Source organism: Uloborus diversus, chromosome 1 (genome assembly GCF_026930045.1).
Source record: "Uloborus diversus isolate 005 chromosome 1, Udiv.v.3.1, whole genome shotgun sequence".
Classification (NCBI taxonomy): Eukaryota; Metazoa; Arthropoda; class Arachnida; order Araneae; family Uloboridae; genus Uloborus; species Uloborus diversus.
The window spans coordinates 71,674,377-71,962,734 of record NC_072731.1 but is presented as its reverse complement, the minus strand read 5'-3'; the positions used below and the strand labels follow the sequence as shown (position 1 = coordinate 71,962,734).

Here is a 288,358-nt window from a genome sequence, read left to right as displayed (position 1 = left end):
AAATCATGTAGCGAGAAAAAACTTTCATTTTCCCAAAGCTTATTTTTAATTCATTTTTTTAATGTCCGATTTTAAAATCAAGGCGTGGTTTTTATGACGTCACAATTGATGTTCTTTGGCGCATCTGTCTACCGCGTTTCCTCGTTATGATAATCAATAAGGGTATTAAAAATTGAGCTCTTCATCATATCGTTGATCAATCATATCGTTGCCAGTAGTGAGTAAAGATGTAAGTGAGTAAAAGTAGCGAATTAAATATCACGCTGGCGCTAATGGCAACAGTGAATGGTATTTCATCATAAGTGATGTCATCTACAGAAGCGTAAACAATGAAAGCGCCGAGATTCAAATATTTTTTTTTAATATTAAACTTAGTCAAATTATTTTAAAAATGGTTAAATTCTATGTTTTTAAGAAAAAAAACTTTTAAAATTTTGAAACGATCCCATGACTATAAGTGTGGAAATAGATTTTTTTCCCATAAAGTCCGGGACGTCCGTAGAATTTTGACAAAATAAACAAAATAGGCCCAAATGAACGAAACTGGACAAAATGAAAATCCAACCGATTTCCCATATCTCTTACAAGTAAAATTATTGCTATGATGCAAAGGAATTTTATTCAATCAAAGTATATTTTTATTGCAACGTTTCTTTCATTTTACTTAATAGCATTTTTTTAAATCAATCATTTTATCAAAATTCAATTATTGGATACTAATCATCATCTAACAAATGTACAAAAGAAATACTAATTTCACTTCAGTATACGACCACTTTTAGGTAAATGTTTACTGTAAAAGTAAATACATTTTTTAAAAAAATGATGCAGTTGAACATGACCCTCTCAATAAACTATATATATATAAAAAAAAAAAAAACCCTAAAACTTTTAAAAGCGCCATCAGCATCATGGCCAATTTCGAGTTCGCAATCATAATTGTAAAGAACGTAATTTAAATTCAAGACGCCATAAATGAAATTTATGCTAGGGGCTGGATGTTGGATGATGTGTGCTGGAGGATGTCTAAAGAGGATTGTGTAAAGTCGAGAGGAGTCGGGTATAAATAAAGACGATTCCGAGGGACATACAAGCCACCGTTTAGGGGAAGGTCTCGCTCGCTGAGGCCAGAAGGCAGTGCGGATTGCCGAGGTCAAGGACTCAAATGTGACCCGGAACATCAACTTTAATCAAGTGAGGAAAATTAAAAATTCTTCATTGCTCAAAAAGTAAAAGTAAAAATAATAGAATTAAATAAGATAGAAAAATAATAATAAAAATACAGCTTGATGTAATTGCGTATTATATTCGGAAAAACTATAGTTATTCTGACTGCTACAGCTGACAGTGGTTAAAAGCTAGAATTATAGTATTCAACTTTTTAATTTCATTTCTAAAATTTAGATTAACGTTTCGTAAATAAAATACCCCATTGTTATTCAGTTAGCGACGGTGTATTTCAAAGCATAAGTTTAAAAAATACATATTTTCTTTTTTTTCTTGTTTTTTTTTTATTTTAGATCCTGAAATTAAAACTTTAGTATCGTTCTAATTTTGTTTAATATTTTAAAGCAGAATATTCTATTTTATATTGTACACAATAGATGGCAGCACAAAATAAGTTATTTGAAATGCTTTCGAATTCTAATCTCGCAAGTTTGTCCGAGAAAAGGTTACTATATAAACAACAATGCTTCTTTTTTTTTTCATTTAATGGTTAAAGTTAAAAAAAAAAAAAAATGCTTAATTGGGGACAGTAACTTCCTCAGTGCAAGTTTTAAAGGGAAAAAAAAGAAAAATCTATTCTATAAAACAAATTAATTTAAAAAGTGAACGGAAAAACAAGGAAATCAGAAAGCAATCGAAAAAAAGGAGGAATGTAGTAAGTGGAACATAAAAGAAAAGTATGAAACAGCATGGATGAAATTTTGTTGAATGTTAGCAATTCTTTGCTTGTATTTTATGTTTATTCGCAAGCAAGGCATGTGAGAAATCACTCGATTTAAAAAAAAAAAAAAACTTTAGCTACAGATTTGATGCTCCAAAAGTTTTTGGTGCTCTTAGTCCGTGCTGCATGCGGAGCGTCCCCACCTTAAATTTTTGAAAATGCGAAAATTCTCAATTTGCGAATGAAACTCCAAATGCTCCCGAATGCTGATAATTTTGTCCAATGGAACTCCAAACTTCGCCGAAAAAGGGAATTTTCGAAACATCACGGTGACTTCTCGTGACAAACCTCAGCACACCCCTGGCTGCATGTGCCCATGACTCAATCTGGCCCTGGCCACCTTCGCTTAGTGTTCCTGTTCTTGCTTGCTAGTGCAAATATCATAGCAAACATAATTTTTCTGTATAGCTGTAAACATACTATTTGTTTTCCCATCCATATATTACACTGCAAAACAAGAGTAAAAAAACAAGGAACAGTTAAATCCACTCCGAAATGACCTGCCGTGTCATTAATATAGAAAGTACAAACCAAAAGAGTACTCAGGATAACCCGCGGGGCGGATTATCTGCAAGTCAATCAATAATCAGGAACATGTATTTTCGCATTTAAAAGGAAATGCAAATGTTTTTCTTTTCTTTTTTTTTGTCAAGAAATTGTAAATTTAAACTCAGTAATTTTTTGTTTTATTTATTTTATTTTATTTATTTTATTTTACTTTATTTATTTATTTATTTTTGCGCTTTCTTCATCGAATATACACTTGTTATTTATTTATGTTAAGTACTGTTGTGCAAATATGAAACAAAACATATTTGAGTTACTGTATACAATGGCGTACTTAGCATGGGTGACGCCCGGGGCGTCAATTTGTGGTGCTCCCTCCCCCCCGAAAAATTTTTCAAATTTGTACTCTTAAACATGCATTTTAGCTTCATATTTTTCAAAAACTTGCAACTGTCCCCATCCCCAAACTGGTGACACCCTGGTCGGACTACCCCCCCCCCCCCCCCGTAGTGACGCCATTACTGTATATATTTTCTCTGTTTGAAGAAAGTATTATAAGCATCAATAATACAGCTAAGTATTTTAGGAAGGGCAATTTTTACCTTATTTGACGCGCATTTCAGCTTTTTTGCGGTTATCCGCGATTTTTATTATTCGCGGCACTTCTGCCACTCGGGAATTTATTCTATGACGATTTTAATTACTAACACCAATCACATACCCTACGTGCTAGTAAAAATGTAACACAAAAAAAGGTAACTTTTTTTTCTCCTTATCACCATTACATTTTGAAACAGGAAGAAAAAAGAAAAAAGTAAAGAAACGTTCAAGAGGAAGGAACAATATCTCTGCTCTGAGCAGCTTTAGAGGTGTGGCAGAGTACATTTAAAAGGTTGCGGATCGTCCGCGTGTGTAGTCTTCCAACCACCCTCACGAGCACACGCGGCGCGCGTTCCTAATGGCAAGTGTGGGTGAGGCACGCCACTAAAATCTTAAGAAAAGATAAGAAGCAACCTGAGCTGTACGCTCCTTTCATCTTTTTCTTTTCTTTTTTGTTCATTCATTCTAGTTTCAGCTGCTTCCTTTCAAGAGTACATTTAAGTTACAGGTTTGTTTTGATGAGCACGCACTAACAGAAATGTTCGTTATGTCGCTCTAGTTTCTTTCTTTTCTTTTCTTTATTAATGTAGGAGAAGCTTCCTTGAGATATGTGAAGTTTCTTTCGTTGGTTGACATTAAATTCTTAGTCGCCATTTTTTTTTATTCATCATGCAATAAAAATTGAATGCCATAATTTTGTATCATGTAACTTTTTTAGTATATTTTCTTTATTCACTCATTCATTCTAGTTTCAACTGCTTTCTTCCAAGAGTGCACTGAAATTACAGTTTTGTTTTGATGAGCACGCACTAACGGAAATGTTCGTTATATCGCTCTAGTTTCTTTCTTGTCTTTCCTTTAATGTAGGAGAAGCTTCCTTAAGATATGTGAAGTTCCTTTCGTCGTTGACATGAAATCCTTGATCGCCATTCTTTCTTTGTTCTTCATGCAATTAAAAATTTGAATGCTATGATTTTGTTTCAGTAAACTTTTTTATTATCTTTTCTTAAACACACGATCTGAACAAAATAAAACAGCACTATTTTTCGATGCATCAGTATCATTCAATCAAGAAAAGGAGGGTGTAGTCCAATTTCGACGGAGAAGGGCGGGGGCTTATATTTATTTTAGTCGTTTTCTATGGTCATGAAAGGGAAATTTCTTCTCCATTGATTACAAACAACAGGAACTGGAAGAAAACGTGAGATTCCTTTATTAACACGCTTTTATTAGCTTCACCTGTATGTATATATGCATGTATGTATGTATGTATCTTGTAACGGAATCTTGCAGCTCAAATTTCGCCCACTTCCTGCGATCGGATTCTTTTGAAATTTGGCACGCGACCTCAGACCCGATGACAATGCAATATTCTAAAATCAAATTAATTAATTACTCTTTTAATTGTTAGTTTCCTCCAATTTTAATCAATATTTTGGCGTAAATCCAACAATGTGAAAAAGGAAAAATTAAAAAAAAATACATTAAAAAATGCTCGCAAAAATTATTTAAAAATATTTACAAAAACCTTTAATTTTTCTGCATCATACAAAATTTGTTCCAATGTTCCAAGGTAATTAGAATATGAAATAAAATTGTTTTTAACTAATTTCATGCCAAAATTTAGGTGAGCCTTCAATTGGAAATTCATTGCTGATCAGACCATTGTTGAACAAAACTTTTATTCAAATGCATCTCAAATTTTCAAAGTTATGTAGATATGATTTCCGCACACATACATCGATATTTTTTCGTAAAAAAAGTTAAACTAAAAAGAAGAAAATAAAAAAATAGTTTAAAAAACTAAAAAAACACGCTTTCGTAGCAAAATGAGCTAAAAAGTGAAAAATAATCTTTGGATGACAGTAGTTGACCAATCACTTAATTTTAATGTAATACAAAAAATCGTGGGGGGCTTCTTATCAGTTGTCTTGAATTTTTTCCATTTGTTGTCCAAGCAAAAATTTAAATAGACATCACCCACGGTTTTTTGTATTAGATAACACGCAATAATCCTTATCTTTGATGAGTTTATATCACCAATAGCGTCAACAGCATCCATACCATGTACAGATGAGAAAAGATCGGACCTTCTTTATTTTTGATAAATGAGCACTACCAAACCAGAAATTCTTAATGTAATATAATAAATTAAAATATTCATGCAACTCAGTTTCTTACTTTTTAAATGTGGTTTATACATGAACTAAATGGTGTACATCTCCCATTTATGTGTGTTTTATTCCTTTCTTTAATATCCCACAAGCAAGATTCTCCATATTAAAAGACATCAGGCTGCAAGTATCCAAGACGGTGTAATGGTGCATGCGTTTCCAGCTTCAACAAACGTAAACATTTCACCCTAACTGAAGCGAAACTAGACACGCGTTGCATTACTAATATGCGAAATCTATTCGAATATTCGAAATTCCAAAGCGAGTGATGTGTCCAATGCTCGGTGTGAAACTTCATCCGTGAAGGACAAGTCGCAAATCAATTTTATCAAAATTGACAAAGGATTTCGAAGAACTGAACGTGAAGATTTCTTAGAGAAGATCACTGCCAACGTTTGGATAGCTTGCTTTTGGTGAAGCTCAAGGTTGGCTTTTGTTTACCTAGCCTTGATTATCGAATAAATAATAACAAACAAAGAAAGCGTTGTGTTTTATATCAATTTGTTATAGGCAAGTATTTTCTATGCTCTTAAAGTTTATAATTGAGTTAAGCACGATATTCTATGCATTGCTCAACTAAGAAAATCATTTGTGTAATATTAAAATTTATTGTAGTGTTTTTTATGTCTTCGACCCTTTTCTTAGGACTAAGAAATCACTTTAATTCATGGAGGGAAGGGGGCGGGTATTTTCATATATATTTTAAATAGTTCAACTTATCCTATCAAAATCTGCTATTGAAACAATTTGTCTTTTGAAATAATGAGAAGAATACGCCATCAAAATGCATTCTGGGTAATGAAGAGCTCATACTGATGACTGATTGGTTAATTTATTAAGAGTTTGAGCCTTTTCTTCTTTAAAAAAAATTTTAGTTTCAAACACTCCAAGGAACATATCCTCATATACATAATTGCCGAAATCACTGATCGAGTAACACTCTGACGTCACGAACAATGAAACTCGCGATATAGCATTACTTCATTGTTGAAGCACCAGAAATTCAGTAAGTTATTTGTAATTAGATAATATTTTTGGGCAATGTTTTCCATGCAGGGAAATGCTTTATTTTGACAAGGCTTAACTGGATCCGGTAAGTTAACTGTTTTACTGGTAAGACTGATTTTAGCAGAATAAAGAAACGAAAAAGTAGTCAACAATTAACGCTGCATACTGGAGTTAGGGCTAATTCATTCATTGGAGTTAGAGTTAAAATCCCAAGTAGCACAATATCACCAAACAGGCAACTAATTCGGTCAAATGTAGAAGCAATTTTCACCCGTCATACCTTGACGGGAGATTTTCTAGTAATTAAAATATATATATATATATATATATATATATATATATATATATATATATATATATATATATATATATATATATATATATATATATATATATACTGGTATCCAAAAGTTAAGCATAATTGTTATTTATGTGAGTAATGTGAGAAATATGCATCGAAAGAGGGGGAAACATGATATGCGAATGGAACACGGTTACAAAATAAGAAAACTACTCAAAAAAACGGTAATATTTACTTTTATCATCCCAAAAAATAGTTTAAATGAAAATTAGGCATATGAGGAGTTTACTCTTTGCACAAAATTTTTTCTTTAAATGATGATGCTGAAGTACAATAGTGTGTATGGCCACCTCTGACTACCAGGCACGCTGCACAACGATTACTCATACTTTGTATGAGGTGGTGGATGAGTTGTGGGCTTGAACAGTTCCAAGCATGCTGGAAAGCTCTTTTTAGCTCCTGAGCGGAGCTTGGCGGGGGCGAACGGGTTGCAAGTTGTCTCCCGAGCATATCCCAGACATGCTCGATAGGGTTCAGATCAGGGGAGCTCGCAGGCCACGTCATTCGCTGGATATTTTCTGATTCGAGGAAGTCATCGACCACAGCTGTTCGGTGACATGGCGCGTTATCGTCCATGAATATGAACTCAGGACCAACAGCACCTCGAAACAAGCGAACATAAGACTCAAGAACCTCCCCAGGTAGCATTAACTCATCGGATTTTCCTCGGCCGATCATCGACTCCTCCTAAACTCATCGCGTAATGCACGCTGATATCGTTGCGATCAGAATGCGAGAACGGTTTTCGATGAGCTGTTTTTTATCGAAAAACTATATCGTTACGATCAAATTTTCCGATGAAAATTTGCCGAGCTGCATTTCATCGGAAAAAGAGATCGTAACGATCAAATTTTCCGATGAAAATTTGCCGAGCTGCATTTCATCGGAAAAAGAGATCGTAACGATCAAATTTTCCGATGAAAATTTGCCGAGCTACATTTCATCGGAAAAAGAGATCGTAACGATCAAATTTTCCGATGAAAATTTGTCGAGCTGCATTTCATCGAAAAAAGAGATCGTAACGATCAAATTTTCCGATGAAAATTTGCCGAGCTGCATTTCATCGGAAAAAGAGATCGTAACGATCAAATTTTCCGATGAAAATTTTCCGAGCGAAATTTCATCGAAAAACGAAATCGTAACGATCAAGTTTTCCGATGAAATTTTGCTAAGCTACATTTCATCGGAAAAAGAGATCTTAACGATCAAATTTTCCGATGAAAATTTGCTGAGCTACATTTCATCGGAAAAAGAGATCGTAACGATCAAATTTTCCGATGAAAATTTGCCGAGTTACATTTCATCTTAAAAAAAGTAGGTCGTTTAAATTTTCCGATAAAAATTTTCCCATTCTAATTTTTTTGGAAATCTCCCAACTGTTAAAATAGGATAAATTTTATTATTCGAATATCCGACTATTGATCAAACGTAAGGCTATACAAATCAACATTCAAGTTTGAGAATCGGAGGAAAAATGACTGAGACTTTGACTCCGAATCCGACTCCTGGATTTTGGAAGGGTTTACTTTAATTTGCTGCAAAATCAATTCAACTTTAACTCCACGATTCCAACGCCGATTACCTCACTGGAATTGCGAACAAAATGAGACTCCGGCTCTTGAATGATTTCTCTCTATCTCCAAAACAATTCCACTCCTGACTCCCAAAATTACCGACTCCAACTCTTCACTAGCTGGCGCCATAAGTATATTCACTGAATAAAATTCTCACTTTCTGTTCAGAAATCTGTCATGGCCTTGCCACCCGATAGATGGCGCCACAAATGATTTTCCATTTAATACATTATTTTCCGCCATGGAGCGAGCATAATTTGTCTAGTGGTTAGCATATGAATCTCGTATTCCAGAGGACTAGGATTCGATTCCCGGCTAGAGCGATTAAGATTGAACTCATGAATCACGCTCATCCAAAGTTGTTAACTTAGAAGTTAATTAAAAAAGTTATTAAAAAAATATATATATTAAGTAATTCCCAAATGACGTCATCCGAAAATACCCCTCCTGCAAGTTTTTTCCCCACTGTTATTTTTTTTTTCCTCCTTGCTTGTCCCTATATCGTAGTTGTTACTACTTCTCATCGTATTTTCATCCTAAATTCATCGCCTCGGAACGACAGCACTGCTCGTATATTGCTCCAAATTTCATCGTATTTTCATCCAAAATTCATTGCCTCGGAACAGCACTGCTCGTATATTGCTCCAAATCTCATCGTATTTTTATCCAAAATTCATCGCCTTGGAACAGCACTGCTCGTATATTGCTCCAAATCTCATCGGTATAGGGAGCAAAATTCATCGGATTCCGATGATCGGATTCTACTATTGCCGATGAGACATATTGGAGCAATTTCCGATGAAAACTCATCGGAATCCGATCATCGGCCGATCATCGACCGATCAAAGTTTGATCGGATTTCGATGAACGGCCGATCATCGGCCGATGAGTTGATGCTACTCGGGATATAACTACTTCATTACATTATACCCAAGTAGATATGTCTCAATAGCCTATGTCTCTCTAAATTTAAAATATGCAGCTAATGTTCCTTCGGGAAGTAAACTTCAATTTTCTTCAAAGCTTTAAACTTATCATCAATTGTCCGAGTACTAAACTGAGTTTAGTATACCACACCCAAACTATGCAGTGTGTTCATATCAAATCCCCTTAATTTAAAATGGTATTCGAAAGAACTCTCCTTTTAAATTAAGGGGTACCCGTCATTCAAGTTTATCGTTTGCCCTTGTCATGAAAAGCAACTCAAAAAGTAAATGAAAGCACTTCGATGCATTTTCTATTATAAAGCGACTGCTAACCATGAAATATAATGCGAAAATATATCTTCAATATGTACACTGGTGTCCAAAAGTTAAGCATAATTCATAAAATGCGAGAAAAATCTGTAAATTTTCGTAAAATAATATAAAGTTACTTATGGAGATTCATTGGTTGAAGAAGAAACAATATGTTTATGCATAATAGTATAGTCGATGATGTCATGCGCGAATTAGGTGCGCGTTTCGGAATGTGGATAAAACAGCTTGCACGCGTTAGAGAGTTCAGGCGCGTTTCATGCAATTGCTGTACCAAGAAACATTGGAACTGGTGAAACAGAACTAATAATAGCACAAAGACGCCAATTGGACATGTTTGCGAAAGGAAGAATCGTTGGAACGCTAGAATCTGGAAGATCACAAACTGAAGAGTCTCGTATTCTTAATGTGCCTCAGTGTGTAATCTCGAGACTGTGGCAGAGGTTTTCAAATAAGGGAGATGTTACCCGCCGACCAGTACCAGGTCGACCAAGAGTCACAACCTTAAGCCAAGACCGTTTTCTGGCAATTTCTGCACGACGTCATAGGGACAGCTGTGCCAGAGAACTGGGTTCGGCGCTCAGTACCGTCACAGGAATAACAATTTCGAGGCAAACTGTTTACAGGAGACTCAATCATGTCGGTATATATGCCAGAAGACCAGCAGTTTGCATTCCTCTCACATCAGCGCATAAACACGCTCGTTTAAACTGGAGCTTGAAACATCGGCATTGGAGTCTGTGACAGTGGGCCAATGTGATGTTCAGTGATGAGTCCCGCTTTACTCTACATTGGGATTCTCGTCAGGTAACAATTTGGAGAGAAAAGGGGACTCGTTTCCAATCGCAAAACATAAGACAAAGACATCACTTTGCATCAGCAGGAGTACTGGCCCAGGTAGCATCGACTCATCGGATTTTGCTCGGCCGATCATCGACTCCTTCTAAACTCATCGCGTATTTCACGCTGATATCGTTGCGATCAGAATCCGAGAACGGTTTTCGATGAGCTGTTTTTTATCGGAAAACTATATCCTTACGATCAAATTTCCCGATGAAAATTTGCTGAGCTGCATTTCATCGGAAAAAGAGATCGTAACAATCAAATTTCCCGATGAAAATTTGCCGAGCTGCATTTCATCGGAAAAAGAGATCGTAACGATCAAATTTTCCGATGAAAATTTGCCGAGTTACATTTCATCTTAAAAAAAGTAGGTCGTTTAAATTTTCCGATAAAAGTTTTCCCAATCTAATATTTTTGGAAATCTCCCAACTGTTAAAATAGGATAAGTTTTATTATTCGAATATCCGACTATTGATAAAACGTAAGGCTATACGGATCAACATTCAGGGTTGAGAATCGGAGGAAAAATGACTGAGACTTTGACTGCGAATCCGACTCCTGGATTTTGGAAGGGTTTACTCCGATTTGCTGCAAAATCAATTCAACTTTAACTCCACGATTCCAACCCCGATTACCTCACTGGAATTGCGAACAAAATGAAACTCCGACTCTTGAATGATTTCTCTCTATCTCCAAAACAATTCCTTTCTGTTCAATTTGACTCCCAAAATTACCGACTCCGACTCGGTTTGCGGGCAAAATGCTCGACTCCGACTCTTCACTAGCTGGCGCCACAAGTATATTCACTGAATAAAATTCTCACTTTCCGTTCAGAAATCTGTCATGGCCTTGCCCCCCGATAGATGGCGCCACCAATGATTTTCTATTTAATACATTATTTTCCTCCTTGGAGAGAGCATTGCTTGTCTAGTGGTCAGCTAATGAATCTCGTATTCCAGAGGTCTAGGGTTCGATTCCTGGTTAAAGCGAGTTAGATTGAGCCGACCATCATCAAAGGTTGTTAAATTAGAAATTAACTAAACAAGTTATTAAAAGAAATTAAAGTAAATTAAATAATTGTCCCTAATGACGTCATCCGAAAATACCCCTTCTGAAAGTTTTAAAGATGACGGAAGTGTCACGTGATCATCCAAGATGGCGGACCCATCTTCCCACTGTTATTTTTTTTTCCTCCTGCTTGTCCCTATATCGCGGTTGTTATTACTTCTCATCGTATTTTCATCCTAAATTCATCGTCTCGGAACAGCACTGCTCGTATATTACTCCAAATCTCATCGTATTTTCATCCAAAATTCATCGCCTCGGAACAGCACTGCTCGTATATTACTCCAAATCTCATCGTATTTTCATCCAAAATTCATCGCCTCGGAACAGCACTGCTTGTATATTACTCCAAATCTCATCGTATTTTCATCCAAAATTCATCGCCTCGGAAAATCACTGCTCGTATATTGCTCCAAATCTTATCGGTATAGGGAGCAAAATTCATCGGATACCGATGATCGGATTCTACTATTGCCGATGAGACATATTGGAGCAATTTCCGATGAAAACTCATCGGAATCCGATCATCGGCCGATCATCGACCGATCAAAGTTTGATCGGATTTCGATGAACGGCCGATGATCGGCCGATGAGTTGATGCTACTCGGGATATGATACGAGTTTTCTTCACAACGAAGCTATTAATCAATTACAAAAAAAATATAATCCAATTTAGAGCTTCAGATGACAGATTATTAGAGGCAAAAAAATTCAAGGTTGAAAATACAACATTTTTGACAAAAGAGTTTTTTGAAAGAAATGTTGCATGTTTTTTTTATTATTATTATTTTTTTTTAATTTCTTTATTTTCTTTTAATAAAAATGATTTAAAAAATATAAATAAAGAGAAAATTACATACTATCATCAAAGGTTTTTCTTTATTTGAATCATTTTTCAGAATAGTTATCTAGAACATATTAAAGTAGTTTTCCTATTTCTGTTCTCAACTTTGTAGTTTCCACTTTCTAGAGATTTAGACGTAGAATAATTTATCTAAGTCAAATTTAAAAAACCATGTTGCTTTTCATATTCAAAAAGGAACCTTTGATAAATTGATTTAAATAGTGTCTTACTTAAGGGAGATCATTCAGAACTGTATTATTATTATTATTATTATTTATTTATTTATTTGTTTTACTTCTCGGATAATTATTTATTGCTTAGTTATTTTTTAACTGGACTATTTTTTTAATACTTTTATATTAATTTTTAATTATTATTATTAGTATTAATTTTATTATTATTTTACAAAATATATATATTTCAAAAAGTGTAGAGAATAAGAATCATTCATAAAATGACTTTTTTTCTTTCAGGTGTGCGTGTTTGCGAACAGTAATTATATCTGTAAGATACTTATCCTTCAAAAAAAAAAAAAAAAAAAACTCTTATATTTTTTCCAAAAGAAGGGTTTTTTTTTAATTTAATTCAAACTAGGACAGATTTTTTGAGCAATCACATTGCTTATTGTTCTCATTTGACTGTTTTGAATTCCTATGGTTTTATTTTCCCCCCGCCTCCCTCTGCAGCACCAGGATAAACCGGCCCCTTCCGATGCAGCTCCTCTAGCGAAAACCGTCTCCAGGTTGCGTCTCTATCTTACTCGCTCGCGCATGCATACACACACCTACACACATACATACATACCTAAATGCACCTACACACACATACACACATACATACACACACACGCACGCACACACATACATACACACACACGCACGCACACACATACACACACATACCCACACACTCATGTCCGCACACAGACACAAACACACACGCCTACATACAGGGGCGGCAAATAGGGGGGAGGCAAGAGGAGCGGCCGCACTCCTAAATTTGTTGACTAGAATGGTAAAAAAAATATGGATAAATTCAATTTATGTCAATCGGAAATCAATTTTTCATTAGAAAAATTCTCACCGATTCTCAGAAAAAATTGATGAAACTCGACTGTCTTCTGCTATTTGAATAATGGCTTGAAATTCATGAAGCAATTGCCGAATGCTGACGTTTTCAGGACACTAATGGAGAATCATGTTTTATTTTAACTGAAGAAGTAATCTTCTCCCCATATAGTTAAATATTTCATACTTGTGTGCTTAGCATAAAGGTGGCGCATCCAATATGAGTGTAGTAGTGTGGCATGGTTTTTCACAAGAAAATGTCTTGCTATTTTGCATTCATTGTTAATCTCATATTTTTGTTGTATGTTTATCTATTGATTGTTCATCGCTTACTTCTGCTAGAAACCACATTTCAGCTAAGCAATGTACAATATGCTTTTAGGGTCTGATTACCACACAGGTCACCTAGACCTGGACCTGGGGCCCCAAATTACTTGAAGAATTATGCATAGCAATACAATTATACAAAAAAATATATGCATTTTAAAAATAATAAAAACAAGTAATGACTTATTTATAGGAAAAAAAATTCCTTAAAAGAGAACTTTTATTCATTCTGTCAGAAGTGAATTTACCATGTTAAAATTATGACTGGCACCAAAGGGGATTTATAAATGCAAACGATAAATGATTTACATAGTTCTGTGATCGACAAAGAGGCCCCCAAAAATGCATTCCGACGAGTCTCAAACTTGTAAGTCAGCCACTGCATTCCGATATTGAGTCTTCAGGGGGCCTCCAAATTATTGTTGGCCTAGGGCCTCAATTTTAGTTAGTCGGGGTTCGTTTTTCTGGGGCTATTTGATTATGTAATCTCAGAGTGACAAAAGATGGTCTTCAAGAGTTAAAATCATAAATACCCTTCTTAAAATTTCAGAGTACTGATTTGACGCCTGAAAGAATTATTGGGAAACGACTCTTTCAAAGGTGAAAAGGCTGATGCCCTTTGACATGCATGATGGGATATCAATTCATGTGATGATGTTAAGTCATAACACTGAATTATTATTTGTATAAAATAAGATTCAGTTTCGATTGAAATTAGTACACGATTTGATGATAAAAAATTTTGCTTAGGTGATTTTGAAGAGCAGAATGTGAAAGGTTTTCTTACATAACTTTATTACTTGAATTATTTTTTAACTATTGCAATCAGCTTGACAAGAAAAGAAAGATAGCTATCGTATCTTAGGAGATTAGAGAATTATTTTTGAAACACAATGGGCAAAAAAAAAAAAAAAAAAAGCGTTCATCTTTATCTGTACTGTCAAAAAAGTACGACACTGGGCATTAATGGATTAATAATAGGCTTTCGTGTTCGTCCGAATTCCAAAAATTATACATTAAAACTTTACTGAAAGGTAAAATCTGTAGTGTATCAAGTTATTTTAGAATGATAACTTATATTGAAATAAATAGAAACATTTTTCATATACGTTAAAATTGTTCTTAAACCCTAATTTTCATTAACATTAGGCTACTTTTATGATCCCTACCCGCTAGCCAATATGTGTTTTACTCCACGCTGAAGTAATTCATTTTTAAGAATCCCCAAATGAAATGTTGAAATGCCGCCTCTGTCTACATGCACACACACACACACACACTCGTGATTGTAAAAAACATAATTTGAATTCCAAATGTCAAAATTCAAATTAATTTTTAATAATTTTTTTGAGCAATCACGAATTGCTAATTGTTTTCATTTAACCTTTGAATGACATTCCTATGATTTAATCCCCCCCCCCGTCTTTCTCTGCAGCACCACCGTCTACTGCCCCCTCCCGATGCTGCTCCTCTAGGCAGCACTGTCTCCAGGTTGCGTCGATATCCTACACACACGATTACATACACACACACGCCTACACACATAAACGCCTACTCACGCGCGTACATACGCACACACGCCTACATACCCACACAAAACTACATATCAAACACGCACCCAGATGCATACGTACCCACACGCATATACACATGCACACACACACGCATACATACACACACATGCGCCTCGTGATTGCAAAAAAACATAATTTGAATTTAAATAGAGGCCAAAAATTCAAATTTTCCTTTTTTTTTTTTTTATTACTTTTCGTGGATGTTTCTTTTTAGCTAAATATAATCAACTATTTAATACTGTGCATGAAAGTTTTCTGTAAAAACATAAAGCCGTATATTTGAATAAAATGTACAACTTATTTCTTCTGAAGAAATTACAAGTTTGGTATAAAATTGCAAAGGAGGTGATACGTAATCTAAAATACCACAAACCCTCTTAATAATTAAAAACCGAAATACACCTGTTGCATAAATTTTAACGTAAATCAATTATTCTTTCCGGTTCTACATTAAACATTTTATTCGAGGATAAATAAATAGTACACAATGCAACAGTGTTTTCATAATTGTATGATCACAATGCAATAACCCTATGATAGAAATCGCATAATGACCAGCATCTGTGGTGCTGAATACGAAATCATGTTCTATTTATTTCTATTATTTAAATACATCATCAGATGCGAATCATGGTCGGTCTATTAAATCTCACTGGGGGAGCCGCCCACACAAAACGCAGAGGCGGCATCTGTTGGCACTTTGATAAACTATTCGTTCATTTATTTCGTTTGATCTTTTATTTCAACGTATACAAACATGCTAGAATTGGTTTTATTTCTTCATATATATATTTTTTTCTCATTTGGGTCATTCAACTTAGCTGGATTATACAAATGTTATATTTATGCAAATTTACTGACGCGTAATTTGATTCCGAATTTTAACTTCCGGTAAAGGTATATCAATACTGTTGACCCTCGTTCGTTGCCGGACAAGTTCAAAATAGGAAGGGATGTTTACGACATTGACTAACCATTAATTTCCCTTTATAAATTAAATCGAATTACGTTTTCAAATACTTACATAGTTTACTTTTTTTCTCCACTGGTTTCAACCAATTTTAATCTTGAATTTCGTCTGCTTCAAGAGATAAAGAATTATTTCATTAGAAAGTTTTGAAAATTCATCCTAATTTGTCAGTTAGGCAATTAATATTGTCTTTGAAACTAGAAAATCGTCCGTCAAGATATGACAGGTGAAAATTGTTTCCACATTTGAACGAAGCAATTGCCTTTTTGGTGATATCCTGATAGTTAACATTTTAACCCTAAATCCAATAGATTAACCTTAAATTCCAGTAGATACCGTTTATTGTTGACCCCTTTTTCGTTTCTTCATTCTCTTAAAATGACAGTCTTACCAGTAAAACAGTTAAGTTACCGGATCCAGTTCAGCCTCGTCAAAATAAAACATTTTACTGCATATTAACAAAAAATATTATCAAATTATCATGCAGTGGAACTCGATCATTCGCTGTTATATATATGAGGATTAAAGAATTAAATTTCTTCGTTTAAACATTACAAATAGCAATCCCGTCATTTGAAAGATCAGAAGGGGGGGGGGGGCAATTGACCTCCCCTGGATTCTAAAAACAGTTTTTATGATGCATTTTCCATGCGCTTTTGATGGGTTTTTTTTCCCAATAAGACGCATTGAGTATAGATCCTTTGTTCCGCCTTCTCTTATAAAATCTTTAAATAACGGCCCTCACTAAGACTAACAATGAGGAGACAACACTGAACTATGAATAAATGTCTTTAGGCAACAATATAATCACAAAACAAGTATGGAAACTTCTTGCAATATTTATGCTTTGAATATGTTATTGGCTTATGGTTACTGAACTATATGTCATTAAGCTTATTCGTTTAAACATTATTAAGAGAAACAAGCAGGAGCCAGCACTTAACTATGAATAAGTTACTTTGTGCAGCAATGTAATCCCAAACACAACTACCGAATCTTCTTGCAGTATTTGTGCTTTGAATGCGTTGTTGGTTTATGGTTACTGAACTATATATCATTAAGCTTATTCGTTTAAACATTGTTAAAAGAAACATCCAAGAGCCAGTACTTAAATATGAATAAATGACTTCGTGCAACAATGTAATCCCAACCACAACTATTGAATCTTCTTGCAGTATTTGTGCTTTGAATACGTTGCTGGTTTATGGTAACTGAACTATATGTCATTAAGCTTATCCGTTTAAACATTGTTAAGAGAAACAACCAGGAGTCAGCAATTAACTATGAATAAATGACTTTGTGCAACAATGTAATCCCAAACACAATTATCGAATCTTCTTGCAGTATTTGCGCTTTGAATAATTTGTTGGTTCGATGTTATTGAACTGCATGATATTAAACTTCTTCGTCTGAACATTTCTAAGAGTGACAACAGGGAGCCAACACTGAAATATGAATTAAAACGTTTATGCAACAAAATTAGCATAAAACAACACCCTAATCTTCTTTTAATATTTGTGCTTTGAATACGTTGTTTTTTATGGTTACTGAACTACAGGACCGGCTCTTGCCTTTCTGCCGCCCTGGGCAATATTGATAAGTGCCGCCCCACCCCATTGAATAATAACAGTATAAAATAATAACATATTAATAAAATAGAAATATACGAATATTGCAAGTGAGTTTCGAGTTAAATTCAAAATTGGATTTTGCATATTCAAGCACTGGTAAAAACTTGAAGTCACTACAGTGTCTTATGTCACTGTAACATATATTAATATTTTTAAAAGACTTATAAATCACGCAATTTGCCGCCTCTAAAATAAAATTGAATTTCTAGTTAAATTCTGAACTATGCTTTGCATGTTCAAGCACTGGTGTACTCTCTGTATTATTATTATTATTATTATTACTATTACTATTACTATTACTATTACTATTATTATTATTATTATTATTATTATTATTATTATTATTATTATTAGCACTGAAGCAGTGAATCTAATGGTGCTGAAACAGATATTCATACTTAAAAAAAAGACAGTTTCAACTTCGAAATTTGCCGCCCCTACAAGCTGCCGCCCTAGTCGACCGCCTAGGTCGCCTACCCCAGCAGCCGGCCCTGTGAACTGATGTGTCACTAAAGTTAGTTCGTGGAAATTTTGTCTCTTCACTTTTTCCACGAAAAATTTATCCTTCGAAGAAAATTCTATAGAAATCAGTACTGCAGCTCAATAGTTTTTAAAGCTTATTTTAACTCATAAATAATCTGAATGCATTCTTAAATGTAAACATTATCTTTTAATTGAAGAAAAAAAGGTGAAACAGCTCAGCTCCGGTAAACTTGAGCTTCCATGAAAATGATATTAGAAAAAACAATTCCATTATATTTTGAAATTATTTTTGAAACAAATTATTATTAAGATTTTGAGGAAAACTTACTTGAAATCTTTCAACGCAACGTTTACAATTAAAAAAAAAAGATTCATTAAAAAATAAACATTTTTTCACAAAATAAAACTCTTGATTGAATATCGTAAAAACCCAAAGAAATTTATCTACATTTCAACTAGAGTTTTTGCATTTTGAAAACTAGATCATTTTAGCATTTTTCAACTATTTCAATGTTTCCTCTGTGATACTGAATCCACGAAGCAATTTGTTCGTTTAAAAAATGTGTATAAAATGACATTGTTGACAGTAATTATAGAAGCATTTATCAGGAATCTGATAATGTTTATTCTTTTGCTGCAGTTACGATTTAGGTATCACTAGCATGCAATTTAACTGTCATCCAGTAACTGTGTAAAAAATCCCCTGGCATTTGGAAAGCATAAAAGATCACGATTCAAAATGCGAGTGTATATTCTAGCTATAACTATAGCCCTGACAATTCTGATTAATGTTATACTATCAATAATGATAAAAGTTAAATAAAGAAAAACATTATATTAATATTTAAGAGATTAATTCGGGCAATTTATTTAGGATCACTTTCATATACTTTAGTAAAAGTCAGCCGCAATAGCAGTTTTCTGTGACACGTACAAATGGGCCAAGGTTGGTATTAATGAGGGTAATTATCCCTTATTAAATTGTCAGCTGATTTTATCCGGCATTTTTCTCTCGACTCCCTTGAAATGAATTTGTCTTTCCACTTTTTTGCACAGCACCCAATCCGAGCAAATAACGTTTTATTCTAATGAGTTTACAGAAGTCGGGAGATGTAATTGGGTCATATACCCTGGAGAAGTAAAATAGCTATTAACTTGAATCTCGTGACAACTGTCTAGAACTGGTTTCAATTTTGCCTTTCATTTGACTTTCTCCAGAAGCGTTCAGATGGATTTAATGGATGCGTGCATTTTTTTTTCTTCTTTTGCCTGTAGACTAGAGGTCTCTAAACATTTTTGTTCGGTGAACAACTCGCTCACCGATTTTTTCTGGTTTTCGTGAACCACATATATTTTAAAATGAATTTGGAAATCTGACACATTAGTACCTCTTTTAAGGGACGCCTCTATTTAAGGGGCACTTTTTCTGGTCCCAATCTTTTCTGAACTTTATCTAGTATATATGAAGCATTTTTAATACTTTATCTTAAACGTTATTAGCTTACGTTTATAATGAAACTATACTGAGCTAAGTACAAATGACGCATCAATTCATCTACCTCCGAAGAAGGAACACCTCTATTTAAGGGACAAGTTGTCCGTTCCTTTTCTCGTCATTTATTGAGAGGTTCTACTGTATTTATATTTGAGAGAAACAGAAAGAATAAAATGGTAAAACTTTGGAAAAAGTGCTCTAAATTTATCAGATTAAAGCAAAATATGAAAACCAAGGGCGAATTTAAGTGGTGACTGAAAATAAATAAAAATCTGTTTTTTTTTTTTTTCCTGCAAAAAGTGAGAGCGAAAGGGAAATATTTCTTTCTCTCAACTTTAAAACAAGTTTTTAAGACTTAATTATGATTAGTCACTTTTTTGCCCTAATGTAAAATGTTGCATTCCTAGTACAGTCAAACTTAAAACGAGGCCTGATTTAGCATAACCCCGGTTTAAAGAGGAAATCAAAACTGCTTTGTTAGTACAATGTTAAGTCCATGGGAGCAAATCAAACTTTTAACGAGAAAACCCCGGCAATATTTTGAGGTTCAACCTTTTCTACTGATTTCCAGCTTGGCTAATTCTTTCTTGGAAAAAATTCTTTAACATTCTAAAATAAACCGAATGAGTCGTAAATCCTAAAAGCAAGTTATGGCAGACCTTTGTTTTCATTTGAGGAGTAGGAGAGCATTTTAATGTAGAGAAGCATTTTGCATGCATGTTGACTCATGTTCTCAACTCCGAAATATAATTCTGGGGATATTGTAGTTCAGTTTCATGCTAATGGAATGAAAAAAATACGAAATTTAAGAAAATAACGACAAATATGAGAAATTTAAAGTCGAACAACCCTCAACATACTTAGACTTTTGATACTCAGAAAACTTCACTTTTTTCCAAGTCAGGGCGCAGTGGGGCAACAACACCAAAAAGCGCTTAAAAATGATTTTTTTTTCTATATTCAACCAACTGAGGATTAATAAATTTGCACAGGCCAACCTCTTAGGCAATCATTACTGGAATTTTAGAGCCTTTCGTCCACTATAAAGCTAAAGGGAGCCTTAAGACGGTAGAGAATCTTGAGTGCGGGAATTTAAAAAAAATGCTTTTAAGCAGTCTTTTTTTTTTTTTTTTTTGTCTTATGAAAGGAGGGTATATTTAATTTCTCTCGTGTCCAACGATAGCAGAGCGTGTTGTACCTTGGGACACTTTTCATATTTTATTTTTGAAAGTCAATTATTTAAATCAAATTTAAAATCTAAAAGTCACATTAAAATATCCCAACATACTTCCATGCAATATATTTTTATAAATTCAGACAGTTTGAAAATAAAATAATGCTAGCCATTGAAAGTAAAAGTTCCAAGCTGTCCCAATGTCTAACAAGTACCTTGGGACACATCCTGTTGTACTATGGAAAAATCTTCATGATTCAAGAAACGTCCTTATACTTGAACCAATTTTGGACCAGAAAGCAAAAAAAAAATTTTTTTTCATAGTAGTGAAATGGAATCATGAATATTTAATAATGAATTATAAATTAATATCTAACATTAAACGTGTTTAAAAGACTATATAAGATTAGAACATTGTTCCATACTCTTAAACATATCTTAATTATTAAGAACCATGCAAATGTTGTACCTTGGAACGTGTCCTAAGGCACAATATGTTTGGCTGTCCCGAGGTACAACACACCACGTAGTTAAAGAAAAAACAAAGTAGTGGTCAATCTAGATGCTTAACACTATTATTTCATAACCAAAATATTTTAAGTACTTCTCTTTTACCACAAAATAAAATTCAGTTGATTAGTTTTACAAATTCAGAGCCAAAAATTTTATAAAAAATGGAGAAACTAGTTACTTTTGAGTTACGAAATTTTCTTTCTCTCACAAAATCGTCAATTTTACTCATTTGATGCTGATTTTTACTATGGCACGATTTAGTGGTGAAGGTTACTATTAGAGATTGAAAAAACATGTCTGTTGAAAATAGATTCTTAGAAATAAGCAGTGTCCCAAGGTACAACACCTTCCATTAGTAATAAGGCGAAAAAAAAAGAATAATCGAATATTCAATCCGAAAATCGGTTTTGATTAGCACCGAAAACTAGGGAATTCAAGAATATTTTGATCAAACCCCTCTACAAAAAAAAAAAAAAAAAACTCTTATGTAATCATTGAAATTAATATTATTTTGTCATAAATGATCTGTAGAAAGACCTGCGTAAACCCGCGAACTTTGGACCCTGAGCCCAAACAAATCGACAAAACTCTTTAATTACATGCCTGTGTAAACAAACAATGTGGAGGTGCAAATGAACGTTTTTCGGGCTACAAGTATTTCTCTAATAAAGTAACATATAAGACAGCAAAGAGCAAAACAACCAACTCCTTTGCTACTGTTAAAAAAAGTAAGATTTAAAAAAAACAAAAAAACAAAGCAAATATGCATGCGTTTGAATGATTTTTGGCACAATCTCGTTTTTTACGAGCACTCGGTTATAACGAGCAAAACGTGGTCCTTTAGCATTCGTTATAAGCAACTTCGACTGTATAAGAAAAAGTATTGTGAAAGTTAACAATTAATAATTGTGTTTGTGTTCAATAGCACTAATACAATGCTTAAATTTTTAATGATAACTTGTTTACATAGATTACAGGCTCCTGGACCCTTACTTGAATCTCATTCAACTCCTATTTTTTATCTTTCATTGACATCCCCTTTCATCTTGTCCCCTTGCAAGGGTACGTGAACCTTAGGGAGTCTATGTTGACCACTTTGGGAGCCAATGTTTTAGACGAAGGTACATATCGTTATTCGCTTAGTTTCAACTATGAAACTCGTTACTTAATACAGTCGAAATTGATTATAGCGAATGCCAGGGCACCCTGGTACTGGCTAGTTATATTGGAATTGCTTATATAAAACATATCCCTGAAAAAATCTCAAAAAAATCCTATTTATTTTCTTTGTTTATTTTTTTTTAAATTTCTTTACATTTACAAAGAAGATAACTAATTAGCTTTGAACTTTTATATTGGTTCTTTCTTGTGTTTCTGTTATCTCGGGAGTATTCATGGCCCGAAAAATATCATCACTTAAACCCCTAGCTTCAAAACGTTTGACGTTTTTCTGCGCTCCAAAAGTCATTAAGTATGTTGAGGATAGTTGAGATTCAAATGTTTCACATCTGCCGCTATTGTACTCAATTTTGTTCTATTTTCCATCTGTATTAGCTTGAATGGGGTCGTTTCCAAAATTTTAAAAGTATTTTTTTCTGAAAAAACATGTTTAAAAACATAGAATCTGACCATTTTTTAAATAATTTCTTTAAGTTTAATAATTAGTGCTCTTTCATCGTTCAACGCTTCTGCGGATGACATCACAGATAATGAAATGCCATTCAGTGTTGCCATTCACGGTCCAAAATATTTAATTCGAATCTTTACTCACGTGTATTGGCAACGATATGGTTGATAGCAAGCATAGAGAGCAATTGTATTTCGCTTCTTGATTATCAAACGTGGAAATGCGGTAGAAAGATGCGCCAAAGTGCATCATTTGTGACGTCATAAAGACCATGCCTTGTTTGAAGAATTGGACATTTAAAAAAATTAATTAAAAAAAACTGTTTTGAAATGAAAGTATTTTCTGAGTCCATGATATATTTTTTGCGTATTCTATCAATTTCAGTGATAAAAAGTCCTACTTTTGAGGGAAGGAAACAACCTCATTAGAGCAACAATATCCAAGAAAGTAAGCACTATTTCCGAAATGATAAAACTATGGAACACAATTAAATAATTTTAAAACATTCTGTACTCCGTAACTTAAAAAAAAAGACAAATCGTCATTAATTGCTCTCAGGATTTATAGTTATCACCATCTATCGGCCGACGCTATGATGTTAAAAGACTTTTTACAATGAAAGAATAAGCTGAGCTAGAAATTAATAGACATTTTAACCCTCTGAATGCTCAATTTACTGAACGAAATCGTTTGAAAAAATATGCGTATTTGTTATGTTTATTTTTTTAATTAAATTTATACATTATTTGACTTAATCAGGACTAGTGATTGCAATACCGGTATACCGAATACCGGTATTTGGAGCTACTTCGCAATTTCGTAATACCGGTATCTGTCCGGCATTTTCGGTATTAGCTTAAAATAAATAGTTTTTAATAAAAGAGTTTTCAGTTAAACTAATTAGATATTTATTGATATTTTAAATATAAATTTCTCTTTCAAGGTGACGGTTCCAAAATCAATCTATTGAAGTAAAAATGTAACTCCAAGAGCACGAATTCATAGAATATCAACTAATAAGACTAGCGGACGGATTACAAAATGATATTTTTATCACCGGACGGTGTGATGAATCGCACTTCGTAAGTTTATGCGAACCACGTTTTTATTTTCTCTATTTCCTCTACTTGCCCTCATGTGAAAACTAATTTTAAGTGTTTTTAAGGAATGTGTTTGTGCCATGAACAACTTATTCCAACTATTAATTGCAGTAATTCTTTATGATATTTTTTTTTTTAAATATTTGCTCGACTGCACTGAATTTTGAGAAAACCTTTTTACTGTTAGTATGACAAACAGTTATTTGCTTTCACCTGTATTAGCGTGCTGTTCTGCCTCGCTATTCAGGTTTATATTATGCCAAGCGAAATAATATTGAATATCTTCAAAGAGGGAAGGCAGTTGGAACATATTTTCAGAAATTTACATTTGTAAAGAATTTCGAAAAGAAAACGAGAAAAAACTAACAAGATCCAGTTTATCGTACATCTTAAACCAAAGGCAAACACAAACCTATTCTGACCAAAAGGAAATCGTTGAAGATGATGTTACTACTGGAAAAGAATGATCGCTCAAAGAACAGTTACTATATTTATAATATTTATAATAGTAACTGTTCAGCTCTAAATAATAATAATAATAATAATAATAATAAACTACCCATAATATAAACGAAACAGCCACAAAAAAATATTTTTTTTCAAAACCAACACGTTAAAGATCAAATTATTTGAAGATGATAAGGACATCCAGTCAAGTACAGGAGGAGTGTCACACATTATTTACACTACAGGTACTATCGGTCTGCGTGAATTTAGAAAGAATATTGTCAAGTGCAGGAATTTTTTTCACTAATATGAGTACCAGGCTTAGTAACAATTAAATAGATGCATTATGTTTCTTGCTTTTATTGATTTTTTTTATGATATTTGCTTCTTTATTTATATTTTTTCAAAATAAGTAAATAATGCCCTTTTTGCACAAAATAATAAAATATGGAAACGAAACATTATGTTTTTAAAGTTTTTTTTGAGGAAATTTCTAATACCGGTATTACGTTAAAAAATACCGAATCCCGGTATTGCATTTTTTTGTACGATATTGCAATCCCTAATCAGGATCGATGTGAAGCCGTGTAAGCCTAGTCAGACTAGGCAGTAACTAGGGGCTCGTAATCAAAGAAGTATAAGTTTTACAAGTTTTAATGGGGATAATGGGGCCCGGAGACCAAACTGACCTGGCCAGCCTTGACTCTCTGCCGTCCTGGATTACATATTAGTGCAGTCTCATAGCATTAGCTTTTTGAATGCTCGACTGCTCTATTTTGTCGCTGCTACAAGCTAATATGTTTGCTAAAAAATTATTACAAAACAAAGTCAATATAACTATTATTTATAAGTTTCATCCAACTTTGAAAAATATCTTAATAAGATGGTTGTGGAACAAAGAAGTTCAACGTTTGGCTCAAAATGTCTTGCCTCACCTTTTCAGTCTTTCATTAGCTTCAGCTTTTAATTTTCTTCTACTTTTATCTCTATGTGCTGAAATTCATTTCTTCCATAGAAACTTTGTCCAAAAGGGAAAAAAAAAATAAATGAATTTTTTTGACATATCAGTACATTTATTTGTAATGCTTAATCGGTCAATTATAAAATGAAGTTAAAAAATACCTTTTACAGAAAATGTCTCAGATGAACTAAATGATCTCTTTTCTTCCAGTAAAATGAGAAAGTTCTCTAAATTTACATCTCCTTGAGAAAAAGACAACGAATATAGTTGTTTGATAAGGTATACTGCTTACATTAATCGTACGAGTGCTGAAGAATTTTCTTATCCTTATGCTAAAAGTAAGGAATAAAATACGTAGTTATTTTTTATTTCATTTCATCTTTGAAAATAATAGAGATGCCTACAATTAACTTTAATTGTTACATAACGGTAAGTTTTATCAAAAATTATTTTTATGCTCACGTTAAGTTTTTTTTTTTTTTTTTTTGCATTTTTATCTACTTTTAAAAGGTGACACTTCAACCATTTTCGGACAAGACAATCTTAAACCACAAAAAAAAAAAAAAAAAAAAACATTGAAATTATCGGAATTTAGGCACATTTGTGAATCATGGACATCGATGAAGAACCACAGAAAAAATCCCTGATTTGTATGAAACAATATTGAATTTGCGCCAGATCTCTTTGAATTGAGATTAAGTAAGCTGATATGATCAAACATATCAAGTCTTAAAAAAAACATACATTAATTAATACATAGAGTTTTATCAGTTTTGACGGTAAGTTTTATTCATCCAAATGTTAATGTTTCTAAACATTAGAGCTGTTGACAAATGATTTTTGTTTTCTTATCTCTTTTGAATAAAGTCCCTATAATTCTAAGGCAAACATGCTTTTTGTTAAATTTTGATGCTCGGATATAATATTTTAGCAAATAATAGTTGTGCACATTTTCATTCTTTTCTGTAATTATTATGGCGTTCAGTCGAGGCGTTCAGTCGAATATCGCCTACCCTCCTGCGACCACCCATTGTCTTTTAACGGTCTATTTTGTCGCCTACTACGATACTGTACCAACTACAAAGAAAATCTTTATACCAGAATAAGTTTTCTTCCATTATATCTTGGAGGAAGCATACAATAAAAAGATATCTTTTTGCATTTAATATTCCACCTACAGTAAAAAATGAAAAAAGCATTTAATTGACCTCTGCCCACAGCAACAAAAAGGTACCGGACTGTATGATACGTCACAATATACATACGCAGTCGATTGCTCTTGCACACCTAAGGGGCAGGTTCCTGACCCCGTTGTATCTATTCTTCTATTGTTCTTTTTTTACTATGCCCTTTTATTTCCTTGTATCTTCTTCCGACATAAACTACTGCTCAAGCGCTAAACCTATGCGGTGAATCCTAGACTCATTTTTCACTCTCTTTTTATTTATGGCTGGTATGAAATCCAGTTACAAGCTTCTTAAAACTTTCAAAAATAGTTGTTTCTACCTTACTCGATTATTTTTTAAAATTTTGTTGCTCTGGCATGCGTAGAAGTACGTTTCCTTTGCGGTAGTTGACATCTTACTCACGCGTGATGACAGTTTTTCAACCTCAAAACTCATCACGTGTTTCTGGAAATAACTTATATTTTTTTAATTTTTTTTTTTTTTTTTGAAAAGAGGACTACAGGAAGATATAATTCCAGTTATACGTAAGTTGGAAGTTCAAAATATATTTCATCATACGCAGAGAAATGCATTCTTTTTATTAATGCTACTATTTTTAACATGCGTATACATTTTCACTTCCGAAATTGCGAAACAAATGCTATTTTTTGCACTTTTAATTGATATCTTCAATAATTAAAATTTGACAAAACTGAGATCTAGATCGGAATACCCTCGATCAATTCAAGTTTATCTTAGTGCATATATATATTGTTACAAATCCTGTAAATAGTAATTATTGTAGTAACGTAACCTGTAAATAGTTTCCCGTAATGAATATACAACCCCTTAACATATGGCTAAACTATACGAAAACCCTATTTCTTTTTTGTTCATTGATAAAATTTGATAACGGTCTACTATTTTCCAGAAACGTTTGGAATATTTGAGAGATTTCTTTCGGTGTGTATATAAACCGTTACGCTGGATAAAGAGTTCAGTTTCGATTGAGAATTTGTTCTGAGAGTGAGCTCTGTTTATTGCGAGGCATTTCGCTGTGTTGTTTTCGTATTTGGAAGTAAATACGTGTGTAAACGTTGAGTTTACAGTGTTGTGTGATAATTGCTTAATTGCTGATGAATAATTTAGCAGTTGTTAACGATTTCTCCTGTACATAGTGTAAATAAAGCTCCTGTGTTTTTATCAAGAACTGTGTGGAAGTAAATACGTGTGTAAACGTTGAGTTTACGGTGTTGTGTGATAATTGCTTAATTGCTGATGAATAATTTAGCAGTTGTTAACGATTTCTCCTGTACATAGTGTAAATAAAGCTCCTGTGTTTTTATCAAGAACTGTGTCTTCATTTCAAGAAAGTGGAAGTCGCGCCGGATCCGTTACAATATATAATCGGTTCATTCATTTCGGAACTACAATGCCATGCACATTCAAAATCGCGTCAAACTTCTGCAATCACTTGTCATGAAACGGAATATAAGTACTACACAAACTAAGCATCATTAACCGGTTGATGTTTGGAACTGAAATTGACACCATCTACCGCTCAGTCAATTAAAAATTTTGACATTGGGTTTGATGCTATCAAAGTATGTCAACTAAAAGTAGTGTCGTTCATTTTATTCTATAGTTAGTACTTTTCAACGTTGACGATTTATTTTTTTAACTATAACACATTCTATTAAGAATCAACCAATATTTATTGCTATGGGCAGACAAGTTGAACATTATTCCAACTGACCACGTAGTTTCTGGGGAAAAAATGACAGATAAATCGAGTCTGAAACAGCTAAAAAACTTATATTGAATTTCTAAAAGATATGTATAACACATTGCTCTAATAAAAATATAACAGTTTAGGGGTACAGAATATTGGTACATATTACCTACCAAATTTCATTGAAATCAAAAATGGTGCTAAAATTTCTGAAAATTTGTTGATTTTACATGGAATGACTCATAGTACTTTTATTTTGCCTGCATGTAAACGGTCGTGTTTTTAGTCAATTTCAGATTAGCAATGTTTTTTGCATTTTCTTTGCTTTCCCCATTAAAAATATATTTTTTAAATGCTTTGATTTTTATTTAAAAAAAATTAAGGTTTCTTTCTTTCTTTTAGTAAGTGTGTAAATTATGTTTATTGTACATTTTCCTAATGGTTTGAAATAAATTCTATTAAAAGTTAAAGATGTTTAAAAATAGCAAATACATTGCTATAAACGAAACAGAAAAAAGTTTATTCTTATTTGGCTCAAGAACGTACATTATTTTTAATTATTAACGGTTTGAAAACATTATTGGTTTTATTGAATTTATGTGAAATTGCGGAAGGAGAACTAAAATGTTCGGGAAAGGGAGAATTCTGAATATGCGGAATGAAATCTCAAGTTAACCGAATGATAAAATTCGAGTATGTACACATAAACAAACATAGTTACTGAGAAATAAAATTGGGTATCATTGAAAAAATTACATTATTGTCTAATAATTTGTCGAATCAAATAAGTTAAATTTTCTCCCCAAAAACATTTTTGGGAGATCACAGTTACTTCCGGTGATTCCCATTGAGACGACGCTGTGGGGGGGGGGGGGGCAATTTCTTAAGTTCGTCAGGGGCGCCAGAACCCCTAGGTATGCTACTGTTAGGGAGTACGACAGAAATTAATAAGGGCGCTGGCAGAAAAGTGGCCTTTTGTGACAAAGAGAGATTAAATGTATTTTCAAACGTAAAATTCACAGAACTTGAGGTGAGTCCGCAGCTGGACCTAGCGCAAATGTAGCTCGTAAGATATTTGTGCCCTTGGAGCCCCCTCCTTTGTCTATCACTATAAAAATAAGAATAAGAAATAGGTCCATTACGAAACCCCTATGTTGTCAATTCAGATTAGCTTCTTGTTTTTTCCCCCCGTGCGAAACTTCTGAAAGTTAGTACATTATGCATCTAGATCATTGATACTTGGCAGGCATCTTTTGTCAAAACATTAGTTTAATATATTCCCAAGAAAAGCTTCAATAAAAATAATAATAAAAAAACACACTCATAAAAATAAGTACATTTTCTCTGTTGGCAACTCACTCAACCTAAACATTGACTACGTGATTCTGTAAATAAATTTAAAGATTAACATTGTCTTTCTTATTAAAATGACTTGAAATGCATCATGCAATATTCAAAACAAACTCCGAATATTTCAGCAGCATTTCTACGTAGACCGCTTACTCAACCTCAACACTGATAACCTGTTTACAGGCAAATTAGCTCATGTTTATTAAACGATCTTAAAATGCGTAATCTATAACTCAAAAGAAAATTCTGAGTACATTTCTGAGTAGCATTTAATATATGTTAGCCATTTACTGAAACGCTAAAACTCATTACCTGAATCCGATTTACAAACTAATTTTGTCAAAAAAAAATAAAAATAATTATTATTGTTTTAGAAAAGGTACAGTACGAGGAATTTTAGAAAAGGCATAGGGTAGACTGGGGCACATTTACGCGGATTTTTTTCCAAGAATTATAATTTCATGTTTTAACTTAAGAAATTTTAGACATTGTGGAGCATTCAACCAAGTCCAAAACTTGTATATTCAGTTGTTGCTCAGTTTGTGTTTTTAACCGTAAAAAATTAATTTTGAGTTCAAGTTGGTTGCGTAAACTAGCACCTTACACGGAGTAAGTTTACGCATCGTGTGGGTCTCGTTTACGCATTTTAAAATTGGTATCAAGGAGTAAGTAAAAAAGTTATTTAACCAAATTTAAATGTTTTATTTTTATCTCAAAGCACTTTAAAAATATGAAAATTACAGATAATAAATTAAAGAGCATTTAATAGGCTGAACTAAAATCATAGAGCTTATTGTTAATTAAAAACATAAACTATTTGGTCATCTTCAGCATCACTGTTAGATTTTACTGACAAAAATAAGGTATGTCCTTTCGCATTATTGTCATAGGGCCACGTTTTAACATCAAGACGTTGAACCCAGTGTTGCCTTTTTTTTTTATATTGTTTGTGTGCTTTCAAACAAAAGATGCACAAACAGTTTTCATCTTCGTCATCAGAATCATTCACTGTTTTCCTGTTTACAAAGTGCACAAACGTTTTTTCTTTTTTACTCGGGGTTTGTTTTGCATTTTTTCACTTATTGTTCGGGGTAAAACCAGAGTATTGACTTTGTTCTATGAACCCCATGCCTGTTTTTTTGAGCAATCACGATTGCTTATTGTTCTCACTTGACAGGTTTAAATTCCTATGATTTTATTTCCCCCCGCCTCCCTCTGCAGCACCAAGGTCGGCCGGCCGCCTCACGATGCTGCTCTTCTATGAAAATCGTCTCCAGGTTGCGTCACCTACTTGTCTATACTTACACATACACCTACACACAAACATACACCTACACACACATACACCTACACACACAAACACATACACACACACATACACTTACACACAACTACCCACACATACACATACCCCCACACAAACACGCAACTACCCACACATACACCTACACACACACACACATACACACACGCATACATACAGACACCTACACATACACACACACAAACACATACACACGCATACAACTACACTCACATACACATACCCCCCACATAAACACACAACTACCCACGCATACACCTACACACACATACACACAAGCATACATACACACACACTCGTGATTGCGAAAAATATAATTTGCGTTTAAGATGTAAAAGTTCAAATTAATTTTTCTTTTTTTTTTTTTTTTTTGTAAGAATCCTTTTTAGAAAATGTTGGAAGCATCGCATGTTGCATAGTTGGACTCGCATCTTCAGTGAATAATAGCGTTTTAACCAAGTCTCAATGGAGAACTTTTTTCATTATTTTGATTTCTAACGTGGTATTGTTAATCTCTTGAACATAATGTCGTACCATCTTTAAGGTAAAGAAAATTTATTACAGGCTGTAAAGTTAAAGCATAACAGACATAAAGACATCACTATATGATTGTAAGCTATAAGATTCGAATCTAATACTCAATAAAACATTAAATGGTGATTTTCAAAACTAAATAGCCTGAAAACACTAAAAAGGTTTCAGACAATACGGAGCAAAGAAAGCGTCAGGGGCTAACATTTCTATTCATACGAATACAATCCTCAAAAAAAAAAAAAAAAAAAAAAAAAGATGAAATTCTGCTAACTTTATATATTTGTTATTTCATAATTAAGTATTATTTATTCATGACTAGCTTTAAAACGTTCAACAAAATTTACTCAACTTGGTAGAAAACAGATTATCCTTTCAGCGTGCCAAGACCGAAGCTCGACTGGTGCTCAAAATCTTGTGAGAATGTTTGCTAGGGAGCAGCATCAATCTGTTATGACTTTTGGCTCTGCAGTTATGCTCGTAACTGGTTACGGAAAAGGGGCACTGCTTAATCGTACTCCGGTCTACCCTACTTGTATGCTTTGAACTAAAGAAAGTGCATTTAAACATACTAGTAGCAGTACTTCAATATTCCTGCAACAAAAACTGAAAACTTAGCAGTAAAGTAGGAGAATATTTTCAAGTTCTCAAAAGAAGGGTCTTCCTAATTATTGTCTCACATACGTATATATCTTATTATAAGTCAAATACTTTAAATCTCTACGTCCTTAGTATAGTAAGTTACATGATGAAGGGGGGAGAGGGAAGTGAAAGAACATCAATACTTGAAAAACATACAGGTAGTTATCAAAATAATGGAAACACTCTGTGCCAAGTGTGTTGCGAATCGCTACTCTGTTCTGTTCATAAAGGTTCATCCTGACTCTAATCACTCACACTGGTGAATCCAGATGGTCATTTTTGCTGATATTGTTCGCTTTTTAGACATTACAATCCTCTTCAAACCGTCGGTTTCTTTCACTAAATTTCTTTTTTCGTGCACTTCTTTTTGCTTTGCCGAGCTTGTCTTACCGCGCTGCGTGTATGCTGTCATGACTTTAGATACTGTAACCTCTAGAAACACCAAAAAGTTGAGATGTTTCAGTTACACTTGTTTCAGCTGGACTCGCTCCAACAATTTGGTCTATTTTAAAACTTGAGAGGTCCGATATTTCACGCGCTTGAAAAAAATCTAAGGCGTCCAGAACTTCAGTTAATCCACCATATACTACCGAATATGTACATTGCTATTTATTAAAAAAAAAAAAAAAAAAAAAAAAGATATCTAGTTTTATTCTTTATTACGTACGAAGCACATTCAGAAATGTCACTTTCACTCATAGGTGTTTCTATTATCTTGATAACTACCTGTATAAAGGTCATTTAAGAAAATATTTTTACTGCGTTTTAGAACCTAATATTTAGCTTCATTTTTTTATTTCTTTTTTTGATGTTAACAAGTCACTCTAAATTTTGCTATGCTGTATTTCCGTTTTCATGTTTTCGAAATAGCATTTTTTTTGAGCAAAAATAGACAATGATTTTATATCAACCATGCATTATTTATGTTTTTTTTTCTTAAAAAAAATCAATGTATCTCCTGAAGTGCTTTTATTTTTTCGAACATAATCGGTCATTGCAAGTATTTTTAATGTGTACTATATAAACATATATAAGAAAGAAATGATATTTTACAAGTACATTAAGGAACCAGCAAAGTAGGTTGAGAAACAAGAAACATTGGCGAAACTTTTTCATAGAAATAGGGTAAACTTTACACTTTTCGGATTTTAACGTTTCTAAAGACTTTGGCATTTCGAAAAAAAAAAAAAAACTTCGGTACCGTTTTCACCCGAGTTTCATTCATTTTTGTGTTTTTTTTTTTTTTTTTTTGACCGAGTGAGCCATGATAAAAGAAATTATATTTCTGAAACACCTGTATGCTAGTTTCTCTACAAATGTGTGTCTTATTAAGCAGAACTTTTTAAATTTCCCCTACTTAAAGAAACTATTTTAATGAGGTTGTTCGTCACAAAAACAAATAAGAGATTTTTCTTAATTTCATGTTTACAATGGGGTCCATAAGCGCTCATCTTAATATGTGTGCATGTATACATGAGTATTAACTAGTACATAAACATATGGGACTCTACAAAGAGAAATTAGTGCTCGTAAGGGTGCATAAAATAAAGACGCTTGAGAATCAACTCGAGTTTTACAATGAAACAGAACTTTCAGAAAGACGGTTGTCACACTCTGCATTAATAACAAACGAGTAGGCAACAAATTGATCGTTTTCCGAACCTCAGGAAAATGATGATATAAAGTACATTTCTGTGTTGGAAAGGGAGAAAGTAGTTGTCAGCATGAAAGTTAAGATTGTTGTCAAAAAAGTAATGAGGCTCAACAGCTAGCATTTTTACCGAATTTGCGGTGAAATTAAATTGCATGGTTAACTAAAAACGCGAAAGAGAATATGTGTTAGTCTGAAAGCTAAGCTGTCAAGTTCAACAAATGATAGCTTCATGACCTAAAAGCTCATCTTTACTCTTGTTCAAGGGTGGACCCAGCTTTTGGTTATTTAGCGGGTCATAAATGTATTTTTGGGCATAACTAGTGGATCCAGAATTTTTGGAAATCTCTAAAATGTAGCTTTAGGCCATCCTTGAAATGCATGTCACATTCCACTCCACCTTATGAACACTCACAAATACTTGCTTTCCTTGGTCCTTCAAACGCTTACAGATGTATTTAGTTGGGAGCATAAGGACTACGAACTACAAATTATTTTCTATGAATATTATTAAAACGACTTTTTTTTCCTTTTTAATATTCAAAGAAAGTATCAATGCAAGAAAAGTTAAGCCTTAACATAAAATATAGTTAAAACGAACTTCACTCGATTAATCACTAAGAAATTAAAAGTAATTGTTTTGCCTCAGGGAGTCGTAATGCCCTTGAATCTGTGTATAGTATAGAACAACTTATTATCACCTTAACAAATTAAATACTTAATCGCAGGTTCAACGCTTCACCTACAAATTTTCTCTATAAATACACCAATAAAGGTCACTTTTAATTGCAGAGAACGTATCTTAATTTATTTAAATTTTAGTTCTCTGAATTTAAAGATTATATTAATTACTAGCATATTTAGAGCACGGATTTCAACTGATATGTTTACCGACACCATAAGCCTATTATTAGGATTACTGTCTCTGAGGAGGAAGCTTTGATAAATTGGGAAATGGGTGATGTTACAAAGCTCACGCGTGCATGATATATCTATTTTAAAACAAGCAATTAGCACATATCTAATTATTTACGTGATGGATACTAAAATAGCTCTTTGCGCTCTGTTTCAAATATAATTTAGATAACAGATACTCCGATAATATCTGATTTAGTTTTATAAATAGAGAATCGAAAATTAGACGAAAATTGTATCGACCATTTGTGCAGTATAACTTATTCATTTTGGCATGAACCAGGGGAGGATCCGGTCGATCCTTTTGGTAGTGAGAAGAACTAGATTATGAGATGAGAGGGAGGGTAATTATTTCGGGTTTTAATAAAAACAAAAAGAACCGTTGCAAAAATTATGCATGACGTTCTTTTTTTTTTTTTTCGCTTTTTCATTATGCGATGATAAACATAGTTTAAATGACAGTTAAAAGTGGTTGAGTATGAAGAGTTGAAAGAAAAAAAAGGGAAGATTTTTGTCCCCCAGCATTTCGGATCTATTATATAATTCCAATTATTCAACTTCTGATTCACGTGTAGAGCAGGGACTTTCATTTTGAAAATGATTCGGATCCTACTTTCTACCCTGTAATAAAGGCTGCAATATCAAGATGGGATAAGTATTGTGCCTCAAAAAAAAAAACAACTTTAGGGACAATATCAGGAACCAAATAAAGGGGAGTTTTGGGAGGAATGACACACCTTAATGTCGAAATAAATGTGAAAAGTTATTTCTAACTTGTTCATTAAATGTAACAGTTTTAGAATTTTGCTGCTAAGTCTATTGGACAAGCAAGAATAAATTTTTAATATTTTATTTCAGCATAAATCCAGCACCATCCCAATCGATTTAGCTCTCCCTTTGTGTTAGTTTATAAAAAAACGATTTCTACATTCGCACTTTAAAGTCTTTTTTTTACTATGTAAATTCTTTACACATTTAATTGTATTTAATTTTAATAAAGTAACAATTAATTAATTTATTGTTATTTAATATATATGTCAATAGTGAAGTGCGCTATAATTTCTGCTCATTTGACTCCCCCCTTTTAACGAAGTGTATTTAAAAATATTTAGATTAATCACTGACCTTAGCTTTCTTCTCACTCCTCTCCCTTCCATCTATACGAGCACACACACACACACCTCAGAGTCTCGTCTAACGTGAAAATTAGAACAAAATAAAAATTAAAAAATTAAGCACCATAGAAAAAAAGAACATAATATGCAAACTTTACGGTATTTTGAAAAATATCTTATTAATAGAAAAATCTTCTCAAAACTAACCAGTCGACATAATTTATTTTTTAACGATTTTACTAGTTCCTAATAACTTCTAAAAACGGTCTTCATAAATTCTTAAGCGGCCCTTGGAATCGTTGGGTAAAAAATTGCTTGACTGGAGTCAAACAACTACGCTACACATACAAACCAAGGGTGTTTCTTTAAGTTTTAATTGCAAGTTTAAGTTTTAAATTTGAACTATTCTAACAAAGAAATTACTTAATAAAGTACTTTAAATAGCAGACTTAATGACGAAACGAATGCAAACTTTGCATATGCTTTGAATCATATGTTGTGTTTGTATTTAATGATTTAGAAAAATATGCCTTTCTTTTTTTTGAGCAATCACAGTTGCTAATTGTTTTCATTTGACCGTCCTTGATGTCTGGTTTCTTTTTCAATCCCACCGTCCTCTGCATGTGCGACTCCTCCCTGTAGTCACTGCTCTTGGTTGGTGGCGTCCATGTCCAACAGACACGCACGCTCATAAACATTCACACACATCCACACACGTGCCTTTACACACATACACAAACACCAGCGTGCATACACACAGGTCTACGCACACACACACAAGCCTAAACATACAAAACTATACATACGTAATACCGCCCAAGAGCAGGGGCAGGAATCGTTTCTAGAAACAAGCTAATGGGATAGTAACCAATGAGTAGGATCCTGTCGCAAATCGTGATTGAGAAAAACATAATTTAAATTTAACATTCCAGAACTCAAGTTAATTTTGAAAATTCGAAAGTTTTTTTAAATTAATTAATTAATTTATTTTCTTTTTTTCATTTTTTTAAGACCAGAAAGAAACAAAATAAAAAACCGCATTGTAAAAGACATAAATTAAAAAGCTATATTTTTCTTAATCATTAGATCTAGAGTATCAAATTCTTACGTTTGTTTGCTTGGTTTAAAACTAAATCATAGAATTTCTTATTCTAAACTTAAATGAGAAAACAGCAAAATTATAAAATAACACCTAAATTTAAAACTTTATGCTTCAAGCTTTGCTGTGATACAAGAAGGAATTCGACACTATATTGTTGTAAATGCTTGAAGAGGAACGCTTGGTTAAATGACAATGCAGCATTTTCCCGGTACAGGATATAATGAAAAGAATTCGTTTACAACATGAAAAAATATAGGAAATTTATAATAAATAATAATATTCTTTAGATAAAATTGACTTTATTCGTAAATAAATATAATTAATTCAATTTAAAGCCTGAATAATTATTAAACTATCAAAAGAATTTCCTAATTGCAGTAAATGACAAGAAGATGCAGTTATCAACTTGATTCATTTAATAATTGGCTTAATTCTATTACAGCGAAAGATGATTTTTTTTGGTAAAAAAATGAATCCCAAGCCATTTTATCAATGCAGAATAAGATATAACAACGTTTTATCGCTCAAAATTTCAGATTACTTGATACAAAAAATTGCTATAAATGCGCGAGCAAAGGTGTGTCGTGTAGTGATCTTTCTTCTAACAACAATGAAGTCCTTTTACGATCAAACGGATCAATAAAATAAATCAAATCATAAAAGCGCAAGGGAAAAAATTGCAAGTTCGACATTATGTGATTTCATATGGTCTTAAGTGACTCTTCGGCTACAACTATATTTCAGAGGCCGACACTCCCTTAATATTGTTGCTGTGCTTTCTAGAGAAAAGATTATCTGATAAAGTGAGATTATCTGATAAAGTGAGATTATCTGATAAAGTGGTACGCACAAACGATTGCTTTCAGATGCTTTAAAGTGAGTGTTTTAGAAATAAAATTAATAAGTCGAAATTTAGATTCGGAAAAAAAAGAAAAAAATGCATAATTTGTTGTGAAATAGCACTAGTTTAGAATTAAAAGGTAGAGTTTTATTTGATGTTTTCAGATTTAACAATTAGTATACTTTTAATATTTTATAACAGTATATATTTTAATTATAAATTACATTTATACCATTTCTAAGCATATAATGTATATTAAATTCATTCTCTAGTTAAACCACTGAATAAAAACTTTTCTTGATACAGTATTTTAAGGAGAGATAATTTTATTATACCTTTTGCACAATATTTCAGTTTTTTTTTGTGTCTAGGGTAAATGGTTTTCGGGCATGATTAAAGATTTTTTTTTTTAAATTTGTATTGTTGTTGAACTGCGATGCTGCAGTTCCAGTTCAAGGAAAAACTAGTTATTACTGTGTTAGAACTAAGAAACTGCACTTTTGTTGCTGTGAAATTTTCATTAATCTCCAACTGTGAGACATCTTTTTTGACATGAATTGAAATACTCTGGTGTGACCAGTTATGGTCGTTTAGTTATAGCCATACTAAAAACCAAGTAATTTTCATGCTAGCATGTAATTCAATTTGGGGAATTTCAGGAAATTCCCCAAAAAAGAATTCAACTATATTAAATCACTTTTTTTTCTTACAATATAAACAAATTTAAAGTATATTGACTTGCCAATTTACACAACATTAAAATTAAAAAATGGACAAGTGATTAATCGCTAGGAAAGTTCGTTTAAACAATAACAAAAATAAATCAATGAACAAAATGTACAGAAATAATATACCGCTGCATTTTTATTTATGGTTTGTGAAATGTAGCTTATGGGGGGCTTTATCATCTAAAATGTAATTTTGAGTAATTATTTCAAAAAACTTAATTGTGGTCATAGGTGCCCATAACTGAAATGCGTTGGCTAAGACGCCCATATATTTATAATGAAGCACCCTGTAGATAAAAACTCAGGTTTGGGAAAAATACGGAGGGGATGTTTTTTAAAGATGCTGTTTTAGACTCCATTGGTGGTGTTTCTTGAATATCGATTGCAAACTTGACAAATGCAATATAAGACAAACTTGCCTGTTACTGGTTGGATGCCCATAACTAGTCTTGAAATGAACCTTTGAAAAGTTTCATAAAAAATCTCTATCACTATCTTTGAGTGCTTAATCATCGTGATCCATCAAATTTGACAAATGTCCCTGATTTGACCCTTACTTCAGAAAAGCCTTAACTTTATATTACCATATGAGGCAGTGAGAAGCAAAGGGTTGTGCGTTTAAAAGTTGAAAATTTGAAGATTCGGCCAAGGATTGTATGGAATAGGCAAACATCCAGTTAAGACAAATCTATCTGATTGAGGGGGAAAAGTAAAAATTTGATGCTCATGTTCCGCTCATTTGAATGAGACTCCAATTAGTTTATAGTGGCTAACATACATCTGTAAAAGCTGACATCCCTTAAAACTAATAGCTGCGTCCACTTCCGCTTGTAAACCAGATACTTGCTTTTCAACAATCCGTGGTCGGACAGTAGAAGAAAGAAATAAATGAAAACATAAATTAAAGAGTTTTTATTCTAAATAAAATGATAAGTAGTTTCTGCAATAATCTCGTTAAGTACATTACAGTAAACTTTATCATTTCAAATTAACTATTTTCATGCTGTACCAGATTATAAAAACAACTTTCTAAAGAACTAATCATTAAATAAAATATAATTCCATGCCCCTACTCAACAATTATCTTACAGAAAACGGGATAAGTTATTTTATTAAATTGATTTTAAAAACAAATTGTAAATATTCAAACACTGTATCACTTATTGTGCTACCAGTCTCAGAAACAAAGCTGACCGATATGTATAATCTAAACCGCGTTCGGCCTCGTTCGTGACTTTCGTGACAAAAGCAATGAACTGACCGTAACATCTGTGTCAAATATTCACTGTCTAATCGCATCATCTTGTCAACCTAATTCATTTTTGTTCATCTTAAATGAATCAGTTTCCAATGACAGCATATATAGGACTTTATTAAATACCTTTATAGTCTTTCTTCTTTACATCACTATCATTTTCGTAGCATTTAGCTGGTGTTTGTCACACTATATTGCTCTAGTGGTTTTTATTTTGAAGAATGGTTTTTCTTCAAATAGATTTTCAAAGTCGCATATTAACGACTTGTTTACTTTCTAAATCGTAGAAAACAGAGAGACATTGTTTAAGCCTTAGCTATGTTCCTTTTTATTTTAATGGACCTTTGATTGCATTTTAATTGCTTAAAATTTTTATTAATGATAAAAAAAAATGTTCTTCTCTATAACGATTGCTAGTGTTGCGTGCTGACGACTTTGTTTACTTGCTAAATAGGAAAAATAAAGAAACTTCTTTCACGTCACGGATATGTTCCTTTTAATTTTATTGGAAATTTGATTGCTCCTTAACTGCTGAAACTTTTTAGAATGGTAAAGAAATCTTCTTCTCCAAACAGATTGCGAAAGTTACATGCTGACGACTTACTTACTTTCTAAATAGGAAAAAATAAAGAAACTTCACTTTTGTCGTAGTCATGATTCTTTTAATTTTACTGGAACTTTGGTATTTTTTTAATTGCTTAAAGTTTTCATTTAATGTAAGGAAAGTTCTTCTCTAAACATAATGAAAAAGTTGCATACTGACGCTTTGTTTACTTTTGAAATTGGAGAAACAAAAGAAATATCGTTCACGTCGCAGCCCCGTTCATTTTAATTTTACGAGAACTTTGATTGTTTTTTTTTTTAATTTATTAAAATGTTTAGTTTTGTGCCACAATGGAACTTCGTTTATCCGGCTTCCATTTATCTAGATCTTCAGTTAACCCAGATCAAACTTATAGTGTTTTAAAAATGTTTTCTTCTCACAAAAATAATGATATTAAATTCTGACAGATGAAATATGTAGTGCTGCAAAGATTTGCTTTTTTTTCCTGATTAAATGTACAACTGCATAGATAACGTAAGAAATTAGTATTACACTGATTTAACGACTGTCAAAGATTTGAAAAACGTTATCGTTAAATCAAGGATATACTGCAAAAAATAATTGTTGTTTTTGTAGTAACATACTGTTTTTTCTTACAGTTTAATACTGCTCTGCTAAATAACAGAGAAAAACTGTAAAAATGTTTTAGATTGCGCAAAACGATGCGCAGAAGCTGTTTCCTTTCATACGGGAAGATAAACTAATGAATTTAAGGTATCGACAGCCATTTTTGTTGATATTTCGGCTGTGCTGATGCAGGACTGCTCATTTGTAATCCAAGTTAAAGGTAAATGCTATTTATATTATTCATTCCCTTTTCCTCAAAATGTAGTTTTCTTTATCATCGAGAATGTATGTAAAATAACAGTGTTTATTTTGAAATCGTAATTCGTGTCCCAATATTCGTTGATATTGACTTTGCAATTTCTTTTAGTTGTTAAGTTGTAGCGATTGCTTTACAGCAAAAAATCTGAGTAGTTGTTGTGATTCTGAATATTTTACTGCACATATGATAGTTTTTAAACATTTTCTGAAACTCAAATTTGATTTAAAAGGAAACAAATTCCTTCCTTGATCGTATTTAAAGTTATTAGAACATTAGACTTTGTTTACGATTATATTTTGTGTTACATAGGATGTGAGTACTTAAAATTTAAATTCTTGTGTTTTCTAGTAAATTTTTATCGTATCGCGATTGACTTCTTTCTTCTGTTTTTTTTTTCATTCTTATATTCTGTTTTAAATTCTTTAACAGTTTGCATTTAACGATTTTATTAATAAACTTTACGTTATAGCTTCAGTAACTTTTATAACCTGTACATAATACGAAGAATAAAATGTAAATAAATAAAATAACAACGTGACCGAGAGACATGCAAACAGTATCAAGTTTACTGATATTTTTTAGTGAAGAATTTTTCGCTCTGGAAATACAATAGGTACTCTGATTTCTGAACGACTCAAAATCTCTGAAATCTGGAGCCAGCTTTCATACTTATCGATCAAAACTAAAATAATAATAATTAAAAAAATCATCAATGAAGCACTCCAAAAAAAAAAAAAAACTAATAAAAAATTAAGCATCTTTAGATACAAACACGAAACCCTTGTGTTTTAAAAGTTTTATATTTGCGTCGGCAGGAAATTAAAATTTTACTTCAGGAAAAATGCACTAGTACCTTTGAAACTTGTGAACATGAAAATAATTTTAGAAACTATATCCAAAAACACTCGATGGGAGGTCACGGGAAGTCTCCATGACCTCCCCAAAATTGCCATATTGGAAACATTTTATCTCGCGATTCGGCAAATTTGGGGACATAATTGTAATGTTGAAATTTTTGAATTCTCCAATGTCCAAATTTCATTAGATATTGTACCTAATTGTGCGTACTTAATGTGTGCATGCACCAGTATTTTATTAATCGGCAAATATGTAAGTTCTGTTCGACAAATTGAGATTATACGCCTTCCCAATATATTTAAGTTCAGGCCGTGCTTGGCTATATTCTTAAAATTTTCAGCTTTTCATTTCTGATCTGGCAGTGTTGCATTCTCGTCAAAATTACTGCTTTTTAATTTAAAGTAGAATATTTACATTATTACACATTGTTTGTCATATTTTATTCGCCTTCAAGGACATGCTCATTTAGAAAAGTAGATGAATCGAGAACTACGGTAGAATTTGAAACTCTTGTAACCTTGAACTCGTCAGTTTCCTTACATTTTAACTTTTAGAACCCTTTGAGTCTTAAAGTTTGGCATCAACGTGTTTATGATAAAGACAAAAACTATATCATAAATACTGAAAAGTGTGATTCTGTTCTAAACTGTCTTTCACTGCATATAAAAAGTAAAAATATGTCAGATTAATATTCGTGCAAAATGAAAAAATTCGAAGAATTTTGTTTAAACCTGTAACGAAGATTCAAGCCAAAGCCGGGTAAGATCTTTTGCATTTAAATTAGATAGGTTCCTTAGCAACTGAGCTCTTTAGGGGGCGGGGGATTATTTTCACAATAATAGACGATTTTTCAAAAAAGTCCTCGGTTTATTTCTCAAAGAAGAAAAGTGAGGTTTTCGAATACTTTGTCAGGTTTTAAAAGAGAACAGTGATATTTGCGGGAAAGAGATCCGATAACGGAAAGGAATTTCTGAACCCCCGGGTTCTAAATTTACCTTAGCGACCAAAGCATAAGAATCGAAAAAACTAACAAATCGCGCAGTTAACAAAGTAGCGTCATAGAACACCATAACTCAACATTAATGAATGGAATTAGGACACTTTTAAAAGTAACGGGTTTGCCTCAGCAGTTTTGAGCCGAAGCAGCTATGTGCTTCCACTACTTACGGACTAGAGCAATTTTAAAAGGAAAAATCAAAACCTTTTTTGATCTATTTCGGGGAAGAAAGCCATCTATTAAAATTCCCTTGTTTTTTGGCTGTATTTCTTATATTGGACTTCCAAAACAGAAAATAAACAAATTGGATATGAGAGCTAAACAGGGAGTCATGGTAGGATATGCGTTTTATACGAAAGGTTATAGAATTTGGGATTCCGAAAATCGCAAAGTGACAGAAACGCTGAACGTTAAATTCGATGAAAATAAATTCTAGGCGGGGGGGGGGGGGCAGAACTGGAAACAAAGGAATACAGTTTTATTTCACAACTGAGTAAATCTGAAGTAGAAGAAGCATATCCTGAAAATCATAAAATAGCATGTTGAGAAATAAATTGGCTAAAGAAATACCAAGGCAAAGTAGATAATACAGGGATATGTATTATTCTATTGACACGAAGTCCGAATCGTGAAGACGAGGTTTTTTGTTCTGAAAATAACATTGAATATGACCCAAAATAGTTCGATTTCACTTCTGATGATAATTCACGAAAAGTATCAGATTCTGATAAAGATAGGGGGTGGGGGTGATAGTTCAAGTAAGCTAGAAGCTAATATTTCCGAAGATGTAATTCCTTCGAATTTTAAACAAAGTTTGAGAACGCCAGAAAGTGAAGATTGGCAAAACACAGCAGAACAGATAAGCAGAAAGAAAAAATGCACTTCAAGGCCAGACTGGTTATTTTAGGTAACCACCAAGTATGGGGGGGGGGATACTTTTCGAAAGTGTTCTCTCCTGCAATTTCCCTTTTTTTTTTTGAATGATGCTTTCTTTTCAATTTTTGTGTATTAGCTACATTGGGTCCATTTCCAAACTAATGTTTACAATGCGTATCTATATGCGGATTTTAAACAGGACATTTATGAGACAAGCTGAAGGGTTTGTCGATCCCTGAAATCTAAATTTTGTCTGTAAATTGAATAAATTATTGTCATTCTGATACAGATTACGCCTCGAATCACGACGACCGGATTTCAATGAGGGGGGGGAGGGGGGGGGTCTAGTGTTTTTGTATAGGTTCAAATAATATGGTGTATATTCAAACAAAAATGCGTAGCACTGTCAACGATGGAAGCGGAGTATATTTCAATTAGTGAACAATCTAAGGAAGTTATGTCGATCAAAAGAATTTTAAATGAATTGGCCACGAAAATAGTTCAGAATTTTTGATTAATAGTACTCTGTGTAATGTGACATTCTAGTTGCGATCGATTTTTCTAGATTTGTAATAGAAGATTGTAGAACTAAGCAGATTGATGTGAGGTACCATTTCCTAAGGAATTCGATTGATGAAAATGAATTTGGAATAAAATCTGTTGAAACTAAAAATAATTTAGCTGATTGTTTCACAAAACCTTTTTTTAGGGAAAATTAACGTAAAGCTTGAATTGCAATGACATATTTTTTTAAAGTTTTTTTTCAATGTTTCAATTATTCCATTATGTTTAAGTTATGATTTGCACACACAAACGGATAGCCTGTAATATATTTTTTATTCATGTATTAAAGTATTTCTTTTTTTCCGTGTGCTGCCGTGCCAAGAAGGGGGGGGGGGGATTTGCTAGCGAGTATTTTGTTCCTTTCCCCCGGAGAAAATAAAATTGTAGTTGATTTAGTTTTGAATTTGTGCCCGGTGATATGGTTGCGGTTAGGTAATTCAAAAAAATTTAAACTACAAATTTCATTATAGCCTCCTGAATTTTTCATTTCAATTTATTCACTAATGCAATATTATTTTTTTGAGTTTAGTGGTATGCAAATGTAAAGAACTTCCCTAACTTGTGACCTGAATTGAATGAAATAATGGTTTGTCTCATTTTATCAAGATGGCAGTTCGCGGTTGTGTTCCGCTTGGAATTTCAAAGAAGACCCTAATCTGAACGGTGTTGCGATAATTCACTTAGTGACATGAATACCGGAAACGGAAGTTTATAAGTATCTCTTTTCATTTATATTTTTGTGTTTACGGATGTAATTTGTAATCACAAATGCTTTTGAGTTTTAGAGCGTTCTTAGCCACTGAAGCCTATCCTACGGTCTGCGTGCCATATTGGGCCCCTGAAGTTGATTTTTGTGGCCCTTTGTCAGGTTCTATGTTACAATCAAGAACTATGGATTGGAACAAGATAAACTAAATTTTATTTTGTTTTGATTGAAATGTGATCGGGCATACTATTCATTTAAGTCTGAGTTTTTTAAATTTGTAGTTCAATATTAGTTTTTACGGGTAGTTAAATATTATCACTTCAAGAATCACCGGAATATAGAAATTTCTGTTGCTAGAGCGAAATTAGACGTACATTTATTTATTTATTTATTTATTATTATTATTATTTTTTTCAAATTTTTCAGTAAGGTTTGGAACATTGATTCTTTGTTTTTACATGTTATTGAAATCGAAGGAACCAAAACAGAATGTTAAGTACTTTATTATTTATTGTACGTATTTTTGTAAAAATTACAGGAACAAAATTTAAAGCCAACTTCATAATGATAGCAACAATAAAGATTAAAGTTTAAAGTACGATATATTACAGCGTATGAAACTTTCTTCGCATATTCAGACTTGTGTGACACATATCAAACAAAATTATTGATTACTTTTACTGTAATGTAAATAAAAAGTAGTTATTTTGCAAATGTGAGTATCTTTAAATCTAAAGTTAAAAAGTGGTGCGATCTTCTGGCAAAGCATTTTCAAGAAGGGTAGCATTGTTTACAACATGGACGGTGGGCCAAATGTGGACTTACAATTTCTTAATGATTGGAACTGGCACTACCAGATTTACTCTATGTTTTGATATGTTTGACGATTTATTCTTTTGTTAAAAACTTTAAACTTTTCTGACCGATTTTCATTTTTTACTGAATTGACTTGAACTAAGCCATCTTGATTTTGGGAATATAGAATTGTTTCTTCCAGATTTCAGGTAAATTCTGAAAAACTTAAAGATAAATTGTGTAAATCCTCTCGAAAGAAGTGCCACTTAAAAAAAAAAAAAATAGTCGCTGATGGTTTAAATGGGGACATCGATAGCTGTTCAAATTGGGGGGGGGGGCATTTTGAAAGACACGGAATATAAATGAAACATCTTATATTTGCTTAATATTAAGACATAAGATAGAATGTTCTTACGGTATTATTTTATTTCAACTCAAATGAATCTTTTATGTGATTCCTTAGTACTTAAGAAAAAAGCTCCAAAAAATTAAATGTTAACAATATAATAACACATTTGTGGAATAAAATAAATGAAAAATATTTTTAATAAAATGAAAAAAGTATGTAAAATATTTAAGTACAGACAGAGTTCTAAGTAATTACTTCGTTTTATATTCAGATTTCTAACGATGGGGAGCTGTCAAAGAAAAAGATGAAGCTGGTATCAGTTGAACGTAGTTCGAGCTGTTTAACAAGTGTTGGAAAGGAATATGGGTTACCAAAAAAAAAAAAAAAAAAAGAAAGAAAAACCATCTATATACGACCTTCAGTGCTACTATAGCAACTCAGGGGAGGGTGGGGGGTATTAAAGAGGCTAGAGAGAGTATTAAATGAATACCCCAATATTTCCCAATTGGTTGTCTTTAACAGCGACCTTGCTCCATTTCCTGAAAAATATTTCTCTACCTCATCCTTATTATTTTTTTGAAGTAAACATATTGTAATCCGATAATCTGAAGCCTATTATAAGAAGAAATTAGATACAAGTTTTATCATTTTTAAAACGTTTTTATTTTTTCTTTAGGTCAAGTTTCTAGCTTTCCCATTTTGGACAACCTGGTATTCTTGACTTATAGAAGGAGTGTTATTCTCCCGATCACTTCAGTTATCCGATCGAAAAAAATAAACATTATTCTTAATCAACAGTCTCATATGTATTACGAAATCCTTCAAAAATACCGAAAATTGCAAGGATTTTTTTTTAAATTGTACTTCAGAAACCAGTATAAGTGCATTTCTTTACATGGAAGATAAAATGTAAGATATTATTTTCTTTATTTTTTTTCTTTTTTGAGTTCTTATGTAAAGTATCCAGATTAGGTCTACTTTAATTAGACATTAATAACCACCGTTACAAAATGCGTAGTTTGGAAATTGCTGCCAAACAGTTTTTTGCTGCCAAACAGTTTTTTTTTCTCCTTAAAACAACGCTTAACTGGTTCCTGAAATAAACGGTTCAATTACAATTCAGGTATATGTTAAGCGATTTCAAAATAAAAGTAACTCTCAAGGCAACCTTAATTTCAGATCATACAGAGTTATAATTTTAATCATTTTAGGGCGTATTTTTATACCTACGTAATTTGATTTTTCCATGTATGTTTTTTGGTGTCTACAAGTTTTATGAGATTCTAACAATTTTTATTTTGACAGATGCTTTCATAATATAAGGCCTAATGATGGCACCAAAGTCGGCAAAGATGTCGTAAAGAAGAATCAAGTTCGTGATGTAAAAATATTAACCTTGAAAACATTTGCATTCGATTTTAAATGAATTTTTGCAATTTTACTGTGATAATCTGTATTTATAGGTAATGTATACGAAATAAAATAATTTGGCAATTTTTAATGGTGTGAATGTTTCGTTTTTTCTCATGAAAACAGTACAATAGAATATAAAATTAAACTTTATATAAACCTGACAGATTTTACTGTACCGAGTGAAAAATTGTTTCTGTTTAGTAGCTCTGGAATTCTGAACTGTCACATATTTATTGTTTTCATCTATGTAAACTTTAAAAGGTTAATAATATCAAGTATTATCTAATCTATAATAATATTCAGTTTACAATAAAAACCATTCTGTGCAGTCTAAATGCTGAATAATGCACATATGGTGTGAAATAACGTTAGTTTGTTAGTACTATTTCTCAAATAAAGTAGGTACAAGTGCAACTTATAACATTAAAAAAAGAAGAAAACTATGAAAATAATATGTTTTTCCAGAAAAGGAAAATAAATGCAAGGAATTGTATGTATAAAGTTAAAAATAAACTTAAAGGTATAATGGATTGCATACTGTAAAACATTTCCCACGTTATGCTGCTCATTTTAGCATTACAATAATGCTGAAAGTAAAAAAAAAGGACTTTCAGTGAAGATACGATGTAGTGTTTTCAGTTATATATATAAAAAAACTTCTCATTTTTACTACCTTCATGGATTAAAAAGTTTTGTTTTATGAAAAGGCTATAATTGTTTTTAAAACAAAGCTTCAGACCATATCTTGCAATTTCCTTCCATTTGTAAATTTTTAAGTTGGCAATAAAAGCTATAAGTTTTTGTAGAAATGAAAAAGCACCATTTTTCCTCCTTTAACAGGTGTTTATAAAATATAAAGACGGGCATTGATTTATTTTGTGTACAATGAAATTAATATCAATAAAACATATTTAGCAGCAGTTAATTAGTTTTATGTAAAATCTATATATATAAAAATCTCGTGTCACGATGTTTGTTCGGGGTAAACTCCGAAACTTTCGGGATTTTACAGGTTTTTATCCGCTTCTTGTGAAAATCAAATATATTCGTCAAAATTTCCTGAATCGCTACAAGTTTCACAAATGCCGACTTCTCACTGTTGTGAAAAATATTTTTCACCACCAGTATAAAGATTAGCCCGGACGTATTTAATACGTGTATCGGCTTCGTTTCGGTAACGATCCGCTCATATTGGCTAAACTCCCAATGCGGGCGAGAATGGTTTAGGTTCCGTTGATTTGCAAGTACTTGCAGGCGAGTTATATTTATGGTACTTCCTTGCTATTCAGCTTTAGATGTGGGCATGTGATAATGCTTAGAGAAGCTTTCTTGGCATAGCAGGAAGGTGCCAAGCAGTTATTATAAATCAGCTTAAGTTTTATATGAAAGGGCCGGAGACACGACTGGCATTAAGCGGGAAGATCATTGAATAATTCAGAAATATTCCAGGATGATTTCTAGAAGATTACTGAAGTTAAGCGGTAATCATTATGTATCATGTAAGTTAAATCATCCTTAAAAAAGTTTTATTCTTAAGTTGACTAAAATTTACAAATAATACTATGTTACGGATATCGATGGTTACCAATTGTATCGCCGTAGAAACGATGATAATAGATGCTATATTTTTAAATGCAAATTTCAAATTCTGCAAATTAAGTTGAAATTGATAAGCAGCGGGTAGTTCCATACTCACTACTGCTTTTAAAAATGTATGAGACTCATATTAATGTCAAAATTTGCAATTCCTTGAAATCAACTAAGCACTTTTTCAAATACGTTATTAAAGTTCCTTATTAGGTCGCATTTGAAGTACGAAAAATAGGCTAAAATGACGAAATAACAGATAAGGAATGAGAAGATCTATAAGCAGCAACGAGAAACTATCGGACATAATTTAATTTCCCTATCTACGATAAAAACCCATCTGTCCAGTGCACTTCGAAAACGTCAATGAGTATATTTTTCCAAATATATCTTCTACACAGAGCACTTGAGCTACCAAAAACGACACTGATCTTGTTACATATTTTCAAAAATCTTATGTCTTCAGCCGATTCGCAAACATAAAATTATATACCAATGTTCCATGCTATTTTAAATGCACTCTAAAAAAAATACGAAATGTCACTGATTATTTCCGCGGAGCATGTCGGTTTTCATAAGTTCTCAACAATTTCCTGCGAAAATCAAGTTCCTGTGTCAAAACGTTTACTGAATTGCTACAAGTGTCATGAATGCAGACTTCTCACTGTTGTGAAAAATACTTTAACTCCCAGTTTAAAGATTTACTGAGCGTATTTATTAAGTGTATCAACTTCTTTTTCATTACGTTCCGTCTGAATGGGATACGCTTTTAGTGCGAGTGAATGAACCTCGGGATTTTATAGCTTTGCAGACGAGTAAAGTTCATGGTATTTGCTTGCAATTCTGTCATAGCTTTCGCTGTGCTTGCGGAAATGCTTTTGAATCTTTCTCGCAAATGTAAGTAGGTGCTAAGCTGAACTTACCTAAATTTTCACTGAAGGTTCAGAGACACGATTGGCTTTAACCGGAGATATTACTGAATTCTTGAAAAAGATTCCAGGATAATTTAAGGACGATTAATGAATTTTAATCATGAATTAACTTCACTACCGTTGTCGTATCCGGTCCAGAATGACTTAACTCCCAATGGGAGCAAGTGTGGCTCTAGATTCCGTAACTTTCCAAAAGTAACCAACAAAGAGAATACTTTGTGCATTCTTCCTTCTTAGTCCTTCTTAGCAGTGGCTGTGGTTGCGATTATTATTTTGGTTCTTTCTTGGTGAGTCGAAAAATGTGCCTTAGTTACTTATGTTACTTAGGTTATCACTTAAGGTTTTAGTGAAATGATTGTTTCGAATCGGAGAAGTTTCAGAATTCTTCAGAAATATTTCAGGATAATTTTAGGATGATTTCTGACTTTAAGTGGAAAACGTTCCTTCTTTTTCAAAGATATGTTACTGGCTAAAATTGGGCCTATTGGCTGGCCATTATTTTTCAGGGTGTTTCGTAATTGTTTTTTTTCGGTGTTGAATTAAATCAGAAAATCACGGAAGCCACGTAAACAAAGAATACAATGATCATCAATCTCGGGCATAATAGAAGCCAAGACGTTGGGACCAAAACTCCATCCAAATCAAAACATTGCATTCAAAACAAAGTGATTTTTTTTTTTGCATTTGTTTTCGGTAAATATTCCGGAAACCCAAAGGAATATTCGCGGACCGTTAATTGTGGAGTGTTTAATACATAGGACGATGCATGTCACAATTTGTATTTATTAGTCTCACACAGTCATTGGGAGTTGACACTTTCTCATGCAGGTTTGACATAACGAGAAACAATATCCGTCAGTTTAAAACAATTTTGACGACATAATATCCAACACAACCATCATTTCTGTGGAGAAACTATATAACTTTTACGTTTGAAGACACATTTCATAAAGTTTTACAAACACACAAATGTCCAAATCCAGATTTTACACCAGATATGAATAAGAAGCTTTAGTTTTTAGTTTGACTGAAGGTTTTTGCATTTCAATTTCAAATTTGCCACTTAGTCATTATGGTATGCCGTCACGTGATCGTTGAACCAATGACTTAGTTAACACTGATTTGTAACGAGAAAAAAACAGAGCAATGACGCTATCTTAGCTACTATTATTGCGAATAATGACCCATTACTGACGGCTGTAAAAAAAAAAAAAGTGCTGACCGTTGATGCTGAACAAGGCTTTGTCGATGGACACAAAGCCGTAAACATTCCAACTGAATTTTTAAAATCCCTTGATACACCAGAAATGTGACTACACGATTTCTGGTTGAAAATTGGTTAGCCAATTTATTGTTTTTCGCGATTTAAACCCACCTAGATTATACAACGGTACACGTTTCTTCATCGAAAGTTAACAATTTTGACGGGAAAGTTTATACGAGAAATGTTTGTGTTGCCATGTAACCTATTAATTGCGTCATAATTTTCAAACACATTTGGAAGGCTTCAATTTCCGATTCGTTTAGCTTTTTAAAAAGATCGTAACAAGATCTCAAGACCAAACAATGTCTACTTTCGCTTTGGACTTGAAACATACATTTTTCCCTCAAGGGCAACCATATATCGCCTACTCACAAGTGGGAAAGCTATCATACCTTTTGTATTAGCAAAAGACAGCTTAAGCATGAACATTGTGCACAACTTAATGCTTAGATAATTTTCAGTTTTCAAATAAGAGAAACAATAGTTCGAAGTCAATGTTATCTACCTCATTGATAAAATTTAATTTTTATATGTTTTTAATTGAGTTAGTGTCTTTTGTAAAGAAGTTATTGATTACAAACTATAGAGAAAGTTGAGATAAATAAAATGTAGTGTAGATTTTAAAAGTGTATGGTGGTTTACGCTTAGTTTCTACATTTCAATGTTTTACAATCAGTTTCGTTATTTACTTACACTTTCATACTTGCAAAATTTGCTAATCGTAAGTATGGTGATTTTTCCATAGAAAATTTCGTTTTTACTTACTGAATTCAATAAGTATTTGCTTCAGTATGCACTGTAAAAAAACTCCAATACGTTACTGAGTAAAAATCCTGGATACTTGCTTGCAATTCTGGCTAAGCTTTGGCTATGTTTGCATTACTGCTTATGCAAGTTCTTTAATAAATCAGAAAGGTGATAAGCTTTTTTTATACCTACCTATGTTTACACTAAAGTTCAAGAAACACGACTAGCTTCAAACGGGAAGATGTATGAATTTTTCCAGGAGGCTTCCGAAATAATTTTAGGAAGGTTACTGAATTTCATCGGAAAGCGTTCCTGGTTTCGGCAAGACATGTTACTCACACAAATCGGCCACATCAGCTGCCCATTATTTTCCAGGAATATTTTTTGAATCGTTTTACATTGAAACACGCCCATTATCAATCTCATATATTTTAAAATCGGCTTTATACAATTTTAAGCTCTATTAAAAATATTATTTTAATTCTATCAAAATAATGAGTAAAAGATTATTTTAATCCAACTACTTCGCACAGTGGCTGGGTCAGCTAGTGCTTTTATATTTCTTTACTTGTTGCTTTTCATAGCCTAAAACATAATTTTTGTTGTTGAAAAACTTTAGAAAAGGAACAGATTTCGTTTGTAGGCTGATTTCTACAACGTACATACAGAATCAATTGCTTTACTTTTCTATATTGTTCTTCAGCTGTAAAAGCAGTGATTTCAGCTATGAAAAGAGACAACAATAGCGGAGAAAACTCTTTTGCATAAAAATTTATAACTATTTAATTTATGGTTCACTGCTGTTAATTTTACTGTACTATAAAACCGTATACTACTGCTTTTACGGAGCAGTGCAGCTGATTTCGCAGTATATTACTGTTAATTTTACATATTATTACTGTTCAACTTACAGGCCAATTCATTCCCAAAACAGTATATTATTGCTAATTTTAGTTTGATACTGTAAATATTACAGGGCAGTTTCATTAAAAACAGTATATTACTGCTAATTTTACAGTAAGTCATTGTTAATTTCACAGAGCATTTCCATTAAAAGACAGTATATTTCTGCTAATTTTACAGTTTATCGCTGTAAATTTTACAGTAAAAGTCTGTTATAAGACAGTATATTACTGCAAATTTTACAGTTTAGAACTGTAAATTTCAGTTTTTCTTTGGAATGTGAGCTGCCAGTATTATACTGTAAAAACAACAGTTTTTTTTGCAGTGTATGCATTGAGCAGTTTGTCTCTTCCATTTCAATGAGTTGCCATTCCATCACATATTTCAGTTCTTGGATGGCAAGAAAACGGGGTCTAGTACCTCTAACGGGTCAATTGGGGGAAAAGTTAGTTGACTGCCAGAAACTTCCGGGAGTTAATTTTTAGGGTATTGATTGCCTAGTCCCAGAGATGGACAAAAACGTGTTCAGCAAAGATCAGCATCATTAATTTTATATTACAAAGGCAATTGAACCAATTGATTTATTGATTGCTAAAGGTCTTCTCATATTATTATTTTTGGGTTCTGTTAATTTATTTTTTTAAATAAAGTTACATGGAAAGTTGCTTGCCCTGGTTTTTTTGCCGCATCTGTACATTTGGTTCGAACAGTCAGCAGAGACATAGTTCTGTTATTAAAGTTATGATTGTTGATCTATATGAAAGTTATTATACCATAGAAGAACTTGCATTTTTAAAGTAAGACAGCATTTTAACATACAAGGAGGAGGTGGGGGGGGGGATTGCATCAGAATTTAAGTTTGTGAAATTTGTAATCACTTTTTGCTGAAAATTTCAATTAAAACTTCCTAAAAAGTTGAAAAAATTCAATTTTTTAATTTTTCCGGAAAAGATATGAACCACTTTGAAAAAAAAAAAAGTTTTTTTCCGAAATTTTCCGATTTTTTTTCGACTGTTTTCATTTCTAATCCAGATAAACCAGATTATAGTTTTCTTTTTTCAAGGTTATTATTATTATTTTTTATTTAACTAATTGGTTTCATTTGACTTAAAGTTTCTTAGTCCTTGTAATCTTTCACATATTAATGGGGCACTTAACGTTGTTTCTTTTAGTATACGATTTTCAGGAAGGAACTTTTCAGTTCATTTTATGCATCTTTTTTTATTTGTTGGATTGTTTTAGTTTCTGATAGTACACTTATATATTTTGCACATCAATTTTTGTTCTAATGGAACTACAAGATTATCTTTAATAATTTGTTTGTTTTCTTTAATAGGCTATTGAAAAGATTGAATAGTATACGGTACCGCGAAGCAAACAGTTATTACTTTGACCAAACATGGCGGCAATCAATTAAATGGAGAATAATTATTATGATTAAAAATGCGTCAAGCGTATTATTTATAACAAAAAATATTTCAAGAAAATGCCTTAATGTAATAAGAAAGGAAGGACTGAGAACAGCCTTCAAAACGACAGTTGTATTTTCACTCATGTTGTCTTGTTCAAAAGACTACTTGTTTTGATCAAAACTCGCATGAAAACAAAATCTAACCATAAGTTGGAAAACATAAGAGCCAAATGCATTAAAAATGAAATTTCAATCGCGCATTAAAGTCAAACTAGGCTATAAAGAGAGACCAATGAACTGGGAGAAAGTAAATAACAGGTGCATAAAGTACCATAAGTGAAACCGTCAAAATAACCATTTAGTGGGTACACAACTTCTTCACATGAATGTTAAATCATAGATTATTAATTGTTGAGGCTTCCCTTTCTGAGATTTTTTCCTTCTGCGGTTAAAAGTTATATGTCTGGAATGTAACATTTTTTTCGAGCTGGACTTTTATTTAGAACACATGTATGCAGCATATCAAGTTAAAGTCTCAAATTAAACGTTTCTACACGTTTCAGGAAAGTGAAAACTCTTTTTTTTAAGGTCCTACGAACGATCTTATCTTATTAGTATTAATAAGTAATGCTGGAAATGAAATGCTCGTAATAAAAAAACAAAATACAGCAAAAAATTGTGAACTGTACAACAGATATTTGATATATGAAAAACCTGTATTAAAGAAATTGCATTCAATCCTTCCGTATTGTAATTAATCGGAAGTAATTTTAATAACCCTATGAAATTATGTTGTTTTGTATTTCTGGAATGGATAAATAGTTCAAAGAAGTGGAAAAAAAAATGTGGAAAAAGTGTTTAGTTATTATCATACATATTTTGGGCAACAAATGATTTTTTACAGACCAGTGTATGCTCCCTTATCCTTGAGCAACTTAAGCATGAGAAACTGTTTGGGCAATCACATAATATTTTACATATTGAGCTAAAACTTCCGATTCAAATAACGTTTAAAAGAGCAAGAATATATATAAAATTAAAAATTTAAAAAACATCCCACTGTAATGAATCATGGGTAAGAACAGTAGCTCTGAGCCTTTTTTCCCCCCAAGGAGGGCCACCCTCAATTACAAATCACGCATTTTTGTTAATTATAGATGATTTTGTTTTAAATATTAATATTAGGTTTTCCTCTGTTTCGTTTTATAGAAATTTATTCCAGACTATTTGAATACGCATTGGCAGCAGTAGTTCTTGATAACGAATAATGATAGTCAGTTTTTTAGAAGATTCCAGAATATAGTCTTTTATTCGTGACATTAAACGTTTTACGGGTTGCATTAGAAATTCCCAAAATTTTTCTATTTGGTAAACGCCTTGGCTTGTTTTTTTTTTTTTTTTTTTTTTTTTTGAAATGTGTTTTTTTTTTTGGGGGGGGGGATCCCACATAGGCCTAATTAAAAGAGAAAACTTTTTAGCCAATAAATGATATATTTTCCAAAACTAATAGTTTTCCATTTAAGAAAAAAAAAAGTCATAAGAATTTTCAATATTTCCTTTTTAAAATTCCTAGCATTTTTTTTTCTTGAAATGCTTGCTAATAGTTTTTAAATGATTTTTGCTAAATGACTATATCAAAAGCCGCGGAAAATTTTTGCCTTTATTTGTATATATACATTTGAAAAAAGATATTATGCTGTAAACTACATTACACATCTTTAAAAATGTTTCATATATTTGTACATACTCTAAAAATGCAGAATATGCATTTTTAAGGTAAAGACCAAAAGGCTAATTAAGCCAGGTCTACAACTGAGGGTCTTCATTACGGAGCAACCACGCTTCTTCCCTTGATTAAATCTACATTTATTTCCAACTTAGGGTTTAAACATTAGGTGATTGGCAGTTCCACTGGAACACTGTTGAAACTTGACGAAGAACACTGAACAAAGGTTGGAAACTTTGAGAGGGAATAAAAGGTGGAGAGAGTAATGTTTGAAAATCTTGAAGCAAGGATTTCAAGTTACGTGATATATTTTGAAGTAAACTGTTGGAATAAATGAGATTTCTTTCACTCGTTTATGTAAAACATGCTCCCCATTCATCGTAGTTGAACCACAAGACTTGAGATCTTTGTCTCAACGTTTATAATCTAATGATTGTGCCTGATTCCTCCAGTTAATAATTCCTGTTCCAAAGTTTAAAACTGTTTTCATCTCTGGTCATGGTTCTGATAGATTTTCAGTTTCCAATTTGCCTAATTATTCTTGCGAAGAAAGAGGATCTCTAGAACATTATCTTCTCTGATATCCTTTACCTTCATGCTGTAATATTTGCAAAACAAATGTTTCTCCTTTACAAAATAATTAACAGGCAGTGTCGTAACACACACACACACACACACTATATATATATATATATATATATATATATATATATATATATATATTAGGGCGATTCTAAAAAACTTTTTTCAACTAGAGTCCAGGACACCCCCTATTTTTTTACTCACTTATAGTGTTATGCTGTAAAAGTTTTATCTTAGTACTCAAATTTGAAGAGGGTTTTCTTTTCAATGACCCCTCAATTCAACATTAGATGTAGCATAAAAAATGTCACAGATTTAAAAACGTTTAATTTCCCCAGCTGTTTTTTTGTAAATAATTATTTTATTGCACTGTATATGCATATTAATCGTGTATATTATAACATGTAGCATTGTTTTTGCAGTTCAATGCATTTTAAACCCCCTCGCCATAAATATGAAGTTTAGGGAAGGGGATGGAGCACCCTCTTTCAGAAAAATAGGAAGCTAAAATTCTTCCAGTATATTACTATCTACAAGGATAAAAATATTGAGGAGTTTCCTGTTATTTAGGAGAAACTTTTTTACATGTATTTTTGAACCTCCCTTTATATATTACTAACACAAAAAAAATTGATATTTGTGAGACCAAAACTCAGTGAGATATTCCAGTTGAAAGTTTTAAGGGACCATACAACAGGTGGGATTGGAACTTACCGCCCTTTCAGAAGAATGAAGGGTTGTCAAAGTAAGAAAAACAAAGTATTTATATTTTTCATTCTTATTCAAAAATAAATGCAAACGTTATGCCGTAATACGCAAAAACAGACGACATAACTTCGAACAATTTGAAAAACCACTCACTATGCACACATATAATTGGAAACTCTTGTTAACCGCTATATTTTCCCCCAAAATGTGTTACTGACGGCGAGTGAAAAAAAGTGTAAATTATAAAATGCTGCGTTTCATATCTCAGTGAATATTTGTCTTACTAATTTTAAACTTTTTGGGTTGGAATTGTTTTTCATCGGAGATTATTTCCCTAAATATAAGTTAGAGGACATGGGGCTAGTATGAAAAATTACATTTTGTATTTTTCGACTTATTTTTCTTTTTGCTTCAAACTTTCAATATCTTAACTCTGCATCCGATTTTGAACATCTTTGCAATTGGAAGTATTACGGAACACCCTGTATATATATATATATATATATATATATATATATATATATATATATATATATATATATATATATATATATATATATATATATATATATATATATATATATATATATATATATATATATATATATATATATATATATATATATATATATATATATATATATATATATATATATATATATATATATATCAACATTACAAAACGTTTCAACAAAGCATTCCAATTCTTCTGGGATTTCAGGCATCCCATCTCGACAGTTAAGAGTGAATAGCAAGCACTAGCGACCACAGAAAACAACTTATGAAAGTAATCTGTATTTAGATAACAATAATATTGAATGTTTCAATAAATTTGATTAATAGAGGTGTCTATAATAGATTCACATTATTGATGACTACATTTGCGTCTTCAAATTTCAGATGCAAGCTAATACCATTCCCGGAAGATAAATTGAAAGAGACCGTAGGCGTAAGATCGAAACATTTTAAACACAACAAGACACAGACTAAATTTCTTCTCGTAATTTGATGAAAGTAATGGAATGCCGGTAAATAAATTGAGTTTTCTCTCCATGGAGTGATAAACGGATACTGACATAGAAATACCATTTCTTATTGCAGAAGGTAAAACCTACGCCTTCACTCATATTCTTTGGATGCATTCCATCGGCTTGATTCCAATATCTGATAAATTGAAAGCCCTGCTGTGCTATTACACATTTTGTAATCATGTTTTTAAAGAATGTGTAGTAGGCGTGGACCTACTCGTATAATTCTTGCTTTTGGACAAGTGATAAATATCGTAAACATTAGAGCTGTACAAATATGAAGTTCTATTCGCGAGCCCCGATGTCGCCTCAAATTCCCAAAACTGACCACCCAAAGATATCATCTAGCCAAAAAAAAAAAAATGTGAAGCATCAAAATATCAATAAATGCAGTTGCCCTGAAGTTATATTTCCATGGCTTCATTCGGGAGAAGTAGGTCTTACCTGCTAGGCAAATTATGATTGAACGCCTTTGATTATATTTTTTCCTTGAACGTAATTGAGGTGGCTAAAGCATCTCGCGAATTACTGAAAGCTATTTAATTGCTGCATGAAAGAAAGCCGATGGTCTTTGTAATTATCCTATTAGATGTACGAGATAAAATATATTTAAAAATATTTTATTAGCGTTCGGCAACTGTCAAATTGTTTTTGAAACGTTGTTAAATGTATAAGTTCAATTGTTATATTGTCAAGCTAAGTATTTATTTATTTATTAAAAGTATTGCACACTACAGAAAAAATCCAGTTACAGTGGCAACAATAATATAAAAAAGCAATTAAAACAAACTATACATTTAAACATCAAAACATAAAGACTTAAAAATGTAAAATAACCAGTTAAAAACATCTAAATCATAAAAATGAATGTCAGAAAGTTTGTAAAATTTAAAAAGACAAAAATTATCAACATATTACGTCTGGTAAAAAAATTTTTAAAAGAAGAATGACTCCTACGAGTCCTACTTGTGACAGCAAGTTGTATCGAATTGATGATATCTGAGCAGTCAATTAAATTATGTAGAACCTTATAGAAAAAAAGAAGACACAAAAGTTCACGGCGTGATTTAAGAGTGGGAACATCATAAATATTACATAAATGAGAGCAAGAATAAGTTAAAAAATCTTCTTTTTAGTTCTGCAACTAAATAAGCTTCTATAACTTCTATAAGTAATAAACAAATTTGGATTGAACCTGCTCAAGAGTTTTATATTTATTATTGTAATAAAGATCCCCCAAATAAGACTGCAGTACTCGAGTTTGGAGTGCACAATTCAAAAATAAAGAATCTTGTCACATTAACTTCGTGTGGGAATCGATTGTCTGTGACTTTAGTAAATAAAAATTTGTTTTTATTTTATTTTTTATAAAATAATATCAAGCGTAGCACATAAATATTGTTGTGCCAACTATGCACATAGATATATCCAGTAGAATAGCCTAAACTACTAAGTGTAAGCAAATTGCTGCTACAATAATGAATTAATATGAGGTTTCTGAGAGAATTGAGTAGCGCTTTGCTGATTTTTACTCAATATAACTTCTTAAGCCGAAGTTCGTAGGTTTAAACTCGTCCAAAAACGAAAAATTTTCTCGATTTAGTAAATGGTCTGTGTATGTCGTACAGTCATGCGACATGTTTAAGATCGTTTAAGCATCATTTTCGCTTGGATACTCTTGGCTAAACTAAGTTTTTAACCTAGCTAAAAATGCAAAAGTAGTCCACACCTGCTGTGAAACTGGGCGCCAATATTTTCAAGTGGTAATAGCGTCTGTTTAGAGTGGTGCCGTAGGAAATAATAATTGCCAGTTACCAGGGAATGATGGTGGAAGAGTTAGCAATTAGGGCTTTAGGGTGACATGCCATAAGCTAAAAAATACACTAGTCTCATTGAAAAAAAAATACAACTGTTATCTAAAGTCACGCAGAGAGGAAAATAAACTCAACTACTACAAATTATTCAAAACACAAAAATCAGATCCATTTGAGTTTCGACGCATATCCAGACAAAAAAAAAAAAAAAGGCAGGGGGAATTATTTCGTCTCCAAATGATATTCTGTTTTGAAATCTTGAACATATCAAAATTCTTCAACTTTTTGTTTCAAACGAACTTCTTTAAATTTTTTATGTTGTGGGGCATTTCAAAATGAATGAAAAATATTTTTGAGTGAACACAAATCTTAATTGTAGATGGATGTAAAGTAAAGAATACGATTCGTGTTTATTCTAAATTGAAAAGTTCTTATACACATTTTATGCAAAAAAATGAATGCAGTTCGGACATAGAATGGAAAATGAATAATTTTTATCTTACATTATTTCCATATTTGAAGAAATGACATTTTTTTTGGAATTACACTTGGACCTTTAATTTAGCGAATTTATCGGGACCGACACTTTTATACGTTAAATCGGGGTTATTCGTAAAATCGGCGTGCGAATTTGTTTTTCTTTTAAATTCCACTTACTTCATCTAAAAACCCAAATAAGCAACTGCACAAAAATATCCATAATTAGAGTCCGTACACTTTTTATTCAGCTTTTTATTCATTACAAACTAGTTAATTTGAAATTTTTTTGTATTGAGTAATATATTTCGACAACTTTCTTGTTACTTGACTTGAAATAGTTCTCTTTCGACTTTATGGAGAGGGGAAAATACTGAATCATTTATAGCCCGCTTCAAAAGATATGTTACAGTTTCCATTCCATTTATAAAGCATTAGAAAAAGTAACAGTTTTAATGAGAGTTTCCATTACCGCTTTCTGCGACAGAATAACTATTCATTGGTTGCCCACTTGCCTGTCAAACATTGTTGATTCCAAGAAAAGTCTTGTTCTGCTTCGCACAAGATGGATATATCACTTGGAAAACAAACCAAAATTTCTTAATTAAAACTAGTCAATTTTTTTTTCGGCTGTTAAAATAATTTGTTAACTCGGGGTTTATTATTTGGTAAATAGGGTTTTCGGGTTTCATTATTCCGGGGGGGAAAATTCACTGGAAAGCGAAATTTGTTTGATAGAGGTTCGTTAATTCGGGGTCCCACTGTATAATGATTATGGCATCTTTTTTTTTTTTTTTATTTATTCAACTAATTTAAAGCACTAGTTGTAAATACCTCTTTCAAGCTCTGTCTAAGTGCAACAAAATCAGTGTTTCTGAAATTGGGCACAAGCATAAAATTTTCAACTTTTTACACTTCAAATTCAATCCAGAACATAATGATGTTATGATCACTATCTCCAGTATGATCTCCTACACACGACCCCTGAACAGAACTTACGTCACAGAAAACTAGATCCAAAATCGCCTCCTCTGGAGTCCCCTGAGTTACAACTTGATCTAAGAAAGAATCACCAATTACTATTAAAAAATCCTTTTCTCTGCCATTACTAGGATAAAATTTTTTCCAATCAATACCCGGAAAATTGAAGTCCCCCATTATGATGACGGATCTCTTAATGAACATGTCACAAATAACACGAAACATATGTTCATCTTGTCCCTGGCTTGAATTAGGTGACCTATAAATGTTCCCAAAGTGCAATTTTTTGCCCTTATTGCTCATCAACTCCAGCCAAACGATATTAATATCAGTAGGTTTATTATTTATGACCAAATCATTGCAAATGAAATTGTCTCTAACATAAAATAAAGTCCCATCACCTCTTTTGCCTACTCTATCTTGTCTAAACAAATTAGACCCAGCAATATGTAATAAATCTCCATCAAATTCGGTAGCCCATGTCTCTGTAATTCCAACAACATCCAAACTTCTCATCTATGCTTTTCAATTCTTCCATCTTGTTCTTAACACTGCGAGCATTGGCATAGTAAACTTTAAGCATGCCCAAATTGCTTTTATTTAACACCTTTAATTTCCTAAATCATAATTGTTAAAATTACTACTCTTGTTCGACACTTTATTTCCATTTCTAGCAATACCCAAAAAATTTCCTTCCTCTCGATACCTGAGGGTGATCCTCAGACCTTTAGCAGCTAACAATAGATATCAATAGTGTCCATTATTAGCTGCACAACTTAACACTTCAACATTACGCTCCAATGCATTACGCTAATTTCATACTTTGTAAAAATACAGTTATCATTTGTAAAACTAGGTAACATATTCAAAACATAAAATCTGTTCAACCTTTTTGAACATTGTCATCTTGTCCCAAGGTCAAATTCATCTTGCCCCAGTACTGGGGCAAGAGGACGATTTGTTAAGATTATGAAAAAATAAAAATATCCTTCGTTATTTTTATTTGAAAAAATTAAATGGTAATATTTAATACTACAAAGGACTACTCTAACAGTTCATGTAAAATTAATTTTACTATCCTAAAAAATAAATTAAAAAACAAAAAAATGATAACATAGTTTTTTTGCCCCGGTTTCCCCTACTACCGATTTAGTTTTTCTACAATTGATCTTTCGTGCGGTCAAGTAGCTGAAGACACAGCACTAATCTCGAAACAGGAAAACATTACTACAAACATGAACTGTGGTAACAGATCATGGGATATGGAAATCAGCTCTGCGATTAGTAACCACAAAGAGAATAATAGGGTCGTGTTGAAAATTTTAAAAGTTTTTTTTCTGAAAGAGCATGCTTAAAAACATAGGATCTGACCATTTTTTAAATAATTTGTTTAAGTTTAATATTTGAAAAAAAAAAAACTTAAATTGGTGCGCTTTCATTGTTTAAGCTCCTGCCTATGACATCACAAATGATGAAATGCCATTTCGTGTTGCAATTCACAGAGCAAAATATTTAATTCGCATCTTTACTCAGATGTATTGGCAACGATATGGTTGATAGCAAGCGTGGAGCGCAATTTTAATTCGCTTCTTGATTATCACAACGTGGAAATGCGGTGGAAAGATGCGCCAAAGAGCATCATTTGTGACGTCATCAAGACCACGCCTTGTTTGAAAAATCAGACATTTTAAAAAATAACTGTTGGGAAAATAAAAGTATTTTCTGGATCCATGTTTTTTTTTTTTTTTTTTTTTTGCTTATTCTATCAATTTCACCGACTTTCACCGTATTACTTTTGACTGAATGAAACAACCCCATTCCCTTTTTTTTTTCTTTTTTTGCAAGTTGATATGGAACAAATTTTTATGGAACAAATTTTGTGTTTTCTGCTCATATTGAAGTGGTCATTGTAGCACACAGTTATCGTTGATATGATTTGTACAAACAACTTTATTCTATGAATTTTAACCGGCTGAAGAATAATCAACCTTTAATTCAAATGATTTTTCCTGATCAAACACGTTTTGAACGTTACCTCCTGAATTCACCACAAATACTATTTTTTGTGCGAGCATATTTTCACTATAACATACATGAGAAGGGATAAAATTGCAGAGTTTTCAAATTAAAAAAGTGCCATGATGTCTTCAAATACATTGGTCCACAATTTTCACCATGCAAAAGAAGGATGACAACCACAGAACCATGTTCTAAAGTTGTCCAAAAATCCCTTAAAATTACCCACACTGAAGCGGAAAAAGATTTAAAGAACAATGGAACTACCCCAGGAAAACAAGAACAAAGAAACCAAGGAGAGGAAAAGGGTATTTCGATTACTGACAAGACCTCTGCTACGGGTCAAGGATTACAATAGAAGATTTGCATGTGTGGAGACGATGGACACTAGTTCTACTAACCTCGAGTCGTGGGAGAAGAACCGATACGATCTTCTCTCCTCGATATCGGAAATTTAAGTGCTGTACTGATAAGATTTCAAGCAGTTTCTTTGACTTTGTCCCAACAAGTCGGAACCACCGACGAAATTTTAGGCCTTTCGAAATTGAAAAATGAGTTGAACAACGTAAAGCTTGGAAGGTTATCTCTGTCTTTGTTTTGGCGTTACTTCAATTTCAATTGTATCTAAAATAGTGGGACGGATTGACTCAAATGGGCAGTAACGAATAGTGATTGGTAATTTCTTAAATGACACCTTGCGTTAAGTCTATACACAACATAATTTTTGAAAAGACGCATAATCACATAAATTTCAGAACCACAATTTAACAATTTTAAAATTTTCTTTCGATAATTTTACCGTTGAGATGGGAATAAGTGAACGTTACAAAGCGATTACTAAAGTTTTGTCATTTAATGTTTTTACGCTATTTGATGATGAACAACGCAGAAATTTTTCAGGAAATAATGCAATATTTTAATGCAATATTAAGAATATACACTTACTAAGAAAATAAAATGCTATAATGTATTGAATATGTTCGAGAAAATAGTCGGACTATTATGCACATCAGTTATTGCACATTTAGTTTTAAATTCAACAACCATAAATTCCTTGGGATTCTAAAATGTTCAGTATATCTCGTTTTTAACTTTCTGAAATGTTTAGTATATCTCATTTCTAACTAACTCTCATTTTTTGCTTTGGTAACAGATTGTAAGATTATTATTTTCCAACGATTTATGCAAAATTTCGGACCTTACACATTCACGTTTCAAAGATTTAATAAAAGACAAAATTTAAATTTTACCGTTCAAAACCTTCCGGAAGGTTCTCAGCTTTGAACTTTGATAATTTCAAGGCTGAACAGGTTTAAGCATAATGTTGGCAGTTTTAGCGACATGACAGTTTAAACAATGTTTGTCGGGAGTTTTAGACATAACAGCGAGAGTTCGAGGTAAGTTACTGCCTAGAGTGCCATGATAATGGTAAATAAACACAAATTCACCCACATTATGTTTGCCCTGAAGCCTTTCCTTGTGAGTGTTTACTTATTCTTTGGGAAGTCATTAAAAAGAGTTTTTTTTTCTTCATCACAACAGCGTCCGATTCGCGGACTAAGTTTTAGACTTGTGGAAATGTGAAGTGAGTAAGGAATGATTTAATGTAAAGATACAAACGTTGCAGCGACACAATTTACCGGTCATACTTGAAACAAAAATGAACTTCGCATGGTGTATAAATTATGCAATATATTTATTTTAAGCTTTTACAATTTCAAAGTATTAGATAAATTTTGGTTCAACTTAAGCTCAGAATTGTAATTAAAAAAAAAAAAAAAGAAAAAAAAACTGAATAACATCATACAAGCTAAATAATGCGAGTAAAGTTATATACGTGAATAAGATTTGTTGTTATTATTTAAGTATGATGCTTCCCATCTTTTCTTACAACTGATTTACAGCAGTTAACATAAAATATAATGATAAACATATTTTATTCAATTTTATGAAAAGTGAGAAATAAGAACATATTAGTGTAGACTGAGGCACGTTTACGCGGATTTTTTTCAGTGAATTTTCTATTTTTTGTGTTTCGACTCAGGAAATTTTAAGTTATTGTGGTATTATTTTATAAAGCAGTTAATGAAGTTAAAATTTGAATTAAAAAACATTTTTGAGTCTATGTCGGTTGCGTTAATTTGCCCCGAACACGGGGCAAGTTTACGCATTAAGTGGGGCACGTTTACGCATATTAAAAGTAATATCAAGGACCAAGTAAAATTTACATTTCACCAAATTTAAATGTTTTATTTCTCTTAAAATACTGTTTAAAGTAAGAAATTAACAACCGATTTTTTGAAGAAAATTTCATTGGTTAAACTAAAATCATAAGGCTTCTTTAATCACAGTATTAGCTAGAATTGCGGGCATGCTCTTTTTTTTTCTTCCCTCCTAAGCTTTGGTCTTACTTTTTTAAACGGTCTCAATTGGGGTGGTCCATATGTAACGAAGTGGAAGATCTACTGGGAGAAATGCTTGAATTATAGACAGGCATTTAAGTCTCAGCCAGCTTCACCTCTACTGCCCTGCTAGAGACGTTAGAAGGCATGTTAGTAGAGGATAATGTTGGCTTTGATCTGTCAGTCACGTACGATGTTATTAAATCAACCTAAAGAAACACAACGCGCGGCCAAAAAAAGTCTTCAAAATGTTTCTGAAACTATTCTGGCTGATTCTTACAAAAAATGCTATCCTAAATCCAAATATGACAAATATTTCCCCCTTATCGCGTCCCACGTTCTGTTGACAGTTTCATAGCTATTATTTTTATTTGGAGAGGAAGAGAGCTTTATATTAACAATTAATATTCTTTTGAGTGGATAAAGAGATGCAAAATTTAAAAACATCAGTTGGAGCAAGTTATAGTTTGTTTTGCAACGTTTTTACTTATTATTATTATTTTATATTTGTTTTAGGTTATATTTAGGTTTGTTTATAGGGCAGTTTACTCTCTCATATAAGCCCCTGTCTGATTTATCTTTTTTTTGTAAAAAATGTTTTTGAAAAATGTTGGAAGCAACACGTGTTGCTTAGTCAGAGTCTTCAGTGCAGAATACTGTTTTAACCGAGTCTTAATGGAGATTCTTTTTCATTATTTTGATATCTAACATGTTTCTGTTAGTGTTTTGAACATAATGTATTAACATTTTTTAACCGTCTGAATAGTGTATAAAGTTAAAGCTTAACTGGCATGAAGAAAGTTCAATAGGATTGTAAGCTATAAGAAAAACACATGTTACTCAATTAAAAATCAAATGGTGATTTTTAAATTCCAAATACCCTGAAAATATAATAAGGTTTAAGACAGTAAGTAGTGAGATAGAGTAGTAAGACACAGTAGGAACGTGCGTAAACGTGCCCCGATGTCAATGTGTAAACTTTCCCCGTCGCCAAGTTTGGATTTATATTTAACGTGCAACAAAATTTAATAACTTTTCTGTTCATACAAATTCAATTCTAAAAAAAAAAGAATAAAGTTCTGCTAATATTTTATACATTACGCAAAAAATACTCAACTTGGTAAAAAACAGATTAACCTTTTCGCATGCTGGATCGAAATTCGGCTGATGCTCAAAAACTAGTGAGAATATTTGCTACGGAGCAGTATCAATCTGTTATGATTGTTGGCTCTTCAGTTAATACTCGTTTCGGAAAAAGGGCGCTGCGTAAACGTGTTCCGGTCTGCATTATTAACTAATTACATTTTAGAAGTAAATATTAATTTGATTTTTTTCTACTTTTCATTAAGTTAAGTATTTATCTTAGATAACTTTTACAAATTAAGATGCAATGATTGAAGTTTTTAACTACATTTATTCATTGATTATTTCAGAAAGGACATAAGTCCAACTAATGCAATTTTTTAGTAATCAATAAAAATTGTTTATCTTACCCATACATGAACTAAATTCTATAAAGAATTTTATGACTAATCTAGCAACAAGTAGGATTAGTACCTCACCTTACATTAAGTTTCATTTCATCACTGAAAGTAATTAATATTTTCAAAAAATGGACTCATGCACTTTCTGCAAACTGTCCTGAAAGGCTAGTTTAGAGAGATAAAAATGTAAATCAAGTGAAACAGATTTGTTTCAAATTGATTTATGTTAGTTAAAAATAATATAACAAAATGACAAAAATAATTAGTGAAGTCCGTATGCATAAATTCATCATCTTAAGAAAATACATCTAATATTTTACTCTTTCTCTCGTCTTGTTTTTGTAAAATAATTAAGTCTGATGCAAAGTATAAAAAAAAGTTTTACATGTGCATAAAATTATATTCATATTTATCAAATGCATCCCTCCATGGAAATTTTCCTTTTCTATCCTTCTCTTGTCTAGTTTTGAGTACCAAGTCCGAGGCGCATATTAGTATGATTATGTTCAAAATTGCACTGAATAATCATCTTGATATCTGTTATTTCTTCCTACAATGTGAAAATTTTCCTTTTGTACTCAATATTGGTAAATTTAGTTGAGGCAGCAAGTGTTACTTTGCAATATGCTCTTGAAAACCGTCTATGAAAGCGCTAGCCTGAAACCGTTCCATTATGTTCTATTGAATATTTAAGCATCAAGAATGTTGATAATTGAAAACATTTATCGACCAGTAGAATCTTTTTCCAAAATCTCAGTTTGGGAAGTAGGTCCTTTAAAAAATTCAAGGGCACCTGTTATAGCAGATACAGACTTCATTGTTTTCAACAGATTTGACGGTGAATCTTGATGTAATTTCAGAATTTCACTAATAAGAGATTGGATTTCACCTAGTAATATTCTGTCATATCTATTTAATATTATTTTTATTGTCCCAAAGTCCTGGTCGCTAAGAACAAACAAATGCCCTTTCAGAAGAAAGTAATAAGCAATCTTGTTAAATGTCTTCAGTGTTATTTCTAGAAAAAGTCTCCTGAAGTGTTGTTCTTATTTTGACCAGCGTAAATATCACTAAAAGCGTACAGGTTCTTTGCAGTTCCTAGAATGATGTTAATAAAATTCCTGAGAAGTTTGTGAATGTCAATCCGATAGTTTTCTGCCTTATCTCTCTACCCAGATCATGATTTTAAACGCCCTAGCCCCCCTAAATGAGGGGCCTACTATTACCGTAATAATGCTAGATCAAAGGAGTTATTTGTTTTTATTTCGTTACGCCAAAAAATCTTGTTCTTTGATATTTGCATTACAGCTTACTATTACTTCATTCGCGTTTAGTGCAGAAAGAGCATAAGTCCGGGACTTATGCCCTTTCTGCACTAAACGAAAAATGTCACCCCTAAATTGATTGCTATGTTATACAATGATTGACTTCCTTGCTACGCTAGTAAATTTCTCTACATACAAATATAGTAAAAACAACAGTTAACTCAATTTTGAAAAAAAAAAAAAAAAACGCGACTTATGCCCTTTCTGAAATAGTCGATTCAAAATATTTTAATTAGAATTATATTTTCCAAAAATTAATTTGAATATCAAAATTTTTTCAATGCAAAATATTGTGTGATTTTTCAAACATACATTTAAAAATTGTTTAAAAAGCAGCAAAAATAAAAAATGAAAAAAGTCTTACAATCTGCATAATTTGGTATACATAGGAAGAAATCCAATTTTCAACAAAATTAACAGAAAATATAAACAAATGATGTTAAGCAAAATATTGCGTTAGATAACAAATAAATACATTAGTAAATGAATATATAAAGTTATAAAATCAATAATTCGAATGTATAAATAAAAATAAAGCAACAAGAAAAGACTACATAAATTTACTAAACATTACAACATATTTTAGACTTTTAAGCATATTCGTGAGATGGGTTCAAAAAAACATCTTAATATCCCAAATGGAACTTTTTTTCTTCTGTTTAAGTAACATCCGTGTATGAGGCTTGTAATTTGCTAATTTGCATTTTCCGCAAACTAGTTTACTGAGTTATAGAATGTTTGTGTTAATTCTGCGCAAATAAAATGCAATAGATGAAATAATTATTTATATCGCATTAGTTATTTATATGCATGAAGATTGCATTAAGACTGAGTGAACTTTCACGCGCTCTGCTACTCGTAACCACCAAACCTAAACTACATCCGCGTGTGATCCTTATGTTCAGTCACAGATGAGTTAAACTGAAGTAAATATAACTCAATTTAAAACCTTTAAAATTAATAACATCAACTACTTAGTAACGGAAATAAATTTACCACGCTGTTTTCTACCTTGAAATCGCACAAACTATTAAGTAATAATAAATACGTTTACTTAAGAGATAATCGATGATGCTATATCCAGTCGCAACAAAGCCTTAAAGGGAAATCATTCAAATTGAGCGAATGATGTGAAAAATTACTTTAAACTGCAATATGAACTTGTAGAAACATCTCATTAACTACATGCAAATGCAAGAGATACCAATCTACCTCATGAGGAAGTTGAAAGCGGTCAACATCTTTGATGTCCTTGAAGTCTGATAAGCAGTGAATCATTATAAAGTAACTTGAATGGAACTATCCTGTCTTTGTTCTGTTCAGTCCCAAAGCACATAAGTTGCAACATCAGTAACTGATTTTTAGTTGTTGTTACTTTTTGTCGTTAGTTTTAAGTAACGTACGAATTACAATAATTGATCTTGGCGAATGCAATAACTGAAACTGATCATTTCTAAGGGCAGTATTAAAAGAAAAGTTGTTAAACAACGCTTTGCACCAACTTCACATTAAGCTTTTAGTTGATTCTAGTGACAACGATGAATTTCTAAAGATCAGACTTTAAGACATTACTCTGATAGTCATATAAAATTTAGGGAATTCAAAAAATGAAAAATAATATGCAAAACTTTCAGTCATAAGGCCGTGAATAGTGTTTACAAATGCAAACATAGGTAGATTTTGTTTAATAAAAATATTTATTGATGCAATAAAAAGTAACATAACTCTTCAAGTTTATACTTTTTTTAATGACGCAATTTAATGCAAGTATAAAATATACAGATCAAAGTATTTTTATGTATGATCAAAAAAAAAAAAAAAAAAGAAAAAAAAAAAGAAAAAAAGAAGGAAGAAAAGAGAGTAAAAAGAAAACTAAATTTAACTTATCAATAAGCCCATATCGCAAGCGGGGGAAGTCTCAAAGCATGCCACATTCTCACTGTGTGCCTACCTGATGATAACTCGAATGGAGAGGCATTTTTGTTGCTCTTATTTCTTTTTAATAGTCTTCATAACGAAATTCAGAGTTATTGGTTAAACATACGTTTACTATATATTATTTCTATGGTGAGATGCATGAATTAATATAAAAATACAGTGATATTTTAAATTAAATATTTAAGAATTTGGTCCCAATGGAGTGTGCAACACTCTCCTCAATCTCCCCTCTCGAAAAAAAAAGCAGTAAATATCAGGGTTAATCAACACGCATTCTTGTCCTCAATCACATGTTTATTGACTTTAATTTTATATTTAACAGTTTCGTTGACGTAACTGTTTTGAATGGCTATGATTTAAGGATTGCACCTTAAATTAAGTGGAAAAGGGAAGCCTCTGGAAGGACGACAACGAAATACATACAAAATGCATAATTAACATGTCATTTCTAAAATCTAGGGGGTGTCAATTGCCCCCCCCCCCTCCTGATCTTCCAACTGACGGGCCAGCCAACATTTCGAAGCAGATCTGGATTTTACAAAGAAACGTAAAGTAATAATATAAAAAACTGCATTCGGTGGAAAATTTCATCCTTGTATTTTGTTTAATGGTATTATTTTAATTATGTCGTTGCAATAATAGGTCCATGCAACGCATAATAAAAGCAAATGAAATGTGTTGAACTTTTCTCATTCATTGACATTTCGTTTAAAATCAACGTGATTAAGAAACTCATTTTAATCTCATCGCTTCCAAGATGCGAAACAAGCATATTGTTGTTAAAAACAACTCAAAATGATCCGAGTAATTTTGTTTACTTTTATTTTCTTCCTGCACTGGTGAGAAAATTCATTCGTGTGACAGCTACAATCTAACGAATGAAAATAACAGAGAAAGTGACAGACGCAGTTGCCGTTGAGATCGTAAAAATTTTAAGTGACTTTTACCAAAAAGAGAGTACTGCAATGACTTGACAATAAAGTGTCGCACGTCAGTGTGTCAACTCTTGCGTGACGTTCTGTCACGAGATCTTTCTTCACAACGGATATAAAACTGCTTTATTCTTTATGTACACAAGCTTTAGTGTTAACAACATCTGGGAGATATAATTGTCGATCAGATTTCGTACGCGGTGGATGTAATGAAATCAGAGGCTCGGTGTTAACGCAATTATTTCCTTTCAAGACATCTGTGTCGAGACTTGCACCATTTCCGTTATAATTGCTCACTTATTGTTTCAACCAGTCTGCTAGCTTATTTCCGCAACAAACATTACCAGATTTCCTGCTGAAATTAATTTGATACATAAATTAGTTTAAACTATTAAAAGGCTAGGGGCACGAATCTGAGCCGCCACAGGATATGAATTTTTCAGTAGGCAAATCTCCAACTTTTGAAAAATTCTTAATGTTTTTAATAGGTATTTTACATTCTACATTCTGAAATACTAAAACCAGATATGTTTTTCTCCAAATGACATAACTCATTGTCAAGTTTATTTAAATTTTAATTATGAAAAACCAACATTTTGAACGAAAATTCACTCCTTGTGGCTTGTCACATTTTTGCTCCGAGCCCTTCAATTATTCTTATGTGTTATTTGCAGGAAGTTTTGCAATGCTAAAGTTTAGCGTATTCTGCAAAATAAAATTGAGTACCACCTTTGAAAGAAAGTACGATGCGTTTGTTTTTTAATTTATAATGTTTTGCGGTGTGTTTAATTGTACATCATACAGTAAGGTAATACACATTTTCAATAAAGGAAATTTTGAGTTAAAAAACCATGTAAATTTAGGGGGTCCAAAGGTACCTAGGGTTCTAGCTAGTAAATCTGGATAGTGTTCTAGATAGTAGCTAGTGTAGCTAAGTTACTACTCCCCTCTCTTAAAAGTTGAATTGATTTAAGTTTTCCTCGCGAAGAGAACATCCGTTGTAAGACAGGCATTTATAGGGTACATAACTGAATTCGATACTTGTTTATGTTTTTGGACGTCCTCCAAAAATACATCATTACAACAGGTACAAGAGTAACAATAATAATGATAATATAATTACGGTTTACTATATTTTCGAAACATCAAAAGAAATTACATCAGTACATCAAAACATAAAACTGAAGTTCGAAGGTACCACTTGATCCTTGATTGCTTAGTATTTAGTCAGTTCCATGCAGTGAAACCAAGACCATGCAGTGGCCCTTTTAATTGAAGGGCCACTGTTTTATTGCAGCTTACTAGTGAACAATTCACAATTACAACGTCTTCACGTGAGTAGCAAATTAAATAAAAAGGTAAGACAAATTTTGAGCTAAATTGGAGGAAATATAACGAGTAAAAATGTTGCTGCCATGGTAATATCCAAACGGCACTTTCAACTTATCTTTTCCATTAAATTTGTATTTGTTTTAAGGTAGTCTCTGTACAAGCGTAATGTTAACTTGCTAAATTTTATGCATATTTTTCGCAATAGTTTTTAATGATACAAACTTACTATTTTCACAGCGTTTTCAAAATATATCTAGGAATGTACTGAAATTTAGTTTTAGGGTAATATTTTTTTTTACTTCATAATTTATTAAATTTTAGCCGATAGTCACTTTTTAAGTGCAAAAACAACCAATTTTGGCCACAAAAACAGCTGTTTAGGAAAACGTATGATTCCTAAGGAAAAATCTCACTTTAGTATAATTGAACCGTTTATTTTAGAAATCAATCAAGCGACAACTCTAAAATTTCAAAACAGCACTTTTTACTTTTGTATTATTTTTTTTCTTTTCGGACAGCAATGTTTCAAACAAAAAAGAATAGGGGAAAAGATGGCACATGTGATTTTTTTTTTTTTCATTTCTTTATTTTTCAAAAACTATTACAAATTTTCCCCATGATTAAATACACTTTTCTTTGTATCATGGATTTTTTTTTTTTTTTTTTGGATATTTTTAAAAAATATTTCTTTACTTTATGGTATATTTAAAAAACGTCTGCAGTTGTTGTGTGCACATGTACCCCTAGAGGGGGGTACATGTGAACTGGCCTGAGGCATATATGAACACGGATAAAAATGCAGGAGAATCATCATATTTTGAAAGAAAAATCTTGAATGTGAAACGAATACCTAAATAACAAATACGTTGAAGGGTTTGTAACCTATAAAGCGTCAGTTTCAATTGTACAGTAGGGTGGTTCAAAAAAACTTTTTCAGCTAGAGTCCAGGACACCCCCTATTTTTTTACACTTTATTTTTTGATACTTTTATAGTATTATGTTGCAAAAGTTTGAACTTCTTACTCAAATTTTAAGACGGTGCTCAATGACCCCTTAGTTTATCGTTAGCCGTATTATAGAAAATGCAACAAATTGAGAAATTTTCAATTTCCCCCGTTGTTTTTCTGTAAATAATTGTTTTATTGCAATGTATATGCATATGTCTAGTGTATATTATATTACGAAGCATTGTTTTTTCAGTTCGAAGTGTTTTTTAACCTCCCACCCCATACTGTTGAAGTTTGGAGGAGGGGGATGAGCACCCGCCTTCAGTTGAAATAGGAAGCTAAAGTACATCCAGGATATTGCTATCCACAAGTCTAAAAATATTGAGGGGTGTCCCGGTATCTAGGATAAAACGTATATAAATATAATATATATGTATTTTTGATCCACACTATTGTAGTTATTGTTTCACTAAGAAAATATTTTTTTTCCGAATATATAACTGCGCACTGTCAAATTCTGGAGTCTCGGAGCCTGTTCTGATCACTGAATGAGTAGACAAAAACTTATACGACTACATAATACAAATATTTTTTTTTATCTAAGGGTTATTCTACATATATTTTGCTTTTAAGCTTCATACCTTGTTTGATAATGTATTTTAAAACGATTTTGAACTTCAGTTTTTAATTAAATGAACAAATTTTGTGCCTTTTTATTTCCTGTAAGTATTCTTTTACACTAAATTATGAATCAAATATTTAGTAACAAAAAATTTAAAAATAAAAATATTAAATATTTATTTATTTATGTTCATAAATATTAACAACAGTTGACAATAAATTTACAAACTGACTATAGTAAAATAATAATTGTAAACATTTACATATTTTTTATCAATCTTACAATATCCTACACTAATAATAATATTAAGGACAGAGGCTATGGAAATCTATCTAGGGACTTGTGCCCCTAGATGTTGTGGTCACAAGTGCACCTCGTCTACTTTAAAGCTACTTCGCAAAAAAAAATAATTTTTAATTTAATTAAAAATTTTAAACATTGTCATAAATTTACTTGAATGTTCATACAATGGTTCGTAATAGTTAGATTTAGATTAGCAGTTAGTTTTTAAAATGTTATCACGTGAAGAAGACAGTGATAAAAAATTTTCCACACCTGCGAAAACAAAGAAGCTGCCTCCACACACATATAAAATGGCTCATTGATCTAAAACTAAATGTTTGTCCAAGAGGTACGTCTGGTACTGTTCTTAACTGAGAATTTTTCCAGACATTTTGCTTGAAGCAATCTTAGTAAAACATACCATGTTCACATGCACCCTGTGTTCACATGAGCCCCCTTTTCTCCTACATATTAGTCATATTTCTTTTAGTAAGCAATGTTGTAGTAATCATTGAATAATTTAATATTATAATACTTTTAAATTTAGCAGTTTTGTCACTTAACTGGTTTTTGAAATAAAAGATTCAATTATGGAGGTATTAATAAAATGCGGGGAAAATTTCAAAGTAATACGTCAAGAAATTTTCTAGAAAAATAATAATAAGGTTTTAAAATTGACATTTTGAGAAAATCGCGTTTGAAAGTAAAATTATACGTACATTTTAAAACATTTCTGCCCCATTAATATTTAAATTGAGTTATTTTTAATCTACAAAGAAACATGAAAATGGCTTTACTTGAGAGCTCTGGATTTGAATACTGAATGTATAAAAGCTAAGTTTTTAAGTTTCAAGGGTGCCTTTTAATTTCAAATAATAATTTGAGATTTTCTGCTCTATCGTAGTAAGATAGGAAACAAAGCGAGTTTTTTTTTTTTTTTTTTTGACTCCCTAAAAACAAATTACCATTCTTGCTCTCGAAATTCTCAATCAGTATTAAAAGAAATTCATACCAATGTCTAATCTAGATCGATGACAATATTCTAAATAGCTGCTTATGAAAGAGCGGAAATTTTCCTTTCATTCTTAAAGGTGAAAAGAAAGGAGATACTTTCCCTATCTTTCAAGATACCATCCATGGAATACCAACAAAAGAAATTCTGAGTCACTTGTCAAGCTATTGTGACGATTGTCAACAGGAACTTGAACGTGATACAGTTACTGATGATGTCGAATCTGATTAGGGTTACTTCAGAAGAAGAATGATCCTGCGTCAAAGAAAGTTTCTTTTCAATTCTGCTTGCATAAAAGCAGAAATACATCAACCCATGGATGATAGTTTTTTTCCAGGAAGTTGCATTTAAAATAAGTGGAAGTTTAGCTCACATGCGATATGTATTAAAGATGAACTTCGAAACATATTAATATTATACAGTAAAATGTAAAAATAAAAAGATATAAGTCTTTCTTAAACTTTTAATAAATGCTGTCAAAATATTGCTGACGCTTAGGTATTTTGCTAATCGGGGGAATAAACGTGAGGAATCTGCTTCAAATCACGCTTTTTCCAGTTAATCTGTTTGTGATCGCATTTGCTAAACAGATGGTAAAAAAATTGTTCCATGAAACATTAAAAACAACCTACACACAAACAGCTGGTTTTTTTTTTTTTTTTTGCACTAAATGCATTGATTATGTTGAACCTTTTTTCAGTTTATCATGTCTTAGCTCGGGCAAACAGTAACTTAGCCTGAGTGGCATATATAGAAATATTCATAACTTTATAACGTTTGCGGTCATACTGCAAACTTGCGTACATTATCTTTGTTATAGTTGCACTATTTTTAAATTTATTACCTGAAAATTTTTGTGAAAATGCCAAAATCCACTAAGATATTTTTTACTGGTTCTATTGGAATTATTTTATGAGTTATTTCACTTATTATACTCCATTTCGCCTAATATTTTAATTTTATGTGAGTCAAGTGCAATTATTATTTTTTTAATTTTTCATTTAAAATATGATCACTTTTATAGAAGGACTTAAAAACTCTTGTTACTCCTTCAATACTTATAGTTTTCAATTTTTTAAAATTCAATGTGAAAAATTTGCAAATTAACAGTTTCGTATAGCTACATCTGTGTCTCAAAAGTACCCAGCAGTTGTTGTTGTCTTGTCCAATGGAATAGTGCGGTAGAATCAAACTGGTTCAAAAGTATCCAAAATAGCTCCTGTCATATCAATAACTTCCGAATGAAATAGAAAAGATTGCCAGATTCTCCAGGGAGGCTGGCAGAAGGTATTTTTACTCATCGGTTAAAATAATGAATCTATGTACAATTAAAGAAATTTAGAAATCTTGTTTTGCGCTGAGAAATCCAAACGTTTGGTTAGCAAAATGTTATTTCGTTAATAAAAAACCCTAGCGTAAACATTGAAAATACAAAAAAAAAAAAAAAGAGAGAGAGAGAGAGAAAAAAAAAAGAGTGATGTAAACAAGCAATAACAGGAAATATCTAACGATGTTTGATACAAATTTTTTATATTTAATTTGCTAACGATAGGGGGACAACGATAGGGGGACAACACAAAGGGGGAAAAAATCAGTTTAAAGGAAAATCATTTCTCTGTAATCACTTAAACTTTTGTTTTTCACCGAAAATGTCATTACGTCACATATACTTTAGCACTCCGCCTATATATGTTTTAATTTACAATTATACCACAATTACAGTGAAGAAAATCTCACGGTACAAAATAAAATTATTCAAAGAGATAAATATGTTATATGAGCAAACACATAAGACTCTTTATATTTGAGAATTTGTGTCGAAAATTAATACTTTCTCTTGTACGAAGACGTAGGTTTTGGAGGCGACAGGGGTCTTTATAAAGCATTTTCTGATAAAAATTCAAATTGAAAGTAAACAATTTTGTTTTATGTGTGACATTTGTTTACAATGTACCTATCTGTCGTTTTATAGAGCTAAAATCGTATACTGTCAAAGATTTGGTTAAGAAATATGGCTTGTAGAATATTTGAGAGGCATTCTAAAGATGGTAAAAAGTGACTCTTTCAAGTGTATTGAACAGCCGTTATGTTGTTTACAGAAAAAGTAGTTATACAACATTTTTATATATTTTGATAAGTTATTGCAAGTATGTGTATATATATATATATATATATATATATATATATATATATATATATATATATATATATATATATATATATATATATATATATATATATATGTATGTATGTATGTATGTATGTATATATATATATATATATATATATATATATATATATATATATATATATATATATATATATATATATATATATATAGAGAGAGAGAGAGAGAGAGAGAGAGAGAGAGAGAGATAAATGTTATTCCTCGTGTGGAATTTTCAAATGATTCAATGCAATTTGATTCGGAAAACACCTAAACTATTTCACATCTTGATACATTAAATAGGAAGCAATAACGATCTGCAATATTTTATCATGCCTCTTTTTTCGCATCACAATATAGAAAGGTTTTTATGCGTCTTTCTAATTGTATTATTTGAACTCTAAGATAGTATTTTAATACGCTAAACTATTTATAAAATATAAAATTCAATCTTTTTGATGATTTCAAGAGGCAATCCTTTTTACCTTTAGGATGTTTCACTACATTTACACGCAGTATAAAATCAATGTCATAACTTTAAAATTTAAAACCTGCAATAGTAACTGGTTTACTACACACATCGTAGAGTCCTGTTGGCTGTCTTCTGGTTGTGGCGTTATATGTATTATAATAATGTTACGAAAATATAATTTTTAACGTATAATATTAAAAAAAATAATTGAGTTTTGTTTTTATATCCTTTTTACCTATTCGCTTCCAAGCAATCATTTGTATTTCAGAACATCAGTGTTTGCATCATCGTCCTAAATTTCAACTTTACAAATCACGTTTGACTAACGTGTTTCACCCTAAATGATTTGGTGGCTCGCTTCAGCTGTAAAAGGTCATGGTTTTTTATTCTTCAACTGCTCCGTACCAAATTCTCATCTTTTGCAGAGCCAGAAGATATTTCTTGGGGATTTCCAGTAAGATATTCGAAACGGAAAGAAAAATATTGGGAGACAAAAGAAAGAGGTGGGTATCAGTAAAAAGAGACTCGACAACGTGTAGAACTACCTAAAAACGCCTACGTTGTCCATGTAAAATTAGAGAAACGCCCGTCTGTTATGTTTAAAAGAACATTTAGGGTGATTCAGACAAACAGGAAAGTATGCTCATTAAGATTTTTTAATATGTGTTGTATTAGAGAAGACAGTGAATGAAATTTATTTGCTTGGCTTAAAAAAAATGGTATGCGGACAGCGGCGCGACACAAAAGTTGTCTCAGCAAGTCTGTGGGGTGCATATGGTTAGGTTTGTTTTCCAAAAAAAAAATGTGTTTTGTCAAGGTGGTAGAAAAGAATTTCGGTTACTAAGTCCAGGGGTCCTTTACCCTTTGCACTCTTATGTGGAATGTAACTCGGCATTCATTTTTGCGCTAAGAGTTCATTCATTAAATAAAATAACTCGGCATCTGTTTTTACCTCAGGAGACCTTTCGTCGACTTTGATTCAACAACGATTTTTATTTAAGGCATCCTTTGTAAAGAGTAACTCGACATCCATTTTTATGTTAAAGATCTCCTTCGTTAAATAAAATAATTTCATGAGACTTTTTGTCGAGAATGACTCAACAACGACTTCTTTTGTTCCTCAGTTTTTTGTTCAAGAGCTTCATTGTTGAGTTCATCTCCACATCAGTTTTCATTTTAGGAGCTTCATTTGCCGTGTATAACTCGACATCAGATTTATCTTAGGAGATCTTGTGTCGACTAACTATTGCAGATTTCTCAGTTCTTAATCAATACCTTTCTAAATCAATACATAATTATGTTTACGTATATCGAAATAAAGAACAATGTGTGTGCAGTTTTATGCATATATATACATATAATAAAATAAGGTGTTTGTGTGTGTGTTTCCAATTCATGCCTTTTATTTCCGCCTTTTATTTGTTGAAGGGAATAATGAAAAATAATACTTAATCTAAATTAACAAATTTATTTCTTACATGCTGAACTTACCCCAGCATATATTAGTGGATTTTACTATCGATATATTTAGGGATCGTTATATTTCCACATATTTCTTCTTTCAAGTTCTTAATTGAAATTTTACTGGTTGCTTTAGAATGAACCTAATTAAAACGATATTAAAAACTCTCTAGAGATTAAGAACGATATTAACTGCAACTCTCGAATGTTGTAAACAGGAAATCATATAATAACATTATTTCATACTTTTAAGTGCGGACCAAGTTTTTAGAAAAAATCTTTAGAATTTAAAAAATATGTTTTATTTTAGCTATTTGGACTGAACATTCATATTTTTTTGGTGTGGAAAACAATCGTCTCTGATAAGGTATTTTGACGTTTTGCATTTTTTTGCGATTTGCTTCACCGATTTAAAAGTAGTTTTGTTTGGGTTAATTTAAAACAAAAATAATGCAATGCGGAATATATTTTGGCATCATGGTTGAACGGTTCAGGACGACTAAAGAATGACACACTGCGCTATCAGTAACTACTCACAATAAGCAGTATCCGTCTAAGAAACGGATGTTATTTCACATGGAATGTAAACTTTTGAAACATTTTTTGAAAAATAATTGAATCCGCTTATTTTTGTATAAAGTTTCATAAATTATACATTTTTCTATTTATTTACTCTGACAAATAGTTATTTTCTCAGTTTTAAGCATTGTTTAATGTCCTGATTGTGCGACTTTTTCGTTTCTCTTTTGAATACGAAAAGATTTTTTTGATTAATGTGAGCTATTCTGCCAAGCTAAGCACAAAAGTCTTATCGGCAGCCGAGCAGTGGAGTTCAAAACGAGAAATTGCCATTTCAAATTTGATGTAGATAAAACTTTTTAAGAATTTTTAAAAATATATTTACCATTGACAAATGATCATAAAACGTTGTGTTTATGTAAAATATGTGGCAAAGAACTACCTGGTGACCGTAACTTAATTTTGATGAAAAATGCAAGTAAGACTTTTGTACTTACCACGTCAGTGTAAGTCTGTATTCTTTATAATATTTGATAAAACCTTGTTGTGCGTTTATAAAATAACTCTTTTAACAAACAAAAAAGTTTCATAATTAAAACTATAAGATATTAATATTTGATTCCCTCTTTTATTTTCAATAACAAAGGAAAAAATAAATAAGTGCAGTTAATAAAAATAATTATGGTAGCTATCCCATTAGATTTAAGAAGTTGGATTCTTACTCATTCATTTTGGTTTATGCTGATCAACGTATTTTAGAAGATAAAAGAAAAAAGGTAACGATTTAATAAAGCATGATACAACAACAGAGCTCCGTAAGGACTAAGGTAAACCATTAGGGATACCCCGATAGGAGGTCACGGGAAGTCTCTGTGACCTTTCTAAAATTCCCTTAATTGGCCCCCTTTGTCTGACATTTGCTCAAAGTTATCATCAATTGCAAAGTTTTTAGTTCTTTTCAGCAATATTATGATCATATGTTGAAGTCTGGACTTCCATTACGAGAAATCTGGAGTTCCATTTGGAAAAATTATCATCATTCGGCAAAATTTGAAGTTCTATTCCGCAATTGGAGAATTTTCGCCTCTCCAAAATCTAAGCTCGGGGCGCCCCTACTCGAAACACATGCGCGTATAGTAATTTTTCAACTATGTTTTCTAAAATAAAACTTCCATTATAGGTACGTTACTTGACTTGGCGACTCGTTTATTTTTTACCGTGGCAAAAGAAAAGGAAAAAACTATGTCGCCACCATGTTTGTATCTCTGTTTCATATTTTGCATTTTAATGCAACTTTTAATATTTATTAATGCTCCATACATTTATTTGTTAGATTATTTTACATTTGAAATTTCTTTTAAGGATTTTTTTTTAATATTTAGTTGGAGTCTTTTTTTTTCCTACTTTTTTTCATTATTTAATGGCTTGCTTTTTTATTTATTCTTTTATTATATATTTTAAAGGCCTTACTCAAATTTTTTGGTAGACTACTTTTGCTTAGTGGCCTCTTGCTGAATGGGTTTGTCTTTTTAAAAGTTCATTAAAAAAAAAAACAAATACCGTACGGTAGTGCCAAATTAGTTTTTTCTGTGGAATTTTGACCAAACATGATGGGTATGCATAATAATAATAATAATAAATAAATGATAATAATAATTGCAAATTTTAAAGTGAGCCAAGTGACTTACCTATAACGAAACAAATACCCGAATTGCATTTTCCCGTTGTCCCCACAAACAGTATTTTAGCAGATGGGGATGGGGGGCAGGCGTCGATATCAAAATATTTCGTTTATTATTTAAGAAATACTACAACGTTATAATTAATTTCTTTCAAACCACCTTCTGAAAGAAAAAAAAGGTCTGGGTGCCCTATTTAAGCTGATTAAATAACCTAAACGAACTCTTTTAGCTTAACCAAAATCCGTCAGCCATGATATTTAACATTCATGAAAGTGCGTTCCTTTAAATATGCTAGGACAGTAGGAAACTCGGCCACATTCTGGAAGGTCGGAAAAAAAATGTACTCAAAAAATTAGTGTAGCGCACCAGTTGCTATGAGTTTTCACAAACTTAGGTACTTTTTGGTTTACAAAAGAAAGATATTTATAAACTTAACTGCATTGAGCATAATATTTGTGTCACAGAAATAACACAACTTTAACGATTCATTAAAATAAAAAAATAATAATAAAATCTGGAAACAAATACTAAATTAGCAAAGCATATTGCATTTTGCAAAAAAATAATAATAATAAATATCAAATAATATTATTTATGTATGCAATTTTAGTACAAAATATTGAACAAACGTATGAAAGGTGCATAATTTTAAAAGATACTGCTAAAACTAAACAAATGTTTTGGACAAAATAAGCAAAAAAAAAAAAAAAAAAAAGAATAATAATAATAATAATAAAAAATAATGCCGATTTTTTTTTTTTTTTTGCAGTTTTGTATTGCTATTTTGTTTAAACGTTAAAAAAGCAAAACACTTCAGAGAAATAAAGATGGGCAATATTTCCCCAAAACTAGCCACAAACAATATTGTACATTTCCGGTTTTAGTTTTTAATTTCGCATTTTCGCATTCAGGATCACCAATAGTACTTTTTAAAACATTTCTTTCTTTTGTGAAAATTGTTTACTAAGTTATTCATGTTATAAGATAGTTTTATATTTTCTATAAATCATGTATCAACGTCACATCAGTAGAAGGAGAATGTGGCTGGAAATCAGCAAACTATAGACCAGATTTTACAACCTTTTAAAAGGGTAGAGCTTTTGTCATAAAATAAATTTGTTTAAAATACTTTGTCATAATACAAAGGATGCAGGTGTGGCTATTCAGCTGTATTAAAAGATTCCAAATATTTTCATCTGACGCAACGCAGCTGTGAACATAAACTCATTTTATGCTCTTTATTCAACAGTACTTTGCATTAAAAGAATGAAATGTCGTTAAAGCGAATGGAATTTAAACAAAATGCAAAAATGTTATTATTATTATTGTTTTTTCAGTTTGTGGAATTTCTCAGTGGACATTTCAATAACAAAAAAAGAGAGAAACTAGATAATTTTTCTTATCACATGGAATTTACAAAGATTCAATGTATTAGAAATAAGAATAAAAACTCGTGTTTTCTTTTTATAAAAGTGTAACCGTTATGACAGAAATAATTGTCTAAGAAATTTTGACAAGTTAATTAAATGTAATGGACCCTGTGTAAATAGTTACATTTCTTAACATTTCATTAGATCAAAGCGCGTTAAATTTTTACTTATAATTGGGCTTCAATTTATTTTTAACGTGCGCAATTAAGCATCCTTTTAGTTAAAATGTTTGCCGAGTGAGTAAATTGTCAAAATATTTATAACTTGTAGAAGGTTTCTTTGGTTTAAAAGGAATATTTTTCTAAATCTTTTTCCATCCATCCTGTTTCAAGAAAAATGTTAAAAAAACTAATAAAAAGACAGTTTTCCAAAAAATAAGTACTTCCGTTTAAAAATTTTAAAATGCAAAAATTTAATTCGAAAAAATAAACTAGTTTTGGAATTTTAGGCATAACGTTTCTCAAAAAGGAAAAATGAATGAGCTAAAAAACAATAGTTACATGCCGAAAGCAAATTAAGTGCGTAGATTAAAAAATTAAATTGCTTGAGCGGGAAATAAAAAAGCTGCTGGAACAAGAACCAATGCTGTCACATGACATACTTTCGCCAATCGAAGGAGTTTCAACCGGGTGGTCGACTGTTTTATTTTTGTATTTTTTCTGCCGTTCGGTTGTAAAACGCAGTTGTTTCGATTCGGAAAGCCGCTCACGGTAACTTCGAAAGCACGTGGTTGAGTTTAGTTGTGAGGTAGACAGCGTTGCGCGCAGACGACGACGAATCGTCTGCTCGTTTCTCCCTCGTTGGAAAGATTCGCTGTTCGAAAACTATTCGAATAAGTTGTATGACTCATTTCCGGAGGTGGTTTAGTGAAATTTTCCAAATAAACCGCATCATCTTTGTGCAGTAAACTTAAGGATTGATTACAATTCAATTTTCACATCCAAAAATTGGGTTTCAGCAAATGTTTAAAATAATTTTAATTTCATCGAAAAATCATAATTTCACGTCTACAGTTGAAAATGTGTCAACTGGCTGCATGTGCTAGAATTTAAGAATGTGCTGTAAAAGGTAGAATAACCGTATTTCACTGAATGCATAGGTGGAAAAAGATATTTATTACTTTAGCCACGCAGCTGAATGAAGAAACATAGCTGCAATAACGCAGAAGAAATAACGGCAGCTATCGTATACTAGTGCTCGGTTTATTCACGTCCTTACATAAATCCTGTTTACCTAGAATCTGTACAAGAGTGGTCTTCCAACGGATATTACACGTAATATCGGAGCTCGGAGGATTACTAGATTAAACCAGAAGGCTTAACAATTCTTTCTTGGTATATTTCTTTGCTGATAATAAAAGCTAATCGGTAAGTAGGCGGCTCTTTTATTATTGTTTAGTTTTATGTCTGAATAAATGTATGTCGTCGATTTAAAAAAAAAAAATCATCTTGTAAGTCTTTTGTTGGCTTAAAATTTTCCTAGTATGAATTGTTTTGTTGCTAGAATTTGCAGCTTAAATTATAACCACTTTATAAAGTACATAACAAGTAAAATTTAATGGATTTTTGATTTCCAAGTCTTGAGCAAACTTTATTTATGATGAAATGTTACTCGTACATATCGGCTAAAACAAATTACTTATTTTTGTTAAACTGATTTACTTCTTCCTAATTTTGCAAAATTTATAACTGATATTTTATGTCACTTTACATTTAACCTTAACCTGATTCTAATAAAAACTTGTTGCTTCACTAAAAGCATAATTTGCAATAGGACCAACGAGAGGCTGCGTCTGCCTAGTAGGAGATTAGGGGCTCAGTACTTGGGAGGTCCCGGTTCGTATCGGAGAAGTATAAATTTTATACGTTTTGCGGGGAAGAGGGACCGGTGAACAAACTAACAGGGATCCGCCTTGGCTCAAGATCGCCGTGATTTGCAACTCATGCATAATTTCGCCTTAAGCACAGGAGCTAGTGACATTACCAAGCACTGCGTTTAAAGCAATTGATTCAGAATAATTGTAATAAGAATCAAGTTAATTATCATTTTTATTTATTTAATTCATCAATAAGTGCATTGAAAAAACTAGAAAGATTATAAAAATACAATTTCTTTATTCTTAAATTATTTAAAGTTATTGAGTGTCAAAGTGGTAGTTAAACAACGTTGTCGAGTCCCATTCTAAAGAGTTTTCCTTATTTTCTCTTACTGAATATTTTAATGTCGGGTAGCTATTCAAACAAAATCACTATGCCTAAGTAAGAGAGAGAGAGAGAGAAAAACGGACCAGCAATTGAAAAAGTGCATTTAAATTTTGTTTTTGACGCGTAATGGTCAGATTTATCTACGGATTCGAACTTTAGTAGACACTGCAAATACCGTTTGAACTTTTCCTTTCTTTAACTAGGCTTGACAGATTTTTGAAACGCTCAACAGGGACACCAGAATGCCCCTCCTCCTTGCTAGTATTTAAAGGAGTACATAGTACATACCCCGGCTGGAGCGTTTTATAGGGCAGTTTATTCTCAATGCTGCAATGAATAAATCGTTACTAGTTGTGAATCTAAAACAGGGGTAATAAAAAATGACATAAGCAGATAATTTGAACAACTCACTTCCGAGATGTAAATATTTACAATTTATTTTAGTTAGAAACGAGCTGATGTGTGCCTCACATGACTTCCTTTCACTCCAATTTAATGTCATTTTCCCATTATTGGGAATTTTAATGTGATTCAATAGTTTACTTTCTAAATATCACACTCAGTAGCCGAATTGAAACCAGATTAAAAAAAAAAAAAATCGCGAAAGTCGTCGCCAAATTGGTGACAAAACTTGACAATCAAAATACTGGCAATATATCGCAAAGTGCTAGTTAAATTATAACACGAGTTTATATCGAAATTAACGATGATTTCCCCTCTAAAAGGAGCAAAAGACCCCTTTAGAAACACTCGAACGCAACCAAAAGGGGAGGTGCACAACTAGACCCCATTCGGAGTCTACGTACCAAATTTCAACTTTCTAGGACATACCGTTCTTGAGTTATGCGACATATATACGCACAAACGCATATCCGCCCATCCGCACATACGCACATCCACACATACATGAATATGTACATGCGGACGTCACGAGAAAACTCGTTGTAACTAATTCGGTAATCGTCAAAATGGATATTTCGCGTGTCTATACGTTCTTAGGCACTTATCCACCTGTGGTCGAGTCGAAAAAAATAAAAAAAACTCCACATTCATTCGGGGGTGAACAAAATGAAAATTAAGATCGATTTTCAAGTGAAAATTTTTTCGCGTATACAATACTTCCTTTTTTGTAATAGGAAGTAAAAACGCTTTGAATGAGGAATAAAAAATTGAACAATATTTAGATATAGTACTACAGTACTGTATTTTCACTCCATAGTACTTTTTCAGTCTTTTTCCTTCCTTTTACAAACGAGCTGATGTGTGCCTCACATGACTTCTTTTTACACCAATTTAATGTCATTTTTCTATTATTGGTAATTTCAATGTGATTCAAAAGTGTACTTTCTAAATATCTCCAATAGTGGCCAAATTAAAACCAGATTTAAAAAAACAAAAAATAAAAAAAACCCGCCAAATTTGTCGCCAAGTTGGCGACAAAACGGCGACCAAAATACTGGCGATATGTCGCCAAGTGTCCGCCAAATTGTAACATCACTTGAGTTTACATCGAAATTAACAATGATTCATTCCCCCCAAAAAAGGGGCAAAAGACACCCTTAAAAACTTCCGAATGTAACCAAAAGGGGAGGTGCACAACTTTACTTCATTAGGAGTCTACGTACCAAATTTCAACTTTCTAGGACATACCGTTCTTGAGTTATGTGACATACATAGGCACATACATATGTACATACAGACGTCACGAGAAAATTCGTTGTAACTAATTCGGTAATCGTCAAAATGGATATTTCGCGTGTCTATACGTTCTTAGGCACTTATCCACGAGTGGTCTAGTCGAAAAAAAAAAAAAAAACTCAGCATTCATTCAAAGGTGAGTAAAATGGAAATTAAGGTCGATTTTTGAGTATTAAATATAATAATACAATACTTCCTTTTACAAAAAAGGAAGTATTGTATTATTATTATTATGTTTACCGGAGTATTGTATTTTTTCACTTCGAAATTTTTTGAAAATTCGTTTTAAAATCGTTCATGTGAATACATAAACAAACTTGCGACATACTTCGATTTCCAATATTTCTTGCTTTACATTATATTAAAGAGATTTCCTGATTTGGGAAAAAAATTTCATTTAACCGGAAACAACCATAAAAGATTTTCCATATTCTGTATTTTGAGGTGAAATATGGAATATGGTATTGTATTTAATATGATTATGTATTCCTTACTAGTAAAATACAAGAAAAAAAAACACTTCAAAAACAATCTGAACATTCATAAAACAATGCATAGTAAGCATAGGTGTGTAAATAAACTACTCACAAAAAGTAATGCTACGTTAAAAAAATATTCATTCGCCTGAAAATCACCTGTACTGAACTAGTCAAGAAAAAGAGAGAAAGAGATAGTTGTTGCTTTGGAAATTCTACGCTTACATTACCTCTTAACATTGAGCAAGAGAATCATTAAAATGCAAATATGAGCAAAACCTGCTCATTCCGTAGCATCAATGGTGATAGAGCAACTGTGCCGTGAAATCAACATCCCGTTTCTCACATGTTCGAAACAAGAAGTATAACCTTGACCAATCAAATTATCTAACATAATTCTTTTTTCCAGGAAAACAACTCTTACTTACTTCTTCGGCTGTCAGGGCAAAACTAGAGTAGGATTTACTGCCTTTTCCTGGAAATACAGGTGTACCAATGACATGTATATTACGGCATAGCCGCTGTGATTTGAATTATAGCAGCGGTTTTTGTTTTTATAAATTCGTAAATAAGCTTAGCTTTATAGCAAATGCTGAGTGACTTTATTTTTTATGGGAAACTTTTAGAAATGGAACGATTTGTTTTGCTCTTTCTTGTAAGGAAAAATATTTTCTTCGTGCAATATGTGGCTTCATTTACGTTTAGGAAATCGAGATTGTGACTTTTAATATCCCTCTGCATCAACTAGTAATAACAAAAAAAAACGAAAAGAAAGGGTAGAATTTTAACGGAAAACACCAATTATTGTTCTGAAGTGCGCAAATATTGTGAATGTGTATTTTTGAAATTTCCGTTAAGGTATCCGACTGCGTTAAATTAGGCATTTTGATGAAATTTTCGAAAATAATTTTATGATTCCGTTTTGTACTCAGATTTATTGGTTTTCCAAAACTGTCTTACATTTTATTTTAGGTGAATTACAACTGGAGTTTCAGGTGTTAAATTACAGAGTCTAACACCAAACTCCAGATCAAAAGTTGCATTTAAATGCGTTTTCTGAAAAATGATATTTTTGAAGAAAGCTGTCTACTGTAACAATGTTATCTCAAAAAGGTTTATCAACAAGTGATGTAATATTTCCTGAGATAGATTTTTTAATGTACTTGCTGTTTTCCTCTAAAAACTAAGCTGAATTTTATTATGTGCAGAAGTTTAAACAAAAGCAGTTTTTTTCTTTGTTTTTCTTTTAAAACAATACAGGAACTTTATTTAGTTTTTTAAAAAAACTGTTTTAAAAAAACATAAAATATTTTTACAGCAAAGCTCACATAAATGTCATAAAAATGTATTCTTACAAGAATTTATACGTGTCATTCGAACATAATTTGGTCAATTGCTGTTAGCGCAACACACGTAAAAACGCTATCTTTCTTCAAATTTGTCCAATTAAAAAAAATAATATTACTATTTTGTAAGCCTGTTTTAAATTTTTTTTCAAAGTTTTGAAACATTTGCAGCTAAATAATAACATTAAAAAATATATCCAATTTTTTTTTATTGCCTTTGAACACAGTTGGATACCTTCACCGATGAATTGCTTTGAAAAATATGACAAAGTCAAGGCTGTTATTTAAAATGTAAGTTAGTCACGAAAAGTCACTTTTTTTTGAGAGGACTTTTTTAGTTGTAAATGTGTTTCAACAGACCAGACGTCAAAACGTTTATCCAAAAAAAAAAAAAGAGAGCGAAATTGAAACTTAATATTTATGCTCTTTTAAAAATTCTATACACGTACATTATTGCAAACTTTTCTATTGTAACCTTATGTATTACATTATGATACTTTGTTTAGATTTCTTTCTTTTGTTCTTTCTTTTTACACGTTCTGGTTATGTAGTCAATTATAAACGAAAAAAAGAAAAAACACATGGGCTCATATAAAAGGATTGCTGGATCCTATGTATTGGTTCGCTATATATTAAATTTGAACCACACAGTAAAAAATAAGTAAAAAATAAACATTTTGAGGAAGTAGAGGTTAAGAATTTTTCGTGATGAAGAAACAAAAGTTAACCATATTTTTTAAACTATTTTTTTTGCTACTAACGCAGAAATAAACACCTTTGTCCATTAAAGTGAATAGTAACGCACAAAATTAGCGGTTTACAGAATACACATGTTTCGGAGTTACAGGGAACTCCTTTTTCTATGCAAACTAGTGAGCTTTTGGATGTAAAAACATCCGGTATTTACTGGATTGAAAAATGAGTTCCATGTAACTCCAAAACACGTGTATGCTGTAATCTGCTAATTTTGTGCATTAAAACGTTGTTCGCTACTATTTATAGCTCTGATTTTTGCTGTAATTTCGAAAGACAGGAGTAGTTACTTACCAAATAAAACACTAACAATATTCTTAGTGTTATTACTAATTAAACGGAAGCACTTCTTACTTTTGGCACATTAGTGAATTCATTTCTTGCTTAGTATAATGTATTTACTTTTCACACGAATAATTGGTTTCGTATTTTCTGCTTCTCTTTCTCGTATTTAAGACAAACGCGTAGAGGCTCTGGAACTTTCTCAAATAAAGGATTTTTGTTTGCATCACTGGTTTCTTTCCGCTCCATGAAAAGAGCCACAGGTGGTGAGAAAAAGTAATTGATTACAGAAACTTTCCAGGTCATTACTGAAGAAATCTGCCCTACGTCAAATAAAAATTAAAAAAAAAATCCTTTGAAAGGAAATGCAAAAACATTTGAGATTATAGTGCAGTTCATTAACGAAATTTCGGCCACAGGTGTGTAATAAGTTAACGTTGGCAATGCAGTTGCTTTATCGCTGTTTCCCGCATTTTTATGGTCAAAGATACTTCAAAATTGCCTGTTTTGTGATGTCGTACACCATTTCATCTTTTTAGTTACTTTTAAATAAACCAAACCATTAAACTAGAATATAGTAATCTAAAATAATCCTCCAAATTAATAAATTGAACTTTAAAAAACTATTAAAACGTAAAATAATTAATCAAATAAGTAGCAATGTCAAATTAACATTAAAAGCTCCCTTAAAATATATAAGTAATCCGAGAACTAAATCAAACATCCAAAGCTCCATTAAAATGTAAAATAATCCACCAAAGAAATGCTTCATCAGAAACAAACACATGCAAAAAAGGGGAAAAAAACTCATTAAAATCTTACATAATTAAAAACTGAGCGTATGTACTATTTATCTATGTCCGAGTTATTTCTTCCGAACGCCGGTGAACTGATCATCGAACCAGGTATCGAAAGATTCTTAATTTTTTCGTCTTTATGTTTGGCTATTTAACATTACGCTCCGATAATAATTAGCGGAGATATCAATTAAAAACTATATTAATTATGATACGTAGATTTCGACAAAAAATCCCTATTTTTCGAACACCTACCTCCATTTCACTTGACACAACTTTTATTTTCGAGGTAGACCGTGCAAAGTTGGGCGACGAACCTAGTGTAAAATTAAAACTTGGGGAGATCATAACGATCCTTTTTTTTGTACACTGCACTCTCTTTATCTGAACACTCCCTAATGTGAACAGTCCGATATTCTGAACACATTTTGATGGTCTCGGCGAAACCTCAATACACTTAACATAAGCTAACCTCTCTGTATTCTGAAAACCCTTTAATATGGACACCCCAGTATTATGAATGCTATTTATAACCCTATTCAATTATTTCCTCTCTATGTAATGAACATGTTCACAATCGGTACTCGGGAATTCCTATGAATCAAATCGGACAATCTTGTTTTGTTTACTAAGTCTACTAATTCGATTCTCTAACATGTTGCATTTTTTTGTCATGATTCAGGATACTGCGTTTCGTGACGTGTACTATCTTAATGGGCTTTTTCAGTTTTGCAAGAAAGATTGGACCGACAACGTTTCCGAACTCACGTCATCATGAGTTAGTTATACAGGCTGTTTGTATAGCTGTGGATGACTTAAGTTCGCGCCTTTTTGCTAAAGGTTAAGCATATGTAGCTTTAATCCGAGTTAGGTCCCTAGAGGGACTAATAATCAATAGTTTAGACCATCGCAAGTTACTTTAATAATCCTTACGATATTAACTCTCTCAATAAACTGACAAAATTTCCGTCTTATAATGATTTAATATAAAGAAATTTACCGTCTTATAATGATAATAACTAAGTCGATGAAAATTAAGTAAAAAGTGTAAAATAAAAATAATTACTGAATAAAAGCAAAAACACCCGACTGCTTAAAAACCGAAAAAACTAGAAAGAAAAAAAATGTAAGCCCTATATTTTAGAATGTTATTAAGTACTATTGAATAACTACACCGTTGAAATAGTTTTATAATCGTTACACAAATAAGATAAATCATAAATTGAAAATCAGAACAGAAGGATCAACAGTCGGGGCCCATTCAAATTTTACGGGGTGGCTTGATTGGTCAAAAATGAATGGGTCCCGACTGTTAATACTTCTATTCTGCTTTTGAATTTATGATTTGACCTATGTGTGTATCTATTATTAAACTATTTCAATGGTGTAGTTATTCAGTAGTACTTATTAACATTAGCACATCTTTAGTGAAAGCCAAAGTTTAAAATTTCTTTGCTAATAATAAAGCTTAAAGTTTCTCTGTCTGGATGTCTGGATATCGGAGAATGTCTGGATGTCTGGATCTCTGTGACGCGCATAGCGCCTAGACCGTTCGGCCGATTTTCATGAAATTTGGCACAAAGTTAGTTTGTAGCATGGGGGTGTGCACCTCGAAGCAATTTTTCGAAAATTCGAAGCGGTTCTTTTTCTATTCCAATCGTAAGAACAACACGATCATAAGATGGACAAGTAAATTACGAAATTATCATAACTTGGAACCGAAAAATGGGTATAAGCCAATTGGCGAGAAAATTCATACATTATATGTAAATACACAGGCGAAGCAAAAGACCTTTTAATTTTTCTATTACTGGCAAAGCCGTGCGGGTACCACTAGTCAAAAATAAAGTGCAAATATGAGAGTAAATATGCCTTATTTGAGCGAATGAATTGCGCAAATAATGAACATTTTAAACAGAAGCGTCAGACGAAAGCTTATTTCTGTGATTCTCTAAATTTTGCCCACGAATATGGTGCGTGCTGATTTTTCTGATCTTTTATCAGTCTTCAAAAACCAAAACCAAGCAAAAGTTTTTTTTTTCACTGAAAGTGCATGTACCCATGATTTACCACTTCACACAAAGAAAATTTATTGCAGGAAAGATCATTAGCAGAAATCTAGCATTGCATCTAATTCCCGAGGCATACCTGAAAGAATGAATTTATATTCCAGGCTCATAACAAAAGTCAGTTGAAAATATCTTTATTTAAGTGTTTTACATTCTTTACAGCTATATCATTGCATCATCTTAAATCATATATTTCTGACGACTTGATATCAGAAAACATGCCTGGAACGCTTAGCAGCTGGCAAAATTTATGTGCGTATTCTTTATTTCGTGTTGGATTTTATTCGCGATCAAATGATACTTGAAATGTATGTGTAACCGCGCCTGTTATCAAATTTATCATGGCTTGAGACAACTACATTAAATTCGCATTTTTTTCTCTTTGTTTAGAACGTGATGGTCGTTTTTAAAGTTTTGCTCATTTTTCGATGTGCGCGTTTGTTAATTGATTCTTTGCTATAAATAATTTTTTTTTTTCGTCGCATAATTTTGTGGACAATTTCTGTTGCAAAAACATTCCCTTTTTTGCCACTTTGCTTGTTTGTTAGTGACGTATCCAAATCAGAAGCGGAAAATGACTACCATTTTAGTGGAGGGGGGTGTCATGCTGAAAAATAACTTTTTGTATATTTTTGGTTGATTTTTGCTTTAACTATAGTTTTTAATCCTGCAATTGTTTTCATCGTTCGATTTTTTTTTTTTAAACAATTTTTTGTGTCAAGAAACATTCCCTTTCTGCTATCTTGCTCGTATGTTAGTAGCGTGTTACCATTTTAGAGGGAGGGGGGTGGGTAGAGGTACTAAAAACTGAGCCCCCTCCCCCCCCCACCCTCCCCAACAAATCTAAGGTTTTTGTTCGAAAAACTTCTGAAGCTGCTTTATTGTGAATAAAAAACCATCAAATTGGACCGGGAATAACCGTCACAAATTTCATAAGCGATGAAAAGAAATAGTATTTCAAATGTTTTCTTTTAAAAATAATTAATGAATTGAAAATATTACTGCAATCGTTTTAATTTTATTCAAAGCATTTCAAAACAGAGTTGATGTATGATATTGTCAAAGGTTTAAAGGAGTGGAGGTGTCAAGACCCCCATCAATCTCCCCTAATTCAAATATTTCGTTTTTATGAACCTACATTAGCATAGTTTTTGTATTGAAGTTATAGAAAATACTGGGTTAGCATAAAAGAATATCCCGTTTTTAAAAATTTACATTTCATAAACTATTACACTTACCACAAAAAATGATGCATAAAAATAAAGATAAACTGTCCACGTTTTTTTGAACGTAAGTAACAACTTAAACGTGTACGTTCCACACTAGCGCAGCCAGAAATTCCTACCGGAAGGAAGTTTTTGGTCTCAATAATCCTTACACGTGTATTAACTACTGTATTAGGATTGGCAACAATGTTAAAACCAAGACTTCTTGGATTGTTTTTACCCCCTAACCTCCCCCCCCAACTGCCTTGCACCACTGACGTTCTGCAACGCTGGATTGGCCGCGCAGGTGATGATTATTTACCTTTTATTCGTTGGCCAGCCAGATTCCCGAACCCAACCCTATGGGATTTTTTTTCTTAATGAGGTTTCGTCAAAGACAGTATTTATACACCTCCATTGCCTACAATATTGCAAGATCTGAAAGATCGCATATGTGTAGCAATACGAAAAATTGAGTGAAACACTCCAAAATGTAGGTTAAAGATGTGTGTCGCGTTACGAAAGGCGCACACATCGAACATTTGTGAGTGAAAAAAAAAAAAACCTTTCACAGTTTATCTTCATTTTTATGTATTATTTATAGTACTAAGTGTAATAGTTAATGAAATATAAATTTTAAAAACGGTATATGCTTTTATGATAACCCTGTATTTCTGTATTAACTTCCGCATCCCAGCAACAGAAAGCTAAAATATTAGCTGCCTTTGTATTGTATACTAGTGGTACCCGAAGGCTTTCCCCGTAATAGAAAATTAAAAGGTCTTTTGTTTCGCCTGTATATTTACAAAAAATGTATGGTGAATTTTCTTGCCAATTGGCTTGTGCCCATGTCACGGTTCCCCGTTATGATAATTTCGTAATTTACTCGTCCATCTTATGATAATTTTGTTTTTAGAATTGGAATATAGAAAAAGAACCACATCGAATTTTCGAAAATCGCTTCGAGGTGCACACCCCCATACTACAAACTAATATTGTGCCAAATTTCATGAAAATCGGCCAAACGGTTTAGGCGCTATGCGCATCGCAGAGATCCTGACAGAGATCCGGACAGAGAGAGAGAGAGATCCTGACAAACAGAGCGACTTTCATCTTTGTTATTAGTAAAGAAACTTTTCTCGTAGTTATTTTTTATTTTTTTTTCATTTTGAGATATTCAGATTATAAATTTTATACTGGCAAACGCGTTTTTTTTTTTTGTAATTACATGTTCTTCAATTTGTTTTTGTAAAAGAAATTGCATGTTGAAATAATGTAAAAACATAAACTGTGTTTAAAATATTCCAAACAGAAAGCTCATTAATGTTTGAAATTTTCTAAAACATTGTTCTTAAAATTTAGAGAAAATTAACTTGACATCAATTCTATAATAACATGCTTTTTTTCCCCCATAAGACTGACGTATTTAAAGAAAAAAAAATTTTAAATAAAAAAAATGTTCGAAGTAATATGCTATTGCAACCTTAGCTAGCGGAGAGAATATTGATTTGCTGCAAGAAAATCGATATTGGTTAACGAGAGAGAAAGCTCGTTTAGTTTTTGACTGTACATCTTGTTAAATAACAAAAACATGATCGTTAGTAGTAATCTAACCTACTAAGTAATTTTTATTGTTGCAACACCTGACAACTAGTGCGGTATTTTCATGAACGCTAATTTGCATTTCAAAAATAGGTTTTCGTATCGATTTCATTATTTACAACACGCGGGAAAATTCAATTATATTACTCTGAAATGAACATACGTTGCAACAGGGTAATAGTTTTAGTACACCCTGATGTACGTCATTTTTTCAGTGTGGGAACTTAGCAATAATAAGCATAAACTCGTTTTTTATTACTAAAACATTTCTACTGCTGTGAAAAGCAATGTTTTAATTGGACCATTAAATTATTACGTGTATAAACATTAAACCTAAATCTCTTAAGCGCATTCAGCATCCGTTCCTTATGTTACCAGGTCTTAAAGAATTCTACTGCTTGAGAAGACAGCGCAAAATCTTGTTTTGCATCCATTTTTAAACATTTCACTAGCAATTTTAAGTTCACTTCATAGTTAGAATCAGGGGCCCCCCTCTGGGAAGTCGCTAGAGGTTGCTTTGACTTTCCAAAAATGTCCTTATTCGGCGAATTTTGTCTGAAGATTCGGCAAAATTTGGAGTCAACATTCGTCAAAATTATCATCATTTGGCGAAATTTAAAGCTCTATTCGGCAAATCGAGAATTTCTGCCTTCCCAAAAGTTGTTAGAATCCGCGATTTTTGAATTCCGCATCGTATTCAAAAGGTTGCAAACAAATAAGCAGAATGCATTTCATGGAGAAAAAAAACAGCTTGCACCCAAAAGAAAGTCTTGGCGTTTGCAAGATTGTAAACTGTGCCACCGTACGCCCAAATTTGCATACATTTTTGTGCAAATAAGAAAAATAACGTTTTTAATGGAAATGAAATGCTAATTCACAGTGCGAAGCAGATTGGCATGGCATTTTAAAGTCTCTTCATGTGCATTTAGTGTATATATTTGGAAGTTTTACACAACAACACATTACAAAAAGTAATTTTGATTTCTAAGCAGTAAGTTTAAAGAAAAAGATCGGAAAGATGTGTGGGCAACTTTTTGTTCCTGAAAAATTCTTATTAGTTAGTTCTAGTAAATGATTTTTCCACAACCTCAATTTTTGATGGTAATAGGAAGTGATTTTTGTTAGCTTTTCTGTATGTGTTTCTCTCTCTCCTTGTTTTTCTTATTGGTTTTCGTCGTTCTTTGTCCTTTGCTCTCTTTGATTGACTTCGTTGAATCCACGCGTTTCTGTCTCTGTTGTATGTTTGGCTTTTTTTGTCCCTTGTTCCTTTTTTTATTCCCATTTTTTGTTGTTTAACTACTTATCCAATCAGTATAATGCACATAACGGTTGTCTTTTTAGGTAACGTATGGCCACTTGAGTGTACAGAAAATACCTTATTTTGAAAATTCAAATTTTAAAAGTAATTAAATTATGCCTCTTCAGAGTCACATTATACCACAAAGAAATTATAGAAATCAACAAATATTTAGGTAACCTGTCCGAGGCCTAAAGTTTATATTATGTTACAAAAAATTGCATGTTTAAAAAAATTAATGAAAAAAAATCAAGCTAATTGAATTGACAATGTAGTTAAATATTACTGTTAAAAATTATCCAGAGGCAATAATTCGTATACATAGCACTTAAAAATGCGACGTGAAAGTTAAATTCTTCATTTCGAACAAATTAATTACATTGCGCAGCACAAAAGTTGTTTATATATTTGAATAATAAATTAGTTTCTGGTGATTATTTTGTAAAATGGCAACTTGAATTCAAATAAACCATTTTGCCACATCACACAATGTTTTGTTTTTTGGCAGTTTCTCGCATGCTTTTTTACGTTCTACGTATTTGGATAAATAAGCCGGGGGTCCAAGTAAGGGGATGGAATCCGACTTAGATAATTTGCTCTAATATTCAGCCGTTGAAAAATAAAGGGCAGTATCTGCAAATTTTTCTTTTTCTTTCTTTTTTTTAATCATAAATACTCATTTCAGATTTATTGTGCAAGTTTGTTTGCTTAGTTTCCGCTGAAGAAAAGAAAAAGCACCAGAAATTTTAAAATTGTAAGTGGGGAATCCAAAACGCGTTTCTTCAAATATCTCAAAAACTCATTTCGGCAAACACTGCTCCTTGCCTTTCTTTAGCAATACTCTTCTATACAATTATAAAAAGGAAATAACTGTAAAACTTTGAGCTTGTCCATCGGTTCTACAAGTTTATTTATTGGCTTGTTGCACCACTTTGTATTTATACCTCTCCAAAATAACTTTAAGTAATCATAAACGTTCTCCATTTTTTTTTAATAAATTATGTATTTAGTCTAACACCAACTACTACTTTTTAACAAGGCAATTAATTTCAAGAAATAAAAAGTTCTTACGTCTATTCAATAGTATTTCTGTCTTATAATGCTTTTAAATATCGCGTTGCAAAGTAAAATAGAAAAAAAAAACACTAAAGCTTAACTTTACTGAGACCATGTGAAAATAGAGTTTAAGTTTAAATGTTTATTTCTAAAATATATACATGCTAATGATTGACGTGAAATTTTTGTGTTGTTTTCTTATTACAGTGAAATTTGAAAAATATTCTATTTAGGAGTGTAGTAAACACTTAAAAGTATTGTACACTAAGTGCTAGTTTAAGATTTATCGTTGTCTAAATAATAAAAAATACAAAGTGTTTGCAACGTTTACAGCTTTATTGAAACTATAGAGCTTTATGTGTTGTTGTATACAGACACAAAGTTGAGGTTGCTTCAGTTTAAGATCGTACTATGAATAAATATTTTAAAATTTAAGTTCTTGCAGTAAAAGCAACTCTTAGATTCAGTTACTTCGGTCTTTAAAAATACAATAACTGGTCGAGTTAAGATTGGCCTTCGTTACTACAGGAATTTTAATTTAATTCTATTATTTTGTTCCTAAGAATTGAGCAAACTCTTAGATTTGTAAGCAGTGGCAAATTTACCATGCTGCAAATATCGCAATTGCGGGTGGCCCCTCCACCAAAGAGGTTCATGACGGCATAGAAAAATGCACATAATAATGTTTTACATAGTTCTGTGATAGATAGAGGGACCTCAAAAAGTGCATTGAGACGGGCTTCCAACTAGTGATGTGCCGGATCGTTAAAAAAGTAGATCCGCGGATCCAGATCCGGATCAGGGTCATTAATGTCAAGATCCGTGGATACGGATACGGGTCTCAATTTTTTTACCCAATTCAACTATTTGTTATAGAAGGTATTCCCGTCAGAATTATGGCAGTTTCTTCAAAAAATGTCAACTGCGGCAAAAATGTAATCAAGACAATGATTTACTTTTTAAAGAAATCTCCGTTAAAATTGAGGCAGAGTTGGAAGGAATGGGCCAGCGCTGCATTAATGATTAGATGGAATGTGAAAAATTATTTCTAGCTTACTCGGTAGATGTAGGATACAGGAGCAAGAGTGTAAAGCTGATACTGCACAGACTAGAAATAACTTTTCGCATTTATTTTCAGCATAAATGCACTTAATCCGACCGACGAAATACAGAGCCGGGAACACCTTTACAAACAGTAAATAGAGAATTTAGTCTCACTTTTTTTTTTTTTTTTTTTGAAGGATGCCGAGCAAAACAAAAATAAAGAATAACAGAAACCCCAAATCAGTAACAAAAACTAATATTAAATTAAAAACTAAAAAAACAGAACATGTCCGAGAGAGCCGACCTCATATTAAGATGAATTTCGCGGGTCAGATTACACATTTGTTAACAAATATGAACTGACAGCAGGTCAAACTTTACAAATCAATGAGCTTTTTCTCCTTATCTTCCGACTATGAAATCGCTACCAATCACGCGTATAAAGGCTTAGAATTGCATTTAAAATGCACTTTACACGATTATAAGTTCTTTCAATTAGGTCCAACATTTTTAACGTACGGGTAAATTTTTACTACCATAATTGTGAAAAATGTTAAGTCGGTTTTTAATTAATATCTCCGGTAATTAAAGTTCTGCAAAAACGAGGTCAAGCTAAGAACACTTTCGATTAAGCCACCTGTTGAATTAAAAATGAATTATCGAAAAGGTTCATCTGTTTAGGAGCTACGATGCCACAAAAAGACACACTGATACGCACTTTTAAAACTTATTTCCCCTTCCTTTTTGCAACGCGGGGGAGGGGGATACGAATTGGCTTCTGAAATGATACCTTATAATTTAAATAGGGAATCAAACCTAATTTAAACGGAATTTAACGAGTCTTTTATTCAAATATTTAAAAAATTTTAGAATAGAAAGGATCCGTTTAAGATCCGTCAAAAAGTAACGGATACGGATACGGATATCCGGAACATCACTACTTCCAAATCTGTAAATCCGCTACTGTGTGTAAATAATTTTTAGTACTCAAAATTTCTTAATTTTTGTTCCTCCGTATTCTGTATTATTAAAAGCTTAAGGAGCAGCTACTAAAATGCCTGCTTAACGCCAATTATTTGAGCAAACTTCAACAAACCTGTTAGAAAAAGGTAATATGATCAAATTTTTATTGAATATAATTTAAAATGAATCTGCTTCCCTACTCACTAATGTTGACTCATAATTTCATTTGGTTCATATGAACAACAAAAAAAAGAGTATATGAGAAATATGATCGAAAGTACAAACCTTATGTATTGGGTAACACCACTATTTGTTTTCATACTTCAGCCACAAAAAGACGCTTAACGAATCATTTGGATAAATCTTTCATAAATTAATTGATAAACAATACAAATCCTGTCTAATTGACAGGTAGAAATCGCCTGTGCAATTTAATTTACATCCTGTTCTCTGCTTAGAAATGAATGAAAAAACATTTCAGGAAATTATTCACTTCTTGTATAATATTGTCCAGTAAATCATTTTCTGTGATTCAAAAACAATTGTTGCAAACCTTGTGCACTAAATCAGTTTTTTTTCTTTGAAAATATTACATATTTTTGTTTCTTGTGCGGCTAACTTTATTTATTTATCAATGACAATTATTGTTATACATTTATTTTTTCTCCTCTTAGCAACGCCTATAATTGCATTAAAAGCTCGAAATCCGGAAAGATTTTTTTCTTTCAGGAGGACTACGAACGATGCGTTTCGTGAGTCTTGAAGAAAGTTTAGAAATTGTCCATTACTTTTTTGGTATTGGAAAAACCTTATTTCGGAAATTCAAATTTTTAAGCTGACAAAAATTCGGCCTTTCGCCACACATACATCCCAAAAAAGATTATAACGGTCAAAAAATATTTAGGTACCACGCAGGAATCCTAAAATTTATATTATGGCACAAAAAATTCATGTTCTCGAGATATTGTTTTAAAAATAGAAAGCAAATTTAAAAAAAAATCAATCTACGAATTAATACGTATTTTTTAATAAACGTAGTAAATCACGGATACAGGAAGTTGCAATTTACAAGGTACACAATATACAGAAGAAAAAGATAAAATTCGTTCAGGGCTTTATGAAATTCGAAAAATGTCCTTCTCTACTGTAGGAAATATGTTCTTTTCTACATCATAACCGAAGAAAAAGGCTAGGTTGCTGTCCGTGTTGTAGTCGTTGTGTGGGGGGATGCCATTCACAGAAATTTTTGTTTTTGTATTAAAAAAATGCAATTTACAGGAAATTGATTTCTACTTTTTTTTTAAATAAATAAATGTTTGTTTTCTTAATGAAAGCTGACAAAGTAATATAAACTGGCATTTTTGGTCTGACAAAACTTCTTCTACCTTAGATTTTACTCAACAAAAAATGGAGCATTTTCCCCCACTTATTTTTTTTCCAACTGCAGCACTAGTTGCAGATATAAAAATGCTTAAATTAAAAAAAAAAATTATATTTAGAAATAATAATACTGCTTAAAATTAACAATGATCTGTATATTTAAAAAAGGTTTTATCGCATTCTAAATATTTTGTGATCATATTGATCGAACTAATTTTCAAATTAAGTATTAGCATTTGCTTTTTCGTTGTTTTCTTCTTTAAAAGCAACTTCTTTATTTTTTGCTCTTTAAGAATTATTGATTATTCTCAATTGAGAGAGAATTATCTCAATTGTTCCTTACTTTTCAACATAATGTTTTGCATTCTTTATTGTTTACTTTCCATTTCTCATCCATCAGTTTTCCTTTGTCTGAGTAGTTTTCTTTTCTAGCTCTTTTTTAAAATTTTGATACTTGAATGGAATATTTATGTGTTGAACGTCCGGTAATTAAGGAAGTTGACGTTCAAAGAGCTTTAAAATCCCTCATCTTCAATTAAGGGGGATATCACCTAATTATCCCTGGACATTAGAAATACCGCAAGTATTTTATGCAAAAAAAGAAAAAAAGAAGTAAATGTTTTTTTTTTCTTATTCAAACCAGCGGTTCTCATTTTTTTAAAAATTATTATTATTATATATTTTTTTAATTTAAACCAATTTTCAATCATCCTCCCTATTTTTTTCGTCATAGGAAACCAATGTATGAATATAAGCGATGTGGTTCTTACATTTCGTGGTCACTTGAAAAACTGAGATGGAATCACTAAAGTTTATTTTATATCTTGATATTTTTTGTTCGTTCTTAACTTTTTATTGTACAAATCGATTTTGTCGATTCTTCTTAAATATTCGCAAAATACTCTATTGATAGCTAATTACTTCAAATGGACAGGACAAAGGAAACCCAACAGAAACAAGATAAAATAAATAAGATAAAATAAAATACAATTATAGTAATAAAAAACCCGGAAGTGTCAAAAATCAAAATGAAGTGCGAATTTCGAAATAAATACATAAATTAAAAAAAAAAAAGATTTTAAAACATTTGTAAGTTTTGTATATATATATATATACATAAAACGCATCTTTAACTGAACTTTAACTTCATTTCAAATTTAAAAAATCATTTCAATAAAGATGATATGCCATTTAAATGTAACGGTCAATAACGGATTTTAAACCCTCAGCAACTGACCTAACCTTTAAAGTTCCAGAGCATTCTTTGCTAATGTGAAAATTTCCATAAATAATATTTCCTACCTCGCAAAAATCAATTAATTGCTCGGAAGGCATAAAACCTTTATCAGATAATAGGAAAGATATATGACTGATAAAGTCGGTACAAAAGCGATCCCACGAACCGTGGAAGCAAGTATTTGTTTCCAAACAAAGCCTCTAGCTTCTGAAACGAATTCTACTTAAGGTGAGAATAAAAAGACAAAACTGACCTGACCTTAAAATAGCATTTAAAAAAAAGGAAAAACATTTTTTATCTGTACTGTATAGAGAGCTTAAGCAGTTTTTTTTTCCTTCAAATGAATATTTGTGCCTTGCAATATAAGAATAAGTTATGCTATCCTTTTCCTCAAATCTTCTAATTGTTGCCACATAAATTGTCCTAAATTCAGAAAGATTAACTAGATAGCATGAATATGCTACTTTTAAATTTTTTTATTTTAGCTTGAAGCCGATCTTAACTTTTGTGTTTGAATATCAGTTTTAAAAGAAACTGTTGTATGAAATATTTTAGCAACATCAGCAAAAAAGAACGACATTGAGAGTCTTTAATTATCTATCTATCTATCTATCTATCTATCTATCTATCTATATATATATATATATATATATATATATATATATATATATATATATATATATATATATATATACTTTGCAGTTGCAGTAATTAATTTATTATTACATTACTTTGGACACGACTTTAAGATTATAATTGCCGCTTTAGAAATTTATATTAATCTGTTAATTTAAAAACAAAAACTGATTTGAAACCCTACTAAATCCTGATTTTTAAAAATAATAATAATAGTAGAGATTGTATTATTTATATTGTACAAACAAATGTACTCTTCTATCTTTATGGTCTAATAGTCTTTCTCATGTTTCAATAAAAATCGTGTTAATGACATAAGAATGACATGAGATTAATTTAAATAATGAAAATGGCATTTTAGAAGTGTTTTACTCCTCATGAATCAGAATTGCAAGGTTTGTCGCTCCATATTATAAAAATATGATTATCTTTATATTTTACCATTTTTCTGCAAGTCGAATGACGGAAATAGAAACACGTATCTTGAAGTTGAACTTGACACAAATGTTTATTAAAAAATGATAATACACTGTTAAAAAAATTTCCTGAAAATAACGGATAAAGTACCGGCAGCAAAGTTGCCGTAAATATTACGTTTCCGTTAAATTATTTTCCGTGACTTAACAGAAGTTCCATTTCTCATTTCTCCGTTTAGTTCTGTTCTTCCATTTATAAATTTTCCGTGATTTAACGAAAGTTCCATTTCTCTTCTTTCCGTTGATCTATTTTTCCGTTTTTAAATTTTTCGTTCATTTATTTTTCCGTTTTTAAATTTTCTGTATCTTTACAGAACTTTCGGTTCTTGATTTTTCGTTGCGCTATTTTTTCGTTTCTCATTTTTACATATTTTACTGAAATTTCATTCTCGTTTTTCTATCCTATGTTTAAAATAATATATATTATAAAAATAGTTAACCATTCAAAATTTATTATTTTTTTAATTTGTATTTATTACTTAAATATATTTTAAGTGAAATTTTTGCTTGATAACTTACCTTTCAAGCATCTATCTTGAAATTTGCACCTTCAGATGAATAAAAATAATCGAAAAGTACCAGCAAGGAAATTAGTGGATTTGAATATAACACCAATTTTTGATGCTGATACTGCTCGATATTTCCTTCCACATCTCCTCGTACATATTCTGGCATGGCACGGAAAAGCATACATGAAAAATAGAATTTTTTTTTTTTTTGCAGAATGAGTCAAATAAAATACCATTAAAAACCGGTTGACTTTATCTTGGAATAATATACCTGATGGAGGGTACCGCATACCAATTTACTGTGTTTAAAAACAGAATCATTGACATACACGTGAAGAATTTTTTGCTCAGATGATGTATACCCCCCCCCCCCCCGGATTTCCGCATTTTTCACTCATTGGAATAGCAACATAGATTTTTAGTGCATAAGCATTATACTTAGGCTAAACATATCAATCAGTTCGTTTTACCCGAAATGTTTTAACAAGAAACTTGCAATAATCTCAAATAAGTTATTGGATGAGATCCTAAGGAAATAAATTAAATAATTTATATTTTTTATTATAAATGAAATCCCGAAAGGAGTAATGAATGTTTCCAGATTTCTAAGTAGTCAAGAAAACTTATTCTTGTCAAAATTGTAATTGTATTTTCAAAGATTAACAATCTGCTATGCCTTTTCGCAAAAAATATAACAGCAAGACATACTTTTATTTAGAGATTCAAAATGTTTACTTTCAATCTGTCAAAAAAAAAAAAAAAAAAAACTGAGTGACTTTTTTCTGTCTTGCTCGCACACCACGATAATCTCCGGTTGATACGAAATGTTGGCATTTAACGTTTTAATGACTTTCAAGAATACAACGCGTTAGAGCAAAAACAGTAACTTTATAATAGTTCTATAAATTCCAAATCAGCTACCATCGGAATTCTATCAAATGCATATTAACAAGAAAAATACATTTGTATATTAACATGTACAAAGATATTCTACAATACTTACATGTGACCAGCGGTGCTAAGTTTAAGAGTCTCCATTGCGTATGTACACAAGTAATCCAATAGCCTTTATTTTAAATGGATAACACGAGATTCTAAAACTATTCTCACCGCTAGAACATACAATATGACTAACGAACAGAATTGTTCGAAGTATTGAGCAAAATAATACACCGCAATAATATTCTAATACTGACTCAGTAAAACTCACATCAAATCACCAGGGCGATCAAAACACAGCTGCCTGTCTGAAAATGGCGCAAACATTTTTCCAAACTTGCGCCAAGTCCAAAGGCGTAAAAACAATTTCGACATACGAGTATATTACTTTCCAGACATGAAATAGCAAGCTATCTATTTTGTCTTCGACATCTGAGTTGTTATTCTAAATAAGCTTTTAATTAAAAAATGTAACAGTGCGATTTAATAAGCACTATCAAAAAGCGATGTTTATCATAACTTGAAGGCTAATCAGGATACTAACAAAGTACAGCACAGCGGCAACCCTAGAAATGGAAAAATTCTGTTTTCGTTACTTCTTTTCGTGATATTTCTGTTTTTGGAAAGAAAAAATACGTTTTGAAGCATTACGGAAATATTCTGTTAAAATCAGTCAGAAAACTACTTGAACTTTCAGGTTTTTTTTAACAGTGTAAATAATTAAAAGAAACTTAAATTAAACGAACAAGATTTTTTTTCTTTTCCATTCGTCTAGCTTTGCAGTACTTAATGATTTATTTAAAAAATTAACTTTTTGGTTGATTATCCGTCATCGAAAAGATTATTCATATTCCTTCATATTTTGGGATGATAATTCACACTGTTTTGATAGTTCTTATGATAAATGCTCTTAAAACATATATATTTAACTGTAAAAAAATGATAATGAAATCTATAATCAGTTAATGTTCTTTTTTTTTTTTCAAATGATATAAGCTATGGGGCAGAATAGGGTGGTTCAAAAAGACATGTAAAAAAAAGGTTCTCCTTGATAACAGGACACCCCTCAATATTTTTAGACTTGTAGACAGTAATTTACTGGAAGAATTTTAGCTTACTATTTCAACTGAAAAAGTGGGCTTAACCGCCTCCCCCAAACTTAATAAGTATGGGGAGGGTGGTTAAAAAAATACATTGCACAGAAAAAACAATGTTACATATTACAATATACACGAATAATATGCATATAAATTGCAATAAAATAGTTATTTACAAAAAAAGAAAAACTGCTGGGGAAATTAAATATTTCTAAATTTTGGACTTCTTTATGATACATCTAATGTTAAATTAAGGGGTCATTGAGCACTCTCTTAAAATTTGAAACTAAAAAAAAGTTTTTTTGAACCACCGTAGGGCAGGTATGTCGGTGACATTTAAATGAAAACAAAAATTTTAAATTGAAGACAATTTTAAAATTTGGCAAAGTTAAATATTAAAAGCACAGTTATAAAAAAATATAAAATTATCCCTACAAAATTCGTAGAGAACGAAACTAAAGAAAAAATATCCGGCCGGAACATATTTCCCACTCGAAGAAACCAATTACCCATACCAGTTTTGGGACTTAATGTTGGCAACTATTTATTTTCTTCTTATTCAATTGTGATACGTGCTGTCAAGTAGGAAAATTTTTCAACGTAGTCAACGTAGTTGTTGTGTAAAACCCGTTCAAAACGATAAGGACTCAGCTCCTGTTCTGTTCACAGTTCGAATGGAGTGGTCTACTGCCGCTAGATTTTCTGGAACAGATCCGAAAGACGTAAGACCTTGTGACTTAGACGTAATTCCTAATGCAGACCTAGTTAATACCGCTCAGAAGTTAATACCGCGGTACTTCTCCGCGGTATTAACTTCTGAGTTGTTCTAGAGATTCTTGCTGTCGGCCCCCGCTTCGTTCGAACTGTCAGCAAAACAGGTGTCCTACTATTTCCAGGTAGTTGAAAACAGGTTGTACACCAGGGATTCTCAATCTGGGGCTCGCGTTATCCTAAGGGTCGTGAAAGAATTTCCAGGGGGAAGCGAAGGTTTGAAAAAATTAAAAAATATAAAAGTGCAATTTACTATAATTTGCTTGAATGTGTGAACACATGTAAATGTTTTCGACATTAGCGTAATTTTTTACGAGGTTTTCTGCGCAATTTTCACCCCCATATCTTTCAGAATCTTGATTTTTAGCTTTAGCATACATTAAGTAGTCACAATATCTATAAAGGCATTGAAAGTAACCTGGGGTGCGCTTTTTTTTTAACAGTTACGACCTAATATTCAAATACTTGTCACGGACAAACATTGACATACTTGCCATTTATGTTGTGAAAGTGACTCGTATCAAATGCCATTCTGTCTTACATCTTTAATTACCCCGAGTGAGAATGTAATCTTTGATTACATGCGTTCTAAAAATATGTCCAAAGAATTGTTTGTAGTAATATAAAATTTTGTAAGCAAACACACGTATCTATATTTTTATTTAACAACCAACTTGCGTTTCAAATTTCGATTGCACTACTTGTATTGATCACATATGTTGGGGAGGGGGGTGATGACCTTACATGAATATCCTAAGGGGATGCATAGCTGAAAACTTGAGAACCCCTGTTGTACATAATATTCATATATATATTTATGGACGGTAAACCATGGTGGTACAGTGAAACCTGTGAAGTTGACCACCCTTGCAAGTTGACCACCTGTCTAAGTTGGCCGCTTTTTTCAGGCACGGAATTAACCCTTATGAAATAAATCAACCTCTGTAAGTTGACCACCTGTTTAAATTGACCACTAAAGTGGTGCGCCGCAAGTGGTCAACTTACATAGGTTTCACTGTATCTGGTATGTATCGCTTTTGTTTCAGAAGATAATAAACAGTTATCAACTCTTGTACATGCACTGTAATTGTGTATGAAATTGTCACTTTAAAATTTACAATAGTGATGACTTCTAGTGTCGTCAGGAAATACTTATATGTTCGCATTCTTATTAAATTTGACAACTGAAATTTTGGTATTCACATTTAAAAAAATATATCTATTCTTAATAAAAATAAAAGTATAACTTCTGGATTAAACAACAATGCAGAACTATCTGCGACAAAAAAAAGACAATGAAATACGGTCACGCTTCCTTGCTGTCAAAGTGGTTTGTGTGAAAGCTAGTCTCCAGACGCCCAAAAAAATAATAAAATAAAAATCTCTAGAACTATGATTATCTCCATAGGCACCTAAACTGGAGGAGATTATGAGAAAATGGTCATTTTTTAAGCAGAAGCGCACACTGGAACAATAGCGGACTCGTGTGAGCGTCAGACTTCAGTGAGCAAAAAACCCTGTTTCAGATGTCTGCGGTGATAGCTGTGACGAAGAGACACTAACAGGAAACTCTCTCGACATACGTCTTATCCTTCTTTCCATCTTCAACAAATCACAAAAATTGGAAATGGTGGTAAGGAATTCTAGGTTTTTAACAAACTGATATTTTTGTTGGTCCCAACCATCGTATAAACTAGGTCTTCTAAGTTTCTTGAAAATGAGATATTTTGATTAAAAAAAAAAAAAAATATTTTTTAAAATGCCAACGAATATATGCGTGGTTTAGACACAGAAGAATACTTGAAAATATAACGGTTAAGCTGCATGTTTCACATAAAAAGTAGCTTTTTTTCTTCCTCATTTATTACTTTACTATTAACTCCAGTAAATATCTAAACACATACTTTAACACGTCAATTACTTCTATTTTTTATAAAGCTGTATCAAACAATTGATAGAAACACATTGCTTACTTAAATTATAAATAGGGACGTGTAAGTTTCTTTTATTTTGTTTAAAACTGCTTTAAACATTTTATGGATAAGATTCAATAAAAAGTACAAGGAAGTACTTCCGGATTACAAAGGTAAAGCGTGCTTTATTTACAACTACGATATCTTTTTCTTTTAGGTCTTGATTTCCTTTAAATGAATAGCATGATCTCGCTGAACTACGTTCGATTATTGTGTATGAAAGAACTTATTTCTCGAATATATCTATGGCTTAGACTGCAAACCTGCTTGATCCATTATCGGTAATTTTTCTACAAGGCAATTAAAACGTGTTAGTTTTATTACATCTTACGTAGTGTGCTATAAACGGTATATATCACATTGCGTAGGATGTAGGGCTGTGCGATGTAGGAAATTCAACATCGTAATGCATCGTATTCCAAATTTAATTCATATGCAGGGGTATGTAGATAAAGCATAAATTTTTATATCTTTCAAATTTTCTTTTTTCACCTATTTCTGACTTTTGCATACCTCGTTTTTTTTTTTTTTTTTTTTTTTTTTTTTTATAGAGTGCTTAAAATGCATTAAAAGGATTTAATTTTGTGTTCATTGAAAATTGCTCTGATTAACTATTTTGAACCGTACTTTTTTTCTTTTAAAACTACCAAAATATTTCATACATTTTCAACTTTTTTTTTACATATTGATATTGGTCACCAGTGCAAAGAGTAACTTAGAATCGCTATTTTTTGAATGAATGAGACTGGACATATTCTTTAATGAGCGTTTAATTATCGTATCTGTTACTATAACCAGCAAATATAATGTCAATATTCCTACAACATTCACATTTTTACTTAATATTCAAATTGTTTACAGCGATTTCAGAAACTTTCGTTGTGATTCTCATTAGAGCTCTTAAAAAAAAAAAAAACCTATTTTGTATGATATATTTACAAAAATACGGTTTTTAAATCATTCAAGTTATATGGGTGCGATTAGTCATTCACGAAAATTGAAATAAATACGGCTGAAATGCGTATTTGTTTAGAAACTTTCTTACACCTATAAAAGCACGTTTTTTTTTTATTTTTTATTTTTTTTAATCATTTTTAACGGAGCCGCGTTAAAAGATACCTTAGCCGTTTGATGAACTAATGCGATGAATGTTGTAAACATAGAGATTGACCGCACTTTCAATTGCTTTTCTTATTTTCAAATGCCAAACATTGACCCCTTATATTTTTTGATAGTTTTTTTTTTGGAATGTGAAGAAATGTTTGTTTTTTTAGCGTCTGTTATCTGATGTTGCATTGGTGAAGATTATACGGGGAGAGTTAAAAGAACTAAAGTACAATAAAATAGGGCCTAACTGTTAGGCAAAAACATTTTAAGTACGTACACAACTGGCCCTCTCCCAGAGTCTAAGTGAAAAACGTTAATCGTCTACGCCATACCATTTTCGTGATGTGCTTTACACATACGTACATACATACCTATGCGGACAGACATATATATATATATATATATATATATATAGGTACTTATGAATATATAGGTACTATGTAACATGCAGGTGTAATGAGAAAATTCTTAAATGAGCATATATCAAACTCATGTTGGATATGTGCATGTTCTAGTGTGCATGTTTCTTCCCTTAGTGAACTCCTTTACAGAACTTTTTAGGAACAAATAGCAAGAAACACGATTCGTAACTCTTTTAAACTCTATTCCGCATTTATACGTGCAATACCGCTAATTTTGGTATTAAATCTTTTTGTGTTTCAATATACTTTCCCTTTTTGATGCTGATATTTATAAAAAAAATCATGTTGCCTTACGAAAGAAAGAAAAAACTTCCCTATACATCATTCACATTTATTTTGAATCTTCAGTCTATCTTTCCTTTTCATTGTTCATTTTGTTGATGACATGTTGTGAAATACCTGTTATAATGCAATTAATTGTAATTTAAATATGGATTTTCAATTAAAGAAAACATTTTACCAGTACATAAATACCAGAAAGTATTTGCAAATAAACTAATCAGTATTATTAACTAATAAATAAAAGCAATTTCACTCGATACGTTTTGGGACAACGTAGAAATTTTAGAGCATATCGGGATTATTTAGCTATGTCTTGAAATTTTGTTCCATCCCATCTGCGATCAATGTAAGTTCTAAGTCCTAAGAAGCAGAACAGATGGCAGACGACCACAACCAGCGAAACAACTACATCAAAAATCATCCCTGTAATTGCTGCATTTTTTCAACCGTAACTCCGCGTTCTCTACGCTACCCACCCTTCACAAAATAAAAAGGATATCTTCCAAGACACACAAACAATGCCGGATCGTGTTTCCTCTAAAGTGGTAATGGAATGGAACGGACCCAAGAGAAAGAAAAAAAAATGGACGTTGAAGTTACCAAAATGAAGAGAGCGTAAAGTTAAAGAAAGGCTACAACACATCTTAATGGTAGCTGGTGAAGGCTATGTGCACTTCGTAACGCCCCCGTTAAAGATGGTCAGGTGTGAATGGTGATTTAGCTCAATTTCTCTGTTAAGCTAGATGTTTTATTTACGATTCGGTTTCCGCGGGATATTTCTTTTGAATGAAGCGTGATATCACCTAAAGTGCTGTTGTTCGGGTGATTCAACTAATATTTTGCTATTCGCTTGTTTAGTCCTTTTATAAAGTTAATCTTCTAGATCAGTGCTTCTCAACTTGTGGTTTGCGGACCACTAGTGGTCCACGAGCAACTTGCATGTGGTCCGCGAATATTTGAGTTTTCATTGTACTGTATCATATTTTTATAGTTGTAGTTAAATTTATTTAAGAAAACTTTAAGACTCCTCTCATTTCATCTAATATAACTGTTCTGAATATCTAATTTCGATCCTATGTGGTCCGTTATGGATTTGGACGGGTACTAAGTGGCCCGGCAGTAGTTAAAAACCACTGCTGTAGATTTTTTGTTGTTTTAGAAATGATTTTGTTTTGTCTAATTTAGCTAGGGTAAGAAAGTTCATTCCGTATCCATTGCTTGTTTTTCACCAGGGACTGTGCTGACAACATATCGCACGTTTATAACAAAAGTGACATAACACGCTTATAACAAAAATCAGCATGGTAAAAAATCACGGTTTTGCGCAATAGATTTTTTTGCGATTTCGAAATTAATTATCATTGTATGTTTCCTGGTTAGTTTTTGTTGCCTCAATTACAATATGCAAGCTAACTATATTGTCGCGTCAGAGCAATAGTAGGATATATTAGTGTTATTACTGGGATTAGATGTCTTATTGTTGCTCTGTGGCGACAATATGCGAATCCAGCATAGAATTATAGCAAGAAAGATGATTGAATAAAAATTTTAGACTATCAGTTACTATGTTTTTAAAAAAATTTATTCAGTTGCGCCACATTCATTGCCGGCTTGCGGTGTAAAAATTGCACAACACACACACACACACACACATATATATATATATATATATATATATATATATATATATATATATATATATATATATATATATATATATATATATATATATATATATATATATATATATATATATATATATATATATATATATATATATATATATATATATATATATATATATATATATATATATATATATATATATATATATATATATATATATATTATTATTTCTCTAAATGTCTAAAAAATAACATTGCGTTATTTATTTTTAAATTCCTATTTAATTTAAAAACTACTATACATTTAATGCGTACAGAATTTTTTTACCAATAAATTCTAGTGTCCAATACGCAACAAAATGGTTTTCCTGGTTTTTTACCGACAGATATGTCGTCCTTGCTGTTGCCAGACGTCTGTCTATTTATTAAAGTCGTAAACTGCAATACAATTGAATGAAGAAATCTACTGTCTCTGTCCTTTCATTGCAAAGTGATCATGAACAAATTCCTAAGATAAAGGAAAATACTTCCTTTATTGGACATATTTTTCAATTATATTCAATACTGAAATAGTATTGAATGTAATTCTACTTTTCGAAATTAATTTACATTTACATAACGCTTTTAATTAATGCCACATCTTGCTATGATATTTTTAACTTTATTTTTTGTTACACTAAAGATTATGTTTTTCGCAATATCATGCTGAATTTAATATTATTTATGTCAAATAATATTACATATAGTTTACACAGTTAGGTCTAAAATTTCCCTCATCGTTCCTTTTTGTGCACATTATTGATTTACATTTCATTACCGATTCAGTTGATAGTTTCTAATTTATTTTTATTAATTAATTTATTTTTCACTTTGTTTTTCAATAATATTCAAAGAAACACTTGTGAAGGCACATTTGATTATCTGAATTTTAATTTTATTCCGTTGAATTATTTTCTTTAAATTCTGTTTGAAACATTAATGTGAGGTAAAATTAATATAAGTGATTGGTACTATCTAATTGATATCATATCTATTGTTTTCTAACGGGACACATGATTTGAAAAATTAAGTAAAAATAAACAGAGCAACTTCGAGATAAGTCCTTTATTTTTAAACTGGTAAAAACGTAAAATGTTACAAAAATGTATAAATACTTAACAATTAGCACAATTTGATGACAATGCATTCTCAGTATTGTGAAAATGTAATTAAAATTAAAATCAGAATAATTAAAAATGAAAGCAGGATTTAAACTAAGAGCAATTTTCCTTTAGCTTTCAATCTGGTTAAAAAGGTTCTGGTTAGCATTCAGGCTATTTTTCAAAAATTGCCGAAAAAGAATAAAAATTAGGTTTATTTTCGAACAACAACAAAATAAAAGAACAGTAAAAATGGTTTGAAACAAACACGACACAAAATAAAAATGGAAAAAAAAATATCAAATTACGGGAAAACTCTATTCGCTTAGTTATTATTACTATTTTTAATGTTTGAAAATTTGAATTAATAATTAATTTTACCATTTACATTCATTACTTATCATTGATTGGCATATTTTTCCACAAGAAAGTTAAGTATCGTAAATTAATGCTTTTTTATAAAATAAACTTTTAATTTTCGCAATGAATAGGAATACTACCCCAAGAATACTTAAAACTAAAGATTTTAACTATAATATATACTTGAGCAGGTTCGAATAATGCATCGAATGTAAATATTCCAGTTAGTAGCAGGTAATATTCTGCCGTGGGCAGGTAAAGGCAGTAACTGAAAATTTTTCATTTTTAATTCCTTTTTGCACTTTTGTCATCAATTCTACGTTACCTTTATTGTACAAGCTCGCTTATTTGATTTCCACTGCAAAAAAGGTGCAAAAAAAAAAAAAAAAAAGTCTTATTTCTACATTCTCCTATTGTTAGTATTGAATCCACCACACATCTCTTCAAATATCTCGAAAACTTACTTCTGCAGATACTGCCGTTGACCTGCACATGGTACGAACACATACTCGAATAATTTTTGCTCAATGCAAACCCAGAAAGTTTTCTCTGAAGGTGCCGTTTAGTTGTTTTTAATTTTTTTTAAATTATTACCACTTTGATTTGCCATCGTCTATAATTATAGACATTTACAATTTTATTGGAGCAATTTTGTTTATTATTCTGATATTTATTTCATTTACTTTTTTACTATCATGCAGAGAAAAATGCCATTGGAAATTAGTCTTTGGAGTTTCGTCATTGGAAATTAGTCATGGTAATGTAATTATTATTGGAGTAAATTTTATTTTAAATTTTATAACTTAACTATGTTATATTAATAGAGTAACTTTTAAAAATATTTGAAAATGAAACATTTTATAAGCGTAAACTCTTTCTCCACGTTCTTTTTCACATTCAACAGCATAAATCACCCTTTGAAGGTCAACTCATTCAAAATTTCAGATCCTAGTTTTCTCCATAAACGCAAACGAACAAACTGTATAACTTTGATGTTTCAGAGATCTTCATCTGTGCATTCCACTTTCCTAACAGTTTGTAAAGCAATTTCTGCAAGCTTTTCTCTCTCACGATAAGCTATTTCGTACTGAGAGCAGTCATCCATTGAGAGCAGTGCGTGTGAAATATCCCACAAGTCAACGATTCATTCCAACTGCACATTCCCCGCCCGATGCGCTACCAGATCGTTTCTTTTTTTTCAACTGAAGTCAAAATTGAGCTAATTCTCTTCTAGAATGATAATACCAGCAGCAAATTTTTATTTTATGGGAGCTGGCTTTTTCCGTGAGAATAATATAAATCAGTATGAAATATTCATTGAATTTGATGCTGAGATACCAGACTTTTCATTGAAGACCCAGTTTTATGAGCCATGTACCATTTCCAGGTCAGAAAGTAACGCAATAAAGTTTTTTTGATTAAGGAAGACATACAGTAAAACCTGTGAAGTTCACCACTCTAGTAAGTTGACCACCTGTATAAGTAGACTCCTTTTTTCAGGAACGGAATTAGCACTTATCATATAAATTAGCCTCTGTAATTTGACCACCTGTTTAAATTGACCACAAAAGTAGTGCATCGCAAGTGATCAACCTACACAGGTTTCACTGTACCTGTTTTAGGCAGACTTGACTGTAAGAAGGTAAATTACCGCCTCCGACTCCAGCTCCGGGAATTTTAAGGACTCCGACTCATTCACTACAAATGAGTCTGACTTCGTAGTCTATGCAGAGCTGCGGATTCAGAGGTAATATGGCTGACTCTGAATCCGACTAATGGAACTGTAAAGTTGTCCCTGTTTTTAGGCAGTTCATCTTGCAATACCCTCCTGAAATCACAAGAGGAAATTAATTTAAAGCAACATTACAAGCATTCTACAAACAATGTCCTTCTGTATGGATTAATATTTGGAGGAGCATTTAACATCATGTGATTGAAACCATGTCTACGATTGTTGATAAATAGGGATATCACCGAAACCACTTACTTCCCTGATTGCATCCCTGACGGTGAGAAGAACACGACATATTCTGAAGGTGGCACTGTCTACTGATAAACAGAACAATTCAAACCTAGGGCTGAGCGAGGGGGATGATTTGGGGTTAACCATTTACAACCATTAATTTTAAGCCTATTTGCTAATCTTAGCATAGTGATGAATATACAGTTGAGGACTGTTATGACTATAAATGCATATATAATGTAGGTGAGTCAAATATGGCTATTGTTCTAAACAGATAATTCACAAAAATAGATTTAAGTTTATTTTGTATCACAAAACGGCAGTACTGCATTGTAAAACACGTACTTTGAGTGAAAATGGCCGAATTTGAAGAAACCTTGATCGATCCCCATTGTATGCATTGATATTTCAAAATATACTTTTAGATGAGGAGGAGCTCTAATTTCCAGGTTGAATGTATTTTAATTTCGTTTAATGAATTTAAGTTCTTAGAAATTAAGTTAAGAAACGTTTCCTGAAAGATAACTTTTTTCTTTGTGCCACATTATTTTTAATTCAGTTTTACTCCATTAAATTTGAAGGATTAAGTATTTTCTGTTGTGAAAATGGTGACCTTATGCATGTTTTCAAGGGGATTCCTTTCGAAAATAAAATGTAAACTAATGCAATAAGATCATTTTTTGGTGTACCACTGTTTTATATTATTTTTTGTAGAAACACATTGTATTGATATTATTATTATTATTTGTTTTGAAAAAGAATCTATTTGTTTAAAAGTTATAACAGCTCAGGAACGCGAAACATGTTTATAGTCTTGTTTCTCCATTGTAATTCAATGCTCCCTTTAAATTGAACATTGTATTACTCTTCTAGAAGTAAAAATAGTTTACCGATAGTTTGTTTTCACATTTTAAAAGTGATTTCAACGTATGGGCCAATTTTAGAACACTATGCTCAACAGGAGTCTCACAAGTTACAGTTTTGAAATAGTATTAAGAATTATTAAATTTTATAGTTGCAAAAAAAAAAAAAAATCACTTGATATGTGTTACAGATAAATGTAAAATTCAACGTAAAAAAGCTTTGACAAAACACCCGACCAGAAAAGTTAATACAATCACCAGAGCTTATATATGCCCTCGTTGGCTCAGTTACCTTATATAACATACTATATTAAGGGTGCTTCAGTTAACTGTTTCAGAGCTTCTAAGAGGAGTAAGGTGCATACTGACGACTCGAAATCATATAGCAATGCTGGGTCAGAAATGATTTCCTGAAGCGATGACGTACACAGAGAACCATAAAGATAAAGGACCAAGTGAAAGCACCACAAATGAAAAATATGTTGAATAATACATGTAAAACAGCAAAAGGTAACATGGGTCAAAGTAAGTATTTAAAGTTTTTTTAACTGGCTACAATGCACACCTCACATCTTCGGCGCATGGAATTCCGAACAATTCGGAATACTCTGGCATTTCTCAAATTTCTCGCTTCGGGAAAATTTTTCCGACCCCCCGATTCCCGTATGATTTCAAGTCGTCACGATGCACCCTACCCCTTTTAGAAGTTCTGAAACAGTTTACTGAAGCAACCTGTATATATGACTATGTCTTATGTGTGCTACTCGCCCCCCACCCTTAGAAGAAACCCACCTGGATTGTTATGATCAATATTCTGCTCAGGAGAATAAGGCCGGGCTAGTGTATCAAACATACTCAGGCTAAAAAAAAACTATTAAGTATCAACCCCTCAGCAAAGAATATTCTTCTTCTTTAAAGCATTCGACAACAAACATAATTAGAGGAAGTTAAGCTATCAAGAAGCATAAACAACGTTTTGAAAAATGGAAGCGTTAGCTAAAGTGTAGAAATCACGATTTGAATAGCAAGAGAAATGCTTTTTGCGATAAATATGGCTAGGTTGTCCATAAATATGTCAGATGTAGCATACTTTTGAGGCGCCAGACGATGATAGAAATTATAATTCTTCTTACAGTAAACCTACAATCAACAAGTTTGTTAAAATGAAAACTAATAATAGTTAAACTTTTTAATGTTTGATAGTCGTTCTTTTTAGAGAAATGCAATGGATATTATTAGTAGTTCAAAAGAGCACAGTTTGAATGCGTGACAATGATAAACAGCTAAGTTAGTTCCGTGGTTACCTCTGACAGTTGTGAGCGTATCCAATTTGACTAGATCATATATTTAGCTGTGATGTACATTATACAAACTCCCATATCAATAATATAGACAGCATCGTCTATTAAAGAGAAATTTTCGTTTAATATATTATTCGGTGTCAAACGATTTCAATCTTTTCCCGACAAAAGAAAAAACAAATAACTAAACAAAGAAGTTTAATTATTTGTGTTTACATATAGTGAGCGATGAGTCTAGAATTAATAACAAAAATCTAAGTGAAACTCCTTAATGTAATTTATTATCCACTCATGATTAAAGAATTGGGATGGTTCTGAATGTACCTTATTCCGATATTTCCAAAGAGCTCTGCTCACATTAGAATTTATTTTTCCTACCTTGACACGTTTTCTCAAGTGCGCCTAGTGACTGATATCCATTAGTAGGCATACTTACAATCATGTGCGTAGATAAAATGCAATTTGTTACTTGCATTTTCCTTTGGATTCCGTCTTAATAACCACTGTGCCTTAAGCAGTGACTGCACTTTGTCGAAGTTAATTTAATACCACGAAACAACTCCAAAGATCTGATAAAGTGTGAGGTCAACACCGCTCGTTGGTTCGAGAATTTAACCAGGAAGGTGATTTAGAGCAAGCGGAATTTCCCGTTGCTCTTTTACCCGGATTCTTTTATGCCTAATAATGTGCTGGTGTCATATTGGAATGCACATTCATTTAAATATAGCTGATTGCCGTAGATACAGAAAGAAGTGTTATTTATGGAAAAGACAGATCGCAGACAAAGTTGCTGAAAAATGATGTTTTTGATCACGTTGAGTCCTGAAAAACTAGAAAGAGTACTTAGACATTAGTTTCTACTACCATAAACTAGGAAAAATAATAAATTAAGGAGGAACCAAGAAATTATCTATTATTAACGTAGACCAAACAGTTTATGAATAACATTTTTTTAAATCCAAAATAAGATGTGACTTCACGACCAAGATCGAAGTCGAATTTCACTTCGGTGTTTATTCTTTGGTCGGTCTAATGTACGTGATATAATACTATTATCACACCCAGCCGGAGTTTTCTCCTAAAGACCTGGGGCTTGTGTATGACTACTTAGAATTTTCTCCTGGAATTTTTTCATAACGGACTTTACTTGTAATAAATCCATGTAGAGTGAAACCCCAACTTTACGTTTCTCAGTCGACTGGGTTGAAAAAACGTAAAATACGGGAGAAAGTAAACTACAGAAAAAACAGAAAGCAAAAGAAAAAATAAATAAATAAAATGGCGAAAACTGGCGTTTATGTTGAAAATAGTCCGTGATAGTCAACTGTTTTTTAATTGCGAAGTTCAAAGTGAATGCAAAATTTTCCAGGATTTAAATGCTTTGTGAGGTTTTGTTCGTGGTCTTAATGAAGACGAAAATAGTCTTTCATTATCTATCAGTACTTTCAATGCAGTACTAAAAGAAGGGTCAAAGTGTACTACTCGTTCATCTTGGTCATCAACAATGGCGAAAGAGTAAACGGTCACGTGACCACTGCTAATTTTCGACGGTGAATGAGTGCCGAAAGTTTTTTATGTTTTCACGTTTATGTCATTTCTGAACGAAACAAAAGTTTTTAAAATGCCAAAAAATGTGTCCTCCAACAATGAAATGAAAGAAGACGCCAGTTTCTGAAGACAGGATTCTTTGGAATGCATTTCCGTTTTTATAGATGAAGTTTCAACAACATGGATGAACTTTAAAACTCAAAAAATTAAAAATATAGCTTGTTTTAGTAGATTAAAAAAAAAAAAAAACACTTATAGCGAAAACATAAACTGCGAGAAATCCCGAACAAAGAGTCCGGGTTGAATTAACATTATTAGAATACGAAAAAACATGGACCTAATGAAAAAGCGTAAAACACGGGGAAAACGTAGGGTTTCGCTGAATTTCCGTTGCAGGATGGACAACATGGTAAAAAGACAAGGGTTTTGGGGTGTATAATATAGAACAACTATTGAATAAATACGCCCCAGTGAATAAACCCCCATTTTTTTCGTTGAGGTTTCAGAAGCTTTTTCTCAGATACATTGTGAGCAAAAACTTACTTCCACACAATTTCAAAACAAAAACGACAAGAAAATGCTGTTTTTGCCCACATTTCTCTTTTCAAACCCTCCAAAGAACCTGATGTGGAACCTTTGAATATCTTCTAAGTTTTTGAAAATAAAATTGAAGAATAAGAAACATCTATTGTAAATAATGCAACTATGTATTTAGCACAAAAGTTTTTTTCCTCTTTTTTTAACGATTTTAGTGCGTATTTATTTATTTTTTTATTTGCAGACCAGAGTCCTTAAATACTCTTCCTTAAATAACCTAATCAAAGTTTATTTCTTGTTTCAAAAAAAAAGGAAAGACTTTTTAAATATTTTTTTAAAATTGATTTTCGCTCTTTGAAAAATTTGAGAGTCGGAGTAATGTAATACAAAACTTTACAATTTACACCCTTTCTACTGTCTTGGAAGAATTGATAGATAAATGTTTACATTGTATCCAAAAAAATACTTCCTGAAACGAAAGTAACTCTATATGATGATTTTATAAATATTTGTTTGTGAATTACCATCCTAATGTGTTTCCATTTTCCCCAGAGACTACGTTGAGGTTCAATAATTTCTACAAAAGTAATGATATTGAGTCGATGGTCCATGAGCATTATGCGACTTCCAAATGTAGCCAAAGTACATTTCATGAAAAATGACTTCTTCAAATTGAAGTATATGATAAATATTTACTAAATACACTTAAAAGTATAACTGATTAAGTTAAAAATATTTTTGTTCTTTTTGCACATTCCATTTAGTTTTCACACTTGCAATTTCAGAACTCAGACGAGAACATGCATGCTTCACATTTCTATACATTTTAAAGTACCAATTTATAAATTGATCTCATTTTACAGGCATCTTTCGTATAAAAGTATTTAAGAAAAACCATTTGTAGAAAAACTATGTTTTTAAAAAATATTACTTTTTACACATGTGCTTGAAAGCACCCCCATCTCTTTTGAGTTATTAAAGAACATCAATTATATAGGAGTTGCTTAAGGTATTTTTTTTATTGACCGCCTCAAATTTAGTTAAACTATATGTTTTAACTCTTGTTTGAGTTACGGGATATATGCGACTTCCAAACGTAACCAAAATACATCTCTTGAAAAATATCTTCCTCAAATTAAACTAGACAATAAATATTTACTAATTGCACAAAAAAGTATAACTGATTAAATTTAAAACATTTTTGCTCCTTTTGCACATTCCATTTAGTTTTTATTTCTGCAGTTTCAGAACTCGGATGCCAACATATAGGTTTCGCATTTCTATAAATTTTAAAGTACCACTTTATATATTGACCACATTTTACAGGCATACTTCATAAAATAGTATTTATGAAAAACCGTTCATAGAAAATCTATGTTTAAAAAAATAGTACTTCTTGCACACGTGCTTGAAAAAAAAACATCTCTTTTGAGTTATTAACAAACATCGATTATTTAGGAGGTGCTTTAGTTCTTTAATGTCCGTTTCAAACTTAGTTAAACTATATGTTTTAACTCTTGTTTGAGTTTACGGAGTGATCTGAATTTTCCAACGTTCAATTTTACGCTCTGAAAATTCAGCATCAAGAGGGAGGAGGGGGATTTATCGTATAAACAAGATGTCATTTTCAGCATATCCTGAAAACTACAGAATGGGAGCAATGAAACAACTTACAATAAAATACCTACAATAAACGCTCATTCATTTATTGAAGGCCTCAAGTCGAGCTTTTATGTGATTCATTTATGGTAGATCAACTAATTTTTATACGCTTTTAACTAAGCGTGCAACTGATGTTGGTAATTAAACGAAAGAGGAGTTAATGCATTAAATATATCCTTGCATTACACAGTTTTAGTGCCACTTTCATAATCAGATTTGCATTTTAAGGAAGCCATTTATGCGACGTCATCCTCTTTAAAAACCGAAAGCTTCATTGTTTCCGGGTTCTAATTAAAATACGACCACCTAGAAGCGCGGTCTTAAAGGATTTAATTTTAATACGAATGGCTTGAACTTAGAAACTTCGATTATATCGCGTGTTTAATGCTCAGTTGGAAATGGATCGTGGGAAAAATAAGGAAACATTTTGCTTATTTTACTTAAGATGATAGAATGTTAATGTATTTGAGTTTCATTAATTTTAACAACTGTTTTATTCCTACTTTAATTCTTCAGTTTCAACTTTATTTGCGTAATAATAATAAGGTTCATTAGAGTTCGCATAATATTCGGCGTTTAATAATCTTTATTGTTATTCGTTTAAACCTTTATCTAATTCCATTTGCATTACGATCTTTCCTTAGAAACATTCTAGAATAATTGCTTCATTTTTTCTAACTTTGAAACACACATCGCACACACACATAACCATTTTCATTTCAATTGATGTTTTTAACCCGGGGGGATGCACGGGGGTCATTTTATGACCGCAAGCCATCTGAAAATTATAATTGTAAAAAAACTAGTCACCAGTTTATTCTTTTCTTATCAGTAGCTGAGTTTGCCCCTCCCCCCATCTACCGTTTGTTAGTAGTTTGAAGGTGTTTCAGTTATTTGTGCTCTAATTATTAGTCAGTTACTGGGATCATAGAATGATTCCTCGCGTATTCCCGTTTGCTTGTTCCTCAGACCAACTATTTTTCGTGGTCAATACGTTTTGTTTTATTCTATCCGTTCTGCATTGAAGTTTATTCATGTACATAGGATGCCAAATCCATAATGGAAAGAATTGGGTCGTTTTCGTACACTTTTCGCTGAAATTGAATCAGATGATTGTTTAATGAATGAAGAAAATAGAGCTAAAGAGTTTTTAGAAGAGATTTTTTTAGGTCAGGAAATTTTCAGTGAATATGATGCAGAATCGAAATAGGTTAGACATTTTTTAAATTAAGTGAATAACTGATTTTTTATGACAAAAGATGTATAAAATGGAGTAAAGTAAATCGAAATTGTTTTGAATGTAACGATTTTATTTATTTTTTAGTTTTGAAAAAAAACAACATATTTTTTGCATTAATTCTACAAGTTTCTGTATCAAAAATGTCAGCAACAACATTATAGTTACAATAAAGTTTGTAAAAACTCACATAAATCGTCATTTGTCTATTAATTTGATTTAGAGAATTAATGTAGAAATGCTTTCAATATAAGTGCGATATAAAACTCATTTATGAATCGCATTTGCACTTATACCTAAAAGTGAAGTTTAATGTCGAAAATTGTAAAAAGCTATGTTTAAACAACATTGAAAAAGTAGAAAAGTAATGTTTTTATTAGCGTAGGACTGGGTTTTGATCTGGGTCATTCATTGACCCCGCGCATCTTAACGTTTGCTCAGAAACCGCGCGTTCTCCACGGTTAAACTTTTGAAATTATAATACTTTTCATGTTTTTGTGAAATACTCATTTTTTTCTTAAAGAGTTCGAGAAAACGTGTTTTTGATATGCTACATCGGGATTCCATAAGTGAAATGCGAAACTTGAGTAGAAAAAAAAAATCCTATTGCGTAATCCCTATTTTCAAGATAAAATTTTCATGTAAAGCACTGGTCACCAGTGGTGTTCTATAGTGCATACTCCATATACGCCGTATACTCTGAAATATTTTTTATACATATAGCGTATACTCTAAAGCTTCAAAAAGTTTCATATAATGACATATTACGTATATGATCGCATACACATATTTTGCGTAATGGATTACTGGGAGTATACCCTCAGAAAAATAGATGGGAACTTCACTGCTGGGGACTGTCAGAATATGGTTGCCGAAAAGAATCCATTGTATTTTATGGCTCATTTAAGTCATGTACTTCATGACATTTATCACAAAGATTCTTCTCCTGGAGACATTCTTTTCGAAGATGAACGACACGAGCTGCAAAGGTTGGAATTTGTGTTGAATGTTTCATATCAGGGTATGGTTCTTTGTCATTGGAAAACAATAGAAACACTTCTACATTTCCTTTTATTGCGTGAACAAGGTGCTTACTGGCGATAAGCAAACAGATTACCTGAAAACTTAAAGCCCGTTGCCCCTGTCTTTGTTACCAAGTTCGCTGTTCTTGAAGCCAGGTATATCAGCCTTAGCCTAGTATTTTTTCAAACAAAGCAAGCCATTGTAAATCTTTGAATGAGTTACACTTAGAAAGAAAAGGGGGATTTCCCGATTCTCTGACTGTTGTAGCAGAAATGAATGAAATCGAAGCTATACAAAATGCATTGGCTTTTATTTCGTTAGCTACTGTTGCAAATTTTCAAGCTCGATAAATCTACTTGCATATTGCAATTTCTGTCTTTGGCGTAGGTGTAAATAATTGATTTTCAAAGATCATAAATTAATATTAAGTAGTGCGTCTGTTGCTATAAACATTATTATTTTACCGTTTAAACCTTTTGTCCTTTATAAATGGGATTGTCATGTAAAAGCTTATAATTATCATATTTGTACTTTTTGTGCCTATGTCTTACATAGCATCTTTAGATTAGCAACACGAGAGACAATGGATAACAGAATGATTCTTCTAAAAACTTAAGCAAATTTAAAAACGCACACAGTTTCATTAAAAAAAAAACACATATTACGCTCATTTTGGGCTTTTACCCCCTTTACAATAAATAAAAATGAGCTTGCAGATTTTCAGAATATAGATCAATAACAGTTTTCGGAGCTCCTTGAAACCCCTATACACTTGTCTGCAATTCAGTACTATTTATTAGCTAGAAAATCGCCCGTCATGGTATGACGGGTGAAAATTGCTTCAACTTAAATTAAACGACGCAAGCGGCTGTTTGATGATATTTTGATGGTTGAAATTTTAACCCTAACTCCAGTGGATTAACCCTAAACTCCAGTAGATTGCATTGATTGTTGACCACTTTTTCATTTCTACTAAAATGACTGTTTCACCAGTAAAACAGTTAAGTTACCTTATCCAGTTCAGCTTTGTCGAAATACAGTATTTCCCTGCATGCCAAAAATTACCAAAAAATATTATCAAATTCTCATAATATGGCGCGAGTTTCATTAATGATGACGTTAGAGCGTTACTCAATCAGTCAATTCACTGTTATATAAATATGAGGATTGACTTTTTACTTTATACCACATTGTTATTTCTAATGAATGATTTTTTATCCGATTACTTGAAGACGGATCTGAGAAACGAAAGTGCATCGCGTAGTCTTCATTCCCCTGGATTATTCTGCACGTCTTACTTCTTACGTAGGTTGAATCTCCAACTCTTTTCAAATCGTTTTTTATAAATGTAATTTCACGTTTAGCAGTCTTTCATTCCTTCTAAGAATCAAGATTTGTGTGCAATTATATTTCACTGTCATTGTGAATTTCCAAAGAACTACCACTACCATCACATATGATGGATGACTGAATCATTTGATGCACGTAATAACTTCACAGAACATTTTAAATTTCATTCATTACTTTCAGTTTTTATTTCAGACCTCATTATGAAGTCATCGATCCTCACAGCCTATTGTTTCCGCCTTTAATTCTGTTGATCGCCACGACTGTGTATAGAAATAATTGATATTGATCTCGTATTTAACACATGCGGAAGCTAAATGTAGCGATTTTAAAAAATATAGACTTTTAGAGTAGTCGTTAGAGATAACAAGATGAGACCAAGAGGGGGAGAAATAAAAGTCTATAAACGAAAACGTTCTTTCTCCCGCCGACGACGTTCCGCAGAATGCGCGTGTGGTCACGAATGAGACTTGGACGCATGCCTTAAGCGACGGCCCGCGAACGTAATTACAAAGCCAGGCTCAAATCGTGGTTTCGTCCGAGGAACATCCCCAAGAGTTTGTGTTTCCCCCCTAGGTTGAATTTTATTTTCTTCCCTCCAAAAGCGTTGAACGTGTTGTATGACCTCTTTCCTGCAGGCTCGTGTTCCCGTAACTCGTGGTTTTTGTTTTTGTTTGGCATTGTTTTGCTTTTTTTTCCTCCCTCCCGCGTTCGGCTTTTTGTGCTATTTTTCGGCTTCCTTCGATCCGCCTCCAATTAGTCTTCTAACTGTCGACGACGAGATATTTGGGTTTTATGAATGGGGATTTTTGTGTATTTATTTATTTATTTCATAACGCCTTGAGAAGATTTAGAATCGATGGTGTTGGAACCTTTTAGAAGCCTGGTAGCGTTTGATCTGAAATACTTCGCAACACATTTTTCAATGTTCAGTAATGAGTTCGTTTCCAAAATTTTAAAAGTACTTTTTTCTGAAAGAACATGCTTAAAAACATAGGATCCGACCATTTTTTTAATAATTTGACTGAGTTTAATATTTAAAAAACAAAACAAAACAACAAAAAAAAAAAAAAACTTTGATCGGTGCGTTTTCATTGTTTACGCTCCTGCCCATGACATCACTAAAGATGAAATACCATTCATTGAACCATGTGCCCATCACAGAGCACAATATTTAATTCGCTTCTTTACTCACATTTACTGGCAGCGATATGGTTGATAGCAAGCGCAGAGCGCAATATTTAATTCGCTTCTTGATTATCATGACATGGTAACGCGGTAGACAAACGCGCCAAAGTACATCATTTGTGATGTCATAAAGACCACGCCTTATTTTCAAAATCGGACAGTTTAAAAAAAATAATTAAAAATTAAGTGTTGGGAAAATGAAAATTTTTTCTCTCTCCATGTTATTATTATTATTATTATTATTTTGTTTATTCTATCCATTTCAGTGACTAAAAGTAGTACTTTTGATGAAGGAAACAATCCTATTTCGATTAATAAGAAACTAATTTTTATGACATTTTTAATTGTTTTTTTCGTTACGTTATTATATGAATTTTTGTAAGAATGACATACAATACTACTGTTATCGTATTTCTACCAAGATGAAAATACTATATTTATTGATTTAAATAAAGAAATTTGGAGCGATTATGGATACATTTATGCGTGGAGTCTATCGATTGGTGATAGTGATACTTAGTTAAAAAATAAATAAATAAATGCCACAAACAAATTGCTTTCGACCTGTGGGTAAAAAAAAAAGAAACAGTTAATAACAGACAAGCCTCAGCAAATCCTACAACGACTTTTGTTTGATTATTGATTTATTTTGCAATCCATTTCCAGTTTTTAATCATCTGTATTAGTTAATTAATGCTCCCTTTTTGAGGTTGGTTAAAACTAACAATACATTTACAGGGGCGTTCACAAGGGAGGAGAAGGAACACCTGTTGGCCCAGGTACGAGCCTAAAGGGTGGCCGATATTTTAAAAATGAGGTGTGAAATAAATGTAGGAACGTAGGGTAAACAATATGGAAGGGGGCCGTAAAGGTAATTTGCGACGGGCCCCAAAAGTTCTGTGCACACCCCTGTACATTTGTGAAAACTTGTTTGTCCGTTTAATCTATGGCTATTTTTCATTTTACTTTTTGTTTGCTCACGTTGCATTTTATTCTGAAAAAAAAAAATGAATATTCATTTCAAATATTTTTTTTGTTGCATTTTGTTTTATTAATTATATATAATGCTTCTTTTTATTTTTATGACAAAAATATGACGTTGTTTGCGCTTAAGCCACATTCTTTTAAGTATTGGTCAGCTTTTAAAAAATATTTTAATCTGCTAACTGGTTCCATGGTTCAGACAAAAACATCTACCCAGAGATCCTTTGAAAATATTTTTAAAATAAGGAAAAAATGACAACCCATTAAAAAAAAAAGAAATACTGCGCTATCTTTGGGTTTAATTTTAATGAATAAATATTCGACCATATCATAAATAAAGATGGCTGTTTTACCTTCGATCATTTATCACTTCTTATCGCAACTATTAGGACCTTGAATTATGTTAGCAATCAGAAACCGTATCTTTATAATCGTGCAGGTATACTGTCAATATTTTAAATTGTTAAAGGAAAAGTTTATCCAAGAATCCATGCATTAAAATGGTTTTTTATTCCCAACATATGTTTTAAGAGATAAGTACTTGTTATTAAGTTGGGCATCTCAATCTAACTGTTGCGAGTTTTGGGCTCATTTTCAGAAAAAAAAAAAAACTATTGGAAAAGTTCATAGTTTAATGCAGGTATTTTAACTAATATCTCAATTTTCCGAACTTTTGATTTCTGTTATCAATCAATGACGGTCTAAGTAGTCTTAACACAGACTCGGACAGCGCAAAAAGTAGACAATACTTTGAATTCTTTTAACTAACGTTACCCTTTAAAATATTGGCAGCAACACAATGATTTTTTTTTTTTTAAAGAATCACTTGTCACAAATTTAAAAGTAGTAACAATTTTTTTATGGTGATAGTGAAAACATTGAAAATTGATTTTTTTTTTTTTGTTTTGTTATTGTGCACTTCACTGCGCGCAGGAGTATGACCAAAACAATGGTTTTAGAAAGCTAAAACAAGCTCTTAAACATATTATAATATGCTTCAAAGACTTATATAACATTTTTACCACACAAAATTAAAATATTTTAATTTTTTAATATTTAATTTTTTTTTTTAATTTGTGCAAAACATTAATGTTTTCTGTTTTCAAAAACAATTCTTTTCTCTCTACAAATTACATTAGAGTTTAACTTCTAAATAACTATCTTTTGCACACAAAAAAACTGGAAGCACTTATTCAATTACTTTTTAAAATATCCTACGCGACAACTGAAGAAATTGAAACTCAGAAAACGGTTTAAAAGATTGAGTTATAAATGTTTGCTTAAAATTGCCTGTTTTGCATCTTTTGCAATAAGTTCGTACGTTTTTCTACTATTTTCAAAACTTGATCCACATGTTTTTGGTTATCATTTAGAAAATTATATGTGGGTCATTCCATGTCAAGTGATCCAAAGTTTTTTCCCTCACCTTTTTGTATTTCGTTGAAATTTGGCTCATCAATCGTACCCTTTAAGGTAATCAAAAGTCCATATTTTTAGATTTTTATCTCCATTATTTTTTTATTTATGACGCTTTGATTTTTCGAAAAACCCTCTTTTTTTCATGGATGCTTGAACATAAAATGGAAGATAACTCAGCACCAAATATAGATAAAAAGGTTTGGTAAAAATCATTTTAAAGTACATTAGTTGTTGTTTAATGGGATATGCAACATGACTAATTAAAAAAAATAATTTTTAACAAATGAAATTTAAATTTTAAATTTAACTTTCTCAGAAAAGTTATAATGAATTTTTTTTAAAAACATCTTAACAATTTGTGTGTATTTTATCTTTATTTGTGCAAAGTTTCAAGTTGGGATCTCAAAGGGATCATCTTTTTATGAATTTTTAAACAAAATTTGACTTATGAAGTAATGACATTTTTCAGATTCTAACTAGTTCAATATGTGGTTCTCTTACTGGGGATGATCTAGTGAGTAGTAATTGATCATGACTATGCTTGAAATGAACTAACATGAATTTGTAGATTAGTACTCCCCCCCCACCCACCCACCTCCACCTCGCAACCACTTTTTATCTTTTTTTTTTTGTTTCAAAACTGTATTCAGAAGAAAAAAAAAGCGGTATGTAAGAATTATAATAATAATAAACTGGGACGCACGCTGCTGAACTTCAGTAGTGACTAAGGCTTATAAATGAGGGGGGGGGGGGGGCTAAAAACTAAAAGTCTGAAAATCTTTACCAGACAAATAGCAAAACTCATTTGCAGCTTTTTTTTCGTTCGGAAAGTAGGACGGTAGGGGGGAGAGGGAGAGGGGGCAATCTGGAAGGAAGCTTAACAACATGGAAGGTTATGCTCAAACTAGCAAAATTTGTTTGATCTATAACTGCTTTTAATATATGTATAAATAGATCTCGCTGCATTGCTCTCCTTTACAACTGAAATAAAAAAGAAAACTAGCATTCAAGAAAATAAAAAAAACAGCTGCACTCCAAATGTTGTAGAAAGACAGTTTTACGCGGACGGACATATGATCTAATACTTAGATTTATTTTTAGTCCAGTGTGAAAAGAATGGATCAACAATGGAGGAAACACTCCTATTTTGCTATGATCTTGGGGAAAACTATTTCTTTCCTCCTTCCAAAATTAAAAGTTGGTGCAGGGGTAGGGGATGAAATGAATCATAACTCCTTATCAGATAGTGAATTAATCAAGTACACTTTGTGAAGTTGAAATTGAAAAAGAAACACTTGGTCTGAAAAAAAAAAAAAAAGCATCAGGTGAGGCGTGATACTAGTATAGTGTTAATTGTAGGTGTGGATGGGGGGGGGGGGGTGATGTACTTTGTCTTGCTTTAAAGAAGAAAATTTGCTAGCTTTTAATATGTTTTCTATTCATTTTGTTTTATTTTATCCATTTATTTATTTTTTACATTTTGAAAATAGTTTTAAAAAGATAATAATAAAAGTGGTGGTGCGAGGGGCGGGGGGGGGGGGGCTTTTCCTTGCTTTAAAGAAGAACATTTACCAACTTTTAATACATTTACTTCTCATTTTGGTTTTTTACTTATTTATTTTTTTTTTATTTATTTTTTTTTTTACATTTTGAAAAGTTTTGAAAAAAATTAAAAATATTAAAAGTGGTGGGGGTTGGACTTACCAATCTATTAATTCATGTCAGCTCATTTCAAGCATAGTCATGATCAATTACTACTTACTAGACCATCCCCAGTAAGAGAACCTCATATTTAACTAGTTAGAATCTGAAAAATGTCATTATTTCATTAATCAAAATTTATTGAAAAATTGATAAAAATATGATCCCAATTAGATCCCAACATGAAACTTTGAACGCATGAAGATAAAATACACACAAATTTTTGAGAATTAAAAAAAAATCCTTATACTTTTTCTAAGTAATTTAAATTTGAAATTTAAATTCCATTTTTTATTTTTTATTTTTTTGAAATTAGTCATGTTGCAAATCCTATTAAACACCAACTAATATACTTTAAAATGCTTTTTACCAAATATTTTTATCTATATTTGGTGCTGAGTTATCGTCCATTTAATGTTCAAGCATCCATGAAAAAAAAGAGGGTTTTTCGAAAAATCAAAGTGTCATAAATAAAAAAATAATAGAGATGGATACTTTTCTTCTTTCTACCAAATGGGTAATTTTTGTTGGCAGAATTTTATTCTGTCCATAAAAATTAAATTTTTTGGTGACCAAAGTCTGCAAAAGGTCACCACCGACGAATAGGTAAGTCGCTTTGCAACTCTATTACTTTAAAGAGATTTAGTTCATATAAATCTCGTTAAAAAAAACTATTTTCCTCAGTATCATTTTTTCGTTGTGAACTATTGCAATTTGAAAATATTTTACATTACATAGAACACATTTAAAGTGCAAGTGTGTCTAGTTTTATTCTGTAAAATTTATGAATTGAAGATTATAAAAAACTTTAAATAAGTGTTATTGTGTACTTTATTTTTATGTGTCAATCTCAGTTAATATTTGGCTGAACATTTATGTATCAAGTATTATGAATTAAATGTTATAATCTGCAAATTGTCAGGTTTGATAGTTCGTCTTTAAGGTTGCATGTTTTCATTCTCTTGTAAACAGCATTGAGCTGCAACAATAAAAGGAGAGCGAACTAATCGGTCCGTTTTTTGCCCAAGCGAGTATGGCAAAAGAATAGCACTTTTAACATTTAAACTCAAGTTTTATCATGTAAAGCCCTTTGCCATGCATTTTTCAAATCCTTAATATGTTCAAATCGTTGTGGCAAAAGAAGCGATCTTTTGCCATTAAACAAGATGTTTTATAATGCAATTGGTTTTGCCAAACTCGCTCAAAATTCAGACCGTGGACTTCAGTGTAGAAGAATGGGAAGTTATCTCTCCTCTTAGTGTTATAGCTCAATGGTAAACAGTGTAGCTAGATTGTATGAAGTAAAAAAAAAAACTATCTCTTGTAATTAAGAACATAGTGCTTCAGTATTATCTAAATGACGATATCTCTTTAAACATTTGCATTAGCGAAACGCTTTTAATTAGTTAAATGTGTATTAATTTCTTTAACAAATAGATACATATATGTATTTAAAAGTGTCTTCATTTTTTTCGTTTTACGAACCTCAATTTTACCAAAAGCAAAAAAACAAAAAAAAAAAACAGACTTAATAAAATAATTTTGTATTTTTACCCCCATATTAAAGTATTTGACTTATAATTTATATGATACTTTGATTTATAATGTATATGATACTTTGATTTATAATTTAAATTATACATGAAATATTATTTATCTCAGCAGAGCTTCATTAGTACGATTTATTTTAGTTGCAATGTACCTGCCCTTAAGGGAAAGAAGCTGCAAATATAAAAAACAAGAATTATTTCTCAATAATATATTTTTGTATATATATGAAGTACACAAGCAATGAATAGCAATGAGAAAAAGAAAATTAAAAGTAGCAATTATTAGAATAAAGTTGAAAGGTTGAATTCAGAGCTCATCAGCCGTGGAAAATTCGATTAATATGGTCAAAAGACCAAAAGATATTAAACTATTTACTAAATAGGGAGTGTTTAAGCTATATTATATGCATTACATTGGGCCAAACGCACCATATGCTAAACTACATGCAATAAACAAGAGCTTAAACCTAAAATTAAAAGTAGGGTTTTTTTACCTCGGCTAAATTAAGAAACAAGTCCCTATAATTTGTCTTCCTCAGGACTGTACCTACTGCATGCATACTAGTTTAATGTAGGACAGTCAGGAGGAATGAGTCAGTGGCAAAAATGGAACAGCTGCATTTACATGCCAAAATAAAAAGTAATATTATTTCATGTCATTGTATAAAAGTGATCATTTAAAAGAAACTATGTTATTAATATGCAATTTACATATGGGGAGAAGACGAGGGGCGTTCACCACGCAGACTGTGCCATTGACATTTTCAGGGGGTTGCTTTTTCAAGGGGGGCTGGGCGCTTCATAGCATTTTATGGGTGCACCATCACTCTTATGGTGGGGGGGGGGATTCTCGTATATATGAAATGGAATAATCATGTAATAGAGTTCAATGTTTTAATCAATAAAATATATATTGCATTTTGCGCACACTGTAAAAATAAAATCAGTAACCTATTTTGAATAAGTATTTATATTTGTGATGAGCTGGAAAAGGGCAAAAACAGAAGAAACAACCAGAATGGTTCCAGCAGGGGGACTTGGTGTCATTATTTAAATTCATCAATTTCTCTGTTGGTACTTTTCGGTACACTTTGTTCGTCAGAGAAATTGACTTGAGGTGAACGAATTCCGGAACGCGAAGGGTAGGTAAGTCCTGTCAAATTTTATCCGAAGATAAAAGCTATCAAGTTTGATATAAGATATGTTTTTAAGTTCTGCATTAAAAATACAATATGTTAATAATTTTGTCTTGAAAATATTGAGAGAAAAACTGAAGTTTAATATTGTTTAACAAACAATCCCACTTTTGAGAAAGTACTCCCCTTCCCTCCCCCGACGATTTTGTGATTATGAATGAAACTACTTAATTATTTCATAAATTTTCAAAAACTTATAACTGTGCATATGTTATGCTGTTAACCATGCTATTTGTCATTAGAAATTCAGAAGAAAAAAAAATCCACGAATGATTCTAAAATTGCTTGTTTCATTGCTCTTAGATATGAAAGAATTGAAACTGATATGGCATGCAATACTATAGTAAAGAATTATTTTTTAGAAAAAATCACGGAAAAAGGATTCCGAAATTCTCAGAAACGTTTTTGAAAATTGTTTGGAGAATTCCGAAATACTCGGAAACGTTTTCGAAACTTTCATGAACCACAGCTGCACAGAATACTCAGAAACATTTCTGGAAATTACGGAAAGAGGATTCCGAAATACTCAGAAACGTTTCTGAAAATTACAGAAAGAGGATTCCAAAATACTCAGAAACATTTCCGGAAATTATAGAAAGAGGATTCCGAAATACTCAGACACGTTTCTGGACATTACAGAAAGAGGATTCCGAAATACTCAGACACGTTTCCGGACATTACAGAAAGAGAATTCCGAAATACTCAGAAACGCTTTTGAAAATTTCATGAACCGCAGCTGCACGATATACTCAGAAACGTTTCCGAATTTTTTTTACAGTGTAGAAATTCAAAAAAAAAAATCACGAATGTTCTAAAATTGCTTGTATTATTGCTCTTAGATATGAAAGAATTGAAACTGATATGGTATGCAATACTATAATAAAGAATTATATTTTAGAAAAAATCACGGAAAAAGGATTCCGAAATTCTCGGAAACGTTTTTGAAAATTGTTTGGAGAATTCCGAAATACTCGGAAACGTTTTCGAAACTTTCATGAACCACAGCTGCACAGGATACTCAGAAACATTTCTGGAAATTACGGAAAGAGGATTCCGAAATACTCAGAAACGTTTCTGAAAATTACAGAAAGAGGATTCTGAAATACTCAGACACGTTTCTGGACATTACCAAAAGTGGATTCCGAAATACTCAGAAACGTTTCTGAAAATTACAGAAAGATTATTCCGAAATACTCAGACACGTTTCTGGACATTACAGAAAGAGGATTCCGAAATACTTAGAAACGTTTTTGAAACTTTCATGAACCACAGCTGCACGATATACTCAGAAACGTTTCCGGATTTTTTTTACAGTGTATAAGAGTGCAAAAGTGTAGTTCGCAGCCGATGGCCAGCACAAAACTTTTAGCAGCGACGTTTTTTACTAGTGGCGGTTTAATTCCATAAATTATTTTCTTCATGAGCATATAAAGCAATCTTAAAGCACTCTGCTAAAGGTCGGGTGTGCTGAGATGTCTTGACATATGAGTGGTGTTTAACATTGTATATTTGTGAATATACGTATTAGAGATAAAATAAATTGTTACATTTTCGACTGTTTACAAACTGAAATGTGTATATAATAACTATATATATATTTTTTGAAAACATACATAATATTAAGTATAAAGTTTTTGTTTTTGATCACCTATGTAATTACATTCGTTATTAGCAGCCCTTTTCCACATAATATGCAAGTTTTCAATCTCGGATAGATAAAAATCAATTCATTTCTGGAACAAAATATCTGGAAATGTCATCTTTGAAACATGGCAAGTTTTTTTTTTTAGTTTTTGCCTCATAGAAATTGTATTAGCATTCGGGAAAAGGAAAACCAGTTTGTACTGTTTGTGGAGAAAATATTTGCACCACGAACCCTTAAAAAATTCATGAGCAGTGGTAGACTGGTTCACCAACTACACTCACCTGACATTGCACCATTTGGTTTCCCTTTATTCTGATGTATCTATAGCAAAAAGCTTGAAAATTTGTCCGACACCCAAAATGCCATCTCCAGATACTTTGCTCAAAAACTGATTAAGTTCTATCTAACTGTGATTGAACATGTGTGCACAACTTAGCGACGAGATGCTGATAGCATCGTTGATTTAAAAAAAAAAAACTTAAAAAAATTATTTGTTTGGAAAAGTAATGAAATTTTTTTGTGGTCCACGTAGCATATGCATTAAAAAATTATTTTTGTTTTCAACTGAAATGTACATGAAACTTTTACTTATAAAAATTAGCTAGTCGCTTTCCCTGTTCAAAACGCCATAAACTATCTAAATTAGTCAAATCGTTAATCAACGATTAATTTTGAGTAAGATAAGAGCTTTATTATTTGTCAAACCAACATTTTTGACTGATTTTATTTTTCGTAAACTGAAAGGGTAAACGACATCATGTCCTTGTTTTTGTTTCTTTTGCTGAGAATTAAGCAGAATCTTACTTAATATTGTACACTCCATTCAGATGTATAAATCACTAAGATCAGATGAAAAAGCTTTCCTTATGTAAACCCATAAATGATAAATGAATAGTTAAGTTACCATAGCAGAAAAATTATAAATTTATCTCCCGGCTAATTATTATTATTATTATTTTATTTATTTATTTATTTTTTTGACTAAATGCTTTTTATCTCCCAGTTATAGCAATGTAACCACAACAATAGCACAAATTTAACTTCGGAAAGTAGAGAAATAGTTTTATAAAAGTAGCAAAGACCAAAACTACTCTCAATCATTTATTTTTGAAAGTTCAAAAACCACCGAAATCGAATCGGTATTGAAAATGATATCGATTTCGAAACATTTTTATGAGTTTAAGTAAGAATGTTTCTATCAAATAAGTACGCTCTTTGCTGACAAACCGCAGAAAGAAACACCATGGCAGTTTTCAGAACATTTGCTGTCTTCAATGTCAATTGTAAAGAAATGCGAGTCCTATCTGTAAAAATTTTCTCTCGTAGAGGAAATCTTGAACTTGCAACATTTTGAAAATAATAATTTAATAGACATTTGTAAAAACTTTCCCTCTCTTTTCATGCACGTTATTATTCTCTGCACACAATTTGATGAGCAAGACTACCTTCAAAATGGCTGTTGATTTATTCTTTGGAAAAGGAAGAGCATTTTCATTCGAAAAGATATGCACTTATCGAACCGTGAAATGAGTTCAAAAAATGAAATCCGTAATAAAGTGTATTCTTCTAAGGCAATTACTCTACATTCATTTTTTGCTTTTGAATGCATAATAACAGTAAGGCTGTCTTTAAAGGAAATTGGTAAATCGTGTGGTGAATTTAAAAAGCAAGAAAGTTTTTTCATAAACAATGATACACACACACACACGTATATATATATATATATATATATATATATATATATATATATATATATATATATATATATATATATATATATATATATATATATATATATATATATATATATATATATATATATATATATATATATATATATATATATATATATATATATATATATATATATATATATATATATATATATATATATGTATATATATATATATATATATATATATATATATATATATATGTATATATATATATATATATATATATATATATATATATATATATATATATATATATATATATATATATATATATATATATATATATATATATATATATATATATATATATATATATATATATATATATATATATATTTATTCATGTTTTTTTTTCACATTTTTTGGGGAACGTGAAGATTTAATTTAAACGTTATTGATCTTTAATTTTTAATTGTTTAAGTTAAAAGGATTTCAATCTCCTTCGAATAAAATTTCTACACAAGTGAAATGTTCTATTTTTTTTTCAACTAGTTTTTTTTAAAGATACGCAAATCCAATTATAGTTGTTCAATGTAAAAAGAAACGTTGATAGCAATTAAAAGCCTTAAAATTAGACGCTGTAAATAAGATACATCTTTAGGCAATTCGGGGCTGATTTTTATTCAGTTTAGTATAGAGATGGGAGTATAAGTAAAATATTTTCTATGTCATAGGCATAAATACTCTGTTTCACAAGAACTGATAACGGAGGTTAAAAAAAAGCACAGTGCAGGAATAAGTACTGCTCCCGTGAATGTTTTTTTTTTTTGGGGGGGGGGGGGGGGGCATGAATTATTTCTTTATTTTAGCTATTTCTTTATAAAAACGCATAGATGGTTTATAAGGTTTATAAATAAAATTAGCAAACTGATAGCAGACCTAATAAGATTCTGGTCACTTTTTTTAAGTTACTTATATGTGGAAGTGCCAGCTAAAGCACACTTCAACATCAAAGAGATAACAATGTTGGTAAACTATCCTTGTCAACATGAATCAAACTATCATTTATTTCGGGGGGATACTTGAATGGTCGTATTTAGCAGGGAGTTGGATCCCCCGTCAGTTACTCAAAACGCCCGATTGAATCCCTTTTGACGAAGGTTTCAAATGACGGATGGTGAATACGTCCTTTAACTTGAATCATCGTATTTACCTTCTGGTTTTAACCTCCATCTAATATCAAACGGCCTGTGATATGCTTCCGTCATGGGATCCCTGGAGCCCGGTCACACCCGGTAAGGCTCTCAAGAAGCTTCCTCTTTCAAATTATCAACTTCTCTGGCTTGCTCGATGTCTTGATTTGTCACAAATCGAGCATGTCTGCGAAAACTTGAGACGGTCACAAATCGAGCTTATCTGGGATATTTTGAGACGGTCAATTGGACAGTCTACGAGTTAGTGGCGCATGTGCAGTAACTGTGCTACTAGATGACGTAGAATATCGTACGAGACTGCTATGCCTCTACGCTCGACTATATAGTCTCGTACATTCACGCTAGAGGTGACTCAACAGGGTACTTAAACCCCAATTCATTAGGGATTGTTCTAGTAATGAATGATCACTTTTCTTTCATTTTGCGATCACATTCTACTGTCAATGTTGCCGTCACGTGCGTAAAATTTCATTTCATTGTGACAACCCTTCTTGTTAAGTCGATTTTTTTGTTATAGACTATAGAGTGCAAGATAAAGTAAACCTTATAAATGTAATTATAACTACGTAAAATTTTCCCTGCAATCCATCACTCCTGTTTACAATAATAAAGGACCAAAGTATTTGCTATGACGCGATTGCATTGGTTAAGACTAACTAAAACAAACTCTTGAAATTGTTCCTGGTGATACCTTTCCATTTTTGCTCAATTTTGATAACTCAACTCACTTTTAGACAAATTGACCTATTTGATTTATAAGATAAAATGTTTTTCCTTTTCTTGGTGACTTTTTTTCCACATATTGTCGTTGCGCAAACACAATTCATTACAAAAAAAAACCCTTAGTCCATTTATTGATCATTAATCATTCGTCCAGAGCAGCTCTTTCAGCAGTTTTTCACCCATAATCGTTATGTTTTGTTCTTTAGAATGTCCTTAAAGCTCAGTCGTTAATTGTAAACTCAATTCATATAAGTCATTTTTCTTGACCTGCTGTAAGCACTTTCATTAGGATATTCGTTTCTCTGCCAATACAAAATTTTGGAATTTCTCTTGATGTGATTTATTATTTACTATATAGGTCAAAATAAGTTACTTATTCCTAACACGACTAAACGATTTTTGACTTGTGGAAGCGTGCAGTTGTTTCAAAGCAAGATTTACAGCATTGCTGTGAAGGCCACGTCGATTTAAATTACACTATTATAACGTTGCCATGTTAGGTTCGAGCCCCAACTATAAATAATACATTGAGCAAAATATCGTCTGCTAGTTGATTTTCAATTTATTTAAAAAAAAAGAATTATTCTATTACTACATTAAAAAAAAAAAATCGTATGCCAAACTTTCCCTCTGACATTTTAAAGCTACATTTTGTCAACAAATGCTTATTTATTTATTTTTTAAAGACGAAGAGGAAAAATAAAGGAAGTTTTAAAAAGCTTGATATTTTAAATTGCAAAAAAAAAAAAAAAAAATCATTTTTATGATTTAAAAATGATTTTTGTTGTTAAACAATTCGTAACTCCAACAAACTCTTGGGGGCACTGCAGCCATCGTCTAATGGCGGATGAAAAAGGTAAAACAAACGCACGCCGTAGCGTATGAAATGCTAATAAGCCTAAGAATTTTTGTTTGAACGTATGTTTTTCTTGTTTTATACTTTTGAAATTAATTTTTAAGTCTTGTGGATACTCTGGCTCACGTAGAAAGAAATGAAAATTCAAGAAGCATTACTAAACGTCAGAAATTAATGCAAATTACGTAGTTCGTAGTTCTAAGCAGCATTTCCACGATGTTAAATTTGCTATTTATCAATCCTTGATGGAATTACATTTTCATTGTGGCCATAAGACTGACAAGAATAGCATTTAATGCTAGATAATTTAATGATATGACATTACGATTGATTATCAACAGAGGAAGATGATGTTTCTTTGTCATGTCTGGCTAGCGCTAATTGTTTTACACTCCTGTTTGTGAAAATTGCAACACCACGAAGGACTTACGCGAGTGAGCTGAAAATTGCAGGAAATGCAAAGTAGGGCATGATATGCAAATGATTAGAATTGCAGATCGGTAGCGCATGCGTATGATGAGCAGCGCCCTCTGAACGGCGGATCGAACCGAATATAAATAGACGGATGTAGCGAGGCGTGTATGATTATCGGCGGTTATATGCTACAGTAAACGTTAACTGAATCTTTACTATGCCTCTTCGACGAAAGAAAGCGAAATTTGAGCAAATTTTGGAGTTTGAACGGGGCAGAATCGTCGGTCTTCGTGAAGCTGGATTGTTTTATCGTGTAGTAGCCCGCGGGGGGGGGGGGGGGGGGGGCTCATGTACAGCGTAACAGCAGCACAATCATGCGTGTTTGAAAGCAGTGGACGGACGAGGGTCGCACAGCTCAGAAATCCGGGAGTGGACCCTGAAATGTGACGTCAGCTCGCGATGACAAAAATTCAATACCGGTATTCAGTATTTTTAAAATGTGAAACCGAAATACCGGTATTAATACCGGTATTTGAAATTTCTCAAAAATTGCTTGAAAATATGTTGTATTGTACATACATTTTGATTGTTTCGTTGCTACATTTAATAATTTTGTACAAAAATTGTATAATCATGAAAACGTATTGTGAACAAATATAAATGAAGGAACAAATGTCATAATGAAAAATCAGTACTAGTAAAAAAACATAATCCATCTATTGAATTGTCTCTAAGCCTGGAACTCATTTTAGTGCTCAACTTTCTTACAGTTGAAACTACTCTTTCTGAATTCACGCGGATCGGTGGTACTGTTAACAATGCGTGATACACTTCCTCTAATTTAACTGCCTAAAAGAATTTTATCTTTAAAATAATTCGGTCTGTTGCACGTAATTTTTTGGATAAACCCTTTTGTGTGTGTGTGTGTTTTTTTTTTCGTATTGTGTGTATTTCTATTATTTTTTCTTTTTCAAGCAAGTTGAAATTTCTTTCCTGAGAGACAATACTTTTCCAATATTAACATAATTTTTTCTTGAACATTAGGTGTTTGTATTTATTTTCTATTAGCCTTTTGGTTTGAAATTTACGATAAACTTGATTAAATTTGCTCTTGTTGGTTTCTCTTATTCGTTTCAGCTTTCTTTTCAAAATTCTTTGCAATTATAATTATGTAAATATCTAAAAAATATCTTTGAATTCGTGAAACATATTTATGCTTTTCCTCTATGCAAATTTTCGAGGCAATATATAATTTCTAAATATTATCTTGCCAAATATGAAGCCAAATAGTCAGACGGCAAAACAAATCAAAGCTGGTGTCAACAGGAAACAGTTTTTCTCAAAATTTAGTACCGTTGAAACAAATATTTAGGGGAAAAAATCATTAATCATTCCTGCAATGGATGGTTTGAATAAATTGTTAATCGGACAAAGGGGGTGGGGCAAAATTACACTCGAAATTAACTTTCCCAAAAGGGAAAATGAGATATCAGGGAAATGGAAAACATAAATACATGGTGCACAAAATACTTTTGTTTAAGAGTCATTTTTTTAAAGCTGGACACTTTTGATAGTTGATGTCTTTAATTTTCATAAAAAATTCAGGATGTGTCAGTGGCACTATGATAAGAAAAAGTGAAGTTTCTTTTCCTAAAAAACTGATTTGTTTGTCCTTGAGTAGGGTTCACGGTTTAAGGTCGTGAAAAAAAATGAGCTACATGGATATTACTTGATACTAGGTACATGTTAGCATAAATACTAGAGTGGCTCACTCATGGCTTTGAGGGCAAAGGTCAATTGAAACTGCGATTTTTTTTTGAACTTTTTTGCCTTCTTTAGGCCCGGATATCTGCTAAAGACGTAAGTAACCCTCGGAAATAAGCATATGATTCATTACTCACCACAGTATAGTACTAAGAAAAATATAAAATAGCTTTCGTTTCTCTTGATTTTAGTAGTTAAACGGTCTCAAATTCGATCATTTTTTTTAAATGTCCAAGTTTAGAGGTCAACAACGTTGGGACACAGCTGTAGTTATAGTCCGAATGCTGTAGTTTAAGGTTCAGGTTGGAAACCCATGGCAACTAATCAACTTTTTTAATCACGCGGTCTCAAAGTTGATAATTTGAAACAAAAAGAATCAAAGTTTTAGGTCAATTACTCTAAAACGCCTGAGTCAATAACTTTGAGCAAGAGCTGTAGTTATGCTTTACGTAGTGTAGTTGTGGAATCATGTAAGAAAACCATGAGATCTAATCATCTTACTAAATTAAACGGTCTCAAAAATGATGATTTCAGTATTTTAAAGTGTTTTTTTCGCGAGTTTATATGTGTGCTATTCAAAATCTCATGAGCTCAAACTCACATAAGTACTAGAACGAATCAACAGCCAAATCGACTTAAGCTCCCAAAATTTCATGCTTCCAGTGCAATAAAATTTTCTGTAACCTTGACAATAACATGGCAATTTTTCTCACAAATCTGATTCACCATTTTGGAGCACTTATTTTGGAGATTCTAGATCCTCAGGATTCGACTCTCGTAAGTTGAAAATTAGCATCAGGTTAGTTTCAAAGGCATCTATATCTCTATGTCTCTATAAAATTTCGTCCCATTCGGAGATGATCGAGCGGGGACAGTTTGAAAAATTAGGTCAGTTGACTTGGACTCACTCTGATATAATCATTATGCACATTTCACCTGCATTTTGTTGTTGTCTAACAAACTTGTTTTTTTTTCTTTTGACGTTATATTTATGTTTTTACTTTTAAGCCTTATTTAATAAATTTGTTAATTTATAAAAGTTTACTACTATATAAGTAGTGTATACGCAAATCCTAGTGTAATTATGAAATTATGAACTCAATCTCTTACCCAATTGCAATTTTCTTCCTAAAATATAGCATTGGTTTATGATCATTGTAAAGTAAAAATTACAAAAGATGCACGCGAATTGTAGCAATGTTATATCAGGGTGATTCCCCGTCAATTGACCTAATTTTCTGAAGACGTCCCTGCTCGATCATCCCCGAATGGGATTAATTTTTATAGAGGTGTAGAGATGTCTTTAAACTAACCTAAGCAAATTTTCAGTTTCCGAGATCCAAATCCTGAGTATCTAGGATCTCCAAAATATAGTGCTCCAAAATGGCGGATCAGAATAGTGAGAAGAATTGCTACATTGCCTTTGAAACTTGTTTGAATTTTAAACTTTTCTATCTTTTATTTGTGCTTTTAAACGTTGCTTCCAACTTTTTTAAGTATTACTTTGGTCGACTTATTGCCTTTTTTTTCAAGTAGGTAACTATGAACTAGAAGTACAAAGTTACATTGTTAGGTTTATAACATCAATAACCATTTTGAATTTCTAAAGGACCGTTTTTTTAGACTTAAGAAGTTTAGAAGGTAAGAACGTTTTTTTTAGACCTATTTCGGAAGTGGGGGGATTCTTAGAACAAAAATCCAGTGTAAAACAGAAAATTAAAAAATATTTAGACAATTAAATTAGACTGTTTGAATTCAAAGAATTTCTAAAAATCGTTTTCATCCTTCTTTTATCAACATAAAAAATGTATTATTAATTTCGTTGCATAGTTACACTTTACTACTTATTTTTTTAATTTTCATTTTCTCAGCCGAAACAATGAAAGAATGCAAATTTCGAATAATTTTAAGCAATAAATACAGAAACTGAACTATATTGAAAATATTAACAATAAAATGGCCTTATATACCACTAGGAATTGCTGACACCTGTTTCTATGTAATAGAATCCCTTTTTCACTAAAAATATAATTTTGTTGGACCTATTTTCGCATTCAAAAATATTTTTCTTTTTTGTGAAAAGGGTTGATTTTATTGCGAATACATATGTCTGTCATAATTGTTATTAGTGCATTGTTTTTGACTTTTCATCAAGAGGTAAACATTTTAATTGAAAACGTATTGTCCAAATTAGTACGCCCAAAAAATCTTATTTCTTCACTGTGTCAAAAAGATTTCATATGATAATACTGTAAAGATAACAATCAAAGGTGCTTGGCTCATTTTCTGGAAAAATAAAAGAAATGCTATCATAAAATATTCTGATGAAAACGAAGTAATTCGTTAGGAAGACAATAAAAAAATCAAATAAAACAATTTCGCATTGTTTTATTAATTACATAAAAATATTAAATTTAAATTTTACTGTACAATATTTTAACTACGTTTTATATTTAAATAAGAATTTTACATGTTCACCAACGAAGTCTCCTCCTAAAAGTACACTCTGTAACAAAAAACAATCGACGCACCAAGAAGCACTCAACCGATTGCTTTGAAATTTTGTATGCATTAGTGTTTTGACCAGATATGCAAATGATTTAAATGTGGTGTCCAATGTATGAATAGTTTGATTTCCAGCGCATCGAAACTGCGCATCCAACAGATGTATATAAAGAGAGTTCTTCAACATTTGTTAAAACTTTCGGTTTGATTGCGATTCAGATTACCTTTCAACAACTTAAAAATGATTCGCCGCATGGTTCGTGCTCATTACGAGCAACTGTCAGAGTTTAAAACAGGTCAAATCAGAGAATCGCTCATCATGTGAGTCGAAGCGATGTGGCAATTCGAAGATGCTGGCAAGCATGGGTGGTAAATGGCATAGTTCAGCGTCAGGATGGCAGCGGTTGACCTAGAGACACAACAGATCGTGATGACAGAGGGATTGTCCGATCAGGTGTCACAGCGCTTTCTTCATTTCTATGAACCATCAGACGTTCAACCCAAACACTAGTGACCATCATCACAATTTACTGATGATTGGGACAACGAAATCTACGCTCGCGCCGACCGTTACACCACCTGCCACTGACGCATACACACTGCCGAACCAGATAACAGTGGTGTATGGTTCGATCAGGTGGGAATGGTGCCGATTGGGGACGAATAGTCTTTAGCGACGAATCCCGCTTCCAACTGTGTCATGACGATCATCGAAGACATATTTGGAGATACCCAGGGCAGAGAGGGGATCCTAATTTTACTTTGGTCGTAATTAGAGGTACTTTTTGCACAGTGGTACGTCGACGACGTCCTAAGACCTGTTTTACTGCCGTTCCTTTTGCAGTACCCTTGGCTGGTTTTCAGCAGGACAATACCAGATAACATACGGCACGCGTTGCTACGAACTGTCTGCAAGCTTGTCAAACTCTTCCGTGGCCTGTCAGACGGCCAAATCTCTCCCTCATCGAGCATGTCTGGGATATGATGGGATGGCGATTGCATCTGGCAAGGAATGTTGATAACCTCGTCCGATAATTGGAGCGAATTAGACCGGAAATACCGCAGGACACCCTGCGGGTGCTTTATCGGTGTTTGCCATGCCTTGCTTCAGCTTGTATCCGGGATGGAGGCGGGTCGATACCTTGTTGAACTTGTTACTGTAACTGACATAAATTATCCAATTGTTCTAAGAATTTAATCATTTATTATTCGGTGCATTGTCTTCCCTATCCATCAATTTTCGTCTCAACCGGATCATTCATTTCTTCCTGGTGCGTCGAGGTTTTTGTTATAGAGTGTAATTTCAAAATGAGCAGAGTATATTCAATAAAATAAGGAACGTACAGAAACTTTTGAATTGTATTGACGATTAATGATTTAAAATCTAGTGTGTAAGATTTTTTTCTAACTACAGTGAACTCCCGGTTTTCCGCAGAATTGGGGGGATCAGGTGCCGCAGATAATAAAAATCGGGGATAAACCGCAAAAAGGCTAAAATGAGGGGGAGGGAAAAATGTTCTTCCTGAAAAAAACTTGGCTATATTGATGCATTATACTTTCTACAAGCAGTGAAAATATATACAGTATTGTAAAAATATTTTGTATTTTTGCACAACAGGACTTAACATCAATAAAGAACAACTGTATGTACGATAAAGAAAGATCAATAAATAAATTTAAAAAAAAATAAATAAGCAAATAAATAAATGAAGCAAAAACAACTGAGTTTAAGTTTGCAATTTTTCGAAAAAGGAACAGCCATTGCTATTTGCTGCGAAAATACGTTTCTGATTATTAATTGACTCGGGGATAATCGGCTCGTAGATAATCGAGAGTTTACTGCAATATTTTATTAAAATATTCCTAGGAAGCGTGGCATAAACCTTAAAATAATTAAATAATTACGGATTGTAAGTAAAAAACATAAGCTCATAAAAGTTAATCGACAATGAATGAGTTTCATCTATTGGGAAAGACGCTATTGGAAACACTGTAGAAAGTGCGACATGCCCAATAATGCATTTTCCGAACGAGGGAAGTATTTAAATTAGATTGTAAGTACATACCCTAATGAATATTTTAAAATATATCGTGACATATTATTCTGATTAATACTGCAATAAAATAACCGTAGCAAATGCATTATCTTAATGAACTAATTTTTAAAAATGATTAAATCACTCTGAAAATTAACGATGTATTAACGTTCAATAATATATTTATTTTATACAGTCAAAAAAATGAATAAATTATTCACAAGTACCTTATGTTTTAAATTTGCTTCTGCGATAAAATTTTAAAAATGTATCGCTACCTGTGTAAAAATGTATCAAAAAATGGTAATTAATTACCCTAAAAGCTAAATTGTAGGTCACTTTATACAAGTACGAAACGTGAAATGACACATTGTCAAACACAGTCATTATTATATAATAACTATTCATTGTTCCTCCCGCCACCAATTAAGATTTACCTTAAAAAAAAACTACTACTTCTCTGCCAGAGGTATGTGCTGATAATGCGCTTCAAACATATTCTATGTCTGTTACAATGAAACCATCAAGTTAGGTGTCCCAAATAAAAATCCCTTTTCAACTCGCGAAGTCTTTTTGAGGCGGAAGCTTCTTCAAGAAACAATGAAGTTCAGTAAGAAATTGTTTTACTATATGTAGAACAATCCGGTAGTAAAATTTTATCTTTTTTTTATTTTAACTTTTTGCCCTAAAGCATCTTATTGTCAAAATGTAACAGGTTAATTAGTCATTGTCATTACGTGTAAGGACTTTTACTCCAGTGTTATGATTTATCATTCAAAGGCAGATTCAATGAAGATATATTTATGTAAATTTCTACTATATGTAAATTAAAAGGAATGTTTTTTTTTAAAAACAACAAATCAATTGCATCGTATCTATGCGTTTAACTTTTTCTCTTGAATAATTTTTAAAAACGTATCTTTTCTGAATATTTTATTGCAACAAAAACTGAAGAATAACAAACGCTGCAATGAATAGAAAATACGAGAAAATGAGAAATAATGTCAAGAACAAGGAGACCATATCAAACGTATAAAGTTTCAGTTAGTTTAAGAATTCTACTATTCTTAACAAAATTGTATTTATTTATTTTTTCAGAGATCACGTGATAAGGTCCTCATAATAATTTGAAAATATCTCACAAAAGCGTTAATTATCGTACAAATTGTATTCTCGATAACTTCAAAATTACCAAAAAACTATATTGTTTATTTTCATCTTAGTTTCTAAAGGGAGTTGTTAGACATACGCGTTTTCTTCATAATTCCTGGATCTGTGATGTTTTTTCAACATTAGTGCAGAAAATACGAAATATTTCATGACGTTTACATAAAGGTTGGTTTTCCAGTTGTTTTTTTTTTCTCATTTTTTACACATTTTTTAAAGTATTATTTTTATTTTTTTTTATTCTCTCTTTCAAAAATAATTTCTTTTTGCTATTTTTTTTTTATTTTTGTGAAACAATGCTTGGCAGCAGATATTTTCAATCGCTGATCTCGAGAATCCGTTAAAACCTTTGCCGGTACTTAAAATACTGCACGATGTTTTTTTCAGTTACTGCTATACTTTTAAGTTTCAGAATTCCCAATTGATACAGAGAGAAGGAAAGGGATATAAGGTGACCTTATAAAGTTTTGAGTAAAACGCGTTTAAAGTTTTAATCCTAGGTAGATATCCAGAGCAACAAGTACCATTTCTTGCCCCTTAACAGAGAAAAGGTTCTCTTAACATTTGCACTAGTCATTTCGAAATTTTTGTTTTGAGATCTACATTCCTTTTCTTCTCACTGCCTCAATTCTGATTCTAAACATGTCAGCATTGGAGTATTCTTCCATTTTTTTTTTTTTTTCATTAATTCTCGCAATGCCTTTTTTTTAAATTGGACAGGATTTTTTAAACTAATTTTAATAGTACTCTGTGATTTCTAGCGAGGAGTTGGCTAGCGAAGCAAGCAGGAAGCAGAGCACCCTCATATTTGTATACTCCACACACACCCACACACTACACACACATATATTAGAGCGTAATGTTTGTTGTTGAATTGCAGAGCACGTGGCTTAAAACATCTTTATAAGATGAAGCAAAACAGCGTGTGCCTTTGCTGGTCACTCGCCTCTATCGTTTGGTGACGTATCCGATTGATGAGGAGTGGGTTCCAGAATGCTGGGGAGCATGAAGTTCAAAATCGTGCCGCACCCCTGACTGCCAACCAGCTGATGTGTCGGCCGGGCCTTTACCTGTATTTTGACCTTCTATCTCTGCCTCAATCAGAGAATGCATTCTCGGAAAAAATTCAATGACACATAAGATATTTTGTAGAGTGAATCGTGCTGCTATAAATTGCGATAGTTTCTATTTCTCTACCAGAATTTCGCAGTAACTTTCTTTTTTTGATCTGCAGACCTTGGTGAAATAAAAAGACAGTTTATTTCTCAAGACACTTTCAGAAATCGCAAAAAAAAAAAAAAAAAAAAGCATTTTAAAAACCTTTTTTTTATATAAACATTTTGTCTTCGCGTTTAATATTATGTTTGAATTTTCCTCAGTGAGAGACAGAGAGAAAACCAATTTCAATGACACCTTTATAAGATGTAATACTTTTAATATTATGTAAATAATTGTTACGCATTGGGGCTGTCCTGTTCTTGCTCCAAATGCAGCCCCAAATGCTCCCGATCGGGTATAGTCAAGGACGGATACAAGGGAAGAATGATAGAGGCGATCGCCCCTTCCTTGTGGGACCCTGTCCTGGCAATTTTTTTCTGAATTAAAAGTCCTAAAGTGAAAGTGTAAGTCTTTTTTGGTGTGACGTTAAGGAAAGGAACAGGGAAACCTTTGGGGATTGAAGTCTCAAAAAAAGGCCATTTTAGACGATCTTTGGTGATGTTAGGAAAAAGGAGTTTGGAGACCGCCCCTCAGGCATTTTTCAAAATTTAAGTATTAAAGATGCAAGTGTAGCAATCTTTGGTAGTGCAAGGGGAAGGAATGGGTTCAGCGACATTCCTCCGGTAATTTTTGTAAACTGAAGTTCCAGATATGCAATTTTAGACGACTTTCGACAATTTTAAGAGGAGGGTGTTTCGAAGCATTCCTATGAAAATATTCAGAAATTGAATTTTTAAAACGCATTTTTAGAATACCTCTATCAACAGAAAAGGAAGAAATCGTTTCGGGGATCTGCTTGGCTAAATCTCAACATTTTATTTGTCTTAAATAAAAATGACGTGTCACCCCCCCCCCTCTCACCTCAGCAGGTGTAAATCAGATACGTGGTAGGAGTAGGAGGTAAGGTGAAAAAACAATCGCTCCCTTCTTTTTCTCATTTTTTTACTAATATTTCGTACCAAATTAAAATGTCATGTACAATACTGTTTTCAATACTGTTACTATTTTCCTATCAAAACATTATTTCAGAATCATTGTTGGCGTAATTTTTTTTCACATTAAAAAAATCCCCTTTTTTACCCCCCCCCCCCCTCCTTCGAAAGTTGTAAACTTGACTCAGTGTGAGTCAATTTGACACACATGTACAGAAACTGCTATGCTGACGTAGTAAGCAACGAAATAGAGTTTTCAGAGTTGTTTTTAAAAAAGTTTCACAAAATGTTTCAAATATTAATCCAAATTAGATGATAATCGTGAATCTGATTTACAATTAATATTAGCATAAGTATGGTACCTTCTTCGAAATACGATCTTTCAATTAATTCAAGGGGAATACCTTTTCTTTGAGTTTTTTCGGCCATTTCTAAGGCATTTTTGGAAAAAGAAAAAAATCAACTAAAAATTTGGAAGTTAAATTTTTAAATGTTATTACATGTATCAATTTGACGCAAACAACGCCATCACATTCACGTCAAAAACGAGAGAAAAACAGTTGCAAATATAAGCAATTTCTCTTCTCACAACTTCTCTCAACTAAAAATAAGCCTCCTAGGAACACAGTAGTATCTTTCTTAATGTTATATAATTACAAAAACACCTTAAACGACGATGAAAAGCAAACCATAAACATTAACATTACTGCACAAAAAACGATTTCTTTAGTATAACTCTCAAGCAAAAAGAGAGTTTCCCCCGCGTACATGGTCAAAGTTGGTTACTTCTTCGCAAGGGCACGTGTGCACTCGAGAGTTAGAGAATGTGTACCAACACATATAATCAAGTCTCCCCTATTGTTAATAACGGATCGTGTTGCTCTAGGGATCGTAATGGTGAAAAATTCACTTAAGTTTTTTTGTGAATAATTGTTTTAAAAAAATGTTTTACTTCTATGCTTAAAACTTAAAAATACTAAAATAATAAAATATAAATTCTATACATAAAATTTAAAAATGTAAAAATGCTATTTTGGGTATGTTGGGTTTGTAAAGAGTCGATTTTATTTTGTTTCCGAAATAGCCACACATTAAAGAAACTTGATTCGTGATGCGCATTGCTTAATTTGATATGTATTTGCATCAGACGATAACTAATGATTTTTTTTAAAAAATGCTTTAATAATCTTTAAAAATAAGATGGTAAACAAATAATGCGTTGTTTATGCATGCTTCTAAACCATTTCCACTTAAACTAAACAAGTTGTGTTGTCTGTAACAAAGATCATCAGAACTGTTTTTTCTTTTAAGGTTTCTTCAAAAATGATGGTGACTAGAAAGTAGTTTAATGATTGCAGATCTAGTAAAAGACTCAGCAAGGTCAGTCGATACCTTCTGCCCTACTTAAGAGCCTCATCTTTTTGCTTCTTACAATTTATTTGTCAGTTTTATTAAAGGAACTCATATCGTCTCGTTTGAATGTATTTTTAGTTACAAACATTATGATTTAAAAAACAAAGGCTAAGCAGGTCGGGTATTTTCATTTCTAATTATAGTAAATTAATTCAAAAGTAAATTTTTTTTGTTTGTTTTTTTCTTTCTCTTTTTCCTGTATTTGTAGCGGAAGTTATGCTAGTTTCGAAACAGAGAAATCTGAAGATGTTTATAAAAAGTAATGAGATTTGTACAACAGGCGTCCTTCAAAGAAAAATATCATTTTTCAGTTGGAATATATTAATGTTGCGTATTCCAATATTCCGATAAAGAAATATTTGGAGCCTAATAGTTACATGCATATCATATTGTCGCATCTTAAACATGTGTACCAATTAAAAACTCATTACACTTTATAAATATTTTTTAAATTAAGAATTTAAATTTCATGTTAAAAGTGGATGCACATGTGTTGATGTCTTAGTCATTTTCTCTCTCCAAACCTTGCTTGCATTAGGCAAAAAAATGTCAGCTTCTTTATGAATAATAAAGTTGTAAGCCTCTCTGTCAGGATGTCTGGAACAATGTGACGCGCATAGTACCTAGACTGTTTGGCCGATTTTCATGAAATTTGGCTTAAAATTAGTTTGTAGCATAGGGGTGTGAACTTTGAAGCGATTTTTCAAAAATTCGACTTTGGTATTTTTCTATGATTTTATTTTTACCATCATTAGTGAATTTAATTCCTCTCACCGAGCAAATTGCCATAACATGGGCGAGTAAGTAATTATAACATGGGCGAGCAAGTTACCGTAACATGAACGAGCCAATTAACATATCATATTGACGAGAAATTCATCATCCATTATTTGTAAATTTTACTACAGGCGAACGAAATGACCTTTTAATGTGCTACTACGAACAAAGCCGTGCAGATACCGCTAGTATAAACATAAAAAAATCCTCAATAGCGTATATCTTTAAATGCTGAAGTTCAGCATCGCAAAAGGAGTTCAGTGAAACCCTAAAATAAGTTTATGTTTTTGGAAATTTTGTATTTTTATTTTTCAATCTTTATTTACTATTTTTACTTGACAGTGCAAAGGCATTGAAATCTAGTTAAATATTAACATGTTAAAGGGAAATAATGAACAACTAGTTACTATTTGTTTATTTAAGAGCATGTTTAAGCATGAAATATTTCTTCTTAAAAATATGCTCTGGTATCACTTTGCAAAATATTGGTTTGCTCTAAAAACAGTGGAGATCATGTAAATGCAATCAAAAACACGAAAGCCAATTGTCCACTTCTCCTGTAACTGCGGCAGATCTCGACCGGTATTTGTGGGGTCTGACCAATTTAAAACAATGAATATTGTAAAAACAATATTAATTATATATATATAAACAAATAAAAAAACAAAATATTGACGAACTGAACACATAATAGTACAACTGTACAAACTTCCTCTTTCACAATGAAAGTTTGTTGGATATAAACGGAGTTTTATTGCCTTCTTTACACAAGCCTCATGCATGAAACCCAGTTGCAGTAAGCAAAACATTTCACCAACTTCTCTCCAGCAGGATCATAATAAAACTACTCACCACACTCATCTCAGAACTCTTTTCAACATCCCTCGAATACTGGGTTCAATTCTTTCCTAACTTCCAGGTTCTTGTGTCTATGTCTTATCGCGCAGTTGCCAGAAGCCTGCCAGGGGAATGTGAGCATTGAACTTTCTAGTATTGAAAAGGATCCCTATAATTCCAGGAAAATTGTCTCACCGGGATTCAAACCGTGGTGGGGTACAATATAACCGTGCGCACCATTACAATGTCACAGCAAAAGGCAAAAATGTATCAGAATAGTATCAATAAAAATAAAAAAGAAAATACACAAAGTATTTAGCTGTTAAGTTCCCAAGTAAGCTAGGGCTAAGGCCGAACTACATCCAATATTCCAGAGAGTCCGGTTATCCCACCCAGAGACTGCAGTTTCGTTCTTATTAGAAAACCTCAGTCTGGAATAGTGAACAACTGAGCTGGAGGCAGATGTCATCTCATTAAAGCTGAGAGCGCCTACAAACTGGTAGACAAAGTAAATTTATCTCATCAGCGAGTGTCTGCAGCATGGTGCGGTTCGACTCGTAAATTGAAGTCAAAGCTTGGGTATTTAGCTGTAAGTTAGCACCCGTAAGCCAGAATTATGGCAGAACATGCAATATACCAGACAACCGGGTTATCAAATCCAGAGACTGCAGTTTCGTTCTTATTAGAACTCTTCAGTCTGCAATAGCGAATAACCGAGCTGGAGGCAGATGTCATGTCATATCATTGAAGCTGAGAGCTCCAACGAACTGGTAGACAAATTGTTCAAACATGACTGAAACTTCACAAATCAAAAAGTACTCGACATGTAGAGATCTTTCAAAGATCTACTGTCGAAATATCTCCGAATTACACATATGTCTAAAATATTGCTGTACATCCCTCAAACTATTAACACACATTACGCGCACTGTCATGTGACTGCATGTCTGATCTTTCTAGCCAATCACTTTAGAACTGCCAAAAACCAAAGCTATCGCCAACATTGATTGGTGTTTTCTATGACAGTCGAAAATTTAAGCTCTGCAAAATTGATAAACCAACTTGATCAACTTAAAAAAATAAAAAAAAAAATTCTCATTTGTTTTCTAAACTGTTAACAGTTGCGATCAACAATAATGAACAAATTTCTTAGGTCATTTACGCATCCTTACTCCACACCAGTGGTTTCTATACGCTAAACTAGAGTGCAGACCTTTTTTATTTTTATTTTTTTTGAAGTGAAGCTATATCTTAGGTGTCGACATGTCCCTAAAATCTAATATAAATTACTATTAAAATGTGTTTTCTTATATTATGAAGCATATTTGCTTACGTTTCTGTAAGTGAACTTCTATGTGTTAACTATTATTATTATTATTGTTTTTAGTTATGAAGTAACTATGGCACATACATGTACATAGCATTACACATGTTTATTTATTTATTTATTTATTTTTCATAATTAACGATTAATTGACCTTAACTTAAAGTTTTTTGCTTGCATATTTTATGAAACATTCGCAAAAAATAATTTTGTGTTTCAATCAAATATTTTGGTAAGGAAATATAGATAATGAAGTATAGAAAAGGTATATGCACTTCCCTTAATTATTAGCCTTAACCATTGTTTTTAAAATATTACTTCCCTTGTTTAATTGCTTTCGGTAATTCAATGTCTTTTCTCATTGAGTTACGCGAGGGACACGTTCCGCGCAAGTCGAAATTTCGCATTGTGGAACAACGTATGTTTAGAAATATTTTATAAGCATACCCAATTATTTCAGGCGTGTGTTAACATCCCTCAAATTGTTTCAAACCATTTCTTTGCAGTTCCTTTTATAAAGAAGTGACTTTTTACTGCATTTTAGAAAAATCATTTCCATAAATTACTGTTATGAAGCACAAAATCAATGATCAATGAGAGACATGAATTAAAATAGTACGGTATACATTAAGTACATTACTGCATTATAGTAACACCACTGAATATTAGATATCGTAAACTTAATTATATTTTTTTAATTGATGAAAATGATGGTTTATGCAGTGTGGGAACACCCCGCTTTCTGGCCTCTTTAATTCGCAATGCAAGAGCAACTTCCATTTTCATGATATTTGCATTTCGCTTAGACACTACTGCGCAAGCTTCAGTATTAAAAGTGAATTCTGAAAGTTTATGGATTTCCTTTCCTTGAATTTTATTTGTACTTATCGAAGAATCAATCATACCTAATTGTCATGCTACGTTCGAAACACTTTTTAATTGTTCAAGCATATCGAAAAACTTGACCTTCTTTGATGGGCAGAAACTTTCTCTTTTTTTTTCCACTTTTGTCACCTTTAGATGAAAAAGCGCGTTTGGGAGCCGTTCTGTTTTATGAACGTTCATATGTAAAATGAAAAAGTTTAGTTTAGATTTATACAGCTTTCAGTGATGTTAAAGGGATGAAAGTCCATCCGCAAAAATAATATTTAGTGTCATCGAAGACCATTCTAACGGTCCACCACTCCTTTGCAAAAAAATATCATGTTGCAGACAAACAATTTGTGTCCGCAATGAAAAATTCATTACTACCGAAAAACTCGCGTTGCAGCCATTTCGCGTAAGTCGGATCGCGTTGTAGCGGGATCCGACTGTAGTCAACCATTTTTGAAAGCTCAACATGTTCTTTAGATCTCAAAAACCTAATTTACCTTTAGAACGAATCTACATTACAAGTATTTACAACTCCAAATGACGTAATCAGGAGCAAATATATCGTCTAAAACCCACACAGATCTCAGAGCTTACCCCCCATGATGACTCTTGAAAAGAAATAGACATTATAAACATAATCAAAAAATAATCTGCATCAGAATCATCAGCCTTAGCATTATTAGCTTCTTAAGCGCCATCCGCCGAAAGAGAGCCTTGTGGTTTCTTTCGAAAAGTTATTATTTTTTCTCATTTCTGCCTACGCGAAAACTGTTTTCCTTGTACTCAGGATACACACATCCACCTGTGATACTTTACCTATCTTTTAAGCTTTTAACCAGTAGGTGTTATTACAACTGGCAGGTGCCTGCGCCTTTCAGAGCTCCAAACTTGACGACTGATGTTAGTATTTTCGTTTTTTATTATTATTTTTTAATGTTGTCTCAACTCTTTTTCTTGTACGCTTCAACTTGTACGTGTTGAGAATTCTGTGCTGCTAATAAAGTGATGCTTTTTTCAGACTGCGAAGATTAACTCAAGTCATTAGAAAAATTTAACACGTCGAATCTACGCAAAAAAAAAATAGGTCATTTAAGACTAGGTAAGATAAAGAAGTTATATTATGTCGTGAAAAAAAGGTAATGCAGGTGCAGATCTATTTGAAAGGAAAATATCAATTTCAGATTCATTCAAGGAAAACCATTATCTTATTTTTTTAATTACAAGAGAAAGTTAATAATGAAGTAAATAAAGGCAGTGGAATTATGCGTCAATGCGGAATCGTGTTAATCTAGTTTTAACGAATATTTCTTGAAAAAAATTTCAATTAAAAAAAAATAAATAAATAAATAAACGAAGTATTCTTTCAACCTTTTAAAGTACAAAAATGAAAATTAATTTTTTAAAGTCACTTTTTAAAAGATAATTTTTACTAGTACCTTTTTAATAAACTTCGTATGAAAATACCTGAAGGTTAAAACATTAGCTGAAACTTAACAAATCGGAACGCGTCTAAGTATTACGTCACGACATAATGCTGAAATTAATACTGCAAACAATTTTGTCAGAATTATTTAAGAACTGTAAATGTGACATAAAGTATAGTGTTGTCCAAATTAGAAAAAAAAATCATTTAAGCTGTCGATATCTGATTTTGATTGTGTTGCAAATTGTTTTACCATTAGAGAAAAGAAATGCTTCAATTAATGCGCAATATATACAAATACAACTACACATACGCATGTGGCGACAACATCAGGCTCTGGCTGCACGCAATCCCACTTCTGCCTTAGGCACTTTCTATTCTAAAATCACGTTCAAATGCTTTGATCATGGGTAAAGGAAACTCTAATATACTTCACAGTTAAAAAAAATCTCTCGGATAGACAAATAAAAATGTAGGTAGTAAAAATAAAATAAAATGCTGAAAAAAAAGCAGTATTTTTACAAAAGTAGTTTGCGAGCGCTATAGTCTTAGGTACTTATTTGAAGCATAAACTTGTATAAATTAATGATTTAAATTATCACTCATTAATTTGAAAAATAACAAACTGAACGTGACGCAGCTTTCAGACTATTTATTACATTACACTAACTGCTTATTTAATCATTTATGCATTAGCTGCATATGAGCTAAAATATCGAATCTTGTACTGAAAAAGGCAGAACATGAAAATTGAAATTCACTACGGTTTGATCTTTACATTTTATTAATTAATTTATTTTTAAAGTCTGTGTGACCTCCAAATGTTAGTCCAATATCCCACCAGCTGAGCCGTAGTAACTGATCTTCGCACGAGGAATAATCTTTACATTTTTTTTTGTATAAAGATAGCAACTTTTTACAATATTAACATTTCAGTTTTTGTTTATTCGTTAGAGTAGGTGGTTGGATCACATAGACTTAATTAAAATGCATGCTTGAGGTAAATACAGTAAAAGGACTCCCTGCTCAAATCAGTCTTTATAGGTATACGGCAATTTTCACTCTTTCTAGTACTCTGCTGCAAAAATGGTTTATATTATTATTTTTATTTGATTTAAATCATTGATGCCGATAATGTCTGCATACAATGACAAAAATACAAAATCATCTCGTAAAGTACATTGAGTTGTTTGAATATATTTGCGAGTGAGAATGGTTCCTCCAGCTTCATTTGCTGACAGGAATTTAAATATCACTTGTAATCAAGTGTTTCGGATCATCAGTCACCAACTTCAAGACAAAAATGGATGATGCGGAAACAGTGAATCATTACTTAAGTAAAGAACACCAGGAATGTTGTTTCAATGGCAGAATGGAATGCTGGAATTGCTGACTTGGTCGACAATGTTTACCTCTTTTGTCATCCATGCGTATAATTCATCACCATGAATTCTCATCCGTGTGCTTAATACTTTTTTTTTTTTTGCTGCGCAAATATTTGAATTTTTATTAAGGAATATTTGAATTTTTATTAATGGCGTGGAATGAAATGTTCATTATTTAAATGTAAACGTACTCTTCCCAATGAAAAACAAACTTGTTTATATGAAATGCAATATTTATGAGTTCTTATAAGTATTCGAGACATAGATATGTTTCAACATTGGCATTGCAATGTCAAAAGATGACACTGTTTTCACATTGTGAGCTTGAATGAGTAACAAATATATGATGATTGATAGTTTTTATTAGTTTGTATAAGGTTACTTCGAGATTTAATTTTTAACGAGTTTTGCTGCCATTTGATGTAATTGATAAATACAATCACTGCATGTATGTTTCAAGCAAAATATAACTAGTCAACTTAAGCCTTCTCTTGCGGAAAAGCAGAAATATATATAATTTACCACTCATAAAATTTTCAGAAATTTTACATCCCTTATTGGGACCGCTCTGTCAACCGCTAATCAAACTGTTAAAGGTGCATAAAAACAACTGTTTTTGCTTAAACTTAGAAATATTTTCAAAGCAGAACACCCTTATTACTTTTTTACCTCAGTGTGTTACGTTTCAAGGTTGACGCATCCTAAAACAACATTATGAGAACAAAAATGTAAAACAACACCTGTTTGATTAAACATGCTGAGAAATTTAGCCGAACTTTTACAAAACCAAACGCTCGAGTGCCGGTTTGCCAGTATTGTAGACAAAGTAGACCACCCACGAAATACAAACATTAATTCTAGAGAACAGAATTTATTTTTATGCTTGGCACAAAAAACAGTTAAAAGTCGGGGTATCATTAGAAATTTCACAAAATGAGGCCATTTTTGCATAAAGAACAGTGGATGAGACGTTTCAAATCACATTAACCTTACTAAGCTTTTTCATTTGCAGATGAACAGTGGAAAACGTAATAAAAAATGCTTTCCATCGATAATGAAAGGAAATTTGTTCTCAATTTTAACGACAATTGCTTTGTTCTTCAGCTTGGAAGTCAAGAATAAATCGGATCATCTACCGAGTTGCCAAGATTATTGATTGTACGAATTAGCAACAGTATTCAGAAAACAAGACCACAATTCGTTCAAATTTAATGATAGCGGAAGTAAATGAGTGAGGTGTTTTCAATCTGTGACGGATTTCGTTTTTATGTTTTCAGGTGTATTTGTTTTTGGACAGTATGGGGGGTCCACATAAATCTGTAAAACCTATTACTTTCACAAACCAAAATGAAAATTCGAAAGAAATTTGCAAAGCACCTAGACTATTTGCGTAGCGATAATAAACTAAATACATTAAACTTTTCTGATCCGGTAACTTCATGTCGAGAAATGTGGCCTTTTTAGAGGAAATAGGCGACTAGGATGCAGAATGGGTTACATAGGCAATCTAAAGAATTTATTGCGTTTGGGAACTAAGGGTTACCTAGTTGAAGACACTCTAAAGTGTGCGACAATCCTAGTCTTTTCCACCACGTTTGATCCGAAGCACACCATGCATAGTTTTGCCGTTTCGATATATGGGAATGTAGGACAAAGTGAAATGGTAAAATATTTTCTCTGCGTTTAGAGCCACCTACCTAGTAAGATTTCAACCGTATGTTGTCTATTCCAGTCAAGAAAAAATTACCTCTGAAAATCAAGGAATATAATACAACAAGCAATTTTCAAAAATTGATACTAATGTTGTAATATTTTGTTGTAAGTCCAAGATTATTTTTGCTCCTATTAATGGTTAATGTTCTTGTTGTTAACATTTTAATTATTAATTGACTACTAATATTCAGTGAAATATTTATTTGTTTAATATTTAGCTTATTTGTTTTTAAATGCTTTGTATTTAGTTAAGTGCATGCAGGGCAAAGTAAATAGGTTCGTTTCCTTTTATTGTCGAACAAGTGTTATTTCCTTTACTTGTTTAACAAATCACTTACGTATTCATTTATTAATTATTTCATTTACATTCCTTATTTAATAATTTATTTTCTCTATTCCTTCATTCACTTATATTTTCGTATTCATTCACTATTTTATTCATTCATTTATTTGTTTCTCATATATTAACTTATTTATTTATTTATTTATTCGTTCATTGTTTCATTTTTTTCTCATTCATTCATTCATTCATTCTTTTATTTACTCAAAAATATCTTACACAATTGAATAAAAAATATTTTATCAGAAAATTTTTTAATATTTCTTTTTGAACACTTTTTTTTTTTTTTTTTTTTTGCTTGGTAAAAAGCTACTGCTAAAAATGAAAAATAATGTTTCAAAGCAAGTTTTGTTATAAAATATATTGTTCCTTCGTTATGTACCGTAATTTTCGGAAAAAAAATCCCAATTTACTAATTTTTAAAAAACTAAGCTATCTTATCTATCCTCTACATTTAAATAGAATGAACCATTTAACAATATCAAAAAGCCACTTTTAAATGCAAAATAATCTGCCGAATAATTAAATTAAGTCATTAAAGAGTGAAATGATCCGCTGACGAAATGAAATTAGTCATTCGAAAACTAAACTCAAATGCATAATTGTGAAACTTAAGCAGCAAACATGGCGAGTGAGCGATATTTTTCTGTTTCGTCAATTGTTTGATAGACATAACATAAAACTGTACCCTGGAATCATATGATAGCTACATACCCCCATTTTTTATTTTTTATTCAAATCCGGATTTTCAACCTATATAGTCACTGAATCTAAATATCGGAGTTATGTAAATGCTGAACCTAATATTTGACTACCGCTATATATATATATATATATATATATATATATATATATATATATATATATATATATATATATATATATATATATATATATATATATATATATATATATATATATATATATATATATATATATATATATATATATATATATATATAAAGCATAATAAATTAAAAATTGTGTCAGCTATAATAATTCATCTCGTTCCATTATTTCCATGTGGTACCAATTGATCTGCCTGCTCAATTTGATTTTTGTACTCTGGAATTTGTAAGTTCGACCTACCTAGTTCTGTTTTTAAATAGTGATATTCCCCTCTAATTGTTACCAGTTAATGTAATTAAGTGTAATTCTCTGGAAAGTACAAGTATATATACACTCCAATAACTGGGTCCGCATTGAATATTGGTCCATAAAAGGGGTCCGCTGGCTATAAGGTTTGGGAAGCGCTGTACTAGTGAAATAGCCTTCAAATGCTTGAGGTCTGGGGAAGAAGCACATTATTAATTTTATAGGGGGGGGGGGAGTACTTTGGATATAAAAGTGACCTACTTTGAACTTTCTATTTCTGCAATAAACTTCCTTTCCTCTTTTTTTCCCCCCTTTTTCTTGTTTTAGCTTAGTATTGGGACTTTCAAGACCCATTTCAATAAAAAATGGCACACATAAGTTTATTAAACCCGAATTACCCCGTTTTATATCCTTGGGAAGTGAGGAAACACATAAGTACCTATTCTTGCAGTTCAATAAAACTATTATCTGTCCTTCTGATAAGTTATACCCAAATTACCCCATGCTTTTAAAACATTAATTACATGAAAACTAATTATGATAAATGTTTCAATTAAATGAAAAATTAAAGTAAACATATAAGATGTCTACATGCTTAAATTTGGAAAACATAGAGCAGCAGGTTAATTAGCAACACTATTTGGAAGTAGTTGGTTTGCCTTGCATTACTATCTCCAGAAAGCTGAATTTATTTTAATTATAATGTTAGCAACATTTTTTCAGCATGTCATAGTTAAGGATGATGTTTATAATGGTGTCGTTTCCAAAGTTTAAAAGTATTTTTTTCTCAAAGAGCATGTTTAAAAACATAGGATCTGAGCATTTTTTAAATAATTTATTTAAGTACTCACGTGTATTGGAAACTATATGGTTGATAGCAAGCGTTGAGCGCAATTTTAATTCGCTGCTTGATTATCATAACGTGTAACCGTGGTAGAAAGATGCGCCAAACTGCATCATTTGTGATGTCACAAAGACCACGCCTTGTTTGAAAACCGGACATTTTCAAAAATTAATTTAAAAAAAAACTGTTGGGAAAATTAAAGTATTTTCTGGGTCCATGTATTTTTTTGAGCAATCACGATTGCTTATTGTTCTCATTTGACAGTCCTTGACGTTACGGTTCCTTTTTCAGCTTGGACCAGGGCTGCAGCACCAGGGTCCACGGGCGGCGGCACGGCTAGTCCTGAGCACTGTCCACCGGAATCCACTTTTACTGGGCGGTGGCGTCCATGTCCTACACACGCATGCTCATACACACTCCCCTACGCGCGCACGCCTTTACACACATACACACGCCTACGTGCACACACGTAAGCCTACAAACACAGCTTTACACACGTAACCACCCAGGAGGAGGGAATGCTTGGGGGAGCCATTTCTGGAAACAATAACTCTAATCAGTAGGGTCTTGTCGCAACTCGTGATTGCGAAAAACATAATTTGAATTGAAAGTTTCGGAATTCAAATTAGAGTTAATTTTTTTTTGCTCATTCTATCCATTTCAATGACTAAAAGTAGTACTTTTGACTGAAGAAAACCACCCCATTGTGAATTTTTGTTCACATATCAAATGATTAGTTTTTAAATTATTTAATAAATATAAACTTATACCTAAATCACCTTCCTTCCCCGCTCTCCACTCTCTAAGTTATACTCGTTTGTAATAAAAACCGGGCTGTTGTAATCTCCAAAAGGGTGTTTCTAATCTATCTCTGTAAGCTAATTACCCGGATTGTGTTTGAAAAAAGAAAGTGTTTGCAAAAGGAAACGAGTAGTGTGTAACGAAATGCGGCTTCGCGGAAGTGCCTAGGTTTGCTTATTGTTTCGCTATTTCATCTCGTAAAATTCTTGCATATAATAGGGCTCCTTAAGAGAATTATTTAGGTCACACCAGACTTGCTTTTCAATTTCTGAAAAAATAATCGTCCTAAGTAAATTAAGAAAACAGTCAAGTTTTAATGAAAGCAGGAAGAGTCATCAACCTTTTTTCTCTTTGGGTTACCGAAGAAAATAGAAATGTACATTTAGGTTGCTTGTCTTTGCATTAAACTGATTGTTATTGTATCTACTACTTAAAGGCTTAACAAAAAATGGCCAGGTCAATTGAGCCCCAAAATGAATTTGACCTACTGGTAAGCATGAAAAAAGGTTTCTTAAACGTTTGTTTAAAACTAAGCATTAATATTATGCATCAATCATTTTTCGAATCGTTTCTTTGCTGATATACAATCTTTTTTGGCATAATTTGCTGTTGATTAATTACAGTGCAAAACTCATTGAAATGTCTTTTACTAATATTTCTTTTTTTTTTCAGACATGGTAATAAAAACAGGATCATGAAAAGTTATACCGCACGTCGGGAAAGGTAATTAATTTTACTCCTAACGTCAAGTTTAAAATATGACTTCATGGGAAAATGTATGTAAAGATAATTTAAGTTTAATGAGGAATGAATAAAGTAGTCTCTATGGTGAAAATTGCAAACAGGGTTCGTTCCGATGGGAGGTCATGAGAGGTCACTGTGATCTTCCAAAAATTTCCTTCTTCGGCGAATTTCATCAGGCAATTCGGTAAAATTTCTATTCGCCAAATTATCAACAATCGGCGAAATCAAAATTTAAAATTCCATTCGTCAAAATTATGTGTCGGCAATATTATGACCATTTGGCTAAATGTTTAGATCCATTAGGCCAAATAATCATCAATCGGCAAAATTAGAAGTTTTATTCGGTAAATTGAGAATTGAAGAGGCCCTTGATTCTTTCACCGTAAAAATAACTGTTGTTTATGTACTTTAAAGTTAATTGATGGATTGCACATGACTTGTACACCCCCCATTTCAACTTTTTTTCTATCATTTATTTCAACCTTTCTTGTTTCCTTTTTTCTCAAAGTCTAAGGGGTACGTGAAAACACCCCATTTATTTATTCACTAGTGGCACCCGCACGGCTTTGCTCGTAGTAGAAAAATTAAAAGGTCTTTTGGTTCGCCTGTATATTTACAAATAATGTATGATAAATTTCTCGCCTATTGGCTTGCCCATGTTACGGTTCCACGTTATGATAACTTGGTAATTTACTCGTCCATCTTATGATAATTTTGCTCGGGAAAATGTTCTTAAAATTTTAATATAAAAGGAAAAAAATCAAATTTTCAAAAAATCGCTTCGAGGTGACACCTCTATGCTACAAACTAATTCTGTGCCAAATTTAATGAAAATCGACCGAACGGTCTAGGCGCTATGCGCGTCACAGGGATCCTGACAGACACAGAGAGTTCCGAGCAGACAGATTTCAGCTTTATTATTGGTAAAGAAGATAAAGAGTAGTAGTACCCGCACGGCGATGCCCGTGCTAAAAAATTAATGGAAGTCCTTTGAATAAAAAAAATTAACGCCCCTCCCCCTCTGATGTGAAATGATCATTTTTCTTTGTATAAAATGCGTACACACCTTTTCAAAAGAAAAAGAAAAAGAAAAAAAAAACTATTAAATTTTCTTTGGAATTTAAAATTTTTCTTCAAATTATTAAATTAGATTAACAGTTGCTTTAAAACACTATTTAGAGAGTGAAGTGGTTTTTACTGCAATTTAAAATATTTCGCCAAATAAACAAAAAAAGACATCAAATAATAACTTTCAAATGTAAAAATAGTTCCGCAACTCTATTGTTTACCGCCAAACTCTCCCAGCAACCACACTATCATAATCCATCCGTCAAACGAAAAAAGAAAAAAAAAACATCCAGTGGAAGATTCAGAAGTCATCGTCAGAAAAAAAGAAGAAAATGTCGTACATTTCACTGGGATAAAAACAAATCAAAAGTTTCTTTTCTTTCAAAATAAATCGCCAAAACAATGAAATACATTTACGGTTGCTTTAAAACAATAATCCTACACTGAATTGTTCAACGCCTAACGCGCCAAGCGACCACGCTACCGGAACCCAGCCCTTTTGCAAATGAAGCGGATGTTTTTATATTGGCAATAATAAATGTTTCGCCAAACAAAAAAGTATAAAATCACATTAACAGTAGCTTTCAAATCTTTATATATTAAGAGCAGCGGTGCCCGGTTTTGGCCGGTCTACCTTGAGAATAAAAATTGTATCAAGTGACGTATATTCAACAATCAGGCTTAAATAAAAGAAAAAAAAACACCATGCGAAACTACCCTTTTAAACAATGACGACAGATATTAAAATACTTCAAAGAAATTAAAATGCGAAAGATGGATTTTAAAAGCGTAACCATGAAAACACGAAATAAAATAAGTTTAAGAAATTAAATGCAAAATAAGGAAAGAATCAATGGATTCATAAAGCGTAACCGTGGGAAACGCGAAAAAAAAGGGTGGGGGTGGGGGGTTGACAACCTGAATCAAAATGACATTTTTAGAATTTGATTTAAAAATGCTTGTAACTGTTTTTCCTTTGAAGATAGAAGTTATGTTTTTCGCATACAGGTCGAGAGAGATCTGGAGTAAAATATGTCGCTTTTTCCAATGGTGTCAAAAAGAAAGCTGTGGGACAGTTCCTTCACTTTTTATTGATAAACTTAACGAAGAAAGTAGTGCCTACATTTCAGCTAAGCCTAAAAAAGTTCGATCTAAAAACGCAAATTACTCCCGCCGTAATTCAGTTAGTTAGAGCATTGAAACAAATTGTTTAGAACGCGAAAAATTCTACCTTTTTCGACGACAGTACATCGTATTTGCATGCAACCCGCTGAATTGTCGCAATGAAATCTGACATTATTTAAAATAAAAAATAATTATACATTGAGTTAATGTAAAATAAACACAAAGGTGTAATTTTCATCAAAACTTTATCTTCCAATTGCACGTCCGGAATTGCTGAGAGGGAGAAATTCATAGTCTCTTTTTTTTTTTTTTTTTGTAATCTTCCAGAAGACAAGTAAAGCTGGTTATAACCAGATATTTCGCATTTGTAGGCTTACTGCAGAGGAAAATGTAAGATCACTTAACTTAACTTTATTAAACAACTTTTTGTTTGTCATTTTCATATAATTATGAAGCTTTTAAAAAAAAATACCAAAAACTAAAAAAAATAGTTTTAAAACAATCTCAAAAAATTCCATGACAAAAAAAAAAAAAAAAAGACTATACAATCATAAAGACAATTTTGCACTATAAAATCGAAATACTTTTTGAAAAATAAAGTAATGAAGAACATAGTTCTTATGTGCCCAACTTTGCCCAGTGCTAAATTAACATAACTAATGTCTTCAAATGTAAACAATATGGATGACATCTGTGGCATTAGAAATGATGTTTTTGGGAAAAAAATTTACTTATTTTTAATAACAAAACTTTTTACATGTATTTACAGGAAATATCTTTTTTCTTCTGTCTAAGAAAACACGAAATAATTACTATAAAATACAGTATTTTACTAGTATATTGATAATATTATAATAAAAACTTTATTTTTAAAATATATGAAATTCCAATTTATTCTAGCATTGGTATCATAATACTAATATTAAAGTAGTATTGTTCTGAAATTTTTGAATACTTTTCTAAGTATCACCACAAAGAAGCGTATGCGATATATTTTGTAAACTGTTTTTAGTCAAAAACTTTCTTTATTTATTTTTATGATGATGTTTTTTAAATGAGGTAGTAGCAGGCTCTGAAAACTTAAATTTTACTTAGTTGCAAAAGAGACTTTTATTTCAATCTTTTACCTGAAAACTCTTAATTTTTATAAAATCAACAAATATTATGTGCTTTTTCATTTGAAATTGATAGTATTATGTAGTTTAATTTTTAATTTAGCAAATTAAAGTAATGTTTATTGATTATGCGACGAGTGCATTTTTTTCTGCTTTTAAAGAATCTTGACAAGCTCAGAAATAGATGCGTTCTATAAAATGCTCGAGTTTTAACAATGTAGTTTTTTATTTTCCGAATCCTCTAGTACTAATAACTAACATTAAAAATGAAAAAAAAAAAAAAAAACTCAACTGAGTCACTAATGTAGAATCAAGAGGGAAAATTGAAAATCCTTTTAAATGCCTTATACTATTAAAAATCCATTGCAAGTATTTTATCTGTTCAAATATAAACTGGGAACAGATAAAAATTTTAAATCGTTGCTTTTAATTTCCTTGTCAGCGAACAATGAATTCGGTTACCAATCGCGTGAAGGAAAGCTGAGCCGTATATAAAATCTGCTTTAAAAAGCTTTATAATTCGAATTCTATGTAACATGAAAATTCCAAACACATTCTATCAGGCGCAGAGAAAAAAAAAGACTCTGAATTTTGGTACTAAATTTTAAAAATTTTAAATATGCTTTCATTGCAACAATCGCAAAAAAAACGTCTTAATTAATATCTCCGTTAATTAATGTCATCCGTAGAATCAACCTAGTTAAAAACACTCTCAATCAACTCGAATTTCGAACATTATTATTATTATTATTTTTTCAATATCGGTTCATTTGTTTAGGCGCTAGAGTGCCACAGACAGATACACAGATACACATACACGTCAAACTTGTAACCACCTTCCTTTGTGTGCCGGGGTTAAAAATCACAGAAAGATGAGCAAATAAGGTTACCTAAAGTACATCTTTCTCTCTGAATTTAGCTTGTGAAAGAGGTACATACTTCATAATCTGGAAAAACACTCATCATTAAGTATTTAGTTTTTATTTTATACCAACTGTTTTATGCACTGTACATTTTACTAGTTTCTCGTTGTAATGTTGTAGCTTAGTAGCAAAAAATTCATAGACAAAACAGTGATGAAATTAAAAAAGCTGACACTATACGCTGTTAAAAATGGTTCTTTCTTCTTTTTATTTTATAAATATTGTCAGTAAAACATGGATTTGATTTGAAGCACTGGGGGAACAAAAATGGGAATTTTCGATATTGAAACATTTTCTTTCTTCGCTACGTTGCTTTGCGAACTTGATACCAGAACAATTCTAATTAAACTTGAATGGAGAAGAAGAAACGAAAAAAAAAGGTTTAAAATTGTTAATTGTTTTGTAGGCGGAAAAATAAGACTATTATTTATTCCGAATCTTAACAGCAGATTTTATGATATTTTATCTTTATATATTAAATGTAGCTGTACACGCATTGCGTACTTAGAGAAATACATCAAGACAAATAAAACAAAAAGATAACTTTTTGCATGAACTCAGAAGCAAATTCAAATTTTCTAGTTAAAAATTTGAACCAAAATTATGTGATGATAAAAACTAACACACATCTTTGCAATATGAGTTTTTTTTTTTTTTTTTTTTTTAATTATTTCACAGCAATAGGGTTCTATTTAATAAACCATTAACATTGTTTCAATTTAGCGGTAAGTTACGGCCCGTAAGCCAGAGCTACGGCACAACTACATAATAAATAAATATACAAGTTGAACTGCACCATGTCTGTGAACCCTGCTGATGAGATAAATTTACTTTTATCCCCCAGTTTGTTGCTACTCTCAGCTTCAATGAGATGACATCTTCCTCCAGCTAGGTTATTTCCTATTCCGGATTGATGACTCCATTACAAAGACGAGACTGCATGTCTTTGACGTCTTTGGATGAGCTAACCGAGCTGTTGTCATTGTTTCAATTAGATCAACTATGATTCAAAAAATAGTTATCTAGCGTTTTTTAATGAGAAAAAGAATATTTTTTGAAACTTATTATCAAGTTCTTAAAAAAAAACTCGTTGTGACACATATGTTACTTAAATCAGGTACGTCTTCAGAACTTTAATGAAAATATATAGATATAAAAATATCCCATGTAAGAAACAACCTGAAACTGGAAGAGTATCGAAACCAGTAACAGACATGCTTAAGACATCGCTCTCCGGTTAGCTCAATTTTCTAAGCCTTTTAATGTATTTCGACTTTTAAAACTATTTTTCTCTCGTGTAACTACATCTCATCTAACGTTTGGCTGCTTCTGGATTCGCTGAATTAGTTAGTTCTATTTTTACTTGCTCAATTTCGAAGAAGGGTTCGACGACCCAGTAACAGACACCGAAAATTCTGATGATGCCCAGCAACAGATAGGATGAGGAAAGGATGAGTAATGAATGGACAGAATTCCCCTTTTATCTTCAAAATGTACAAAAGTTCTTTATTTTTAGAGTTAAAACCTTATTAAATTCAAATGAACATGAAACACCGGCAGACCTCGTGGTGGCTCTCCTTAACCTTCAACCACTGCCTTGTAAATACCAACTCGCTCATAAAGTTCATCCTGATAACTCTAAATGGATGCATCGTATTCATGGGTCACAGCAACGTCAATTTTACCCACCTAAATTCTTTATTATTTAAATTCAAACTAAAGATTTTGTTACTCGACCCTTGTTAGTTAGTGGCGTCGTTACCCTATAGTGGAGCATTTCAGGTTCAAAGCCTATTCTGCAGATGTAAACGAATACAGTCGTCCCTTGCTACTTCGTGCTTCGACTTTCGCGGCTTCACTACATCGCGGTTTTTTCGTTTTTTTTTTTTTTTTTTTTCTTTTTTCAACTATAGTAATTAGCCTTTTTTATGCACTCGTGTAAACTTTTTCCTACAAAAGAATAACAAAGTTTGTCTTCTAAGTAAGGTAAGCTCTTCTGAGGGGCTGTAGTTTTACTAGTTGATGAAGTGGAGGTATAAATTCGCCAAAGAAAGTGTAGGAATCACTATTTCATTTTAACTGATAAACATTACTAGTCAACCCGTGCGGAACTCCGCACAGTACTTCGAATCGTTTCATAAGGCATTTCGCTCTTTAAAAATTTCAAAGAAAGAATATTATGAAGAAAAACCGAAAAAAGTAAACGGAAAAATGTAAGCGCACAAGAGGAGGCATGTAAATTGAAGGCATCAATAACAAAACCTCGTTAAATACAACGTTGTGATAATTTGATCATCGCTCTCCTTTTGGTTGTACGTATTTTCAATGCAAATATAAATATCATTAAAAGTGTGGCTGAGTGACACGTGAAAAATCAGTAATTTTGCATGTGAAAAAACAGGTTGTGGCAAATACAGTCCTGCCCATGTGAGCATCTGACGGAAAAAAAAGAAACATTAAAGAGACATTTAGTGGCACAGATTCGAACTGGTGCCATTCTGATTAACAGTAAGACGCTCCAACAAACCTAGCAACTGTGCCTTCCTTTTCGAATGCTATTCATTGAAGGAATGCGTAATAAAACACAGTAAAAAAGTTTTTCGGCAAAAAAAATATAATAAGATCATGCGTCTATGTTTTGTCATTAGCCAGCGTGATACGATTTAAAATTATTCGTAAAACATGGAATTTGATTAAAGAATGAGGAAGATCTCACGTAGCGATTGAAGCAAACATTCTAGAGAAGTAATAAACTCGGTAGAAAAAATAAGTGTTTTTATTTTTGAATATTCAACAATTTCCCATAGCAGGCTTCTTTAACCTGTACGGCTTAAAAGCCCGCACTTGTTTTTCTTTTAATCGAACAATTAAAATTCCAAACCAAAAGCAGTTGAACTAAGTCCATTTTTTGAGTGTAATTTTTCGAACGTAGACCATATGTGTGTGTGTGTGTGTGTGTTTTTTTTCGAGCCGAAAGCAGAGGAATAGAAAATGATTTCTTACTAATGAAGTTGATAATAATTTCAATGTTTTATATCGTATTCGAATAAATAATTAAAGATTTACTGGTTGAAACTCGTTGTTTTAATTTGGCGTAGTATTTTTTTCATTTGTACAAAAGTTCGAACACTGCTACAGTAAAACCTGTAAAGTTGACCACCCTTGTAAGTTGACCACCTGCCTATGTTGACCACTATTGTCAAGAACGGAATTAGTCCTATCTTATATAATGAAGGAAAACCTCTGTAACTTGACCACCTCTCTATATTGACCACCTGTCTATCTTGACCACTAATGTACACCAAATTTGGTTTGGAGTATTGTGAAAAACCCTTTGTAAGTTGATCACTTGGTATTTTTTTAAAACTTAATCAAGCAAATTATTTTGTTCTATTATTTTTCATAGCTTTAAATGAATAACTTTAATGCTTTGATGTAGGGTTGCCAACTGCTCCGCAAAAATAGCTAAACTCCGCAGCTTCGCAAAAAAGTCATCTTGCTCCGCGTTTCTCAGTCGAATATTTTCAAGCAGGACATAGTGATTAAAGCTGTTTTTCTTTTGTTATTCTATTTGAGATATAGCCTTTTATACTTTGTTCAATGAAAACAGGTGTCAGTAGAAAAGTGCTAAGGCTTTTCTTCCAGTTACAATATTCTGTGGCAACACTGGAATTGTACTTAAGAGTAAAGTTATTTATTTCTGGTGCAAGGGATTAAGAGATAGAACATTTTCATTTTCAACTGCCTTTATAAACTAGGAATTTGTTGCTCTTTGTATTATAAGTATTACGTAAAATGTCTTCAAAAAGAAAACTAGTTGAACTAAAGGTTGATAAAAAACCATGAAATATTAAAATTAACTGAAAAGGGGGAAAGCAAAAGAAAATTAGGTGACACATATGAAATTTCTAAAGCTACATTGCATAGGAAAAAACAAAAATATTTGAATAACATTTTTAATTATTGTTTCAAAATAATGTTAAACAATGAAAATGAGTTGAACAGAAAGAGTAAGTGTGAATTAGTCAAAAAATGAATACATGATGCAAGAAATGACAAAAAAAAAATCAGTACTACCACCCTTTATAAGTTGACCACCTGTCTAAGTTGACCACCAAAGTACTGCACCGCGAGTGGTCAACTTACACAGGTTTCACTGTATTAGAAAAATCTACATTTCAGCATACCATAAAAATGTTTTTCTGCACAAAAAGGATTCCCTTGAGGTATATCTAACACTTTTTTTATGCTTACATTATGCTCAGTGGTCTGGACGGAGTTAAAGCTTTTAAAAAAAAAGGGAAGAACACCTTCGATTAGCAGTCAACTTAGCTGAATGATAACTGTAGCCTGCATAAAGGAGTCGAAACACCAAATAGCATTCCCACTGCATTTATTTTATTACGTGTGTTATCTGTTGTATGTTATGAGTACATGTAATGCGTAATATTACTGTAAATTTGCTATTATGTCGGACATCCCAAAAAGGCCCGAAGTTCAGACAGTTTATAGCCGAACTCTCTACGGAAAAAAAAAAAAAAAAAAAAAACCCACAGGTAATTTTAAATTTTTTTTCTTGCCGAGAAGTGTTTTTATTTTTGAAAATTTTTACAATTTGTTATCGCAGGCTGTTTGAACCGTTATGACTTAGATGGCAGCACGTGTTCATCATTTAACAGCACGGTTAAAATACAAAATAATTTGAACTAAGTTCTTTTTTAAGCGTAGCTTTTCAAATTTAGTAAAAATGTGATACGCTATTTGTTTTTTTTGCAAAAAGAAGAAAAATATATATATTACCCTTTAAATTGAGGTAGTATTTTTTTATTTGTACAAAGAGTCAAAAACTCATTAGAAGAATCTATATTTCAACATACAATTTATTATATTTTACTGAACAGTAAACAATTCAAATGTAGTCTGAAATCTTAAACCTGATACTTATATTTTCACTTACATTATACTTTAACTTTTTCTTCCCGGAGCCAAAGCTTAAAAAAAAACAAAAAACCTTACAATTGAGTATCAATTTAGCTCCGTGATGCGTCAAGTTTTCATAACAGCTAGGAGCGTTTCTACCTCACGTTTTCCCTCATATTTGTTATTAATTGATCATGTAATGCGCGATATTTTTCTAATTTTCTGATGCAGATTGTTCGGACGTGGGTCCGAACACGCATTCTCCTGGTTACCAGTCGAACGCTCTGCCGATCAAGCTATTCAGCTCTGTCGGAAGCAGTACAAGTTAATCTTATAAATTTAACCGAAAACCTTATTCTGGTTCTTTAAAACAGGTTTTTTTTTGTCCGAAAAAACAATTTTTAGACCGTGGGTCTATTTTTCGTCAGTAGCCTGCACGATAAGCTTTAAAATAAGGTGTAAATCAAAGAAATCGATCAAGAATTGAGGAAAATCTCGCGTAGAAACCAAAAACAGGCTACAGAAATAATATACAAGAATAACTCTAAGTATAAATCACCAGGGGATAAGTACATCTGTAAATGGTGTTCAACAGTGTACTAGCTTTTTAAGTTGTATGCGCAATACCTTTAATGAAGATAAATGTAGAAGAAGAATGGGGACACATACGATCACTAACTGGCAATTGATTCTTCATCGAACAAGTTAAGCTATTTTCATAGATTAGTAGTGGTGTGTAAGAACTGCATGTGTGAATGTAGTTTTATTTCCCAATAAATATATAACTATGAGATATCTATCACGTCTAATATATCTCATTTTCTCATTTTTTGTGTAATGTATTAAGTACTGCAAATCTAATGGTGGCTTAGGGTGCTGTTTCATGTTTAAGGGGCTCTAACTATGTTAAAAACCTATTTAAATTGTCCTAAGTAAGTTAATTCGCTCTAGTTAGGAAAATATTCAGTTTCTAAATACAGAATCCTACTTCACGGAAATTCAGTTATCGCGGTAAAGCCTGGAATGAAATAACCGCGATAAACGAGGGTTGACTGTATGGTGCATTACTAAAAACTGGTAGGTAACATTTTGTTTGCGAAGTTTTTTTTAACGACAGCGCTTCCGGCAAGGCCAAGAAAAGGCTTTTGCCTTCCTAACGAGCTTTCAAACATTGCTCTGAGTTAATGGAAAACAGCTGCTTGAATGGCTTCATCACAGTTAATGCGAAGCACCCCAAGGAGTTGCGATCAAAAACTTATAATTCATCCTTCTCAAGTTCACGAGGTTTCTGCCCGTTATTGTTGACGGGCCCACGATATCATGCCAGCCTCTATACACACGATTTGATACTGAAAAGGAAAAGATGGAAAAAACCCGCTGCTGCATTAATGAACCAATTAAAAGTTCAAATCACGTGTTGCTCCAAGAACTTGACTTTTTGTGTTGAATGCAGATGCCAAGGAGAGAAAGGCAACGATAGCATCTGTTACTCAAAGAGATTCGAAATTAGCACAAGAAATGATAAAAGTTATGCGTTGCTGTGTAAGCATGCAGTGGGCTATAGAGGTGCTTTTTTGCAGCGTTAATGAAACCTAAATCGCTAGTCTAAAATATTTTAATTAGTTTACTACGTGATTATTTTACTGCTTTTTCACTTAAATTGGATTTTTAAATGAAAACTAAACATGACAACATAGATGGGGTCAGTTGGGTTAGAAAGAAAAAAAAAACATTAGGATGAAGAAAGCAAACTGTATAACTTTACTTCTGGTAATTTTTGAAACTAAACTGCTTTTGAGTGAAAACTTGGTAATACATATATCGAAGAGATTCTAAGAGTTGCGCTTGGTTCTAAACAATTGTATGTGCGTTATGATTGTTTGATGATGACGCCGTGAAATAAGATGTTTTTTAAAAGTTAAATGATCTTACATTTTCCTCTCCAGTGCGTCTAGAATTGTGAAGTAACTGGTTTCAACTAGGTTTACTTGTCATGTTGAAGGTGACAATAAACATTTATCTTTGAATGTATCCTTCCCAGCCGTTTTTGATGTGCGAATTTGGTATTTACATTTTCCACGTAAATCTTGTACACAGTGCCAAATAGAAACAAACAAGTTTTTCATTCTTCTTATTTCTGGGAGGATAAAATTTGATGTATGTTAATCATAAAATTGGTGCAGAATTTTTTTATATTTTTTTTCAACCCGGGAGAACTCGCACGGGGTCCTGAATAACCCCAGTCACTTAAAACCTAGCGATTCGACTGAGGCGGCCCAACAATACATTAAATTATTTTTTAATTCAATTTAATTTTTAAGAGTCGGTTTTTTTTAAAGCTGGACGCTGGACAAAGTGAATTGGGACCTGATAGTTGACATCTTCAATTTTGTGAAACTTTCAAGATATTTTACTAGTACTGTGATAAGAAAAAGTGAAGCTTCTTTCCTCTCTAATTTGAAGTGTTAGCCCACGAGTGAAGGTCAAAGTTTAAGGTCGTGAGAAAAAGAGCTAAATATATGATTGCTTTGCTTCAAAAGCAATGAGTGAACCAGGTCAATTCTTTTAAATAAGAATACTACTTGATACTAGGTACATTCTAGTATAAATATTTTGGTGACTCACTCATGGCTTTGAGTACAAATGTCAATTGAAAATGCAACTTTTAAAACTTTTTTTTGTTGCCTTGTTTGGGCCCGGATATCTGCTAAAGCCTTGAGTAACCCAAGAAAATAAGTATATGATTAACAACTCACCACAGTATAGAACGAAGAAATATATAAAATAGCTTTCATTTCTCTTGGCTTTAATAGCTAAACCAGCGATCCTTGGTTAAACGGTCTCAAAGTCTATGATTTTTTAAAAATGGCCAAGTTTAGAGATCAATTTAGTCGTTTATAACTTACATGCTGGCACATTGCAACATATCTTCTTTCGAATAATTATTTGATTACAAGAACTTCACAACTTATATACTACACCTTTCTGATACTAATACACTTAAACGTATTGTTTTTTTTTTTTTTTTTTGTTTCCAGAGGTTGAGTAGGTGTTCTACCTTTTACGGCCTCATAGTAACAAAAGGAGCTTTTAATTTATTACCTTCAATAATTGATAACAAAAAAGTAGGGCCATAGACATATGATAAGGGAACGGAAGTTCAGAATCGTTAAAAAGATGTGCGTGGGTTATCAATAAATTGGGCACATCGCCTCTCTTTTGATGCACTAATGTTTAGTTTATGTATTTTTGTTCGCTTGAAATGGTTCAAGAAGTTGTAATTATCGTAAAAATGCTTATATTTTTAAAACAGATATCGGTTTTTTTTCTCATTTCGCTTAGAATCGTGTTATTAAAGTTATAACTATCTTGGAACGATGAGAGTGCAGTACCAGGTTATTATGAAGAGTGGTATAAAAAGACGTCAGTGTATAAAAGTGCCTTAAATCTTGTTAAAATGTAGAATAGTTACAATAATTATTTTTGTTCAGATTTATTGTAATTTTGATTTTGTATTGCAGTTAAATCATAAAAATAAATTAGAATATATATATAGATATATATGTACAGTCGGACCTCTATATATCGAAGTAGCAAATTGCCAGAAAAAAAATTCGACACATAGAAATTTCGATGTATGGAAATTATCTTATTTTATCATAAAAATCAACTAAAACATTAAAATTAAAACAAATTTTTGAGTATGAAACCCTATTTCTAATTTCGTTATTTTGTTTCTTTCTATACATCGAAAAAAAACCTATATATCGAAAATTTTTCGAGCCATTCGTAGATTTTTTTTTCCACTTTTAACTGCTTGTCTCATGAAAACTGAAGGTTACGAGAGAGAAAATTGTGTTCACTAAAGGTTGCAACGAAACTCATAAGGAATTTGGGGTTGAGGGGTGTGTAGATAGGTCGTTGTTTCGTTCTAGAGTTCTTAAATACCCTCAAGTTTATTTCAAATCTTAGATTTTACCAGTAGCACTGTAAAATCAGTTTCAAGTTATCCCTTTTCTCTGTTGATTATCATTCCTAGTCTTTTAGCTTCAGTAAAAATCATTCAAGTTAGATAGAATGATTTTATACTTTTATCTTGATTACATTGTCAAAACGAAAATCCCCCTTATGTTGCTGATCAAGTTGAATTGCCGAAGAATGAAGATGTATGAAAGCGCAAAAATGTTATTTCTGTTTTTTTTTATAAATTATAAATTTTCATTTAATCCGATACTCGTATAAATTAGAAAGAGGGTTTCATACTCAAAAATTTGCTTTAATTTTATTGTTTTAGGAGATTTTTATGATAAAATAAGATAATTTCCATATATCGAATTTTTTTCTAACAATTTGCTACTTCGATATATAGATGTCCGACTGGTAATATATATATATATATATATATATATATATATATATATATATATATATATATATATATATATATATATATATATATACATATATATAATCTTTTTATCTTTTTTTTATTTGTTGAAATACAATATCAAACAATGTGTTACATTTCCATATTAAATTTTGCAGAATTTGTATTTAATGCTCATTTTCTTTACATACAAGTTCCGGTTCAAAACAAACTACGTGGTGTCCTGCAATGCAAACACAACTTCCATGGTGTGTTGAAATTATACTCTAATCCTAACTAACGCTAAATTCAAATGCAAGAAAAAAAAAATCGGAAGTAGAAGAATAATGCGCGTATATACATCACACGCAATCGTTGACTTTTTTGCTCGTTGTTCTATAATAATATGTTTGAAGTCCAATAAAATGAGCTTTAATTGTGTTTAATTATTAATTCCTTTGTTTAGATCAACACAGACTAATTTTTTGAAAAGTATAAAAAAGTAATTTCAAATTGCGGGGGTGGATCGTTAATCGATAATTTGTTTCACACTTCAGAAACAATGCGAAGTTGATTAATATTACCTAGCCTGACTTAGGGTGTGGTCAGCTGATCAGTGTCTTTTAAACTTCCGCAATCTGTTCGGTTCAACCTTGGCCTTCCAGTAAGGCCATTCTCCTTTTATTTTTTTCTTGCACTTATTTGTTTTGAAAGTGGCGTAACATATACTAAAGCTTCATATTACGACTCTGAACAAAGTTATGTGGAAAGAGAACAAAAACGCATAAAGAACTTATTTAGACATTGAATTTTGAACTTCTTTTGTTAAGATTTTTGTATACTGACACAAATTAGGAGAGAGTACGAGTTTTAGAATTAAGTTGTAGGATGAGATTGACTAGCAAATTCTAGAACATATTGAAGAACATAACCCAAAGTAATTGTGTTGTAGTTCGTCTAATGCAAAAGCATAAAAATGATTGTATAAAATGATAAATATTGCCAAATAAAATACATTTAAATAGTATAATCATAAACAACTGCTGAATATTGGATAATATTATACCATTTTGTTACTTTTTAGTGTTTCTTAATCACTAAATATTTTTAACTACTTCCGTTCAACCGGAAGCGCATCTGAGGGAGGGGGGGGGGGTCGTGGCACAGACTATGGCATTGTTACTTTTAGGGGGGATGCGCTTGGTGTAGGGGGGTAAAGATATTCTCCCCTGATTTTATCTACTGACAATTACAGGCTAGTGAAATATTTAGTCCATAACTTTCTGCATACAAAACTGAACGTGAACAAGAAATAAATCGTCGTTCTTACTTACGGAATTTCAACCAGCTATTCACTGAATATCATCTTCACTGGTTTTTAGGTTGATGCCTTTGATATGCTTGATACGTTTTTTACGCGCAAGGTTTTGAATAACTATATTTTACAATTTTACAAATATAAAAAAATATTTGTATTTATATTTTTAAATATTATTTTTAATGCTTTCATATTAATCAGTATAACAGATTGTGTAGTCATTAATCAATTTATGCATTAAAAAAGTCCTTAGTTTTTTAGTTAAAATCTTTGATTTTCATTATTTTACAATCGTAAGCAATACCATATTATTACAAAAGTTTAGATTTTAATGCAATTATTTAAAGAAAACAAAAAATACAATTTAAAACATTGTAGAATAATAATAATAATAATAATGATAATAATGATGATGATGATGATAATGATAATGATGATAATGATGATAATAATAATAATAATAATAATAATAATAATAATAATAATAATAATAAATTTTAAAAAAAATTAAAAAAAACACGTCTATAGCTCAAAGGTTTAATCAAACCGGAGCTGTCTGACCCATAGAGAGGCTCGAGAAGTATAAACTGCTCTTCTATCGTATTTCACGTATTGGAAACCGGAAATATGCTTCAAAAGCTTTTTTAAGTGTTTTTTTTTTTTTTTCAACGCTTTGATTTTAGAATAAAATTTAGCATCGTGCAAAATAGACAAAAAAAAAAAAAAAAAAAAAAACACCCGGAGTTTTTGAAATTTTAACATTTAAATTGTTTGCTCTAAATAAAAAATTAAAACATTCTATATTTTTCTCGTATGAATTTTACTTCTCTAAAAAATGTGGAGTAGTATATTTACGCTTCGAAAAAACAGCAGAAATGTTTCTACCTACAGTACTACAATTGTGTAGGTCATTTTCAGTTTAACTACGTAAATAAATTTCGTAAATTACAAGTACAAGCTATTTCAAGCATGCCTCAAGAATCTTTACGATTGTTAGTAGCTTTATGTTTGATTTCAATAAATCCTTTATTAAATCATAAACGTTAGGTTAGATGCATTATTCTTTACGGTTTCATACTAAAAGTTATATTTATCACTCTGAAACCAGTTGATTGAAATTGGGAAAGAAGTTGGTGGAAGAAAACAAAAAAGAAAGAATGGGGTGGTTTCCTCCAGTCAAAAGTACTTCTTTTAGTTATTGAAATGGATAGAATGAGCAAAAAGAAATACCATGGACCCAGAAAATACTTTCATTTTCGAGACCGTATTTTTTTAAATGTCCGATTTTTCAAACGAGGCGTGGTCTTGATGACCTCACAAATGTGCCGCATCTTTCTACTACGTTTCCACGTTAAGATCATCAAGCAGCGAATTAAATATTGCGCTCTGCGCTTGCTATCAACCATATCGTTGCCAATACACGTAAGTAAAGATGTGAATTAAATATTTTGCATTGTGAATGGCAACACTGAATGGCATTTCATCATTTTTGATGTCATCGGCAGAAACCGTAAACAATGAAAGTGTTCCGATTTAAGTAATTTTTTTTTTAATATCAAAGGTAAATATATTTATCAAAAAATGGTCAGACCCTATGTTTTTAAGCATGCTCTTTCAGAAAAAAATACTTTTAAAATTTTGGAGACGACCCCATTAATTTTCCGAAACCAGTCGGTTTCAATTATTTCGGATGTTCAAAGCTCTGTTGAATGTACATTTTTTTTAAAGTTAGTGACTCGTTTTTAGCAGTATCTCTCGCACAGGCGGTATATTTAACAGCTTACTCAATCGATCAGGATCCTGTTACTTTAAAATACACAATTAAAATTTTTACCGTAGTAAAAAAGTTAGAAGCATTTTATCAAACTTGTAAAAGTTCAAATAGCAGTAAGAAATAAAAGAGCGATTTTTTGCTGGATGCCTTTTCTACGGATGTAGTGTATTACTGTTTGCCGCGATGGCAAATTTCCAATGCCAATTTTAAAAAGCTCGAAGTCGTTTTGAGGCAACTAATTAGAGTAATCATATTTTTGGCAATTTTATTCAAAAGAATATCAATTCAAGAAGCGAGAATAGTCAATACAGAAAAACAGGAGAAGACATTCAACAATAGCGATATTTTATTGGATGTCTTTTCATATGTTGTATTCCTTGCTGTTTAAGATCCCCCCCCCCCCCTTTATAATGATTTTACTATATTTTATAACGGACTCACAAATTCTGGATCAGCTGACTCCGCCATCTAGCGGAACTATTCGTTACTTTTATCGCCTTTCTCACTAGTTCAGAGAACTCTTCGGCGCGGCGGTCGGCACAAATTTCTCGTTAAGTTTTTTACCGCATGGCGCAACACTTATAGTGCTAATCTTTATATTATCGCCTATTTACCAGTTTCATCCTATTTTTCCCCCTTTATTTTCTTGAAATTAAACGCACCCTTCTCAATTTGGCGTTTAGGGCGGCAAAGGCAATGAGAATGTCGGAGGCCCTTTGAGTTTACAAGGTGCTGCAGAGCCAAAGATACTCGGGGAGGCCACACGTTTCACGCCCTCTGTCCAATGGGTGGTCTTCACTAGTGAATTCCGAAGATTAATAGCTTTTGATGGTGAAGTTTGTGAGTCACACCTGAGCAGTTTTTGACCCTTGCTCAGGTGGTGAAATTTAGCTTGCACTAAAGAGCTACTTATCAAACGCCATTTAAGGCCACAATAATCTTAATGGGTGCATTAAAAGGTTATGCTACAACATATTTCTGACAAAATTGAAAGAAAACAAAAATTCGAAGCGATCAAGCACTAACAAAAATCGAATAGGATAAATAAGTATTGTAATGCATTACTAACTGGGTGAATTACGCGAATTCTTGTAAACTAACTTTTACATGATAAAAGTCTAGCTCAAGGTTGGTTGTATTTGTGTTTAACTTTTGTTCCTTCATTTTAAAATTTTTTTAAAGTGTACAGTATTATTATAATAATGGGGAAAAAAGTGTAACAACAATTGTAAACTATCAATAATTTTAAATTAAAACTAAATTTTAAGATACTACAGGCGATACAATAATTGGAAATAAGTTACAATAATTGTAAACTTCCTATTACTTATTAAAATCTACCTCGCTCATGTTTGGTTTTCTTCGTGATTCACCTTTTTTATTTTATTTATAACGTATTTTCGAAGTGTAAAAATAAATGAGCCTTTACACGTTTCATAACAATTAAAATGCATTAGGAGATTTATCCAGAAATGAATGAAATTACTTTCTCTAACAGCTTTAATTTATTTACATATGTTTCGACAGAGGAAATTCCTACTTTTTATGTTTCTTTCACTCTGGCCAAAATAAGAACTTTGAAGAAAAAACATTACTTATCCGTTTTATTAATTTTTTTCCTTTAGCCCTATCGTCAATGACATGGTTACCTTTTTGAGACTTTTATCACAATTTTTACCCTTTCTAACTTGGTAAAAATACTTTTAATCCTTGTTATATTCATGAATCTGAACTAAAGAAAATTGTAACCGTGTTTTCAGATTTTTTGCGGGGGTGGGGGTGGGAGATTTTTAGCATTTAAAATTTTTATACCTATATAAAACAACCGAGTACCCGGGTACCAATTACACTGCACATCCGAAAATACCTCTTCAAAATGCTTCTGGCATCATTTTTTATGATTCTTATGTTGAATCAAAACATGACCACTGTGTTCCCCCCATCACTCCTCCCCTTGATATCGCGCACCCTAATTTCATTCTGTTTTCGGCAGTTACGTAGCAATTATTAAGATTTGATAGGAAAAACAGAATTGTATTCACCATTATTATTCTTCTAAAGGGTTAGAGAAGTATATAGTTCAAAAGCAAGAACATTTGTGCTAGTTGGGACGCTAAAGGAAGCACCCCCCCCCCCCGAAAAAAAATCTAAAAAATCCTCATGAACGATTTTTTTTTTCATAAAGGTTCGTTTTTTAAATTTTTAAGTTATTTTCTTGGTTTAAAACCAAAATATTTGACTCACTTCCCATGCCCAAAAAATTGTTCACGCTGTAAAAATAAATAAATAAATAAATAAATAAATAAATAAATAAATAAATAAATAAATAAACACTTGAAAACATTGCATATTACATAACAGTCATATTGCAGATCTTAGACGCAAAGGCATTTTCCGTTATATTGACGTTTATTCTTATTACATTTACAGATATAATTAAGATTTTAAATGAAATTAAGTATACTTATAATTATGCATTAATAAATTTTTATATTTCAAAGGGTATTACACCCATTGTTTATCACCATTCGATCAAATGCTTCGAAATTATCGAAACATTTGATCAATCGTGTGAACATCCGATTTTTTTTTGTTATAAAACAAATTAGTTGCGACTTTTGGTTGCTCCGGAGTTGCTTTTGTTATAATGGGAAGTGGAAAACAATATTACGGTTTTTTTTTCTCTTCGTTGATGTACAAACATATTGTTACATCGTCAGTGATACCGAATTAGGAATTTCGTATCTCTCGATATGTAGACAATTATATTCCAGTTGGAATATATGATCTCTCTCTCTTTTTTTTTTTTTTTTTTTGAGTATACCTACGAATGTCAGACGGCATGACAGCAAAGGTTGAGCAAATGACTGCGCAGATAAAAATTACACATAATATTTTTCGATGCAACAGCCCCTATGTATGAGTTTCGAGGGTCCCATGTGATAAGCGGGCCGTAAGTTGAACACCACTGGTATAAATTAATGAAATACTAAGAATTCACTTCTTTTCTAACGGACCATTTAGCGTGTACCATAAACATAAAATGTTGGGAGAAAAAAAAAGTAATTTAATTTTTTGGTAAAAACAAGCTACACACATTTCCCAAGATGAGGGTGAAAGAAAACGTTTCAATTAAATAGAAGAGGTGTCAGAAAAAAAATAAAATATATATATATATATATATATATATATATATATATATATTTTTTTTTTTCCTGCTCTAAATCTTCGAAATTCAAAATGGGTACCCGGGGACCCGGTTATTGAGAGTAAGGTAAAATTTTGGTCATTGAAGCAGGGGTTAATTTTTAAGCCACTTATTTCAATCCAAGATCAACAAAATGTTTATAATTTTAATAGGATGAAGTAAAATGGAATAGAAGAATAAAATTGAAAGTCTTTTGTCATAGACTTTTCTGTGCAAAAGAAAATAATGTTGTCTAGCGAAACTAAATTTCTCCTTGAACATTTCGAGCTTCATAAGCACAATTAGGTATTTTTATCACGAGCTATCATTTCATTTTTTAGTACGGTCGCTCTTTTCTATTTCATTTAGCAACCAAACAATAAGACATAATCCTTGCAACTAAACCGAGTTTCACTACTAGGGCTTTTGAAATTCCTTTCACTACAATTGATAGTTTTAAATAATATTCTGGAAACAATGCCGAAATATCAGAAATAATAAGAAACACATTTTAATGTTCAAAATAGGCCTCAGCATCATTGATCCAAAATATGCGTTTATTATCAAATTTTCATTTACGATTAATTATGGTTGCAAAAAACACGCTGATATGATGAGGACCTATTAAAGTTTCACTCTAATCCCTAAATACTTATAAAAACAGTTTTTTTTTTTTTCAAATTATGAGAACACAAAAATGAAACTACAATTATTGCGTTTAACTACAAAAAAAAAAGAAGATGGTTTTGAATTAATAGTTTTTATGGGAAGGGAAAAATACCTAATGGATAATTTACCGACGCGCCTTTTCACAACTCCATGCCCTATTTTCAAAAAAAAAATATTACTTCCTTTTAGGCATTATTGAACTAATTAATTTTAGTTTTTTTTTTTTATTTTATGCCTTTTTTAGGAAATAAAGGCCGGTTTTATTAATTTTTTTTAATATAGCTAATTATTTTACTGTTTCGGTTTCATATTTTTACACGAGGAAAAATGTTCGAAACCTCCCTATTTAATTGGTTACTATAAGGAAGTTGTAAAATATCTGCATTTGTTCGTGCGACTTGTACAATTGTTCTCTGGCACAACAGTAATAGACTAAAGTATGAGATTGTCTTCTTTTATTTTTAAAAATAAGTTCAATATTTTATGCGCCTTTCATTTCTCAAATTCGTCTCATTTATAGATATTTGTCTTCATATAGCAAATTCTTTAGATTAGGTTCATAAATATTTCTCTCTTTAAGACAGTTTTGTTTGTATAACGTATTTTTAAGGAAGATTCTTTGGAAAATTTTATAAACGTGTTTTTTTTTTTTTTTTTTTTTTTTTTTTGAGCTTTCATGCAGTCATATTACGCTGCTTTATCTTGCTCATTCTTGAAAAAATATAAATGAAAAACCGGTTTTTGCTCTAAAAAATATGTTGAACTGACCCTGGAATCCTAGAAGCGTATTTTTTAAAACTGTCTGAAACTTAGACTTAAAAATAATAATAATAATCTGCGCAATAAATGGAGATTATATTGATAAATCCTAAAATCTAAATTGAGAAATGCTTAAAAATAAGTAGATGATACAAGTGCTTGCTACCTGTGAATAATGTCTCATAAAACACGGTTCAAGTCTTCCTTAACTGTGATTTAAGATTTTTTTTTCCTTTGAAAAGTTATCGCCTCCAGCGTTACGCTGATTCTGCTACCAGGAATATTATAGACATAGTGCAAAAGACCAAACTGTTTTGCAAACGAGAAACAAAGTACAAATAAATAAGTATAAGTGTGCGAAAAGTAAAAATTAACTAAACAACGTAATAAATGCAAAAAAAAAAAAAAAAAAAAATACAGACATAAGTTTCGTAGTTACCGGGAACGCTCTAACCTTTCCCCAACGCTAAAGATGTGAGAATTTTACGGCTGTGATTTCACCCGAACTCATCGTTTGCATAGGAGGAAGGCTAAAAACGCAAAACACGCGTATGCATTTTGCAAATTAATTCGTGTTTTACTTTGCTTAATTTACTTTTGCAGGAAGAAGAAACAGGCAATTAATTTCATTTTTTGATGTCTTAAGTAATTAGGCAAAACTTTTCAATATGAAAAAGATTAAACCTTAAAAGACGTGTATGAATTTTTCTTGCAAATTAATGCATTTATAACGCTGTCTAACTGACTTTTACTGGAGAAAAAAACTATTTTATATATTTTTTCCGTCTTAGGTTTGTGTTACTTTGAAGGACTTTTGAAGAAAATATGATGATGTTTTTTTTCCGTGAAAAAAAGGAACCAGAAGCATTTAAAAAAAAAAGTAATTAACGCATTTTTTTTTAAGGTTTTTATGTTTTTTTTTTTTTTGGAATAGAATCAGAAAGATTAAAAGCAAGCAGAAAACACAAACATGAAGGGTTTATTTTCTTTCAATAGTATACAAGTTACAAAAGTAAACCTTAGAGCTCAAATGTGTTTCTTTTTTTGGAAAATAAGTAACCAGAAGTATGAGAGTAAAACACGTGGCCTTGAATGGAGACTGATGACTTCCCTTAAACCCTGGTTCTTGCAAGCGAGAAGCAATTAACAAAGGGCTGTTTCCCTTAATGAAAAAAAAAAAACTTGCCGAAAGGGAGGCCTGATCAGGGGCCCGTATATTTTGTTATTAGATAAATCCCAAATACGCTTTATTCTTAAATCCTTGGTTCAGAGCGGTTAAATGAAACGCAATAGCAGCAAAGCGTGCCATCAGAATTGTCTTGCTTTCTCAACGCATCGTTGCTTTGGATCATTGTAACTGTTGGCTGTTTGTTTCGCACAATAATTGCCACCGCACAGAACCTGGGTAGAATGACCAAGTCATTAATTCAAGTTTTCGATTCTTCCCTTGAGACCTGTGTAGGCGGTCAAACAGAAATCTCAGAGCCGGTCTTTGATGGTTTCTTGTACACATCGCGGAATAAAATTACTGCCTTCAATTTCCAGGTTTCCGATTTCAAATGATGTCTCTGTATAAGAAACAGATTAGCAATTTCAAATGCAAGTTTATTTCACTATTTCAACGTTTTATCTTTTCTGATTTTTAACACCGTTCAATTGAACTTTTTCTACGTAGGTGGACTAGTGTGATGGACAATGAAAACTACTTCATTCGTTTAATGTCATATTATTCCAATCCAGAAAGTAGATTGTATTAAAACAACGCTTTTGTCCGCTTCTTTTTTTTTTTCAAATTTTGTAAGGCTTTAATGATCAAAAAAAAGAAAGAATCAGTTGAAATCAATAACGTACCTGAACATCAAATCAACAATATTATTCCCCCTTATCAACCAACACGAGGGTAAATTAGAGGAAGAGCAGTTGCTGTTTTCGTTTCTTCCAGTATGCCGGAAAACAAGATATTTCTAAGAAATCCATTTAACTTCACATTAGGCGTCAACTAAAATTAAAATTAATTGATGATATTCTTCACGAGACAAAGTTAAAAGGAAAACATAAATGAAACTTGCATAACAAATTATTTAAGAACCGCCCTATATTGATAAATCATTTGACTAATTTCTTTCCTAAATATGACGCATCAGGCCCGTGTCCAGATGTGGTCTTAAGTAATATTACTGATTCTATTATTGCATTTTATGTACAGTAGAGCCTAGTTTTTATTCGGCCTCTGTTTATCCGGATCAAATTTATACAGTTAAAAAATATGTATTTACTTCAATAATTGTTTTAAATAATGAGTGCGGAACGGTGGTGCAATTAGAAAGTCGTTTAAAGGGGGGGGCATATTGAATTCAATCTGATAAGGGGGCGCCGGGGTTCTCCTACAGAAAAATTATAAAATTTTTAGAATTAAAAATGGAATCTTAGATTTTTATGTCCGGGGATTTTGTCGAAATTAAAGACTTAAAACGTGATTATAGGCCATATTTATTGACATTAGGGTAAGGAATGGAACTCAGGAACTCTCCCGGTCACTTTTTTCCTTGAAAAATAGATAGAAATCAATTTCTCCTCCCCCTTTCAAATTTTTGAAATTAAAGTTCCAAATTAGCATTTGAAGATCTTTACAAGAAGGGGATTCCGGGGCTGTCCCGTGGAATTTTTTTTCAAACTGAAAGTCCCAAAAACATAAGCTGTACTCTAAGATATTAGGAGGAGGTGTTCATAGGCTATTCCACTTAAATTTTTTGTAAGTTTTGTTTAAAAAACCTAATTTTTGATGATATTAAAGAAAGGCGGTTCTAGGGCCCCTGCCTAAATTTTTTCAGAAATTGAAATCTTTAAAACGCGATTTTAAGACCATATCGTCGTCTCAGAGCAAACATAAGAAGTCTAATTCAAGAAACAACATTAAGATACCCTACTGTTGTTCTGAGGTGACGATATTTAGTAAACTTAGGACCTTTAAAAACTGAAACTAATCCAAAACCACGTTTAAGCGATTTTTGGACGCAATTTAAATGACGTTAGGTATTCGGGGGCATTTTCTGGAATTTTCTGCTGTATACAAACTTTAACCTTAAAGTTAATTTTAAGTCAAATGTGCACTTTTCTTTGGTTATTTTATTACGTTTTCTCCAATGGGAGGGGTTTAACCCCCAAAACCCTCCCCTTGGACACGGCCCTGTGACGCATAATTTGAGGGGGGAAAAAATACTTGCAACTGTTTACCAACCTTTAAAAAGTTTAATCAAAATACCAGTACTGAATTGTACCGAATGTACAGTCACCATGGTTTTCAAATGCAAATTATTAAAATCTGATAGGTTTGAGAAAACAAGAAATCCAATAATTCATTACTAAAATAAAACTATTATTTCTAAATATTTTAAGGTCTAATCTTGTGAACGTGAAGAGTCCACTAATAAACGTGCATGTTTCTTTGTTCATTTCTTTGTTGTACTTCAGCGACTTTTAGCCTACTTTCCAGTGAAAGTTAATTAAAGATGAAAAAAGTGCGAAAGAAGTTTTAAATGTTCAAAAAGTTAGATTAGCAAAATTTGCAGTCTTAGCGAAAAAAGAGAACATTGATCAGATGTTAGAATATCAATCATGACATACAGGAAAATAGACTTGTTTAGTTCTAGACGGAACTACTGTATTTCAATATGACTTGATGACAAGATGAAAAAAATCCATATTTTTAATAATTGAAGAAAATGAATTTATAAATCAAAATACATATTTCCAAAAAAAGAAACTTTTTCAAACTTTATTTTCATAAATTTTAATAGCATCTTGAAGGAGCTTTTCAAAATATTATTAAAAAAATCAGCATATAATTATATTAATAAAGCATTAAAAAATGCGTTTTGAAGACTTTTTCATGAACTTGGTTCGCACTAAATGGTATGAAATAAAATATGTATATGATTTCTTGATTACAGTACAGTAATTATGAACCGCAGTCAATCTGAATAACGTTATATTTAATTTAGTTCTAAAGCAGGCAATAATAGTTAAATTCGAAAAAGAGAGAAGCAGAAATGTATGCGGTACAGTAAAAGCTAATCGTACAAAGCTGTATAAGATCTGCTTCTTTTTTCTCAAATTTTTGCAACAAGAAATAATAAAAGTATTTTAATTCATACTTTTTAGTTCAAACCAAACTTTTAGAAAGATGTTTTTATATTCAAATGGCATTTTTTCTTTCGTATTTTAAAGGTTTTTTTTTTTTTCATTTAGAATTTTGTTTGAGGTGAAACTGTTTTAAAATTTCAAACCTGTAACATATTTTTTTTTTAAAGAAACCAGTATTCAGTTTTTTTTTTTTTTGCAATATAAATGTATTACGCAAAAAGAAAAAAAAACATTTACATTTATCCGTAATCTGCTCTCTACATTGCAATTTTGTGTACTCGAATTTAAAGACAATGGTGGTCAAGTATATAGTTAAAAAAAAAAAAATAAATAAAAACGCTTTTAAACTGATGACGTGATTTGAATCAAAGAAAGCTTCAAGAACCTGTATTATTCGAAAAGTTCAAAATGGCGAAAACCCACAAAATATGCTTCCTTAAAGCCTCAAAATTAGTTTGGTAAATTTATTAGCAAAATTAACTTAAAATTACTTTTATTTTCCATTGTTTTTGGCAATAATTAAAAAGCTGAAGCGGTAGAGATTATTATTTCATTAAAAATACTCAAAACCATTTTGTACATGAATTACACCATTCCTCTTATCTCTAAACAATTGTTAATTAAAAAAAATGATACAGCCATAAAATTATATTTTGCATAGTTTAGTGCAGATCCAGTCATCATCAACTACAATATTTTAAATACATTATTTCCTGAATTAAAAACACTAATACAATACTTTTCTGACTACCATCAAAACGAGACTGATCTTTAACCACGGAATGTGCGTAGTTGCATTCATTAAAAATACATCCCTAAAATTAATTTCAAATACGCTACTCAAAGGTTCATTGATCCGAAGAAATAATCGAATTCATTAAGAACCGGAAAATACACTAAACTTTAAGCCACGCCCTAAAAGTGATTTTTTTTCTTCTTGTAGGGATGAAGTTTACAAAAAAAAAAAAATATAATAGAGTTTACACTTTAATTTTGCTTCTTAAGATGTTTATGATAGTAGTTCAAATAAAAAATGGTGCTAGTTATTTTCATGATTAAAATTTCAAACATCGTTTCCTAATTCAAGTTTATACTTTTGTTATTAGGTCAACTTTGCATAATTTGCGAAGATTTTCGCTACATTTGTTACTTCTACGTATTGTGAAGGTACTAGTTCTTAAACTAGAATTATTTTTTAAGATTTAAATTTTTGGGAGAAAATTAATTCACTTTGGTACGTTCTCGAAGTCTTTTGTACTTGAGCGGTAAAGGAAGCGGTGTATGATATCAGGTGTTTTCATGAACTTGCGTGTGAAAGTTTGCAGACAATAAAAACAACTGTTTAAACACCTTGCAATAATAACCTCAATCAGAAAAAGGCGGAATAGCAGAAACTTTGTTTCATGCTCCAGCCTCTATCTGTACTGCTTCTTATCATGCAAAAAGTTTTTAAGTCTATACATTGAGTTATATGGGACCGGAACGAATTTTAAAAACTTTTTTTTCTTGGATTCAAGTAGCCCCTGGAGGCTCAAGTAGCCCCTTTTTACAGGATATAAAGCACAGTGCCGGCAAAAAAAAAAATCTTTACATTTGGTAAGCAATAAAAAACTTTACATGCAAACTTCTTTTTATGATTTTACTTGGCATACTCCCTAGTGATTTGACCGAATACCGAATAATCGGCCCGATTGTGGCCGAATATTCAGTATTCAGCCAATGCACAAAGGAACATGCCCTGTAAAATCACGGCAAGAAAAAGTTATGTAATGGTTTAATTGTCAACCAAATGTGAAGATTTTTTTTTTAACCGGCAGTGAGCAAAATACTTAGAATTTATTTTTATATTTTCGACAATTTGTCTCTTGTACCCACGGAAATACATATAAGCATTTCTTTGAAACATACGATTTTTTAAAGGTTATTGACTCAAAACACGCAGAGTTTTCCGTCAAACGTTACTAAACTTTCATAGCATTTGACAGCATACAAAAGTAACATGATGATAAAGTTTGAAGTTAAAATATTGAAAATTTGACGAAATATGAACGTTTAAAGCAATTGAATTTTTACTGCGCATGCGCGAAAGATAGCAATTTATAAACTTCATAATCTAAAGCCCAGATACACCTTGTAATAATTTCTATTCTACACCTTGTAATAAAATTCCAGCTCGATATCTAAGAAATTCAAAAAATTATCAGTGATCAAATGCGCCGAATTTCAATAATTATTTAAAACGCGACTACTCGTGAGGGATCGTTCGCAAACAATCTGTTTTTATCATGAATCACACTGAATGACGGTAGGCAAGTGTTACTAGTTTGCGAACGACCCCTTACGATTCGTCGCCTATCCAAGAATGATAGAAATTCGGCTCATTAAATCGCTGATAACTTTTTGAATTTTTAAGATATCGAGCTGGAATTTTATCACGAGATATAGGATCTATCTGGGCTTTTGATTATGAAGGTTATAAATTTATATCATTTGTGCACGCGCAGTAAAAATTCAACTACTTTAAAAACGTTCATATTTCAACAAATTTTCAATATTTTCGTTTCAAATTTTATTATTATGTTTTTCTTGTATACTGTCAAATATTTTTAAAGTTTCGTAACGGTTGCCGGAAAACTCTGCGTGCTATGAGCTTAAAACCTTAAAATGAAATTTGCATTTTCGAAAGACGTGCTTATGTCTCCGTGGGTGTGAGAGATACTTTAACAAAAGTATAAAAATAAATTCTACATATCTTGTACAGTGATAGCAAAAAAAAAAAAAAAAAATTACATTTGGTGGCAATTAAAAAGTTTTACATAACTTTTTCTTGTCACGATTTTACTTATCTTGCTCCCTTGTGAGTTGGCCGAATAACAAATATTCGGCCACAATCTGGCCGGTATTCGGCTAAATAACTAGGGAGCAATTTTAATGTAACATACAAAAATGCGTGGGGGGCTTCGTATCAGCTGTCTTGAATTTCTTCCATTTGTTGTCCATGCAAAAATGTAAATAGACAGCACTAAGCGTTTTTTGTATTACATTAAAACAAGTGTTTGGTCAGTTACTTTATATATTTATCATCCAAAGATTATTTTTTACTTTTTAGTTCATTTTGATACAAAAGAGTGTTTTTTTTTAAGTTTTTTAAACGATTAATTTTTTCTCTCAAGTTACAGCGCTCAAAAGATTTGATCAGCATCTTATACAGTAAAGGGGAGCAAATAAATCCCTTTCAATTTTTTTTCAAAATGGGATTTTAAAGTAATCTCACTTTGGAAATCGCAACTAATGGACAGTTTGATTTTCAAATTGAATTTCTAACGTTGCATGCGTCTTAGGTTCACAATAAAATACAACGCGAAAATCTTAAAAAAAGGGGATTTAATATTTCAATCTATTTTTATGGGTTTTCCCCCTTCCCAAGAGGGGGGATTTGAAAATAAATAAATAAATAAATAAAAAAGTCGGAGTCGGACGTTTCAAAATCCAGGAGTTGGAGTCGGGCCATTTCTCTTCCGACTCCGCAGCCCTGAATCACACAAATGCGCTTCAAAGTCTCCCCCAATTGTTATGACCGAAGTTATGCTTAAGTTCAGAGATTTCGTTTTAAAAATTTGCAGATTTTCGGAATAATTTAACTGTTTCTTAGCGTCAGAAAGTTATCGTTTTATGCGTAAATGATAGAAGCAGGCAAAATTCTTATCAGAAATTTGATTTAATTATTAAAAGGTGTTTCGGGTACAGTTCTAATCAGTTATAGTATGCGCGAGGATTACAGGTTTCTACAGACTTAGCACCAATTCTCGACGAATAGTTTTATCTTCGCTCTTTGTTTCAATTGAAATTTGAATGTAGGTTTTAAGTTGGGATTACATATACTTATAAGAATGTCTAATTCATTTGCGATAATACCTTCAATCCAAAGATATCCATCAATCGCTCTAAATCATAGCACCTTAATATCCGTGAATAATTTCTCGATTCGCAAATCCTCACGAAACGTTTGATCTCGATCTCAGCATTGAAAAATGTAATCGATTAATGGCATCAATATTTGCCTCTCCGTTTATTATATGGGTTGGTTGCTTTGTTCGTGAACTATATAATTCGCATGCAAATGAAACGTAATACTGGATTAACCGTAACCTTCTTGTTTTTGCGATCCGGACGTCATGACTTGGTGAGGGTTTTCCAACATTGGTTTAATAAGTGAGAAGAAGCCATTGCAAAATGAGTAATTTATTCATTGTTTATTGGAGAGATAATATCAACTTGCGTGCTGAACGGAATATCAATTGTTTCTTAGTTGCTCTGGACACATGGTTTCGGTTTAATGTTCCGGAATTAATGTAATTCTTCGGTTATTCTTGATGAAATCAGATAAAGTTTATTGGGACGTTTTGAGAACGTATCATTTTTTAAGGAGTTTTACTGAAGACAATGTTTTGTATCCCAAAGCGGTCGTTTCCCAAAGTCGGTCCACGAATTATTTTTGGCTCGATGTACGTTAGGGGTCCTTGAGCTGTATTTTAGAAATCGAACTTGACAAATCTTTAGTACAAAAAGTGCGATTTTGTCCTTGGATTTAATCGATGAAAATGAAAAAGAAAGATATTATTTGGTAGCTAATCATATTTTATGTAATTAGGTTAAAGAAACGAATTCTTCTATATTTACCTCTCGCAAAACGAAAAGTTACGACACTATATGATCAGTTTGGTGAAGTAGGTATGTGTTTTTTGTACTTTAAAGTACTTTAAATTTCGTTTGAAATTCGCTTCCAATGACACAACAAAAGGTTGACTTATAGTTTTCCCAAATAGCACAAGAAATAAAAATTGCTGTTAAAAGTTGGAAAAGTACTAACCATCTAAAGTAAATTTGGATTTTGTTAATATGAATTCTTGAAAATCTTCTACAATTCGATGCTGCCACATTCTGTAATTCGTAATAATATTATCAAAACTCTTGTAGCCAATGCATAACTCATTGGTCTTCATTTTTAGAATGCGCTATTTTTTAGGCACAAAACTTACTGCTTGTTGCCTAATCGTAACGCATTTTGTTCGAAACTAGAAGGCTTCATGTTCGAATCTTGGCTGTAAAATATAGGAGACGGTTATGACATGTTTGCTAACAATCCTTCTCAAGTTTCCTGAATGCGGTTTTCTAATTATAACTTATTGGACTAATGAGGGACTGTCTTCCGTAGAAGTATTCCACAAAGATACTGATATTAAAAATTAAAAAAAAACGATGGCGTAAACTGAAATAATTGTAAAACAAACACTTATGGGCGCAGTAAGATTCACTAAGTATCAGAACTTTAACTTTCGAAAAATATATAATCTATTTAAAAAGCATAATAGAGCCACTTTTTACCAAACTTATGTGAACCGCAGAATCAGTTATACCGTTAATGCCTTCATACTCACCATTTTTCTAAGAAACATGTTTGAAAACCCTTATTTTCTTTCCATAAATCTGTATATTCCCACGTATAAAACTGCACAATATTCATATCTTAGTACTAGAAAGTTTTTAATTTTTGTCCTCTTGTCTGAGTTTCCATTGTGTTGAGCAATAACTAGGGGTTTTCTGTAATTTTGTTTTAAGTGCAATTTATTTAAATTTTCTTTGTTCACTGAAACATAATGTAATTTCTTCCACTCTTGTAGCAGCATTTTATGCAATATTTACTAGTACTGTACTGTATTGTATAAATGTCGTTTGGTAAAAGGTTTCAAAATATCACGATTATTTAATGAATGCGAGTAAAAAATAAAAAATAAAAAAAAAAGTTTTATTTTGAATTAAAGAAAAACAAAAATAAAATTGAAATAGAATACATAATTAAATAGATTCCCTTATTTTCTTTTAAAGACGCTTATTGCATATTTTTTTTTTCGGAAAAATATATTACAATAAGTTTCAGTGTACTTGGATGCATTTTTAATGTTCCTACGAGAGTGTTTCATCCATCGATAACCTATATGCCTCAAAAGTTCAGTCAAGTGTGGATCTAAATAAAAATTCAAATCTAAAATAAAAATTTAGTATCGTGAGAAATGAATACAAATGCAATTGGGATTTTTAAAACGGTATATTTGAACGTTTTGTTATTATTAAAATATCAAAGTTACCGTATGTTAAAATGCAAACTGATACTTAAGTCTTCTTTTCTTGCCATCTTACATTTGAGCCTTTGAAAGTTTTTTTTTTTTTTTTTTTTATATATATATATATAATTGATTATTGTTACCAGAGAAGTGCACAGTAATTTTGGGGCCCGTCACAAATGACTTTTACGGGCCCCCATATTATTGACCCTTAGTCTATACATATACAGTGGCTCCCAAAAGTGTTCGTACATCTACGACTTTCAATGAAATAGGCCCTTATCCATTGGTTAGAATTAATATTTCGGAATAGGTATTTTATTATAAGATCTATGATCTATTTTTAACAAAACTACATGAAAATTTTTAATAAAACATTAAAACTTAATTTTTAAAAAATCAAAAACCAAAAAGTGCCGGAAATTTTATCTCATAAAAGTCTTCGTACACTTTGAAAAAATGTCAAAAAATTAGTAAATAATCTAACTTTTTACTAAGTTATTATTTAGTAGGATATCATGCAGTAACAACAACTTTTAAATGTCTGGGAATAGATTTCATTGTTTTTTCTTTCTTTTTTTGTGCAATTTCTGAGTAAGTGTTCAGCCGCACTACGAGTCTTACTGTTTCTAGTTCACTTTTTGTTTCAATGGTATATTTTCGAAATCTAGCCACCAGATATCTCCAAACATGTTCCATTAAGTTTAAATCTAGCGATTGAGGAGATATTTCTAAGCTTAAGGACAAATTTTGAGGCACCAAACGCGAACGTGCGCTTCTTATCGTTATCTTGATAAAAACCAAAGTTGTTTCCGATTACCAAATTTTGGGGTAATAGTTTTAAATTGCTTTTTAAAATATTTAAATGAACAGCATAATTCATTATTTCATCAAAAAATTCCAAATTTCCAAGTCCTGATGCTGAGATGCACACTCACACAAGAACACCTTCACCGTCCTGATCAACCGATCCAACTAAGTTCTTAAGATTAAATTCCTCATTTTTTTCTTTCATTTACAATTATACAACAATTTAACCAAAATGTTGAATTTATTTTCGTCTATAAGTAAGACGTTGTTCCAAAACGTTTTGAGCGTATTTATCATTGGTTTTACGACGGAAAGTGTAAGCTTACTGTTTTCCGTACGAACAAGAAATTTCTGCAGGAAGAAGTCCCATTTAATCTAGCTAATCAGAGAACTTGGCGAACAATTTTAGGTAAAAATTAAACGTAAAATGTTTCATTCAATTCTGCAGAAACTTTTTCAGTTCTGAAATGTGTATTTTTCATATTTTTTTTAACTGTAAACCTCCGATCACGCTTTGTTAACTTTGCCAGTTGACCTTTTCTTACCTTGTTTTCGATCCGATTCTTGTCTTTAAAGCATTTTATCAAGCCCTTCACTATAGAATGGTATAAATTAACCAATTTAGAGACATTTCAAACCAATTTACGGCTACTGTGATGGAAAAAATCAAATTTCGAATCGTGTTTGTTGTTTTTTACGCATACCTGCCATTTTAAAATATTAAGCAGAATATTAGGGAATAAATACGCAAAAAATGAAAGGCAAATGACTTTACAGTATCATTACAATGCAAAAATAATAAAAAAAACCACATATGATAATTTTAATTATGAATTTATTCGAAACTATTTCAGTGTACGATGACTTTTGTGGCATATTTTTTCTCTGTCTCTTCGTTTTTTGACAAATTTCAAAAATAAAATCTGGCAATATTCTAAAAAAAAACTACTGGGTTTTATTCAGAATAGCATAGGAATGGTCTGAAAAAAAAATTGGACTTCATATACGAATTCAGTGTTGCGTTATTTTGGTTTTACTACAAAATTTCAAGGTGTGCGAACACTTTTGGGAGCCACTGTATTTCATCTCTCATTTTCAAACATCGGACCCCTTCACTTGGGCCCCTGGCCAACAGCTCCCCCCCCCCACCCTGCACGCCCCAGATTGCTATTCAGGTGTTCATTGTTTACGCATCTTTCGCTTCTCCAAAGTCAACTTCACTTTTAATATCATGGAATACTTTCATCCCTTGAAAAAATAAATAAAAAAATAAACTAGTGATATCTCTGAATGAAGTATGCGAAAAACAGAAAATTCGTGGCAGTAAAAATGACAAGCTATTGTCGCAATGTTACTTTTATAGCAATTTTTTCAAAATGTCATATTTCACATGCTAATGATATTACATAGCACCTGGTACTTGTGAAGCTGCGAAGACTTTGACGCACACTGTTCACACATGGTTGAAACAGATGTCGTCCCAGATTAAAGTATGCAGAATGTGAACGCTCGGGAACGTATCGTAAACCGTTGGCTTTCGAAATAGTAATAACATGAAAATCACGGTCATTATATCGATCACGGAACTACTTTACGACCGCGAAAACAAAATCCTGCCATTCAAATCGATCCCTTCATGACAAAAGCTCCAGACATCGATAGAAGAATAGAAAAAAAAAATGGCGACAGCAATCATCAGCGCGTGCCACTTGTCGTGCTGTCGCTCATCGCTACTCAACCATTACGCACTTCCGCTTTTCGTGAACTTTATCCGAAACTTAAAATAAATTCTTGCGATTTTTGACAGATATTGCTTCTCCTCCAAGCGCTTTTTCTCTAGCTTCTGCACCCAGTTAACTCTTCGTCATCAGCGCTGCAGGCTTTAATCACAATTCTTGATACGTTCGAAGTATTTTTATCGTTTTGAAAAGAGGACCTCAAGCCATCTTTTTAAACTTTAAGCGATGTTGTGTTCCATCAAAGATTCTTGACATTCGATTGCACAATTGGTGCTACTCTGAAATTTCCCAAGGCGGTGAAACACTTGTTTCTTGGATTTGGTAATTTCCAGGGCCGTTTCTTGCTGTTTGCAGTTCTTTTCGGCTCAGGTCGCAAGAAGATTTGGAAGTTTTAAATTGGTTGCAGTTATTAAGTATGTTGAGTGTAGGTAAATTATTTATCACGCGTGAGATGATACTGTTCGCTTCATCGAACTTGAACTTTTCGGAACTATAATCGCCTAGGACTGACATCGGAAATGTGACAGATGCTTTGCAGGTTTTGTTTCAAATCTTAGTTGTATTTTGGCGAGTTGTATGGATAATGAAAATCAGTTAATTTAAAGAAAAAGTGTGATTTTTTTACAAGAACTGCCATCGGAAATGTGACAGATAGTTTGCAGGTTTTGTTCCAAACCTTAGTTGTAATTTGGCAAGTTGTATAGTTAATCCAAATCAATTTAGAAATGAGCGTAATTTATTAACAAGGACTGCATTCGGAAATGTGACAGAAAATTTTCAGGTTTCATTCCAAACCTTAGTTGTATTTTGGCGAGTTATATGGCAGATCAGTTAATTTAGAAATGAGCGTGATTTTTAACCTTCTTTCTCGTAAAAATTTTTAAAAAGTGGATAAAGACATGAAAGACGGACTAATGTACAGTACAAATATCGCTAAGTAGGGGAAGCTGCTGTACCCACGGACAGTTGTACCTACGGACGTTGTTCGGGAAATTCCGGGTATGGTCAAGAGAGATCGAATGGGGGGGGGGGGGGTCAACCTGTGTATCACAACCCCCTACAATACCCCAGGACGTTTCAACACCATCAAACGAAAATGTAAGATTCTATCACATTTTTTTTGTTTTAGTAGGATTGAATTAAAAAAAAAACATGAACAATTTTTTTTTTGTCCGTGGTGGATTGTATTATTCAATTTTGTTGTACGTATCATGTTTCCCTATGATTTGAAGGTTTTGTTTCTGATTTTTAATGTCGTGAAACTGTGGTCCTGTCGATATGACTCTTGCAAAACCAAAATGACGTACCTTTGTACCCAAGGACACATAACCATGTGTACCTACGGACGGCAATTTTTCGTATCTTTGAATGACACCTAAGTCTTCTTACAATGTGAAGATCTCAAAAAATGGTGCCTTGTCATCAACATCCGAAATTGACTTTCAACAATGATGATAAATTTTAAGTAGGGCTTGAAGATATAATGTTGAAGTAACCCCCCACCTGTTGTAAGGATCTACAGACCGTCAATCCTAGCCGTTTTCATTTGGAGTCCACTTTTGTGGATTTTTGTTGATTTATTCCAAACTGAGATTTTTGTAATGAGTTAATTTTGTTAAAGGTTTCAATTTGCACATAAATTGAAGCCATTATTTAGGTACATAGAGAGCCACACTATTCATGAATAAGGAAGGAATACGTTGCTTAAAAATTGTCGCAAATTTTAAAAATAACCTAATATTGAAAACAACTTTCAAAAAATCTCGATAAATGTACCCCCCCCCCTCCACCTTATTCAGTTTGGTTTCGAAAAAAGGGTGGGGTGGTGGTACTTACTAGATTTTACTAACGTAACTTATTTATTACGTCTGTTTCATTTGTTATGAAATGCGTCGTTTTACCTCCCCCCCCCCCGCGAAACTCTGCTACGAATTTAGATTTTCAAAAGTTGACGGCTCTGTATGTATTCCTGCTTAAACGTAGCAAACAAAACAAAACAAAAGCAAAAAAAAAAAGAAGAAGAAGACAGTTCTGGAACATACCGTACTGTCATGAATATCTGCTTTTGTTCAGAAACTATTGTTTCCAAAGGCGTGATTGAGAGCAATGAACTTTCAATGACGAAGACAAATCGTTTGTCGAACCGTGATTGGCTTTGAAGGCATCCACACCCCAGAATTTTAAGCAGATCAATTTAATGATTTTCCACAGCAGTAACGAAGTAGATCTTTAACTGCTGTACCCTAATTGAAATGACGCAACAAACGGAACCCAGTATTAATTGAATTTTTTCTTCAGTGTGATATAGAAAGTTTCAAGGTAATTTCTTGACTTCATCTGAGAAAAAGAATTAGAAAATAAAGAAATTAATTCTGTTTTCTTATTTCAAGAAAAACAATAAAAATATTATTTTTATCAATTAATTGAGAGTTTTTCGGTTCATAAAAAAATAGTATATGCTGAAGTACGACTTCTATTTTGCTAGACTGTGCAACTAATTGCTTTTTTTTCTTACTGATAACTGATAGCTGATAGTTATTTCTTCCTTCCACATTTTAAACTAACTGTATCTTCATACCTTCAACATTTAGAAACGAATGTTTTTTTTTCTAATCTTTCCATTTCTATTTTTAAAAAAAATCACAACTATGTTTGTTTTTTGAATTTATGGACAGCTGCAATTAAAAGGGAATTCATGTTAAATTAATAAAAACTAATCAGCTGTTAAAATAGCATTGTTACATTTGTAAAGAACACATTTTATCAGTTTAAAGCCAAGAAGTTAACTTTTTTATTTTGATGATTATTTTGAAATACCTATTATATTTTTAAAAGTTCATCCGAATTGCTGCTAGTTTATTTTGGCTTTATTGGATAATTGATTTTCAAAAAAATATGGAAATATTTCTTCCTTCATAACTTAGTGAACTTTTTATTTAGTTTAAGTTAAAAATATTGATCTTTTTAAGCAGTTATGTACTTAAAAAAGTTACTATAAATTTTTAAAGAAAAATTCAAAATATGTTTTAAGGATAAAAAGTCTTATTAGACGTTCAAAATTAAGCTAGCATTTTATTTTAAAACTTGATGTATTTCAAGAAGTTCACTTACACTGTTTAGGAACTTTGCTCTTTTCTCTTATCGGAACAATACATATTGTGAGTGCCGAAGATTTAAAAGATCACACATTGGAGATAGTATTCTACTTTTTGAATATTTACTTTTTTTTTCTCACACATTGTTTTGAAGACACAAACGAGAGGAAGAAAAAAAAGTTTAGATTCTTAATTCATCATTTCATAGTAGCATATGTAATAGGAGAGATATGAAAGAAAACTTGCATGCAAAATGTAATGTCGTTCCAGCATAATTTAATATCTATACTAATATTATAAAGAGAGAGGGCGGATTTTTGTGTGTTTATATGTTCGAGGCAATCTCCAGAACCATTGCAGCTGTTTGAAAAAATTTTTCACTATATGAAAGGTGCACTATTATTGAGTGACATAGGCTATAAATTAGGCATATACAGGCAGTTATCAAAATAATGGAAACACCTGGGAATAAAAGTGACATTTTTGGATGCGCTTTGTAAGTAATAAAGAATAAAATTAGATATCTGTTTTTTTTTTTTTTTTTTTTTTTTTTTTTTATAAATATTAATGTACATATTCTGGTAGTATTTGTTGGTTTAACGGAAGTTCTGGAAGTCTTGAATTTTTTTCAAGCACGTGAAATGTCGGACAACTCAAATTTTTAAAGAGGTCGTCAAATTGTTGTTTAGCGCGCTTAGCTGAAGCAAGTGTAACTGAGACATTTCAATTTTTTGGCGTTGTCTAAAAGTACAGTATCTTAAGTCATGACAGCATACACACAGCGCGGTAACACAAGCTCGGCAAAGCAAAATAAAAGGAGCGGAAAGAGAAGCTCAGTGAAATAAACCGACGGGTATTGAAGTGGATTGTAATGTCTATAAAGCGAACAACAGCAGCAAAAGTGACCATAGAACTCAATTACCATATAGAGTCACATGTGTGAGCAATTAAAGTTAGAAGGGCACCTTTATAAACAGAACATTTGCGGAAGCGTAGCGATTCCCAAAATTTTTTTTCAAACTGTTTCCATTATTTTGATAACTACCTGTATGTACCTATACTATTTTTTTAACCAATAGTTTGTCTTCGCTACCAGTTTATGTTTCGTACTGATCTGTTGTTATATACGTAAACACAAGCATGGATTGTCTCTCACTTGCAGTAATAAAATAGCTGAAGGTTCCCTATGAACTGAATGCTAAGGAACAGAAACAAGTGAAAATAATAACGATGATGGCATCAGAACCGCCATAACCTTATTTTTCAGGCTGCTGAGGAAAATGTTAATAGCATTCTATTAGAATGTTAATGCATCAAAATTGATTCAAATGAATCATAACTGGGATTCGCTTCGAGTAAATTAATATTCGAATTCAATTAGTGCAGATAGATAATATTAGTCCGTGATTCTAAAAGCTATTATTTTGCATGAATTTTGGGCTACCCTTTTAGGTTTTTTATCTATACTAATATTATAAAGAGAGAGGGCTTATTTTGTATGTTTATATGTTCTGGAGGAGATTAATACATGATTGCAACCTACGGAATGAATACGTTTATAATACTCATCTATGATATTAGAACGCAAATAATGTTTATCGGCATACCCGGTGGAACTGAAAAAAGTTTAATAAATTTAACCAAAATCAACAGGCAGACTGAGGTTGTATTTTTAGTTATTATTTTATTTTTCTTAAACTTGATTGCAGCATTTTTTTTTTTTTTTTAACGGTCGAAAAACTGACCGATCCAGGTTTAAACAACTTTGAATGGTTCCCTTCAGAAAGACTCCATACGTTTCATTAAAAAAAAATAAATAAAATAAAAAATGGCCATTTGGATAGTGTCTTCAAAAGATCTGCCGCATAATGTAATACGGATGTTTGATGAGACACTGTTTGTATATATATAAGCTGTGGATTCTAAACGAATTAAAAAATTAAGACAACATTGAGAGAGGTGTAATCTTCGCATTTGCCGGTGACTCTTACCGAACTATTCCTGTGGTTCCCTTGGTAAACGCCTGCAGATATACTTTAAACCTGTTTACAGTCGTCTCCTTTTAGGGACTCTGTACGATCTCTGTATCTAAAGAATACTTTTAAAAGCCCATATTCATTCTATTAAAATTAAAGGCGGTATTCCAATTATTTCATTGCGAAACTTTAATTTGTCTTATGTATGCAATGGAACTGGACCCCAAGTAAAATCAATATGGACTAATATGGTTTACCGTATTATTTTTACTGCATCAGCAGCAGATCAGTCAGGAATATTTCTTGAAATCCCATGGTTCTTGCGCATTTCCATTTCTGATATAAGTAACTTCAATTTCCAATGAAAATTTCTTAAGCCATCACCATCATCAAAACTGAAGGTCATACGTACAACGTTACATGCGGGAAGATTATATTGTTTACAGGGAAGTAAAGGTTGTTCTCTCTTAATTAGGAAATGAAGTGAATCAATTTCTTTCAAAACCTCATAAAAGCGAAACAAAAAGCGTATGTACAAGTATACCATGATAACATGTATACCATGATATTTTAAAAGAAAAAAATCTGCAGAATATATATTTAAGACAGATAATTTTTTCAAACCGAACAAGTTAGGAACGGGTCCCTAGTGTACTATCAATTGACATACTGCGTGGGGATCGCTTTTCTAATGCCGCTTGCATTGGAAACACATACAAGTGGTTCGTTTCTTTTAACATACTCAGGTTCAAGTTAAAACAAAATCAAGTTAACAAGTGGTTCAAATTTTTATTCATTTTTTTATAAATTTATGCTGAAGAAATAACGATTAATATTCACATTAGAGCTTGTAGTGTAATTAAATACTTGTGGAAACTTTTTGATGCTTAAAAAGCATCAAACAATTGTAAACGTTAATGCATAAAATTTGCACGTATGTTTTAGGTTTGAATATCGCTTAAAAAATTCTCATGGAAATTCCTTCGAACAATCAATTTATTATGTACTATTCTTAAACAATGCCAGCTATGAGTTGGATAATCAAAGTAAAAATGTTTTTGGTGGATATAATTTAAAACTGAAATTTATTTAGACTCGTCTATTATTTAAAAAGGCTAAAAAAAAAAAAAAAAAAAAAAAAAGACAAAGACGAATTGTAGCACATCAGTTTGCAATTTTTTTTTTTTTTTTTTTTTTTTGTGCTATGAGTTTTACACGCCTGTAAAAAAAACTTACCCATATTAAGCTATACAAATTCTAACATTCTGACTTACAGTTTTCTACTAAAGCAAAATTAATAACTGAGAGATTTCTGCTCTGAAATGCATGTTATGTATATATATATATATATATATATATATATATAAACTCTCTCGTTGTATATATGTATATTATGTGCTTAAATATATAGTTGTTCTTTTTCACCCTTAGATTATCATCCGGATGCTGACAAAAAGGAATGGGAACAGACATTCCGCTGTGGATCGGTGGACTTCAAAAGTGGGTGACTGGTGTTAATAAGCATACAACTTGTGAAGAAATCATCAAAGCAGTTCTCAGTTCCAACGAGAACCATCATCATCACAGCAAAAGCGGTGGAAAGAGTCACCACCGCGATCCCAAATATTACGTCATTGTCGAGCGTTGGCACAAAGTGGAAAGACCTCTGGATCCCCGCTCCCGGCTCCTCAAAGTGTGGAACACTTGGGGTCTGGAGCAATGTAACGTTCGATTTCTTCTGAAGCGAGCCCATCATGCGCAAACGTCATCTTCCACTCCTAGAGACATTAAATCTCACAGGAGAAAGGTCAGCACAAGATCGGTTAAGACCTGGCATCCGAGAAAACTCAGGTCCGAATCTGAAGACGATGGCAGCGTTGGTTGCTGTTTGGAGGACGATGATCAGTTTCCTGCTACTGAGGAACAGTTGAAGAACCTCATAGCCTCCCAAAATGATGCAATTACTTCTCAACTGAAGAGACTTCGTGAAAAAGACGAAGAAATCGAAGTGATTGAGAATGAGATTCACACGCAGAGAATGCACCAAATTGGTGTTAACTACGTTCTCGATACATATCTAGCTGAAACAAGTGAAGGGGACACCAGCAGCTCTGGTGGAAAGAATAATAGCAATAGTGTTCATGCAAATGAAAAAGTTAAAAATGATACTAAACCTCAGCATTCAAAAAGTGATAAACAATCTGCTGAATCGAGCGAGACAGTCTGTGATATTTTAGATCATTGCATCGAGTTGTATGAGAAGGTTCTACAAATATGTGATCAGGTCCATCAGGAGGAATTGACTATTAAAGAGTTGACAAATAAAATCCAAAACAGCATCAAATTGAAGGACAGTGCGAAATTGGAATGTAGAATCCTGTTGGATGATGATCCTGAAATTGCATATGCAGGCCCTGAGAGGTTAGATGAAATACTGAAGAGAACCAAACGTGATATTGAACGACTGCTTCGAATCAACCAAACTCAACAGTTAACTATTCAACAAAACGACCAAACTCTTGTTGAGTGTACAAAAATTATCGAAGACAAACATTACTATTTGCAACAGCTCAGGACCGACTTAGAACGACTCGATAAAGATAATGTCAGGTTACAGGAAGAGTTTTCATCCGTGCAAGTCGTATCTGTGGACCGAAATGTTTCTTGTGATATTCCTGAAAATGGGGATAGTAACTCAGACACAGGTTTAAGCTCTCTTCATAGTAGTAGTGACGATGGCGCAAATGTATTGGACACTTTGGTTTAAGGCTTGACAGAGAAATGACGCGCCATTTTCGTTGTAAATTATTAATATGATAAATGTCAAATTTATATATTTCTACATAACTAAGAGATTTTCCCATAATAATAATGACTTTCAGTTAAAATTATGGACAAATAAAAAATCTTTCTATATAAATATTGTTTTAAATACCAAATTTAAGGAGATTTGAACGCATATTAAAAGCCCATTAAAGTAGAAAAAAAAACAGTTATATAAACTATTTTTTCTTTCTTTTTTTGTAGTTGTTTTGTAGTAAGTAAGGCTATATTGCAGCAATAAACATAATATATAAAACCATTAACGATATTTGGGAAAGTTTTGCTAGTTTTCTAGCAATAATTGTTGAAAGTCATGCTGATTAAATTTGCAAGTTTTTACTAATTGAATCACTTTATTAATGCCTGCGTAAAGTGTTTTTTTCTCTCTTTTTTTTCAGACTTCTTAAAGTTTTTTTTTTTCTGAAATCATTGCACTTAAAAAAAAGTCTTCCAAAATCCTTTGAAATAAGTCGCCCACCAACAAATACAATATGCACTGTCAAAATAGAAAAAGCAAAAAATTAAGTCTTTTTTTTTTCCTTCTCTTAAATGAGGGAATAAATTTTTTTCTTCTCTTGAGTTTGCGTTATTCTGAAGAAAAAACAAAAAATCTTTAAATGTATAACCCAAATATATTATTTTGATCTGTATATATTAATTATGAGCTTTTTCTCCCTTTGATTTTCGGAATTTATTTTCCAAAATTGCAACATTTCGCTTTTACAAAGAAAGCGATTGTAAATAAAGTATATACCAATGATTCAAAGAGAAATTTTACGTTTCGTAAATGTGGTATTTATGTTGTATTTATGTTTATTGTGAAATGAATAAAGTATCCAATGTAATGTGAGTTTATTAGACATCAAACATTGTTTTGTTTTTTTCTGTTTTCGTACAAGGGACCGCGAAATAAGCAGCATGATAATTTATGATTATTAAACACACTTCTAACAAAAATTTTGTAATGCTACAAACTCATTTTGAGGTTACATCGTTCTTTTTTTTTTGGCCAGCAAAACTATTATTCTTACGTAAAATTTCTAGTTTTTAATTCAGTTCAAGCAACCAACCAAACGCCAGAACTTAACATTACTAGTATGTATTCCTTAAGTTTTAGCACTTCTCAAAGTAGGGGAACATGGGGCAAAGTGCATCGCTAAGATCACTTACTTTTTACAAAATGAACAACTTTAAAATTTGATTTAAAATTTACGGTGGATAAAAAAAGAACAATGTATTTTATTATAAATCTTTCTTTGAAACATTATATTTAATTTTTGGCCCTTAATTTGTACTTTCAAATTAAAGTGAAAAATATTCACTCTTTTTGTTTCATAGGGCAAGTGAAAAATAAAATATTTTTCAAATTTGGATAAATGAATGAATAAATAAAATAATGAATTAAGAAATGAACTCATAATGGAAGGAATAATTGGACAAAATTATTAATATATGAGAAAAAATAAATAGTGTATAAAATAGCGAATGAATAAAAAAAAGGGAATTAATAAATGTAGAAATGTAAATAAATTAATAAATAAATAAATATGTAGGTCATTCAATAAATGATTGAATAAGTAAGCGAAATGAATTATTCAGTCATATGTGTCATTCAGTCATAATCTCATAACCTGACAAGCACTTGACTAATTGTAAAACATATTTAAATTACAAAATACGTTTAATATTAAATAAAAAAAATACAATAACGACCAGTAGAATAGTTCATTAAAAAAACTGTAAATGTTAATTGCAAGAACTTTATCGTTTTATTGTAACACAAAATTTTTTTGACTTGCTACAAAACATTGCAAAATGAGTATGAATTTTTGAAAATGGCTTGCATTATCATACGCTTTATTCTTCAGAGAAAACTTTTTTTTTCCTGACTATAAGAGATAACATAAGGTACTACCTTATTTAAATATTACCAGACAGGTGGCGTTAAAAACAAAGTAAATATTTCACCATTTCACTTTGCCACCCCACTTTGTCCCACATTCCTCTACTTATTTTACTTTTTTATAAGACGCTGACAAAAAATATAATTTTTGGATTCAACATTACAATTCAACTAATAATTCAGAATTTTACATTTTGAAAAATTAATAGTTTTTGTAAGACACTGATAGAAATATGACTTTTTTAGCTAATTGAAAAATCTTACAAATCATATAGTATCTCGAATTTATCTAAGAAGTTTACGGAAGACCTATACAAAATACTAGTTTTTATACAGAATTAAGTAACTTTTGACAAACTATTTTTAATTTTAGATAATAGACATTGATTAGACACAGTTAAAAATATATTTTCGCTTCATTGCGTATTTGTCGCTTTACACAAACAGCAGGATATTTTGATCGTTAAAACTGTAGCCTAGTTTATTTGTATTTCACTGTCGTTTGCTTAATATTCGATAAAATGTGTTCCACTGAAGATCAATCGAAACAAAACAAATTTCTTACTGTTAATTAAACAGGATATTGAAGATTTGAATTATTAAAGCCAATATTTTATTAAAGTTTATCGAAACTTTTAAAGATACAATTTTTACTTAATTAAGATAATTCGGTGGCATAAGAATTCGTTTTTTTGTATTGAAAAAAAGGTTCCTTTTAAGTTCCAAGTTTTATTTCTTTAAATACAAATGTAACTAACATAATTTATTTGCAAATACGTATAGTTTATGTTTCCCTTGATCTAGGCGATAATTAACTTAATAAACTTAACTAAATTCAAAACATAAATTTTATACATTCTAAGTCAAAAAGAGGGAAAAATATGGACTTGGAATTTTTTCAATGGTGATTTCAAAAGCAAGAAGGTAACATATTGTTTATACATTGCATACGATGGCAGAATTAAGAAAAATGTAGTTATTTTCAGCAATATATTTAATATCTTTAAATTATAAACAGCAAAGCATCACACTAACAGACCAGCACAAATTTTCATTGTTTCGACATACCTTTAAGCCTATCTTTATACAAGGTGTTTCGGTTTAACCGTTAGTCCTAGGTGCATACTTTCGATCGCAAAAATATTTAAAATCAGATGTACAGTTAAGTGATTAAAAGTTTGAAGCAAAAATAAAAATGAGTCAAAAAATACAAAACTTAACTTTTTATACGCACCATAGCTCCTCTAACTTATATTTATGTAAATATCACCATTGAAAAAAAATTCTTACTCAAAAAACTTGTCATTTGTCCTCCAAAACTCAAGTAGCTATTAGAGTTCAATGTTTTAAAGGGACCTTACAAGAAGTGAAATTGGAATTTATTTCCCTTTCAGGAGAATGACAGTCTTTCGAAGTAAAAAAAAAAACAAAGTATTTAAATTTTTCATTGTTATTTAATAAATGTTATGCCATGATACGCAAAAACACACTACAAAATCTCGTACAATTTGATAAAACACACTATGCATAAATATAATTTTAAACTCTTGTTGACCGCTATATTTTCTCCCAAAAGGTGTTATTCACGACGAGCGTAAAGTGGCGTAAGTCACAAACCGCTGCGTTTTTCATACCTCAGTAAATATTGGTCATGCTAAAGTCAAACTTTTGGTGTTAGAATTATTTTTCAATGGGGTTGTTTCCCTAAATATAAGTTAGGGGAACTAGGTCTCATTTAAAATTTTAAATTTTGTATTTTTTCACTCATTTTTATTTTTGCTTCAAACGTTTAATATCTTAACTCTGCATCTGATTTTGAACATAAAAGAAGAAATATAAGTATAATCTCAAAGCTATTCGTACAAAGCTGTGTACCACCGCATTTTGTGTAAAATTTACTCCAGACGCATATGTAACCCATCCTCTTCCACGAACAGAGTGCCCTATTTTCATTGAAATTTTATAGATGAAATATAATTCAAGATTTGTTAAGGAAATGTTTCAGAACTAACGTGTCTACATTTTTTATAAACTCTTAAATTAACTTGGAGTGTCATTCCCCCTATGGGTTTCACCCAGTGGTGTAGCTACACTTTCCACCGCCCGGGGCGGTTCCTCAATTTGCCGCCCTTTTTGATGGGAAATTGTTGACACATTAAAGAGTGAAATGTATTTTAATGAGATTTTATTAAACAAGACAGTAAACACATTTTTTTCCCTCATATTTTTCTTGCAGGAGAAAAAAAAAAGTAATTTAGAGCCCCACCGAAACATTTCAAAAGTTAATTCAAAATTAAGTTTAAGCACTTTTTAGTAACGCTTATAGAAAAGATGATTAGAACTCCCTCCATTTTTTTTTTTCAAAATTAAAATTAGTTTTATACACTCCTTGGTGACGTTAGGGGGTCGGGACTTCTCAACGAAATTTTCCGAAACTGAAGTGTTAAAAAAAGCAATCTTAGGCTATCTTTGGATACGTAAAAATATTGAGGAAGGATCGGGTCCGGAAAGCTTTTCAACAAAATCGGAAAAAAAAAAAAAAAAAAAAAAAAAAAAAACACGTAACTGTAGGATGTATCTAGTGATGGAAGTGTCTCCTATGACTCCAACAGACTGGATTTTCCTCTCCAAATATTCAGGAGCTCTTCAGGAAATTTTCGATGCCGAAGTTTAAAAAACACAAGTGTAGGCTATCTTTGACGGCATACGGTTTTCCCTTCTCCCCCTTGAAACGATTTAAAAATGACGTCCTAAAAACGCTAGTTTAGCCGTTGTGTGGCGGACAACGTTATGACAGAGAAATCGGAGAGGGGTTTCCCACCCGAAATCTTTTTCGAAACTGTTGCTCATTTTAAGCTATTCACTACTGGGAAGTTTCTAAAAACGAAATTTTAAGCCAACTGTGATGACGTTTGGTGATTTCGTGCACATCTGGCATTTCGTGCATCGTCCCTACGTTAGAATTTTTCTGAAGTTTAAGTTTCAAAAACCCAATTTTAAGCTATTTTTGAAGACATCGGACTAGATGGGGATTTTAAAGTTCAAAGTTCATGTCCTAAATACACACTTTAGACTATCTTTAATCATTATACAGGAAGATTCAGGGCTTGACTGCCCTCAGGAATTTGTTGGTATTGAAGTTATAAAAACTGAATTATCAATATTAGGCTTAAAGATGAGACGCGAAGGGATGGGGTGGGCGTTATCCCTTGGAAATGTTTCGAGACCAAGTTTGGATGATTCTCTTTTCCATTAATGGAGGTCGAAATGTTAAAGGCTTTGCCTAAACATCCTTTTACTAATTAAAAGCCTTTCCTTAAAATGAATGAGTAAATGTGAAACTCATTGTATAAAGGAATTAGTTGATATAGTGCAGTAGTACAAGCAATTATTATTCGAGTTGTGAACTTTTTTTTAATAAAATGAACATACAACAAATTCATTCATTTTCTTTGTGAAAATTTTGTAGTTAAATGACAAATCAAAGCAATTGTTGAAACAGATAATGCTGTCCTGAAAATGAGCAGGAAAATCGCCCACCATTATAGGCCTCTCTCCTTTTACTCTTGTTGTCACTTTCCTTTAAAAAAGTTTTTTTTTTTTAAATACGGTGGTTTGCTCGGAACTTACTTAAAATAAAGTGGTAGCTTCATCAAATAACGAAAGGTTATGAAATACATTGTTTCCTCCGTAATAGTTAACTTTAACAGCAAAAAGAAAAAAAAAATATATATATATATATATATATATATATATAATCCCTTGACTTTGCTCTACCACCTCCCTCTGTCTGTAGCTTCAGACGAAGGAAGAGAAAAAAACAAACAGTAATGTTGAAATGTTCACAAGAAAAACACATGTTTTGTATTAGAACAATTTTATTATCATAGTCGTACTCAAACTTTACATTTCGAAGACTTTTTTTTGCCTCCAGTAATAGATCAAAAGCATGATTTTCTTATTAGGGAAATTGGGAAAACGCGTTAATTGTTTTCGCATCAAAAGTGTGACAATGCCGTCCACCATAAAGGGTAAACCGCTCCCTCCGCCCCTCCCTAGCTACGCCACTGGTTTTACCTGAAATCTTGTCAAGAAAGCTTTATTCTCTAAAGTTACAACTTTCAAAAATTGAATTCAAACGATTTGATCAAGATTTATTTGTCAAACATTAGAAGGAGAGCAAATTAATCCTTATCATTAAAAAAGGGGGGCGGGTAATTTTACCATAAAAATCGCAACTATTGAAAATTTGATTTTCAAATTGAATTTCCGACGTTGGATGCGTGTTTGTCTTGCAATAAAACACTACGCGAAATTTTCATTTAAAAAAACTAATATTCCAATCACTGTTAAGGGTTTTTTCTTCCCTCATGAGGGGAAAAAAAACATCCGGAGTCGAAGTCGAATTTTTCAAAATCCAGGACTCGCATCGGAGTGTCGGCCCTTTTTCCTCCCACTTCACAGCCCGACAATACAGCACAATTGATATGGAAAAACATGTGCTGCCATCTATAGTTTTTTTGTATGTTTATATTAATGTGTGTATAGTTTTTTATTATTATAATGTGGTATGTTTGCTATGTTATAGAAAAAGAAACGCCCAAACGTTGTTCTACGCAGGGGTGTTCACTAACTAAGGGAGGACGAGGGGAACTCTTGATGCGAAATGTCCCTTTTATGGAATGTGTTTGGGAGGTAGATAGTTTCTATGGATATTTTTCTCTATTTTTGGAAGAGGCTATCGTTCTTGGAGGGATCTTCATGGTATATGAGGGTGCGGATGCACTATTACTCTTGAGGGGATTCCCACCTCTGGTTTACCTTAACTGAAAAAAAAAAAAATGAAAAAAAAAAAAAAAAAAAAAACTCTAGAAATACAACAGGGAACTTTGAGACAAAGTTCTACACTGTGGTTCATTGTAGTATCATGCAGACAATTCGTGGTGTGGTGTAAGATTAAATATGCTAATAAGGTGTCATATCAAGTGGTTGAAATGCTCTCAAAATACTCATTTAGCAAACTATTAAGTTAAAATTTTCTTGATAAAATTTTGACGTTTCGGTAATGTAGAGGTTCCATAAAAGCGAAATAAGACACGTAACAATGAAGTTTATGATTTTGAAGTTTCATAAAGATTTCTGAAAAAATTTCCCTGTAATACTGAAGTTTGTAAAACGAAGAAAAAATAACTAAACATCATTGATGTTTAAAAGAAATTCTTTCACCAAACGATGTATTTCGTAAATTGCGGCAACAGATGGCAGCACTAACGATTTGTCAGATTTTATGTTTTCTCAGCTTCGTAACTTATAGCTTACCTGTTGAACTGGAAAAGTAAAGGACAAATTTTAAAAAAATCAACATTTTTTTTTACGCTGTATTGTCCGCAAAAAAGGAAAAAAGAAATGCAAAGGTTTTTCGTTCAGTTTGAAAATAAAGAAAATGAAACTTGACATTCGTTTCTGAAAATTAAAGTATTCACGAATTGCACTGAGTGATCCAAGTTTCTAGAAGTCAGGGGGTGCCCCTTCCCCCAAACTCAATGGCGCAAATTCATCCCCCCCCCCCAAAAAAAAAAATATCGCTTTTAAATCTGATTAAACATAACACTTTTTAAATTTTCTAATCCCTAGTCAAGTTTGGCGAGGGGGGGGGGGACGCTAACTACTGTCATATGAACTGAAATATTGTTGGATAGTTAAGACATCTCGCCTCCCAAAACCTTAAGATGTGGCCTTAGAGGCAAAAAAGTTTTGAGACTCCTGGGTCATTCTCACAAAAGGTGACTTTTACTGTCCCTTAGTAATAAATAATTAAAACTTCAGTATATTCCTTAATATTTTTTTCATGTGTTTTAGTTAAGTTTTGAACTAATTAATTTTATGCATGACAATTAAATAAATTTAATATTTCAGTTTTATTTTTTTAATAAATGTTGCTTCAAAATCCCCTCCGTGGACGTCCCTAAGTCTGAGAGACAAAGCAATTTGTAATTGGTCTCAAACTGTTTAAATTGGTCTTAAATATCTTTGATTGTATTAACTAGCTAAGAGTTCTAAGATGTTTTTTAAATAAAATTAAAAAAAAATAAATTGTATTTATAAAGAAAATGACTCATAAACTTTGTCCCTGAGATTGAAGTCTTCCTCCGTGGACACTTAAAATAACTTAATAAATACATAATAGAGGGCAGCAAAAGTCAAGTCCATATAAGGTAAATGGTAGGATATTTAGCCATTTTGTTTTCTAGTGATCAACTTTAGTTCTCTTGTACACGTGTTGGATTGTTGTGTCTAAATCTGGTTTGGCAAAGTTCTTAGTGGTCATCATACAAAAGGTAAAATAAAACTGTTTTGTATTTGAAACATCATTCTTAGATAGCAAAAGTAGTATATTTGATAAAAAGAAGCATTCCATTTTTTTAACTTTAAAATCAAAACTCTGAAAAATTCTAAAGCTTACTTTTGTCTCCTCCGTGGACTTCCCCTCCGTGGACGTGGCATGTCCACGGAGAAGATGACGTGGTCCACGTTTTGTATTTTTTATAGAAATACGTATATATATATATATATACAGTAAAACCTGTAAAGTTGACCACCCTTGTAAGTTGACCACCTGTCTATGTTGACCACTTTTGTCAGGAACGGAATTTGTCCTATCTCATATAATGAAGTAAAACCTCTGTAACTTGACCACCTCTCTATCTTGACCACCAGTCTATCTTGACCACTAATGTACGCCAAATTTGGTTTGGAGTATTGTAAAAAACCCTTTGTAAGTTGACCACTTGGTTTATTTTTTTAAACTTTCTTCAACAAATTATTTTAGTTCATTATTTATTTACTTCTTTATTATTATTATTATTATTTGATAGCTTTGTAAGAATGTTTTTAATGTTTTGATGACAGACTAGCATTTTACTAACTAAACCAGCAGCATAAAAAATAGGTGTCAGTAGAAAAGTTCAAAATCTTTTCTTTCAGTTGCAATATGTTGTGGCAACACAGGAATTGTGCAAAAAGAGCTGGCCCGGATCTATATATTTTGGGCCCCCCCTGCAACAAAATATGTTGGGCCCCTCCCTAGTGGTCAGCAGTGTCTATTTGTAAAGTGCATAAGTCTTAGTACTAGTTTTTTTCTATTTTTTCTTCAATTTCTAGGGCCATTAGTCCCTTTAAGGACGTGGGCCCCTCGCACTGCGGGTACACAGATCTGGGCCTGCTAATGAGTAAAGTTACATGTTTCTGGTGCAAGGGATTAAGAGATAGGACATTTTAATTTTGACTTTATGAACTGGGAGAGTCGAGCTTGTTACTCTTTGTGCTGTACATAAAAAGCCTTCAAAAAGAAAGTTAGTTGTACTTGAGATTAATAAAAAGTATGAAACATTAAAATTAATTGAAAATGAAGAAAGCCAGAGAAAATTAGCTGGCATATATGGAATTTCTAAACCTACAGTGTCTAATATAATTAAAAACAAGGAAAAAATTGCAAAATTATTTGAATAGTATTTTTAATCATTGTTTCACTTTCAATAATGTTAAACACTGAAAGTGAATTGAACAGAAGGAGTAAGGGTGAATTCCTCAAAAAATGAAAACATGGTGCAAGAAATGACAAAAAAAAAAAATTCCGCCCTTTATAAGTTGACCACCTGCCTAAGTTGACCGCCAAAGTGCTGCACCGCGAGTGGTCAACTTACACAGGTTTCACTGTATATATATATATATATATATATATATATATATATATATATATATATATATATATATATATATATTCTTTTAATAGTAGAAAAAAATGGCAAAACCTAAAAGTAAAAAGAAGTCAGACGTTCAAATCCAAAAGAGGAGAGAACAAAAGAAACTTAGCATGAGACGTGCTAGACAGATATTAAAAAAAAAATCCTCTTATGTTTGAAGAAAGTAAGAAAAAAGAGAGAGAACGTTACTACCAAAGAAAGGCTAGTGGAAAAATTAAATGTGTTCAAGAAATGAATGAACGTGAAAAAAGAAAAATAAGAAAACTTTGGAAAGAAAAAGCAAGGGAATATCGTAAACAAAGAAAGTTGCAAGGAACTGAAGAATTAATTATAGATACACCTCCAAGCACCTCTTCTCAATTGGATAATATTAACAGTGCCAAGGAAAACAAGAATTCTGGAATTTTGAGAGGAAAAAAAACAATAAGAAAAAACCGTTATAAACTAAGGAAGAAGATAGAGGAATTAGAAGAGAAAAACAAAAAATTAAATACTAGAAGGTCTCGGGTTCGATCCTCGCTGGTCGAAGACCCACCGTCGTCATTAAAGGGGACTGGGCGACGTTAAATATGCTCGTGGTCTCAATGTCCTCCAAGTGAAACGATACCTCTGGGGGTGCTAGCACCAGGTAGCTATTAGCTCTTGGACTAGTTCTAAATTCTCATTAACTGTTCGATCCGGTGATGGTGCTGCCATCTATCGGTATATAAAATAATGGAGGCAAGGCACTTAGTATGCAGTCCTCGACATAAATACAGTTGAAGTCAGTTGTGACTCTGAATAGGAATAGGAAATACTAGACTTGAAAAATATAAAAAAAGATTCAGCAGATCTCAGAAAAGTGAAGAAAAGAAAAATGAATCACCACGAGAAAAAGTTCGAAGAGAATTGAGTAAAGATAGAAAAAGCAAATCCAATGTGTTTAGAAAATTATTGTTTGCTGAAGTTATTGGTAGACAAATACAAACTAACTTTAAAAGCCAAAAATCTCACAAAGTGAAAAAGAAAATGCTACAAATTTTGTCTGGTAAAATTATGAAAAAGTACCGACTACTCAATAAGGTAAAAAAAATAACCTTAATCAAAATGCTTAGCAATTATGGTAATAAAACTTACAAAACTGTGTCAAAAAGAGATTTCACAGAAGAAACACAGCTAAATGTTCAGAAATTTCTAGAATCTGACAAAGCAAGTAGCTTTTGCCCAGGGAAAAAAGAAACAAATACAAGAAGAACAGAAAAAAAACAAAAGCGTTATTTAAATGATACTATGTATAATTTGCACACTGTAACAAATTTCGGAAACGTTTCTAGATATATCGGAAACGTTTCCGAAATAGTAGGAATCCTTCATCCAATAGCGAACTCCTCAATATTCAGAAAGCTTTTTGTTATTTCAAGAAATCTAGAAGCGGAAATGATGACGCAACGCTTCGAAACCTATTTCATCCTTCCAACACAGGCGCCAATGAGTCGGAAATAACGAGAACTTCTTTTTTTCTTATCTATGGTTGCTGCAGTCAGCAACTGTTTGGCATTGGATTGCTTGTTATTTCATGTCTAGAGAGTAGTAAAATGTGTCGAAACTAATTTTACGCCTTTGCATTTTGGACTGCCCTTGATTTTTTAGACGATGTACGCAGCTATTAAGTTAGTTAATAACCATTTGCTTCTTTACAATTTCCAGTGCGACTATAATTAGATAAATATTGTGTGTTCAAGCGTGAATAGTTTCAACACTCGTGTTTATACTTAATGAAACGAAACCCTTTAGATTACTTATTCAGTTGTAATGGAGGTACTTAGATTTTCTTCCGCTCATGTTCACTTGTAAGTATTAATGAATATTTTAAAACATGTTGTTATATAAATTTATATTTTTGTTGATTTGCATTTGATGAGGCTCCAATTGTAACTGTTTTTGGGTTTATCGAATTAATTTAAAATTATCCTACATACCTATGTGCGCGGTGTACTATTTGTTGTAACCAACTGAAACTGATTAATTACGCAAAAGAAAAAAGATTTATATTTGAGAAGCAATCACAGAAAAGTTATTTCGAAATACTTCGATGTACATACATTTTGGTTCAAAAAGAAAAAAAAAACCAATTGTTTAATTCATTAGAAATATGCTAATGCAAATGTTTTTTAGCATTGTAATATGCTTCACAAAAAATGTGCCAGTATTATTTATCTTTTTTTATTATAATTTATTCATTCATTTAAAAATATTTATACCATTAGAAAATGACCATGTTATCTATTAGTAAGAACATAGTTATGAAATTAATTCATCTGCTTATTCATTTTGTTAAATGTGGTTAACAATAAAAAATTCCTTGACATTAGTTGTTGCGTAAATAACATTTCCTTCGTGGATATACTAGTTTAATATAGGAAGTCAGGAGGAATGAGTCAGTGGCAAAAATGGAACAGCTGCATTTACATGCCGAAATAAAAAGTAATATTATTTCATGTCATCGTTTTAAAAGTGATCAGTTTTTAAATACTATGTTATTAATATGCAATGCACATATGGTGAGAAGACGAGGGGCGTTCACCACGCAGACTGTGCCATTGACATTTTCAAGGGGTTTCTTTTTAAGGGGGGGGGGCGCTTTATATCATTTTATGGGTGCACCATCACTCTTATGGTGTGGGGAGGGGGACTCTCGTATATATGAAATGGAATAATCATGTAATAGAGTTCAATGTTTTAATAAATAAAATATATAATGCATTTTGCGCACACTCTAAAAATAAAATCAGTAACCTATTTTGATTAAGTATCTATATTTGTGATAAACTGGAAAAGGGCAAGAACAGAAGAATAAACCCGAATGGTTCCAGCAGGGGGACTTTGGTGTCATATTTAAATTCATCAATTTCTCTGTTGGTACTTTTCGGTACACTTTGTTCGTCAAAGAAATTGACTTGACGTGAACGAATTTCGGAACGCAAAGTGTAGGTAAGTTCTGTCAAATTTTATCCGAAAATAAAAGCTATCACGTTTGATACAAGATATGTTTTTAAGTTCTGCATTAAAAATACAATATGTTGATAATTTTGTCTTGAAAATATTGAGAGAAAAACTGAAGTTTAATATTGTTTAACAAACAATCCCACTTTTGAGAAAGTACTCCCCTTCCCTCCCCCGACGATTTTGTGATTATGAATGAAACTACTGTATTATTTCATAAATTTTCAAAAATTTATAACTGTGCATATGTTATGCTGTTAACCATGCTATTTGTCATTAGAAATTCATAAAAAAAAATCCACGAATATTTCTAAAATTGCTTGTTTCATTGCTCTTAGATATGAAAAAATTGAAACTGATATGGCATGCAATACTATAGTAAAGAATTATTTTTTAGAAAAAATCACGGAAAAAGGATTCCGAAATTCTCAGAAACGTTTTTGAAAATTGTTTGGAGAATTCCGAAATACTCGGAAACGTTTTCGAAACTTTCATGAACCACAGCTGCACAGAATACTCAGAAACATTTCCGGAAATTACGGAAAGAGGATTCCGAAATACTCAGAAACGTTTCTGAAAATTACAGAAAGAGGATTCCAAAATACTCAGAAACATTTCTGGAAATTATAGAAAGAGGATTCCGAAATACTCAGACACGTTTCTGGACATTACAGAAAGAGGATTCCGAAATACTCAGACACGTTTCCGGACATTATAGAATGAGAATTCCGAAATACTCAGAAACGTTTTTGAAAATTTCATGAACCGCAGCTGCACGATATACTCAGAAACGTTTCCGAATTTTTTTTACAGTGCATAAAATGTTTATAAAAGAATGCCCACAACATCAAACTCTGAATTATCAAACTTTTTGTCGTCTCCGACCTTTTTGGATCTTATTTCCGAAAGTTTCCGATCGGGAGACATGTTTATGCAAAGTTCACGAAAACATAAAGCTTTTAATAGTAAAACTACATAGTCTTGTTATTATAAATAAAAAAAATATATCTCAAGTTCTTAAAGCAACATGTTGTGATCCTCAGAGAGAACTTTGCCTAAATCGTAAATGTGATGCCTGCAAATTAAAAGAAATTAAAATAAATGACTTTCAAGATGAACCTGTGCTACTTCCAAAATGGGTTAACAAAAAAGTTACTATGAAGATTAAAGGTGGAACAAAAATTTGCCATAGAACCATGAAAGTGGATATTAAGAGTACAAAAAAAGAATTAGTGAAATTATTTTTTTCTGATATCATCAAATTTTTTAATCATACATCTAACATTGTACATCAATATCAAATGATTTCAGATATAAAAACAAATTTGAAAAGGAATGAAATCCTAATGCATATTGATTTTTCCGAAAATTACATATGTAAGTTTCACAGAGAAATTCAATCAGCCCACTTTGGTGGTTCAAAGCCACAGGTAAATATACATACTTGTGTTGTATATGGTCATAAAGATATTAAAGAAAGTCCTATTTCATATGGAACAATCAGTGCATGTAATAGGCATGATGCATCAGCTGTTACTTCTCATTTGCTTTCACTCAAAGATAATTTAAAGTCTCTTATACCTGATTTAAAAAAAATTCATTTTCTCAGTGATGGTCCAAGTGCTCAGTACAAAAGCAAAACAATGTTTCAGTTAATAGGTGGATATTTATCCGCTCAAGTTTATTGTGGAGGAAATTCACTGGCACTATAGTGAAAGCTCTCACGGAAAAGGTGCTCCAGATCAGCGGCGTACGCAGACAAATCAGTTCGGGGGGGGGGGGGGGGGCTGAGCTCGAAAGTCTTTGAGCTGGGGGGGGGGGATACTTATGAACTGTAGCTAAGAAAAGTTCATGTATCGCTTTTCTGATATCAATACGAATGTAAGATTTCAAAAATACATCATAAAAAAAAACTTGTTCTTTATTATAATTTTTATAATTAATTTTGAAAATTTCGGGGGGGGGGGGCTGTAGCCCTATCAGCCCACCCCCTGGGTACGCCACTGCTCCAGATGGAGTTGGAGCAGCAATAAAAAGAACAGCTGACAATTTAGTTGCCCAGAAAACAGATATCCCAGATTGTGAAACTTTAGTTTCGGTACTTCAAAAAAACTGTAAAAATAATAATAAAAAATGTTGAAGAAAGTTTTATAAGTGATGTAGATAAACAAATTCCAAAGCATATTTCACCGTTTCCAGGAACATTGAAAATTTATGAACTTGTATTTAAAAAAGATCAAATAACTATGGAAGCAAGATACCTCACCTGTCTAAGTTGTGGTGATCAATGTAAACATTACCATTTTGGATTAATTCATCGAGAAAGAATAAGAAACAAACCAAAAATCAATGATTATGTTGTTGTACAGCAGGGATGCTCAACCTATAACCTGCGGGCCAGAAGCGGCCCGCGAAGCTTGTTAAATCGACCTTTGGCAAGTTCTTCAAAAAAAAAAAAAAAAGAATTTTTTTTTTGAATTAAAAAAAAAATCTTTTGATTTATTAGGTTTTTTTTTTTTTTTACTCATCAATGAAACTAAGAACATACTTTCGATATTTTCTTTTCCAACTAAATTAGGCTGCACTTTATTGATTTTGTTACAAATGCTAGAATGTTGATTTTTTTCTCAATAAAATAGGATATTCATAAAGAGCGAGGTCCTGAGTCTTTATTTCAAAAGTCTCCACATTTTAATTTGTTAATGTTAAGTAAGAGTCACATAATAGTTCATATAGCTTTAAAACGCATGTTTACTTTCATAACAACCTTTATTGACACTTTCTTATATAAAAAATTTCCTCCGTTGACTATTGTATCCCCTCCGTGGACGAGGTGGGATTTAAAATATTTGAAATCTTTTTAAAAATAAAATAGAAAACTTAACCACTACTATAGGGACATAATTTATAAACAAGCAAAAACATTTATGCAATTTTTATTATTTTTTTACTTAGTTTTGTTAAAAGAATTTTTTTGGTCTATTTGTAACTTTTCTGTGAGAATGACCCTTCTGAGTTTTGTTGCACTTTTTGTTACTTTTTCAAACGTATGAATAAATAAAGAGAGAGTGGATGCAACTTTCTGGTTTTCAGCAAAGTATTTTTAGATGCAAGCAAACTGAACATTGTCGGAAGTAAATAATCAATCAAAAGGGAGTCCGAGGGTTGTTTTCCCGGAACTTTTTTGAAACTGTAGTTTTAAAAACAGTTTTAGAAGATGATTGATAACGTTGGAGGGAGGTGGTCTCTCCCCGGAAAATTTTCGAAATTGAAACATCAAAAACGCAATTGTAGGGGCTCTTCTGCTAGGTATGGGAGAGAGGACGGGGTGGGGGGGGGGGGGGAGAGGGGGAGGATGGGTCTCTGTTCCAATTTTTTTTTTCAAAATTGCAGTTCTTAAAGCGCAGTTTTATACTATTTATGGTAATGTTAGGTGGAGAAGAGATTCGGGGGATCGCTTGCAGAAAAAAGTCTTAAAAAAGTGATTTCAGGCTATGTATGGGTAGGAGACAGGCAGTTTTCTGAAACTGAAGCTCTAAAATCGCAATTGTAGCCGACCTATACACTGTAAAAAAAATTCGGAAACGTTTCTGAGTATATCGTGCAGCTGCGGTTCATGAAATTTTCAAAAACGTTTCTGAGTATTTCGGAATTCTCTTTCTGTAATGTCCGGAAACGTGTCTGAGTATTTCGGAATCCTCTTTCTGTAATGTCCAGAAACGTGTCTGAGTATTTCGGAATCCTCTTTCTATAATTTCCAGAAATCTTTCTGAGTATTTTGGAATCCTCTTTCTGTAATTTTCAGAAACGTTTCTGAGTATTTCGGAATCCTCTTTCCGTAATTTCCAGAAATGTTTCTGAGTATTCTGTGCAGCTGTGGTTCATGAAAGTTTCGAAAACGTTTCCGAGTATTTCGGAATTCTCCAAACAATTTTCAAAAACGTTTCTGAGAATTTTGGAATCCTTTTTCCGTGATTTTTTCTGAAAAATAATTCTTTTTTAATAGTATTGCATGCCATATCAGTTTCAATTCTTTCATATCTAAGAGCAATGAAACAAGCAATTTTAGAATCATTCGTGGATTTTTTTTTTCTGAATTTCTAATGACAAATAGCATGGTTAACAGCATAACATAACACTCCAGGGTCCCCCGTACCTACCACTATGCGTGGTTTAAACGGTTGGATGGGGCCCTGGTTAACAGCATAACATTTGCACAGTTATAAATTTTTGAAAATTTATGAAATAATATAGTAGTTTCATTCATAATCACAAAATCGTCGGGGGAGGGAAGGGGAGTACTTTCTCAGAAGTGGGATTGTTTGTTAAACAATATTAAACTTCAGTTTTTCTCTCAATATTTTCAAGACAAAATTATCAACATATTGTATTTTTAATGCAGAACTTAAAAACATATCTTGTATCAAACTTGATAGCTTTTATTTTCGGATAAAATTTGACAGAACTTACCTTCCCTTCGCGTCAAGTCTATTTCTCTGACGAAAAAAGTGTACCGAAAAGTGCCAACAGAGAAATTGGTGAATTTAAATATGACACCAAGTCCTCCTGTTGGAACCATTCGGGGTGATTCTTCTGTTCTTGCCCTTTTCCAGTTCATCACAAATATAAATACTTTATCAAAATATGTTACTGATTTTATTTTTACAATGTGCGCAAAATGCATTACATATTTTATTTGTTAAAACATTGAATTCTATTGCATGATTACTCCATTTCATATATACGAGATCCCCCCCCACACCATAGAGTGATGGTGAACCCATAAAATGCTATAAAGCGCCCCCCCCCCCCCTTAAAAAAAAAGCAATCCCTGAAAATGTCAATGGCAGTCTGCGTGGTGAACGCCCCTCGTCTTCTCCCCATATGTACATTGTATATTTAATTAATAACATAGTATTTAAAAAAGGATCACTTTTAAAACAATGACATGAAATAATATTTCTTTTTATTTCGGCTTGTAAATGCAGCTGTTCCATTTTTGCCTCTGGCTCATTCCTCCTGACTGTCCTATATTAAACTAGTATATCCACCAAGGAAATGTTATTTACCGAACAAACTAATGTCAAGGAATTTTTTATTGTCAACCACATTTAACAAAATGAATAAGCACATGAATTAATTGCATAACTTTGTAGCTTACTAATAGATAACTGGGCCATTTTCTAATGGTATAAATATTTTTAAATAAATGAATAAATTATAATAAAAAAAAATAATACTGGCACATTTTTTGTGAAGCATATTACAATATTAGAAAGCATTTGCATTACCATATTTTTAATGAATTAAACAATTGATTTTTTTTTTTGAACCAATGTATGTATATCCAAGTATTTCAAAATAACTTTTCTGTGATTGCTTTTCAAATATAAATCTTATTTCTTTTGCGTAATTAATCAGTTTCAGTTAGTTACAACAAATAGTACACTGCGCTCACAGGTATGTAGGATAACTTTAAATTAATTCGATAAACCCAAAAACAGTTACAATTGGAGTCTCATCAAATGCAAATCAACAAAAATATAAATGTATATAACAACATTTTTTAAAATATTCATTAATACTTACAAGTGAACATGAGCGGAAGAAAATCTAAGTACCTCCATTACAACTGGATAAGTAATCCAAAGGGTTTCGTTTCATTAAGTATAAAAACGGGTGTTGAAACTATTCACGCTTGAACACACAATATAAATGTAATCACGGTTGCACCGGAAATTGTATAAGCAAATCGTTATTAACTAACTTAATAGCTGCGTACATCTTCTAAAAAATCAAGAGCAGCCCAAAATGAAAGGCGTAAAATTAGTTTCGACACAATTTACTACTCTCTAGACATGAAATAACAAGCAATCCAATAGCAACCATAGATAAGAAAAAAAGAAGTTCTCGTTATTTCCGACTCATTGGCGCCTGTGTTGGAAGGATGAAATAGGTTTCGAAGCGTTGCGTCATCACTTCCGCTTCTAGATATCTTGAAATAACAAAAAGCTTTCTGAATATTGAGGAGTTCGCTATTGGATGAAGGATTCCTACTATTTCGGAAACGTTTCCGATATATCTAGAAACGTTTCCGAAATTTGTTACAGTGTAGGGAAGAGATGTAAATGGAGAGGAGTTTTCAAAAATTCTCCCCGAAAATCTTTAGAGATTGAAGCCCTTAAAAATCATAGCTAAGACGATTTTTAATGATGTTGGCGAAAGTGGGGAGAGAGAAAGAAGCGTTCCACTTAAATTTTCGAATTTGTAGCTTTAGAAACGCAGTTCTGATAGATTTTTGGTGATGTTAGTGGAAGGAGAAGCTCGATGGCATTCCCCCGGCAATTTTTCGAAATTGAACTCCAAAAACACAATTGCAGATTGTCTTTGATTGTGTTAAGGGGAGAAGGAATTCAGGGGTTATCCCCCATACATTTTTCGAAATTGCAGTTCTGGAAATACAGTTTTTAAACGACTCTGAATGATAGGGAGGGCGTTTTTGGGCGTTGCGATGAAGGCCCCCCCCCCGGAAGATTACCGAAATTCATGTCGTATAGCCAAAAAAGATTGGTTACACACACATACACGATGTCAGATATTTTTTAGAAATCCTCAGAATGGATTCGGCTATTCAGCACTCACTGAAATTCAGAACTCGAGAAATTTAACGAGTCATTATGTATACATATCAGATGTAGAAGAAAGTAAAAATAAATAAATTAACATAATTAAAAAACCGCAAAGGAAGCCGGTACCTTATACACGCGTAATATTAAACAGCTAAAATCTATGTGTCTTATTCCAAAAAAGTTTTAATAAAAGGCGTTAAAAATTTTCAGATTTTTCAGGATTATATCTAAGAATCTACTAAGTTGAATTTTAAGGCAATTCCGTTAATTTCATCATTTATTCCATTTTAATCAAGAGTCACTTTTTAAATGAAAAAAAAAAAAAGAAAAGAAAACGGAACCTCCTGTTTTGCCATAAAAACTGCTGCTGTTTATTAAAAATTGTGAGCCCTAAAGCAAAAATGTTACTTCCGTATAATAAGGAACACATAAATAAATTGTGGCGAAATTTTCAACATAATACGTAAAGTGGTTTTCTAGAAAGAGGAACATGACTTTTTTTCAACTGATGTGAGGTTTACTGATAACTATCGCCACCCCCCCCCAAGCAAATTTCTTCTTTGAAAAACAGTAAGTTGGCGCAAGTGAACATCGATGTTATTAAAAATATAAATGCCTAATTTCAATTTAAAGTTATATGTCTGCAATAAAGTAATTTTTTTTAGCCACTACCAAATCTAAAAATGAACAAATGTAAGTACCTTTTTTTTTTCTACGCTGTTTTTATTTTTTTTACGAAATGAACTGATTGGTATTTGAAGGAAAATCCTTAACTATGATCATTGACGCACTTTTCAAAAGCAGAAGTACATTTTCTTTTTCAAATTTGTTTCTTTTTTAATTGGAATCTCGGAAAATTTAAATCATTAACAATTCAAACTGAAAGAAAAAAAATGGAATTTAAGAACTACTGGGCTAGAGCATAGTAGTCAAAACTCCTTAAAAAAAAAAGGCGAAAAATAATTAAAATACCTTTTTATTTTAGTTATTTTTGACCTTCCTCTCATCACTGTCACACGCCTTCTTCAAATAGAACAGTACTACTTTCAGAAAGTTTAAAATGAGTTAAAAATAAATTAAATGATCATTAAAATCAAATCCTGAATTGCAATGGACACTGACTCTATCCCGTCTCTGATGTTTCCTTCATTAAAAAAGGGACACGGCTATTAAATTTTTGGAATGAGTATGTCAAAAAAAAAAGTATTATTTATGCATCTATTTCTTGTTGAATAAGTTTAAACATTTTTTTCTTTTCAAAAATCAAAAACTTCATGTTCCAAGGAGAAAAAAAATTCTAAAAGAAAAAAAATCCCCCCCCCCCCAAAAAAAACTGATGACGCAACTTGTGCCATAATCCCCACCCCCTTGTGGGTATCCCCTGCTAGAAGTCATAGTTTTTGACGCAAAACACGAGACTATAAATACTTCGATTCATGGACGTGGCTAGAGGGGGGTAGTGGGGTGACACCCCCCTTCCCCCAAATATTTTTCGTAGTCGGCATTTTGAAGAAACCAGTCGACAAATTTGGAAAAAGTACATGAAAGGGATTTTTTTCAGCACATCGACTTCAGTTGAAAATTGCTAGCGCAGTCGGATAACACGGACGATAATCGCTCGTCGTCTGTCAAAGTATACCAGTCCTCAAAATATACCAGTTGTTTGACTGTTGTTATACCCTAGAGAAGTCGCGCTTCGGTCGATTCCCTGCCCGTTGTCAGATATTTCGCTCTATCTCGCCATCCCTTATTCTAATAAGGGGGCCCATCTGTGTAGCTGAAGGTCATACTCTGCCCAGCCCTTACACTTAGTTCTGAGAATTTTCTTCGGTATTTCAAGGTTGCATAGCTTTTGGAAATATATGTTGGTCATTTAGACCAATAGCGCGCCATCCTAGTAAGGTGTCATTTTCTCCCCTGCACTTCCTTTCTTCTGCTTTCGTCTCACGGATCGCTACGGCGGGGAAAAGACCGAAGCGCGAGCACTAGCGTAACAAAAGGAAACGTGACTTCTCTAGGATTAATTTTATTTTGGTATCTTATTATTTTTTTTATTCACCTTGTAATGGTAAGGATAACAGGAGAGTGTCCCTTTAAGTCGGATGTAGAACGTCCATAATTTCAGGGAGTCCGGGGTTTTTTGAAAAATATAAAAATCTGTATTTTGAATCCTTATATGGGGCAATTCAGACTAAAAAATATGAAAAGTATATTGACAATTTTAAAAGTTTTGTATTCTTTTGCAAATCAAGATTAATCAAAATAAAAAATGCTTGCTCTACAAATCGTTGACATTAATCGATAGAGAGGAAAAACGAGAGATGAGAAAATAGAAGTACACCGTCATTTGCTCATATGGGCTTTTAGTATAGTTTGTTTTCTATCACTCTCCCCCCCCCCCTTCCATCGAGTGCCCTACATTATAAATATTGTATAAAATGGTTTAAAAATTCAGAAAATGAGAAAGAAAGAGTAATATTCTGACCATTTGCACAATTCATACTTTATTGTCTTGAAAAATGTGCTACAAAAAGCGCGCGAATTATGACTTTTGCATTTTTTACTCAGTATGTATCAAGGAGCTGAATCTGGCACATCTTGCTAACTAAATGCTAGATTAATTGGAAACTAGGGGCCCGGCCCTTGGGGAGTCCCCGGCTCGAAATCGGTTCAGTGTAAGTTTTATTAGAGTTTTAGGGGGAGGAGGGCAGGGGTGTGCACAGGGGGGAGAAGGGACACCTGTTGGCCCGGGCCCGAGCCTGAAGGGGACCCAAAAATTTTAAAACTAGGGGTGAAAACTAGGGGTAAAAATATGGAGGTGGGCCAGAAAAAGTAATTTGTGACGGGCCCCAAAATTTTTGTGCATGCCCCTGGAGGTGGGCAAGTCTACCAAACTGAAAAGGGAGCAGCTACCTGCCTTGGTTCTGGACTTCACTGAATTGAATTGGGAAAGAGAGCAGGAAGTCCTAATTAAGGGTCTAAATTTCAAGTATGCATTGCAGCTAACGAGAATTAGAATAGCTTTTTCTGTATTTCTTCAAATTTTCACTCGTTTAATAGTTACAAAATTAAGAATAAAAGAACTTTGATATTTTCCTTTCCTGACATTAAAAATTAAAAAAAAAAAAAAAAAAAATCAACTGTTTTACGGTACAAAACATTTCGAGTGGGAGTAGGGGGGCGTCTCCCCTACGCCCTCTGGATATGGCCCCGTGTAGTACCTCCATTTAATTTCTCTTACCTTGGAAAAATATACAAATAGTGTAATATTAGCATTTTACTTCCCTATCGAGATACGATAAAGTTACTTCGTTAGAAAAGAGAGTCTACCTTTTTGTTTTAATAGTATTTGCGTACGGTTTCATCACGTAAGAATTAATGAGAACACTTGCACGTATTCTGGATGACACAAGTTGTCTGCATGCATCATTTAAACATTTGGTTTTTTCTTCATGTCAGGATATTTAAATTTTCGTACCTGCATTTCCGTTGGGTTTTCATTTATTATGTGCAACTACGTAATCGCAAAAACTATGTCCAAAATGCAAGGGTGTGGGATACAACCGACACCTTCCCATAGATACAGCGTTATCTAAATGCACTCCATGTAAAAAAAATTAAAAAAAAAAGAACTAAAAAAGAAAATTATGAGTGATTTTTAAATAAGAGAATGCTTAAAGTAAAATTATAAAAAGAAACAGCTGCAAATTTGAATCGGTGAGCACAGGAAGTCTTTCTTTTATATGACAACAACTTTTATCTGTTTACTTTTGAGATTCGCCATTCCTTCTGCGTTCATTGAAATCCCTTTACAACGAAATACCCGATAAAAGGAAATTAATTTTCAATCCCGATTTAATTTCTATTACATTACTTGAACTCCATTACAACAAAATTTTTGTTACAACGAATAAAGTTTGCATTCCCATGAAGCTTGTTGCAACGACATTTCACTGCACATCAGTACCTCCCATGCCTTTCAATTTATATCACATGCAGTGGACCCCCCGGTTTTACGTTTTCTGTCGGACCAACGTTCCAGGTGGGGAAACGTGAAATCAGGGCCGAGTTAAAAATCTTAGCACAGTGCTTAAAAATTGAATTTTAACCAACGAATTAGTGGGGAAAACGTGTAATATTTCTCTTTACTTGTTTTTAGATACGCTTTCATTCATAACACGTTCTGCATTAATCTTTTTTTTTTTAATTTGCTTGACATTTACAGTTGTGATGAAACACTACATGCGTAATCAGCTTCTGAAAAATTTTCAAGAAGAGTGTCAGCAGTTCTAGACCTCAGTTACCATGAACGAAGACTGGACGATCAGAGGACATCAAATTTCGCAGACGTTTAATCATTTTTTTTTAAATCTATAAAAAAAAATGTATGAGTCTGGTAGATAAAAGATGCTTTTGTTCTGTCTGAAGAAAAACATATTAAGCGAACTCTATAGAAAAAAAGCATTGTAAAATCCGGAATATTTCAACATACTTAGTATATCCATTATCAGGGACCAGCAGAGAACGACGTCAGAAGGGGGATAACGTTCGAATCAGACAATATATAATCGGGGTTCTACTACACATATACGTCTCATATTTATGTAATACACATCTCGAATTTCCAGAGACGTCCCCTGAAGAGAAAACCTAATAATGGGGAATTACTCGGAAAACGTTTATTTGGTCCCGGACGTGATAATTCATATATTTCATTGAAAATAAATACTTAAACGGATAAAGAACAACTTTTTTTGTTTAAGAAATAACAAACGTATGTGTAATTTCTCAAGCAACAAAATATTTTCTTACATTTTAAAATTATGACTTTCCAATGAAATATATCAGCGGTCTGGTGCGAGGAAAAATATTTGTTTTTTCGAGCAAAGACCCTATACATCATTTTTTAACGGTTTAAATTATTGTTTCTCAACAGATGAAAAATGTGTCTTTTGTATTGGAACCTTAGTTTTTAAACCTTACAGTTGGTTGCGTCATTGCTATCTTAATTGAAAAAGAATGACTTATTTATTCAGAAAAAATATCGAATGCAAATATTTAAAAATGTGATTAAAAGATGTTTAATTAAAATTTTAAGATCTGCAACAAAATGTTACGCATTTTGAAAACATGTTTCATCGTGTTTAGAAAAGCTTTTTTGTGCTACCGCAAAATTAAGGTACCTGTCAGTCATTTTATAAACAAGTCTATTCCTTAAAACAGAGGAAAAATAGAGGACGTGTATCACATGAACGAGTTTAGCGACATTTTGACGACATATTTTTTTTAAGTTTAATAAAAAAGGAAATAATTTGCTGATCATAAGACTGAGGTGAAAAATAAAGAGTGGACGTTGTTGCAAACTATCTGAAATTTTCCGTCTACAACATTAATTTTATAACCTTACGATTAATTTCAATAGATATTGTTATAAAAATCTTTATACAGAGAATTTATGCTTATAATCTATATCGTTTTCTGTTTCAAGTTTGTACATGTTTATTACTGTTACGAAAAGATAGCTAATCCGTACGAAGCATTCGTGCTCAAAAGAATTCAAAAACACGGTGTTTAAAGTTTTTTTTTTCAATAACAGAAAAAATGTGAGTCGCTTGTTTATTCTCCGCTGACAGCGGAGAATAAACAGAAAAAGAACAGAACCAGAAACAGAAACAGAATTCCTTAAAATTATGTTTTACTTTTGAAATTTGATGAAGAGCTAAGGAAGTTATGACGTATCTGCAAAAACATTGAGAAATAATATATATGCGATTTACCTGATTAAGTTTTATTATTTTTTGTCTGATTTCAATTAAAAAACTGAAATAAAATTAATTAAAATTGACGTAGCTGTTTTGTTATTTAAAAAGAAATAGTTATGTTGCAAATTACCACAATAAATCTAAATAAGTCTTGTTTCCTGATTTTAATAGCAACAAAACTGTGACTCAGAATCCTGCAATGAGTTTAGATTAAAGATTCATGGTCATTTGAATTAGTATTCTTCTAAACAAAATAAGTTATTAAAAAGCTATTTTGAATATCTCACCCTTTGCATTATTAATACTACCCTCTAACTAAGTGAGTCACTGGGTCTCCATTTAGGGAAGGTATGCAATGAGACAATCCGTAAGGAAGAACAGAATAAATCTGCTTTTCGGCAAAAAAAAAAAAAAAAAAAAAAAAAAAAAAAAAAAAAACCAGATTGGTAATTGTCTCTTAATTCTTCCCCGAAAGTGGTGGGAAAAAATCTTTAAAATGACGCTTTACTTATGAAGTTCGCTAACTATTGATAGAGTTACGCATAGTCATAAAAAAAAGAGAGAGAAATAATATATATTAGGGTTTTCCAAACCTTTTCGATTCGCGGCACCCTTTGAAGAAATTAGAATTGTTCACGGCACTCTAGTTTATACATGGTATATACTATTTGTTGATATCATGGATACCTCATGGCAATATTTTCCTCTTCCTGTGGCATACCCAGTTTGGGAACCTCAGATATGCATGATAACGTACGAAATTTTAGTGACTCACTCTCAAGATTCTTTCAAAAATCATTTGAATTCAAAAAAAAAAAAAAAAAAAAAATGTACTCCAAACATATTTTCGCAGATTGATTACTGTAATCGCTCTTATTTTCGCAAGCTTTTTTCTTTTTTTCGCGATTTTTACGAGCCCACCGTAATGGGATTGTTTCCTTCAGTCAAAAGTAGTACTAATAGTGAGCAAGCAAAAAATACTAATAGAGTACTAATAGAGTAAGCAAAAAAAAAAAAAAAAAAACACATAGAGCCAGATCCCCCCTCCCCAAAAAGTTATTTTTTTAATTTCATTTTTTTAAATGTTCGATTTTGAAAATAAGTCGTGGTCTTCATGCCGTCACAAGTGATGAATTTTGGCGTGCTAAATGTTTACACTTGGCAGTCAACCGCGTTGCCAGGACATGATAATTTGAGCTGAGCGTGAATGGCATCAGTGAATGGCATTTCATCACTTGTGATGTCATGTGCAGAAGCGTAAAAAATGAATTTCACTCTTCGCACCGTTGAAGTAATTGCTAAAAAATATTAAACTTTGTCGAATTATTTAAAAAATGATTAAATCCTATGTTTTTAAGCATGAACTTTCAGAAAAAAAATACTTCAAAAATTTGGGAAACGACTCAATTGCAAAAGTGTAAACCTCGTGAAATATTTCAACTTTACATACATATGTAATCAACTTTCAATTCTGTTCATTGAAAATTCGAGAAATTTTCCGTTTTAGAAATAAAAAAATAGCTTTATTTTCGCAAAAATAGTGCTTTTACAGTACTTAAAACTGAATTTTTTCAATCACATCAGTAACTGCATTTAGTTAAGGTAAAAATAATCATAAAAATCTTTGCGTTCTTCATTGTAGCCTCACTATCGCCAATTTTCAGTTCAAATTAACTATAGGGGCATTGTAGTTTCTGACCAATGGCTGCTGAAAGAGGTAAAACAAAGAACCATCCACTTATTCAAAGTATGACACGTCCAATGAGACATCTGGCTCAATCCCACACAAAATTGAAATGTTTTACCACCTAGGCTAATTTTTTACGTCCTGAAAGATGACGTATTTGATGACGTATTTCAGCTCTAGAATAGCGCTTGCAATATCCGTTCCACAATTTTGCTCTGTGTATCGCCCCTTCATGAAAATGAATTAAGGCGAGATTAATGGCAACCAGACTTAATCATTGTTGAAGTATAGCAATATAGCGTGATATTTTTTCCTCTTAATGTTAGAATATCTGAAAGCAGGTTTCATGACATATTTTTTTATAGACTAATTGATGTAACACTGTGTATTGTTTTAAGAAAATAAAATTCAGAATGTTTGTTGGATTTATTTTTTAAACCCAAATTTATTTTTTTTTATAGATTACATTAGTGTAATTTTGAGATTTTTTTGTAATTCATGGAAAATTCATTCCTTGAACGAAGGGATTTAGGGCACTAAACAGGGGTCGAAGTAGTTCTATATATCCTATATTTCCTATATTTTCAAGAAAAGCATCAAAATCGTCCTATATTTTTGAAAAATGTCTTATATTTCCTATATTCCCGTTTTTTGTTGTTGTTGAACCAGGAGGACATTAATTCTACAAATTTTGGTGCATGGTGCACTAAAAAAAAGATGATTTTACCGCTTTTTGCCATTTTTGCAACTGTTCAGTGCCCATAAGCAATAGTGGATTTTCGTAATTGAGGCAGCATGCTAAAATATTCAAGCATAAAGAAGACTCTGAAAAACGTCAGGAGGATCCTTCTCAAGCTTTGTTTGTTCTTAATACAAGTGTTAAAGGGTTCAGTTTAGACATAAAATCAAAGAACAGTGGAATTAGTATACTTGGGTCATGAGTGAGGATGAAAAAATAAAAATTCTCTTTGTTCAAATTTTGTTTAATTATTTCGTCTATAAAGTAAACTGTTTTTTTTTTTTCAAAAATTATTCTTTCAACTACAGGAAAGTCATTTCAGATGTAAGGAATAATTTTATTTGAGGTTTTTTTTAAACAAAATCAATGATAAGAATAAATAAATAATATATGATATGTATTATTTCTCTTTTCATAGCAAAATTATTCATATAATGTGTCTTATATTTGTCCTATATTTTTTGCGGAAAATGTCCTATATGTGACAAGTTGGTCACTTCTATCCCTGCACTAAACTGAAGTGCCTCCATTTTGGCATTTTGAACCATGTTTGAGAATTAGTATCCTTTGCATTAGAATTATTTTGCAAGCAACATTTCAGAAATATAAACATTGCTCAACTTTGCATAATTGAACTTCGGTATAATTTTTTTTCTTGGCATATCTTTCGAATTTTCTTTGTAATATTTTTAGATAAATATATAAATGTTTATTTTTATACTGCTACACATGAAATGTTATTTATGCAATTACAAATAGAAAATAGCTGCTAATGATTATACTTTAATACGTCGTGTGATACTTTTAAATTTTATTTTAAACGCCTTTGAAATATTTCCTTGACCGCAAATGAGTTCAAAGAAAATTAGATGAAATTTTTGTGGGAAAATATATCATTCACTTTCAAATATATATATATATTATATATTTAACTTTTAAGCGTTATTACTCCACACTGTTGCGTACTTTAAAACATTTTTTTCTTATTATCCTCTTAAGATTTTTTAAATATATATTTCTTAAAAGAAACGCCTTTACTTATTTATTTTGTTTCAAAAAACTGTATGCAAGAAAGCTTTCAGACATTTTCGGAACTGTCAAATCAATCACTTCCATATAAATTTCCTATAATTTGTTAGTAACTACTTTCATATTTCTTTCCGCGTATCGCTGCTCAAAGATTATTGCATCGTTTAGTTCTAATATCAAAAGGCCACACTGCAAATGCACAATCTGTGTCAGCGCCATCTGTCGGGGATTAAAGGACCAGATCCACTTATTGTTTTCAGTTTGGTTTTTCTTTTTCTCAGCAGTTCCTGCGCCTTCCCTAAAAGGATTAAAGCCCACTTTTATAGGGGGGGATGTCAGTGGAATTACGGATACGAAAAGTTCAGAATATTATAAAGAAGGAAAGTATTATTTGATTTTTCAACTGTCGCTGATTTTAGTTTTTCGTTTTTCATTTTCCCCAAATCTAAATTTGACTTGTCTTTTGTCTCTTACACATTTCTTACGTTGAAAAGTCTGTATTTAAAGATTTAATTAATGCTTAAATATGTTGTTTCTGAATAAGTAATGGGAAAAATATATGCTGCATTTTATCAAACGATCTAAACGAGTAAAAATTACTGACGTGGTGCATAAATTAATAAAGAAATTATCCCGTTATATTTTGACAGAAACAATTAAAACACTCTAAAAATGCAATTCTAACAGGTATAACTGACTGCTAAAGGACTAAAATGGGGCCGTACTTTAGTCGATAGCGGTTTGTTTTACTCCAAGTGCAAAACTGTATAGATATTTCTTTATTTGTTACAATGCATAGTCTTAAGTACATTAATTATTGCAATGTTTTATAACTTAGTTCTTTAAGGTTGCCACTTAAATTAGGTGACACTTTTTTTTTCCAACTACATTGTGCTTTTTGCAGTTTCAAGTAAATGTTTCTAAATGGTGATCGGGGCTGACGACATGCCGGTCCTTTAAGGGGGCCCGGCTCGGAATTGGAAATGTATAAGCTTTATAAGTTTTATTTTTTGGAGGGGACCAGAGGTCAAACTGACAAGAGCGTCGAGAGGCAATCGAGTGGCAACTGACCGTTCTTTTTTAATCGCATTTACTAATCATCTAATCGACCTGTGACCGCTTACTTCTCTCTTAAATCTCTATTAACGTTTAGTTTCTTACTCTCAAGCTGAAAGCAACCATGATTTTGGACGAGACGGTAAACGAAAAAGTACAAATACAAAATACTAACAAATTTTCCGAAATATTACTGTAAAAGCAGTCGTCATTTTTGAAGAAATCTATACTAATAATATAAAGCAGTAGAGTTTGTTTGTTTCAACGCGCTAATCTCAGGAACTACTAGTTCGAATTGAAAAATTCTTTTTGTGTTGAATAGTCCATTCATTCACGCTATGACTAATAGGAGTGGATCAGCAATAAAAAATGTTATGAAAACAAGAAAACGTATATCATAAAATAAAATACTTGAAACGCAGAACTTGCGTAATCACGAGGCTCGATCTAAAAGCTTGGGCTTCTTAATCCATTGGGCGTAGGCTCGAGTCAGCCATGAGGCATAACAGAGGGTACTTTTCAAAGAAAATCCTAAACGATGCTAAAAATAATTTGTAAAACTATATATATATATATATATATATATATATATATTATATCCATATCAATGTCTTATTTTTCTTATTAATTAACTATTAATCAAAAGCTAAAGTGTTTGTTTGAACGTGCTAATCTCAGGAACTACTGGTTCGAATTGAAAAAATCTTCTTGTGTTGAATAGTCCATTTATTGAAGAAGGTTATATGATATATTTTTTAAAATAAGATTGGCTGAAATATTTGTTATTGCAAATTAAATGTTTAATTAATTGTTTAGTTCTATGAATTCCTAATAGATGGCGAGGTAAGTTTAGTTTTATAAATTTATAACAGATGGTTGGATAAGTTAACTCTTCGAGAGGGCGCTCGCCCAATAGTGTCAATAGATGCGAGGAATCATGCCCATGCTACGCTGTTGTGATCAGCGAACATATTTTTGAATGCGTTCTTTTTTCGATGTTCTGGTATACATAATTTGATTTTGTAGGATTTTTCTATTGAGTTTTGTTTTCCTAATTTCTCTTCAACGTTTGTTTTTGTTTTTATGGTTGAGGATAGTTACTTATCAAAGTAAATAATTTTATTTGTCGTATTATTCAATTGTGGTTGTTCTTTATAACGTTTTTATTATAGCATTGTTTATTTGGCGAACCACTTTAAATTGCAGGGCGAAAAACCGCTTCACTCGCTAACGGGAAGGGTTACGGTAGCGTGGTTGCTTGGCGCGTTAAGCGATGAACTATGTAGTTGAAGAAATATTTTGAATTTTAATGCTACTGTTAATAATTTAATGTGTTTTGGCGAAAAGTTTTAAATTCCAAAGGGACTTTAATAGGTCTTTTGAAGAGGTGTGTAAGCATTTTAGTTGAAGAAAAATGATCATTTCACATCAGAAGGGAGGGGGGGCGAAGAGTTTTTTTTTTGTTCAACTGACTTCTTTGACTTCTTAGCACGGGCATCGCCGTGCGGGTACTGATAGTTGTATAATAAAGGTCTTATACATATAATATATAAATTTTTAATGTGTCCAATAGTAAAATTCATAGCAGAAAAAAAAATATTACTAAAAATTATATTTTAAAAATACATTTTGAAATTCATTTTTATTTTGAAATTATGTATTTCATTCATTTTTTTTTACGATCACAGAAACATTTGCAAAAACCCAATTTTTCTTAAAGATTGCTAAGAATTAGTAACAGCAACATTTTTTATGCGTAGTTTAATTTAGTATAATTAAAAATAATGAAAATATGTTTCTGTTAAGACTACAACGATTGTAGAAATGCATTTGATTTACATGCGGATGGTTAATATGGCTGCAAATCAAAAACCCGAACAATGCTCTCTCTCTCTCTCTAAAAGTGTTAAATACACTGGAAAAGAAATGTTTTGACAGTTCTCCAGAAGTGCTATTTTGCAATTCAAACAGTTCGATTTTACTTTTCACAAGTGTTTAAATTTAGCATTTTTTAGAAAGACAAGTATGAATTTTTGTTACAATGTAAAAGTTTATTAATATCATTTATTTTAGAAATGCTGAGGGTTAAATGCAACGTAGCAACATTTTTCAATAAGTTGTTGAGTGCACTCGAAGATTAAGACATTCTATCATCAATAAAAATTCGCAAAATACTTCCTTGTTTTACAAATTTGATTTTTTTAAAAAACCTGTAAATAGACACGAATTTTAAAGATAAAACCTACAATATAAGTAACTTTATAACAACGAAACGTTAAGAATAAGAGATGACAACTCCAAAATGTTTGCTTCATTTCATAAGAAAAAATATTAAAATGAAAAGTGTTGAGATTATGTTATATGAATGTTATGACCATGTCTATGAAACTAGGGACATCACAGTAAAAACAAAACTTTATTGTATCAGTAATTTTTTTTCTTTCATATGAGGTAAAAAAAAGACTGTATTTTTATACAATTATGCGAAAAAAGTTATAAACACATTTTTTATAAGTTTTATAGGCAAAATTTGACAACACTACTCAGTGTTCATGTGATCGTTGCATTAGTGATTATAAAAGTTAATATTTTTTTTCACTTATAGGAAATTAATTGCTATGTCCACAATCTTATTATTTTTTTTTATTGCAATGCGGTTTATCTAGGAAGAGGATTAGAGCAACAAACGAAACTTTTTACTGTTATAATTGTCTTGTAACAATTGTTTCTAAACTAGGCCTACAATTTTGTGACTAACATCAATCACAAAATAGTATAAAAGTTTGCATTGCTTAAACAAAAACAAACCCAAGTTTATAAAAAGTCGTATTCTCTTCATTTATGATGATATCTTTAATATTAATCCCATAAATATTTAGAAATAGTTGAATTTAATTATTCAAAACTTATTTAAAATATGTAACATCAGTCCAGTAACATCAGTCACATTTCTCTTTTCGTTAATAAAACTCAAACAAATTGCACAAATGGCACTAACTGCTGCAGAAAGGCAAAAAAAGAGGCAAAATAAGTTGAGAAATAAAAGAAAACATGAAAAATAGAAAAAGGAAAACAAAGTAGAGGCAAAAACGAGCGGATGATAAAAAATAAAAAATAATAATTTTTAAAAACCTAGCATAATTACCAAAGTTAGTCCAGAATAAAATTAAAAGGAGAAATTAAGAAGTAGAACAAGAGTATAAGAAATTTGAAGTATTGAAGTCCCAGGTTTAAATTAGCAGCCTGCATTATTCCTCTTTAAAATAATGAAACCTTTGTATAATGTGTTAGAGATTCAAAGCGCTCTTTTTTGCATCTTCACAAAAGAAAACTGCGGCGTTTTATTTTAATTTAATAAAGTGCTACATCATCGATACAGAAATACTTCTGAATGTCACAGCTTCGTGCAAATTTCAGAGCTATCACCATCCGACTTGCAGTCATGTTATAGAGAGTTATATTTAAGTAATACTTTTTTTAAAATTAGGAGCTGTAGCAGGTGTTTCGGAAAAACCCTTTTTTTACAGTAATGAAGGGAATCACTTCCAGCAGAACATATGCTCCAAAAGTGTTGACTGCAACTAGAGAACGGGTTCTTGAAGAATATGACAAACAATTGTATCACGAGAAATCATATGAACTGAATTTGAAAACTATTAGTATTTATCAACTGTCAAGATTCAAGCAGTAAAACTTTGGAAATAGCCTGTCAATGTGGATGAAATTTAATATTCACATGAGAAAGGAATAAAATATTTAGCGCACTAGATGTAGTAAAGGCAAGAGCGCAGTTTATTTTGTGAAATATATCGAAAATATAACTTTTAAAATTTTATAAATGTACTTTTCTAGTATTTTAAATGCAATTTTACAATTTTAAATGCTAATTTAATTTTCAAGGAGAAATAATTAATAATAGGGAAGTTTTCGATTTTTCAATTTTATTTTTATATAATAGAGTAACATGTATGAACATCATAGGTGAAAAAGTTTTTGCGATACGACAAGTAGTTTTTTTTAAATTAATTTTTAAAGTTCAAGCCTTTTTGTGACGTCAAAATGGCATAAGAAGTGACGTCATCCCCTCTTCCGCTAGGGGGACAAGCGAAGGTCACGCATTCGACTTCGAAGACGAAACGTAAAAGGCTTATCTCCTGGCATTTCACTCCTCGCGTTTCTGGAACATTAAAACTTCTCATCCTCTCGAAAATATTCGAATAACATCATTGATATTACATGAGGAAGATTATTTAGATTGTGCTGTAACGAATCCGGTCTCCATAGTGTGTTCAAAAGGATTATTGAATTTCTAAAAAATAAAAATATCAGCGCGCTCAAAATGTTCCTAGCGAAAACAAGGGATCTTCGGCGGAAGGCTGCCCAATTTCGCGCCCTGTGACGTAGGCTCGTGACGTTTCTGAAGCGCGCACTTTTGCGCGTGGATTTTTAAAAATTCATTAAAAATCAAGCACGGTGTTTTAAAAATTCGGCGATGGTGAATTTTTTAGTTTTTGAAGGTCAATTAACAATATCCAATAGCCAAAATATGAACATTTAATAGGTTGCAACTTCCCTATTGTAGCAATTTATTGTAAATGTCACATCAGTCACAAAATCTTTGTATCGTCAGTCACTGATGTTAAATAATTTTTATACTTTTTGTTTTTAAGTTTTTTCAATAAAACGAAGTGTTTTCATCAAGTCTAAAATCTCTATCTTAAGTGGAAGAAATCTGTTTGGATTTTACATTATTAGTTTGAAGAGAATTTCAAATTATATATGTCATTTTTTTTCAATGTCTCTTCTGCGTATCACCACGTTTTTTTATTCCCCTTAATTTCATACAAAAAAAAAAAAAAAAAAAAAAAAAAAAACTCAAATCTGAAAACAAGTGTGGGGGAAGTGATGTACCATATCATGATATTTTAGATCCATTTCAAAAGAAACAAAATTTAATTTCAAGACTGCTGAATTTATAAGTTAACGAGCTGATGTGTGCATCACATGACTTCCTTTTACATCAGTTTAATGTCATTTCCCCATTATTGGCAACGATATATCTCCAAGTGTAAGACAAATTATAACAGAACTTGAGTTTACATCGAAATTAACAATGATTTCCCCCCAAAAACGGGCAAAAGACCCCCTTTTGGAGCATCCGAATGGAACCAAAAAGTGAACCATTGAATCACATTAAAACTGCCAAAATTGTGAAAATTTAGCTGTATAAAACGTTTTCTTTGCTTCGGTTCGCCACAGACTTGGAATGAAAGTATTTAAAGTGTTTTTTGCTCACTCTGAGGCACTATTGTCTTTAAATTGGAGTCAAAAGAAGTTATGTGATGTACACATCAGTTTGTTTATTTCTCTTTTATAGTTACTAAACTATAAAAAATATATGTAATGCGATCTTGTTTTATTTTGTTTTTGTTCATTTCCAAGCTATAACTAGAGAACTAATACTGCAAGACATTTCTTATACAACGACTATTTTTTTATATTTTTTTAATGCATTTCCTGCTTATCTTGACACGTTTAGAGGTGTCCATTTTTTTCTTGTCGAAAAATGTAGAATTCAACTGCCGTTGTCTAATAAAAAAAAATCAAGATACAAATTTTTTTTTCATCAAGCTGTTTTCTTTCAGAAAAAATAAATGACATTTTATTGTGCACATGGTGATTGATAATAGCTGACGGTTACTGCAAAATCAATTTTCTAAAACTCTTGCTCCAGCCTCGCGTTTATATTTGGAATATGTTTTAGCACAGAGAGACTTTTTATCAAATTTTATTTAATGTTCATCTAAGCACATTTACTTCTCTGCGATGAATATCAGTCTTTGATATTTTTAGCTTAAAATGTTTTTCGTTTCAAATTCGCACAATAATTTGGCAATACTTAATATTGACGCATAGAAAAGGTTTTTAAAATTAAAAATAGAAATTTCATTTCAGCTGTTATTTTTATCTTCTGGTTTAATTTATATTTTGCACTTAATACACATGACAGTAATCAAAATTCACCATATCAAAAACCGGTAGCCATATTATCAGTTCGGGATCGTGTCGCACGCTATCTGCGTGCTACACAGAGTGCGACAAATGCAGGTTGCGTTTTCACTGCCTGAATTTTTTGTTTACAAAGCCTACTAATTCGACTTTCATCTCGAACATGTTGCATTTGCTTTAATCGTGATTCAGGGGACTGAGTATCGCGACGTGTACTCTCTTGACGGGCTTTTTTAGTTTTGGGAGAAAAATTTGATTGACGACTTTTCCGCGTTGTTAATATAGCTGTGGTGGACTTAAGTTCGCGCATTTTTGCTAAAGGTCAAGCATATGTAGCTTTAATCCGAGTAAGATTTCTAGAGGGACTAATAATCAGTAGCTTGACCTCTGCAAGTTACTTAATAATCCTCACGATATAAACTTTCTCAATAAAATGACAAAATTGCCGAATTTGCCGTCTTATGATCATAATAACTAAGTCAATGAAAATTAACTAAAAAGGGTAAAATAAAAAATAATTATTAAATAGAAACAAAAAAAACCCGACTGCGTAAAAACCAAAAAAACTAAAAAGGAAAATATGTAAGCCCAGTAGTTTAGACTGTATTAAGTGCTACTGAATAACTACTCCGTTGAAATAGTTTTGTAACCGTACACACATAAGACAAATCATAAGTTTAAGAGCAGAATAGAAGAATCAACAGTCGGGGCCCATTTCTCTTTGACCAGTCAAGGAACCCCGTAAAATTTGAATGGGCCTCGACTGTTGATCCTTCTATTCTGCTTTTGAATTTATGATTTGTCTTATGTGTGTATCGATTATAAAACTATTTCAATTGTGTAGTTATTCCGTAATACCTTATAACACTCTAAACTACTGTTCTTCTATATTTTTCTTTTTAGCTTTTTTGTTTTTAAGCAGTCGTTTTTTTGTTTTTATTTAATAATTTGGCGAAAATATCAGACATGTTTTTCTAGCTTACTTTGCATCGACAAGGTATTCCTTGAAATTAATTCTGGGCATCGTGAGCTTTAAGATGGGCAGCAGCGAGGTTAAAACATATTTAAAAAATCTGGAATAATGCACTACACTGAAGAGGGTGGTGTAACCCTAACGAAGCATTTGCCAAGACTATCACCAAGGACGAAAAACAGAAACATTGTCTTCTTCAAATGGTTCAGGAACATCGAAAAAAGTACTGAGGTGGCAAGAAAAACTTTCATAAAAACCATTTTCAGACTTAATGAGTAAGTTATAATACATTTTGTGAATTTGGCCTATTTTTTATATTTTCTTTTGATTAAGTTTTTTTTTTCTTTTTCACATATTTCTGTTTTTGATACTTCATTTTTCATACTTCTTCCTGTTATAAATTTGTTTTCTATGTATTAAAAATATTATATTTATAAAAGAATGAAATTTGTTTTAAATGTTCGTGCTATTTTTAATCATCAAAAAACATCAAAAAGTATATGCTCAAGAGACAATCTTGTATTGTTTATTTTGTTGTGACCTTTGACTTTAACCTTTAAATTAAGTTTAATCACCAACTATTTTTGATATTTTGACAATAATGAAAAAAATAGTTATTTTATTTTTATCATAGGTTCGTACACACTCGGCGCATAGTCATATCTCACTGGACTTACCCATAAAGCACACGCCATCAAATCCCGGGCAAAAAACACTTTTATTGGTTTTCCTAAATCTCGACTCATAAAACGTCATCTCCTCCCCGAAAAAAATCATTCAATCCACACATACTAAGCGTTATTATCCCCCCTTCTACCATAAATTTTAAAGGTTTCATTTAAAGCGTATTATTGGATTCTAGATGCCGCTGAAAAATAAAGTTGCATTGGACAGTGTCTTACGAAATAATGTAAGTTTGGTGGACGGAGGAAAAAGTTAAATTTCAGGAATTCCTATTTGGAGCTTTATAGAGAAATTTGACCGCGCAGATAAGTTCGACACTTGTTTGTTATTAGGAACATGCATTCTTTCTCCATTTAGAATATAAATGACGAGTTTTTTAACGTTGTTCTGGTACGAGCAGGTACAAAAATAGTTTAGAGACAGTTTTCAGGAGAGGCATCGAAAAGTAAAACTTACCCCTCCCTTAATCCCATTCAATTTTTATTTACAAAAAATGTCCTTGGGGTTAATTTAAAATGTTCTTAAATATCCCTTAAAGTTAATTAATCTACTTTAAAGCGCATAAATATTATAGACTAAATGAATTCGAGTGTGGAAATGACTATTAAAACTTATATAGTTTCACCAAAATGGTATTTTACCTCATACTTGACCTTTGATACACATTAATACTTAGAAACAATGTCAGAATGATTAAAACATGAATGTATTAAAACAGAAGAATCATTTTTTCCCTATTAGGGAAGAATTATTAATGACCGAATCATGTACACTTGAGTTCGAAACTCGTGAGCTTTTTGTATTTTCCCACACTAATTGACAACTACAGTATTATTCTTATAGCAATCCAAAGTAATTTTACTCAGTTATATGCTTTGTGTGTGTGTGTTTTAAGTAGTTTAAAATACAGATGGGGGACAAAATAATATGAACACCTGTGAAATAAGGAAAAATCTTAATTAATAGGGGGTTGGACCACTCTTTGATTGAAGAACAGATTGAATGCGACTCGGGATAGATGCATAAAGGTCATGGACAACAATTAAAGGAATATTAAGCCATTCCTCCTGCAGAATGGTCTTTAATTCCGAAAGTCCGGATGGAGGTGGAAATCGGGAACGAAGTTTGGACTCTAAATACCCCCCTAAATGTTCAATAATATTTAAGTCCGCAGACTGAGGGGGGCCAGGCGAGATGTTCAACTTCACTGTCATGCTCTTCGAACCATTCTTGGTCACATCTGGCAGTGTGTATGGGGGCGTTGTCGTCTTGAAAGAGCGGTCGCTCTCCGGGGAACACAGTCTGAACAAACGGATGGACATGATCTTCTAGAATGCTCAGATAGTGATTAGATTTGACACGCCCATGCAGAATAACAAGTGGCCCAAGACCACGCCAAGATATCGCACCCCATACCATAATTGAGCTACCCCCATGCTTCACGGTCGGCAAGAGGCATTCAGGATTAAAGGCTTCTGAGGACGTTCGCCAGACATAAACGCGCCCGGTAGTCTGAAATAGGGTAAATGATGATTCATCTGACCATATTACCTGTTGCCACATCTGTGGGGACCAAACTTTGTGGTCTCTGCACAATTGGCGTCGCTTGAAAGCATTAGTTGCTGTCACCAAGGGTTTTCGAATTGCCACTCTGCGATAAATGTTCGCAGCATGAAGTTCCCTTTTGACAGTTTTTGTTGAAACGGGGTCCTAGAGATGGCTGTTCATTTCAGATGTTATTTTGGATAAATATTGCTTGCGCTTTCGGGCTACTATGCGCTTCAAAGCTCTTCTATCCCTATCAGCAAGCTTTGACTTTCGGCCACTGTGTTGCTTTGAAGACGTCGTCTTACCTTCTTTCGTGTATACTGTCATAACCTCTGACACCGTACCTCTTGCACACCCCAAAAGCTTTGCGGTTTCCGTAACCGATGCTCCACTTAAACGCGCCTCAACAATCATTCCTCTTTGGAACTCTGTAAGGTCTGACATCTCAACTTATTACAGAAATTTAGAACCCAGCACGCAACATTTGCGACTACTGTTGCGACACTGATAGGTTCCTCTTCACGCTCACCAGGTGGCAGACTTCTGTTGCAGGTGGCGTGGCTGTACTATAGGTGTGAAATACCGCATACTTTTTCATAGGTGTTCATATTATTTTGTCCCTCATCTGTATGTTTACTTATGATATGGAGAAAAAAATTTAAAAAATAGTTAATGGTATAATTAAATTAATTTTGTCCCTTTGGTTGACACGGATCCCCTGTGCCAAATTGAAACATACTACTGGTTACAAAGTCTATTTGTTTTAAATTGGAAAGTAGCGTGAGGACAAAACCCAATATGTGTTTCAAGATCTACAGTTTAAAAATCGATGCTGATTCCTGACATTTAGCTGTTTTCTTGATCAAAAATATGCTTTGAGTTGTCAACAGGTTAGTTGATTATAGAAATACATGATTACTTTAAAATAAAAATAGAATTGAAAATATAATCAAGGAGAGAAAGTGTTTCTTTTTTAATGTTTTCCCTTTGCGCAGAGATCTACAACCCTGGGTTCTGCGGAACTCTAAAGTTCCCTGGAACTCAAACAGGGTTCCGTAAGTGATCCTTATTTGCCTTATAAAACTGAAAAAGTTTTCATAAAACTTTTTTAGCTCTTTGATTATTTCCTGCAAGAAAACTGTAAGCTTAAAGAGTTCCGTAAAGTATAAAAGGTTTAATGTCTCTGCTCTAATGCATTCGAATATATCAGTCTGCTGAATACAACATCAAATTAAAAATCAAACTGAAACATAGGAAAAATTCAAGAATATTTTTACCAACTTACTGAAATCCGTGTCTGTAACAAAATACTTAATGAGCTTTACATTAACAAACTTCGATCAATACAGTAGAACAACATTAATCATTACTAATAAGAGATACAGGTCTTTCGAATTAATGAAAGTACGGATTAAACAAACTAACATCGATAAATTGAGTCTAGTTTTAAAATTAAATGACTTTACGCAGTAAAAACTGTACTTTGAATTTAAGAGATTGTACTATGAAACTGTATAACAGAAAATTTAGTATATTATATTCATATCTAGTATTTACTAGGCATACAAAAATACGTTATTGCGCTAACTTTCCTTTTTTAATACAGTATGTCATCTCAGTGGCTGCCTGTATTAAGCGAAGTCTGATTTCCGGATGCATAAGGGTTCACTAAATTATAAAATTGAAAAATTCAGGTAAAATACATCAGAGGAAGTGATAAAAACGAAACTTTAAAGCTTTCTTTGTACTTCACCAAAGCAGAAAAAGATGAATAGAACTGAAAATCTTTTTTTTTTTTTTTCAGATCATATTCAGAAAAATAATTTGTACTTAATAATTGCTGGGATTTCTTAATCAAGTGCAGATGTTAATGGATTTTTTACGAAGCAGTTTTTATTAAATTCAAAAAAAAAAAAAAAAAAACATATTTTTTATTTGCATAAGATCAATCGGTCCTCCCAAACAAAAAAAAACTGACAAACAAACAAAAAAACAAACCGCAATTATATAAACAATTTTGAAATGTAAGGGGATGAAAGAAAAAACGTTGAAAACATAAATGATTTTTTAAAAGGATTAAAGCTATTTTAACCGTTTGTAAGAAATGGGGTATGCTGACTGAACATCTCAGGTCAAGCTATGAACTTAATAATTAATAAGACTTGTATATCATAAAAATACGTTGCAACTCACTTCTGACCAAAATGAGGAAAAAATAGAAAACGATTACAGAAAGAAATTTGCAAAATACGGAAATTATGTGACTCATGTCTCAAAAATACAGCTGAAATAAATGAATAATCGAATAAATGAAAAAAAAAAAAAAAAAAAACATACAATGAAAAAAATAATTACTCTGACTCATAGAATCTAGTAGAAGTGACGTTTTGTTAACCCTCGAGTTATTATCAATAGTTTCAAAAGTCAAATTTTGCTGTAATTATACTTTACATTATTATTCTTTTACTTTTATGTGAATACATGTTTTATTTATTGAAACACATCATAGTGATATTTAGTATTCACTGCCGCGTTTCCCCTGTCAAACTTAGTTAACTAACACGTCGTTTTTTGTAGACGGGGAGGGGGTGGGGGAAACTGCAAGTATTGTTTTTAAGTTCGAAATTTCTTTTTTAGTTAGCTCATACATTATTTCCCCCAAAATAGAAAATGCCATTTGAAAAATCATAACTGCACACAAAGGTTCTAATTACATCTAAGAACATGTATTAAGAAAAAGAAAATATCAACGTAAATATGGCAAACGCAGAGAAAAACTTCATCTTAACGATTTCAACGCAAAGATTTATCTTTTCAAGCAAATGAATATTTTTATATTTTATACGGTTTTCATAGTTTGCAATAAGTTTTCAGATCGATAATTTGAAAATTTCAGTAAAAATAAAGGTTAACATAACCACTTAAGAATTGCTGACCGCATATTCTAGTGCAAACTGTTTTATTAACAATCTAGTCTTCCAAAAATGATAATAGGTTGAATGCAAAAATGAAAACCTTTTGAGAGAACACATTAAGAAAAAATTATTAAAGAAAAACAAAAAACCCGACTGCGTAAAAACCAAAAAAAAAAAAAAACTAAAAAGGAAAATGTATATGCCCAGTAGTTTAGAATGCATTAAGTACTACTGAATAACTACTGCGTTGAAATAGTCTTGTAACCGTACACAGATAAGACAATTCATAAATTCAAAAGCAGAATAGAAGGATCAACAGTCGGGGCCCATTCAGTTTTTACGGGGTTCCTTGAATCAGAAAGGAATGGGCCCCGACTGTTGATCCTTCTATTCTGCTTTTGAATTTATGAATTGTCTTATCTGTGTACGGTTACAACAGTTATTCAGTAGTACTTAATACATTCTAAACTACTGGGCTTATACATTTTCCTTTTTAGTTTTTTTGGTTTTTACGCAGTCGGGTTTTTTGTTTTTATTTAATAATTTTTTATTTTACACTTTTTAGTTAACTTTCATTGACTTATTTATTATAATTATAAGACGGTACATTTCGCAACCTTGTCATTTCATTGAGAGAGTTTGTTTGTATCAAGAGGTTTATTAAACTTGCGGTGGTCTAAACTACTGATAATTAGTCCCTCCAGGGACCTAACTCCGTTTAAAGCAACATGTGCTTGATCTTCGGCAAAAATGCACGAACTTAAGTCAACCACAGTACAGCTATATAAACAGCCTGCATAACTCATGATGACGCGAAATCGGAAACGTCCCCCCCCCCCCCCCGTCAGTCAAATCTTTCTCGCAAAACTAAAAAAGCCTCTCAAGAAAGTACACGTCGCGAAACTCAGTCCCTTGAATCAAAGCAAAAACAATTGCAACATATTAGAGATGAAAATCGAATTAGTAGACTTTCTTTCTTTTTGATGCTTATTGCACGGGTTTATTTTGATGAGGACTACAAACTGAGTGTCTTGCCTTCGTTACGCATGATATATTTTTATTACAGTACAGAATACATGTTAAGAACACATGAAAGAATTTACATCAGAAAGAGGGGAAAGTACATCCGGAGCGAATGTGTCTTGACCCACTGCCTCAAGCGGGAGAAGCAATCGCTTAGACCACTCGGCCATTGAGATCCCAATTAGTAGAATTAGTAAACAAAAAAATTCAGGCAGCGAAAACTACCTGCATTTGTCACACGCAGGTAGCGTGCGACACAGTGTTCAACACCCAACGTGCGCCGATCCCGAACTGACAAAAGGGCAACCGGTTTTTGAAATGGTATTTTTGATTACTGTCATGTGTTTAGTAACACGCCCAAGGTAAAGACAAATCGATTGACGTAAGAATTACCAAAATTGGCCAAGCCTGTAGAACGCCACATAGAAACGGACATACATACATAGACTGATAAACACATTACTCTCCTCTGCGTCGCGCACGCGCAGTCGGGTAAAAAGAACAATAGCATTAGGAACAATAACTATGATAAGCAAAAAGTGCTACTCATAAATCTAAAATATTTCAACTGGCGTGATGTGGCTGCTTTGGATCTTTTGCTCACGTTCTATTAAGTGTGCTTATTAATTATGAGAACTATTATTAACTTACTACTAATACTTTTTTGTATTTATTAGAACTATGCTCGTCTGCTATTTTTTTTCAATTCTAGGTTATTTTAATTTTCGAGAGTTGTTAGTCGCCTTACATTCTTTTGAACTTTTTTAACTGCATTTAATCTATACTAATAATTTTAAGCTGAAGAGTTTGTTTGTTTGTATGTTTGTTCGAACGTGCTAATTTCAGACTACTCTCAGGTAAGATTTGAAAAATTCTTTTTTTTTGTTGAATAGTCCATTATTGAGTCCTTTTATAGGCTATAATTTACATTGGTACAGTAAAACCTGTAAAGTTGCTGATAATTTTCATTATCTTTGATGTGAACAATGATTTGTTAAAAATATATCTTTGCCCAGGAGCGGACTGGGTCCTCCAAGAGGGCGTCAACCTTGACTCCTGAAGGGCGCACAGGTTCAAAGACGCAAACAAAAAAAAAAAAAAAAAAAAACCGCATAGGCTTGTGGAACGTGGAGCGCCTCTGGCTTTGCAAAGGTAGGTGAAAAAACTTATTAGAAGTAAATCACACACAGAAAAACTAGTAAAAGCCATGACCTAGAAAATGTTCAGCTATAAAACTTGTTACTGAAACTATATTTCTCTTGATGTCTTTAAGTTACATCAGTATGTGTTTCGCAATTAATAATTTATTGATTCATACTTGTTTATAACTGCCAATCAGCAGAAGCGCCCAAAGTTAAAAATTTTTGGAAGAGGATAAATTATCAATTTGCCGAATAAAACTTCAAATCTCACCGAATAACAAAATACGAGCACGCACACGTACCAACATCTAGCGAAACGAAAAATAAGACAACCTATTTTGCACAAAATATTCACCATAGAGTGCTCTAATGCTCCACACACACATGCATTGCATGAAAGTTCTTAATAAATAATTCGTTATATACAATTTTATGTAATTTTACTTATAACGATGTAAGTTATCGGTGTTTGCTTCCAACATATTAATTTTATAAAAAATTTTATTCAAAATTTCACCACGAAGATCAGAACAAAGTAGATAAAAATGCATGGGATGCCCCGAAGTATGTTTTAAATGAAAGAAAAATTAAGATGTAGAGAGAAAGAGTGATTCAGAACATTGTAAACAGTTCTGAATTTGTCTGAGGTAAAAAAAAAAATGAATGGAAAACCAAAGTGCATTTAGAAATTCAAAAGCCTGGATATATAAAGAACCAGACGAAAAGCGGGAATGCTATACAAAGTCACAGAAAAAAGCAGTTTAAATAAAATAACACTAGTGACAGGAAACAAGGGCATCAAAAAACCAGATCTGCTAGAAATTGGTTTTTAATCTTGAAAAATGATGAAAAGAATATCTTTTCGGTGGAAATTCTATAATTTCATGCTGTTTGAGGCACCTTTTAAACTTTTTTGATTAAGCTTATATTTTGCCCGCATCATTTTTTTTTGTCCATTGAAACAAAATAGGGGGGTGGGAGCTAACTTTTTACAAAGTTGAAAAATAAGGACCACCCTAATCTGTATATATAAAGTAGCTTGTCCTGAGTGACGATCAACGTACAGCCAAACCTACTGAGGCTAGAAAGTTGAAATTTGGAACATAGGTTCATTTTATCATATAAGCGCGTGCAGAAAGGATTTTTCGAAATTTCGATTCTAAGGGGGTAAAACGGGATGGGAAATGTTCTGCACTCATATGCAAAATTCTCAAGAACGGGCTGGAGTTCAGGGTCGAGCCAGGTATCAAAAAATTTGAAATTTTACGAGGGTTACGAATATTTTAGCTTCATCCACGTAGGATGCTAATTAACGGAGATATTAATTAAAAACTCAATTTTATGTCCACTTGAACATACGTCTGTGCCAAAAAATGATCCGATTTTTTCGGTTTTGTACCGTTGGAAAACCCGTAAAAAATAATCATTTCGAAAATATCCGCACGGACTAGAGCCGCGGACATCGAAAAATGACTGCAAATAAAGTAATAAGCTTTTGAAGTAAAAATTACTTTATTTCAAAAAGAAATTTCTTCCCACATTTTTTTGCGCGAGATTAATTTTAGCTTGAAGAAAAGCTGAAGATTCTTATTTGTTGCCATTTCTTGCTTGAGTATCAAGAAGTAAAATTTCTTGCAACTGGTTTTTAACGCATTAGGGCTTTGTCTGTAACAGGGCATTTAAAATATATTCTCTTTTGATTAGGTTTTCGCAAGTCGATGTTTTCATGTACGATTTTAAGGGGTGTGTAGTCTTTAAAAAAAATCTGACTCTTACTGGTTTTGTTAACGTTATTTTAAAAAATTTTTGAGTTAAATTTTTTTTAATTAATTGGGTGACTGATATATTTTATTTTAATGGCGATAACGAGGAATATTTCTCTTATTTGAAAGCTGTTTTTTATGCTCTTAGACCCATTCTGATGAATATTTTCGAAACTATTGCAGAAGAGGATTTTAAAGACCGTCGACTCTCTTTGAAAACTGTTACCTTTATTATATCGGAGACACGTTTTTTTTCGTTATGGGTACTTTACGGCACATTATTAATCTTGGCGATTGTTTTTGTTTAGCTTATTTTGTTAGCATGTTTAATTATATCTACGTAGAAACTATTTATTTGGCGAAACCATGCATTATTTTGTCACTGTCCTTTTTTTTTGAACAAAAAACAATAATTGAAACAAAACTAATTAAATGAAATGTAATTTTCCAAATAATTAAACCAAGCCATTTAAAGTAAAAAGTCCGCCAAATGAAAATCCCCAGTAATTCGCCAAATAGACTTTAAATGATCCATTAACATGTAAAATTATTTGCTAAATGAATAAATCGAGTCATAAATAAATGCGAACGTTTCAGAAATAGAAATTAGAAAAGACGGAGCAGACATGACGACGATGTAAGCATATTTTTCAAATTTTCTTACATTTTACGGGGTACGGGATACAAGATTTCCTTTTCGTAGTAGATGTACTGTTTTTTTTAATTACGTTGTTTTTCTGCTGGGTAATTTTCGTTTGAACGTTTTCGTTGAAAACATTGGATCGCTAAATGGTCGGAGTTCGTTTCGCTCGCTAATTGGATTGGTTACTGTAGCGCGGTCGCTTGGCGAGTTTGGTGATAAACAATAGAATTGCGGGATTTTTTTACAATTTAAAAGCTACTGATAATGTAATTTTGATACATATTTTGTTAATTTGGCGAAATGTTAAAATTAAAAATAATTGTTTTCAGCTATTTAAAGGCTGATTACGTATTTTAGTAAAATAAATTGATTATTTTACATCAGAGGGGGAGGAGATCTTTCCTTTGATCAAGGATTCCTTTAATCAAGGAACTTTTAAGGTTCCTTTTAATCAAGGAACTTTTTTTCTTTGATAATATTGCTAATCGATCGGAGTTAGCATCTCTGGTAATCGGATGGGTTACGGCAGTGGAATCAATTGGTGAGTGTGGCGATAAACAATAGATTTGGGGATATTTTTACTTTTGAAAGCTAGTGTTAATGTAATTTGACGTCTTTTTCGTTTATTTGGCGAAACATTTTTAATTGCAACATTGTCTGCTTCACTCGCAAAAATGCTGGGTTCCGGTATCGCGGTCCTTTGGCGAGTTAGGCGATAACAATAGTTGGAAAATTACTTAAAGTTTTAAAGCAACTGTAAATGTAAAATAATTAGTTACCCAAACTTATAAATCACAACGATGGATAACTATTTAATTTTCAGCACAAAGGTATTTATTTGCTAACTGTAAATGTAATTTAATGTTTTGGCGAACTGTTTTTTAATTCCAAAGAAACGTTTGATTTGTTTTTAACCAAATGAAATGCGACTTTTCTTCTTCGTTTTCTGACGACGATTTTCGAATGTCCCACGGGATTTTTTTCTTTTTTCGTTAAATGGGATGGCTAATCAATTGGAGTTTGCTTCGCTCGCTAAGAGCTAGGTTACGGTAGCGTGGTCATTTGCCGAGTTTGGCGACAAGCAATAGAGTTGAAGAATTATTTCACATTTGAAAGATACTATTGGATGTATTTTTGGTTATTTGTTGAAACATTTCAAATTGCAGATAAAATTCGCATTATTCCCCCCCCCCCCGCTTCATTCGCTAAACGGTACCGTGGAATCTTGGCACGTTAAGCGATGCACTATACAGTTGAACGATTATTTTGAGTCTTAAAGTTTCTGTAAATCTTTTTAAATGTTTTTGCGAATAGTTTTAAATATCAAACAGACTTTAAAAGGATTTTTGAAGAAAGATTATTTGACATAGGGGGGAAGAAGGCGTGGATTTTTTTTACTCAACGGAATTCCTTTAAATTCTCAGCACGGGCATCGCCGGGCGGGTACTGCTAGTATATATATATATACATATATATATATATATATATATATATATATATATATATATAGAGAGAGAGAGAGAGAGAGAGAGAGAGAGAGTGGGGAGAGAGAGGGGAGGTGGTCAATTTTCAAGAAAAATTAATGTTTTCAGTCTAATAGCAACTGTAGAAAAGCATTTTCCATTTCTTTATTAATTCTATTTATTTGTCACCATCTAAATAACACAATAACAGGTTTTTAACAGTGCTGAATAATACTTTTTAGCCTATTTTCCCAGTAAAAGTCAGAAAAAGAAGAAGAACGCATGAAAAAAGGCTTGGTGCATCTTCAAAATACCGCACAAAACAAACAAAAAAAAGTCAAAAATAAATAAAATAATTAAATGAATATTGAAAAATTAAAAATTTGAAAGTATGGTACTGAGATGGAGAAAAAGTCTATTGGTCTATCTGTTCCCTCTCCCCTTACTAACTTTTGAATGAATAGTTCAATTTGAACAAATTTTTTTTTGTTCGAAAGATCTCGGCGAGAACATCTCAATCCCAAGTTTCATTTTTTTAAACAATTTTTCATTCAATTTTGAAGAGTTAAAAAAAACTTAACATTTGCGCCTATTCCAGGCAAAAATAAATCTTGAAATTAGAGGCAAAGTGGCTTCAAACAAACTAAAAATGTAGGAAAAATATCTCGGTGAAGAACTTGTGTCGAAAATATCTTTTTGATTTTAACGTTCCGAACTTAAAGGTGAATTTACTTCAAACACATTTTGTTGGAACTAGCTTTGATGACCCACTCCCGATTCCGACAATTTTGAGGCACTTGACTCCGACTTCTGTGCCCAAAAATTTTGTCGTACTCCGATTCGCCGACTTCGACTTCGTAGTTTTTTCAAAAGTTTATACATGGAAAAAAAATGACTCACTCCGACTGTTGGAATTCAACTCCGACTCCGATTATTGTATTAAAAATTAAGTCCGACTTCGACTCCGCAAACATTGGCAGAGCTGCGGTTTTTAAGGGAAAATGACCGATTCCAACTCCGAGTGTCTGAATTAAAAACTTTCGGCTCCTGAATCTGATTCTTTTGTTCCCAAATCAGATTGACTCCGATTCCGCAGCCATGATGTTTACTGTAAAATTATTGTTTTTAACCCATTAGGCGCCGCTATATGAACCACATTGAAAATACTTAAGTTTTCATGTGTTTTGATATTCTATACACATCTCTAATCATATGTAGCTGAAATTTCGCAAAAATATTTATTAGGTTAAGAGATATGGTATGGTCCCAAAATGGGAGACTTGGCGTTTAATGGGGACAACATACATATCCCTGCCATTATGTTGATACTTGAATAATTTCTGGCTAAATCCAATTAGAAAGCCCTAAAATCGCTTTTATGTAATTAATATGGCTAGGTATTGGTACTTTATGTACATATTTAACATATTCAAGCTGTAAAATGTAAAACTTTTAAGTTTTCATGACACCCAATGCTATACATTTTGGGCCCCCTTGCAACAAAAGCTGTGGAGGACAGCCCCAGAGGCTAGCAGTGTATATTTGCAACATTAATAAGTATTAGTATGCTAGTTATTTTCAATTTCTTGAAACGTTGGGGCCCTTAAAACGTCTCCCCCTCCCTCTGCCCGTACATCACTCCGTGTCTGGTTTTCATTCTTGTTGCATTCCTTCTTCTTATACATTTTTGTACAAAACGGAACTTTTCCCACACATTTTACTACCTTTTAGCAAAAAGCCTCAGGTTTTTCATACACAAAAAGAGAAGAGGTAGCTTTTTTTTATTAACCATGTAGGGGGATCGAGCAATGGTAAATGACAATGACATGAAATGTCATTTACCATTACACACTACCACATTATATAAAATGTATCTTATAAAATGGAACTAAGATATTTTTGGGCTCCCTGATGGTGTAATTGTGTTATTATAGGCAAGTGTTTTTTTTTTTTTTGCAGTCAACATTTCGGTTGCTTCACAACATGTTTGATGACATGATTTATTTATCATCATAATGTTTTTAAAGATAAATGTCTAGCATGCTTCGCATTGAAGAATTATCAACGGTCACAGTTTCTCCGATTTCATCCAACAAATTACGATAAATGGTAAAAATATAAAGTGAGACAGTTATCGCATTATCTGTGATCTAAACGTTTCGATTAAAGTTTTTTCTCCCTCAACTATCTGAAAAGAATTTGGCGATTCACAAACAAGTGATACTGCCCTCATCTTCTTGTATATTATTTAAATAGTGTTTGAAGCTCGTAGCAAAGTCAAAAATTCTTACTACATTTTTGATTAAAAAAAAAAAAAGGTGGAGAAATTTCTCTATTGAAAGTCAATCTCCCTAATTGAAGGGGGAGCGCCCTCAAGGGGGAGGGGAGCATGGAGCTGACTGAGCTACAAAATATTTTTATGGAGGGGGGAGGAATAGTTTTAAAGGGAATTTGAACTCTTTTTACGGAAATATCTTTCGTGATCTGTAGAAATTCAGAGAGATGCGTCATCCTCCTTAGGGAGGATTGGCACCCCTGTTTTTTCAGAACTTTCTTCTAAACGAATGGAATGTTACTTGTTTTGATAAAAGCACCTGCTCTTGACCTTGAACAACAAAAGAGTTTTTACAATGAGAAACTACAAAGGGGGCTGTGACTTCAACAGGAAAAAAGGGGAGAGTTCATTCATGCAAAATGGGTGAGGACGATTTCTACTGGGCATGACTTGCTCTGCTAATCAGAACACGCCAAGTCTCCCATTTTGGGACTTCAGTAAAAAAAGTCCTCTAAAACTACTTTAAATTATTTTCCTTGGCCCCTGTTTGTTGTGATTTGAAAAAAGGTCTATTGATCTTCATATTGCATGTTCCAAATTTCCTGCATTTGCATTTATTATTTTTGGGGAATTTTTTTCCCCGTGTAATGCAAAAACAAGAAATTTTCGCAAAATTTAAAAATTTTTCAAAAAAGAATTTGCATTCCAAACCTTTTTGAAAAAAAAACCAGTAAAGTTTGGTTCTCTATCATTCATTTTAAAAATTTCAAAATGATATCTTAATTACTTGATGAAGAAAAAAATCTTAACTGAAGGTTCCCAAAATGGGAGACTTGGCGCTTAATGGGTTAATATAATTAGTTCTAAAAGTTTAAAGTTTTTCATTCAGCTTTTGACGGATAAATTTGAAGTCCTTTATGTTCCTACACAAATATATGCGCAAACTTTTTTTTTTTTTTTTTTGATACTGAAAATTATTTCTTTAAGTTGACATTTTATTGCTGTTTATTTATTTTTAAAAGAACATTTATTAATTTTTTTAATTATTTTTTCGCAACGGGAAAAACAAATGATTTCTTTTTTTTTGGTATGATGCATTTATTTTAATGAGTTTATTAATTTTAATTATTTCTTAATCTTTTTCAAAGTGGTGAAATATTTCTTTTTATGGAAACAAATCTATTAGCTGCTTTGTTTAAAAATTGCTTCTAATTTTTTTGTTTGCTTACTTATTTTTTACGCATCTGATTCTTTAGCTGAGCGAGATATATTTTATTTCTAGAAATCAGCTTAAAATATTAAAAAATTGTTTTTGAAACAATTTGCGATTTTAGCTAATTTTGAGAGCATTGATTAGATACTAGAAAGTCAATATTGGTATTCAGAAAAGTAGGCTCGTTTAGTTCTAGACGGAACTTCTTGTTTATTTGGAGGTTTAATAGTTTTCAAATTTCATTACCACTCACTGTTTCTAGTTAGAATTTCTCTCCTTCCTTACCAGTGTTAAAAGAGCGCTCGTCCCATCATTTGCATGCGCCGTAAAAATTTTTCTCCTCTCACCTGCAAAGTTGGAGATTATGTGACTTACATTGTTCTAGCTCTGAGGTACAGAAATGAAATAAAATATAAAAAAGAAGCAAAGCTTTTGAAATGAAAAATTATCATATAAGCTTCGTGCTACAATATGATTAAAGTGAAAAAAACCAACGTAAATAAAGCACAAATTCTGATGAAAATGCAGCATATAGCTATTTCAAGGCTACAATGGAATCTCGTAATCAGTGCAAGAAGCTCCCCATCACAAGCAAAAGTCATGAGAGAAATAACAACAACCACACGGACGCCGGTATTTATACCAAAGAGGGCCAACCAATAGGAATTCAGAACACAAGACATCCAACAACCAATCAGCAAACAACAGGTCAACCCCTGGCTCAGAGCAAGGGGGAGAGAACCAATCAGGAGCAGGGAGACAAAAAGAGTGAGAGAAAACTAAGAAACTGGAAAAGCAATAATAAAAATTGCTTCCAAATATCATGAAAAAATGGAGTGCTGGAAAAAATCATTGTCTGGAAAATGAGATTTTCCCAACTACAGTAAGCTTCCCAGAAATCGAGGTCATAGACCGAAGAACAATCACAAATAATCTTTGCAGATGAAAAATCAAAACAGGGACTAAAAGTCCAACAATGATGAGCGACAGAAAAACGAGTAAGTTCTTTATGATTAACATAATTTTCGTGCCCTTTCAGACGGTGCTTGAGAGCACGTTTAGTCTGTCCGACGTAACCAAGTCCATACTTACAGGAGATGGTATAAATACCCCAGTTCCTATGGTAATCAATAGGCTGGTTAAAGTTTGTACACTTTATCTTATTTACAGGAGAAAAAGCTATATAGAAACCAAACTTCTTCAAAATCTTTGCAACTTGATTTCTAACATTTTGATAATAAGGTAAAACAATAGTATAGGAAGCATTGGAAGCTGAAACCTTGTCGAATTGAGAGGGCTTAATCAGTTTGTTATTAATTCAATCAATAATGCTAGGAAAATAACCACGTTCGAAAGCCACTGCTTTAAGATAAGAAAGCTCCGCATTTTAGGAATAGGAGGAAGAACAGATGATCAAAGCACGTAACACAAAAGCCTTGAATGAGGCCAACTTTTGGTTTGGAAGTTGAGAAGAGCATTTGTTAGGAGGCAGTGGATCAGCAAAAGGCTTACGAAACACCCGAAGTCATAAATTCATCATTGCTTTTAATAGTAAAGACGTCCAGAAAAGAAAGAGAATTATCAGTTTCCACTGTTACGTTTTAAAATTTGGGCCTAAAATAAAAATTCCTTCCAATACAGATATCTTCCCGATGTATCATAGTAGGCCTCTGACTTTGAAATACCTGCGACACAATTATGGCTTTAAGGGGGTCCGGAACACAAAAATCGTCAAATTTTGCAATTTTTTTTTATCATGTGAAAAATTACTCCGTTTTTTTCTGCTTAAAAGGACATTTGAATTTTGTTTCTATCTTAAATAGAACGAAAGATATAATTATTCTTGTTGCATGCATCTAACTAATGTGTACCTAACTTTAAAACTTTACACGCGTTTTTCTCCATGATGCAATTTTTCCCGATTTCTTGCATTCAAACTCTTATAAGTCAGGAACCGATAAAGATAAAGTAATGAAACTTGGAGCATATCTTTTTCAAACAGTTTACTTTAATTTTTATTCGGCGAATTTGAAAAAAACGTTTACTGCAAAAATTATGATTTTAAAAAACAAGTATCTTTGAATTTTTCGAAATTTTTCTTCAAATATTTTTTATTTTTTATTGAATCAATATTTTTAAAATCGTCGAATAAAAATTAAAGCTTAGATATTTGTGCGTAATTTATTTAAAAAAATTTGAAAATTGATCAAGAATATTTTGAGTTATAGCAAATTTAAAGCAACCCCATTTTTTTTAAAAGAACCAATTAAATTTAAGTAAATTTTTTTTTTCATATTTATGTTATGATTTTGCTTATTAAATAAATGGTGAATCAGTGCAAAAAATTTCAAAATTCTAAAGTATATAATAAAAAAATTTCAAAATGTGTCCCGGACCCCCTTAATTGCACATTTAATTTGACACGAACATTACACAATTCAAACATACACAACAGAAGAACCAGGATACAAACATTCAATGGCGTGAGCACGCTTTTTTTCCCTTCTAACTGATCGTTGCCACTCACAAGAAAAGTCTCTTTGTCAGCCCTGTTGCCACTCTAGAACCCCCCCCCCCTCTTTTTTGAATTAGTTACTTGACAACTCAATCAAACACATTTACAAAGTCCAGCCTTTGCGGATTGTTTACAACTCGACCAAAACGAGTTTTTCTAACATCTACAGTCGGTTTTGCTAGAAGATTGTCTTTGCTGTCTGTAGACCTCGTTTTTGATTTAAGCGAAGGAGAATGAGAAATGTCCAAGAAAGGCTGAACTGGAAGTTCTCTTTGATTAAGTTCCAGCGGGAACACTCTTTGAACAGGACGGGTCCAGATATTAGATAGAGTCTTTAGTTTAATCATCCGTACCTTTCCGTCTCTTCCAGGGATTGATGCGATAATTCTTGCTAAAGGCCATTTTAGTATCTTCTTAATGTCATCTCACATTAGTACGATGTCTCCTAATTGTGTTCTATTTGCATTAGGGTTTTCTTTCTGCCTTTGAATAATCAATCCGAAATATTCGTTCCTAAATCGTGATCGAAGTTCTTGTATCATTTCAACACGAAAGTGTATTATTCTCTTTCTGAAGTGATTGGCGTCTATGGCATCCACATCGGGAACTTGGAAATTGATCTATCTGATAAAAACATTGCAGGATAAAGTGGAACTAAGTCTTCCATATCTTCAGATAAATAAGTCAATCGACGCAAAGTTATTATGCTTTCACATTCACAAATAACTGTTGTCAGCTCCTCCTAGGTTATAACAGCTCTTCCTAAAGTTCTGCGGAGGAGTTCTTTGACTACACGTACCAGCCTTTCCCACCAACCGCCCCACGAAGTGGCGATAGGTGGCAGAAATTTCCAGGTAATTCATTTAACTTCTTTTGCTGAGCTATTTTTTCCAGTCAAGCTCTGACAAATCGTTGTGTGCTCCACGAAAGTTTAATCCGTTATCGGAGTAGATTGTACGTGGTCTTCCTCTCCTATACACAAAACGTCTTAGTGACAGAAGAAAAGCATCAGTATATGAGGATGTGACTAATTCAAGGTGTATAACCCTATAAAGACACAAGTGTATAAGACGACCTAAACTTTGCCACCATGTTTCACGAACATTGGACCAGGTAAGTCGACTCCAACAACTCTACCTCCTGCAAGTTTGAATCCATTGGGAGAATTGGAATCCTTATTTTTCAAATATAAACCTTAAAGTGGCCACTACTGGTGCGTTTACCTTATATGCTAGTAAATTATTATCAAGACTAGTGGGTTAACGGCCACTGCTCGCTTACGCTCGCCAACTCCCGGAACTGCTTACGCAGTTCCTTTGGATCGCTTCGCGTTCCAAGCTCGCTCCGCTTGCTCACCGGTCACCAAAATATTAGTCTATCTTTAGTTGTATTAAAAAAAGTGTAGCGCTTTCGTTTTATATGAATCTCGTAAGAAACACTTTTATTTTCAAACATTTTAAGGAGACAATTACTTTGATATGCAACTCGTGCATTAGATTATTAATTGTAAAGCATAAGTTCACAATTCCATTATCTTTTGAGAGAAGCATGCAAGTGAACATTTTTGTACTAAATTAACACATAATATAATCTTTGTTTCCTATATTGACTGAATGCAAAAGATATTGCAGTGAAAAAAAACGTGCAATGTTTACACACTGTAAAGCCTAAGCAGCTTAAAAACATTTCATGGTCATTAATTCTACCATGATCAGTGTCAAAATATGTGTGTATATGTTTTAAAATGTCTAACAATTGCAAAGAGCAAGCAACTTTTGACATTCTTTGAAATTAGTGATTTAGTAAAAAAAATAAGAGTCAAAAAGTCTAACCCAGTTGCACAAACGCTTATGGGGGGGGGGGGGGCAAGGCCTACTGTTCCCATCTCACTCTTTCTGACCAAGGGCTCTGAGGTGCTAGTCGCCTGTTCCAGTTAAGAGGTCAGCCTAACGCAGAACCCTTAGGGTTTAGTTCCCAAGCGATGGTACTCATTTTATCAACCCACTAAAGGGATGAACATTCAACGGAAAGAGATGAAGTCCATCATGCCGGAGATCAAACTTGGGCCTGCAGCGTGAAAGCGAGATGCATTCCACTGAGCCACTGGGTTTTAAGAGCACTTGAATATAATTTACAAAGAAGAGAGCAGTGGGCTACGGAGTCTTTAGATGAAAGATCTGAACGCATATCGGTCAGAAATGTTGCTGGTAGGCTTAAGTGCACAAATGCACACCGTGTGTACTTCAAATCGAGAGAATTCCGCAAGTGTTTCCGAACACATTTACGGAATAATCATTCACTTTACTGGAGGAAAAGAGTTGACCTAAGACTGATAATAATAAAACTCGAGAAAAATATTACTGTAGCAAAAAAAAAAAATGATTATTATAACACTAATACTTATGTCATACCTCGAATACCATTTTTTTCATTCAACAGTAATGTGCCTTTTAAATTCAAACCTAACAATTTCCTGTCAGATGTCTTTCCTAATGATTATAAATAAAGCACAGGGTCAAACTGATTTTGTGAAAGCATATTCGCAGTAATATCAGGTTTTACGATTCAATTTGTCGCTTTACTTTGTCACTGTGGTTCAGTTCTTAACACCAATGCCATTTCAAAGGTATGTGACAGGATTCGCTCTTCACGATTGAATTTGTAGCTTTACTTTGTCATTGTGGTTCAGATCTTAACTTCAACGCATTGCAAAACTAAGTGACATGTTTCGCAATGAGATTTGTCCAATAAATTCACTTTGTCTATGGCATGATGATGATGTCGTGTTCATAGATTGTGCGAAATATTTTCGAAGGTCCGAAGGACCGCAGCCGCCAGCTTCGGTGCCTCAAGACTGTAGTCTATGGAATAACATAATATATACAAAAATGTGGTTGGAAAAAAAATCAGTATTTACAAGTTGCAGTTAGTAGCAGGACAGTGGAGCCGGACTGATTTTTTGGTAAAGGAGTCAGAGTTAAAGGTTTAAAATTTTAAGAGACGGAGTCTGAAAATTTTCTCTCAAAATTCGCAGCTCTGCTAGTATTTGCAGAGTTACTGCAGGGGTCAGAATAATTTTGGCTAAAGAAGTCGCAGTCTCTAAAAATACTGGAGTTGGAGTAAGACATTTTCCATCCAACTCTGCAACCCTGGTAAGTAGGGAACTTTATTTTTTGCAAGCACTATGGTTAAAGGAAAACCTTTCAACAGCAACATTGGCTTTGCAAAGGATTCAAAAAAAAAAAAAAAAAAAAAAAAATAAGAAAATCATAACACTTCTCTACATACACAATTGAAAATTTCTGGATTTTCAGATACAACAGAGACATAATCAAATTATCTGACTATTGAATGACTTACATTTGACATGTTCATGACTGAAAAATGGTTTTGTCGGATCTAAACAAATTTTATGAAAAGTTTGACCCTGTGCATTATTCATAGTTATTGGGAAGGCTAATCTAACAGGACATTTACGTTTGAGTTTAAAAGTCACGTTACTATCGGATGAAATAAATGGTATTCGAGGATAAATATCTGTGTTATTATGAGTTTTTTTTTTTTAAATAGAATAATATTTTTCTCCAGTTTTCTTACTAACAGTGTTATTTCAACTCTTTTCTCCAGTAAAGAGCATGATCATTCCACAAATATGTTTGGAAACACTTACAGAACTCACTCGATTTGGAATTCGCGGTTTGCGCACATAAGCATTTCGGCAGCATTTCTGACCGATCTGGGTTCAGATTTTTCATTTAAGACTCCAAAGCCCACTGCTCTCTTCTTTGTAAATTTATTCAAGTGATCCAAAACACTCATTCTAAAATGAAAATCCTAACGCTAGAATTGAAAAGCTAGAACTTGAACTACATCCAACGCTAGAAGCGAGTTTATGACACTTGTAAAAACGATTGTACGTAAAAAAAAGCTAATCGTTGCCAACGGAGGAAAACAGTGCTTTAAAAAAATATTCAGTTAAAAATATCAGTTTAATTGAGAGTACAGTTAACAGTAGCTCAGGCCATTTTATAGATTTATCTGAAGATAGTTTTTTTTTGAACAAAATAAATATTTTATTTTTATTTCTATATAAAAGAAAAAGCTGAAAAGAAAAAAGAAAGCACTTTAATAAAGTATGTGGATAATATCTTCCAATGCTTGTTGATTTTGTAAAATTCATAGTTGTAGAGGTAACCATGGTAAAGTGGATACCGCGGGCAAAGCGAATACTGCCTATAACTCCCAAATTGTTTGCTGGCCGGCAGCTGCGTTGTCATAGGAAATATCATCTGTTGCCGCTCCGTGTGCGGCAAACACGTCTGGACGAGTTCGCGTCGTGCGGCGCCAGTAAGCCAACAAAGTATGTTTTTGAGAAAATAATATTAATTTGCAGAGGTAAGTGTTTTGTTTATAACTTTAATACTATTTGTGGCAGGTTTTTGTTATGAGTAGAATTTGATGCATGATTATGTAGCTTTCAACCATCCGTAGACGACGAGTTTAGACGCTCTGGTTTTTTAGTAATTTGAGATAACCTCAAAAATGTATCTGAAGTGCAAAGCGGATTGGGTAAAGTGGATACCATATTCACTTTGCCTGGGCATGACAAGTCATTTCATCCGAACATGGAAGTCCTTCAATTTTGTGATCTCAAGACAATGCTACCATTGAAGACAGTCTTTATACTTCCATGGGGTCTAAACCTCTCTGGGGGGGGGGGTCCTCCTGTGGTCCAACGCAATGATGTTCCCGCCGTTTCATCCAAACCTGGTTATTCTAAGAACTACTGTAGTCTTTCAGTTTTACGAGCTATTCCTCAGCCTGCTAAACCAATAACAACAAGCTACAAAGATCTACACTCCTGACAAGTACGCCAGTAAAGGAAGATCAGAAACAAAAATTTGAAAAAGCAAAAAAGACTTTCATGAAGTCACTAGATGATTTTTCGACTAAAGCTTCTCAAAAGACTGTTAAAATGACTACTACCAAAAAGACTGTAAATCAAATATCTCTGCCACAATACATAAAACTGTAAAATAGAATAATGTAAAGATAGAAGGAAAGAAATTTGAAGATGTGTAAGGTGCATTTTCTGTGATGAAATGTACATTGAAAAAGATGATCCGTCAACGGAAAATTGTATACAATGTTGTATTTGTACTCAGTGGTGTCAGGAACAGAGTTCAGCATTCGAAAATGGTGATGAATTCTGTTTGTGATAACTGCAATGAATAGTAATGTAGCAGAAAAATGTTTTTTTTTAAAATATTCTCCTGTAATTTTGGATGTTGTTTTTTCTTAGTTTGTGTGCTATTATTAGTGGTGTAGTAAAAATGTTTTTTTAATGTGTTCCTTTAATTTTTGACGTTTATATTACTTTAAAGTTTAATTTCTTTATTTGTAATAACTACAATAATTAGCATAGCAGCAAAAAAAAACGTTTTTTAATATATTCCTTTAATTTTCAAAGTTTATTTCATTTTTAATTTAACTTTCTTTGTTTGTAACAACTAAAATAATTAGCATTGTAGCAAAAAAAGATGTTTTTTGAACTTGTTCCTTTAACTTTTGATAGTTATTTTATTTTTAACGTTTAATTTTATGACAAATAATGTTGTTGTTCACTTTTCCCTAGTACTGAATCCACTTCACCTGGGGTGTCGGGCAAAGTGGATATTTATGCCATTGTTGAAAACTGGGCTGATATCTAAAAGTTAAATTAATACTAAGGACAACTGTTAGTGCATGACGTAAGTTCATTAAATGAAGAGTCATTATAAATATTTGTTTCGAATTCCCCAGTTATTACTAAACGACAGTAATTAAGGAAAGCTTAAGGTATTCACGTTGCCCGGGTTTCCCCTAACTCATAACAGTTCCTTGCAGATGTAATCTGGGTTCTTTAATTACAACTCTGTTTCAAATTATTTTTTTAACATTGATTTAAAACTGAACAAAATATTTTATTATGGTATATTGAAATTTTTAAAAATAAGTATGCTTAAAAAATTTGATTTGAATAAAAGGCGATTTTTTAACTAAATTCTTCGCGACCAACAAGGAATTGTGGTAAAAGGTAAAAAACAAAGCATGAGTCTTAGTGAAGATCCTTAAATTAATTAAAAAATAAAAATAAATTTTGTAATTTTCAGAAAAGTGAACAATATTCAAACTGTGGTACAAGTTTCGAATAATGTGTGGTACATTTAATTTTGCTCACTATTAATCGTTCAATTGCACCAACTTTCTAAATGTAACTCGCATACTTCAAATATTTCAAGTAATATGTAACTCAGAACGTCTTTATTAAAAAAAAAAATGAAATTATTCCTCAAAGTGATCGAAAGTTCGTTCAAAGTACCCATTTACTAATATACAAATAAATAAAAAAAACAAAACACTTTTACCAAGGTAATGAATACTTCACATTTTTGTATGCATATTTTCAGTTATTCAAGTAACGATATGAAATATGTAAACATTCATAGTTAAAAGAAACTGCTTTGAAGCGAAACTCAGCATTTCTCTACAGTCGAGAAAATGAAAAGGTAGCGATCGGACCCAAGATGGGTGACGGTGAGCGGGTAGCTTCTTTAAGAAATACTACGGGTGACATAAAATTTGGCATAAAAAATAATTAACAAAAATATTTTTATTACAGTTCATCATTTTATTTTATTTTTTCTAGAACCTGCGCTCTCAAACCTCGCGCACCCTCCTCCACCCCGGGGAATTCGGGGTATTATTTACTCTACTGTATAATACTATATTTGGGAACGGCAGACGTTTCTAGCATTTTGTATATCAAATGTCACACACACACATTCAAACTTTCATTCAATAAAATAGCTTCTTGCAAGTTGTCTTTTTCTGCAGTGATCGCTTACTTTACACCATGTTTTTTCAATCACTCTACATTGGGGAGGACCGGGGAAAACTCTTCTTGGATTCCGATGATGGGTGCAGGAAGGTGCCATTAGTTGAACAAAAAGCACATAAAAGGTTTAAAGTTAGATGATAAAATTCTTGGTTTGGCTTAACTTGCGAAGAAATTACGGGAAAATGCTGTTTCTTGATGCTTTCATTAGAAATTGTTTTTAAAATGTCATATCTTACGTAATCGGCAGCGTGAAAATGTGCCATTGGTGCCAGTAAATGCCTATACAAAATTTTAAGTGTTTGGTGTAATTCGTTCAGGTGCAGCAAACACGAATTTAATACGAAGGTAAAAAGTCTTTTTTCGAAATCTTAGAATTGTCGCTTGACTGGTTTTTTAAATAAACAGTTCAATTTACGTCGCTGATTCTTAATCTATTTTTCCCCATTTTGTTTACAATTTAAATTGCAAAAAATAAACAAATCATAACTAAAAGCTCGTATTTTTTGTCGACTCCGTAATTAAAAATTCAAAATGAAAATTTCATTAAAAACTGGTCTAAAGCTATACCTCTTGATATTCATTTCAACATATCATGCATTAAAAATTAGGAAAATTAGAATTTTTGTTCAGAACTTCACTTGAATGATAATAGGTTACTAACGAAAGTCCACTGGAATAACAGAAAAAAAAAATCCGTACACTAAAATCTATACCTAAAGCCAATTTTACGGCAAAATTTTTAATCGAAATCAATCTTTGCAATAATTGAAATGAAAAGCAGGTTTTTATATTGAACGAAAAAAAATCCTAGATAAAATTTCCTCGAGGTTTCAAAAAAACCTTTAAGCATCCTAACAATTGTAGAATTCTATTATCTGGATAACAGTTCAAGAGTTTTGAATTAGAACTGCGTTTAATGATTAATGACAAATAAGCTTATTTTCACTTCAGCAAAATATTTTAATTAATATTTTTTCTCCCTTAGAGCAAAAATGAAGAACGAATGCCTTTAATTATTTCATCTTAGTTTTTTATTAAACTACTTTCTTCCATCCTGTCCAAAGTATATTCGAAGATTTCTGTGGGGAATGGGGGGGGGGGGGGCGGAAAATCTCGTAAACAAAAGCAATTCAACTTTTTTTCCAAAAATTTTGAAACTTTATTTTCATTTACATTCCATATTTAAATGTAACGATCATTTTAGTAATGTGTTTCCATACATCAATCTGTTTGAAAGTTATTATCTGTTTTCGAAAAAATGCATTTTGAGTAAATTTATAAGCACGAAGTATATTTGTTGCATTTGAAAGCAATTTTACATAAAATTAGTGCAGATGTTTTTCTAATTTTCAATTATTGACAATCAATACACGAATTTCTCTTACATATGTGCCACACTGTTTGAGCATATATCTTTCTCTCGAATGACAGCATTTAAACGCAAACAAACCACCGTTGAAATTTATAACCATCGTGTTAACAATTACAAAAGGTTTGATTTCATTTGTTTAGTAGCGCACGTTTTTGCAATGTTCGATATCTTTTCAATTCTCGCTATATCACTTAAACCTAATATTCAGTTACAGGAGAGAAAATCACAAATAACAACTGATTGTAGAAATAGCTCTCTAACAGGAGACCTAACTTAGAATAAAAGTAAGACTTATTTGATGTCAAGTACAATAAAGCAATCGTAGGATTTGCCTGTGGACAGTATTTAAAAGCATTATAGCTACGAAATATTTCCATATTTTGTAGCGCGCTTTTCTGGAAACGCAAAATGAACAGCGTAAAAATATATACAGGAAAAACCTGTAAAGTTGACCACCTTTGCAAGTTGACCACCTGTCTAAGTTGTTCGCTTTTGTCAGACACAGAATAAGCATCACAGTGGAAATTATGTAAGTTGCCCACTTGTGGTGCAGTAGTTTAGTGCTCAACTTAGATCAACTTACGACATATAACGCAGAAAGAAGGAAAGAAATGTAAGTGGACATTTTCAAGCTTTGAGAAAAACGCGTTTAAAGATAAGGTCCTAGGTAGGTTTTCGTTAAAAGGTTTTTCTTACTCATGCTGTATAACAGTAGCTACCACGGCTACTAGTACTATATCTTGCCTTAAGATAGAGGAGATGTTGACCTATTACTTGTATTGGTTATCTCCAAATTTTTAATTTTGGCACATTCCTTTGCTTCTCACTGCCTCAATGACTATTTCTCTGTCTGACAAAAGCGATAGACTCAGGTGGTCAACTTTGCAAGTTTTACTGTATATCACAAATATCAACCTCTATAAGTTCACCACTTTACTTAGTTAAAAACTAAACTGCTGCACCGCAAGAGGTTAACTTACACACGTTTTAGTATACCAATTATTTGCTTTGCTGATGGAACCAAAGCACATCAATTATTACATGAAATACACCACCAGCTCAGTCATTTCCAACCGAGGACTGCAGACCGAACCATTGCTTCGGTCATTCGTCTGGTCTGCGCTAATTCTATATTAGCTACCAGTTTGTTTGGCACCAGGGTTGCCAGATTTAAGAACCGTAAATACAGGACAGGCTTCTAGGAGTGAAAAGGAGGGGGGGGGAGGTATTTTTGAGAGACGTCTGTTCATGATAAATCTGAAAATTCAATTGCAACAAAGCATTAAACCTCACAAAATGTTGCCTATCTATGTATAAAATTGTTTTCATTGTGATTGACGACGCATGCGCAGAGATACTTTTATATTTATTTAGAAGCTAAACAGCTTCACATACATGGAGGACTGCGGCCTCCGGACACACACAGGAAAGATTTACAACATAATAGAAGGGAATAACACCCAGGGCACCGGCGGGAATCGAACCCACGACCTCCGGCTTAGAAGACGAAGCTTCTACCACAGAGCCGTGGAGGCCCCAGATATATTTCCAATATTATTCAATGAGCAAAGAAGAAGCAACTATTCAACTTCTCATGGTCTGCCGCCAAAACAAAACATGCAAACCAAATCAAAACAGAAACTATTTTCGCATTGCTGCCACATTATTTTCTTATTGCTCATTATTTCACATTTTTTGTTTTACTTAATTTTTTCCCTTAAAATGATGTCTCGTTCTGGTAAAATATTGTTATCAGCTCCAATACGGGACTTTAGCCGTCCCGTATGGACGTTCCCCGAGACGCGGACACTTTTTCAAAATACGGGACTGTCCCTTGAAATCCGGGACGTCTGGCAACCCTGTTTGGCACTCTTGGCTTCCTTAAGAGGTTTTCCATCTTCAGTTCAGTCATTTTCCTATGCCGGGCTGATGAGTGCTAATAAGCATGAAATGCAGTCCTCGGCTGGAAAGGATTGAGCTGGTGGTGTATTTCATGTATTTCTGCTTTAGCCCTGGCTATTGGCCGGTAATTTACTGAATACATCAATTATTAGCTAAAATGTGGTGATTGAGCCATAATCTCAAGTAACGAAATGCAAATGTACAAATTGAAGTGAAATCATAGAATGCCATTTTATAAGTAAGGATGAGGATGACGTTCGGCTACGATAATTTTTTCCGACATTAGGAAACTGGGGCAAAGTATTGCTTGCGTGGTCGTGACAAGTTTACAAAAACTTTGGCGCTGCGATCATTCCAAAAGTAACAATGAGCTATAATATTTTTTCCACATTAAAAGGGAAAAAAATCGGGTAACAAAAAATTATTTAACACTCCAGTAAAATTTTAAATTTTCCGCCAAATAAATTTAAAAAAAATCCATTATATAACATTACAGTTTCATTAAAGTGCAAAATCACGTTGTGACACCGTGTGACCACATTAGAGTAAACCTGCCGTATACTTGCCAAAATTCTCATTGCGTGTAATATATGCTAATCCTGCCGTATAGAATATATTTTATTAATTCTGAAGAAAAGCCACTACAGAGCAGAAGTCAAGCACGGGTTTGGCTAGTTTAATTTTTACTTATAATTAATAAAAATGATATTGCAATGTGATACTTTTAAGGAGTTATGTAGAGGAAAAAACAATTACAAAATGATGTAAATTCGTAATTTTGTACTTTTGTTTTTCTTCCACGACATAAGGGATTTAAAGTTTGAACATATTGCAAAAAAAAAAAAATGTTTTTCTGCAATAAATCTAAAACTTGAATGAAATTATTAGAGTAAAAATAGGAATTGTGATTAATTAAAGCATCTCTTTTCATTTCCTATTAGTCATTTCGTTTTAGCTTTTACTGTCAATTTTGCTTCTCCCAAACCATACCTCCGAAGTAACAGCTTCCCTTCACAAAGTATGCTGTGACCACTGCTCCACACATTAACTAGTTTTTCCCCCCCAACTTTTTATAAAGAAATTTCTGCAAAAGTATGCTGACGATTATGCAAGGAGTTTCAGTTAAATGGGTCAGGAATAACCAGGAAACCATAACCTTTCTCACTTAGAGCAAAATTGAACTCAAAACGAGGACTAATCAATTTTGGTACCGAGGCCACTTCCATCTGTTGAAGGTGTTAGCAGTTAACGGCAATTTAAGCAACTGGTTAATTTCTAAATTTAAACTTCGAAATTAACAGATTATCAATTTGATTTCAATTGTTTGGATTCATCGCCCTAACAACACCTTCGTTGGATTGCTGCTAGGTAGAGCTGTCCTCCGTACCGTAAATTCAACGCGGGAATTGACGGAAGTTCACATTTTGAGGCAAATACCATATGCCTTTAGTGTTTCGGGGACGTTGATATGTTTAACACTTTTTTTTTTTTTTTGCAGATAAAATTACAACTTTCAAATTATAACTGTCCCCGCAACCATTTTCCACAAAGCTAACTTTTTATCTGGAGCCGAAATCGTCAAGTGCTACTTTTTTGAGTAAGGGCGGATTAGCTCCTCCCTTTGGGTTCAAACATTAAATTTTTAGCTTAGTAGAAATTTTTTTCCGAAATGTCTCAAATTTGCTAATACTCCTTCAGATCCAAATAGCCAAAAATATTCTTACTCTCATAAATCCCCTCAATTCCCCCCCCCCCCCCAACCTCATTCCAGACACTGCAATAGTTTGTCTTCTGGGTACAATGGGTCTACTTTGTAGTCTAGATTTTGTAAATTTTGATTCAATTTTTTTTATTAGAATAGAGTCTGTATTTACTCTTCATTTGAGCATAAAATAGTTTCCTTTGTTTCAGAATAGTTGAAATATATGAGGTAAACGATGTTTTTAAATGTTCGATTCTAGCTCCTCCATTGGGAATGGTCTCGATCCGCCACTGTTTTTGAGCTGTATTTTCGATATTCAATGCGCAAAATGTTTGCGGGAACGTTTAAAATATCTCTGGAAACATGACACCAAAACATCCTCGTTTAAGTAACTACTAAAACAATTTTTCCAATAGTTTTTTTTCCTTCAGGATTTCTGAGCGGTTTAAATAAAAAACATGTGCCCTAACCAAGTAAGGGAACAGCCCAACAATTGTGCAAACACACAGTTTTCGGTCATTTCTATTTAAAAGTTCATTGAAAAAAGTTACTGCTGCCAATTCAAAAAAGGAAAAAAAAAAACACTTGCTCGAAGAAGAATTGCGAGCAGTTCGTTCAATGGTGAGTCCACTCTACAGAGCTTTTTATCCAAATAGCAATATAACTAAAAATTATTTTTCAGCACTAAAAAATCGCTAACATTAAAAAGACTCGAGAATTCTTTTTTTTTTTTTTAAGTTTTTTACTTCAAAAGAATTAAAAAAGGTTACTGATAAATAAAAGAAATGCATTTTTCTTTAACCATAACACCAACGAAATTTAAGATATTGAATGATTGAATCAAAATTAAAAGAAATGGAAGCGGTTTGTTTTGCATATAAAAGAAAAAAGATGCATGTAAGTTTGTATAATTTGAAACAAATGACTGGAAGCATTTGAGTTGCATTTTTAATTAAAGAAAAAGTCTGTCGGTTTGGAAACGATTAACAACTACATTCCTGTTTGTGAAAATTGCCACACCACGAAGGACTTACGCGAGTGAGCTGAAAATTTCAGAAATTTAAAGTAGAGCATGATATTAAAATGATTAGAATTGCAGACCGGTAGCGTATGTGTAGGCTGAGCAGCCTCCCCTGAACGGCGGATGGAACCGAATATAAATAGAGGGCTGTAGCGAGGCGTGTATGATTATCGGTGGTTATATACTAGTTTAAACGTTAACTGAATCTTTACTATGCCTCTTCGACGAAAGAAAGCGAAATTTGAGCAAATTTCGGAATTTGAACGGGGCAGAATCGTCGGCATTCGTAAAGCTGGATTGTCTTATCGTGCAGTAGCCGTTCATGTGCAGCGTAACAGCAGAACAATCATGCGTATTTGGAAGCATTGGACGGATGAGAGTCGGACAGCTGGGAAATCCGGGAGTGGACCCCGTAATGTGACGTCAGCTCGCGATGACAGACACCTGGTGCGTATGGCGCTGACGAACCGCACAGCTTCTAGACAATTGGCAGCACAGTGGTCAATAGCTACAGGTGTTTCATTGTGTGCTTCATCAATTCTGGGACGTCTGCTGCAGCGTGGGCTGCGCGCAAGGATTCCTTTATACAGGATTCCTCTCACGCAAAACTATCGCCGCCTGCGGCTACAATGGGCCAATGTGCAAAGGAGATGGCGTGCTGATTGGCAGCAGGTCGTCTTTTCTGACGAATTCCGCTTCAATTTGTGGCCCTATGATGGCCGAATTCCTGTCAGGCGCTATGCTGGTGAACGGCACATTCCAGAGTGCATTATCAAACGCCACAGTGGATGAACACCCGGAGTTATGGTCTGGAGTGCCATAGCATATCATGGACGATCTCAATTGCTACGAATTGTGGGCGATTTGAACAGTACCCGATAGATAAACGAAGTTTTACAGCCCCAAGCTATTTCTTTCCTGCAAGGATTGGCAGGGGCTGTATTCCAGCAGGATAATGCCCGTCCACATGTCACCAGGACTGTCAAATCCTACTTTGATTCGCAGCAGGTACAGCTTCTTCCTTGGCCTGCATATTCCCCGGATATGGCACCGATTGAACATGTGTGGGATTTCGTTGGGCGGCGTCTCGCTCGTGATCCTCGTCCAGTTGCTTCGACAGACGAACGTTGGTTGCGCATACAAACAATATGGAATACTCTTCCTCGGGCAGATATTCCAACTTTGTTTCACTCCATGCCAAGTCGTGTAGCAGCTCTTATTGCGGCGTATGGTGGCCACACAAAATGCCAATTTCTATCTATTTTCATTGTTTGTTTGGTTTGAAAATATAATTATTTATTTGTACCATTACCACTCAATTGTGTATAAAATTTCATTCAACTATGATGCTTCCTTCATGGTGTTGCAGTTTTTACAAACATGAGTGCATAATTTTTTTGGTGCTTTAGGTTATCAGACTTAATGTACTAAGTTTTAAACTAACTTGAGATGGTTAAAATGGATATTAATTAATTTGTAAGAAACTTATGCACGTGAGGATATGACCATTCTAGTTATTTTGATCACGTGTGATTTGCTGTATATTTTCAATATGGCCAACTACTATATGATTTCATGACCAACAACTGTAATAAGGTGGTTAATATTACTGTGCATTTGATTTTTTTTTTTTTTTTTGACATTACTTTTTCCGTTATACACGGTCTATAGGTAGTAATATATGTATATAATACAATGCTGTAGCTGAAAAAAAAATGGATAGCTTAATTTTTTTAACATGATGAAATGGAACCTGTGATGTTTGGAATGGAAAACATATCTTACCATTCGGCAACCGAGAAATATCTTACAAAATAAACTATAATTGATTTTTCATCTAAACCCGAATAAAGTTTTTTTTATTCATTTTTCATAGACATATTTTCTTAGTTTTAGATTATTTTAGATATTGTTCCTTCAAAGAATATAACTGATCTTATGAAACATTACGTGAGTATGTCGTGCAGCGAGATCACCTGCAACTTTTTTTATTTTTTAATGAACAAATTCGTTCATATGAATGAGTTAAATGAACGGATCAAAAGAATGAACGAACCTTTAATGAACGGATCAAAAGAATGAACGAACCTTTAATGAACGGATCATTAAAAAAAACGACATTGCCCACCTCTAGTCCAAATTCTTTCAAGTAACGTTTGTTGGAACTAAGTCCACCTTACAGTTAGGAACTTCCTCGAAACCACTAATGTTGATTTTTTTTTAACTGTTCAAAACAGAAAAACATCTGCGAGATCTTTTGAACAAAGAAATGCCTCTTTCAAATTCTACTATTCCTTCAAAAGTTATCAAGAAAGGGGAACAGAAATGCCTCTTTCAAATTCTACTATTCCTTCAAAAGTTATCAAGAAAAGGGAACAGAAATCCCTATCTCAATGCCCTGCCTTCAACTTTTAGTTTTTGAGCATTTTCCCTGTTATTTATTTTTTAATTTGATTTCTTATTTGAGTTTAAATGTATATGTGTGTTTAGCAATTCTTACCTATTCACCCTATTTATTATTTATTTAATTCTTCTTTTTTATTTGTGTATATGTGTGTGTGTGTGTATTTAGAGAAATATTTGCGATGCATTTTCCATAGATATTTTTTTTATCTTAATAGTAAAGCAAAATTAGGCTAAGAAGGAATTCAAGCAAAAATAATAGAAATAATAAGATGAAAAAAGAAAAAAAAAAAAACTAGTGAATTAGCAGAAAAGTACACGTTAAAAAAAATAAAAAATCAAATTCAGAAAACTAGAACTATTTGTTTAATAATATTTTTTTTTCTCAAACCAAAAAATTGTTCGCATAAAGCTTTAATTTTCAGCTCATATGCATAATATTTAATGTAAGTTTATTTCACCAATCCTTTAGCAATTCTTCATCTTGACCAAAATATCTTTCCTTTTCGCTTAAAAAAAGCAACACTTACATTTTCCTCGCATTCCTATAGCCCACTTCTAACATTTTTTCATTCCATAGAACGTTTGTCTTCGAAATTTTAGAGTGAGAAAAAGTTCGCTTAATTTTTAGTCATTCTTAACTGACAGTTAATCCGGAAATAGAAACAATCGCAGCACGGGGAATGTTTCCATTTCAAAGATCGTGCCTACATTTCAATTTAAGCATGGAGAAGTGGGAACAAAATTTTTCCAACCACATTCAACAAAGATTAAGATTTTCTTCTACGTCTATTTTTTACTTACAAGCACTGGTGCCATTTAGATGCGAGCAAAGTGAATGCATCGTCCTTTGTCCTTTTCCAGCGTCCAAGCGTGAACATTTTTATGGTGATTTGATTGATTATACAAGCCAGTGCAGCATTATTGTAGAATTAACCTTTTTATAGGAAAACAATGTTGAATAAGGGCCGCAAATATTTAGTGAATTCTTACGAGTACTTTACGTACAAAAATATGATCAAACAACAAATGCTTCTGTATTATAAACAAAAATTTTCCTCTATCAAAATTCGTCTGTTCCGATTTAATCCATTTTTTAAAGAGATAAAACTTAAATTTTGCTTACTGAACGTAAAATAATTTATCGTATTTATTTTTTAATTTTTACTTATTTGAACTATTTTAAATATAATTAGAGAATTAAACATTAATGTTAAGTGGATTGAAATACGGTATAAGCAGTACGGCAATGACCTTTCCAGAACTAATCGAGATTTTTTTTACATAACCATATCACACCAAACCATGGCACCATACCATACCAAAGCATATGGTAATTACATACCATATGCTTACACCAAAATGTGTAAAACAACTTCCCCTTCTCGTTCTTCATTCAAATTCTCTACAGTTATTGAAAACATGTGACCACATAATTCTATGTTTAAATTAAAACAAAAATAAAAGAGCTTAACACAAATAAAATTTTTAATTCACAGTAGTAGGTGAAATCCGGACAATGTGAATACCTTAAGCTTTTCTTGATTATTGTCGTTTAGGTATAACTTTAGAAATTGAAGGAAATGTTTATAATCAGTCTTCATTTAATGAACTTGCGTAATGCAATAACAGTTGTCCTTAATATTAATTACACTATTAGATTTAAGGTCAGTTTTCAACAATGGCATTAATATCTACTTTGCCCAACACCCCGGGTAAAGTGGATTCGTTAATAGGGCAAAGTGAACAGCAACATTATACGTCAAGAAACTAAACATTAAAAATAAAATAACCATAGAAAATTGAAGGAACATATCCAAAAAACATTTTTTTGCTACAATGCCAATTATTGTAGTTATTGCAAACAAAGCGAGTAAACTTAAAAATAAAATAGACGTCGAAAATAAAAGGAACATATTTAAAAACATTTTTTTGCTGCAGTGCTAATTATTGTTGTTATTACAAACAAAGAAACTGAACTTAAGAATAAAATAAGCATCTAAAATTAAAGGCTGGTATTAAAAAGCATTTTTCTACAATACTAATTATTGCAGTAATTATTGTAACAAGCAAAGAAATTTAAAAAAAAGTCAACATCCAAAATTTAGGAGCATATTAAAAAAAAAACAAAACATTTTTCTGCTACAATACTAATTATTGCAGTTATCACAAACAAATTTATTACCATTTTCGAATGCTGAACACTCTTTATGACACCACTAAGTACAAATACGACGTTGTATCCTGTTTTCCATTGACTGATTATCTTCTTCAATGAACATTTCATCACAGAAATTGCACCTTACATCATCAATTTTTTTTACTTCTTCTTCTTATCATTCTCCTATGCCGTCCTATGTTTTTTAGGAGAGATTTTTGATTAGTCTTTTTGGTACTTTAATAGTTTGGTACTTTGGTATTTTTAATAGTTTTCTGAGAAGCTTTAGTCGAAACATTATCTAGTTACTTCATGACAGTCTTTTTTTTATTTTTCAAATTTTTGTCTTTGAATGCCCTTTACTGGAGTACTTGTCTGGAGTGTAGATCTCTGTAGTTTTTGTTTACGTGTTGTTATTGATTTAACAGGCTGAGGAATAGATAGTAAAACTGAAGGACTGTAGTAGTTCGTAGAACATCCAGGTTTGGGTGAAGCGGCGGGAACATCATTACTTTGGACTTATTCTGTTGTTTCAGATCCCATGGAAGTATAAGGACGGTCTTCAATGGTAGTATTATCTTGAGATCTTAATACTGAAGGACTTCCAGGCTCGAATGAAGTGACTTGTCATACCGGGCAAAGTGAATATGGTATTCACTTTGCCCAATCCGCTTTGCCCTTCAGGTACATTTTTGATGTTACTAAAAATTACTAAAACACCAGAGCATCTAAACTCGTCGTCTACGGATAGTTGATAGCTACATAACCGTACATCAAATCCTACTCATAACAAAGAACATGTCACAAATAGTTTTAAAGTTATAAATGAAACACTAACCTCTGTAAACTAATATTGTTTCCCCCAAAAAATACTTTGTTCGCTCACTGGCGTCGCGTGAGGCGAACTCGTTCCGATTTGTTTGCCGCACACGGAGCGGCAACAGGCGATCGTTGCTATGACAACGCGGCTGCCGGCCGACTAATTATTTGGGAGTTATTGGCAAAATTCACTTTGCCCGGGGTATCCACTTTAGCCGGGTTTCCCCTATACTCATGTGTTTAAGTACTCATATTGTTTTTAAGCACTATTTGTATATACAGTGTCATAACAACAAATATATATTGTTACCTCTTATATACTGTTGTCTCTCTCTACAGGAGTACCGGATATATTAATTAAAAAATTAGACTTGCCTAAAAATATTAGAGAGCATCAAAATAGTACCACAACACTCATGAAAAAAAAAATTAAATTTTTTTAAATGGGGGAAAAATTAGATAATAATAATATTAATTAAAAAATTATGGATATTGAATGTAAAATAAGCGACTTGGAAGTCATAAAGCAAGTTAAAAATGAAGCCAAATCAATATAGATGGTAGTAGGGGAGACCGGGGCAAGATCACGAATACCTTGATTTTTCCGTTTTCCAGAAGGTAACAGCATCAACTGGATACTACTGGCTCTTCTATCTGCTGTTCACGCAGAAATAATCTAGAGACGCTGAAATCGCCATATTTGTGTTATTTCTGAAGCTCTGATTGTTTATAGTTGCCACGATATAACTTTTGTGCATATGTAAATAAGATCTGCTATAGATACAGATAAGATTTCTCGTGTTTCTTTAGTGTTTATGAGTAACTTAGTTTAAATAATACCTATTACCATCAATAAATGTCAATTAATCGCCATCCTTTCTGGCAATAGAGACGAATCCGTTAAAACAGGCAGTCCGGGGCACGATGACGGGCCGAAACGCGGGGAAAGATGACGAGTTCGTTGGTAATGAAACCGAGAATAATAGTGCTAGTACCCAGTCCTTGATATTAGAAAACCAACATATAAACCCCGCTAAAAAGGGAGTAAAAATAACTCAAACTAAGTTCCTGTAGGTCCAAGTCTATTTAATTTGTGATAAGCAATCCAGTTGCATCAACTTCAAAGAATAGTGTTATAATGTGCCCTGCTTGTCCAGAGGAATATTGTGACCATCCAACAGATGAATGGATCCAGTGCTGTAAAAGTCAGGAGTGGTGGCATGAGGAATGTTCCAACTGTGAAAATGGCATTTTTATTTGTGCCCATTGTTAGCTGCACAACTTAATACTTCAACATTACGCTGCAATGTATTACGCTTAATTTGATACTTTGTAAGATGTAAAAACACAGTTATCATTTGTTAAGCTAAATAACATACTCAAATCATAAACTATGCCCAACCTTTTTCAATGTAGTCATCTTGCCCCAGTACTGGGGCAAGATGACGATTTTTTAAGGTTATGAAAAACTAAAAATATCCTTATTATTTTTTTATCTTAAAAAGTAAATGGTAATATATTTAATGCTACAAAGGACTACTGTAACAGCTCATGCAAAATTAATTTTACTATCCTTAAAAATAAATTAATAAACAACGAAAATTTTTAACATAGTCATCTCGCCCCGGTCTCCCCTAGATAGGGAAGTTTTAGAAGACAAAAATAAAGGTAGTTTTAGAAAGAACTTTGGCGACAGCGTGAAATGCATTTTAGCAGGTGCGTGGGACAGGAAGTTGAATGTCCAAACATGTTGCCAGCAGCTCAAACAAGTTACACAAAACATTACTAATGGATACATTGGAAAATTACAAATGAACTGCAACGATTAAAGAGAAACGGTAAATAAAAGCAGAAGGTAAAAAGGTTCAATTGATTATCGTGATCTGCACTGAGAAAAAAGGAAATTTGAGATTGATTGTTTGAAGATAAATGTATTTTTTTAATGGTGAATTTCAGGGAAAAGGGGGCATGACACTTGAATTTTAAAAATTAATATTCTGCCACTTGCCATGTACCATTCTCTTCAGAACTAAATGAATTTCTTGAATTTTAACCTGCTTTTCCTATATAGTTTGATGACTTTCATAAAATCAAGGGCAAAATCAAGTTTTATCTTTGTGTGATCACAGAACAGAAATTTCTTTTTTGTTACATGCTGTAATTTCAGTAAACTTGTCATATAATATTTAGGTTAACTTTTATCTCTTGAATGTCTAGTTAACCTTTTTGCTAAGTAATTTTATTTTTTTTTTCAACCATGAAGTGGACCTATTTCTGGTGACAATTTGATGTCCTACCGTTACCAAAGTACTACATCTCAGTCAGTTCATCAAAACCAAAAATTATAAGTGCTTTCATTAAAAAAAATATATCTTTTTAGAAAAATGTTTCGTGAGATTATTTGTTCTATTGTGTGTGATGAAAATCGCGAATCACTTAAAAATTCCTAAGATGTGAAAATCATTTTTCTATGAAATATTTGTGACACGACAAGCCAATTTAAGCAGAAACAGTTGCTTACAAACTTGATATTTGTATTGGAGCAATACAATACTGAAACTGCTTTTTGATTTGTTGCCACAAAATACAGGAAAGGATTGTTGAGAGCATTGGTTTAACCGTTAAACGTATTGCGAAGAGATTAGTAAACTCAAAAATCAACTTTCAAAAAGATAAAGTAATATCTATCATTCTCGTCCTGGCACTCAAAATATGCACTATTTGAACCCTGTAACGAGTTATTTTATTGAATGTACTTCAACATATCTTTTTCAACAAATCGAAGGAGATTTCACTTCAAAGTGAACAGACTGACAGTTAAAAGTAATTTTAAAAATGAAGATACAGCGAAATCAAAAACACCAAGTCATGAGAATATGTCAAAGGATTCATTAACGTTTGGACAAGTTTTATCAGTTGAAGGAAAGAAATTAACAAAGAGCAATGTTGGACAGGTAGGGGAGCTAGGGGCTTGATGTAACAAGAGTAAGTAGTAACAGTGCTTTTTCACTAAGAATTTACACTTTATTAACCTATTTTTTTGACTCAATCTTACTGTTATAACGTACCGCGTCACGTCATCTCCGCCAGTGTCCCGACAGGCGACGCAGTGAGTGTGTGTGTGCGAGCCCTCCGTTATTGGCAGGTAACGTATTTTTTTACCTTCGTAAATTTCTGGTTAGCTTTATTATTTTTGAATAGATAGAGCTTTCAATATTTTATTTCGTATTAACATTTATCTATGTATGATGTATTATTATAGTTCTCAAGATTACAAAGTTGTTTGAATAGTTAACACGTTAAATATAAAAAACTATGATTTGGGGTTATTGTAACAAAATCTCGGGGTACGTTGTAACATGTTACAACTTGCCCCATATTGCTGTATGTTATTTGTAATGTAATAAGAGATTTAAAGCTTCTGGTGTTTGGCCTTTAAATGTACTAGATATTTTCCAAGACAGTGACTTTGTGCCCTCTTTTGTCACTGATCGTCCAGATCCCACTGAACAATCAGAAAATTCTCTAAATGTGATTGAAAATTTATCGTTGAATCTCGAAACTGCAGACGAACCAACTCCGAGTTGCTCTGGTCTAAACAAATTTTCCCCATCAAAAATTAGACCATTACCAAAGGCACCACGGCGGAAAACATATACAAATAATGGGCGTAAAATGAAGTCCACTGTTTTGACAGACACACCTGAAAAAGAAGCTTTGAGAATAGAATCTGAAGAAAAAATGAAAAGAAAGCAGAAAAAGATGATAAAGATAAAGAAAAGTAAAGGGAAAAGGCAAAGGTAAAAAATTTGCAAACAATAAAAATTGAATAGAAAGAGTAAAGAAAAGTGTTTTAAATTCGGAATCTGAATCTGAAGAGTGGTATTGTCTAGTTTGCAGCGAAGGGTATCGTCATTCAAACGGTGATTGGGTTGAATGTATTGTATGTAAGATGTGGGCACATGTAGGATGTGTCGGAGGAGATACTATTTCTTTTGTTTGTATTAACTGTAACTCAGATGAAGCCTAAATTCATTGATAAAGAGACTTATGAACAGACTAATTATTATAAGATGTAAGAACTAAGAAATAATTAAAATACTTAATTTGGAGTTTTATAATTTAACTTACTGCTTCTTATTTTCGTTAAATACCTAATTATTTGTTGAAAACAAAGCAAAATGTGAAGAGAATAAATGATTAATGGTGTAAAATTCATGTTTTTTACTATTGTTACTGTATGCCCTTTTTTCTGAAAGAGATACCTATAGATGTGATGTTTTTTCAATCAGACTTCATAGAAGAATAGTCAGAGTATCAATCAAAAATTATTTATGATAATTTAACCAATACATCTCAAGATATGACACCATTTTTAAAAATTGTTACAACAAGTCCCTCGCTCCCCTACTTCATATATAAGATGAAGACATAGAAATATCTTAGTTAAGAATGCATAATAATGTCGGAATGATCTTTGTGTTCCCTGAGAAAGAAGATAAATGTTCTATGGATTTTGATAAAATTATTGAGTATTTTAAGAATTCGGAACTGTAACAGATGACTCAGGCATTCGATATCATTGTTACAGACTGCTGTATTAGCTGAATAAATTGTTTGTAAGTTAAAATTTACCAAGTTTAATTGCTTTCGACTTCTTGTCCTTCCGTTACCCTTAGCAAATACATAATTTATGTGCTTAAAATAATTATTTTTTAAAACTAGAACTGAAATTTTAATAAAGACTCTTGCATGTGACCTAATTTTTGTAGAATTTTTCCTTTTATAGTTAAGCTGAACTTTTGGGGAGATCATGATAGCGTAAAAATTATGTCCCAAAAATGTTCTTCCATTATCGTTTTTTAAATTTGAATTAAAAAAAAAAATTACTAACAAAAACTTCCTTGCTTTGGCTTTTTTAGCAGCTTATCATGATGTGTATAGAAGTCTATGCATCAGTTTTTGAATAAATTTGTATTTTGATGGGCTCACAGACAAAAATACATTACTTTTTTTGTTCAAACTGTCCTTCCGTTACCGCTGGAATTCACCAAGTTCGATTTTATCACAAGTGCATCAATACAATGTTCCAAACTGTGCTCATCGTTCAAAAGAACGGTCGTTCATTTTTTTAAGTGAACGAACGGATCCGTTCATTTTAAGGATTCATTCTTTTTGACCCGTTCGTTCATGAACGATACATATATAATTTCGACGTAGAATAAGGGAAGCAAAAAAAAAAAAAAAAATGTTTGACTTCGCTTTTTCAAAGGCACATTTAAAACAGTGAAAATACTTAACATTAGCTTCTGGAGAAAAATTTATTAGCACTGGAATAATACGGATTAGCCTTGTACAAAATTTATCGGAAAGAACTTTACAGCCAATTTACGATAAAATGTTTTAAATACCTTCTCCGCGGCGCAAAGTTTGACAGCGGTTTGTTTCGTTTTGCAATAAAACCATACGTTGTTGCATTGGCTTTAATTCCAAAATCATTTCTTTCATTTCAGACAGATCCAGTACCATCTCACAGCAAGTAAGAGAGCAAAATAAACGAACGATTAAAATGAGAACTAAGACTAATCCGCAAGGGAACATAAGATAAAAGCGTTAAAATCAAACAACAATCATGGGAACATGAGAAATGTTGTCTTTACAAAGAGTTCATGTAAGTTCTATAGCACTACACGCCACAGTTTCTCTTTACAAGATTACGCTATGATTAAAATTGTGCTTTATTTAACCATGCCTTATGTTTTTATGTTACTGACTTTCAAATTACTGGAATAGATTTTGTGAGATCTATCAATGTTATGTATAACGTTTATTTGGCTTCACTCACAGCATCAACCCATATGTGTGTGTGTGGTGTACAGATAAAAACAAATGCACTATATTTCACTTCACAACGGGGTAGGAATCTTCGCTAAAGACGATCTGAATCCATTCGGTTGAAAACAGCTAGTTGTGATGCCTGGTCTACCTCGAAAATAAAAGTTTTGCCAAGTGACGCGTTAACGATTAGGCTTAATAATAGAGAAAAACAATACAGTATTGTCTGGTGGGGTAAAGTGGTCATAAAATCGTAGGTTTTCAACTTAGGTGGATAATAAATGCAACAAATTCTTTAAACTCTTCAACTTTTTTGTTGTTATTTTACATTGCATTATTAAAGAACACGGTACATTGAATTTTAGGAAGAAATATATTGATTTTAGTAGTTTTATAGAGCTTTCTTTTCCCTATGTTTTTATGACCACTTTACCCCATGGGGTGGGGGAAAGTGGTCATAACCTGGGGGTAAAGTGGTCATAGTTAAAAATAGTAGCAAAACCATTATAAAGAACCCTAATACTTGTATATTTCAGTTGTTTTTACAATTACAAGTATATTCACGAGTACATACGTGTGTACACGAATATATGCGTGTCGTGTTATACACGAGTAAACACGTTCCTATATGAGTAGATACATGTATACATCAGATACATGCATGCACGTGCCTACTCAAGTATATACGTGTATATACGAGTATATAAGCATGTATACTTGATTATCTACAGGATGTATACGTGTCTACATGAGTACATACGTGTCACATGTATATACGCGTCACGTATATGTACGTGTCACGTGTATATACGAGTATATACGCGTATAAACGAACATCATATGCGCGCATGCACTTGTATCTCGAGAAAATACGTGCATACTTGAATATATATGTGTATAGTAGACGTATATACGCATATATAAGTGTACATGCATGCATGTACGGGTATAAACGAGTTAATTCGTTGATACATCCAGAGCGTCTTTGTATGTGTCTACTTACGTATATATAATATGGAAGCACGAGTATATACACATGTACACGTGTACACACGATTATATACCTGTATAGACGTATATACGTACATTAACGTGTATACACCAGTACATGTACGTATACACGAGAATATACGCTTATATACATGTCGGCCTACAGAGTGAATCTAAGCTCTTGGGCAAAAATGAAAGGGGTGTGAGAGGATAGGATAGAAAGATAAGAGGAAGAAAGATACGAAGCAAAGAATCATAAGAAAGTTATAGTCACTGACGGGCTACATGCACACAAAGCCAGGAGGGAAAGCAGGGCACAAATTTGTTGCACAAAGATGATTTTACCTAACATTTTAGTTTTTAAGAAATATTTAGAGCAGTTGTTGAAAGTTACGGTCCGTAGTAGCTCTAATACATTTATCGCAACAAAGGCGCAGCGGCTGATGAAAGTTTTTCAAAAGTTTCGTTATTGCAACAGAGAGGGATCTGTGAATGCGACGCATGTATTACAGCTAAAGGCTGTAAATTTCATCAATCGCTTTAAAAATTTTCTTAAGTCCTAAAATATTGTGTAAAATTGTATTTTTGTAATATATATATATATATATATATATATATATATATATATATATATATATATATATATAAATTTGTGACTTTTTTTGCATCCATCAATTTCTCACTTCGCGTGCATGTAGCGCGTCAGTATTGTGTTTGTGACCATATGTTCCTTATTAACTCTTGCTTCTTCTCCTCTCCTCTAACATCTTTTATTAATTTGTTCAAGAATGTAAACTCAACCTGTACACTTTTATATCATATGCTTGTATGTAAGTGTCTACTCGAGTACGTACGCGTATATACGTGTCTACCTGAGTATATAAGTGTTCTTATATATACGAGTATAAGCGAGCATATTCGTGTATAGTAGAATGTATAGCTGTGTGGATAAAAAATACTTGCAGATACACAAATACGTATTTATTGGCGCATTTATGTGAATACGTCTATGTACATGTCTACACGAGTATATATGCGTATATATATACGCATATACTCGTATATTTAACCCCGTTTACTGTAAAAAAAATACATATAAAGTAAAATTAATATTTAATATGTATCTGCCTTATACCTAAAGATTAAGTGACATTAGAAGAACAATATTCGTTAAGCCTAATATTATGACCACTTTACCCCATCTTACTAAAATTGTTCTAAAAAATTATCTAAAATAGATTCAGCTAACTGCTAATGAGTAAGAGTTCTTGAGACATGTAGGAAGCTTCCTGTATAGTCAATCTGATCCAAATTCTAACAAGCAAAATTTCCCAAGAATGTTAAAATAGGTGTTTGGATTTTAAAATTTTTCATGTTCAAGCAAAATATTTTTTTTTAACCGAATTAAACTTTGCCATTTGTAAAATTTCGTATTCAAAATGTAGTTTCTAATTGCCTTACTCTAAAGTAAAATTTTTACATTCATTCGAACATTTATTTCCAAGCTATAGCGATTTATTTGACGTATGACCACTTTACCCCATTGACCACTTTCCCCCACCAGACCCTAATATTTACCGCCAAAATAATGATTCTTAAATTTTGGTAGGGGTACCCTTAAAGTCCCGAATAAATTAAACGCATCCCTTAATAATGACAACTAAAATCCTTGATTATCATCTGCTGGCAGTACAAAAAAAAAAAAAAAAAAAAAAAAAGGCGAAAAATAATTCAAAAGGGAAATTTTTTAATAATTTTATTTGTTTACAGTCGAGAATAAAAATGGCAGCAGTTAAAAAATGATTTTATTCAATTTAATTTAATTAGGATTAAAAATGCTTTTAAATTTTTCCCGGTGATTTGACAGCCTTGTTTTTTTTTTTTTTTTTTTGAAATTTGAAAAAAGTAAATCAATTTTAGGGGTATTTTTAGCGGGCTTTCGAATGGGATTTGAATTAAAAAAAATCGGATAATTATTTCGGGTAGAAAGATCCATTTAATGCCTTTTTCGGGTCCTAAAATAAAAATTCAAACGGTTTTGTTACGTTTTGGCGTTCGAAAACCCCCCTGCGATCCTTTTTGAGTGCCCAAGTACCTCCCTGCCAAATTTGGTCGAGATCCAACGCAAAACATGGATTTTTATTGGGAACACATAAACACACATACATATGTGGTAGTGAGAAGCAAAGGGATGTAAGTGGACATTTTCAAGTTGGTTCCAAACTTTTTATTTTGCACTTACATCCTTTTGCTTCTCACTGCCTCATATATACTCTTCGTTTTCTTTAGATACACTGTGAAAAAATGCGGAAATGTTTATGAATGAATGCTGGTTCTGTAATGTTCAGAAACGTGTCTGAGTATTTCGGAATCCTCTTTCTATAATTTTCAGAAACGTTTCTGAGTATTTCGGAATCCTCTTTCTGTAATGTTCAGAAACGTTTCTGAGTATTTCGGAATCCTCTTTCTGTAATGTTCAGAAACGTTTCTGAGTATTTCGGAATCCTCTTTCTGTAATTTTTAGAAATGTTTCTGAGTATTTCGGAATCCTCTTTCTGTAATTTACAAAAACGTTTCTGAGTGTTTCGGAACTCTCCATGCAATTTTCAAAAACGTTCCCGAGTATTTCGGAATCCTTTTTCTGTGATTTTTTTCTAAAATATAAATCTAAATTGTAATATTGCGCGCCGTCTCAGTTTTAATTCTTTCAGATCTAAGAGCAAAGAATATGTTAAACAAGCTTTTTTAAAGTCGCTGATTCGATGGGTAGGCTTGAAAACAGTCTTGATGTTGTGTTTGCGCAGCAGTCTTTCAATTCTGCCGGAGACGATCTTAACGTAGGGGGAGTAGGCTGTAGATTTGACCGGTTCTTCTTCAGGTGGTTGTCTTTCCACTTTGGGGTGGAAAGCTGTTTTAATTTCTTGTTTAGAAAAACCGTTTTCTTGGAAGACATTTGTGAGGTAGGAAAGTTCCTTCTCAATAGCAGTGGTTCCGCAGAGATACGGTGTTGCCATGGGGAGTCATTTGAGTGCTGTTATTGCCAAATTTTATATGGAGAAATTTGAAGAAGTGGCTCTCAGCCCCGCCGAAAAACAACCGATTTGCTGGCTCAGATACGTCGATGACACCTTCGTGATATGGAACTATGGAAAAGACGAACTTCATCGCTTTTTGACTTGCATAAACAGCCAACATAAGAATATCCAATTTACGATGGAAACATTAAATGACGGAAAATTGCCTTTCCTTGACGTCATGGTCAACCGTAGAGTCGACGGAACTTTAGGCCATTTTAATTTATCGTATGCCCACACATACGGATCGCTATCTGCACAAGGACTCCAATCACCATCCGCGACAAAAGAGGGGTGTCCTGAAAACTTTATTCGTCAGGGCTAACAGAATCTGCGAACCAACTGCTATTGAGAAGGAACTTACCCATGTGACAAATGTCTTCCAAGCCAATTGCTTTTCAAAGCAAGAAATTAAAAGAGCTTTCTACCCCAAAGAGGAAAGACAACCACCTGAAGAAGAACAGGTCAAATCTACAGTCTACCTCCCGACGCTGAGGAC

At 32.3% G+C, this 288,358-nt stretch overlaps 1 protein-coding gene across 3 annotated transcripts; it reads left to right on the top strand.

Annotated features, from left to right (window-relative positions):
- The first annotated feature begins 84,828 nt into the window (after positions 1 to 84,828).
- LOC129230401 (ras association domain-containing protein 10-like) lies at positions 84,829 to 206,837 on the top strand. Of its 3 annotated transcripts, XM_054864807.1 has the most exons (4): positions 84,829 to 85,439; positions 151,798 to 151,866; positions 163,984 to 164,034; positions 204,596 to 206,837. In XM_054864807.1, the coding sequence occupies exon 4, from the start codon at positions 204,624 to 204,626 to the stop codon at positions 205,929 to 205,931; it is 1,308 nt and encodes a 435-aa protein (XP_054720782.1). In that variant the 5' UTR covers positions 84,829 to 85,439; positions 151,798 to 151,866; positions 163,984 to 164,034; positions 204,596 to 204,623; the 3' UTR covers positions 205,932 to 206,837. The 3 variants fall into 3 exon arrangements, with proteins under 3 accessions (XP_054720782.1, XP_054720776.1, XP_054720788.1); XM_054864801.1 differs by lacking the exon at positions 151,798 to 151,866; XM_054864813.1 differs by lacking the exons at positions 151,798 to 151,866; positions 163,984 to 164,034.
- The last annotated feature ends 81,521 nt before the right edge of the window (positions 206,838 to 288,358 follow it).

Bases quoted from the DNA above. Each gene is read 5' to 3' on its own strand.
- LOC129230401 (XM_054864813.1), top strand. From the start codon at position 204,624: ATGGGAACAGACATTCCGCTGTGGATCGGTGGACTTCAAAAGTGGGTG.